A 220,182-nucleotide genomic window follows, 5' to 3' on the forward strand; every position below is an offset into this window, starting at 1 on the left:
AAAGCACCTCCATTGTTGCGTGTCTGAAAGGAGTAGGAAAAAAAAGTAATTAGTAGGAGTAAGACTACCACCATATTAGATGCGATGGTAGCTCAGTGGTAGAGTGAGTTGTCATTCAACTTTAAGGTTGGGAGTTTGATTCTCGGCTCCACTAGTCTGCATGCCCATGTGCCCCTGGGCAAGACATGTAACCTGCTCTTGACGGCTGTGCCAGCAGCATGTGAATGGGTATGAAAGATGTGTGATAGAGGGTGTGTGAATGACGACATTGTAGTGTGACCATGTACTATATATCCATTCTGTATATTGAATGGATTGTTGAAAATTGTCCACAGTTGGACTGTAACACAATGATGTGTTGATTCATGGGAGGCTGCTCACCCTGGAGGAGAGCTGAAGTAAACACTGAATGCATCACCATGGAGACAACACAAGAGTTTTCATTTAAAATGTGCTGTGGCCCTAAGCTGGTCAACTATTTACTGCCCTCTATGCAATGTCTGTCTCTCCTATCATTTATATGAAGTCAGATACAAGCAATCAACATTTAAATGTGTAATAAACTAGTTACATTACTTTGCACAATGAAGAAAAAGATATGGTAACAAAGGTAGATAAGATATTAAATCCAGATTTTACTGCACTTCAGTTGTTATGGCTAGTTCAATCACAACTTTTTCAGTTAATTAAATTACAAAATCCATCGGACTTGCAATAAACATGGAAGTCAGGTCTGAGGGCCCATGGGTAATTTCTTTGTTTGTAAAAGATACAAAAGGAGGTTTTTATTTTTTTGTCTGTCTGTTTGTGAGCAGCATAACTCAACAAGTAAAAGACTGGTGTGAGTGACATTTTCCACGGATGGCGATAATGTTCCTGAGAAAGATAAGATAAGATTATTCCAGTGGTTATACAGAAGAGTATCCCAATTCAGGTTTTTTACGAGTCAGTCATCAGTCATCATCTAACCGCTTTATCCTCCACCAGAGGGTCGCGGGGGGTGCTGTGCCAATCTCAGCTACATCGGGCGTGTTTTAAAATTAATAAACAATTGTTAATCTTGTGAAACAAGGGAGTATAATGACTCTGTGGGAAACTGACTTGGCAGAGGTTTGTGCTCTCTGGGTGCTTTTCCTAGTTTTGAATATGTAAGTGTGGTAAGCAAACGGCCCCATGTAAACATACAGATAAAAACTAAACTACACTTGATATTTTTACTTTTAGTTACATTAAAGCTCATGTACTAAGTAATTTTCGTCCCCTACACTACAGTATACCGTGAGCTTGAGAACAATGAGAACACAGCTACTGGATAACGTCACCTTGAAACTAAACCGGCGCAGTTGCCTCCTGTGGCCATTAGATGGCAGTAGGTGACCAGGGTTTGGACACAGAGGAGTCGGAGCTGGAAGAAGCAGAGTCCAAAGAAGAAGGAGGAGGACTGCTGTCATGGCGGCCAAGGTGAATGCTTGACATTTCCTTTTCGGCCGTTCTTTTTTTTTACTTTTGCTGCGGTTTGAATGTTTGTTTTCAATGAATGAACACGCGTAACTGACCCGGGGTCTTTAATATAAAGCTGAACGGACTGTCACTTTCTTGTCATAGAAGCTGCTTCAATACAGCCTTGCTAACTGTGTGTCCACTGTGTTAGCCTCGCTGTTTAAAGCTAACGGCACTGCAGCGCGCTCTCGCTCTCCCTCTCTCTCCAACTAGGTTTATAGATTCCTTTGCTTGTGTAACAGCAGGTATATGTTTTAGATGTTTCAGCTCTGGTCGTGTTAGTTATAACTGTTGAGTTTGAACACCTTGTAACAGTTGAGGTTAGCCAAGTTTAACTAGTTACCCACAGCATCCTTGAGTTGTACTACAATGCACATTGTCTGGACTGTCGGTGACTGACCACGTCTGCTGTATGTGTGCATGTCAGTGGTGAAAAGTTACTCAAGCGCTGTTGTATGTACAATTCTGAAGTACATTTAACTCGCGTAACGTTATTACAGTCATTCTAAATAATGATATACAACACATTTATAATATTAGTCCCACAATGGTGAAATTTACAGTCACAGCAGCAAAAACAGTTAGTATTAAGGTAATATATAATAAACATGCATTTTCACATCTGTGAGTGTTCAATATTGACAATAAGACTATAAAAGATAAAACATACAGTAGAATGTACACTAAAGACATTAAGTTGCCAGAATATGGGCAGTATGGGCTTGATATTTACTGTATAAACAGGATTGAAAATGAGATGTTGTAAATACGATGCAGTTTGCACATTAACTACATCTTACAAATCCTGCAAGGGAACCTGCTGCTACATTATACTACAGCACATATGTTAACACCTGAAAAATTATTATTGTGCATCACTGATCCTCAACAACAAATCAGGTAACCAGTTTTAATTGTGTGGCTCTGCCCTGTTTTATTCCTAACTTTATGTGATATCACTAATGTTTGATTATAGTGGATTCATGACTTAACTAAGTTAATAATGCACTTATCAGCCAAATACCAGTCTGTTATACACATGCGGCTGACAGGCATATAAATGTTAGAGTACAATTGGAAAGCAGCAACTCACAGTTTAATCTAACCTCACTGCAACCCTCACATTGTGTTTTTTGCTACCTCGAGTACAGTTGCTCTACATCCTTAAACACTGACACTGACTTAAGATACTTTTATGCCTGAGGTGAATGGACTTTTATTGTGCTCTAGGTGGTGATGGTGGCTGTCCCAACGGTGCTGGGAATAGCCTCCATCCGTGTGTACACGGTGAGCGAAACCCCCACGGATGATCTGCTCAAGAGAGAAAAGGTATGACTGTCCCACAGCATCTGCAGATCTGTTCTGATTAAACTCACTGTCATTCACTTAACTGTTGCCTCTGCCTGTGTCCTCAGCTAAACATCTACACCCCACAGTCAGCTCAGACTCTGTTTGTTCCTGAGAAGCCAGGTGTTATTGAGAGTGGGGTCACTACAGTGAGAGAGCGCATACTGCCGATTGCGGAGGCTGTAAAGGTATTTATGTATTTTATTCCTTGTACGTCTGCTGTTTTAAATCTAAAGGAATTGAAGTACACATCACTTGGTTCAGCATTAACGCCCACTACGTTCACATCCTGTCTACCATATTTCACAATCAGATCAACAGTTTTACGTATGTTAATTAGTGTTATTGGAACAAAAGCTAACATGTGTCAAAAGACCTGTCATGCACCTGATTTCGTTCCTCTTTTTTGTGGTTAGAGAGCACAATCCCACATGCTGCAAAAGCTCTCTGTAAATTTGCAAACAGCAAACTTGAGGAGTGAGACAGGAAGTATCAGCTATACATTTTACTGAGAGGAGTTTTTGGCAGTTTGATAATGTGAGAGTTGTGGAGGGGGCATTTCATGCTGACTCAGATATACAGTATCTTTGTCAGTATTCTCTGGTGTATACATAGTATTTGGTAATGATTATAGGTCTGTTCTCTATTTCCTGCAGGGTGCCTGTGTCTCTGTGAAAAAAGGAAGTGTAAATCTATACTACACAGGACAGGGTGAGTCGACAGTAGGTACCCTAATGTTTTATTTCCATTTTAAAGGCCCGATTTTTCCTCCATGAAACTCAACAACCAAAACTCCTTGTCTTCCTTTCAAAGTGTTGGGTAAAATGACAAAGTGGTGGCACTGCAGTAACATGTTCACATACTATATGTAAGTCCTGTCCCTGTGTTACTTGTTTCCTAGATGTATATTACTACCTGAAAGATCCTCCTCCGGGATTTGTTCCCAGATTTGGTACCATCACCATGGCTGGCCTGCTTGGCATGTTCCTGGCTCGGAAAGGTAATTTGACAAACTGTCACGTCATCACAAACTTCAAGACACTATCAAGACAGTTATTATGACCCCCCCAAAATGTTAAATTTAGCATTGTTTGTGGTATAACAATCTGTGTATTGCCCACATTTTCAGTTTTAATGACTACATTCTGACAATACTTACTTTTTATTTGTGGTATCTGAAGAGTGTTTTTTTTTACTGTGCAGTTATGCTCTTCAGGAGTTAGCTGTAGGCAACTGGACTTAGTTGAGTTAAGTTGAAAGACATTTGACCTCTCATCCAAGAGGCTTCTTCAGTTTTGACTTAACTGGTGGAAAAATCCAGGTATCAGGTGAAACAGTGCAGGTCATTCACCCCCTGACCCAGTTTCATGTTGATTCACCTTGAGGCGTGAACGAGGGAAGTTAGGGTCACCGGGAGACACAGTCGGCTGCTGTGAGTGTTGGAGTGCACCTTTGTTTTTCTCTGTGTGAATGTTGATTCTTACTGGAAGAGAGCTCAGGACAGCATTTTAGGTGGTTGATAGTTTGTCTCTGTTGAATTATATTTTTTCCTCTTCTTTCAAACCATCTGTTCATTCTCATCATCAGTACAAAATAGTGCCTTACATGTTGCACACACAATTTGGCCAATGCCCACTGAGTATTGAGGCTCTGATGCCCACTCCTATGTAAAACAACAATCATGTTGACCTTTGTTTCTTTCCCATGACAACCGTCAAAAGTTTTCCTTTGTTTTATTGCAGGCAGAGAAATAATGGATAGTTTTTCGGGACTTTGCACCACCAGAAATCTAAATTGTAAATATGTAGTACTTGTTTTAAATATGTAGTAGTTACATTTTCCGAGCAACACCGTTGTAGAATTGAAGGCAACTCGTTGTTGCTATACAGTTGATTTACATTGTCACTGCTGTGTGGAAATGTAGCAGCTGTGCATAACAAATGAAGTATAACATTGTTGTCATGTTTTAGAGGTCTGGAAACAAAAATTATGTAAATCTCCTCCATAACCCATTTTGTAACCCAATCACTGTAAATTTAACTAATTCTTATTAAAGAGCCCAAAACTGGTTAAAACTGGTAATCAGCATTATCATTAGAGCTGAAACGATTAATCCATTACTAAATTAATTGACAACTATTTTGATAATCGATTAATTATTTGCTCTGAATAACAAAGAAATCATTAAAAGTTAATCATTTTGGTTTGTGGACAAAACAAGACGTTTGAGAACATCATCATTTCCAGGTTTGACGAACACTGCTCAACATTTTTTAAGGTTTTCTGATATGTTATGGACCAAACAATTAATCGAGAAAATAATTGACGGATTAACCGATTATGAAAATAATCGTTAGTTGCAGCTCAAATTATCATACCCACACAGAGAAAAACAAGATGCCAGTTTTCAGTTTCACGATTTACACTTTTTGTCTCCTCTTTGCGAAACCTAATTTTAGGTTCTCGCTTCAAGAGGTTTGCCATTCCACTGGGCCTAATGAGTGCCGGAGCTTCAGTATGTTACCCGGCTCAAGCAGTGGCTGTGATTAAGGTGACCGCTTTTTCACTACCAGATACAAACCTCATTATTTTCTGATCTTAACGCTGTAATTGTATTTTGTTCTCTTAAGGTGACAGGTAGAAAGGTGTATGCCACAGGGCAGTGGTGCAGCGTTGTAGTGTCCTCACTTTTCACCCCCAAACCCCAGGAGCCGGATGCCAAAGAGATGACTGCCTCACAACCACAGGTTAACAGTTTTTTTTAATGATCACCTTGTACTGATTCAACCAACTAGCTAATATAAGATGTTGTGTAAAGCTCTTCCATCATCTAGGACTAAAGGCCCTTGAGCATCATCAGTAACGCCAACAAATGGTGCAAAATTGTGAATAATTCTGAGTCGTAATTTTAATGCATCCCCACTTTTCACATTGAGAACAATGCAATCAAATCAGCGAAGGACCAAAAAATAGAACAGCATCATGGGAAAATAACAGATAGTCAACATCTATTGATTATGAGCTGGTGCTCATTTTACTGTAATAAAAACAAGGACAGAAATAACCCGGTACAACCTCTACTGAAGAAGAGAGGAGAGTAAACTTTACTTGTACAATTACAAGAAAATATAGCACTGTGGGATGTTTTTAGGACATCATTTGTCCCAGCTGTGAACATGTTGCTTCATTTATTTGAATGTACATGTACAACATGCGTTTTGATTGGTTTACTGTGATGTCTGAAGGGAATCGACCTTAGTTTAAAGAAATGAGCCACATTATCGCTCTGTGAAATCATCAGTTATGTGAAACCTACATTTGCTGGGGTGCAGATGCGTTAAGAGAAAAACAGCAGCTTACCCCATGTACCGGTAACTCTACCCACTGACTTATTTTCCATTTCATAAATGACTTAGTTGAAAATTCCCTTCTATCTCTCAGACGTTCATATTTCCTTCCCAGCACTTTGCTTTTGATCCGTTTGTTGTTACTGGCATTTGCTCTCTGTGCCTTGTCATGAAATCAAAACTTATGCTGTGTTATGCATGTTGTCAGTCGGCTGCTGGGTCCAGTCTAGAGTGTGCAGTGATTGAGGCCCCTGAGGTCAGCTCACTCCAAAGTGGTACAATCCCAGAAAGGGAGGGGGAAGCAGCCATGTCTGTTCCTGTGTCTGATGAGCCCACTGCTGCTGTCATAACAAAAGAGGCATCATCTGTAACTCTGACTGAGAGCTCCCCTGACCAGACCCCCGCAGAGTCCAACACAGGTATTGATATTGATCTCTGTCAGCTCATTTCTCCATCTTCATCTCCATCTCTGTTTCACACATGGTCACTCAGAGGCTTCTGCTGATATTTCCTCTGTAGTACAGTCAGTGGCAGCAGGACCAGAAACTGCCCCTCCCCCGGAGGAACTGCCTGCCCCTGTTGAAAACAAGGAGCCCACTGACACAAAACAAGCCCCAGAGATAGTCTCAAATGAAGGAAGCCTGGTAGAATCCACATCAAGCCCAGAACCAGAGACGGTAGAGGCTGCTCCCGTCCAGTCCACTGAAGTTCAGTCTGATCTGTCCACCGAAGAACCGTCTGTCCCTGAGACATCACACGAGCCAGCAGGTACTAGAAATATTCGGCCACCCAGTGTCAGAGAGCAGAGAATGATCCCAGCTTCTTTGGAAAATCACTGTTGTTACTGAACTACTCACATACAGTTACACTGAATGTGGGCTATTTTGCACAGCAGCCGTTTTGTCATGTTATAGCACGAAAAGCACAGGTGTTTCTGATCACATTAACTCGGCCATTAGTGTGATCATTTCCATCTGTGACCTGTCAAAATGGTGGACATGTAAAGGGGCCCTTTATTCAAATACATTTTTATTAATTATTATCTTTCATGGTACTTTAGCAGAATTGATGAGTACAATAAATTAATTTGTTGTAACACACCAAATGTTAACAGCGTCACTCTTAATATAATTAGTCTGAAGTGACAATAGCTTTTATAAACACCACACATTCACATCCCTCCTACAGACCCTGTTTTGTATTTGAAATTCTCCTTAGTGCCAGCCGTTGAATCGGCCAAGCCTGAATCCACTTCTCTACCAGAGTTAGCTGACCAGCCTCCCATTGCTGCTGTGGACAAAACCCCTACTTCAACCTTAACAACACCACCTCCAGCACCAGCAGCAGCACCAGCAGCAGCACCAGCGGCAACAGCATCTGCTCCTGAACAGCCTGCAGCAAAAAACAGCAAAGGTATGATGAGAAACTGCTGCGCAGACACCACTGCTATAGTTTGATTTTTAGGCACACAAACTCACACGTGCACCACTATATTGTGGGCTTACCAGACTATTAATATATATATATATATGTACATACACTTGGAGTTCCGCCTTTTGCAACTATAGCAGCTTTCACACTTCTTGGAAGACTTTCCACAGTGTTTCTATGGGAATTTGTGCCAGTTATTGGAGTAAATCAGTGGTTCTCAAACTTTTCTGTTGGGCCTCCTCTCACAAAATTGTATCAATCAAGTATATCATTTATTGAAACATCAATATTGGAACAAACATTTCACTTTTCCTGCAATAATTGGCTTTGCAAATAACTTTTAAATGTTTGCTTTAGTAATACAAATAACCACAATATCACTTCCTGAGAAAGCAATCTAGTTGTGAGCTCCTTGTCACACTCTTATTTTTTATTTTATTTCATGTCATCATTAACAACAAGCTCTTTAGAGTAACAGTCTGCTAATACCAGCACCCTCCCAACACTTAATGAGTTTCAATTCACACCATCCGTGTGTGTGTGCGCTGAGCGCCCTAACATAGCTCCTTACCAAATCTTCTCCGATTACCATTTTTCTCCCTGTGCAAGCATGAAATTAAAGAGCAGTCTTTCTCCCTCACTGCAAACATGTCTTGATAGTCTTTATCATGACTGGATCCTGTCTGTCATGACTCATGTCTGTGGTTCTGTCTCTTCTTCACCAACAAACCGCAAAGTGTCTCGCACATTAGTGTCCACGCTACACACATATTTGTATGTGAAAGTGTGCACCCGTCTCATCACCATCATCCTCTGACCTGAGAACCTGTTTTGACACATTTCCTTCAGTTTTTCTTTCTCTGCCGCTTTCAGTTTCCCAGCTTTTCTGTTTCCCCAAACACATTTACAATTTGAAATATGTTGCAGCAATTAACACATTGATTTTGACAATTCTAAGTAATTAATACTTTCTGAAAATGTCCCAGAATTAGCCAGAAAGGTTAATTTTTATACAGTATGTAGTCCCTGGGAAGACGGTTATAAAAGTACAAAGAGTTGTGGTAAAAGAAGAGAAACACACAAACTAGTCAGTCTTTCTATTTTGTAACTGTATTACACTGAATGGATAAAATCACCATGATCGACTCTCAGCATTATAGCAGAATGGTGTCTGTACTGTACTGTGGAACAAATAGCATCCATATAAATTGCTATATATTTATAGATTGTAACTGGGGAATAATAACCCTGTACTGGAAAACCGGTGTGTGTGTATTTATTTACTGATGTTTCATATAAGTAGTTTATGAGTATTCAGGGAGAGAAGATTGTTTGGGAACAGAGACACCATAAAGAAACTGTTCATAGGGTTAAATATTTAATGATCTCAATGTTATCTCTGCATGTAAATTAGGTTTTAATAATCAATAAGGCTTTCACTTTATCTACTCTATTATGATGTATATGAAATTAAAGAAAATATACTGTCATTTTCATTTTTCGAGTGCGATTAATCAGTCCTTTGCATTTATTTATTTTATTAAGCTTCTCTAACCTGTGGTGCAAGACAAATTCCATGTGTCTTCAGTTAAGTTGAATCAAAGTATTTTAATCTAATATTTGTATTTGACAAGAACAGGATGTTGACAGGACTCTGTGGCTTTCCTTTTATTTTTAAAACCTTTTTGTAATCTAGTAACCGATGTTCATTCACTGATGCAATTATTGTCTGTCAAGGGAGAAGACATTTAAAGAAACATATTATAATTCTGTTTTGCGTTTCTCCTTTTTGCCCTCCAGGGGGCTCTGATTTTAAAACAGACCCGTCTCTGATGGACTTTGGCCAGTCCAGCCCTGAGGATGAAGACCTGTACAGCACACGCAGCTGAGACATCACAGTTGTCCTCGGGAAGACACATCATTCCCTCACTACTATCACATCCACACTGACAAACCCTCTCTGTCATCAGGCGGTGTAAATTGACATTTTGTAAGCATAGTTAGGAAATCTTTCATCAATATTTCCATTCTCAGTTTTTCTGCCTACATAATTTATATTTACACAGACAACAGCCAAGGCCATTTGCATTGCAAATCGCGACACTCGTTTTTTGTGGAAGGACCGAAATGTAGGGGGAAAAATATCCACCCACAACTGTTTGCCGGTGTTTTAGTTAACAGATGGCAGATTGTGAACAGTTTTCTCGTGATTTGAAAAAAATAAATAAATAAAAAATAGTGGTTGTTGTGCTACAGCCTTTTCAGTCATGAGCGCACGGTGCTGCTTTTATTTATTGTAATTTAGCCCGTTGCTTTGGTAAGCTGAATATCTGCACATGTGATGGGAATGACTACAAGATGTGTTACATTGTCTTCACTTGTAATTTTGGGGAGTCAAAAATAAATCTATATTTTTCTGGGAATTCATGTTATTGTGTCTAGTACAAGTCGTTTGTCCTGGAATGGTGTTTACCACATGTGATGAATAAAGTACAGAGGATTCACCTGATTACAATATAGACTCCCACAGCAAAGGTTGATATAAATAATGTAGAGATTTCTGGTCATTTATTAAGGAAATCTAACTTTACACATAATTATTGTACATCATTTTTCTTACTGTCAGCTGTTTATCCCTGTGTGACCACAATCACACTGAACTGATGAACATTGTTCTCACTACATCTGCTAAAAATGCAGCATCTTAAAACTGTGAAGATGTGTGTGCTGACATTAAAACGGACTGTGCCAACATATGGTTTCACTAGAGTCTTCAGCCTGGTTCTGGACTCGTGTTTGGCTTTTTACAAGTTAAACCGAGGCAGAAATTGACCGATATACATGAGAACTGCTTCCAACTGTCCAAATGCTTGTAAAATCCAATCCCTAGTGAGGCAGTCGTCCTTTTGTGAAACAAAAAGTTTTTGATACCACATGTTTTTTATTTCTGTGAGATACAGTTTGTGCCGGGGGACTGAACTATCTGTTAACATCTTTATAGATGCTTTACTGCTCCTCAGAGGAACCAGAGCTCCCTGGACCTCATAAACTCTCCATGAGGCTGACCAGAGTCATGACCCTGTGGACTGTGTGTGTGTGTGCCCACATGTGTGTAAGAGAAAAACAGAGAGGAATATGTCCCATCAATTTGGCCTCTTTTTCTTTTTTCATCGTCCTTCCTGTTGTTCACGGAGAACACACATATGGGAACCAGGCCCCCCGTGGCATCAGAGCCACTCTTTGCGCTGCTGCGTGTGAGTTTGGGTATTTGTGGGATTGTGCGACTGCTGTTCTGGAAGAAAAAAAAAAAAAAAAGGATAACTGTGCTTGAACCACATGAATCCAACAAAAATGTTGCTAAGAATGTGTGGAACATACTGTTTTGGTTCAAAATAGAACACCGAATAATGTTTGTTTTTAGCTGTATTTGCACACACACCAGTTAATGAAGTGCATTTATCGAATTCTTTTTACACACAGTAGTAAACACACACAGAAACCGGACACAGGAGCAGTGTGCAGTAATTATCTGGACCTCAGCCCTTGTGCTGGGATTTGACCTGGCAACCCTTTGGTTCCAAGCCCTATTCCCTTAACCTCCCATGTGCTGGGAGGACATCTTGTTGCTATAAGCTGGGGGATAGTGTTTGAGGGAAGCTGTAACACTAAGTATAGCCTCATCTCACCTCTCTCAGGGGTCCCCTCCACATATGGGGGCTTCTTCCCACACAAGCAGCAGCTATGGCAATGTCCTGAGAACTAATGGGGAACGTATGTAAGAGTGGACTCTGTCATGTAGTCCAGAAGTCTCTCAGATTCTTTTTTTTCTTGTCCAGCAGAGAGGAAGTGAGGCTCACAACCCTGACCTCCCACCTTTCACCTCCAAGAGCCAGATTTTCCACACTGGACCTTGTGAGGGATTAGGGTTTGCGGTACTTATCTTCCCAGGGTCCGCCTAGTGTACAAGACCCCTGCTGTCAAATAAACACATAGCACATTTATCAGCAAAAAAATTATAAACACAACTCTTATGTAAGCAATTTAAGGGTGTTTGTGAATATTGCATATGTTTCCTCAAACACAGCTTCCTCTGTATTTCTGTGGGGGCGTGTTCACAGTAAGAAAGCATGTTTTTGTTCGACTTCCTGTGTCTGTAGATAAAATCACATGCTGGCAGTTAAATAATGCACGCTTCCAATCAGTCGCTGTATGTGCTGTCCATGGAAAAAAATAATAATTAGTCAGTTTCGCATACTACTGGTATATAGGATGTTCACATTTGGAGTGCTTCAACAGCCACATTCATATAATTAGAATTTGCTAATGAATGCAGAGAAAAGTAAACATGCTTTCCGACAATCTGCTTTAGCAAAGACTTGAAATATTGTGCTTTTATTCCCGAAAAAGCTCTCTGTTGTGTTGCTCCCCTTATCTGCTGCCTCTATACAGACACACACTCCCACACATGCTCTAACTGTTAATCACTGAGCCGCTCAGTTTGTGCAACATGCACGCCTCGCTACACCCATGAGAGATTTTGAATTCGGCAGCAGAACAATGTGAAACAAATGACGTGCTCCACAAGCCAATTTGATTGATTGAGAGTGGGATAAAGTGAGATTCCAAATGTTGACAGAGGTCAAAGGAGGGCAAACAGAAGCAAACTCTGAGATAAAACAAGTGAAAGTGAGATAATGTCACTGTATGAGGAGAAAACACACAGATTAAAATCAATCCGCTGTATCACAGAGGATTAAAGAGGTGGTTGCAGATATAATTGGCTCCCTCAGGCCTACTTAGATAAAAGCACTGACTGCATATAATCACAACTAGGGTATATACATTTGTTGAGTAAAAGCAGTAACAAGACATTGCATCAAGTAAATGTCTTATATTAAAGATAAGGTCTGTATGTATGGAAAAGCTAGTGAGAGGCTACCGTACGTCCCGTCCAATCAGCTCACTCATCAAAGGTCCACCACCAAAACAAACACATTCTATTTCTCTGGGACTTGCATACTATAATATGTGTGGAGGTCACCTCGACTTCAGTGGTCAATGAATCTCCTGATTGTTGTGAAGACTACGAGATACAGGAATTTCTGTGGAGGATTTTTAGACATTTTTATTTTCTTGGCCCATATAATTTGACTTTTTTTCTTCCATTGGCTAAAATAAAACTGTTCAATGCCAAAAATACAAAACAAAAAAAAGAAAAGCTTGACTTCAGCAACCAGTTATTGAACACCAATGGTCTGTCTTTCCAATCTGGATTTAATATGTGCACTGTGGTGCAATTATAGTGCAGTATTTACAATAAAAACAATTATTACAACCACGCCTAAGGGAAAACCTGATTGTGAAGAGACTTCCAGTAAACCACCAGCAACACATAAAAAAAAAAAAAACATTTTAAAGTTTTATTTAAAACAAACAAAAAAAACAAGGACAACATTGTCTGCTGGTCGTCTGACTGTGAGTGGGTCAAAGGAAGTCGCCTGCAGCTGGATGGATCAGGTCGCTTATACTGGAACCTCCTGTGCAGGACCAATCAGCTCCCAGGACCCCCCACACACACACACACACGCGTGGTAAACAAGCATGCACACCTGCAACCCATCATACCCTCAACACAAAATAAAGAAAAATATAAATGTTTTACTGACATAGCAACATTTATTAAGTTTCTGAGCACAAATATGCACAATTTGCAATAGTTCAGGCCATGAAGTACATAATTAACATATGCCGATGATTAAAAAAATGGAAAATATTACTGATTACTTGGATTACCTCTACTTTGAGGGTCAGTTAGTGACAGAACAAGCACAGGCTTATTCAGAAGCAAATTACAGACCAAAGGCTCTGGAATTCTTTCACAAACCCTGTAAACCATCGACGATGTAAGGTCTGATTCGTGACACAGTAATAGTGAGACTGATGAGCCTGTATGTGTAATATATACTAGTATATTAGTGCTGTGCAGGACAGCAAGGCGAAAACAATGTTTTATTATTACACACACACACAATAAAAATAAAAGGGAAACACTCAACGCATGAAGGCAGAGACATGATCGTTTTTTACTGTCATCATCTATTTCTGTTTGACAGCAAGAATTTCTGGTTTTAGTTGGTTTTAGTTGGTGTCTGTGTGTGTGTGCGAGAACAACTGTGCATACCCAGCATACCATCGGAAGAACACAATATTAATGAAGTTTCCATTTTGGAAAGCACACATATCTCGCTTTATAACAGTTCTGAAACATACAGTACATCCCCTACTTCTCCTGTTTAAAAGAGGGGGGGGTGGTAATGGGTCTTCAATACCTCCCATTTTCTGTCTCGCCTTCATCTGTCATCCTCACTGTCAGTGTTCCCACGGCTATTAGAACATGTCACATCCTGATAGATACTCAATGGAGCAGACCGTGCTGCACACACACACACACACACACACACACACATGTGCAGACTCTCATGCCCAGTATACGCATGTCGGGCTGAGCTGTACTGAGACAGATGCACGTGTACACACGGGGAGCGATGCACGCTCACACAGTTGATCAAAGTAGCTGTGATGTAATCAGTCTCAGAGCTTTGCACACATCCCTCATTAACTTCCACCAGGGGCTTTAATGAAAAACCACTGGAGGGGATCTCCTCTTTTCTCTTCGTCTTTCCTTCTCATCTTCTCGTTCACTCCCTGCAGTATCTGCTTGTCCTCCTCCTCATTCATCTTCAAACCGACCCCCACTCCCCCCACTCCTCCCTCTGGCCCAGTGGCTGCCTTGACTTCCACTGAGACAAAGTAAATATTTCCCATGGCTTATCTGACCGCGGGTAGGACGAATAGGACACAAAGTGCAGGGCCTCAGCTAATTAACGCACAGCCACCATTCCTTGGGTCAGAGGCCCCAATGGAAACATGCAGGGCTTTAAGTTTGTCACCTCAAACAAACAGTGTCCTGTTCTTTTGTGAAAGTATGACATGTTCTTTTATATTTGCAGTCCCCTAACTGTAATACACATCTTGACTTGATTTTTGTAGGTTTGGTCTCTTGTGGAAAAGACACTTAGAGGGGGGGAGAAAAGAGGAATGAACAAGAACAACTTTCAGTCTCTCTCTGCAGGCTGGCTTCTTTCCAGGTAAGTCCAACCCCTTGGTCATGATGAAGGTGTGACGTGTTGCAGCTCCCTTCTTGTGCAATGAGGCTCATGAGGGCTATAAGACCCCCATTCTCATCTGGTTTCTCAGAGCCTCCACTCTGTTTTCTCTAAACACACACTCACTCCCTCACTCGCACAAAAACAAAGGGGTATGAAATGGTCCGGGATATTCAGCTGTGCAGATCTCATGTAGAGGGATCAAGGCGAAATTGTCAAGACATGGACTTTAGCCAAAAGAAGCACTAAAAAAAACGCTCAGACTGGACGTTCAATAACTCCAGGTAAGATTCATTCTTTAAATAAAAAGGATTTATTGGTTTAACCTTGATAGCAGTGTCATTACCAGTATTTTTTTCAATTCGAAAAAGTTATGTAAGGATGAGATTTTCTTTGTATTACTGATTGCCAGCTTCTAATTCTTTTAGTTCTTTGCTCCTTTTAATGATGTTTCACTCTGATGCCCCGGACTGTAATGGGATCATTTTTAATGACCTGTATATTGATTAAAATGAAACTTTTTTCATTTTCATTTTCATTTTCAACATTCATATCATGAATGTTCCAAAATGTATCTCAGTCATTAATAATCCAAAATGAGATATTTACTAAAAACCTATTCATGTGCATGTCATTACTTCAAGAATGGTGTAATGTGTTATTGCTGTGATTAGTTATCAAAGATGGCCGTTAATAAACACTTGCGCTAACAGATTGTGGTGTAGGAAAACGTTTTCTTTGCCCGTAAAAGGCTGATGAATTTTAAGTGCTCTCCTGTTTTGCTTTATTTCTAGCTGACCTTGGACAACTCAAAGGAGGGAAGTCAAATTGTGTGACGTAAGGATACACCCAGCACCATAATGGAAGTCCCAGATGACCTCTCTATTTTCAACTCCACCTCCTTCCCTTATTTTACGACAGAGACCCATCTGAACACCTCTCTGGCCTCCGCTGATCCCTGCAGGGACTGGACCCCCGTGCCCATGACCACAGTCATCCCCACCATATACAGCATCATCTGTGTGCTGGGAACTGTGGCCAACGCCCTGGCTGTATCCGTGCTGGCCCATGCCAGTGCCTCAAGGAGGACTGTAGCCAACACGTTCATGCTGAACCTGTGTGTGTCTGACCTGCTATTCCTGCTGTCTCTCCCACTTTGGGCCGTCTACTACTCCCGCGGTTACGACTGGCCCTTTGGCCAAGTGGCCTGCAAAATGTGTGGGCTGCTCCACAACCTCAACCTCTACGCGTCCATCTTCTTCATCACATCCATGAGCATAGACCGCTACCTGGCTATCGTGCACCCGTTCCGCTCCCAGAGTGCACGGGACCCTAAACGTGCCCGGCTCACGTGCATCCTGGTGTGGGTTCTGGCCTGTGCTTGCTCCGTCCCCACACTGGCTCTGAGGGACACGCACTACCTTGAAGCGTTCGCTGTGGAGGCCTGTGTGATTTTATATCCCACTCACAAGTGGTATCTCACCCTGGTCTGGATGAAGATCATTCTGGCCTTTCTCCTTCCACTGCTTGTCATCTCCTGTTGCTACTGTGCCATCGGTAGAAATTTGCTGGGCGATACGGTACTGATGAGAGTGCACAGTGTGTCACACCCTCCCAACATGTCGTCTTTCAAATCAACACTGCAGCCCCAGGAGAGCTGCAGTAAACCAGAGAGACCCCCGACCCCGCATGTTAGCCAAAGCTTCAGTGGAGGTAGACCTTTGGAGGGCAGGGGGTTGGAGCGTGTTTTAAGGACAGTAGCTGCTGTTGTCTTGGCCTTTTTCCTCTGCTGGTTCCCCTTTCACTGTGTGACCTTCATAGATTTGCTGAAAAGCAAGGGCTTGTTGGACAGCTGCTGGGTAAATTGGACCATCCACAACCTCACCCCTCTCACCCTCTGTCTGGGCTTCTCCAACTCTGCCATCAACCCTGTGGTCTATTGCTTTATTGGGAACCATTTCCGGGGCCGCCTTGGGGGCCTCTGCAAAGACCTGTGCGCTTGTTTGAAGGCCCGTGGGGAAGATCACAGCCAGAAGAGAGGCTCCTTTAGCACCAGACTGAGCTCCTTCTCTCGAAAACTCAGTGACCTGAAAGACCTGGCAATTGTGGAGCCCACCAGTCCTGCATAGTCAGACCCCCCAGGGGCAAGACTTACACTGGCTTCACACCCCGAAGAACGAATGTCAAATGACTGCTGAAGTCCAATAAGCATGGGTGTTTGAGACAGAGCGAGTGCTGTTACTGACTGAGTGGAATTCCAGCTGAGCTAAACTCTACCATACAAAACTAGAAAACATGTCAAGAACAAAGGTTCACCGTTTAAAGGCAGATTACTTCACCATGTTGGAGTTCTAAATATTGTGCCTTTTTGTCTACAAGGGAAGAGGTCACACGTGGTCGATGAAATGTACTGCACTCTTGAGTTTCAGCTCAGTGTTTAGCCGTCCAGCCATCAGCTTTACATTTCTGCAGCAGGCACACAATTCTACTAAAAAGCTATAGATCCACTCTATCAACACCAAACAGCAGTTAGTGATAATAGTGAGTGAACCTTGCAGCCAGATATAGTTCCCTCAGGAGTTGTTTGAGACCAAGGACATAAATAACTTAATACCGCTACTACTACTTATAGTTAATGTTGTGAAAAACATGCTTCAGAGGTGTTTCACCGTAACAACCTCTGTTCAGAGATGATGGTACGCACTAATGTTTTTTTAGTAATTGTTTCCACTGACCTCAACAGATAAAATATAAATGAAATCAAACAAAAACAAAAGAGTGATGTAGGTTTGAGGGTTACAAAAAAAGCACTCCATCCTTGATGGAAACTGACACCTAAGCTGATGGTGGACTGATTTAGCTGCTTTAATGTAAGTAAATGATCAAACTCTATTTCAAATATAGAAACAGTGTGGGAACGAGTGAGTAAAAGTTTGCAGTTCTATCTAGCTTTCATGCTTTTCATCGATTTGTAGAGTCTAGTCTTTGAAACCAAAGCTTATGCGACAAACAAATGTTAAACATTCAGATTCTGCTCTTACCTCAGTTTTGACTAAATGTGTATTTAGTGCTTTGCAGGATGTGGGACAGACGATGAATTAGATAAAGCTTTTCTCAGATGTTTATTAACCAATCTTTATGTCACTTATAGGACCAACATGTAATCATGTAACTTGTATAACTTTCTGTATTATCCTCTAAATAACGAAGAAGAAATAAAAATCATGGCATTCCTTTGACTCAATTAAGAAATAAAGCAAATAAATATTTATCTAAAAAAAAATGGAAGCAAATTCTTTGTTTGTTTTTCTCTTTTATTTTACTTTAATTGTTGAATCATTTTGTCCACACATGCACTGATTTTGTGAAACTCAGTTTCCTACAATTGTTGGTTCTTTCCCCCAATTTTATATCCTCCAACAGCTGGGACTGAGCTTCTCCCGCTTGGGAATGTAAGTGCTGGGATTAGTAACGGCCTGGCAGTTGGACATTCACCCCCCCTTTTTTCCTCCTGTCCCTGAATGCCTCACATGGATTCTGAACTTATCGAGGCCAGATATCATAATCTCATACTAATGTCCCTATGAAGCATTCCAGTCAGACCTCTCGTGTTGGTAGAAGGAGCCATGCAGCTAATCAATGATGTATCTCTGTCTGCTATTTGTGTCCAGTATGGATCCACAACATTCTGCATTGACCCTGGACTGGCTCTGCGAGCTGAGAGCCGATGGAGTGCAGTGTAATTCTGTTTTGCACTAAAGTGGTCCATGAAATGATCACACACACACACACACACACACAAGTGGCTAAAGTGGCCGAGGCTGTGCATGCTCTTCATTATTGTCAAAACTGTGAAGTGGTTTTGTTTTTGTTTGTTTTCCATTTCACACTTATGTCCAAGATAGGCAGGCATTTACTGAAGAGGATCGCACCGCTTCCTCCCATGTTTAATGTCTATATCAGTTGCCACTGGATGGCGCTACAGTGCCATCGAAGCAGTCAATAAGATGCTCCTGGCTGCTTAACCAGACAGATCCCCCAAGTCCCTCTGCTCATGATCCCTATGAGCCGAGGGAAAAATGGCTCTGACACAGACTGATGACTCATGCAGGCTGCAGTTCTGAATGTACAAGAGACATCCTCAACGAAAGCTTCATTAACAAGAGCCACGGTCTCACAGATAATACCGACACGGTGGAATGGTTGGTTTACCTTTCATAGCTGTCTTTTGTAGCACAAAGTGATGGCCAGTGGTCATGACCATGGGCTAAATAAAGAGCACTGAGAGCCAGAATAATAGCCTACACATCCCAACATGCCAGAGGAGCTTAAAATAACCGACCAGAGCTGTCACCTTGGTGAAACCTGCATAACATGGCGCTGCAGCAAATATTCCCTACTTTTAATCACCAGATCCTTAATGAGACACAACAGACGTGACAGGACAGATTGCAGGATGAGTTTGTTCCTGATCCACAGTATGTTCGTGCACACAGAACCCGTCAGCTGATGCCTCGCTGCTCCACTGAGCAGGTGTGAGTGTCCTTGACACACGTTTAATAAAAGACAGACCAGCGATGCGACCGAGAACATGTGTGAGCGTGTCATGAGAAAATAGAACCTGAGCGGAGAGAGGAGAAGCTTATTTTTGTCAAAATAGGTGAGAGGCAGTGTCTTCCTACATGGCATCCAGTCATTTCAAACCATCGTGTTAACACTTACATCAATAAATGACATATTATTAGATAAGGACACAATATTAGATACTCAGTTAAAAGTGTTTTGCGTGTCATCTCTTAGATGGCTTCATTTGAATAAATGTTCTTGGTAACAAACAAAAAGTTAGTTGACTTGACACCACACCACACACCACATCCTATTTGCATAAGAAAGTTTTGTTTTGCTGGTAAAAACTTATGCACTTTCATTGTGGAAGAATGTTAAATGTACAGTAGCATTTTGTACCAGCGAATCTCCAGTGAATTGCAGCATACACAGATTTATGCAAACAATTCTTAATAATACAAAACCCCCACATAAGCACACTATACATTTTTCTGTGTATAAAGGCGTGCACAACAATTTTTTTTTAAATCCCGCTCGTGTGCTTTCTATTGTTAGGGAAATGTTCCGTTAGGCTCTTTGATGTTATTTCCTGTTGAAAAAAATACAATCATTTCCTGAAAGATACACAAACCCACATGTTATGCGTGTGCACATGTGAACGTCTCACAGAGAAGGAGGAAGGCTTCAAGCACCAAGTCAGAAAGGTTAGAGGTTAGGCAGAGCTGCATCAGGTCTCAGCGAGACAGTAGAACAATCCGTGAACTCACCTGCCAAAGCCCAGGCTCCCACCGAGACATCTGGAACAGCGAGAAGCAAATACCCAATGAAAGGCTGGACAGCTGTCTTACCTGTGCTCCCACTATACACAGCGACAAGCGAAGGGCTCTGCCTGCTGTGAAAAGTTGAAAACGAGAGAGAGAGAGAGTGAGGGAAGAGTTAGGACTTGGGGGCAAAGGCGTAAAAAGAGAAGAATTGGAGTGGAGCTGTGATGGAGAACCTGCCTGTCTACCACGGACCCATCGGTAAAGAAGAAGGGGAGAGGCGTCTGGCCCAGGATGGACGGGACGGCTGCTACCTAGTGCGCAACAGTGACTCTGTGCCAGGTGTCTTCTGCCTGTGTGTGCTGTGAGTATAAACACAGACAGTGCAATAGGCTTCTCTAAACTCTAAAGCATCACTGAAACCCCAATAATTGCATCAACACATATTCTGCTGCTGCAGAGATTATTGATCTGCTCACACAGGGATAAACAAAGCACCTGATTATTAAGTTAAACAACAAAAGGAGTACGCTGGCCTTTTTGTAAGAATGAGTTGAATGAGTCCCCACAGGGGAGATAATGGTGACAGTAAGAACCAACGTATTTCATTATAACTCTAACTCTAAATTGTCCTCGTGTGTTTCTCTCCTTTTGTGTGTGTCTGTGCAGGTGCAAGGGCTATGCCTACACATACAGGCTCCACAAGGATGACGCAGGCTCATGGGCTGCAGAAGTAAGACCTCTCTTCCCCTGTCTGTCTTAAGTTCCTTGTTTTTGCTGTTTTTATTAGCTCCAGAAGTTGTTCTAGTGCCCGCTTAATGAGGCAAACTGAGAAATTTCCTTTTCTTCCAATGAGTGACAGCACTGAGAAAGTGACTGCGCCGCTTTTCCTTTAGCGAAACCCCAGCACGCCCCAACTCAAATTTAAAACACCGCGGTATCAGCATATACTCCCAGAGATGGGAAACACAGAAGAGCATTTGACAGCATTTCTGATGGGATATGTAATTGAGCACTGAGGGCTGGCAAACACCCAGAGATGTGGATGTATAGAGACATCTGAAGGCTACGTCTCTCTCTGACAACTGAGATACATGCTGTTGTAACTACATTTTACCCCCACTCATTTTTACTGACAACATCAAGCGAACAGACAGGGCGAGAAGACTTGAATTACATGAATTCCACTACAAGCTCAATAACAGTTTTACATTATTCATGCGCAATATCAGTCACTTTAATGAAAATATTGTTCGGAACAGAGGTAACACTTGTGGCCGGAGACGGAAACATCCAAAGTGCTTTGCTGTGGGAAGTGCTCTCCACTGATTAAATGATTTGAAAATGCATTCAAACAAGATTTTCCACCAGTGATTGATGGAAGAGAATGAAAACACATGCTGCCCTTTTAAAAGTCCTTACTTGACAAAACGATAACACTTTGAAAGTTTTCTACTTTACCGAGAGATATTGAATATTAAAGTGAGCCTTGAGCAAAGTGGAGCGACGGTAGTGTACGTGTCATCAGTTAGAAACAACGCAAATAAAAACACCTGATTGAATCTAATTTCACTTAAAGATGAAAAATACTGACTTTGCTACAAAATGAGATTTGTGTTGTTGCTGAAACCACACATGATTTCTATAAATAAATAATGTTTCTATTTCAATCCATCACATATGGAGATGAGTGTTTATATCAAATGTATATTTACATTTAATACAAATTTATAAATAAGTACATTTATTTAATATTTTGTAACAAAAGCCCAGGGGAATTAATGTTTTCAGGGGCAACTGCACCCTGGGTTTTCCAAATTTAGCGTTTGCTGTTAAAGCCCTCGGGTATATTTTCCATCCGGGTCTACAGCAGATTTTTTTTAACTTTCTTTTGCGTCATATGATTCGTTGATATGTGCCCTGTTATACTCTTAAATACCAGCTCAGGGTGGATCAGCTATAAAGAGGAAAATAATAAGTGTGATTCATGCAGTGTCTGGCTCTACTTTTAGTGCATGTCATTTCTTCTATAAGTTGAGCTCATTTCAAGCGTGGCTCTGTCCTGTCCACTTCATTCCCCGTGTAGGATTTGATGTTGAGATGGAGACAGCGATGCCGAATTGTCCTCTACCTTTTTTTTTTCCTTTCGTTTCTCCCAAAAAAAATCCCCCTCTTCTTCCTCTCATGTTTCAGACCACTCCTGGTGTGCAGAAACGATATTTCCGGCAAATCAGGAACTTGATAGCAGCTTTCCATGAGCCCGCACAAGGAATTGTCATGCCCCTGCTCTACCCTGTCACTGCTCAGAGACGGGCACAGGCGCCCAGTAATAGCCTGTCTCCAACACACAGCAGCCCAAACGCTTGGCTCCAGCAGCAGCAGCAGCAGCAGCAGCAGCAGCAGCAGCAGCAGCAGCATCAGCAGCAGCCTCATCATGTGCAGCAGGCACATGCTTCTCGGGGACACAGAAACAAGAACAAGGAGATGCGGAAAGTTGTTGGTTAGGGGTAAACCCTTGTCTCACCACTGACTAAAAACAAAGATCCTATATGAGCTCTTTACGTGATATATCTCACTGTCTTTGAAGAAATTGTCTTTTTTCCCCCCTAATTAAGTCATTAAGTCATTTAGACTCCAGCACTGACTCTGATCTGAAGATCTCGGGCTCCTTCTCTTTTCTGCATATGCAGCACAGAAAAGTACCTCATAACTTTGTGAGATGTGAAATATTCAGCTGCTCCAACATTAATATCCATTACTGCATACGCAAGCTGACAACAAATATTGTGCTCTGTTTTCTTAATGCAATTCAGTTGTGCAAAGGCAAAGAAAATAAATGATATTGGTTGAAATAAACTCCTTTAAATGAGGTCATGCATACGCAGCCATACACACTGAGCCACCGTGTGACATATAATGTGGAACAAAAATTCAATTTGACATATTGAAGTACTGATTTCCATGAAGAGAGTGCTGACTCCTTGAGAGGGGAGGGGGTGTCTGTCATTCATCTGATCGACATTACGGGCTCATGAAAAAAAAAAAGAAAAAGAGGCAGAGAGATGGTAATAGAAGGAGAAAGATACAGAGAGAGGAAGAGAGTGAAGAGCATCCATTCAGCCCAGACCATTCTTCAGTGCGGCGGTCTCTTAGCAACCGGACCCTCCATCTTTTCACTACCCAAGATGAGGTTGGACAGTATCTAGTGGAGCATATGGTTTAGAAGAGAAGTCACGTCGCAGGCTGATCGGGAAAGTGTGAGCAAGGAACGTATATATATCACCTGCTCACAGTCACAACATATGCATTGTGCGTCTCTGTCATCCTCAGCCCAGAAGAGAAACACAAACAATTAGTGGTGGGCAGATGGTGGAGTGACGGTGGAAGGGGGGCGAGTGGAGGGGGGATTGTGGGGGTAGGCAGACGGACGGGGAGGCGGATTAGTGGTAGCGAGATTAAGAATAAATAAATAAATAAAAACTTCTTTACTTTCTTTCAAAAACTTTTTTTGGTGGGGAAAGCTTGGAAGAGGTTCACATGTAGTCTGATTGGCATTTCCTAATGAGAGGAGACAAGCTGTAGAGAACAGCAAAGCCAACTCCAGGTCCTGCCCCTTCTGCACTCACCACCCACTCGCTGAGCCTCAGCTGTCACATTTCTCTTTCCCTTCCACTGTGCTTCCCCCCGCTCCTCTCCTCCTTTCGCTCTCCTCCCTCTTTTTCTTCCTCTTCTTCTCCGACAGACGCAGATTTCTCATGCATATCTCAGTTTGAGCCATAATGATGGGTGATAATGACGGCACAGATTTGAAAGTTACAAAGTCCCAGAAACAAGAACAAAGAGTGCACAACAAATGTGTGGAGAGAAGGCGCAGAGACAGATGAGACACACAGAGAGAGAGCAAGAGAGAGAGACAGTGAGGAGGCAGAGAGAGAAATAATAAGCGACAGTGGCTATGAAATCCCAGGGAACAATCTGGTAATTCACACATAATAACTTTAATCAGCATTGTAACCCAATAAAGTCAGATTTTTCAGCGAGAATATTTACTATAGCCATGTATAATTCTTTGCAAAAATGTAACTGTTTTTCTATTGATTAACAATACTGACACTTACTTATGAACAACAGAATTTCCAGTTGAGCACTTTTTTCAGTGTGAAAGCACTGGCTATGTACATTCTTGATTTTAGTATACACACTCATACAAACTACTGTTGGAGCACACCAGAGGTGGAAAACCACACAAGGTTTCCTTCTCTAAAGGGGAGTGTCAGAGTCGACAAGGCCTCTCTTACACAATATGTAAACGACAGTATTTCCGAGGTAAACCATGTAGGAACTCAAATGGCAACCGGAGAGCTCTTGGTTTGAGTCATGAGGAGGATTTTTCACTAGCAATCCTAAAAGTCTTTACCTCTACAGTTCAGTGAGCTTGAACAGTTCCAAAATGATGAACAGTGTTGAGACAGCAAATGACAGACACAGTCAGTCAGTAAGTCAGTCAGTGAGTCCTAGGCCAGTTGGGATACAAAAAAAGCAAAGCCACAGTCAAACCACACTGCTTGTGCCACTGTTAGAAATTGGAGAAACTGGACAGTAATAATAAAATACCATCATTTTGTCACAATTAAAGGCATTTGGAATCATTTTTTTTCCCCCCAATCTCTCTTCTTGTTCTTCTTTGTCGTCGTCTTCTTTTCATACAGTATAGAAACAGTAGAACAAATCAGAGTAGAGTAGAAACGGGCAGTCTTTGGTGGGGTGAGGGGCTGCTCATGTGTCTCTGTTACCTGCCCCCCACCTCGCTTAGTGTCATGAAGTGGATGTTGGAGGGGCAGTCGGACAGCTCCGGCTGCTGCTCTATAGGCAGCGAGTAGTAGCCGTCGTAACCCTGAACACGTCCCGCTGAAAGCAGCTGCTGCTTCTCCGCGTCGCTCCACACCCTGCTCCCTGCATCTCCCAAATCCACCCTCTTCTTCTCCTTCTCCCATGCCCCCTCCACTGCTCTCTTCCTCGCCTCCTCCTTCACCCGTGCCCGCTCCTCCTCCTCGTTTCCGCCGTAGCGCACGCACAGACACAGTGCCCCCTGCTGGAGAGTGATATCAGCGAATCGCCGAGTCCTGCCGCTCACCGTGGCACTCATCTGCGACACGCTCACGTTGACGCCGTTCTCGAGGACGCGGCCGCCGACTCCCAACCCCAGGGCGAGGTCATCTTCGATAGGCCGGGACTGGAGGAAGTGGTGGGTGTCGCAGCCTTGCACAGTGAAGCTCAGCCCGCTCAGGTGGACAGCACCGTTTAAAATGGCTGCCACGCGGCGGCTGTCCTCGCTGGCGACACCGATGACTTCCGCACTGACTCGGCTGTGGGAGACGGCAAAACGGATACTGGGGCCCAGCAGAGAAGGTCTGGAACCGAAGGGGGGAGGACGCGTCGGTCTGTGGCACGTGGAGCCGACGGGCTCGGACACCAGAGGTAACCTGTCCAGAGAGATGAAGCTCCTCAGCTGCCGCCGCAGCTCGCACTGGATCCCCAGAGTCACCTGAGACAAACACGTGACATGCGTACATTCAAGTGATTGACAAAACATGTTTGAGGTAATGGTCTGATCGAGGACACGTAGAGCAGCGGAGGCGGGAATCAAACCTACGACCTTCAAGTGGAAAGACGACTCACTCTACCACTGAGCACTGTTGGCCCAGTAAAGCAAGAGCCTCATCTAAGATAGATAAGAGCAGGCACGGTATGATATGACCGGCGAGTCTCTCGAAATAAATCTAACTTTCTCTGAATAATATTTTTATTTATTGTATGTGTACACTCCTGAATTATTAATGAGTAAATATAAAACTCAAATGTATTAAAACGTCGAGGATAATAGGATAAAAATACTGAAGATTTATTCTACTGAAAGATATACTACATTATTTAGTGAAGAACAGAAATAACTAAGAGCTTGCTAGTATTTTGTAACTGCAGTTGTTTGAGGTTTTTAATGTTATAAAGTTGCACCTTGCTGGAGTCCCAGTCCTGGGTCCTGGTCTGTGTCTTCATGAGTTCATATGTTTGTTCCATTCGGCCCACCTCAGGCTTTGGGAAGCCTGGAACCACATTATGGAGCTGGAAACCAAATAGCTGCAGCCAGCTACCAATATCTGTACACACAAACACAGAACATTGCATAGAGGGAGAATGTTACAATCTAATGTTTATACCTGGAAGCAAAGAAAAAGTCACAAGGCCACAGAAACAACACCTTGTACAGGAAATCAAACAATATTTGAGCATAATACACAGCAGAGGCGGTGCGGACGGTGTTTCCTGCACAAATAGATTCTGTCTGTAACAAACAACATTGGTGGAGGGAAACGTGACAGGTCAAATGAATGTTCCATTAACCAGAAGGACCGACACCTCCGCCCACATTCTACATTCATCCTCTGACTCTGTGATTCCATCTCTGTCTCTTGCTTTGCCTGAGTTTCTTTTTGTCTCTGGGGGAAACAATATGTTCTTGACAGACAGAGGGAACAAAACATAACAAGCCCGCGTTAAAAAAAACAAGATGATCACAGACATAGCTGTCCTTTGTGGTGCCAGTACATTCTGTCTGTCACATCTCTTTCTCTTTGCTACACAACTTACCTGTGGTTAGCTATGGGGCCCGTTCACTCACTCTTTGTGGCAGATGTTTGGTGTGCATGTGTGCTTGTGTGGGAGTAGATGAGAGAAACATCAGCCTGAATCTGAGAGAAAGCTGCCGCGTTTATGTCATGCTGTGCCGGCGTGTGTGAACACGTGTGACGCTCACCCGTGGTAAAGTGTGTCACCTCCTCCACCCTCCCGACTGGACAGTTATTTTTGAAGGCGTACAAGTTGAACGGCTTCGGCTCCTTGCTCAGCTCGCCCCACAGCTCGTGATTTGGCGAAGTCCATCGGCCAGCCAACGTGTCGTAATCCCGCCTGCCCAAATGAACCAGTCGCGTGAGAGGATCATACAAGCCTCCGTGGAAGCCGATAACAAGCTGGAAGTCAGGGTTGGTGTCCTGATAAACCTCTCCGTAGGGGGTGTAGAAAATCTCTTTGACCAATCGGCCCTTGCTGGAGAAAACTGCTCTTGGACTCCCCACGCTGTCGCAGGCGACGTAGTACTCCTCTCCGCTGCTCAGCTCCATAGCGATGAGATGGCCCTGGAGGTCGTAGTACAGTGATGTGATCAGATTGCTGCTGTGGTTGTACAAGTGGCTGACCCTGGTGGGGTTTGACAGGTCGGCATAAAAGAACTGCAGCTGCTCGCCCTGGCTGCTCTTGGCGGCCACACGCCGACCCAGGCCGTCGTAGCGGTACAACACGGTGCGCTCCGTCACTCGGTTAAAGACGCGGGTCAGCAAGCCGTTTGAGTTGTAGCCGAAGAGGTCATTGGCTCGCTGGCGGAGGAAGCCGTCGTCATCCACGCTGTACTGTAACTCGCCGAGGTGTGTGATGCGGTCTCTCTGGTCGTAGCGCAGTGGGGTCAGCCTGGAATTAAGGACGGATACAAATGTATGCCACACTTTATTATGTTGACATGACAATGATCAGCGCGCTTATAACATGTTTACTAATTCTGTAAAATACGGATTTGTTCCGTGTTTGAAAGATAAAATTGTATGTCTATTTGAATTGAATTGAATTGAATGACTTTATTCCTCCCCCAGGGGGGAAACACACATTCACAACAGCTCAGTTAAGACAAATGAGAATAGAATAAAAAAAATAATAATAAAAATAAAATAAAAATAAAATACAATACAATACAATAGTGAGAAAAATTACCAAAAAATAAAAAGTAAAAAAGATAAAAATATAGTATTTGTTCCTTTGTTATCAAATTTGTACAACCCTCCTCCTCTTGATCTGTCTGTCATTATACATTATCCAATTCACTGTGAATCCTGTGTATCGTAGCAACTGAGACGCGGTGACATGTAGAGGTAAAATGTCTTTTGAAGATTTAATAAAACGATTGATTGTATCGATTTTTAAACTATTTGGTTGATAGAAATTTACAGACATAGAAATACTATTGGAAAGCAGTGAAACTGCATATTTGAATGTAAAGTGCAATACGTATACAGTATAACTGAGCATTTGTGTGTATGCAGCAGCAGTGCAGGGGCAGGAGGAGGTGGAGGCAGCAAGAAGCACAAGTTATTCAGAGCAACTGCTTAAATTCTGACAATTCTGAGCAGCAGGGTTTTCAGTCACACTCCAACCTTGGGCAGCCCGTGGCCAAGTGGAAAGGGAACTTGACTTGTAACCAGAGGGTCGCCAGTTCAAATCCCCACCCGGCCCGGGGAGCAAGGTACCCAACCCCCAATGCTCCCCGGGCGCCACTCAGTGTGGCAGCCCACTGCTCCTAATTCTAGGATGGGTCAAAATGCAGAGGAATACTTTCCCTAAGGGGATTAATAAAAAAACTAACTAACTTTAACCTGTAAGCAGCCGTCTCGCTTTACTGGCACAATATTGTTCTTCTGAGCTAAAACGTATCACTTCCTGTGTGCAGTGGGAATGTTACATGAGACCTAAACACTGCCGTACTGGAGAATACAGAATCCTGTGGAGCTAATGGGCTTAATCGGCGTCGTGTGAACTGCTTTGACAAAGGCTTGAATGTTACACACAACAGTGTTTGAATTTCATTGACATCATTAGTCGTCTGTTCTGATCGTTTACCTCGCACTGGTGCCGTGGCTGAGCAGGTTGATGTTCCCATTCAGGTCGTAGCTGTAGCGCCACTGAGGCCGCTCATTGACAGAGGCGCTCTGCAGCTGGCTGTCTGCGTCATACTCGTAAGTGTAGCGCGTCACGTTGCTGTCCACGCCCACCCTGATGTCACAGGTGGTGGTGCGCCCTGCTGAGTCATACTGGATGGTCATCCAGTACGCGATAGACTTGAGGATCTCATACTGGACCTCGACCACCTGACCATAGGAGTTAAATACCTTGGTGTGCTTCATCAGATGGGTGGTGATCACCTAGAAGACGGCAGGCAACATAGGTAAACTGAACAAACTGAAGCGCTGCGTGAAGCGTTATATCTGGATTTTTTTTTTATCACATGGCAGAAGCAAAAATACCTCATGAGTCGCTGTGTCTGCTGACATTTACCTATTTATTCAGCAGACATTAAGCGATATTGGAGTCAAATTCAAATTCAATATTAATCATTTTTATAGCTCCATTGCAATCTCTTTAATGTCAGGCAAAAATATGAGACTGTTGTTGAGTCTCATATTTTTAGACCCACCGTGCAAGTGTTTGTGAAGGACGACTGATTGTCGCGGTGACATCACTAACAACAGCATCAAAGTCTCACGCATGAAAAGCCCGACTGTGAGAAACATTGACCCACCTGGTTGAGATCATAGAAAATGACGCTAAACTTCCCAAACTGCTCAACTCTTCCCGACACATCCACGTAACGGTACAGATCAATAGGCAGAGGGGTCTCATTGATGACCGCCTGCATGCTTGTCACTCTGAAGTTGTTGTAGCTGTAGTCGAACCTGGCGTTGACCAAACCTTCCTCACTGAAGCGGAAGATCTGGCGGCTTGTCAGAGGACCTATCCAGAGGAAAAAAAACAAGGGTATTTAAGTTTGGATTACACACATTAGCCTGTGTGCACTGTTTACATAATGCTCACGCACAGAGCACTTACAGTTGGCCATTGGGCTACCCCGACCAGCCTGCCTAATTAATTCAAATCAAGGACTAATTCAACATCATTAACACAGACACATGCAGCGCAGTCTGTTCAATCTTAACTATTCCCACACCTCTGTGGCCTTTCCAATGGTGACCTTTATTATGGAGACATAATGAAATCTAAAAACAATAGCAATGATAGGCCAAACTGCTCCTTAATGTCAGAACATCAACATTAACAACACCATTCATCACCTCTGCTGCTAGCTGCTGCAGCTCGCCCCCCATTTGGAAAGAGGCCTGCTAATGAAACACCATTACGGTGCTATTTGAGATGACTCTGATTGCAGTTAAAATGACTGAGTGTCTGGCTTTGGAGACTGTAGAGAGCTGGATCAGCGTTACATCTTCTATTTTTATTTCCTGTGGAATGTTGATTCTAGACCTGGCCTAATGGGAAAATAGCAAAAGTAGCGACAGTGCAGAGATTTTCTACAGCCCTAGGGAACTTGCAGTGTGTCCGTCTCGCTTCTCTAGCTGTCAATTCCCCAAGCTGTCATCTTTTCCCCCTTCGTCTCTGTTCCTTTTTTCCGTTGTTTATGTTTCTGTATCCCTGTCTCTCCGTTTCTGGGACCCTTACTTTTCCTTGTCTCATCTCAAGGCACAATTACCACTATCTCTCCTCTCTCCATGGCTCATTTTGTTCTGCTGAAATAAGATCAGTTAAAGGACGGTGAGAGTCTCTTCATTGTGAGGGCAAAGCGATAAACACACGCATGCGCACACACACACACACACACACAGCCGTGACATCTGATCACGGTGAGCCAATCATAAAGTTATGTGAAGTACATGAGCAGCAGAGATGAAAGTGCTCGCAACCACCATGGAAAGACTGTAACTCGAAGGAATTGGTTATATGTACTTAACAGTGAGTCCCAGAGATCATAAAACTTTAATCATTTCTGAATCAAAAGTGTCTGATGAACCCTGAAGAAAACCTGAATGTGCTGCAATGGGTTAAACTGCCATACAAATAAAGCCTTGATTTTCAACTCTTTGTTTTGTGTGTGTGTGTATCTTTTTTTTTTTTCTCTTAACATTCAATAACTAAATAATACCTTTCTCTTTTCTTTCTTACCACACTTTATTAGAGATCATGTTTGGTGAATAAAACTCTTCCTATTTGCATTCAAACATACTTTAAATTAAGAGAAGGGAAATATAATTCACGAGGATTATTTATGTTTGAAACTATCAAAGTGAGAACAAATATTAAATACAGATGTGTGGGGGTAAAGTTACAGAACAAACTCAGTGATGAAATTAAATTGTGTAAAACACTTTTGGGCTTCAAAAAATGTTTGAAATGTAAAATAATTCCATCTTACAATGCAAAGGGAAGTTTAGTACTATAATTCTATATGATTATAAGTGCATTGTTTTATGTATTTTCTCTATATTTCTGATTTTCTCGTTTTTTTGGATTGTTGTACAGGATAAGCCATGTGCTTCAGCCTATTCCTTTTTCAGTTATTGTCATAATTGTGTTAAATGATTTCACTTTATGTTTACTTTGTGTACGAATGTAACCGAAATAAAAACAAAAATAAAATCATTAATTCAGTACTTCATGACTCACCGACTAATATTCGGAATCACAAGTAAAACAACTGTGAGTTATAATCATTTCTAGTCTCACAAAGACATGTACATGGAAACAACAGTTAGACCAGCAAAATGTGACCAGCAAACAAAAACCACGTAGGCTGCTAATACTTCTCCAACCAGACAGACGCTGAACTGTCCATGTCTCTACTTGTTTACTTTTATCAGGCAGTATGGTTGCAGATATGAGGACGATATGATGCAGCTCAGAAGCCTGTGGGGTGGTCTTGTACTTGGCTGTGGTAAACCACAATCTCTTTCAGTTGAACACGCTCGGCCTAATGTCACACAGTGTCTCTGCGTCGCATGAAATAGCACCAAGGCTGACTCAAAGCCTGACTAGAGTTTGACAGCACTCAACAAATCTGGCTTAAGATGTATGATGGCTCAGACTCGACACAGTCCAAACGCTTTGAGTCATGCCCGTAAAACGATCTCGCGCTCAGATAGATCCTTTTAAATCATCCGTTCAAAGATGACTCATTGCACATTGTAAATATTTTAAACGTGGGGCTGTTTGTCCCTTAACTGCCTGTGGCATGAGTGAACGCGTGCACGTACCCGTCTGTCTGTAGCGTATGGAACTTATGAAGCCGTTATGGGTGAGATGAATGGTCTTGACGGTGCCAGAGGCCTCGTCATAAGTGAAGGTCACCAGGGTGGAGTCATAAACCACCTCAGAGAGCCGCGCTGCTGGTGTATACCTGGAAGAGAAACAAAAAAACAAAAAAAACAGCGTGGAATGAACAATTTATTGCACAAGTGATAAATGAGTTAAAGTGGTAACATGCCCAGTTCCAGACACATTACATCTGCGGTGTGCGTACACATGTTATACCTCATGAATAACACAAGAACACCTTGGGCTGTTGCATCATCTTTAAACATTTCATCAAAAAGAGAGCAGCTGCTGTGGCCGTTTATTATTGCAGTGTTCCTCTGGAGCCAGCGAGTGTTAAAACATGTTAAATGCCAGAACACTGCTCACATCAGTCGGCCCGCTTTCATCCAAACCGGATCAGCGCTGTCTGACATAGCGTGATGATAAAAAATGTTGACCTTTAATCTGTGTCCCCCATTAGTCCAATCAGGACAATTTGTAAAGGACAGCTGGGCGTGTCTGGCACACTTTGGTGTCAGCTAGATTTGGTCTAAGGGGGCTGTTACACTTCTGAGATTAGCCGCTAATTAGTGCACCTTCATTAAACACAACTGTGTTATGTTTTCGCGTGTGAGACTTTGGTGCCAAGAAGCGCCATTGCCTCCGAGCTTCACCGGAGTCAGAGCAGCGGTGTTAGCAATGTCACCTCTGCCACACTGCATTGCCTCGCTGAATGAAGTGTTGTGTCATACCTGTAGATGACACTGCGTCCTGTTCCCAAGTACTGAACTCTCATCAGCCGCCCATCCAGGGTGTAGTCCTGCACGAAGGAGGCCTGGCTGTCGGGAGGCATGTAAATATTCCTGTAGTAACCAATGGACAGGAGAGACTGCAGGGTGTGTTTCACCATGCTGGGCATCGTCACGGCAACCAGGCGGTCTGTTTGGTCGTATTCAAAGACGTAGCGGCGCTGGCTATGCAGTAGCAGCATGATGGACTGAAAGAACACAGACAGACACACACGGCGGAGTTAAAAGACTGCAGCTATGCGGGTTGATAAGCTTCTCTTTCCTCTGTTGTATTCTTGTGTTCCAATGTCATTTCATGAAAAAAAAAAAAAAAGACAGAAAAGAAGAGGCAGCCTTGGTGTTAGCGTGAGCTTTTATTAGCTTCTTTTATTCAAACAAACTTTAAAAATGTGTCTGTGCAGCTGTAGCTATTGGACCAGTCAGAACTAAAGTTAAGTAAAGTCAAAAACAAAATGCCTTCATATTTAACTGTACAGTAGATGATTAAATTTTGAATACCGCACGCGGGTATCATTCAGTTCTGGATGCTTCTCTAATATAAGCTCATTTTATTCTCCTGTTACTAAATATATCCCAGGCTGAAGAGCATTTCATTACATTTTTTTAATGAATTCAAGTACAGAAATTATGACTTCTAGTAGCTTTCGGCTTTGTCGCACACTTAAATGAACATTATCTTTTGTTCTTTGGCCCATTACCAAAAAAAACACTTGTAGGTGAGAATTTACTGTTAAACACCCATTTTTAAATCAGTTTGTTGAACTTGTTATACAATACGTTGTGTTTTGTGATCCATCAGAACAAACATCTCCATTTTTAAAGTCTGTACAATTAGAAAACCCAGAACTTCAAAAAGAAACCAAATATGGATGTCTCAAAAGAGGAAGATGTTGGACCTGTGGTTGATAGTGTGATAGTGTGTGAATAATTGTAATGTACTTTCAACTGTTCAAACGTTCTGTGTTACTTTTGGTTTCATATTCTGCAATAACCTGTGAAGTGGCAAACAAAAGAAGAGCTTTTCCTCCATCAGCAAAGACAAAAACAAACTAAAAGTGTTAAACAATGTCAGTATTATAGCGTAAGAACCTGTCAATCACGTCATCATGAACATGTTGTACTGCTCTTACTCGGTCTGCGTATGTGTAGCTCCAGATCTTTCCATTGACCCAGGCTCTGGACACCACCCGGTCATTCTCATACTCCAGCCGTTCAGACCACTCTCCTCTGTGAATGGATGACAACAGTCCTCCACCAGAGTAGCTGATATTGACTTCAGTGTATTTGCTGCTGGGAGACCACACCACAGGCCGCCCAAGTTGGTCATACTGGATATGGAGGGTGAACTTCCTGTGGTCATCGTAGATCTTTCCTACTCTAGTGCTCTGATCAAAGTCAATAGACAGCAGGTTCCTGTTGTGTGCCTGGAAGGGAAAAACAGTCAAATGTCAGCTTGTGCTTGTGCTGTTTTGTAATCACCATAAATTCTAAATAAGGCCACAGACATGCAAATATAAATGGAGTGGCATGAAGAGACAGGCAGAGATTTCATTAGTTTAGATAAATTAATTGTGACATTTAGAGCAAGCCAGGTCTGCATAATAACAAGAAATTTTGGCATGGCCTAATTAATTAGTCCACACCAGATAAAACATCTTATTCTTCTGAAATATTCTGTTTGTGTGCTGTGAGTGAGAAAAGAAAGAAGTGTTGCAGTCAGTGTGTGATTTGAGGAAACAGCAACATCATTAATCATCATTAAAACATCTAACATGTTGTGTAACTGCTGCACAATTTGACTCAAAGGATAGATGCAGGCACAATACACTTAAAAGTGACATTTCTCTGTCAGGTTTGTTTCTTAAAGATCGGTTTCCGCAAACGTGTTCTTAACCAATTTGACCTATTAAAGGTGGTTTCAGTGATTTCCACTTCACTTTGCACTTTTTTTGATTCTGTTGTGGATGCATGGTGCCTTTTGTTTACCACTCGATCCAGAGGTCTATTTTCTATATTATTATTATTATTATTATTATTATTATTATTATATATGTTGGAGTCAGATGATAGCATTTTTCAAACGTTTTACCCTGAGCCTGCGTTCATAAGTGCTGTAGTTAGTCTTGCTCTGCTCTTTCCTCTGCCGCCACTCTATCAGGCTGGGGGCGTGGTCTCCTGGCAGGCTGATGTTACAGCGGCTGGCTGTGGGACTGAGTCCTCCTCCGACGCCTCCGGGGAGGAGGGGCTCCGTGCTGAGTGACAGCTCCATCCCGTTTGCCAGCGACACAAGAAACGACCCATCAGCGCTGACTCTGTATGAGCTCTGGCGTGGTCTTGGGGGGGTGGAGGGGGGGTTGGGGGGTCGAGCACAATGACAGGGGTGGGTTAATGCACCTTCAGAGATGTACAAACACATACACGCCCACCAAGGTGCACGAAACCACACACTCACACAAGGACGCAAATATGCAACAGCCGATGAAAAAAGTGTGAAAGCAAACGTCAGCCTCTCAAAAACAGCCTTGAGAAACATCAGGTACAGACACGAAACGACACCAATGCAATGAATACATGTCTGGCTTTTTCTACAGTATGTTTTGCTTGGATTAATTGCATAAATCTCTGTGCTGAGTGATGACCCCCAACAACCACCAACATTACTTCCTGCGACACCTATTGTACCTTCAGGAAATGTAATCTGTTCAAAAATGCAGAGAAGGACACAGAAAGTGAGAGAGACAGCTAGACAGACAGAAACGAGAAGGCAAGAAAGAGAAAGAGAGAGAAACAGACAGGCAGACAGACTGATAGAGAAAAGCACGGCTACAGAGGGGCGGTTGTTACCAACAGTTTTTCACACATTGCAAGATTGCAAAGGTTTCTCTGTTCTTCTTTCATTTCAGTCACTTTGAGTCAACATTTTACACAAAACGTCAAAGTGAAATCTTTTTTTTTCATTTATGCCTTTTTCATTTGTGAACTGTAATTATTAATAAAAAAGGAAATGGCACAAAATAACTATACAATTATAGTTTAATCATAAAATTTAACACAGCTAATAAACTGGATATTAACTTATATTACCTTCACCACTGTAAAACCTCTTCCTATACTCGTGGTTATTGTTGCCTCTGAGGCAAGAAAAGACCATATAGAGGGTCATTTCTACTGTTCCCTGGCAGCACTGTCATACTGTGGCACTGTGTACATGCGTGCAAGGGTATTTATGTGTGTTGAAGCAGCTTTTCTCGCCCTGCAGTCCTGTCATTGTGACAACTGCTAGAAAGCAATTAAAGGGATGACATGAGAAGAAACTGCTCCCACGAGCGGCTTCTCCACTCCACTCTCATTTTCTCCTCCTCTCATCTCTGCCCTCTTTTCCATTTCTTCATGTGGTCATTTAAAATTTTCCACGAGGCCGTCTGATCCGTCTCCCCCCTTTGTGAATAAATAAGAAATAAACAAGTAAAACGGCACTTTTGATTTGCTGCCAATTATCCTGCTTATGTATAAGAGGGCACATCAGGCGTATATATGTGAATTATTTATGGAGTTCAATGAAAATCTCCTGCATGTACATCCAGTACAGCCGGGAAAAGTAAAATACAGGCCGGAGCGTCTGACCTGACCAGAATAACAGTCCCGTTATTGCAGTTTGTCAGTCATAAATGTTTAAATATCACTATAACCTTACAATCTGCCCTTCTTTATACATCTGTGTGTTGCCTCCAGTTTAGCCCCCCCAGATGAGTCATAAACTGCTATGCTGCATGTTTGCGGTAAGGTAGGGGGGCAGAAGCACTGTGGTAAGGCTGTAATCTGTCATCAGTAGTGTCATTGTTCCTAATGACTTTAGTGGCAGAGGAAAAATGCCCCATGATGCTCTACCTTGTCTGAAGGTGTAGATGGTGTCACTGGCAGAAAGGTTGGTGCTGGTGATGAAGTTCTCACGGTTAGATGCCTCAACCTCCACCCGAGACCAGCGCTCCAGGTTGCCGTGGAAACCACTCACGTCACCCGTGGGGAGGGTGATGTTGGTCACACGGCCCTCGCTGTTGTACCTTGCACACAAACACACAGTTAACTGTCACTCCCGGACAAATAAATTCAGCACGCACGCACACACACACGCACGCACACACGCACACACTTATTATCACTTTGTTTTCCCCTCTTACACAAACATCAACACAACTGTCAACTGTGATTTATAAGTGTAATTATCCAGCTGTGGAATTTGACTCAGAGACTAGGTAGTGGTGAATAATTCAGACAGATGTGTGCTTGTGTGTGTACTATGTGTGCAACACTAAATGTCTGTGATCAAAGTGTTGCAGAAGCCTCTTTTAGCATATCAGTCAGCAAAAACCTAAAAAAGTATGTAACTGTTGTTACCACCAGATGGCACTGACATGTCATACCCCATTCACGTCCATACACATGCACATACAGTACATGTAATCCCATATCCACACAGACACTCAGAGGCAATTAACAGCGCTCAGATCAAAGCTAGAGAAGAACAGAAAGGTAGAAAATACAAATAAACAGAAGCACAATAAGGAGAGACGAAAAAACCACAACAATCAACTCACTCATAAACAGTGGTCCAACTGTTCTCATCACTCTTGGTTGCTAGGAGACCTGTGTTGCCATGGTAAGTGATGTGGGCGATGTCATGGCCTTGGGCTGACACCTTCCTCAGTGTTCCACTGTTGCTAAGAGACAGCCAGTACACCTGTCCGCCAGGTAGCGCCAGCCAGAGAGGCACTCCATGGGCGTCTCTCCTCACCTGGAGCCCATGGCCGTTGCGGCACGTCAGCCCAGACAGCTGACCGTCTGTGCCATAAGTGAAGTTGTACAGGTGGTGGCCAGTGATCAGGTGTTTGGTGAACATGTGCGAGCCGTTCTGTCATAGGAAGAAAGAGAAAGTGATCAGAATTGAGTCGGAACTACTATCAATAAACCTGTAACTAAGTCGCTCCTAGTTCTTCGTCATTACATCATCACGTCTTACTCTGAATGCAACCTTCACAAATGACTTGATAGCACTGAGTCTCCTGATTCAGAAGACTCAGGGTTGGGTTTGGATTTATGGCTCTGCATGTCTACATGCGGGGGAACACATGCCGATGTGTCCCTGGGCAAGACACTTAACCCCACATAGCTCGTGGCGGCTGTGCGTGCAGCGTGAGACTAGGAACGATAGACATGTCAAAGGAAAAGTGCTGCATATAGGAGCGTGTGATGACACTGTGTGAATGACAAAACTGTCGAATAAATGACTTTGTTGTAGTCATCAAAAACCAGAAAAGCACTATAAAGCCATATATAATATACCATTTTCCAAAAGCATTTTAGGATCTCGTGTCACTTTAACTGCTATTGATTTAAAGAAATGGCTCGGGCTCGTGACACCAGCTCAAAGAGTTTTCAACATATAAGGCACTTATACTTCCTTTATTATATAACCAATGTCACGACTGTCATATTAATACAGTAACTTTTTTTTTATTTGACGCACATTCCAAGTTACCCTATTTATTCTTTACACTAAATGACTCTCTAATATTATCAGTAAGTCGATATAAGTGTGTTTGTCAGTTTGTTAATTCAGTGCTCAGTATCACACCAGGCACTAACTAGTCATAAATATTTATTAACCACTAATCTATAAACAGGCGGTCCAGCTCAACTTGCTTTAACTTGCTAAATCTTTAGAAAACACCGTGAAAAGCTGATCTTATGAACTGCACTATATCTCAAGTATATCGTGTCACTAATGTTCAGCATTACTTTGACCTAAAGTGAGATAGTAGCTCACTGGCTGATATTCAACATGCAAATACAGACTTTGTAGACAAAGCTTAGGCACCGTGTACCTGGCTGAAGAGATAGAGCTTCTGGTCCAGTGGGGAGCTGATCTCCACCAGTCCAGTTGGGTTGGGCTGAGGCTGGTTGAGGCTGACAGCTCTGATCCGGATGTTTCCCAGATCAGCAATATACAACGTTCCGTTGGGGGCGACGGCCAGAGAGGAGGGGGCCTTGAGTCGAGCATCGCGGGCGTAGCCTCCATCTCCTGATAACACAGAAGCAGACATTATTTCAGTGATGGCAGACACTTCATCAACAGAACAGCACGAGTGAAGACACCCTGACACGTCATTCTTTAGAATAAAAGAGAGAGGTCACGGCAAGAACACACAGGCTTTGCAGAGTGTGATGATCCCATGGTGCTGCAGTGTTTATCAGTTTAGTCCAGGACTTGGACTTGTTGGGATACTGTAGCTTTCTGATGGAGTAGATATAACCACCTTGATAGTGACCTCAGCCTTATCAGACAGTGGTAGTGGGTGATTGAATGCATTCAGATGTCTTTGGTAGCGCAGCAGGATAACAGGCGAGTGAAGCCCTTTAGATGCTGTCAGCAGTAGGCCCCGGGCCTCTGATGGGTCTGTGCAGACAGCAGGATGGCAGTTTATTTCCTGACAGCATGCACTTTCTGTGCGCGCGTGTTGTTTTCTTTTTAGTACGGGTGTGTTCACGCGATCGTGTCTGTTTGTGTTTGCGGGAGTGAGCTCGCACATGCACGTATGTATGCATGTTCAAAGCTGCTGTGTGAGTGTTTATGGCGAAGGGATGGAAACGGAAAGCCTCTGAAGAGAGTAATCATCTGTTAACAGCAAGACATGATTGAAAATATGCAAAGTACAACACAAGAAAAAGGAATGGTGGTTACAGCCCATTGGCGTGTGGCTGGCAAGAGACACTTTGCTCCATTTTCAACCGGGAAAAGGATTTTTTGAGCAGAATTAAATGATAGAATCACTCCCTCTGACACTTACAATGAAAGCACGGGCTAACTGTCAAAAGAACATCTGCTTATTTGTTTGGTTCTTTCCTTCTTCCCTTTATAACTCTTCAGGTGCCCCTGCCATGATACACCAGCCAGTTAAAACATTCGGTGGCCAGATGAGAGCTCTTCTTTCGCCAGCTGTTAAATGAATGGACTTGAAAGATATTCTCTCCATGCTGTTCCCACTTAGACATTTAGCTGGAAGTTTTTTTTTTTTTTGCCAAGAAAGAAAATCGGTATGAAGAAAAATACACCTGCTACTACAAACGCATGTTACACTTTCACAATGTGAAATTCCAATCATCAGCTTAACAATTGTGATTATTGTCTGCATGCCCAGCCACCATTTACACAAATGTCATTATTATTCTTTTTCAAGGAGAGTCAAAATAGCCCTGCTTGGAGATTAAACCTCATCGTATGTAAATAATTCAGACAGAATGAAAGGAGAAGGAAACTGAGCAGGAAAAAGAGAGACACTTTTCCTCAAGCACTGCTAATAAAATCATTGGCCAGCAGGGACTCACAGGCAGGAAGCTTTTATCACTTAATATACAACACACTGACTATTTCAATTCATGTAAAGCTTTTAAAACGTTTCTATTTTGCTGCCTTCAAATATACATCCGAGCCAGGCCAAGTGCAATTTCATCTAAAATAATGATCACAGAATTGCATTAAATGTTATTTCAGGACTGTAATCCTAACACACCCAATCTCATAACATACACATTACATAATCCTGCTCTCACATAACGAGTGGTGAGATATGTGTGTGTGTGTGTTTGGCCTGCATGACCCACCAGAGAAGCAGTCACAGTTGGGGTCTATCTTACAGTCACAGTCCGTGGGGGCGCCAGAAATAACAGAGATCTCCCCATTGGTCGACACCTGTGGAGCGTGGAAACACACACACACACACACACACACACACACACACACACACAATGCTGGAGGAGATCATTGCTGGAGAGAGAAGATAACGTTCAACAGCATCCTTTGTTACCTCTAATATCTTCAACAACAAAAAAGAGAAGACTCTAAACCTGCACTTTAAACAGAATTATTTGGCAACATTGTATATTTTAATATATAAACAAAGTAAAACAACAACAATGTGCTCTGCTGTTAATCAACCAAAAAACAATACATAAATAAATAAGAAGACATCTTTCATGGCATTTTTTTTAAAGCAACAACAAAGGAGCCGTTATCATCAGTGTGATCGAGCTTTTGTCTTAAAAGACTCATCTCTGCAACATTAAGTCCAGCTTTCTAAGCAAATTACACTGAATGTCCTGAATTTATTATGAACAATAGATTTTCATTCATTTTCAAATAATTAGATGTTTTTTTTATATAAGCTTTTATATATATATATATAGTATATATATGTATATTTTGCTGAGGGTTTGCTGAAGTTAAATTATAATAGTTATTAGTTATAATAGTAATTTGAATATGCTGATAATTAATGTCTTCGGTTAGATGAGGTGATTGAGACCACGCTGATGTATGAGAGACAGATTCATAACCCTTGGTTAGTCTTTAGTGTTTTTCAAATAACAATGAATGGAAACATAGAGCCATTGGTAGGTGAAAACACAGCTGCTAGGAGAACACGTTATTCTACAGACTGAGCCAAATTCAAGGTTGGCTCCAACAGAAAGCTATTGTGTTCATTCCTTGCCAGTAAGAAGCCAATCAGAGCCTGGTGTAATTCATAACATAGATAAGGATGGAGCTGAGAGCAGATTATTCCACAGAGAGTTTGTAGTATTTATGAATTCATCAATAATTAAATTATTATATTATTTGATTAAATAAAAAAAAACTATATATGGAGATTTTGAAGTTTACTGACATTGTTACGTGGTTTCACACAGTCTTTGTGGCAACGGCATGAAATAAAATGACACATACAGATAACAATTGTCCACTTCCCTGACTAAAGAATGTATTTATGTGAACATCCTCCAACATTTGAAAGAGCTGCAGAGGAGTTTTGACCCTGAAGTTCACAATGAGGCCAGTGATAAGCAGAACATGTCCACACACTCAAGGATGGAAAGGAACACAGAATACAGAATCAAATTTAAAATAATATCCGGCTTTTTTTTTTTTGATGATATCAACCAGATTCAAGTCTTGTGATTCGTTTTAATAAATGCAGCACCGAAAGCAACTCTTCGCAGTTTGCCCTTAACTCGGAATAGTCACGACTAATATGAAATTTAATGTCTGTGATTTTAATGCACCTCAGAGCTCCAGTACCATGCATATTCAACAGCCACCCCTGCCTCTGCAAGAATAAAACTCAAATTCAACACATATTGGTTATGCAAGTGTGATGTTTGATGTTATGGCCAAATGTTCTGGGTTTGTGTGGCAGACGGGCGTGCCTGGACCACGACAACAGACCGGCAGCAGCGATGCCAAAGCGTCGCCTGTATACTTATTGCAGCCAAGGCACGTTCACATTTAATAGGGCTTATAATGCTGAACAAATAGACATGCTGGCTGAACAGTACAAAGTGCAGCTGATGTCAGTCATTTACGATGAAATGTTGTGGTTAATTTGTGTCATTCTTTATCGTTTTCAAAATAAACTGTCAGTCACTACCTGTGCGTGGCTTGTTTGTCTTACAAGTGACACAATGTTCTGCATTTCATTTAGTTTTGTTTATATGTATACATATATATATTTATATTTATATACATACACATATATGTATAGAGATATATTTATATATATATATATATATATATATACATACTGTATGTGTCAAATTGTATCAACCAATCCGGTTATTGTACGTGTTGACTGCACATCAGATACCACTGAAGAAAATCTGCAACACATCATTAATTTCATTTTACGGCCCAGAGTTACAAAATGGTTCCACTGACTCTCAAAGGAGAACTTCCACTTGCTGCATAAATTGGAACTTTCATAAATAACTTAAGTGCTACTCTGCAGCGGGAGATTTCGCTCCTAGTTTGACTTACTGTGTGAGTGATTCTGAGTTACTTGCCAAATATAGGCCCAGGAATATCAAACATAATATAGGTGTGACAAATACACTCAAACTAAAGAGTATTTTCATATCCTTATCCAACATGGCTTCCCAGTCACCTCGTGAAAAAAAGCATTGAAGACATTTTCTTGTTATTTTATGTCTCTGTCTGCCTCCACATGGGCTCAGCGTGGGTTTCCTCACCACAAAGGGGCTATTGATTGAAAGCAGCAGGCAGTGTTTTTGTGTTGCAGGTGCCCAAAATGCCGCCAGCCTGTGGTAGCATGCTGTTAGCTAATGGAGCTAATGGGCAAAACAATGCAAAAAGAATTTTTGAATTCATTATCTGAATGCATTGGACATTTGTACAGTGACTTGAGAAAGACCCCACTATATATACAAACATACATACTACTGCTAAGTCTAGCATTCTTCTGTAAAAAAAGGTGACATCACTGGTTCTCAGATGAAGTAAAAACACAATTTCTAAGACTTTTCTAAACTAACTAGGTTTTAATAACATATTTTAAAATGAGAGCAGAGGATGTTGGGCAGAGATAACTTTACAGCGTATAGGTTGATAGTTTGCCAGGGTATTTATCTGAGAATACAGCTGAAGAAATGAAATGAAGCAAAAATGGAAACCGGCAGAAAGAGGTCAAGGCTGCAGCTGCATTAGCCTTGCAAAAGTATACGGCCGGAGGGAAGCGTCCAGCGACCGCGCTGCTCAGAGCAAACAGTGACTGGTGGTGCCTTTGATCAAATTGCTCTCCAATGCCAAAAGCTACTGAATCATTCTGCAGCCATGAATTTCAGCGTGGACCGTTTTTGCTGAACGCCGTTGCTGATGCCAACCCGGAGGGAGCCAGTGTGTGCCTTCTTCAAGAGCTCGGAGAGAGATTGGTAAAGACAGCGAAGTACAGCGAGGCCAAGAGGGCAGATGACCAGCGAGTGATTTTTCATGTAATGATGCTTTTGGTAGACAGAGTAATAGCTTAAGGAGAGGGCGGTGATACACGGTAACAAGCAGATAATTAACTTCTTTCTTATTGGTCGAAAAGTTATCCAGTCCACTGTCATCCTCATAGTATTTATTGTCTTGGCGGAGCTAACTTGCTAATTCAGTGATCACAGAGTTTGCCATGGCTGCAATCATTTCAGAATCAGTACTAGGAGCCTCCTAATGAATAACCACTTTCTTTCATGTCTTTTGCTCTCTGCAGACAATACCATCTGGCTGCTTATCATTTTTTTATAGAGTGGGTGCTACAAGGACAGAAACTTGGCAAAGGAAACTTCATCATCTTGCCTGCTTGTATTATACACTGTGTCAGAGCCAAATATCATCCCCCAGTGGTCAGTACAGAGGGCATGATAAAGAGTATGAAGCTTGTGATACTGTCAGAGTTTTGTGTGGAAAATGACTGCAAAACTTTTCTGGTTTTGCTAGTCGCGACAAACACATTTAAATTTAAGCTTGTTGCACTGACATTTCTAATGTACGATAAGCAATATGCTTAACATTCATTTGGAGACCAAAAAATAAAAAGTTTGTTTGAACAAAGTTGTTTATTGGGATTGCTTATTTTCGGAGTCTTCCTGGCAGCATGAACATAGAGGCTGGAGAGAACTGAGAGAAGGATGAATGCAGCCGGAGGCAGAGTGGTCCTGGAAGAAAATCTGCTCCAGAGTACACATGACCTGAGGCTGGGGCGATGGCTCACCTTTCAGCATGACAGTGACTTGAAGCATACAGCCAAGACAATTCTGTAATGGCTTTGGGACAAGTCTCTGGCTGTCCTTGAGAGGTCCAGCCAAAGCCCAGACTTAAACCCCAGAGAGACCTGGAGACATGGCAGTTAAGACACTTTCCAACCAACATGACAGAGTTTGAGAGGATCTGCCAAAAGGAACGGACTACACTGCCCAAATCCTGGTGTTCGAAGTAAACACTTTCCCAAGGAGGCTCAACGGTTTAATTGTTGCCAGAGGAGCTTCTACAAAGTATTGATCTAAATAAGTTTTCACTTTAAAAACAAGAGGCAAAAGCAATTGTATTCATTTTCATTTTAACATACAGAACAAACAAGTGTGCAATAAGCGAAGGAGTCACTGAAAGACAGTTGTGCTTCACAGCGCTCCTGAGCACAGCTTACAACCGAACGATCGTGGGAACATTTGTGTCATTAGACCAGAAGGACTATCGGTGTCATTTAGACCAATCAGCGAGCTTGTGTAGACCCCTTCTGTTCGAACAGATTTACATCTAACAGGTTGGGCCATTTGCAATCATTCCTCTAAATTGAGCCAGGTTTGACATGAAACCTGGCAAGAGTTTTCATGAACACGCTGGATGTGCGACACTGATGTGCAGAGGTCTGTTAATGTCAGGACAGGTTTCAGAGCCTCACAAGCCCATAAATTCTGTTTATGTTTCAGTGTTTTGGTCTGTTGTTCCATCCACAACCAACTACCCAGTGATGCAGCTTGTAGTGTAGACACACGGGTTTCCAGAAGAGTTAAAACAAAAATACACACACCAACCTGCAGCTGTAAGGTCGGAAATGCCTAAGGTTACAGAAGGCCCTCAAAAAAAAAACACTTCTCAACCAGAGGAGAAGCAACACAAGGGTCTGCAGTGGAAATGTGTTTTAAAAATTTAGATGGCTGAAAGACAAATACCGGTGTGGATAATATTCTTCGGAACAAGCATCGAACTCCAACCCCTTCGCTCACATAGTTGTTGCCTCATCATGTGATCTGCTGCTCTGCCTATTTAACCACATTAACATTTCATTTTGACGTTCTTTAAATATATGTGTGTATGGGTTGGTGCATTAACACAGTGATACACAAGATAAGAGGACGGACAACACTGTCCAATATTTTGAATTTGGGTAAAGCGGTACCTGTTTTGAACACTAATGGCCCCAGTTTTATGTATATTACATATTACTCCGTTAACTTAATCTTCTTTATCAGAAAAACATGGGTTCCATTTTTGGTTGTACGCATTAAATCCACTATTGTCAGCATCACAAGCTAATAGTAACTGCAATGTGTGTGTGTGTGTGTGTGTGGTGTTAGTGAGAGTGACCTGCTGGATGCGGTTGATGCGTCGCTCGTCAGTCTCTGCAATGAACAGTGTGCCCTGGTGGGACAGGGCGATGGCTTTGGCAGCCTCCAGGGTGGCGCGTACTGCCGCCCGGCTCACCAGGTGGTGGTCGATACCTGGAACCTGGCAGTGGATGGGACGTCCTGCCACAATGCGCACTTGAAGACTTTCTGACACCTAAGGTAAAACACAGTCCTGCATTAGCTTTGCAATATAGAAGGAGAATGTCGGCGGTTAAAAGAGTTCCGGCTCTAGTGATTATTTCTGACAGTTTGAAGGTTTGTTGATGCCATGCATCAAACTGTAGGAGCCCCGATCCTGTCTCAGCAAATTCATTTTCTCAACATACGCACTAAAAAAAGGTAATTCATTAATTCTGGAGAAAACATTTGTGTCATGAGCAAATCCTGAGTAACAAAGCATGCTATTCTCTAACATAAGCTACTCTTTTACGCTTTTTAATGCAGCCTGACTGCAACTACGGCCTTATCCACACAGAAACAGAACTTTTTCTTTGTCGTATTTAATAAGGTTTTCCGTTCACGAAATGTCGCCATTTACCCGAAACAAGTCTAAACAACACAAAAAAATGATGGCAACGATCGCAAATGCAACTGCAAGAGAGGTAAGGCTATGATATCATCGTTTTCCCAAAGTAATATATTGGTTGTATTCCCAAAAACGCAAGGGTGGTGTTTTGAGATTTTCCCACTCTGGGACCAAAAAGTAGCATTTAAGGGCTCCCAAAGCGCCGGTTCCATGTGGATAAAAAGCCGATGCGATAAAAAAGAGATTCTCCTGAACTCTTTTCATATGTACAGCCCCTAAAGTGACAGAATGACGTCATTGCTTTTTCTTCCTCTGCTGCATATTGTGCCAGTGTCTCTTAAAATCAGCATAACCTTGAATAGAAAACAGGCCGAGAGTTCATTTGCATGCATGTGTGACTATACGTTACCTGCAAAACGATGTTGTTGTCCAGGATATAAAGAGAATTGTCCAGTGGGTTAATGGCCAGGTCTGTCGGCCACTCTAGACGTACCTGTGGAATGACATGTACATGCACCACACACGAAACACAGTAACTTTAATGAGGAAATAGCATTGGCCACAACAGTCAGTTACGACTGATACAAATAATATCTCCTTAATAACATAGCATTAGGCCTCCTGACCCTCACTGCTCATGCAAAGGTCAGCAGTGGGCAGGGAGCCTTCCCTGTGTTTATTCAAGACTCACACCGTCTCTCCTCGGCAATGGTCCAAATGTCAGCCAATAACCATGATCACCGCTGGCTCAAATAACACATGCTGCCCGCTGACACTGTGGGGGTCAAAGACAGACAGCACTACACCGCTGCACAGCTACACCACCACATCAATGTCTGCCTCACACATAAACACTCACACCGGGATCTGCGTCCACTTTAGAGACGAAGCGCTGCGTCTGTGGGATCAGTGAGGTGATTGATGACTCTGAGAATGGATTGGTAAATAAATGGATCATGTTAAATTGCCACTGACATGTCCAATTATAGGCTCTGTCAAATGAGAGCGTGGAGGGTTCACTCAGAGATCCTATTTTAAGAGGTGGAGAGATTCATCAAAGCAGGACTCACCCTGTCCTTAGCTGAAGAGGACACACATCAAATCTGTCCAACTTTGCAGTGATGTCTGTTAAAAAAAAAAACTTTTACAAGTTCACCTGTGCTGCACACACTGTGCTGGTCCTGCTCGACATTAAGTGCAGCAAACTAAACTATTTTATTGCTAAAAACATCTAAACATCTCTCAGGTGGTTGTTGGATTTCATACTTGGCCAAACTTATGAAAAATATAATATCCTTATCCTCTGTGTTTGTGTGGTCGGTGTGTGTGTGGCAGAAAGAGAGAGAAAGAGAACAAGAGTGAGTGAATGAATGAATGAATGAATGAATGGATGAATATACATCTCTCTCTCTCTGTATATGTATATATATATATATATATATATATATATATATATATACTGTATGTATATATACATCAATAATGAAAGAGCTTATTTGTGCACCCTTTGAATTGTGCTTGACAGGTTAATTATTCATAGGGTTGAATTCCTGAGCAGTCAGACCATTATATTTGCAAAATGAAATGACAAAAACCCCAAACAACCAACCAGGCAAACAACCAGCTCAACCACTTATTAATAACCAGTGTGTTTGGCTAACCCACTGTGGATTCCTTTCCTGTTTTGCGCTTACCTGTCACTACTTTCAGAAGTTTGCCCACACCTTTCCAGAAGTGCAGCATATATCATTTGATCGCATTTAGCCTGATTTAAGAATAAAATAAAATAAACAATACTTGATGCGACTGTGTCTGTGGACACCAGCGGTGAAATAATTGATTATACTGAGATCCTTCGCTAAAGCTGCAATGTCACAATGGAGAAATGTGCCGTTTTTGCGTCCAGTACCTTTTTTTGCTTCTGTTCAGATTATATTATTAAAACTACAAAGTAGGACACATGATTGCTGTAGGAATAAAATACCTTAAAAATCTCACTACGGTACATCAGGACGATGTTTTTGGCCGACGACGAGCACCATCTGTGATTTAAGCGCGGTGTGTGTCACTTCACGACTCCATATGTCAGTTACTCTGTGTCATAATTAGAGTCATGGGGTGATAAGCGGAGGTCTGTGGTTACAGTGTGGTCATCTGCCATCTGCACATTTGCTTCCATGAAAGAAGGACAGCTAATACTAGGTAGCTGCTCTGTATACAGGCGAGTGCCAGAGCTGCAGATGATCCAGAGGGTGTTAAAATAAAAGCCGGCGCACTGATCCAGAACTGATATTTGATCTTGTTGGGAAACTGGATTGCGTATTGGTGACAATAAGGCTAAGACATGGGGCCAATTCACTTCTATGCTATTCTAAGGATGAGAGAGAACAACAAAAACCAAAAGGGTCAATACTTTTTTAGTGGAATTTATCCCAGATTGTAAAATTCCACTTTTCTCTAAATGGATACGAAACTTATGACACATCTGGTCCTCCCAAATGTTTATTGTAGCGATGGGATAGATGCCTAGAATTGTTGACAGGCAACACTAGTGTACAGTATGTGGCCAAGAAACCAAACAAAACAGACATTGTCTTGTATTATCATGAGTAAATGATGTATTTTAGCAGTGTGTCCCAGATGCTTGTACTATTTTCACAAATATGTTCAGAAGTGGTTTTATCCCTAAATGTAAGTTTACGTTTATCACAATCAGAAGAATTGAGAAGAATTGAATTTAATATCAACTCAACGGACACAGCGGTTCATGCCTAGCCCTAGTTACCAAAGTTTCCCTCCAAAGCAGTTTACAGGAACAAACAGATGGAAGATGAATGGGACTGGACGTGGCCAGACATGCTGCAGTGGCCTATAACTAACAAAGAGGTGGACTGTGCAGTGACATGGGTCCCTTTAAAGAAAAATAAGACCAGTACTGGTAATTCACCTGGGCAGAACACACACACACACACACACACACACACACACACTATTCACATACACAGGCAATTGCATCCCAATGTGTGGGCAGAGAAACCTCTATAGAGCCAGCACTTCATCTATAATTCATTCTCTGCTCTAATAGGGCTGATATAAGTCAGCAGCGTGATCTGAAGGCTGCCTGATCAAATCTGTGCAGTGGCTGTCTTTGTGTCTTATCACACAGACACACACACACACACACACACATACCTTTACAAAGTCACAAGTTTCTATAAAAGAGAGCAGGGAATTTAGATTTACACAACGATCAGAGGGAAAGAGAGCAAGAAATAAATAATCATCTATGCGACCTTTCTTGATTTAAATAGCTGCAGACTTGTTTTTCCTCAGAACGAGGTAAGAGCAACTTCAACGCCGGGGATGAAACCTGTTTCAGAGGGAAAAGCAGTGGCTCCTGCTTTGCAGCATCCACTTAAATTGCACTGCATTATTAGCTTACCTGGCTGATGTCCATGCGTGAATCACAGCTGAGCGGCTGCGTCGACATCAGTCCGTTTGAGCCAATCACAGTGGAGAGCAAACCCCTCTCATTAATCTTCTGGATGGTGGTGCCATCCACAAAGTAGACGACGCCTCTCTTATCCACCGCGATACCTGGGTGGGAGGGAGAGAGAGAGAGAGAGGGAGAGTGAGGGAGGGAGAGTGAGGTTTTGGAGAAGTCAGTGAGAGCGTGAGAGCGTGGATGCGAGAACAAAAAGGGAAAAGTTAAAAAAGAAAAGGGGGGTAACGACAGTTTGAGAGCGAGAAGAGACAAGACAAAAAGAAGTGGGAAGGAGTGAGTTAAGAGACGGTAGAAAAGTACAGTGGAGAGAGGAGAGGGCTTTGGAGAGGCATCCAACTCAGTTAGACATTCAGCTCAGCAAGCGTCTGTCTTATCAAAGGCGCTGCACCACAGAAATGTAATTATATTTCCATTCCAGAGCCCACTAAAGGGATTAGAACAATGCAACTGGAGGAAGAAGCTATTTGTCACATTAGATGTGAGCGGGGGGCTGCAGTGAACTTTTGACATTTGACGCTTGTGTAAATGTACATTGTAAGTGTGCCTCCATGAGTGTGCATAGCGTCTGTATGTGTGCATGCTCTTTCCCTCTCACCAACACATGCTTCGTGAGAGGCTTTGGCTAACATACACTTGAACTGTCCTTGCTGTGAAGGCCCTGTAGTAGACAGTGAGCAGAGAGAGACAGAGAGTAAGTATTAAAGGTCAGGGCAGACAATGAATCATCTGTTATGTATGAGGAGCGACCTTCGTCTTCATCTAATCTCCATACAGAGAAAAGCCCTTTGACTCCACTCCTCAGCAATATAATTCCAAGACCAGACAACCCTCACCTCTCATACGATACGCTGCCAATCCTCCTTGATTGTTCCTTCTTAGCGTCAGTCGCAATACGCCATATTTCACCATCGCTATCTGTCATCAGTGCATGTGGCTCACGACTCTGCCATTTAAAAGACATTTTGTTTATGGTTTATCATTAAATTGCCGTGGCTTAATGATAAAACCATAAACAAAATCACACACTCCGATCAGCCACAACATTAAACGAGGTAACTGGTTTTGTTTATCTCAAACACGCCTTGGGGGACTTGATGGAGACAAGCATCAATCAATCAAAGAACTACAAGCTGCAAAGAAATACTGTCTGCAACAAAATATACCATAAATATAACATGACAAACAATAGCATGGAGGAAAGCAAACCCCAATATTCACTTTCCTTTTACCTCTGTTTTGCTCTCCACTTACTCCTGAGGGAAATATCTGGGTTTGTAACTGTTCAGTGCTCCACTATGTTCAATTCATTTGGCTCTTGGAAAGTAGTTTGCAGTTGGTGTATTGTAGCTTTTGTTTTGGGGGGAAAAAAAACAACCTGCTGCAGCTGGAAAACAGCTCATTTAAGTGAGAGACAACCAGCACGTTGACAGCTGCATGTGGGTAATTAAAGCTCAGCAAGGGAACATGTTTTTTGCCATTTTTGATCAATAATTTCCAGCATAATGTAAATCAAGTGATCTGAGAGGGACCTAGACTTCGGCATCTCATTCATGCTCATGTGACAACAGACTATGACCAATCAATGGGCAGTTCAGAGAGAGAGAGGCTGCTTTTAAGTGACTGCTCTACTGTCCTGCCAGTGGAAAGTTATTCCACATTAAAGCCAATAAAAGTGGAATGTTTCGAACATGTTGGGATTGCCTCAGGTCATATGACGCTTGTGCATCTGTTTGCGTTGCTCTAGTGGGAGGAGGAGGAGCTAAACAATCAAGAGTCAATAATTCGAGTGGCGATCCTGCCTCCTACAAATTGAATTCAAAATAATAAGATGAATGAAACAGAAAAGACGTTTTCAAAATGACAGAAAATGATTATTTTTTCAGCCACCACCTCATAATCAAAATATATGCAACTCATAAAATGAAACGGAGGAAACCGAGAGGGGCTGGGACCAGTGATATTTGATTATGTTCCATAAAATTAATTACAGTGACTATCAGTATTGTTGTTCATTAAAGTTCTGTCGGTTGACTGAACTTTAATTCTAGATATAGCAAATCTGGCTGCTTTCCCAACACTACTCACAATAGATAGAGTTTAGAAAAAGATTCAGAGCGGCCTGACCACGGTGAAGAGCCAGCGCATCATAATAAAAACGGACACGATGCAGCACCAACTACTCCTCCCTCATTCAGTCATCTTGTCTCATTCCCTTTGATTTTCTTTCCCATTCTGTCAGTCTTTCACTTTTCAAGCCCTGTCATCATAGATTACGTGGGGATGAGTCTGCGCTCCCTCGCTAAGCCACATGGATAGAAATCTTCGCCGCTCTTTTCCCCAGGCAGCACTAAGGTCTCATCCTCCTTGACACACAATAGCTTTATTTACAGGTGGCTTCATTCAACATGTGCACACCATGCACAAACACGTGCAGACAAACATGCAAACATGGCACGCCGCCAAACACTACAAAAAATGTCCTCAAAGTGAGCAACCCTGGAGCGACCCTGAAAGCCATAAATCTTGCAGGTGGAGAGGAGAGGTGGGCAGGAGGGGAGGGCCAGGGTCAGTGTGTTTCCTCCAGAGGCCAGAAGGTGAACTGCAGAGCACTCCCTCCTGGCCCCTTCATCATCCCTCTGACACAGACAGATTACAGCACCCATCCCTGCCCCCCGCAACCAAGCAACACCCGTTCTCTCCTCCTCTAGCATCCCCTCGCTCTCCAACCTCACTAACTTGATCTTCCACTGCTCTTACTTCCCTCTCCTTGTTTTTTTCTTGTTGTCCTTCGCTTTCTTTTTGCTGCTGCTCTCCTTCTGTCCTGCAAGTGCTAATCAAATCTGTGGCCTTTGACCCTTCAGTATTGTCTGGGCTCCGTCTCCCTCTGTTGGGCCAATTCTTTATTCTGTCTCTTGTTCGTGTCGGCTTTGCCATTTCTCCTCCTGTCACCTGGCATTATGCAGGAAGGACGTCTGAACCCACTTAGGTCTAAAATTCAGCACAGTCTCCCAGCTTTAACACCATCCGCTGATTCTTCCTACTTTCCTTTCACTTTCCCATCCGTTCCTCTTCCTAGCATCCTAAAACTGTCCCTGATCTTAGAGCTCATAAATCCTGCACAAGGACACAATGAGGCAGCCAGGACTCTCTCTCAATACTGATTTCTGTTCTCTCCCTCTCTGTCCCTGGATATTTGTCTTTCTTCTCCCCTGCTTCGTTCCACTGACATCCATCCTAATTTCCCTCTGTTCTTTCTTGCCTTTATTTGTGAATTCTGACACACTCACAGACACAACAATGAAGAACGGCCGCTATTATTGCTATTATCGCGCTTGTAGCTTCTTCAAGAGTATTTTGCCATGTTTATCAAAAATATGGCAGATTAGTCCACATTCTCCTTGTTATGGGATGGATTCCCTGCTGTTGTTGTGAGTAAAGCTGTGTGCTGGTTAAATAGTTGCAAATGCTGTAGGACCTCCATACACTCCACAATAGACACTCACAAGACATGAAAAGATTTACTGTTTCACCCTGGATGGACCTGGCACTCTGATACTCATATTTAGAAGCTGGCAGACACACCACTGGAGAAGTAATTGAGATAAATCACAACTCCAGAGGGGGGACGGACATTTGGCTAAAAGCGGGCACGGATTTCATCATAAAAGAAAAGCGAATTAGACTGAGTTGCATTGACCTTGGAAAAGAGAAAAGAGGGGAGAGGAGACAAGGGTAGGGTGGCACAGCGATGCAATTCACATTCAGCTCAGATTTTAGGAGGAGAGGGGAAAAAAACAGCAGAAAAGAAAAAGACAGAAAGCACAAAAAGAGGTTGGAAAGAGGAGGTGATAAGACAAAGAGACATGATGAAGAATTGCTTCAATTAACTACAACAGGCCTATCACTCTCAATCAAAGAATCTCTTTGTTCTCTGTCCTTGTCAAAAGAATATCTGTTATAACGGCCCCCAGTGGCACTGCAACACAATCCAATCTGATTAATGCCTCGGAGAGAGGGGTCTTAGAGAGCATCAGTGTTGATTACAGCTATTTGAAGAGAAGAGGCCACCAGGGATTTTCCAAGCAGAAAGCAAAGGAGAGGTGAGGAAAGGTGCAAGGTGAAATATAAGATGAGAGGGATTAATTATAAGATAAGTTGTGGAATGTGTATCTTATTTAGCAGTAGCAGCAGACAGCTCTATTGGCATACAGCAGCAACGGGATGAGGTGCCCTTCGTCACCCTTCGGCAGTAATTTCACCCTTCAAATGTTGACAGCAAAGCTGCTGAAACAGCTGCCTCTATGAATAAAAGCGAGGCGAGTTGTAAAATTTAAGAGAAAACAAACATATCATTGCCTGTCAGCTGGTGGAGCAACCACCTGAGTGCAAAATAAGCATGTAAGCATATGCTCTGCAAAGGAAAGCTATTTAAAGAATCTGTGAATGGAGGAGAGAGCATATATGTGTATGTATGGAAGTTCCATTTACACCTGAAACCATACCCACACAACCACAGCACATGTGCACCCAGAGTTGATGCATGCACACACACACACACCCACACGCGCACACACGCACGCACACACACACACACTATGCAGCCAGCAGCCTAAGAAACAAGTCATTCAATCTGCCCCAACATAACCCCAGGCTACGTGTTTGTTAGTGCTATGGAGTGACATATTATTACAGCATCTAAATGATGCTGTCTATAGCTGATTATGGCCTATGGCCTTTCTGTACAAAGTCACTCGACACGACGGACAAGTGAATGAGTGTATGTGGACAAATGGACAGTTTCACCTGCACAACTGGCTCCTGTGAGAGATTCTGGCTATAAATAAACTCAACCACATTGGCTGGTTAAAGCCAGGAGGCTTCACTAACAGCAACAGTCCAACAGTGAGTGAAACTGAACAACATCTGTTTCAAAGTCTTCAGCTGGCTTTTTATCATGTCTCCGTGAGGACACGCAACGCTGTTTGTATGCGGAAAAAAAATAGGAATACTTTGTGAAGTCGCAACGTGTGTGCAAACCTGCGTCGCACCGTGCATGCCTGCGTGTGGGTAAAGTACGGTGAACAGACAGGGCATGCCAGATCGCCGCGTTGTGTGCGCGTATGACTCCCACACACCCATGCACGCACCCACGCAGGCTTTTCAGATGACACCGAGGGAAGGAAATAAACCCGCTCACTCAATCTCAGCACTGTGAAATGACACTTTGCACCACACTGCTTTTGTGTGCGCACAGTTTGGGTGCGAACACGACTGTGCTCCGATTAGTGTGTGCATTTGAAGGTGTGATGTAATCCACCCTTATACGCTTTCATGCTCTGCCATCATTCACATTAAATACTGCACTGTGATCTATAACACGTAATACATAATGTACATGAACTGTAGTACTCTTAATTTACTTCAAGTGCTGGTTTTAATTGATCTTATTTTCCCCTAACAAATGCTTATCAATCAATACAAGATGGCACCACAAACAGGGACGGGCGTGTATTTCTAGTAGATCTGCAGAAATAATTCATGCATCTTCTTAATTATTCATTAAAGCCCCATAGAACAGACAGTGCCTTGGTAATTAAGTCTGAATCAGCGACTGTGGCTCATCTAATTATGAAGCACTATAAGTTTGTTAACATATTAACCCGCATTAATTAATTATTGATAGCCGCCTTTATTTTGTGCTGGTAGTTCCCGTCTACACATGTAACTATGAGGCGAGACTCTGAGCATGCAGAGAACAGGGGATTTTTGCAATAGTTGGATGCTAATTTTTGTGCAGATAAACATTCTTTTTTTTGTGGAAACATGTGATGTGGCAGTAATTGCCTTGTTTGATAGCAAAGGAGAGATCCAAAGCAATCACAGAGGCAGCAGACAAACTCAATTATAAAAGCAATTGAAATGCTTTAAACTAGAAAACTCCATGAAAGGCTGAGGGCTTTGGATCTGCGCGAAGCGTCTGAAGATTATGTCGCACTGTTTAGAACATCAAACAAACACAAGGAGGTCTATCAATAGAGGTTCCTTTTCCAAACACGCCATCACAACAACAAGCCATGGAGGCTGTGAAATTGAAGAAAGAAGAAATGGGATCAGATGGGAGGGAAAGAAATGCTCTAACGACTGAAAAAGTGGGAAAGAGGCACTAAACTACTATGGATTGCAAATCTGTGTACGCAGCAAAACAACGTTTCCCACATACAGTACAAAGACATCACAGAAAGTGAGCCTAGGGCATTTCCAGTACAGTGTTTATCACAAATAGCTGCCTCTGCAGCCATTTTGCATCCACATTCTCCAAAAGAATTGTGAGATTGCTTCTTTGTTCCTTCTTTGGTCTGGCCATTGGCGTAGTAGAACGCTGCAGGTGATAATGGTACCCAGGTGCAAACATTTACTGGCACTGCTTTTATTCCTATCCTCCTGCTCTCCTGTCCTCCCTTTCACACAGGCAGGTTCAAATGGACTGCCAAGCCAAACTGTGCCCGCCACCATCACTCTTTTTATTCATCTTTCTGTCAGTGTCTTTAAAGAATCAAGATAGAAACGACCTGCATGGACACAAGTTCACTATCTTCACCCTCATCACAATCCTCTCCACTGCTCCTGACTGAGACAAATGCTTCCATCTGTATTTGTGTGTGTGTGTGTGTGTGTTGGCCATTCACCTCAAGTAAATGCAATTTATTCCTCCACAGTGGTAAAGAGCCACTCCTCCTGTCACCTTGCCAGGCTCCCAGTGGAGGTTGACAGGCTGGCTGCCAGCAGCGACGACCATCTCGACCAGTTAAAGGGACACGCGCGCGTCACATTTCCCATGATCACGCTGACATTGTCAACCTGACATTCTTTTAACAAGGCACCCATAACTAACTCTGCATCAAATCAGTGGGAAAAGCAGAGAAGGGCAAGGGACCCAGAGGCTGTCAATCAAAGACAAGCCTGCACGGGCACACGGACGCGCACAAACGTAGCACCTTTGATGCACGGGCTCAGCCTTTGGCCTTGAGCCTGCATCTCTTATTGACTCAGGGCTTCATTACACACACAGTGAGCTTCAGTAATCTCTCTGAAGCTTCCTTACACACTCAGACTACAAACAAGGTAGCTGTCAGTCCGCAGTGTTCTGCCTGATACATTACTTGAATGGCAGCCATTTTACAGGTAAATTCTTGTTTTACGTCTGCATAAATCTACCTCTACTAAGCCTTTTGACTCTATTTACTTAAGTCCTCAGTAAATCTTGGCAGTTTGTTGACTCTGTCCTCCCATGCGTCCTATCCAAGTCCTCTTTTGACCCATGTCCATTAGCACAGACAAACCACTTGCTGAGATGGATCCTGTTTTACTCCAAGACACATCCATTTATCTGGTACAAAACAAAGCCACGGCAACATGACATGGAATGAAAATGAGGGTTCACTAAAATGAGCCATCGAGCACTGACATCACGCTTGGATTGAACTATTTGTTTGATTGTGTGCTTCTCATTATCATAACTAATGCAGCTGGTTCAAATAATCAAGTTTTATTATATTAGCAGCATTTCATACCTGTTTATGTTCTTGCTGGCAAATTAACCCTTTAACGCTGAGAACAATTCCAACAGTTTCTGTTGCACGTCAAAGCCAACATGTGGTTATTGCGGTAATTTCACTCGCGCTGTTGCAGGAAGCTGGTGAATCAGTGTCTTTGTCACCAGAGAGGAGAGAGTTGTACATATTACACCTGTACAGATTTTCCATTTTTTGGCCTGATTTTGGACATAGAGACAATTTTATTCACAATACAATCTTATTTTAAATGTGTTATATACTGTTTAACTTTCACATTTAACACACAAAATCTGGTGTTCATGTACAACTTAAGTGTTTTTTAAAATGTTTTGTATTATTTATTTTAATTTAACATACCAGTACATTGTAAATAACTGGCAGATATTGAAAGTCATTCTGGAAAAATGGGCAAAAACACTTACTCACAGGATCATTTTCTGGTTAAAATCAAAGCAAAACAAAACATGTTCAGACTGACATTTTGAGACTAAGGGTTAAATCAATCAAATTTAGATCACATATAACTTGTAGATTAACTTGGCTTGGCAGTGAACGTATTTTCAGATTTGTTTTTAAGATCTAGGTACTTCACACTCTGAAAATATAAAACTCTTCAATCCACAGAGAAATCCTCCCAGTCCGTATCCAAAAACGGTGCCTAAATAGAAGTCATAAAGACTTTGTGATATCACATTGCAACAGCTACTGCTCTAAGCTATGCCCCCAGCATGTCCCACCTGGTCCCACGTCCGAATGCTAACCTGTGATCTGCTTCATTTTAGTCTGTCTCTTTGTGCTTTGTTTGGTCTCTTTGATAAACCTCTCAGCTTTTTTCGTACTTTTCTTTGTGCTATTCATTTGTAATTCTTGGATCACCTCTGCTGTTTCAGTTTCCTGTTTCATCAAACACGTCTTTTATGAGACACTGGGACTTAAAACCAGTTATCATTATGGCTATGTGTGTGTGTGGACTGCAAACTTAATCACAAATAGGGAATAAAACTGTCTACTGTCTGAAGATGGCACTTTGGCTTTGTTTCCATAATTGCTGCCCATACATACAAAGCATATTTCTTCCATACCTTCCCCATGTATGCTTTCATCCACTATACCTAATGTTACCGCTGGTCTCTCATGTGTAGTGCCAATGAAACCTCCACCTGGTCCAGTGGTCATATGTTTTCCCAGCTGCCAAATAAACCATTTCACTGCAGAAGTAAAGTGAGCTGGAGGCAGGAGCCTTGGACTCCATCAGTAGTGATGGTCACTGCAACCCTGTCAGATGATTCAAGGGCCTTCACGGCCTTCACAGTCCAAGTCATCTGTCCTGGTCCATCAGAGTGGGTCATTTCAATCATGACTGATCCCCTTTTTGCATTTGCCAGTGAGTTTTGCCAAACTACTACTGTTGTAGGCCACAGTCAGCTGTGTGTGGTTGGTCTGACAGTGCATCGTTCAGAGAAGTCTGTTACTAAAGTGTAAAATGTTAAATCAAGATGCACAAGTGATGATGACAGTAGTTACTATAGCAATGACTGGAGTCAAACTTTAGACTGCAGTTCTCCTGACACTGGAATAAAACAATCTCAGGTTATACCTGCTCTGTCTTCTGGCGATGTGGACTTGTTGCTTCATTCCCCAGTTCAGTTCAGTTTTTGAAAGTGACTTCAAATTGACGTAACAGGGAACTTTCGGCATGAATATGCAAAAAATGAGTTTCCTTAAATTTGTCTTCAAGAAGAAACAGAATTAAGAGTTGGACCATTTGAATATTTCCAATTTCCTTTTTTTTTAATCAAAGAGAATGAAATCATGAATCATCAGAATTCTTACTGAAGATTAACACATCCTGGAAAACGGACTCTCTCATGTGTCACAATGTAATATAGCGGAACAGGCTTAACAAACTTTTGTAGAGGTGATTGAATAGTTTTGGGAGTCCTGCTGCTGTCAGGCAGAGTGTTTGGCTGTCACAAAGTCAGCAATAAATGTACAAACACGACGTGGGCTGTATCTCTGCAATTCTTTCTCCAATCATGTAAAAAGTGCTCACTGGCTGGACAAGTCCCTGAATTACCTGTGCTTTACTTGATGTTTTTCCTCAGCCCTCCAGATTTGCCCCTGGCAGCTTTATTATTAGCATTAGTTTTGGGAGAAACGAGTCTCTGGCAGATTCTCATATTGTGGCTGCTCAGTGACGCACACAAACTATTGCCAATCTTCTAATTATCGTGGACGCTGCAGTGACAGAACAAGATGTGGTGGAACGACTTTTCTCTGTTTTGCATTATCACGGAGTATGCTGCTGTTTGCCTTGCTGTGTGATTAATTCATGTGTGTATCATTAATGCAGGAATGTCCAGGGGCAAAGACAAAGGCCCGGTCAATGTGAAATGAGACACGGGGGCAGGCTGGTGAAAACCGCGTACACATACAGCATGCACACGCTCACACATAAACTAAATCTTGGAGACAAAAACACAGTGTGACTTATCTGATGCCCTTGTTTTGCGAAGTAGTGCTCTGTTTAAACCAAGAGAAACAATGATCGTTGACCCTCAGAGAGGGAATGCAGCCACAGGGCCAGTTTAATATGCAGATGAGGTGTGGGACTGGCACACACTGCAGGATTTAGCTCTCTCTCTCTCTTTATCCATTTCATTCACTCCCCTGCTCTCACTTTCCTCCCATTCCTCATTTTTCTCTATTAATTTCATTTTTTTTTCTGTTGCACTCTCTTTCTCTCTCTCTCTCTCTCTCTCACACACACTCTATTTCAGTTGTGAGCTCCTTCTTTGTCTCTATCAATTTAATCCTCTCCTCCTCTCTCGCTCTCTTTCTCTATTTTGTTAGACACAACAATCACTCTGCCCTAAACGCTATGGGAGCCAGAGGTAGAATAACAATGGCATATTCTTTCCAAAGTTAAAACACAAAGCAGCTGGCACAGAAGGCTGCACAGCCTTAAGAGATCTTATAACTTCACTGCTGCAGCCAGCAAACACAGCTTGGTAAGTGGCAGGATTGGGGAAAGTGAAATGCAGGCTGCAGTGATAAGAGCTGTGCATTTACAGCACACAACCTCTCATATATGAATCCTCTCCTGGAGGAGAAGTGAGGAGGGGGATTGCTGACAAAATCATATGCTTCAATACTGATGGAACAAACTGGGGAATGCTCCTAATCACACTCACACCCTAAATAACACTGGCAGGTGACCGGTGTGCGAGGATATCCCCGAAAATTCGGGTATCTCTAACTTCAGATAACAAGTTAAAAATGTAACCTTAAAATCCTGTTTGAGTTCAATATATACAGCCTAGAGGCACTTTAGATCATTTGATGTAATTACTGCATTGTCCAGCAGAGGGCGCTGTGATCATGACTTGGCCTTATCCACTGTGACCGCACTCTTAGCCCAAAAAGAAGACAGTGAGGTTTTTATTTCTGTGAAAATGGAGGACAAGCCGTGGAGGCTTTTTCTTCATAAATAACAAAATATCTGAAAACATTTGATGGTATAGCACGTCACATAATATCCAGACCATGGCTTTTGGAAAAAGCGACACCCCTAATTCCTAATTTGCTTGCATATATATTTTTAAATAAACCAAAAACACAACATGCCTCTACCAAGCAAAACAAAAACAAAAGATACAAACAAGCCCTGTAAAATTAATTGCCCACAACTTCATCTCCAGTAACTTCACAGTCAACCACATGCAGACAAACAAATAAACACATCAGATAACATAAAAATCTCATAAGTAATCTGCTTATGAGGGCTTGAAGAACATTTGAAATGCTTGATTCATACTGATGAAACAAACTGGGGAACGTCACGCCATGTTTTATTTATCTCCCTAAATGAGACCTTGCCCAGTGTGAGATGATATTAAATATGTATATGTCATACATTCTGCTTATACGTTAACCATCAGCCAAGATGGATACTGTTTTAAAATGACGCCTGGCTATGAGCAGTGATGTGCCATGTGAGGCAAATTTACCCCTGGCTGTGTCTCTCCTTTTTAAACTCCCTGACTGTTCAACATGCTAATGTCCGCGACCAGCTTTAAACACCATACTGCTTCATTTGTCACCCCGGCCCTGCTCATGGCATGTAGTAGCTGTGAGGCTGAGTGAGACGGGGACAAATGTGTTGTGGCGCTCGGTGTTGGGGAAGATAGAGATGGAAAAAGAGACAAAAAAAAAAGCACAGGAGAAGAGAAAAGAAATGGAGTGAGGGAGAGGCTATTGGGGCAGGAGGGAGAAATGTGGTAGCAGCGTGTCAGCTTCTGATAAGGGCATTAGTCTGCCCCCTGTGGGTCAGAGTGAGAGACCAACACTGCAAGCACTAACACACTCACACACACACACACACACACACACCTCTCTCTGTGGATGTCAGCTTTGCTGTTTGGGACTAGTCAACAAAAAATAGATAAGACCTGCACATTGCAAACAAACAACTAAACTCTCCTTCACTGGAGTCACTCTAACGTCCTCTGTCCAAACCGACACATGAAACAGAGAGATGTTTTTACATTCATGCAACCATCTTTACATATTAACACACCCAAGTACAGGGATTCAAGCTAAAGCTTTCGGGTCCCGTGGGACTGGAGACTCTTTCATGTCAGACATGAAATCCTTTCTAAATGGAGCAAGGCCGTTTATTTACCGTGCTAATTGACTGCAGAGCTGCATGTGGAGCCAACTCTAAACAATGCCCCAGATCTTGTATTCATAAGTGAGCGTTGAAGGACACAAGATAATCCCTGCATCTTAAGCTTTGGAGAGACTGTAAAATTGGGCAACAACAGTGTGCTGAATAGTGCTGTAACACTGTTGGCTAAATGAAAATTATGGATTACTGTGTAACAACCGTTTGCTGTGTTGTACAATATTGTGTGTCACAGCAGGCCAAATGCAGCTATGTCAACAGTAGGACACATGGATGAATCATCAGAGCGCGAGAAGGAAAAACGAAGGAAGCCTCTAATTTTGAAGAGGACACAAGACAAAGATCAATGCTGCAGAATCACAGCTTCAAAAACGAGGAAAAAAGAGAAATAGAAGGACAGATATTTCTCTGTGAAGTCTACCACTCATTACCATTGGTAAGAGGCTGCGAGAAGGAGGAGGAGGAGGAGGAAGAGTGCAGGTTGTGGCAGATGGATGACAGGGAACCAGGGACTCCAGGCAGAAATCTCCAGAGGCTTTATGAGACACCGGTCACAGAGGAGAGTCTGAAGTGCAGTAAGTCAAAGAGTATAAAATACTTGACTGTGAGAAAAGGAGTCATGGGACAGAACAATCTATTACAGAGATGCTGCCCTGCTCTAAAGTACAAGTGGCGCATGTGCTGGGAAAATAGTCTTAGAATTGTCCGTCAAATTCTAACAGGAATCCATTTTCATCTTCTTTTCTCTTTGCAACTAAAAAGTTAAGGGAGAAATAAGAGATCTGCTGTCCCATTCAAAGCTACTTTATATGTCGAGCCAGTGACATGTGAAGAGTGGAGTCACTTCTGCACTACATTTGTTTATTGTGCTCTATATTGACTGGCTGTCTGCCGCCAACATCAGACTGCACATGCACGAGCAAGCGTGTGTGAGTGACAGGACAGGCCATCGAGGACTGTGGGTAGAGCTTGAGTGACAGCCCTGTGGCTAAATCTCCTGTGCGACCTGGGGACCAAGAGTTGGCCCCGTGTGTGGGGGTGTGATTGGTGAGGGCAGTAAAGTGATTATTTCCTCTTCCTTGCAGCACATGTTTTTGGTACAATGCAACCCCCGGATGTCCTATTTTCCAGGCTTTTCCAGACTACAGTATATGATGTCAGCCATACAGTGACCTGATTCCACACAAGCTGGCTGGTGGAAACATAAAAACGTAATAATAATAATAATAATGATGTATCCTGTACAGTAACAGCATGTTAACAGTGTGGCAATAATTCTTTAAGAGGAAGGTAATATTATGATAAAGTCAAAATCATCCTCCTTATGTCCGACATGCATTTTCAAATGTTATTACCAAGCTATTACTGTAAAAATTGCAATATTACTTACCACACTGTTATCATATTACCACTATAATGTAAAGTGTTACCCAGAATTAAAGTCATGTTCTGCAGAAACTACAACAGATCTCATTAGCTAATCTACAGACACCATGACGACATTGATGAATGAGAGGCAATGATGTTCCTTCCTCCCTGACATCGCGCCAACTCTAATCCTGTCTCTCATATTCATGTTCATCACTGTTCCTCACTATATACGACACAGTATATACTGCATATCACTCACCCACCGCTTCTGTAGGTATGTGGACCTAACAAACTGTCCGCTGTGGTTTTCTGCTGTGTGCTCAGAGATGGTCTTCACACCTCGCTTGTAATGAGTGACTATTTGAGTTATTTTCTATCATTTCAAATCAAAAGGCATTTTCACCCAGGGAACTGCAACTTGCTATTATATTTTCTCTATAATCCCTAGAGATTCTTGTGTGTGTGTGTGTGTGTGTGTGCATGTCGTTGTTATTTTTTTTACTTCATTTCTTAGTTTTTTTATTGTGCTTCTGTATTGCACTGACTGCATGTGTCATCTGTTAATTAGTCCTTGTGTGTATATATATATATATCTGTAGTCTCCTCTCCCCATCTGAGCTGCCAGTGTGTTATACACATTCATGCTTCTCACAGATTTCTTTTTACATGTATATGTTTATTTAATATGTTTAAATTGTAGATATCTCACCACTGTGAGGAAGTGGTGAGATATCTACACTGTCACAAACGCTGCCGCTGTATTTCAGTTCAGTGACTGTCCGACGGAGTCTGTGCTGAACAAATCTTTTTTAATTAACTGATTCTAATGATTCAGTACATTAAAAATAACTGCTTTACAAGTCACTCGTCACTAGTTTGAAAAATACAAAACAAAGTCACAACTGTTTCATGCAGCCGTGCAGTGATGACTCCGCCCACGTTAAGTAGGTATTGTAATGGAAAACCAACCATACTGTGTAGAGTTGAGCCGTGATGAGGCGAGGTGAGCTGGCACCATGTAGTGGAAAAATTATAAGTGTGCGCCGCAGACCCCTGGTGGAGTGTGAAGGCACTGCAGGTGGGTTTTAATTTTCAGTTCTGTAATTAAGCTTCCAATAACCATAACACGTTTAGGATTAGTTAAAGTAAATTGAACTTGCTAAGTTCACCAAATTAAATGAATCTTACTAAATAATTTGTTGAGTAGAGATATCATGAACAATACTGACTCATATGAAGTGTGAATAAATATTGAATATTGAAAATCCAGTTAGCTAGATTTTGTTTTAAAGAATATCAAACTCACATTTTTTCAGATACAGATATGAAGAGGCTATAATTTAAAATACTAATGTTATTTCCTGTTTCAAGTTTACAGTGGTTAATCAAACCTCTGCATTTTTATGACTTGCCAAATTAGCTTTGACTCTGCAGTTCATATAGAAGAATTTAGATTTATCCTTAATATAGACCCTAGTGTAATTCCCATTCAGTGGGTGCCTGCTTTTTTACTGATATCTCTTGCATATCTATTCCACACTCACCACTGCACACACTGGTTCCCTTAGTAACCTACCAAGGTTACCAGACAGAGAGACATTCCTGGCATTTATAGATATGTGATTAGTGATAAGATATGCCTCTTTGACATGAACCATTATTCTAAAAATGCTTTCTAAAAATATACTTTTTATTCCTTAAACGTGTCCATTCATTTGATATTTGAAAGCTTTGGGTCTGGCACATTAATAACTCAGTCTAATTATCACAACAGTGTTAGACAGCACTCTGCACAGTAATACATCAGGAAAGATGGGACAACAGGACAAGAGATAATTTCTATTTGTGGCCTACCTGAACATCACCACGTCTGAATTAAGGCTTGCTATTCATGTAGACCTATCTCGTAATAAATAGTGTGAGACAGAACAGGAGGCCAAAGAGGCAAAAATAGAAAACTAGTTCTCTGCAGTTAGTTCAGCTGCTGCAAGAACCTTACGTCTTGTAACATTAGAACTGTATTTTTACTCTGTAAGGAGCAAATAACATACTGTACATCTAAGTTCAGGTGGATGGATTATTAGGGTTTGTTTCTCGATTGATAATATTGACCCTTACTTGAAGAATTTGTTTGAGGCGTAAGCTACTTTTACTTTTCAAAGCTTTCAATCCCAGGGCATAAGGGCAAAAAGGAGAATAAGGAAAATGTGAAAGGGGGTAATTAATGAATGAATAAATATGTGGTGCAGTAAATATACTTCCAACATCTATAGTTGAGCTAACAGACAGGCCAGAAGAAAGGAAATACAACAGCAAAGAAAACGCATTGCTAAAATCCACTCCTGTCAGCAATGAAAAAGGTCAGAGTGATTAACCAATTTAAATCGACACTCCGGGCTTATTTAAATGCATGCACATTTATTCAAATAGCATAAACTGGGCTACAACTAGCAGGGAAGCAGAACTGAACTTGTAGACTTCAGAGTGTAAGAAAAGCTGAACATGACGGACCTATTTTGGTTGAGTTTAGTCCTTACATGTGCCATTTTCTCCTGAAACCCAGGGGAAGCCATGCTCACCTTGTTAGTCAAGTCTTTTCTTTACGTTTCCTGTCATGACTATTCTCATTTTCTCATGTCCAGCTTCTCCCTATTCACGATAGATTCCACTGAGTAACTCTAAAATTACTGAACGAGAATCCCACTGGATGGCAAAGTGTGCAGCGCATGCACATTATGTAATTGTATTTCTGACAATCACGGTGACATGAATGCAGAGCTCAGGGTTTAATTACCTGAGTCTGCATGGTGTTTAAGTACAATGTTGTGGGACAGTGTCACCGTAAATGATAATGAGAGGAAGACAAATCCGACTTTTGACGCATTTTTCTAAGGATTTTTGTAAATCAGGCTTCATGGATGGATGAGTCAGTCCAACCGAGAATGGACTGTTCCATTTCCTGGGCTCTACGTGCAGTCAGCAGTCAGTGGACTACAAAGCAAACACAACAGACCCCCCCCCTCCCCCTTTAATTCATCAAAGCAAGATAAGCACAGATCCAACTAACAACATTTTAATGGCCTTTTCTATTGATGTGACATGACAGTAAGGCAGCATGCATAACTGGAACTGAAAATGGAACACCTGAATAGACTGAAGCCATAATTACTGGTTTTATGGGCCATACTTTTTGCTTTTCCTGCTGTGAAATTGCGAAATATCTCCTGCATGAAAGGTCTAGTCTCTGAGAGGTACTTTTCTTGTTGTAAAGTCAACATTTTGTAAACGACTTATTTTCAAAGCTGAAACAGACAGCGCTTTGTCATAAACCTGTCACCTTGTTCAAAATGACTGCACTGTGTAATGGTGATAGGAAAATGACACAATCCACACGTATACAAGTCTTGCTTGTAATTAGTCAGTGGGATACGGTTCCAAGATCCTAAGAGAATAGCGTCCACTTAACCTGGCTATGTATCATGGTTTGTTTTTTTTCCACATGTATGCTTATTATAACACAACACCAGTGTCCTTACCAGCTGCTGCTGCTACTGCTGTGTCTTTCCATCATAACAGGAAACATTATTAACACAAATGTTGTCTGTTGCCTCTTAAAGGCAAATCACTGGAAATGGAACAAATGATGCTGGTTTGTTATAAAACGTTCGTGGAAGGTCATGAAGTAGAAAAAGGCTCGTATCAACAACACTGCTGGTGCCAATGTAATGTGGAGTTTTGAACCAAATGTTTTTAATGCTGCAGCATTGGCTTACAGTGGACGTGTAATTGTATGAATTATGGGGGGAAAAAAAGCTTTTAATTACTGTATTTAATGCAGCCATAACATTAACGTGTCTGAGGGACTTGAATAGGCATTTGAATAATAAAGACGTTCAGGAATATAAACAAGAGAGCAAATTGAATCACCATAGGTTTGTGCTGTAATTGTCTCTAACTGACAATGTTGTATGTTTTTTATCCAATCATTAGTAAATTACATATTATTCATGACAGGCAGTCAGCCTGGAGTGAATTAATATTTACGAATATGAATAATTACTTACCAACTTCTCACAGAAAGGACATTTTGCTGGAGGATTCTGAAGATAGTGATATAGTCTACACTATCTTGATTACACATATTAGAGCACACAACATTTTGTCCAACTTTGGAGTACATTTTAGAGTAAAATGTGAGCACAGTGCTGCTGTGAAAACAAATGACACACTCTCCTACAAAGTTAGTTATTATAATATTGCACTTAAAGTTGTTTCAGAGTTGTTTCCTAAGTGATCAGCATGTAGTTTGTGCCCTGTGACGAAATGTGAAATACCAGCATTTTTGAAAAATATAAAACCAAAATTACATCTGTCATAACATAAATAAGATTTTTAACTTGTGTATTATGTTTTATCTAATTTTGGCTAAAGGATTACACTTGAAGTATCAGCTTTTGAAGATGGGAGACAGTGCCTCAATGATGTGCCTCCCTCACCTGAAGAGAGATGGATTTTTCCCAACACTTAGAATATCCCAATGAATTAATAAAATCACAGATATCTATGTGAACCACGGTTACCATATCACAACAGACAGAAATGGAAAGGAGAGGCACTGGATTATTTACATGATTTAAGCCATATATGCATTATTGACATGATATCACTCTTCCAGCTGAGCTTTCCTGACTCCAGCTGCAGGTGCATCACACTCACAGACATCCGGTCCTACAGGAGGCAGCAGGTGAAACTGGTAAAACATGTCTCTGACCCTCAGCACCAGTTCCACCCAAGGCTGTGTTCTTTCTCCCCCTGTTTTCTCCCTGTGCACCATCAGCTGCACCTCCAGGTCCCAGTCTGGGAAGTTCCTGAAGTTCACAGATGACACCACCTTCATTTAACTCATCTGTAGTGGGGATGGGTTAGCTAACTGGAGATTGACCATCTGGTGAACTGAAGCAGGTCGAATAACTTGCCCAAGACACTGGAGATAGTTGTGGACAGAAAAATCCCAGCCTCCTCCATCACCCTGCAGGGCTTTCCCTTCTTGGGCACCATCATCACTCACGACCTCAAGTGGGAGCTAAAAAAAAAATCACCTCTCTAACAAAGGAAGTACAACAGAGCATGTGCTTCCTGCGGCAGTCCAAAAAAAGTTAACCTGCCAACGACATTGACGGTGCAATTCTGTCATCATTGGGTCCATCCTCACCACCGCTTCCAAAGATGAGGGCAGACTGCAGCCTATCCAGGACCCTGAGGCATGCAGGCAAGATTGCAGCCGACTCCCATCCGTGCTATAAACTGTTTGAGTCACTCCCCTGTCGCAGTAGGCTGCGGTCCATCTAGACCAAAACCTCTCACTATAAAATTGTTTCTTCCCCTCTGCTCGGAGCCTCATCAGTAAAGTTAGAGACCAACACTGACTTGAATTCCTTCATGCATTCCATTACTGCACACGCCGTGTGTGCACCATCTCTCCTCAAAGACACAATGTGTTACAATAGTAGTAAAATCCCTCGCACATCTGTTCTGTTCTGAAACTCCCGTACGGCATCGTCAGCCGTTTTATTTTTCTTCATTCATATTTTCTTGTTACGTTGTTTGTTATTGCACCAAAACACCCCAGCCAACTCCTTTAATGTTCATTTTTAATTGGCAATCCAACAAATACTAATTCAGATTGATTAAGTTCACGTTGAGTTCAACAGTGTGCAAGAACTGGGAACCATCCATCCATCCATCTTCTACCGTTTAATCCTCCACATGAGGGTCGTGAGAGGCCCTGTGCCAACACCCATTCACTCTCACGCCTACAATCAATTTAGAGTGTCCAGTTTGCCCTATTCAGAACTGTGAACTGAAATTTTAAAAACTCAGATCTAATATTTAATAGTTTCCTACCTCGAGGATTATTGAGTGCAGCTTCCGCAGCCTTCCTGCCTTCTCCACAGTGGCTCTGGTCAAAGGGTAGACACTGCTCTCCTGTCCCAGCCACTACCTCCAGGTTACGTGAAGGGTCTTTTGGCTGCCCAAGGTTTCTCACTCGGTACACTCTGCGACTGCTGGTGTCCGACACGTACAGGACCTCCCCCCTCGGGTCCATGGCCAGGTAGTACTTGTGTGCAGGGCTGGTGCTGGTAGGGGGAGGTGAGTCAAGTTAGTGAGGACAATATCTTCATGTCAATTCTGCAATAACACACACAGTTTCAATTTTCTTTCCTGTTTTCCTGTTTACCAGACTGCACGTCGGAGCATCCATCTGTTTGAACATATATTGACAGTAAGGTATTTTGGACTGTTTTGGGAAATTCAAATTGTACTCAGTATTCATGACTTGACAACACCATTACTTGAAGTCAAGGTATTTAGTAGCAATCAGGTCATTCCAGTGAATAGCATTAGTGCGAGAAACTCCAGGAGTACACTTGTGCCTGAGCTGGAACAACGTGATTAATGTCTTCTAATTTAAATAGTACAGATGGCTGCAGCCACAGCAGCTGAATTATAGTTGTAGGTGATAATTGCATTCTGTGCATTCTTCACTAACTTTGTTGGGGAGGAAAAAAAAATTAATAAGCTCATATATTCTAAGCATTAAACCAAAGAGTGATATGTTCCTTGCATGTGCCAACACAATTATATGTGTGTGTTGATCTTTACATCCTTTCCCCTCTACTCTTACATGAATAGAACAGCCTGTATGTTACATAAACCTGACATGTAGTCGATGTCAAGGTGAAAACAAGTTGACAGAAACTGTGTTCAGCTGCACGGAGCCCATCAGGATTGACAGGACCTCACAGAGCAATGTCAGAAAGACATCAGTCCAGTTTTAAAATAAAACACCAACCCGCTGACTCTCAATCATAGAGTGTATACCACCACTGAATCACCATCTGTGGCACCAGGCCAGAAGTCACACACACTAAGGTAAAGGAAGAAAATGACCCAATGAGCAAGTCAACACATCTGAAGATCTCTGGGCCCCTGAAATGCTTCCAGTGAGGCGGGGAGTTGTTGAAAGAAACAACCCCACGTTTCAGAAGCGACACCATAGATCGGCGACCACGTGAATCCAGGGATAAGCCTGAGGCTTTAGCTGGCACACCATGAACACTGACTTCATTTAGCCTCATATTGACTGTGAGCTATATGTGCTGTTCTTTGCGTAGGAAGAGTGCCAACACTGTGCACATGGAGATGATGCGGAGAAGACTCGCCTCGCTTCTGTACATAACAGTCGGCAGCTCATTAATTACAGAACATCTTCTTTGGCAGGTTAGTTTGTTGAATTATTGGGACTGTGATTGAAAAAGAAAAAAAACAACCAATGTGAGAATGTGTAGAGATGACAGCAATCTGTCTATGGTGTGAAATCCAGTGTCATCTTGGTGTGGTCAAAAGTCTCCTGCCATTGAACACAAAAAACACCTTGTAAACATTTTTCTTTTTCTTTTTTCAGCTGATATTCACTGGGGAAAAAAAAGTCTTACAGGTAAATCATAATGTCAATAAAACTATTTATACTTTCTTTGTTTCTTTAACATTTTCTTAGCAGAGTCTTTAATTATGTTTTTGCATCGGAGAGCAATTGTACACTGTGAGACTCTCCTGCCGCCAATGAACCTTCAGACTCCTTTTCGTGTGAGACTAAACCTTCTCACAGCCCAGAAGAAGAAAAAAAAACACACCGTGGAACAGGGGTGCTGTCAGTCATCTAGTCCATTAAGTGCATAACTGTTTACAGACCCCTGCACTGAACTGCACATACATAATTTAAGCTTGATCCTAAGAGAGTTATTCACCGTGTTCTACAGTGTGCCGCTGCTCTGTGCAGTATTTCATATTTGTTAAGCCTCCAGGAGTAACCATAGGCATTGCATGGTGGATATAAGTGATTACAAATCACTTTACCTGTCTGTTTTTTTTTTTTTCAATTAGACAATCATAGCCCCGAATACATGAATGAAATGAACAACAATAACAACCACAACACAAACAATGCCTCACAAAGCCCCCCCCTCCCCTCCATGCCTCCACTGTTCCCTCCACACAAAATAACAAAACAGTGCACATAGATATGTTCTGGCTGATCCTAACTGTCTATGAATTGATCGTCTGGGCACTCAGACAATATTGTGGAGGACTTCCTTCTCTATTTGAAGATGATCTTCGCTCAAACTACTGAAGGGAAAGAACAGACAATGATTTTACTGTTAGTACATCCCATATTGTCTCCCCTCGGAGAGCACCTTGTTTTGAAGCCGTGTTGGACTGATAGGCACTTTGATGGGAAGAATGTGGAGTGAAAAGCCTTGAAAGCCGAATGTGGATGAATAATTAATGTATTTGACTTGGGAGAACAATAGTATGGAATAAAAGAGAAACACTAATGTGCTGCTAACAGTAAAAAGCTGCGGGAGAGAAAAAAATGAAGAAGCAGGAAGCAAAACTCTCCAGGGTGACGTGAGGGTATCTAAAGTGCCTTGTGAAGAATACAGTTGCTATATATGCTAACATCAGCGGAGGTTTTTTATGTACAGTATTAACTACAGTGCATGCGTTTGGAGCAGCAGACGTTGGACGTTTCAACCTTTTCTCTCGTAGGTTTGATTTGATTTATTTTACCAATATTTGCAGGCTACATCTACACTAAAACATATTTGCTTTAAAATATAGTTTTAAGAGATTTTGATCTGCGGGTTTTAGCTCTGGTGGAGGTGGAGGTGGAACTGTTCCTGGTATGTGTTTGTAAATCACTACACTCACTGCTGGTTGTCAAGACTGATGCACTTTGTTTTCTTCAGACAGATGGTTGGGGTTTAATGGGAGTTTGCATCTGAAATGCTGCATTACTGTCTTCTGAATTCTTCTTCCATCTGGAATAATCCAACTAAAACTAAGAGTAGTGCAGATGAAGATTCACCTGTTTCCCACTGACAGGCAGGGTACACCCTGGACAGGTCGCTTGTCCATCGCAGGGCAAACATATAGAGACAAACAACCATTCACTCACACGCTCACACCTATGGTCAATTTAGAGTGTCCAATTAACCTCTGCATGTTTTTGGACAATCGGAGAATCCTGAGAAAAACCATCCACCCACCCCACACACACACACACACACACACACACAGGGAAAACATGCACACTCCACACAGAAAGGCCCAGACTGGGATGCAAACAGATTCAGATTAACTCTCTCTCTTTCTCATAATCCCCCATAAGCACACACACAAAAACACATCATGTCTGCTCAGTATGACCTTTGACAGGGAAACACGCAGACGGGAGCACTCACATATACAAACACACTAGAACATCGGCCTCATCTTCTTTCTAACATGATATCACATCAACAGCAAGTGCTGGGGACAATGTCGAGGCCAAACATGCCTCAGGCACTTAGTCTGAATCAGGAAGTCAATGAACCGCTGCATCCTCCGTACAGAGTTCTGCAAAAGCTCGGAAACAAGAAATCCTTGACATTTTTGCGCCGTTTCCAATTTGCAAATTTAATATCACCCAGTGAAATTTAAATGAGGATTTGATTTGAGGATCTTTGCGAAGGTCTTTGGGTGTATGAGGAGTTCAGGTTGTGTCTGTGTGTGTGTTGTAGAAAACAAATCAAAATAAATTGCACAATAAATGTGTCGATCACCAATTCTCACCTGTGTCTGGTGTCCCGGTTCCTTCGTAATCAGCCACAGACGAGAAAAGAGAAGGTAAAGCAATTACTCAAGAGTCACTTCCCCCTTAGAAAGTGATAATAGAGACAATTTAGACAACTGGACATTAAATATCAAACCTAGGACACAGGACACTTTTTAGCATTTGCTGCCAAAGGATTGGGGAAGTATCAAATACAGACACTATGAAACCTCTGTCTGAACCAAGAATAAAATCAGAGATCAGATAATAATACAGAATGAGAGAGTAAAGTTACATAAGAACATATTGCAGGACAAATGACTGCAATTCCGTTGAGATTCCACACTTGAGAAAATACAGAAATAGAGAAGTCAGTGCCCGCAGCGCAGTAGAAGATATCATCATCTTAATCCACAGAAAGAAAAAAAAAGTCTATGTCTCACAGCAGACTTTCAGCTTCTCTTTCATCCTAAAGAGGTAGATTAGAAGTGATGTTTGAACCTCACACTCAAAAAGACAAACATCAGAGTGTGTTGAGATCCAAAAGATCACGACCACTGACGCTGACCGGCACTAATGCCATACGAACTCACGTGATTTAGTTCTAATGGAGCACGAGACCTCACACTAGCCTCATCACATGCACATATGCAAGAAGATCGGGATTCTCACTTGAGTTCAAGTATGGTTCTGGTGTATCCATCTGGATGGACCCTGCGGATAAAGTTGAAGTCCCCCACATAGAGAGAGCCATCGGGGCCACAGGCCAGAGCCACGGGGGCAAACAGCATCATGTCCCGGGCTGCACCATTGCAGCTTGCACCACAGGGGACGCTGCGGTAGAAACCGTTCCCCATTACTGAGCTGATGACAGGAGGCTGCTGGGAGAGGAAGACGTTTTCTCCATTTCCCTTGTGAAGGATTCCTTGGGAGAGAGGAATGCAATAAATACATTGAAGCCTGTTATTACGATGACTGATGGGCTCCTACATGAACACACAATTTTCTGCTGAAGAACAGTTCTGATTATTTCACATGACAGATTTTCAAGGTTTTATGGTTTGTCTTTGAGCTCCTCTCACTGCTCTCTAAGTGGGTGGTTGGGAGTCACCCACGTTTACTGCATCATGCAATGACAGCTGTGTGACTGCTTGGGACATTGTCAAACACTGAGTGTTGTGTCTCAGCAAAGAACAAATTAAAAAAATGTCATTTCTATCCAAACCTAGTTTTAGCGTTGTATATTTAGGATAATAAGCTATTTAAAGGCATACCATGCAGGATTTGCCAGGTGCTGATGTAAGACCGTCTCTGACTCACCGAGTGGGTAGCAGTGACTGAGCATTTGAGAGTGAATGGTGAAACTAAACATCATTCTCTGAGTGTTTGACAGCAGTGTGAAAACAAGCATTCCCATACCTCCACACAACCAAGAGGAAGAGCGCTGCTGTTCCAGACGTGTGTGTGATTGTAACTAAAGCGCACGCTTCGTCATGTCCACTGGAGCGTCTCTGCTCTGGGTGTGCATGTGTGTTTGTGCGCTTCTATTTGCAGCTTAGCCCTGCCTTCAGTCAAATAGACACAGATGGCTCTTCATACATCTCTGACAGAGACAGAAGGCAGAGGAAAGGGACACACAGCACAGTGTCCACGTCACTATGTTTTAGTCCCGCCCTCACGCCGCTCTCACTGTCAGGGGCGCAGCGCTTACGCTTGGCCTGCCCGAAGGTGGCAGCCCAGAAATATTCCTAAACACAGCAAAATATGGAAGGAAAATGCAGACAGAAGGTGTTGTGTCTGCGAAATAAATACACTGCCACACACATGAAGTGGGTCATAAGAGATGTTTGTGAGGGATTACTGTTGTTCTGGCACAATAAAGCTCTGATGGGTTTTGAAGTATTGTAGTTTTCATCACTTTTGTGTGAAATTTGCAGTTGAGTTTGTTAAACAGCATCATGTTGCCTCAGAAGCATCAATATATAAAATGGATGTAGTTATCTGAGCTGAAAAGTGAAGTAGGGACAGAAGTAGAAAGAAAGTCTGTGGTAAAATGAACCTACTTCTCCCTTGATTTATAACGTCAGTTAACATTTTCCTGAAAAGTCAATCGTCTCAATCGCCAGTTTCAGGTCTTAAGGTGTTGTTTGATGTCAGGTTTGTTAAAAATGATGTCACCATTTAAAGGAAAATTGAGTGGATGAATGATAGTGTAAATAACAGCTACTATTATGCAATCGGTGCCTGCTTGCGGGTGAAGTCTGCGAATTTCCTGATGTGAAAACTAACACAGAGCCGCTCAGAGTTTCAAAACGGGAGTTTGTTTCGTAGTCGGAAAAATTGTGTTTATTTTATATGGTTCTAACCTGGACTCTTTGGTCTCTGGTCTCTTTACATCAAGGTCAACAATTAGAATTATTTTATTTGTGGTATTATGTCGTGTAAAGCATGTGTTTCTCAAGAAACCCTGTTGTACAGTAAACTAATCATTTATCATTCCCCCAATTTGAGCTACACTGTGTGCTACAGACTCACACTCAAATATCCACTTAAATTGGCCTGATTTTGATGTACGTGTACTCACCACTGTGTATGTTGAGGGTGTGGTGTTTGTCCAGTGACCAGCCTCCCAGGTTTGAAGGGACCAGTTCAAATCCTTGCATCAGAGCTGTCCTCCTCTCCCAGTGGATGACACCCGGACACGACTCGTATTCATAGCCAACGGATACTGAAACACAACCAAACAGACGCCGTTATGCACAGTAAAAGCTGTGTGCTGTACAACACCATATGCACAGAATAATAACGATGTGTTGGTATTTGTACAGAACTTGACAGGAGAACACAAACATACTCCCCATTGCTTTCAGACTATATTGTATTGAGTGGTGAAAGAGATGAAAGGCCGAGAGTCTCTGTGAGTGTGTGTGTGTGTGTGTGTTTGAGAGAGATCAGTGAAAAGTGGAGGATTAAGCAGGAGGAGCCCAGCTTCATGAAGGAGCCCTAGAATTAGCTGTGTGGCCTCTTAGTTGTAATGATACACTATGCAGCATCTAACTGCAGCTCCCAACCATCAGGACTTTTTTTCAGCTTGGCAGGATAAAATATGTTTCGACTTTCCGCGGTAATTTACCACTTCTTGGAAATTGTTTAAAAGCAGCAGGTGACAAAGTCATCGGGGCTCTGAAAAAGCTGCAGCCACACACAAATGCTGTACTTCTTGTGCGTCGTTCTAGACACGGACACAGCTGCGCACGCATGCAGAAATACATTTTACTCAAGTCTTCTTGTGCTCAAGAAGGCTGTCAAGACACACTTCATCTTGATAATAACAGATAATGTCCGTGCACTTTGCTGTTAATACTTTTGTTCATTTCAAAAGCAGAACTGTAATGTAGTACTTTTACAACGTGGTAATGCTACGCTTGTTTAAAGCTACAATTAGTGCTGTTCCTATAGATCATTATTGACTTTTCCTGATTAACCCTAAGAACACAGAGCATTTAAGCTGCTTTTTTCCATTACTATGTTAAATTCCACAGTATAGTAGATAGAGGCAATATAATCTCTTATTGTTTATATAATACTTTTCTAGTCATAATGGCCACTCAAAGCTGCTTCACACTACAGTTCTGCCATTCACTCACACTTTAATACAGCACAGCGGATGTGGGAATTGACCCCACAACCTTCGAGTTGAAAGACGACGCTCTACCATCGAGCTACCGTCTCCCCTCGTTTCTTTTCAGCACAACTTAGACTTAAAAAAAATATTTCTCCAACTATATAAACACACCTGAGCAACCTTTTTAAAATCGGATTGAATTTGTGAAATTTGTAAATAATATGTCACGGTTCTCATGTTTTCATGAACACAAACATGGTGTGACTTCTGCACAATTATTGCTAATTTATATCGCTACCAAAAAATGTGATTATGAAAATGAATCATAACTTTGACTCAACAACACATAAGAAGATGAAAAAACACATTTTGGAAAGACTGAATATAAACACACACCCCCAGCCTGTCATATAAAGTGTTGTGTATTGTTCCCACGGCAATTTACCAAGGGTGCGCCTGCAGCACAGAGGAGTTCATTGATTGGTTGTTTAGTCCATAAAATGTAAATGTAAAAAAAGTACAAGGAAATCAGAATGTATGTATATTTAAGGAGCTGAAATCATCTTAATACATGATATATGTATTATCAAAAGTAATAGAGTTTACTTTTAGTTGATGAATAACATTAATGGTTGCAGACCTTTGTCAAACGGAGTAGCAGTCAGACCTCAAACACTACACTACACATTATCACCAAAACATCCTTCTGTTTGCTTGTACTTGAGCAGTCTCAAACTACATGGAGACTGACTGTCTTTCTGCCATCTGATGCTGTTAGGTAATGTGTGGTGGGCGTATCAGTGCTTTTTTACATGATGACAACTGCCTGCTAAGTTTGTAAATAACTTTGATAAGAGTCTGTTGGCTGAAAGTAACCAAAGAAAATAAAAATCAAGCTGTAAGAAATGTAATGCTCAGAAGAAAGGCAGAATTCTCTGTCAGCTCATTCCTATGCTTGACCCCTTTTAAATTACACTCAGTGGTTGGATCATTTATTTGCATATATATAACATTTGATAAAGCAACAAAGAGGTGTTTTGAATAACACTTTAATGTTTTCAACTTAAATGCGAGAAATACTCTTAAGCATGCATTCCACATTAAAACATTAAAACAGGCTGTGCAATCGGAGCAGCGGGACACAGTTAACTGCATTTTAAACCTATGTGACATTGCTAATGTGAAGACACTGTACAAGGAGACGAGCTCGACACATGTGACCAGAAAAAGCCGTAGGAGGAATGCTGCAGCTGTCAGTCACTGTTGACACTGAGCTCTCTAACTCGCTTGGTTGTAAAGCAACGACATGTGCTCTGAATTGATAGGCACTGAAGGGGAACTGGGGAGCACAGTCAGCATAAAGAACAGCGGTGATAGTGGAATACATAAGAAGTTTGTGCACAAACACGGGAGATCCCCCTTTAACGCAGAGAGAAAATCTCAGAAGGCACACCGGGCCGACTGTTCCCCAACTCAATGGATGCAATCAATGAAGTGATTGGGGAGAGAAAATAATGGGTAATTTGGGACCCTGGGGATTCTGAGAGAGAAAATAAAGCTTATAGTGCTGGACAAAAGATCTTAGTACAGGAATTATCTCTTAGATTCATTGAAAAGGCCCATTTGTTTCCATTATATGTGCCTTAAGCTCTCGTGATCCTGTGTTTTTAAAGGGCAAAAAAAAGGGTATACAGTGTAAATGCACACCAAAGCATTGCTTGAATAGACAGGCTTTACAAATACACTTTCCTAAAATAAAAGCATAGGTCTTAAAATATAACGCATTAGTACTGTGTGATTTGTGACCCTTAAATTCACATTGCAACCCCCTGAGAAATCTGTTTCATGACCTGGAAACCAACCCAACCTTATGAAAATGCATCAAAAGTTGCCATAAATAAACTCCCATCAATAGGGACATTGTCCTGTTTGTTCTCTTTTTTTTCTTTTCCACTCCACAATACAACTGACTTCATTTGAGGAACAAAGCTTTTCCAGGGCAAAACGGGCAAAGCAATCTCAAAGGGAAAGTGTCAGTGTTTGGAGAACCGCGTCACAACTGAATATTACTGTAGCTATATCAGAAAAAAAGGAAACACACCAGCAACGCACATACACACTCCCTCACAAACAATGGTATATAAATGCACACTCAATATCTCACAGGTGAAAGCTTTCATTCCCCTCTGCTGAAGCCTCAGGCAATGTGTTCACCCCAGCAAACAGAGCATGATCTCCTTTTCACTCACTACGTACATGCACATGGAATAATGTGTACACACACATACACAGATGTTTGCGTGTGTGTCTGTGTGTCTGCGTGTGGCTGCACACCTGTGTCATTGTGCCCACAAAGCAATGGGAACCATAAAGGGGAAGGGTCGAGGGAAAAGAATGGGTAGAAAAGGAAAGAAAAAGGAAGGGCAAGAGCAAGACCGGGGAGAGGTAACAGCAGAAGATCAGAGAGAATGGAGGGATAAACGAGCAGAGAGGAGACGTAAAGAGAATTTAGGAGCGAGTAGAAAGACTGAAAACCCATATGGGGGTAAAGGAAGACGGCAGAATGCACAGAGGGCGTGGTGGTTGAGAAAAGCAGGGTAAATAAGAAAACAGGGGCTTTTGAGTTGAGAAAATTTGAGAGAACCGGAGCAGATGAAAAGCAGCTCTAGCAGATAAAGAGAAGAGGATGGCGATGGATCAGGAGGAGGCCGAACAGAAGGAGAGATGCAATCTGAGTATGAGACCGTCCGCTCGAGTGGACAAAGCTCCTGGTAGGCCCACTATATCCCAGTGCTTATTAGAAAGCTCTCTGCCTCAGCACCAGTCTTTGTCTACAACCTTCCACAAAGAAAAGCGCTGAACACAGAAAGTGGAGACATTATCTCTCATACAACCAAGAGAAGGTTCAGAGGTCGAGTCCCTTATGACTTTTGTTCAAATGACTGAAACAAAAGTGCAACAACAGAAACACTTATATATACAGTATAGTATATCTTTTTCCAGCGATGGGAGAAGGCACATATGTGAAATACATATATTTGTCTTTAGCATATGCACAGACTAGTATTTACAGTCCCAGAGTCTGTCAAAACTGTCGAGACATTTCTCCCCGCCACTGCAGATGGTATCCTCTCCTCGAGTTCCTCTACAGCATATTTTCTAAAGCCACACATCCTGCCATTCCTCCTTTTCAAAACAACTCCTTCAGTTCTTTAGTCTTCTCTTCTGTCAGTCCCGAAGGTCTTGTAAAGGTGGTACAACATCTTAAAGACATCTTTGTTGCATTCTGGGAAATCTGCTGTTGTGAAACCAATATTTAAAAAGGCAACAGACAACTTTCCTGTCCCCAGCAGTTCCTGTTTAGTCACTGTCGAGGAAGATACGGCAGCAGCAAAACGCCGGTAAAGACACAGGTGTCTTTCCTGAGAGCTGGTGAAAAACACGACTGTGTGCAGGTATAGTGAGTGTTTTACATACGGAAGAAATGCAGTTCTCTTGTATCGTAAGTCCATTCTCAGTTATCCTCATGAAAACCTTGTCCCAGGGCTTATAGGGATCACCATGAACATGGATGGTGTCATTTTTTTCTATCCCAACTACACTGCACAATCAGTTTTAACATCACAATGAAAGGTTTGAGATATAAACGTGTCCAGTCCCGAGATAAGAAACTAAACTCCGATACTGCAAGTGATATTTTTTAATGAGGAGATCAAAATCTTCAATTTCTGAATAGGAAATTGTCCAGTAACAGTTTATTGATTACCAAATGAATTGTTAATTACTCACAGCGTCCAGCCTTCAGACTTCCAATCATGTGTGAAGCAGTTTAAATAATGTGAGAATTATGGTATGGATTGCAGTATAGGGAGTTTGACTCACCCGATCTAAACATCTTATTTATGCTGTGTATTTTTTTCCCTGCATTCATCAGGAGTTTCACATATGAATATAATACAGCAATAATATGGCAACCTGTTTTAAGGTTTACTAAAATGTTTTTAAAAGTAACCCCATTTGGCACAAAGCCTGGAAGTAAGGAGACTACAAAAACATAATGATTCATTAATTAATGGATGTATATGGAAGATTAGGGCACAATGTAACCAAAAAAAAAGAGAAATAAAATAAAACAGCATGAATTCTGAGATTAAAGTCAGAATTCTGACATAATTCATGCTGTTTTATTTATTTATTTTTTTTACACGTGGCCCCTAATACTAAATTTAAGATTAAGAGAAAGAAACCATGTATTTTAAATCCCACCTACCAGTTGCATGAGTGAGGCCCCAGACCTCCTGGCCATAAACATCAGTTTTGTTCCACACCAGCCTGTGCACCAGGCCAGGCCCTGCAGGATACCAGCGCTGGTACAATCTCCCCTGGACCGATGCTCGGACATGCACCTTGGATAGACCTCCCAATGGGGAGACCGGGGATGAAGGGGAGGGAGGTGTGAGGAGGATACGCAGCACAGAGAGATAGCCTGCAGCACGGGTACTCAAATAGTTTAGCTTCACAAAGCCTCCTGGAATTGAAACTTCTTCCTGTACTGCCTGGGGAGGAGAACAAGAAGGAGAAGAGAGTGAGACACACAGTAGACAGTAATTTAAGAAAAAAGGTGTTTTATTATTGCTTAGCATTTGTTAACACATTAAGGCTTACATAATAGGTGCTATTGACGGGTGTGGGGGAAAAAAATAGCTCACACAGTAAGGTGCAGGAGGCACACCAAGCAGGTGGTACAGTAATGATGATGTACATAATGAACATTTACTTTTTTGTTGTGAAGAATCATTTCAAGCAATAACTAGTCTCATTAGTCAAAGAGAGTGCAGAGAAATCGGAAATAATTTTGAAACCTGATTGCTTTATTCATTTCTAACAAGAAATGATCAACCTTTGCTTTTAAATGTTTAAGGAATGTGGTGATTAGTAGCTCTCTCTCTACATTTATTCAGACTATTTTGTGTTTTGGAATTGATTTCACCTTTTGCCAAATGCAAATAAAAAACAAAAAAACAGATTTCAAATGAACAAAAAAAACAACCATTAGCTGATGGTGATGGAAATGAAGTCATAGTGACATTATCTGTCAGAACAAGGTTTTTTCTCACACCGAAGTTAGGTAAAGAAATGTTGATAATATTTCATACCAGACAGCCCAGCAAATAAAACACCATACCCTTTTTTAATGAACAATAATACACAGCCGGAGGAAACGTTCGTTCACCCACTGTAATATTGCTGTTTGATTGTATCATTTTATTCAGACACACTGTGCAAAAGTTGAAGGCAGGTGTGGGAAAGCGCTGTCAAATAAAAAATGCTTTCACAAATATAAATTCTCCAGCATCAATTCTTCTAGGTTCTTGCACACAGTGTTTGAAGAACTCGGCAGGTATTGACTTTCTAAACATCTTGGAGAACTAACCACAGATCATCTGTGGATGTAGTCTGCCCTGAATCCTTCTGCAATCCCAGACACGCTCAGTGATGCTGGGGCTGTGCGAGGGCCACACCATCACTCCCACGACTCCTGAAGATAGTTCTTAATGACATTGGGTATATGTTTGAGCATGAAGCATTAAGGACACCATTAAAACTGGCCAAATCTCCAACTCAGTCTGCAATTTGCTTCACTGTCGCCTGCAGACAGTCATTATTGTAGCGCTCTCCAGCCGTTCGCCTTCTTCTACAGCCAAATATTTCCAATTTTGACTGATCAGTCCAGAGCAGCAGCTGCCATTTTGCTGCACTTCTTATGTTTCCGTGCATAGTTGAGTCACTTGGCCTTGTTTTCAAGACTGAGGTATGATTTTTTTTTTGGACATGATTCTTCCATGGAGACTGCTGGAGCAGTTTTGAAGGGAAGTGAGCGTGATGTGTCTTTCATCTGCCACTCTAAGTTTCCCTGGCTGAACGTTGAGTCTACGGACTTCAGCGTTGTCTGTTTCGCTGTGCCTCTTCAAAAGAGCTTGAACAGCACATCTTAAAACCTCAGTCTGCTTTGGAATCTTTGCCTGGAAAAGAAGACCTTATTGATGTAGTAATGTGATGTAGTGATGTAGTGTTGTACTCAGTCATGCCATGGTGTGACATGGACCTGTGACATGAAACTGTCTTGCACAACCTCGCCTGGGTCTGGCTGCACCTCACCTAGTTTCAAACCTCCTCCACAGCTGCATCTGTTTCAGTTAATGATCGTTTCAGTTAATGACTTCACTATAATCCTACGAATTCCCTGACTTGTGCAAGTGCACCAAGAAGAAATGATGCTGGTTGGAAGGCAAAGGATTGTCACACTGAATATTCATTTGATTTCGATTTTTCTTTTGTTAGCTCCCTTTTAAATGAATAAAAAATACAGAAAACTTTTGCACAGTACTGTACTGTATAAGCCTTTCAGCCAAGTTTTAAAATCATTGATTATATTTATTAACACAGGTGAACACTGAGGTTGTTGCTAAGCTCAGTGTGAACACTGAGTTCTGTTCTTTTCCATGCTCAATGACACTATATTGAGCACTGCTGTACAACTAATGGAATTAATAGGGTAAAATACAGAAAGCTAACTAACGTTATATGCTCAGCACTCATTCCAAAGCAAAGATGATAGTACCTGTAGCTCAGGTACAGCTGGTCCCTTTTCAGCACATGCACCCATGTATCTGGGAAGAGGGTAGGGCAGGACGAGTGGGTAGGGACTCAAAACACTCCTGACGTCACACTTAGGAGCTTGAGCTTCCTCCCTGGACAGGGTCACCTGATCCAGAACGAGGAAGTTGTTGTACGGTGTCCAGATGGTGCGTGTTTGTGGCAGGAAGGGCGGGCGCTGGAACATCAATGTCAAAGACATTGCACCCAAGGTCACCAAGTCGAAGCTAGGGTAAAAGAAGAGTTAATAAGACTGGAAAAACACAAGAAGGACGGACAGACAGACAGAATGTGTATTTTGTGTTGGTGTCGGTACCTTCCATCCTGCCTACTAATAGTGTATCCATACTCCGGATGCTGTGGGAAGGTGATGTTGACTCCAACCAGAGGAGAGCCGTCTTGCAAAGCGATGCTACCTCTGATTACTGATACTCGGCTGGCAAAACACAAGAGCATGAGAAAAAGAGATGGACAAAGACAGGGAGAAATGACAAGTTAACAGTGATGGAGAACATAATCATAGTTTGAAGACAAAATGCATATTGCAACGCAGGAGCCAAACAACCTTGTACACGCTGTAAAAAAAAAACAACTGCATTTATTCTGCTCAGAACAATTCCTCCTCCTTTAGCACAGAGAATTCTGCCACAGATTGCCAGGATACAAGGGCCATAAATATAGCTTTACCCACAGTAAACCCTTTCAACAGCCTGTCATATTAGAAACAAAACTTCACCATCATGTTTATATTACAGTGACAGTAGCACCTGCAGCAACAGGGCTGTGCTGTTTTCTACATAGCCCTTAAACTATCAGTCACAACTCTGCTATTTTGAAATGTATATCTCACTTTTGCTGGTGTAGTGTCAAATACACTGCTAAGCCCCGTTATAATGGCTGAGCTGGGCAAATAAAGGCAGACTTTGACAGACACCTGTGTTGCACACACATTAGTACAAAGATTCATTGATGGAGCCGATCTGTTATAACAGAGGAGGAATAAAGGACACTGAAATCACTTTAGGAGGCTACATTCACCCTGTTAGTTACTCCCACTCTGAAAGCTGCCATTGATTTCTCCTCTAAAGTGTCCAGATAATTAATGTATTTGTTTATTCCACAAATGAACCTGTGGGCTAAAAATGCACTTTGTCATATTCTCACAGAGAGGCCTCAGTTCTTGTTTTTTCTAATGGAGCTTTCTAGGTCATCATCCTGCCGGCAAGATGCATTTTTGCTGTGCGATGGCAGCGAGAGGGCACTGAAAAATTTATGGCGACACCTTTACGGCTGGTATAACTCAATGACACATTAAGCATTAATATCCAGCAAACAAATACTCTACATTTGTGACACTGATAGTGGATGACAATGCAATGCTCCGCGACTGCTTATCTCCAGGGAAACGGATCGCGGAAATGTGTGCAAAGGCATGTGAACACCAGACGCCCCATTCACACGATGTCTTTGAGCAAAAGAAATGTGCAACAAATGGTGCATGTATAAATGCAGATGCATTTACTTCATTATTGACATCATCATATGTTTGAACATACAGTGCAGCAGGATATGTCAAGGGCACAGACACACAAAGCATTCAGACTGAGACACACACACACACACACACACAGTAAATAAGCACATACCTGGTATCAAAGGGCACATCTCCAGGGAGTGTGTGTGTAGCTGCCTTGCCAAGAAGGAAGTGTATGCGCCGGTAAAAGCTGTGTGTGTGTGTGCTGGTGGGCAAGGGGGGTGTGGTGGGGGTCAGAGGGCTCTGCTGCAACAGTGCCAATGGGTCGGCAGAGCCGTGACACAGGGGGTCAGAGCCACAGCTCAGCTGCTCGCAGCAGTCGGGGTCAACACAGTCCATCAGGCCGTCTGAAATGGAGAGGAAGTTACAAATAAGTTCAAATAAAATATACAGTACTGTGCAAACACCATCAGATGTGTTGTTTCACCGGCTTGGAACGCATTCCAGAAAATATGCCCGACCCTTCCTCTGGAACAATAGCGTGACCTTGGCTCTCTTGAACCCTAATTAATGCTACTTAGGTTGTCCTACTTTTTCATGTCTACTACACTATTAAGACTTATTCAAGACATGCCTGAGCACTAACATAAACATGTTGTATGAGTTAACTCTCCAACTCTCAGTCATATCGTTTAACAGAATTCTGAATGTGGTGCTCTACGACTCCTGGACAGCACTGTAAATTTAGACATAATGATTTATTATTCGGGAAGTTGAATTTACATACTTAATAATGTAAATATATTAACATCAACCGCACTACTGGCAGGTGAGAAACTGATCTAATCTACAACAATAAACCGCGTATGTATCATCATTACCACGAGTATCAATCAAATGCGATTCATTAGGAGCCATCAGTGTACAATTATAGCATCTATTGCTATAAATCAGAGCAGAATCACCGGCGTTATTTGAATGTGATCCATAAAAGTCCAGTGCAAACAGTGAGTTGTGGATGCGAGCCAAGGCGGCAGGTAATAGAAGCCAGACTGGCATTTGTGTTTCCCATTTCAAGCCTGTTTCTGAAAAGGCAGGAAACACTGCTGACATTTAAATTCATCTGACCACAGAGGGGAGAATGAAAGGCCAACAGAATTCTATTGTAACCTCCACCTACAAGGGCAGAGCAGTACAATGGTTGATTTCCATAAGATTGCCGACTTCACCTTGAAAGCACTTGAAATTCTAATATTGTTATTAAAAACAACACGTTTGTAGCTTATTAGGCAGCCATTGCTGTTAAAGAGCACACAGCAAGAAACATAGCAGAAATGTAGATTTGGACCATGTCATGAATAGTAATACGCGTGTGCCACGGCTTTCGCTGCCTAGTCAGTGGAATGAATGTTGTTTTGTCCAAGGGGAAGAACAATACATGCAATACTCTCTCCTATTCAGGCAGAATAATTGAAACTATCTTCAAAGTTCCTCTTCATTCTCTGATTATTTGTGATAGCATTTTTCCATCTCCGTGTATCTTCAGAGAGAGACAGATTGCTCTGAGAGAGGACTATGAGAGCTTACAACATATATATCTGCAAATTAAGGAGGACGGCTGAATTACGAGGTAGAAAATGATGGTATTTGAAAATCTGCACACAGAGGTGGAAGAAAAGAAAGATAAGAGAAGTCTAAACATCTCTGTGGGCCTTTGTTGGTGAGGTGTTCCAAAACATAATCACACTTAGACTAAACCATTATAAACACTTGAGGAAGTTCATCAATATTCATTCTCATTTACCTCATATTTATTTTTCCATATGTAATGTATGTATGTGTCTAAATATATATATATATATATATGTATATATGTATATATATATATATATATATATATATATGTATATATATATATATGTATATATATATATATATATATACATATATACATATATATATACATATACATATATATTGCTTCATACACCCACTCACCACTTCAACTGTGTTCAACTACCTCAGCCTATTAATACATAGCGCTAGAGAGAAACACCAGAGGTGCTCGTGTATCATGCTAATATTATCTGTCTGTTAAATGTACAGTAAGTCCATTCAATGCAGGACTGGAGCCAGTAGCCACTTAGCTTAGCAAAGAGACACAGCCCAGCGTGGTTCAGTCCAAATGTGAAAAACTGGTGCAGTGATGTCGATGTAACAATGATAACAAGAGTCCGGAGTGTTATTGTTCCTATAACAGAATGGAGTAGTATTGATATTGTTATCCCTTAATCTGTGACGGATTGCTTTCATTAAAAAAATAAATAAATAAATAAACATTGTTGTTGACATTCATTTCATGTATTTACAAACTGTTTCATGTAATAGTAAAATAGACTACATTCCTCATCAAAGGTAAACAACAATGGTTCTTTGATAGCCGTTATGATCCATAATATTTATAAAACAAAGGAAACGCAACACACACTTAAAGGTCCAGTGTGTAAAATTGAAGCTTCATTAGGCAAATTTTGACGATAAGAACAATTATACTTCCTTTTTTATCCATTTTAGATCATCGTGTTTTTACAAAACCCCTCAATGAACATATCTTTTGAGCTTTAATGCTAAGTGAAGGCTACACAGATTCTCCAACACACTTGGACGGGAAATACGAGACGAATGATATTCAGCTGCAACCGGCAACTTCACCAAATTAGACTACTGCACTTATATAGCTTTATTTACAAATCCTTTCTTGGTTTGCTGCCAAACTATTTCACCTCCTACATGTCACACAAACAGTTAAGTCAGAGCCTGCGCCTCCCAGGCCTTCAGTTCATTTAGTGTTTCCTCAGAACATACTGAGTTGTGCAAAAAAAAAAAACCTTTTCGTAGTCTGCTCCTTCAACCTGGAGTACGTTACAGCAGCATCAAAGCTATCCAGCTTGATCCCACTAGGGGATTTATAACTTATTTTTAAGGCCATTAGAGGAAGAGTATTTGGAAACCTGTTCCTGTTTTAAGTATGTTTATCAGCTTTTACTTGACACTTTAACTTGAATGAATTGTATTTTATTGTTGCATTTAAATGTGCCATATTTTCTGTCTATCAATACATATGAAAACAAACAGCTTTGTGTGTATTTGTTTATGTATGTTATTATATATTATATATATATTGTCATCACAATGTGCACAACTTCATTCATTTCTGTTATTGTGAAGCGCTAATGTGTACATGTATTTGTTCAGGTGTGGGAGGTTCATTTCATACTAAGCCCAGTCAATTGTGCGCAGTGTAGAAAGTGCAAATTGAAGTGGATATGTTTCGTTTGTGAATATTAATGCACGATGCAAAATTTGAGCATTGGCCCCTTCACATTCATGCAGGAGCATCCAAGCGCAACACTGCACAGACAAAATATACAAAAGAGGCTTTTCCTCCAAACAAATATGATACTACCTTGCTTCCAGTGAATGATGAATTACTGCACTAGTTTAACAGACATGCCCATAATGGGTATTTGATGGCGTTTCAGTGCAAATGGGGACAGTTGAAAGCACTGCAATATTGCACAATATTTTAAAACCTGTTATGCGCTGCAGATAGCTGTAGATGAAACTGAAAGTGAGAGGAAATGGTTGTAATGAGCTGTGCCCCTGCTACTGCAAAGATGTTCCTTTCTACACCTGAGGAGAGAAAACAGCTCTGAGGCAGAGTGACACGTACTGTAGCTCTCATCTGTCATCGCACACCTCAGACCTAATAAAGCAGAAATCTGTTCAGTAGGGTTTGCTGTGTTTAAACTTTTGAACATTTTCTCTGGGAGCCTTTTATCCCAGCAGGTGATATGCATATGAGACATTTGACTGTGACAAGAGGAACACCCGACAAAAACACTTGCACATACAATATGCATGTGCTCACACTAACACAATCTAATACATATTCCATAAAATAATGTCCACCAGGAGACTCAGCAGGACTGGGACAACAGAGGGGACAGAAGGGGGAAGAACAGCAAGGCAGATGTTTTTGGCAGGACAAACAGGGGAAGTAATAGAATGGAATGGACAATCTGCCAGAAAGACATAAGTGACAGAGGTAAGAAAGAGAAAAAGAGACAGAAAATGATAGATGATGTTGGAGTGTCACCTCCGTCATTGTCTGTTCCATCACTGCAGTCAGTTTCCATGACAACGCTGCATCCAGGCCCACTCCATCCGGCCTGGCAGACGCAACGCCAACCGCTCTGCTCCAGGGTACAGCGTCCATGCCCACTGCACAACCCTGGACAGCCATCTGAGGAGGTGTGTCGCACACACACACACGTGCAGAGAGAGAGAGAGACATTTTTGGTATTTGTACGCATATTAGAGAAGCAAAAGTTGAAATTTATATCCTGAATTAAGATAAATTACCTTTCACTACTACGTCCAAGTCATGAGTAACTGTGGAGGAATATGTGAGAGTTGGGTGTAAATGGAAATTATTCCAACAAGAGAAAAAGCTTTAATTACCCATGTAATCATATATCAAAATATCACAAGGACAAATTAAACACTCATACACACACACACACACACACACACACACACACAGCCCACCAATGTTACAGTGCTCTCCCTCCCAACCGGGCTGGCAGATGCAGGTCCCGTCATGGCATTGGCCGTGTTCTTCGCAGCGAGGATGGCATGCTCGCTGGTCACACGCAGCGCCAATCCAGCCCTCCTCACACTGGCACTGGCCCTCTGAGCAAACACCGTGGCTGCCACATGGCACTGGGCACAATTCTGCCAAACAAGTGGGCGGGGACATACGTGAGAAGAAAAGCGAGGATGTGTGAGAGGAAGAGAGAACGAGAGGGAGGGGAACAGATGGAGGCATTGAGCTTTGAAAGAAAAGAAAAGGTAAAAAGGAGCCACAGGGGAGACTGAGAGAAGGAAAAAAAAAGTTTTTAAATTCTGAATTGGGGGTGAGCCATTGGATTTGTGTGAGAAAAAGCGAAGCAATAGAAGAGGATGATAACCTCAAAAACTAATACTGTGTATTTTCTCACAATACACAATTTTCCCACCTCTAATAGCTGAGCTCCCTGTAGGAAAAGTAGAGTGAATAGACTCATAATAACAGACACATGATTAGTATTTGCACTGCATATTCAAACTACAGGGACTCTATTAGGCCAATGATATTTTGATCAGATTTGGTGAGCGTGTTAATACCCTTTCTTTTTCCTTCATCTCTCCATCTCTGTCAGGTTTCTCTTTTCCCTCCCTCTCTCTTGCAACATCCCTTTAAAAGTCTTTGCTCCTTTTTATCCCTGTCCATTCCCTTTTCTGTGCCCCGCTCACCATCTAATGCACAGAGGCAAAGCCTCATCCATCAGTAAAGAGAGCAAAGTGCTTGAGGCACACAAAGACTACTTATCCAGCTGCTGTAAAAAAGTTATTTCAATTTAAATATACATAGCATGGAGAGGGAGGAAAAAGTGGATTAAAGTTCGGGTTTTCAGCTCTCTATTAGAATTACATTAGCTTAGCTATGCTTCAACAAGACCAGGATGTAGAATGCCTTAGTCCTTTTGAGTGAAAGCCCAGCAGGTAGAGAGAGACCAACACATCTCAGATATTCAGCCACGGTCTATCATTATCATGGGATATATCACTGTAATATGGCATGCACGCACCTGAGAGTGGGAGCTCATGCCAAATGCCTTTAAATCATTGGGGTGCATGGTAAAGCATACTTCCACAAACCAGCACTGAGTAAGAGTGGAGGGGACAGAGGAAAGTCAGTCTTGCGGTAGCTATTTTCTTCTCTGACAGCTTACGCTGCAAGGACAAGGACACTTTTCTTACTGTGCACCACAGAATTCTGCACTTTATAATTTAGGACTTTTCTTTTAAATCTTTTAAGTCTTTTAAACAAGACTCGGGTCAAACTAATTTGTTGTTGGCTATAATTACGATTTTAGAATGACCATACAGGTAAATAGATATGAAACAAGCATGAGAAAGCTGGAAAACTAAAGTTGCATCACAGTAAAATGAATTTTTACTTAGTGTGCCATAGAATAGATGCTCAGTCAACTGAGTGGTTGTGTTGGGGTGGGGTTTGGGTGTGTGTCATGAGGGGAAATCTCATTTACGGCGTGAAGACAATGCAAGATTTCAGCCTCATGCCAATCAAATCCCCAGGAACTAGTATCTGGCAAGACCATGCGAGCTACGAGTAATGTGCAGTTGTAATTCTCTTTTTTCCTGTGAGCATGAATAGTAATCCTCAGGTCGTACCAGTGTAGCAGTCTGGTCCCGTCCAGTTGGGCTGGCAGGCGCAGGTGTCTGACTCGGGGAGATAGGTGCCATGTCCCGAACACTGTTCTTGACAGGCTGGCAGCTGTTCGTCACAGCTCACTCCTGCCCAGCCTGCTGAGCACACACACTCGCCGCGGACACACACGCCGTGTCCGCCACACTGAGGGTCTATGCAGTCCACTGCAGAGAGGATTACAAACGGAGAAGCAATAATGAGTCAGAGGTGAGGGGAGGGAGTGAAAGGGTGGCATGGGAGGAAGTGAAAGTGTGTGTGTGTGTGGGGAGCAGGGGAGTTGTGGGGGAGGAGGAGGGGCTGTCTCATTATAATCATCAGTTCACCGAGTATGAAAGCAGTGTTCTTTGCATCCCATCCAGGAGTTAACCACCCTAGCTACAATCCCTGTTTCTGTTCCACAACATTACACTTCATAGGACACTTAGAACTGAGGCTTTGATAAGGGGTGAAATGGCTTGATTGTGTGTGTGTGTGTGTGTGTGTGTGTGGTCAGCACTACACCACGTTAGTGAGTGTAATTACAGCTCTGAGCACTGAGCCAAAGCTCAGCATAGCTCGGCTCAGCTCAGCTCAGTTTAGCTCTGCTCCACCCTGCTGCTCAAGGTCAAACACCTGACTCAGTCTCTATAGGCCCAGATAGTGGGGACAACAGCAGGGCGGTCTATAGGACAGCTGTGTCATCAACTTATGTTCAAGTGTAACATCATGAGAGTTCTAAGTGTGTTTGTTTTTGATCATTTGTTACGTGGCTTTACAAGCAGATGATTTGACAAATAGAAACAGTACATTTAAAATGTTGTCACGACACTGGCACATAAACAAAGATAAAAAGATAAATACAAATCACCCGAAAATGACCACTAGTCAGACAGTGGTTGGTCCATCCAAAACGATTAAAACCATCACCAACACCATTTTGCTCTCTTATATTTCTGATAGGGTTTAATTAACAACCTTTTACAACCAAGGGTGATATTAACAGAACAGATAATGTGGCCTTGGAGGTACCAAATTAGCTGTACGCGACAGGAGCTCTGATATTTTTGTTGTTTTGGTAAATTTGTGCCATGAAAAGACATGCTGTATTGGCTGTGAGCAGTGCCCGTCTGTAACAGTAGGTAAGTGTCTCGCTTTTGCTTTTGTGTCGTTCACATGGACAAAGGGAGCGTCTGCTGTGGAAATACTGCAGTGTTTCACAGAGTTGTGTTTGCTTTTGGTGAAAGATCATTTTCACTGACTGACTGACTGACTAACAGCCTTGTCCATCAAAGACATCGTGGCTAAGAAGAAAAACACTTTTGGTCTCTGCAAAGAGCCGCGATGTATCTGTTTATTTACATAGAGAGCGAAGTAAATGAGATCTGATCACAAGTAGTCACTGGAGACAAGGCGTGGGGATGCATTCTAATGCCAGGTGTGAACCTAAGCACTTAAACCTCTCCATTTATGATCAGATTAGCTGAGATGCGAGTCAGTACCAGCAGTGAGCAGGGTTTATACACGATGCAATTATTTGAAAACATTTGATGCAAATGCTGCATTTATTGTTTACTGACTGACAAACTTGACTGCTTTTTGATTTTGTTTCAAGTGTTTTGTGAAACTGAACTGACACTGGTGTACGCAGAATGGATTGAAGATGAGTCTCTCTGTTATCGCTCATACACGAGCACGAAAAATGTTAGTGGTGATTAGGGGGTTTCATTTTCTGAATTAACCAAAGGAAAACTTGATCTGCCATGTTTCACCCGCCACTGATGATGACGGGCTGTGGAACTTTTGTTCTGCTTAACTGGTGTTAATTCAGGAACTACAGTCTGAACTGGAACGTGCTGGTGTGAAATGTTACATTTTATTTAATAACTATGTGGGATCTTCTTCAATTTTGTCATGTGGTCTCATCTCAGGGTCAAGAAGACCCGGGTTTGCGACCTGGTTGGAACAAAGGCCCTTTCTGTTTGGAGTTTGCATGTTCTCGCCGTGTGTGCGTGGGTTTTCTCTGGGTTCTGGTTTTCCTCCCACAGTCCAAAAACATGCAATATGGGGATCAATTATTAATGGATGAATGGACACCATTACTATAATAAAAAGTGGAGCATTTATACTGGTGTGACTCTCAGAGGTGTGTGTCTCTGCTGTATAACATCTTACCTTGTTCACAGTTCACCCCTTTGTAGGCAGGACTGCATATGCATATTCCCTGGATGCAGGAGCCGTGGTTGGAGCAGGTGGGGTCGATACACTGACCTTCCTCCACATTACACTCTGCCCCCTTCCACCCCGTCAGGCACACACACCTCCCTTTTTCATAAACGCCGTTGCCGCTGCACAGCACGGGGCACGAGTCTGCAACGGGACAAACAAAGATTACACCCACACACTCAGAAGTACACACATGCAAACACACACACACACACACACTGTTCTGCAGTATATTAGCTGGTAGACCGCAGTAACCTACCGTGAGTGGGGCTACGCTCTCTTATCTCAGCTGCAGCGCGGATTCAGCAAATCCTCAAGCAGCCTTTGTCTCCCTCTTTTCCTCTCGCTTCTCCCTCTCTCACGCACACACACACACACGTATAAAATCTCCAGCATATCCCTCATGCTGTTTCAATTTACTCAAGCACCACCTGAGCCTGGCTACCACGGCAACCCAGAAATGGTAGAAAATCCCCCCCAATGTCACCTCATTCGCTTTGAACAGGCCGTGAAAACAATCGTGAAAACTGAAGATTAGGAAAGAGAGCATTAGGGGTTTATAGCACGAGTGTGGAAAGCAGAGCGATCTCCACGCATAGATGGAGAGCTGTGGTTAACGTAATGACAGCAAGGTACAATAAAGTCTCTGAGTGTCTGATGATGCCCTGAGAGTTACACCCCTCCTCCTCATTACAGCGGGGGAAGCGATGGCAGCATGAGACTTCAAATGCAGTCGAAAGATGATCCAGAACCAATGTCTTTTTTTTTTTACAGGGCTAATTCAAAAGACTCGGTGCATTCATGCATGTGGGCATGTGCGTGTTTGATCCTTTGTTAATTCTAACACTCTGCACTGCGAAAATGGGAAAAGGAAAATTAGAAAAAATGAGAAGCAAGTATGAATAAATAATGAGCGTAAATAAATCACCGGGTGTGATATCACATCACCTGTTTTTACACAATGAGACAGATGCAACCACGGTTGTATTACAAAGTAGAGAGGGACAGAGGAGAGAGAACAGAGTGCACATGATGAAGTGGCGGAGAGAAACCACTAGGGAAGAGCGATGGAAATGAAGCTCATTAATTTTGGTTTCTTCAACTCTGCTAATTCTCAAGCTTTGCTAAATGTGTTGTCGTTGAAACTCAAAACCTCCTGCAGAGGTTTCACATTTAAAAAGTAGAGGAAATAATGGGGGGAGTCCAGTGAGCCACTGAAAGGTTTTTCATGTGAAACCTTTGTGCAGGAAATGGTGGGTTTTAGGCACTGTACTTAGATTGGGGCCACATGTTTTAATTGTACAAAAAACAAAAATTTAATTAAAACAATTGACCTGAAAGTTCAAGTTCTGATGTTGAAAAATACAATATAGCTTTAATTAAATGATGGAATTATCTTCAATCAGCTATTAATTAATAACACATTGTAGAGGGTGAAGAGTATTCCATTATGACAAAGTGAAACATGTTTTAAAAATCCAAAATCTCTAATTGACAAAACATTTAGACCCTGAACTCAGGACTTTGGAAGTAACTAAACAAAAAAATGGATCTTCTTGGGTGATTGTGTAGAACATCTGTGAACATCTGTGTTTGGGCATATAGCCTGTTCTTTTTAACAGATCGTCTAAACTCATTTTCAGTTCTCTCCACAGATGTGCTTTGGGGTCATTGTCTGTGAAAGTATGTCTATGATTTGGATGAATGACTCAAGGACAAGGACAGTATCTTGGACCGAAGACATTTCAGCATTGTCTTGCTGAGGGTTTTTCTTCTCTCTTCGCTGAGCTTCATTGAACCTAAACCACGCACACAAACATCCGAGGCACAAAGCTGTGATTCCTCAATATGTTCTTACCTAAGATCTGAGTCATTTTTACGTATGTTCACAGTTATGTAAAATTCTTCATCCCCCTGTTTCCATGTTGGCTGGTCCATTCACAGTCTCATATGGACAAGACCAAGTTCTACCATCTCACCAGAGGGATCCTGAAGCTCTATTAGTGACCACTGGGTTTTTGTTGACCTGGCCAAGGATTGTTTCTCGCCTATTTACTTTGGCTGGACTCCCAACTGTAGGACGAAGAGCGGTGGTTTCAAACGCCCTCCATTTCACAATGATTGAGGCCACCATGCTCCAGGGAACACTCAGAGCTTTAGAAATGGTTTCATACCTTGGATTTAATGGGTTGATTTTCATCCTGATATGCTGTGTGAATTGTGTATAACCTTTGGAAACTTTGTCCAATCAGTTCAGTTAGCCACAGGTGGACTCCATTTCTAGACACGTCTCAAGGACAATTAAAGCAAAGCTATAAATATCTGCACTAGATGCTTAATAATCCATAAAGCTAGCGAATACTCGCCTGCACATGCACCAATACCCAAACTTCAGGTTGAGTATTACTTGTAGCCCCCACAGAAAGTTAATAAGTAAATAAATAAGTTGTATTAAGTGATCTATATTACAAATAAAGGAAAACAAAAACACTGTGTATATTTCTTGATTTATTACCTTTGGCACAGTCAGGACCCAAGAATCCAGCAAAACAGTGGCAGTGTCCGGCCACACACTCTCCATTTCCATTACAGTCTGTGGCGCAACCGTCCATTGAGTCTGCAGAACCACAGACATTCACGAATCAGAAACAAACGGACAGAGAGAGAGACAGAAAAAAAACAACTTGAAAATATTCCACATGTAACTCCATAAACTGGCATGGCCCTCTGTTATTGAATGAGAGATCTGATAAGCAATGGATGGCTCCCCAGACACTGGGGCTATATTAGATTAGTCTGATCCAGCTGCTATCACTCTCTGGGGAATGGCCAAGCACTCACTTACACTCAGTAGCACTAAGCACATTATACTGCATTACAGGTTGGAAACACACTGTGTGCAAATTTACAAACATCAAGGCTTAATAAACAAACTGTTTACAAGGGCGCACTTCGGAACACAATTGAACAACATAAAATCTGACATTGTGAGTGCACAAGTTAGTGGAGAATGGTTGATACTGTGTCATTACAGTAGCTGCACTGTCTCAGGATCAATGCGATGCTTGTTCTACTCGCACTTTGTCTCATCTAGATATGACTGTTTTATCATATCCTTCTGTAGACTTTCAGCGTTTCATCCTTTTTTTTGCCATCAAACTGCAATTAGCCGCGTTGCCGTCTCCTTCTCTGCCAGTGATATGTCCATCATGTCCGATCTCATTCTCTGACTACAGACAGTGTGGAGAAAGACAGATTTAGAGGAGGGCGCACATTTATGCTTTTAGAGCATTATATAAACCTGCTGAGCTCTGTCGGCTCTGCTGGAAATGCAAGATTCCTGAGTCGTGAGCACACAAGAATCTTGGCTGGCAGAGTTAGGGATCTGAGCCGTGCTACTGGCTGTCTTGCGCCCGGCGGAGCTTTATCTGAGCTAGATAGAGTAATTAAAATGGATGTCAGGAATGTCATCCTTTATTTGACCCTGTGCTGTCCTGCTCGGCTCCTCCGTACAGACATCAGCTGCAGAGTCAAACCACTGCAGTCCCCTGGCACGCTCTGTTCGGGGAGCATGGATGACAAATCTGTCAGTCTCATGGCTTGGGTGAACACACACGTACACACACATTTACAAACATGCACACAAAGTTATTATGTGATACGCGCCTTGAGGCACGTGTGACAAATGCTAATGAGAGAGGCCCTGCCAGTAGCCGGCAGCACAGCGTTATCCTCCATAGCGGCGCATCACTACAGAAACCAAAGTAATTTTCACCTCCATCACCTGTCATCGTCACACTGATGGAGTGAAGGAGTGGCAATCATCTTCTCTCCTACACAGTAAGGTGAACTCACAAACCTTTTCCCATGAGTGTCTCGTTCCCGTCCGTGGAAAAAAAACAACAACAACAAAACAACAACGACTAACAAATGCAAGCGTGGTATCTGGCAGCTACAATGAACAAAACATTACACTCACATCGGGGATGTGAGGAATCCATCAGAACGCTCATTGAGCTGTCACGGTGATATAAGCTCTGCATTTTTCAGGTCGATGTCTTAACTATAAAAATCTGCAGGCAATTAACAGGTAATATATGAAGAGCAATAGAGCCATGCCTTTATTTGTTACACTATATAGTGTGTGTGTGTGTGTGTGTGTGTGTGTCACCCACTCAGCTCTTTCCACCGACTAAAGCCTTTCCAGTTAGAAATCACTCATGCCATAAGTTATTGCAGTTAAATGCTATTATAAAAATGAGTGCTTCCAGCCAAGTGATCTGATTGGTCAAATAAGCATTCCAATTGTACTTTATGAGGCTGTAAACTTTGAGCCATGCTTTATGACCCTTGGCCTTTATGAACTGAAAAGAAATGGCTGCTCAGCGAACTGGAAATATGTACATGTAGTAGCCACTCAAACAGCATTTCTGTTTATTCTACATGTGTAAAACAAAAGAAACCTTCCTGATATATCCATGAAACCTCTTCATAGTTTGTTGGCCATTGAGTAAGAAATATACCGTTCAAGATGGCATGAAATGACAGCTGAATTATAGAAATATGCATAATTAATAGTGCTATAGAGGAAGCACAGCTCTGCCTGGGTACAGGAACAGAATCAAAGGAGATGAGGCTGCAGTGGAGGTGGCAAAATGGCAGAAATCATTAAGCTGGTGCTTTTGAAGATCACAGGTAAAACCTGGCAACAGTGGCGGAGGTGAATAAAAAAAGGTTTTTACCAACATCTGCTGTGACAAAATGAAAAAAAAAAAAAGATTAAAAATTGAATCGGCATACATATAATGATGATATTCTTTCCTTTCACCCAGCTCTTGTATGTGACCTATTTATGCCCGACAGTGACAATCACTGAGAAATGACTGTACGCACATAACCATATATTACAGTGTGTATTGTATATCAGCAATGTGCCGCCAATTTTCTGTCTTACTCAGCAGCATCATAAAGATGTAACTGAGATCTGTGTGTGCGCGAGAGAGTGTTACCTCTTCAGGACCTCCTCTGGTTTAAACACTGACTTTGTCAGGACCAGTATAGTCGTCATAGAGACCAAAACCTCTGGTTTCTGAGGAACTGGTTAAGGTAAGGGTTAGGAATTATGTATTTGTGGTTAAGATTAGGCCTAACACTTTGTTTTAGGCTGTCCAAATGAATGGAAGTCAATGCAGTGGTCTAAGAATATCTGTGCAAAGCAAACCTGTGTGTGTCCGTGTCCGTATGTGTGTGCATTTGAACAGATGACAGCTCTTCTGACGATACGTGAGAGAGATAGCAGCTGACCAAACATACAAGCTTTGAACGCTCTTTTTACTTTAATCAAGCTGATCATTACTGCAATTGTCAGTGACAGTGTTTTTCTGCCTCATACAATCACAAACACGACAACCTGGTTTACATACAGGATGCTCCCCCGGTTGTGAAACAGGCCCAGTTTTGTGCACTTGTTCATGTATTGTTTTCATTGCGCTGTCATATTTTCTTCCTTTTTATACTCTATACGATATTGATTTTACTTTATTTGATGCATTTATTTTATTTATTTATTTTATGATGGTCCTCTGCTATTCTCTTATTTATACTTTCTTTGTTGTATCTAGTTACTATTCGCTGCGGAACAGCTCAATTTCCCGACAGAGATCATCTCATTTCCCCCTCATCTCCCCACAAAGCGCCACTGTGAGTCTCCAGCACTGTCTCTTATTAGAATTTATTGTACTGTAGCTCGACGGCTTGGATTTTCTGCCTCCGAAACAAAGCAGTGTCTGTCCGTAACCCTCGTTAGGGGTGTAAATGGGCAGTGAAACGAACTTTGACACGGACCCATTAATAACATTTTCCTCTTTCAAGCTGCATCACTTCATTAAAAACTTCCGATGGCCTTCAGAAAAACCTTAGCAGACTAAAAGCTGCTATTCTGAGGCCATCTGTTGTGATTACATTTGTTTTTGATTATTCATGACACTGAGAAAAATGAGAAAATGGGAAAGTTAACTTTTCGCACAGGCTGCTGTTTCACGTTTGGCTCCAAAATGTTTGACTCAAAATAGGTGTGGTGTTTCCCAGACTTTTAAGACAGCACATGTGTCAACACGTGTTTGACAGCTCTGTAATAAAGTCTGTTTTGTGGTTACGTGCTGCCAGTTGTTAAATAAAAGATGCTGTCAATACAATAACAAAAGATGTCTCCTGTACAATGATTAATAACTACAAAGCTCTGTATGGACACACGTTTTCTTATACACACATGATTTAAATTAAGGAGAGTGAGAATCCTGGTTATTTACTGAATACAAAACAAGAAAGGAAAAAAAAAAAAAACATAATGCAGGAACCATTTAAGATCAATAGGAACAAAAAACAAATAATTCCCTGGAGTACTTAGTACTTCTACAAATATATGTGATTATAACATACTGTATGCTTTGTAATTGCACCCCAGCCCTCGCCCTAATGTGATTGCGCTACTAGAATTCCAAATACTTTTTTTCCCCCTATTTGAACACTGTATTTTCTTAAGGACCATTGGACAAAGTGGGAGTGAGGAAACTGCCCTGGTAATTACCCACTTGTCTATATTCAGCCACATACTCTTGCATTATTCACATCCTTCAATTTACACTGGCATCCATGTGTGTCATAGCAATGAGCTACAGTTAGCAAACCCTGTCATTACTACAGGAGCTGTCCTCCCCTTTCCAGCAGCTGTCTCTTGCCAAGCTAAGCTCACTCTCATTGGAGGAAAAGTTTCACTCAAATGTCAGTGAGTCTCATATAAACACTTTTCACAGTTATGTTTTCTGCACGTCAACAGATGGAAGGGGAAAAGGGACAAGAGGGTGAAGAGACCCTGAGGCGCGAGCACTGATATCTACTCAATCTTCAGTGGAGCACTTTGAATTTGCACTCATTTGTACAAAAGCTGCTACACAAATACATTTTATATGACTGATTGTTTTCGCTGAACACCGTCGAGCGGCGTTCACTTATGCTGCTCCCTGGTCATGGAATAACCTTCAGAACACATTAAAACTTAATGACTTTGTCTCCCTGAGTGAGTTCAAAACACTGACGAAAAACTGTGTAACTGCAAAGTGTAATTGCTATTCCTACGCTGGACTTAGTGTTGGGTATTTGTGGTCAATTTTAAATGTGTTCTTTTGATTTGTTCTGTTTTGGTGAGCGATCTTGGCCAGATATTCTTAACTAAATGAAATAAATACAAAAGGAAGACAGGTGTTACCTCTAAAGGCTTCAGGAGAACTACATTCATTGAACTGGACTCATTTCCCTCACCTATAGGACTGCTGTGGAGCAACACTTGCTCCAGGTTGCGTCCATCATTGTACAAAGCGAGGTGCCAGGTGCCGGGGTCCATGTACTCGATGAAGCCTGTTTCTTGGAGGCCACTCAGCAGCAGGCCTTTGGGAGCTTTGGCAGTTGAGACGGGATCAGTCAAGGATCTAGGCAGCGCCTTTCCATCCAGCAGTTTCACAAAGTCGAACTGAAAACAATCACAAAACAACAATTACATTCAGGTGGAAGGAGCGGGACGGAACTCACAAATCCTGCATAAATGCGATGGAAATTTGAAAGCCAAACATTGTGCAGTGGAGTGTGGCTGCTGCTGCTGCTGCTGCTGCTGCTGCGTGAACATTGTGAAACTGGCAATTGGATGTGATTGGAACACTGCCTACATACAAATAGTTGGGGAATAGCATTGTAAAGTATGCGGGTATCTGCACAACATTAACGCAAAGAATGGAAGGGAAATCGTTATCCATGACAGCTCAGTCCACCAGCAGACAAGCTCCGCAGCAGTCGGTTAGATAACTCCATGTGCTGCTAATAGTATGGGCAGACTTTACCACCCAGGTTTTCAAATGCACCAGACTGTTATTTGATCTCTCTCAACCTTTCTGCGCTTTTTTTTCCTTCACCCTCCTTAACTTCCCTCGACACTCTTGCCTCTCTCTCCTTTCCTCCTCATCCTCAGACCTCCTTGAACTAGCAAGCACTCGCTGAGGTTTATTCCCCCTGAGGGCTGTGTGTCACACTAGTGTCAAAAACAGCTAATTAGTCCTCTTCATGCAGGCGAGTGCAGGGGTGCACTGATGTTAAAAAGGAGACAACTATGTGTGCTTCACACTGCTCTGCAGATTGCATGTGTGTGTGTGTGTATTGTTTGTGGGAGTGGTTCAGTGGAGTAAAACAGAGATGGCCTTTCCCTTGTAAAAAAAACAAAAGACTTTTGCATCCACGCTTTGTGGCTTCTCTGTCCAATTGGAAAAAAAAAATGGTTTTTAGGTGGCAAGTACATTTTGTACCTCAGTGAACACCTGGTAAAATCAGTCTTGTTTATCTGTCAAGTCTCAGCAAGTAAAACCTCTGTTGCCATCATCATTTACCCTGCATTTTAACACCACTGAACTCAAAATTTAATTGTTCTTATTTGCATATTTGCTGCTACTGTTGTCAGAACAAGTATAAAACAGTGATTTGTTCATGGCTCATAAATGCTATCTGTTAAACAAGCAGACTGCTGGGATGTCGATCAAGCATAAATACACTTTACTGACACCTGTATTGTGTCCGGCTTCACTCATATTTAACAATGAGTCATAAGGTTTACAAGCAGTTGTTTTTTTTCCTGCTTAACTGAAGCCCTGACTTGTGAGTGGAGAAAGTGAGATTTGTCAACAATTAGATAAGTTGTTACTTTACTCGACAAATCGTTATCGTCACTGACCAAAAGTGAATCTGCAATAAACCAGTTCTAATTTTCAGATTTGGTGAAAGTGAGCATGCTGGGAAAACTGCACACTTCAGAGTTAGTGAAAGAGCACAAGATGGATTTGTACACGTTTTTAAAAATATCATACATTCAAATACAGACAAATGTCTGTTACATTAATACCATTGTGAAATAAGTACATACGATGCTGATTAAACCCAACAGCTCAACACACAATTCTCTCCGTTTCTCAGTGTAGATGTGCTTAGATCCTGTGTTGCATGGCAACATTCCTGCACTGCACACAGGTAGCGACTCCTTTTATGTCAAAGCAGACCAAGGGCAACATAAACATAGTGCTATGACAGATTAACAAATAATGCGACATAAATAACATACTTTTATGTTACATTTGCATTGTTTCTGCTCACAAAAATCAAATAGAGTCAGAATAACAACATTTGCAGCAACAAAAGTTATGCACTGCAGCTTTGAATTAATAATTTTTCTACCTAATAAAATTTAAAAAATTTAAATAACCCTTGGCAAAATGGAGAATATGCATGAGGATATTCATCCTCTGGGGTGTATAATGCAAGGCCACAGTTGAAAAACACTGCATTAGCGTAGATGAAAGGCCACAGCAAGCAGCAAAAGCGGTGCATTAGTGTGGATGTGACCTGGAGTAGCTGAAGCAAATAAGCCCATCTGGATAAACAGCATGCTACAACAGGAGCCTCCTTTACCTGAGTGTGTGTAGGTGGTATGTTCCTGCGTCCGTAGATCCCCAGAAGAGCATTGTGTGAGAGCGAGAGGTTGAACTTGATGTAGGTTGGATGGTGCACGGTCATATGAAACCTCCAGAAAAGTCCTGGTGGGATTGCCTGGCTCTGCTGGGTACCGACGTCGACCTCGCCGCGGTCGATGGCTCGGCCTCGCACCCACTTCTCTGCGGGCAGAAAGCACGGACAGGTGATATCGCTAAGTCACTGACTTATCAAGGTCGACAGGGAGTTCTATTCAGTGTCAGAGGGAGCAATTAATAACCAAGTTGATGTCGTCAAACATTAGTGTGATCAGCAGCCGCGCTAATGAAGGGAGACTGAATAGACATCAGGAATGACTGAGTGCTGGGGAAAAATCTCGCTTTTCAAGAGACCCTGCTTTGGCAATCCTCTGGATAGACTCGGCATGAAAATGAACTGCTTTAGAAAGGAAGTGTTTTGTCTGGGAGCCGTCTACAGGGGCTTTGTCGTGAGCTATATTAGCATCTCCTAACAAGACAGAAAGAGTGTGTACGTGTTAGTGTGAGTTTGAAAGGAAACACAGAGAGGTTGATGACAAAAAGTGTAGAGGGCACACGCACACACACACAGATAGTGTCCTGAGTGAGAGCTGGTCTTTGTGTGTGAAGAGAATGGGTCTTTCCAGCAGTCCCTGGCCATCAGCTCCTCTCCTCTCCATAAGCCTTTATCAACGAGCAGGCCGAGGTCTTTTGTGAAGCGGAGCAGGAATGGCTTTCGTGCTCTCTTTGTGTCTGCCTTTATGGAGAAATATATCTCTGCTTCTAAACTAAGATGGAGGAAATATGGTGACAGAGGGGAGCCAGCCGATCGTTATGGCCACAAAGGCAGAAGAACAGTTAGGGGCAGATTCATGGACGAGGCTGCTCGCTCTCAATCTATAATGCCAACAGCTTTACCACTCCATTATGGCGACGGCACGCACACCTACAGGCTAGCGGCCGTATATCACATGTTCTGTCACAGAGGTACGGAGGCAGAGAGTGCCGGCCCGTGGAGCTCCTATTTTCTTTGTCACGGTGGTTGGTCTGTTGTAGCACTGGTCGCTCTACCCCTTGACTTTGAAAAAAAAAAATTGCTCATCAACTACTTGATGGTTAATGGGTTTTTTCCTGTTTTTTTGTAATGTTTCAGAAAACATCCTGTTGGACTCCATCAGCTTAGAGCAATTTAGAAAAACAGCCACATTTTAAAGAGCTGGTCTCCCAGTTTTCAAAATGAACTTGGATTCACGTGAATCTGGCTGTAGATGTTTTATTGGTGGATATCGTATGGTGTATATTTAGACAACACATCATTTTTTATTTGTATTTATGTTTTATGAACATAACGATATATTATGCCTATATAAATGTTACTGTGATTTTGTTATCGTCCTTTTGTCTGCCTGTAACCATAACGAACGTGCTGCTGCCTGTCTTGGCCAGGATCCTCTTGTAAAAGAGATTTTTAATCTCAATGGGGCTTTTCTGATTAAATAAAGGTTATTATAATAATAATAAAAATGTTACCACACTGCTATTAGCATTTGGCTCAAAGCACCAATGAGCCCAATTACATTTTCATAGAGTTGGTAGCATGGCTGTGGACCCTTAGTCTTTTTAGATATTGACTAGAAAGCAGAGACACATTTAAAGGGAGATGTGGGATTCATTAATGATAAGTGTGAATGGATACAGTCATCAAACCTTTTACCTAAATCACTGTGGTTTGCTTGCACCTACTGCTTTTTCTAATCTCCTCATCTTCAATTACACAGTTTTATGTTAAAAAGCAAAGGTCATGAACTTATACCAACTCATCCAGCAAATACAGCTCAACAGTCATTAGCGCTCTTTTAAATAGTTCTTCAATTAACATCTACCCTCAAAAAATGTCAAACATCATCCTAACAAAGCCATTTTATCTACGATCTCCTTAATATTTTGCGTCTGTCGACGATGGGATTGAAAAAGATGTTTGATAAATAAATGAAGTGAATGAACTAGACTGAGATGTGAGAAGAGAGAGAAAAACAAAACCAAAAAAAGAGAGTTTAAAAATAGTTTGTAGTGAAAAAGAAAATAGAGAAACATAAATTATTCCTGCACCTTCCTATGAAAGCACTACCAATCAGAATAAAGGCAGAACGCGTGGCAGAACTAAGGTAGACATTCAAGCAATCCTGCCTGAATGTGCCTCAGCCGTATTTTCCTTTAAATGCTAATGCCACGCCACAAAATATAAAGGCCAGTGGAGGGATGGATGTCCCAAGGAAAGCTGCCTTTTATTCAACACTAGATGAATTGGACATGAATAGGGCATGGCAGTTGGCAGCACACTGGCGGGCAGACAGGCGTGCAGGCGGGCCGGTGAGCGGCTGACTGGCAGACTGGCTGGTATATGAGCATAGACGTCTTTTTGATGCTAATTACTGAATGGCGCCTTTTGCAGTCTGATGCAACACGGGGACAGAAAGCAGCGCTTAGGCCATGTGTGAGGATGGGCAGTGGGTTGAGAGACATGGGGGCGGTGGGGGTCTTGAAGAAAAGAGGATGGAAAAAGGAGAAGGAAGAGGAAAGATGAGAGGACCGTGACCAAAGAGGGGTTGGTTGCATCAAGTTACAGCTTCTAATGCAAGAAAGTAAAAAAAAAAAACTCTCTCTCTCTCTCTCTCTCTCTTCTTCAGTCTAGAGAGTAGAATACCAGAGTGGAATAATATTGCCACTGTGGTAGAAAGAGGGATTACTGTGTTTTGGGAGACCTGCAGAAACACATGGATCACATGGCTGCTCCAGGCCTCCCAAGCTGCTCAGATTACTGCTGTCAATCATTGTGTTCCACTAACACTGTGGCCCAATGTACTGTATCTCAGCACAAAACCTGAAACCACTTTTTGGAAATATCCTTCACATCTCTGTTTCTTCCTATTAGGCAGGCAGAAGGAAAATGCACTTTAAAAAAGCCACTGTGGAGAAAGAGGTAAGATTCCTTCACACCTTGTTATCTGGGGGCATTAATAAGGGAAAAGCAGCTTGAAATTCACACTTGCTATCAGTTACTTAATGAAAATAAAAATAAATGGCTTGAATCTCCTCTTGTGCTTTCCATCATTAGTTGGCAGGGGAAGCAAGCTGTAAGCAGAAAATGTGTTAAGGTTTCTTTCAAATGTTTAGCTCGTTTTAAAGAGAGCGATCAAAGTGTTGCATGGCTCGTTCATGTCTGCCATTAAGCACAACTTGCCTAGTGGGCAGCTGTGCTCATAACCAACACACTGTACGGTATAATAATCATGCCGCCTCACCCAATTACAGCAGTGCGGCAACATGGTCTACACGTAACTCTGCTAATGCCCTCACTGACCATATTCACCCACAGTCCAGACGACAATGTTCCGTGTTTTAAATTAGTCCTTGAAAGGTTTCTTTGCTCCAGGACATCTGGACTTTAGATTGGCTTACATTTGCAATCTTGACTTGTCCCGTTTTTTCAATGACTAGCACAAACCTCCATCCTGCTTAGAACCTGTGTGTTCACGTAGTTTGAGTGAGTTTGGCTGACCATCTGTTTTTATGTCTATGGTGTGTCTAGTATGTGAGTGCACCGGGCCAAAGAAGGAGATGAGCTACATTAGGACTTGGAATACAAGGTCTAATTAATTTTCCTTGCCTACGGGTTATTCAGGTAAAACAATTACACCTGTAATCTATTTTCAACAGAACGAAACTGTCTTTGCAATTAATGTTATTATCCTTTAGCTTGTAATAAAGCAGAGAACACACTGAAAGTGCAGCCCGGGCCTTGGTGATGGGACATGTCTGGGGGGACTGTGTGTGTGTGTGTGTGTGTGTCGATACTGAAACACAGGCCTGTGCGTGAACCGCACATTGGTTCAGACAACATTAATAGTGTTCCAAATGCAAAAGAGATTGAGTTTGCCGCAGGATGAATAAAAATATCACAATGGGCAAGGTCCCTATAATTACTTGGATTCAATTAAGGGCCTTTTGAGCAGGTGGCTTAATAAGCTTTCAGCCTCTTCTCTCCACTGTGCAGCCTAATGAGTGTCAGTCAGAGTCAGGAGAAGATAATGCTCTTGGCCTCAGGGCCTTCCATTACTCTCTCGCCGTCACCTTCTACCATCGGGCCCCCGGCTACGTCCGTGACAGACATGTCTGACTGTTCACAAACTCATTCAGTCCATGTCACTTCGAGCGCACTTACATTGTTACAGGTGTAATATGTATTATATAAATTGACACATGGAGAAAGCACTTGTGAGGCTTTTTATTGCTCTCTTCTCAGCATGTGCTAATTTAGATTGGGTAGAGGACTGGAAGGAGGGAAAAGGGACTTGGTCGATATTCATGCTGCTTATTTTAATCTAGACATGAATCCATACTTCTTTTTTTTTTAACTCCCTTAACAGTTTATATTTATGTAACCCAAGGCAGTGAAGGAAGCACTGTAATAAAGCAAATATCTGCTTTATTTAACTCACATAACTAATCAGGTGTTTCTGCTGTCAGACAGCTTTTTGTTTTGTCCTTCACATGTTTCGTCTGTGAGCCTGATCCTTATCTTTCCTTTTGCTTCTGTGGATGCTGAGTGTTTGAAACGAAGGCTTTAAAAAAAAAACATTAAATGTTCCCTGCTGACGAGGGACAAAAACACACAGAACAACGCGAGCTGAAACAGTCAATCTGTGTGGAGGGATGAGGAGACAACACAATTCTACATGAGGACATTTAAAGTTCACATTCCCATCATGTTTTTAACATTATTATTGTACAGTGGCTGTCACCTTTTAATTTCCTGTATTTCAGCTTTGTAAATGAAAACCTTTAGAGCATAGACGATCAATAGTCACGATGATAACAGTGTACTCGTGTGTGAGGGATTTACGAAGAAGAAACTCAAATCTAAACGTTTGATTTGCTGACTCCCATATCATGACCGCGGTGTGTGTGGACTGCACCGTCATAATGGACGTTGTTTTACTGCAAGTTTTAATTGCTGCTTGCTTGGCTGTTGGTGGATGATCTGGTATTATTGGTATAACAGAGGATTAACAGAATTTATTTATTTTTTTTAAAAAGCAACCTTGTGTAACATTGCTGCTTGTTCCTTTTTAATTATTTCTTTCATTTTTGTTTTATTTTGTGTGTGATTTAAAATAGAGGAACATATCACACGCAAGTAAGACGACCAATAAAACAAAGTTTACATGTGTATTATTTGCAACCTAATTTTCCTGACTTGAGCGTTTGAGGGAAATGTTACTTGTAATTTGCATTTATGAATTAGAGTCGTCTGATATTGAAAATACACAACATTAATTGGATACACACAGCATAACCTTTGATGAACGGTGTCGTCAGTTCCTCGAAGGTTGCGGCTTGAAAAATCACATTTAATCTCCTCGGCAACATTTGAACGAGACGTTTTGGATGCCAGCAGAATAACACACGGCCGTGATGCTGCTGCTGATGCTGCTGCTGCTGCTGCTGCTGCTGCTGCTGCTGAGCTTTCTGGACTTGAGGCGCTCAAGCAGAGGGGTTCACTAAATGATCTATATGCTCTGTATGTGTGTCAGTGCATGTGTGTGAGATTGTATCCCAGCGTGAGAAAATCAATGAGACCAGTGTAATAGGAACCCGTTCATCAGCATTTGCACACATGCACAAGCACTAACGCATATGAACACTCTTCTCTGCCACACACAGTCACACACACACACTGCTCCCACATACTGTAGGTACATACAATATACACACTTTCTTACACTTCTGCACAAACGCACACTGCCTCCCTCTGTTCCACTCGCTCTGCACGCAGTCTAGAATATTGATGTGCTCTTTAAGAGCCCTTCTCTCTGTCTGTGTCACATTCCATCCATCTACATACCATTTTCCAACCATACTATCAGACTGAGTGAAAACAATCCAGCACTAACTCTTCTTTTATACAGTGGTTTATACTAATAATCACACGGGCTCAGATGGCATTGCACAACCCCCACATTTCATCATCTTCACATTATAATGAGGCAATATGGCCCTCTACTCTGTCAGTTTCTATGATTACACATCATTAATATATTCCTTGTTCCATGTTGAGTGAAATATTATTCCCAAACTCTGCTGTACTTCATCAAGGAAGGATTCCAATGACAGAAATGTTCATCTCTTGGCATTTCTACTTTCATCTACACCAAAGGAATATCTCTCTCTCTCTCTCTCTCTCTCGCTGTGTGTGTGTGTGTGTATACTTGTATTTGTAACCTCTTTATCTTTTCTGGCATAAAAAAACTGACCGTGTAATAGGTTTAAGAGACTAATATTTGAATTGTGGTTAGTTTAAGGTTTTGGTTAAGGTTAGGGAGTGAAAGGTCGTCAATGCAGTGTCCTTAAAAGGAGAGCTGCCTGAACCTGTGTGTATGTGTGTGTGTTCTTGTATTAGTGGCTTTGTGAGGACCGATACATTGCGTAAACCTTACAGGACACTTTGGCTGGTCCTCGCTCCTTTTAAGGGCTTGCGTGTGTGTGTGCATGTTTATATGCATGCATGTCCACTTGTAAAAACAGAGAAAAGAGAGAGGTGCTAGTGTGTGCACATCACTCCGAGGTTGATAATCACGGGAAGAATGTAGAACTAATGAGAGTCTTTTATGTGTGGAGAACTAAGCAGTGCTCCTGGTGATCTCTCAAACCTGCAGGAGAGTTTGCACAAAGAACATAAAACACAGGGTGCACAGTTTAATAAGACTAGCCTTACACAGATGACAACGTGTCAATTAGTATCTAGTGTCTGGCTGAAAGATCCTTAAGGAGGTAGATTTGAAAATCCTGCTGCTTCTGCGCCTGATTCCAGCACAGAGCCAGCAAATCAAACGGAGAGTCTATCTTTATGGCACTGAAGTTGACATAAAAACAACAACACTAAAAATACATGAACAAGAATACGCGAGGATTACTACCTTCCAATCATTCCAGCAAGTGTGTTTCATCTCTCCCTACTGTGTCATCAGTTTATTTCAAAGCAAGCAGAAACTGATAACTATCCTCCAATCATTCTCCTCAGCTATCTTTATGCGCCCGCTTTTATGATGTTACTTGTCTTTACAGCTGTGCCATAAAAAAATAAAAATAATTCATTCGAAGAGAAAAAGCTCATCTTCATCTCGTTTAGTTTTTCATTTTGTGGACAAACGTAGTGAAATTAGCTCCGGAAATGTCGGTGTCAACAGTTGATGCCGGAGGTGCTTATCATTATGATCAACATCTGAAACGTCCCTCAAGGAGAGTGGTATCCATCAGTCATTCTTCCCTCCTTCCATCACTCACCCTTCTCCCCCCCACGTGTCATGTTTTTATCCTTCCTGTTACCTGCAGCCTCCTCTCACCAGCCTTTGCCGTGTAATCTAGGGGATTGTTTGGTCTCTTGGTGTGAGAGGTGATGGCTACAGCAGGATGAGCGTGATAATCTGCCACACTGGATTACCGCCTAATCTCTAATCTCTCTGGCCCTCCTTTGCCTGGGGACCACCTCCACCGTGCCAATTTTATTAATCTGAGTCCCCGCGGCAATGGCTTAGCTTTGCCCATTTTGATTTCCCAGCTTTCATCAAGGATATAAAGCAAAAAGCAGTATGAAACAATAGATTGTTGTGATGCAACACATGAAACTTGAATTCTGCGACCCCTTCGTGCACTAGTGAAGGATTTAGCTACTGATGTCTGTTAATCCGCAGAATGTGAGGATTCATCAAGAACAGTTGCTTTAGGGATGTCCCACATTAACAAAATTGCAGTGGGTTGCAGTTTGGTTTGCATTCTCTGGGTAAATGCTGAACATGGGCTTCAACAGCATTCCGTGTAATATCCATCAGAGTCAGAGTAAGCATGAAGGTTGCTGTGTCCTGCTGACTCCCTGACCTGGAACACTCACAATTAATGTCCCGTATCATGAGGTTAAATTGGTGTTAGTAATTCCACTGGCTAGTTGAGAGACAGCTGAGTAGAGGAAGGCTATTCTAGTCACGTACTTGCTAAGAGCGAACATGATTAACCAATTACCTTGCCTTTCTGATAAATGAGTAACCAGTTCAGGGCTGATCCCTGCACTGACGTCTGTCACTGTGTTGAAACATTGTGACAGGTGTGGTATGCATGCGAGGCAGGATGCTAATGCTATGGAAATTGATTGGAACTCATGCCCATGGATACACAGTCGATCTCAACATGTTCCATTCATATTGTTGAAATCCTAGTTTTCTCATCTTGCTGCTTTTTAGTCAATAAGTCGATAGTTGTGCCTCCATTAAATCCAGAAGCAAACGAGTCAACGAGAGTCCGATTGTTGACGTTTTTTAATTTCATTAAATGAACAAAAATAGGAAGACTGTAATGTAATGTTCACGTACAGTGGGGTCATGTCCAGTGCGTTCATGATTTGTCACAAAGTGCACTATACAATCTCAAAGTCTGAATCGCGGTGAATGCGAGCAGATTATTATTAGAAGCATTATCTGGTTTATTCCGGTTTATAATCTGGAAATGCTTTGAAATCAAGCACTGACTGCATCAATTCACAGTAAAGCTTATGAACCCTCTTATGACCATCATGATAATCAGGCCGCCTGGATTTACTTTGATTTTAGAATTATCAAAAAATGTTCAATGAGTGAGTGCTTCTGCCCCTTATTCCAAAATAAATTTGACTTCATTCTGAGGGCTACCGTAATGATAATATGGGCGCAAAGCTCTATTTCTCTATTTTTCTGGTATCCATCCATCCATCCTTTTTGAATTTCCTCAGAAACAGTCTAGGAGTTAGGGTAATTACAAGTAACAGGAGGGTTAATGCATAAAATGGGAAAGATGTAGTGTTCACAGTCTGAGAGCTATATGTTTGGGTGGAGTGGCTCAGTGGTTAAGACCGGTACCCTAAGTGTAAAAAACATCATGGTCGCAATGGTCGCAAGTTCAATTCCACCCCTCGCTGACTGTACTCTATTCCATTGTAAGTCGCTTTGGATAAAAGCGTCTGCTAAATGACATGTAATGTAATGTTTTAATTATTCTATGGAGAGTAAAATATTACAATATTAAGATACAAAATCATTCATCATCATTGTGAGCTCAAAATCAATCAGATGAATTCAGTGCAGCTAAAAGCAATTGCTCATGGAAGCTGCAGTGCTTTGTTTGCCTACATCACATCGTGGACTCAAATGTCAGTTACAGGTCTCAGGTATTTGGATCCCATTTTTTTGTGGACGTTTTCTGCAAATGCAGCAGACCTGGAACATTTCATCCCACACAGTTCCTTGTCAAATCATGGCACCTATATTATCCAGCAACTGTTTTGGCCAGCTTGGCTTCATGTGAGTTTTGCTCCTACAGTTAATGTAGCCTGGAGCTGCGAGCCTCGAGCACAGAAGACGAGCGGGATACAGAGGACTGGCAATCACATGTATTTCTAACTCCACATCCCCAGATCTATTCCATTTTCAAAATTTTAGACCTCGGCCTCAACCAACACTGCCTCAAGACATCATTTGCTGCAACTTATCAGATTTTGCGAAGCTCTTCTTATTTGGCTCCAAGGCCTTTCTGTGGCTGCAGAGGACTTTTATCACATGTTCAGTAGTACTCCCTAAAATGTGTAAACACACTTTGATGTGTAAAATGACTGGATTCAAGATTTTAATGAAGAAGAAAGTACAACCATGTCAAAATGTTGTACAAATGTACTCATGTTTAAGATGGATTAAAGGATAATCTTTTTAATCTAAGACTTATTTACACCTAATTTATATCAATAATATAATAATAATCGCTAATAATTGCTTCAATAATGCAAAGATACATAATAAAAGCAGTTAAAATGAAGTGAATGAACGCTCACTGATATTTACTAAATCACAAACCACTGTTTACTGATGAGCACATCTGGTCGGTGCTTTACTGTGTGTCTGTGTCTTTGACCAACGCACCTTTGTCACCAACGTGTGTGTTTTCAGGGTTGAGTGTGTCCAGCAGCTGGATTGAGGTGGTCGGTCGGGTTTTGCCGTGGTCCTCCAGCTGATGGTCCGCCGAGCTCAGGCCGTTCTCGTACAGCTGGCTCTCACCGTGCCGCAGATGCCAGGTCAGACCCAACAGGTGGACCGCTGCACACACACACAGACACACAACACACAGCAGCAGCCGAGGGGGAAAAGGAAAAGCAGATAGAGGAAAAAAAATCAATATTCAAAGCATGCATATGGGTGTGTCTGAATCTTCTTTAATGCCTATATCTTAAAGCCCTGGCTCGGTTTATGTGGCTATTAGTGCCAGGGCAAGACAATGCACAATTACACTAAGAACACGTGTACACACACACACACACGCTCTCGTCCACTATGTGCATGTACACACACACACACACACACACATAAACAGTGAATGTGACAGAGGTGGGCAATTATGGCAGATCTTCAGAGCCTGAGCCCAGGGCTGATATTAAAGCACTAACACAGTCTTTTATGCATGACTAATGATGCTTTGAAAGCTGCTGCCGATTCACAATCCATATGGGCCTTTTAAATAACAAAGGGTTTGGGAGGATACCGGATTCCCCTCCCACTCATAAAACTGTTTACTAGGACAACAATTCCAACATGCTGTTAAATAAAAGCAACAAACACCTGCCCATTAAGGAAATTAATTAGCAGCTTGCAAGGTCTTTCAATAAAATGTTCATTAAAACATTCACCTTGCTCTGACCAGTCACAGGGCTCCATTCATGTGGGAAAGTTCTCCAACGCCGCTTTAGATTTGACTAATCTATGAACGTAATGTCTCTGCTGATCGGAGGAACAAAGCAATTGGAGTAAATCGTTGCAGGTTTTTTTTTTTTTTTCTCATTTGACACATTCAGAACATCAAACAAAAGCAAAGACTCACATCACAAAGTTACTGTGCGCTGGTGGCAGTCAGAGGATGGCTGCTGCATTAAGATCAAGGTAAGGAACTTCTAACGACTTCAAACATTTTCACTGTCTGTCTTCTGTCTGGCGACTGATTGCCATCAGCCGCAAAAAGCACTTGACACGCTCTTGCACAAAATGGCTGCTTCGAAAAACAAATTCACAGTTACGCGCGCGCACACACACACACACATCTGTGTATTATTGCGCCAGCTGCTGTCCTGCATGCATGCATGTTCACACACCAGCACACCTACATGCTGATGAAGGGATACCTGATTAAAACTGTCACTTTGCAGGAGCAGCAGAACAGCAAAGGAAGGACCAATTTCTCTGAAAAATATAGCACGTCTGTGATCGGCTCTGAGCGCTGAAGCCAATTTGCTCCCCTCTCGCATCTATGGGGATCAGAAAATCATACATTTCAACTCCTGACTTAGCCCTAGCCTCTGTTGGATTAGCTATCTAGTCATGCACACTATGAGCTCTTCAAAGCAGAACAGTGACGATTACCGGGGCCAAGAGGGAGACGTCACGCATCATTTAATTCATACTAATTGAACTGTCAGTCTGTGATGAGACCAGACAGGGACACGTCCAGATTCTTTACATCAGTAAGGGAACAAGTCACTCTTTCTTTCAGGTTGTTTACTTTCACTGTGGTTTATTTTTTTTTTCCATTTAAATGACGCAGGGTGGGGGGTTTTTATTATTAGCATATCCTTGTGTAATTAGTTTGGAAGATTGATTCTGGGGGTTGTACTGACAAGCAGTACCCGAAATGATCTGCCTTGTACACTCAATTTCATGGGTTTAGTTACAGACCAAATCCCTTCTGGTTGTCTTTATGAATGTACTGCATCTTTGGCAGACAGGTGGGAGGAAGTACAAAAACAGAAAAACAACAGCCAGGTAGAGCGGAATCTGCAGCGGAAAAAGCTGATGACGGAGAGAATCTTGTTATATTTAACAAAGACAAACTGAGAATCAATGCAGCAGAGACTTACTTTTAAAACTCTGAGCCATGATCAACTCTCTTCTATTAGACTTTGCCAGGAAATATAGCGTGGCGCCTACAAATGTAGGTTCGTATGCATCATCGCTGTTTGCGCTGCATTATATTACGCAGTAGAGTGGAACATTTCATAGTTTCATAAATGAGTCTGTAAGAATGCTCAGTGAAGGATAACAAGTTATTCCCAAACTGATACATTTCGATTTAGATGCTCCATTTTTCCTCTTTTCCTCTCATCTGAATTGCTTTTCCTTTTCTTCTTGTAATCCACCAAACACACACACACACACACACACACACACACCTCCATTAGCCAAGTGTCACCCACTCCAGTAATGACTCTGCAGCGACAGTCCTCACAGGCTCTCCTATCTTCTCCTCTTTACCATTTCCATCCATCCTCAACAGCTCCTCAGTCCACACTCCTCCTGCTCATCAGCCTGTGTCTCCTGCCCTCTCTAGTTTTAATGCTGTTGACCTTTTGCTTGAACACTCAGCATCTCGAGTCATACAGCAAACACACACGCACACACACTAAAGTGATGACAGATAAGGACCTTGATAAGGAGAGGATGGTGGTGAAGAGCGCGAGTTCGTGCATTTGCTCTCGTACTTTTGAGGACCTGCTCGGAGCAATCTCAAGCCTTGTGAGGACAAATTTGTTGTGATTCACTTGACCGTATTAATTGTGGGCATTTAAAACTACTTTTGGAGCTATGGGCAAGGACAAGATTATAGGGTTTTAATAGAGGTTTACATTTGGAGACAGAGGAAAAGTGGTTCTTGTTTGGGACATACAGGATTATGTGCGGTCCCTTGAAAGAGACTGTTGAAGGTTCATTTGTGGCCTTAGAAACATAGACAAAAAAAGAAAATAAACTAGGTCAGCTAAAATGGACCATGCGGCTGGTGTAGTGGTTAGCACTCTTGCCTTTGCAGCAAGAAGACCCGGGTTAGAGACCCAGTCAGAAAAAGGGCCTTTCTGCATGGAGTTTGCATGTTCTCCTGATGTGTGCGTGGGTTTTCTCCGGGTTCTCTGGCTTCCTCCCACAGTCCAAAAACATGCAATATGGGGATTGGGTAAATAAGACACTCTAAATTGACCGTAGGTGAGAGAGTGGATGGTTGTTTGTCTCTGTGTGGCCCCGCGATGGACTGGCCAACTGTCCTAGATATACACTGCCTATGTCAGCTGAGATTGGCACAGCACCACCACGACCCTCATGTGGAGGATAAAGTGGTAGAAAATGGATGGATGGATGGATGGATGGATGGATGGATGGATGAAGGTTAGCTATAGTTTATTTCCTGAGAAGCCAGGTTGTGGTAATTGAAATTGAATTTGTTGGTCTAAATGAAGCTAATTGTGTCACAAGCTCCCTCTAAAAGGCAGACAATAACATGGACTCACAGTCATAAGTTTAGGATACTGCTGTGGTACTGCTGAGCAGGATGAACTTTATGCGTACAGTGTTACAATAACTAGAATTGTCCCTCTGCTGACCAATGCAGTTTAAGTCTACACAACTTTATGCTTCTTGACTTTGGAATTGTTGTAGGACAAAGAAATGAGGCCACCATGACCAGTCATCATCCAAACAGATAATCCAGAGAAAAAACTGTGCCACGTTTGTAAAGATTCTTGAGGCATTCTTCACATAATACTTCAATAATAATAGTAATATAGCACGTTCATGAAATATGAGGTCACTCGACAAACTAATTCTATTCAAGTGGATTCAAGGGGCATTCTTGAGATGTCATCTGGCCATTACCTGTTTCCACACACAGAGGAATAAAAGTAGTTAGGAGTAGTATGTGCTTAATTCAGTGGTTAAAAAAAGGATAGTTTGACATTTTGTCAAGTGAGCTTACTCTCTCTTACTCTTGGTCGGAGTTAAATGAGATTGATACGACGCTGATATTAGCATAGTAAACATGTGCTACCTCCTATAACAGGCCAGCTTAACTCAGCACAAAGGTAACCAAATGTGACAATCGGTGTCAATCACCTCCTCTACCACCTGAGAAACTACGTATTTCTTACAATGTAAAACTATTTAACTAAAATTATACCACATACTAGGTTAGAATGGAGTGCGTTCAAATTTGGCAAAGGATTTTATTTCTTACTGTAATTAAAAATAAGTGTTCTGATTAAGCTGCAACTATTGAGTCTGGATACTAACAGGCTTCTTTTCCCCAAAGCAATGGCAGTAGAGGCTCATGGGTGGTTCTTGCACTAAGAGCCATCTGCTCCACCAAAATGATGGAAATATATAGTCTAATTTTCAGAATCAAAATTGGAAAAATTAAACGTGATGGTGGCAAGATAAATGTAATTGGATATGATTTAATTATCCAGTAAACTGCAAAATGTTCTGTGCTTATGTTTATGAATTGAAATCATTCTTGGTCAGTTAACTAAGTGAAAGCAAACTCGAGACGATACATTTATACAGTCAACGGAATATGATGTGCCTTTTATTTATGTATTTATTTATAATTTTTTGACAGGGACCATTAAGGTCATCATAACAGGGGAAAAATAAATAAATCCGATTTTATAATAGGAAAAAAATACATTCAGAGTCACTGCTTTTCCCCACATCCAAATTCAACTGCTTACAGGATTCAATGCATTTTTTATCGTATGTGTGGACACACAGCACACACTACACACTCGCACAGACACACACTTAGACACAGCATGCAGTCACTTATGCGAGCAGCATGTGCTCAGCGTGAACCTTCACTCTCACTCTCCTCTACCTCAGACTGTCAATCCATCTCTCTCCCAGTGTCCATCTTTCGCTGCACGAAAACGAACATAACGTGTACATGTCACATGTCAGAGACAGAGTCGGAGCGAGTCCAGTCATTAAAAGCTGAGAGGCAGCAGCAGCAGCAGCACAGCAATGACAGCGAGCTGCCGTGCACAAGGTAAAAAAGCCGCGGCCCTTGCACACATGAGCCATTGATCAGTGTTGCAGTGAGATGAGTGCCAGAGGTAATAGGACAGCACTGCTGTGAGGGGTTTCTGTACTGTACCCTCGCTGTCAGACACCCCACAGAGTCATATGTGGAGGATGTGACAGGCTCAAGGGAGCAGCACCGGGTGAAGGGTGTGATTTAGACAGTTAAGAAGTAAGAGAAAGAGTTTCTTGATGTGGCTTCTTCAGGTTTACTTAAACTACCGCGGAGGAAATTAAGAGGACAGAAGAATTCAAGCTGGTGGACATTTGTGCATAAGGCTGCTCGGATAACTGCTCCCCTACAGCTGCTGGACATTAAGAGCTGGAATGTAAAGCTGTATTGATGGCATATCTTTATTGTGATAGTAAAATGGAAAACCCCTGAACCACTAAATTCTCTCCAGCAGACTTTTACGGACAGCCAGATTTTAAAAGCAGGCAATTCGAGCTGGTGGGCGAAGAGATAACGCTTCGACTTGCAGTTGGTGCTGCAGTTGTTACTATTGTTGTTGTCAGGCATGTGTGTGTCTCCAGATTAGATAGAAATGATTGTGGGCTCCGGTGATGATTAGATTTCACACTTGTGGTGTGAGAAAGAGTAGGAGATGAGTGAAAGAATATATTTTTCTGTATGCGTGTGTGTTCCTGTTGAATGCTTCTGTTACACTACATGCAGTTATCTGGTGTTTGTAACGGTCCTGAGATGGACGGCTGGACACAATGGGTGAGAATGACTGTGAATATACTGTCTTATCGATAACCATTACAGCCAAGGTAGCACCGCAGTCAGTTAAAAATGATTTATCAATACTCTCGCACCAGCAGAAACACACCCAAGCCTGATTGCCTTTTTTTCCCCGGCTCATACACATAGCTAAGTGCCAACCACATTCCATCTGACAACCACAGTCCACAGCTGGCTTTGCCCAGCAGCAAACACTTTCAAGAGCATCCGTCATTTGGTTTAGTGTGTAGTTTAGCATGTACAGTAAAAGCATTTGCTCAGCCCAGCTCTGCATGGCTGTGTCAGCCTCTAGCGAAGCCACAACTTCTGAGGGATGGCAGAAAGAAAAGGCAGCGAGAGAAAGAAGGGCAGAGCAAGATGAAAGACTCCGAGGGAGAGAGGGGCGTAAGAGAGAAGGGGGAGACAAATGGGGACAAAGTGTGAAGGAGAGTGAAGGAGAGCGACTTCAGAGCCAATAAAACAAATCGGTGTCTAAGTCAACATTTGAGCAGAGACAGAGAGCCTGAGGGTCTCCCTGCCCTGCCGCCTTCTCGCCCATCGGCCCTTGCTCCATTCTGACAGACAAAAGGCACTACAGTGTTTTTCTTACTCCCATTCATCAAACCCTTGAAAACTACTAACCCCCACTGTCATACCTGTTTAAGTGTGTTCAATGACATGCACGAGTGTGTGTGTGTGTGTGAGCAGCAGCGGAATCACCTGAGGAAATGTCTCTAAACCTCAGGATTCATCATCCGTGTGACCTTGCTCTTGTCATATGCATGTAAAGTCCTGTTTGGATAAAAGGGATGAAATGACGGGAAGGAGAGATAAAGGAAGAGCAGAGGTGGTGATACTACTCGTGTAGTGAATGATGAGGTTTCCTGTGTACCCTGGTGTTTATTTACCAGTAAATCTCGCCATCAGTGTCATATTTAATCACAGTATAGCGACAGTACACCAAGTCTAACAGATCACAGTTTTTAGCTTCACACATTCGACTGTCGTTTCATTTCTAAACACGGCCCCCTCTCTCTCTCTCTCTCTTTCTGTCACAAGCCCTCTCTTCCACTCTCTCTGTGTCTCCCACTCACTGTCTTACTGATATGGCCCCTTTCTGAACGCTGAGTCATGTTACAACAGACAGAATAGTGTTCAATGAGCAGGGGATCGGCGCCATGTTAGATTCCCCTCCGGCTGCCACCATCTAACACCACATGAGAGCTGAAACGCGGCGACTCTCGGCTGACGCTCACAGTCAGTTGTCGCTCAATCCCTGCGAGATTGTTGTGTGTGTGTGTGTGTGTTGGTGCGCGAGTGCCACAGAGGGTGAGAGAGAACAGTGTGTGTGTGTGTGTGTGTGAGCATGTAGCAGTAAATTATTAGGACTTTTGAGGCTGTTTCACTGCACCCTCTGTGACCTTCTGAAGACATTTGAGCAAAGGGCTCTCTCACCATTCAGAGCTATCTGACCACAGTCTTTCCAGCCATTTAAAGCAATTTTACCAAAGGCTTTTTGGAGCTGTTGGGGCATTTTTAACAAAGGCCAGCGGGTTTCTTAGAGCTGCATCAGTCGACCCAAACAGAAGAATGAAAACAAAGAGAAACTGAACCAATCAATACAGACCCCAATGAGGCATGAAGCAGCTTGCTGAAAGAAGCTCGGGTGAGCACACACACACACACACACACACACACACTTTCATGTACAGTACATACACACCAGTGAACTCAAATACAAAGGTATGGAAAGCATTTATTTATTTTTTTTATCAATTTGCAGAAGGAGAAAAGCAGGAGTTTCACATTACATGTATATGTCCATGCAGCAGGAAAACTTATCACAGGTGCGAGCGTTTGGAAAAAGAAGCTGAAACAAATGAGCCCTCATTGCAGACACATGTACAAACGCAAGCACATGCACAGTGACACAAACCATAAGGACAAACATATGTCTGTGTGTGTGTGTAGTTTGAGTAGTTGAGTTGTTATGTGCGTGTGACAGTGATTTTATGTCTAACTGAACTGCACTGAGCAGGAACATTCCTAATAGAGACAGTTCTTGTTCCCAGGCCCTACTGGAAAAAAGGTTGTAGCAGCCATCGAACCCACTCAGCATTGCTGAGTAGATAATTGGTTGCCAGGCGCTCCTCCGCAACAGAGCTGCACAATGAAAAGGATCGCGGCTGATCCCAGACAAACAGGTGACCACCTGTTCAAAAACTCCCCTTTGGGAGAAAGTTAACGTTTCATTACGAGTAGACCGATTCAGCATCTGCCAGGAAAAATGTCACAAGACTCAGCTGATCCTCTGACTTCAACCCTTTACACAATTTCTGGTTCCCGGCCCACCACCTGCTATCAGAACAGACTGCAATCTCCAGTCCTCTGACGTCAGACTCATCACGCAACTGAGGTCATCACTATACCGCGCTGCAATCCGCTAATGAATGCACTGCAGTCCACACGGCATCATAGTTACCCTGCTAATTCATTTGCAGTATAATAATGTGGCAGTCAGATCAGCTGTGAAGTAGCGATGTTGGACTGTAGTCTCCATGATTCTTCACTTTATATTTTAATTGTGCTCAACTGTGACTGTTTGATGGTGTTTTCTAACTTCATGACGGCACACATGCTTTCAATTACTTTTTTTTTCTTTCTCCCCGCACTATTGGAATATATCCTCTTTTAAAATGAGCATCAGTGTGGTATTTTTCTATTTTAAATTGGTGTTTATTAACGCCATTTACACTTCACATGCCTGCAATAAGTGAAGACGAGCAGTCGACATACAACAGCACGTCAGGGAAACAACCCACTGTCATGTAAATATAGTATTGCAGAAACATGGGCAAATATTTCTGCTTTATGTTGTTGTGAGCCCCACACATGTTGTTTTCTGTTACACTGACAAACACAGATCCGCTTTGAAAGACCGGTTCTGGTTCTTGTTGGCCTTGAGCTAGAATACTTCTCTTGAGAAACCATCTCTCCATCTTACTGTAGAAAACTCTCTGCCTGCTCCCGCATCAGAGGAGGGGCTGAAGTTCTGAAATGATGCCAATTTCACAAAACCAAAGTAATTCATTGTTTTGTTTTGTCCAAACACCATGAGACTCACGAGAACACGAGATTTTGACTCGCTCACAAACTCGCTCAGTAACTGGTTCAGACAGTTCTGAATGTTTTTTTTTCTCCACAAATATCTGCCAATATCCAGAAATGATCCCAGAGGTTGAGAATCACTGCTCTAAACCACCCACCTATAGCTTCAGGAGCTGATGTGACTCAATGTTTTTAAAACTTCCTTAAGCGTCTTTTCTCACTCTGTACAACTATCTTGAAGGACAGTATAGCGGAACAATATGCTGCGCGATGGCCTGCGGATTGTGTGTGTGTCTGATTGCATATGGGGTGCAGTTCAGGGTGAATGGAAGTAGAAGAGCTTCTGCAGAGTGAATCAGCACATTTGAGCTTTTCTTTTTTTTTCCAATGTGGTCAAACTATCTTTTTTACTTTTAGGCATGTCTTTGGCTCCACATGGATTTGTTTCAAATCTTTGCGCCTTTGCCCTTTACACTGCTACACTGAAAAATGAGTCCAAGGAGTCTTTCCACTGCTTTTGTAGAGATATTTCCATAGGTGCTTTGTAGATATGGAAACTCTAAACTCTCTAGAAGACATTTTCATTACATGTTCAGGAATATTGTCAATTTGGGCAACCTAAATTCTTTTTAATTGGATTTTGGTCATACAATGACATAACATTGCATTTATCAAGTCAAGTAACAATGCTCACAATAGTAAAAGTCCTGTCTAGTTCTTAATGACGGCTGTTAAAAGGGACTGGCCTTGGCTTTGCTCAGAGTCAAGACGGCTTTTTCTCTGGCAACACAATTACCTCCACACTGAGGAAAGTTTCTTTGTTCAAGTTCCTGTGTTTGTTGTGTTTGCTTTTAAACAGTGATGAGTGAGCCTGGAGCACTGATACTGAAAAAGGAGGCATTATTACCAGCCTTAGACCGATTTGATTTATAGAGACAATAAATTGACAAAAGTTCCATCATGTGCCTCAGTTGTCCACCAGAGTTTGTGCCGGCGAGAAATATTATTTTCTGAAAATAAGACCATGAGTCAGAAAGCTGCTTTCTGAACCACCTATCGCAAATCTGTGTTTTTCCTTTTACTTTTTAATGACTAATGAAAAACAGCTTCTCCCCCCCAGTACATGTACAGACTATTGAAACCCTCAATATAATGACAATGAAGAGAGTTTTTTAGAGGACAAAAACCATTAAAACTGATATATGATACACAGTCTGTTTTTATGAGCTGTTATATTTTTCTTTTTCAGATGGTAATGTGTCAAAAGACATTGTCAACTTGTCTTAAAGTTTTATGCTGGCAACTATCCCGAACACCTATTTATTCATATATTTATTTACTGTGCAGGCATCAGCTAATTTTGTCAGGTGCTTTCATTAACTACAGCTTTCCAGTTGACATAACAGATGCTGGTTATGCAAGATGAGAGCCAGGTTTAATCAATCGACCGGTATTAGTCCATTAAGCCCGAAACATAAATGAGCATGCATCTGTGCGAGCAAGTGTGATGGACCACAAAGATGCTGGGACACTGGTCGCAATGCTTCACCCTCTGAAGTGCTTCCTCTGCTGTGTTCACAAGTAAACTAAAAGCTACACGTTGTGTTTTTTGTTGCCACACATTTAAAATGTCAAAATATATATTTTATCTCCTATGGTTCTTCGCAAACACGATACACTTAAGTTTAATGTAACTGAAATGCGACATCACATAGTTAGCACATTTAGATTAGGCAAGCCAAACATCCTTGTAGGTGTGAGCTGAACCATTTGTGTCATATTAGGAGGGTTCATTGGTTTTTACACCTCCTATTTCTGCATTTTGCAAATTTATATCTGTGACTGTAAGTGTAAACAAAAAAGAAACGCATGGAATTTTGGATGCAATAATATAATAAGGTAGAAAAAAGCCTCCGCTGAGTTGAAAGAAAAACATTCCCCTTTGTGGTCTTTAAATGGCATTTTCACATCAAATACAGCCTGATATAATTAGGAGCACTCTGATTGGCTCACGTGACTCCGCTGATAGTCGGAGCAGCTTGTTAACACCCTAACCTCTTGTGTCAGCAGCTGAAGGAGGGAGGGAGGGAAAATGTTACACTTCTGCCATCTGTGGTCACACAGAAACGACGCCGCACCACTCCTTTTTTTTTTCAATGTGTCTCACAGAAAATGGAGGGCTAAAATGAAAAACAAACAAACCAAAAGCACCCTGGGTAATATCAATGTGCCATGGTCACCACATATCCTCAGTTTTGGACTGAACAATCAATTGAAGAAGAATTGTGGCATGCTGTCATTAAACGTGTAAGTGTGTCAGGGTAAATGTCCTCTTGGCGTGATATATAATATAATACAGTATGCGTAATGTGCTCCTCAGCCCCCAGTTGCAATTTTTCAAATTGTTAGCCAGGGTGGTCAACAACAGCGTAGTGTAGAACAACCCTTAATTCTTGATAAGCTATAATCAGCAAACATTACCTTAGGGCCTGGATAACCAAGAAAATGTTCTGCTCATTTGTTGATAATTGAAGTAATAATTTGTTGTGGCTCCCCTAAAACCACAAACAACCTTTTCTTTTTTCTTTTTTCTTTTCTTAGTTCAGTTCCATAAATGACTGTACAGAGTTTGACCCCTGTGATTAATGGTAGATTCTTTGAATTACCATCTCACTGTGAAAGTGGATTTACTGGAGGAAAAAGCATGAAAGAAATGAATTTAACACCACTAACGAGTCATTTGGCTCTTTATGGAAGCACCGGGTCCCCTGGAGCATCGTGTGCTGCACATCAGCACGATAAAGAAAATCTTGGCTTAAAGTGTGCACAGTCCCTGTGTGTGTGTGTGTGTGTGTGTAACCTGAATGAAATGTGATTTGGAGGTGATTATTTGATTGCAGGGTGCTGCTGACTTGCTCATTTCACTTGCGTCAGAAGCTTCACCCTGTTGCCATAGAGATGATTATCTTTCCTAACTGTCACATCCCACTTTCCCTCATATTGGATTCAGCAACCATGGATTGTAACAGCTAAAAACAGCGTGACATTCATTAACGCGGAGAATACTCGCATTAGCTTTTTTGACAGCCTGAACTTAAATGAGGTTTAAAAGGGAAAATGAGTAACTGGTAGTGTTGTCTGCAGCAATATTATTTAAGATTACAGATGCAATCTTAATCTGTCCTCTATCTCTCCTTAAATGCCCTGTTTGCTATCATAATGCCCGCTCCTCATATCTGATGGCCGTGTTGTGCTTAATAACAAGCCACAACTGCAGGAGGGAGGGGTACATTGGGAGATAAACAAATTAACAAAGCTATTCACAGCCCCTGCAACACCAGGGGGTATTGGGAGGAGGGGAAAGAGGGCAGTAAAACAGAGAGGAGACCTGCCTTAGCTAATCACAGCAGAGGGTATACACTGCAATCATCGGAGAAAGCATTATCTCTGCAATCATGCATCGTGCCATTGTTGTGTTAATTGGAAACCTTAATTTCAGACATAATATTATTGCCTCATTATTAGCTGTGGTAATTTTTTTTACCCCCAAAATTAATAAACAGGCACCATAACATGAAAAGAAGCAGCATTGACGACTGGCAATAAAGTGAGGTGGGCATTAAGAACTGTTGCCAAGCTGTCTAAAACTGAGAATTTGCTACAAATCACCGCTGTCAAAGCTGTTCGGTAAATTATGGAGAGCGAGATCAAGTGTTCAAGGCCTCAGTGTTACAACAACGATCAGTCTGTGCCCCTCCACTTTGCATGTCAGATCAGTTACGAGCTCTTCGACACAGTGAACCGTGGATCGCCGCTGCAAGCTTTGCAAAGTTTGGCTGAGCGTCACGTGAAAAGCATCATATGAAAAGATGAAGACTCAGCCAAATGTACCAGCTGCATTTGCATGATTTTTACCAGCGGGGTTTGGGCCGTCTCCAAAAAAAATTCTGAAATGTTTGACTTCTGTTTGGCATGACTGGTCGGGAGTTTGTCCTTTTTTAAAAAAAGAAAAAAGAAAAAAAAAAAAGGAAAAAGGAGTTGTTAATAACTTGATTGAGTCAGCAGTATCTCCATGATAAAACTGACAATACAAACTATATTTACATGACAACATTGATGAATACGACAACTTCAAGAGAGGACTGCAACTGATGAATATTTTTAATCTAACTTTATCTACATTATTTTCCATTTCATGATTAGGTTTATGGCAGGAAATTGTAAAAGGTTAAGTTAGTTATAAGAGTTTTTGGTCTGACCAATAACCTAGCAAAATATATAGCAATAATGAAAAAAATAGCAAAAAATGTAATATGAGATGCTTGAATACATTTTTTTTCCCCGATATTTCCCATGTACATTGAGTTGTTTGTGTCAGTCTTGCAGTTGTCCACTCAGCATGTGAAAAATGAAAATGAAAATGAAAAATCTGTTGTTCCTTCTTTCAGTTTAAGAGAAAAATAAATATATGTATACAGCAACGGCCTGAACAGTAAAACAATCAAGCTGAGCTGATTATATGTTCCAATAAAGTCAAATTCATTACCATATTTAAAACAATAAATAAATTGCATTACTTATCATAATAATGTGTCTTCATTAAGAGCATGATTTAATGAGAGACAGACTCAAAATCAATATAAGAGCAAAAGCCAGTGTTGTTATTGTTTGAGGAAGATGAGACTATATGTGATACTACAGAGGGAGACTGTTTTTTTTTTTTTTCCTGGTCTGACAGAGGCTCTTAATTAATTCATTAAAATTACTGAATCATTATGTAATGTGAGAACCTAATCATCTGGCGGCCCGTGTCTCAACCTCTCCCCCCCAGACAAAGACATTAAGTCCACGACCACTTTGATCTCGCTATTTGAATATCTTTGATTTACAGGCTATAACACATCATCTCGTCTTACATCCCATACATCTTGGTTCAGTTGCCATGGTGATGTCAACATGAAGATCAATCATTGCCAAGCAGGAGTGGAGCATGACACCAATTAAAAGGTGATGTCGTCTCCAAGTCATCACTCACACTCCTCACTAATGCACTAATTACCGGGGCCGGGACATTAATGGAAAAGCATGGTTCAGCCTGGGGATTAATCTGCATGGATTCACCAGTGTGTGTGTATGTGAATGTGTATGTGTGTGTGTGTGTGATTAATGCGGACCCCCGCCTGCTCCGTCATGACCTTGAGCACCACCACAGGAGGCAAATGAACTGGCTGGGTGCAGGGCGGGGTTATCTGTTGACGCTGTGCCGTGGTGGCGGGTTGAGCCAAGGTTGAGGATTCACAGGGAATTGGTGCAATCAGAGACGATCAATGAATACATTTTGGCTTTGACTTTGACAAACTGCTGATGATCTTCCAGACTGCAGAACCACTCCCAAAACTTTCTTGATTTTAAAGAATCATATGATAAATGTTCTATTAGCTTTTTTGGCCCCTAATCCAAGTTTGACGATCTGCTCAACTCAATACAGAGTTACGATCCAATACTCCAATACTATTTGCCTAAACAAGAGAGATGTGCAGCGCAGAAAAAGTCAAGAAAAAGACAATATTGCTGTTAAAATAATGAATATTTGCATGTTCTCCCTGTGTGTGCATGGGTTTTCTCCTGGTCCTCCTGAATGGTTGATGTTCCTCTATTGGTGCTTTTCCACTGTATACTTCCAGCATGGCTAGACTCGGTTTGGTATCGTTTTCCATAGTACAGAGAGTCGAGTCGAGCCGAGTCGTGCAGGAAATGTGTAGTGAAAAAGCGCCATATGTGGCTCTGTGATGGACTGGTGATCTGTCCGGGGTGTGCCCTGCCTTTCGCCCTTTGTCAGATGGAATTGGCACCAGCGCCCCCCCGCAGAGGGAGCATAAAGCGGCAGAAGATGAATGAATGAATGAATGAATATTCCTGGCTGAAGTTTAGAGAGAGAGAAGAGCAGACTCCTGCTGTGAGGCTGCAGGTGCTGCTGGTAGAGAAAATGAGTGTGTGTGTGTGTGTGTGTGTGTGGGGGGGGGAGTGGAGAGGGGACAGGAAACTAATGCTGTGTTTGTGTACAGTGTGTCATTTGTGACTGAAATGGTGACAACGTTGCTTCTCAAAGTTTGTTGAACAGGTGTTTGATAGTGGAGCGTTGACGTTAATATTCTGTACAAACGCTGGTAAAGAACACTGGTCCCTAATAGAGCGAACACATCTGTGTGTGTTCTGGCATAAACGCTGAGCTTGACCTGTTTGTAACGAAGCTGGCACTCGTCCGAGGAAATGGTTAATTTTAGGGTTAAGAGTTGAATTGGGGTGAGGTAAAGATTAGGGTTAGCCGACAGCCAGAGGCCAATCAGTTAAAAAAAATAAAAAAGTCATTATTTATCCAAGTTAGTATCAGTCATAAAAGCTGACATGCAAAATGCAGTACATCTGCATTCATGTGTGGTTCATATACATATATATACAGTATATATATATACTTATATAGAGAGATATGTGTATCAAATATATATATATGTATATATATATATATAATATACATATCTATCTATATATGTATATATATAGATAGATATGTATACAGTAAATATATATACTCTATATACACAATAAACAAAACTGCAAATAAACTGAAAAAGAAGCCATGAACCAAAGGTAAGTCTGTGAATGTCTAATAGCTTAAGAGCTTCACAATGGATAAAGCCATCCTATGTTCTTGGATTTGTTGGATTTAAGATTATTTTATAGCATTTTTCAGCATTAGTTCAGTTTAGTTTATTAAAAAAGGCACGGATAAATTATTATTGTAATGAATTTTGCAGAGGTGTGATAAAACTAAAATGAAAACTGAGGCAATTATATTTTCTCATAATTATTATGATTAATTATATATTATATTTATGATAATTGTTATTATTAATAAGATGTCACTTTTAAACAAATGAAACAAAGAAACTGAATTGAATCAGAGCGTGAAGCTTGCTATAAAATTAAACAGGAAATGTGTACATCTTTGTGTGTGTGTGTGTGTGTGTGTTTGGGAGAGAGAGAGAGAGACGTATTGCATTTGTCCATCACATAATAATTACCAGTTTGGTGCACTTCAGTCTAGTACAGCTAATTCTCGTCTCCAAGATAATTTTCATGGTACATGGTTTTGGGTCCATGCCACAAAAACTACAATAACTACAAAAATTCTACTTTAGGACATGTTGTCAAATTTAAACAATTGATTACCAATGAATGTAACAATAACCAGTCATTGGAAACTTACTTACTTACAGTTAGTTAAAACTAGTATGCATCGAGAGTCATGTAGCTCTGTGTTGCTCTGAAGGTCCAGCAGTCTGTTGTTAAGGTCACTAAATCTGCACAGACCTCCAATAACATTATCACACATGGAAGGAAACACCTTTGCAGTAAGATGTGAACTGCTTGGCATTTAGTAGCGATGTTCAAGAACGTGGTTTTCTTGTCGACAATGCAAACTCACGGGGAACGCAAAATATTTCCATACCGGTGATTTCAGAAAAGCAGAATGGGGTTTGAGTTCAGTCCATGTGTCGTCTAAATCAGTAGTTGCCATGGTTACTATTAGTTCAGTTCAGGTCAGGGGGAAGGAGGTAACGCATGCAGGACGTCACAGGGGGCGTGGTTAAATCCTCGACTCGATCGATCGTGACGTCGTTTCAATCAATATTGGATTTACAATCGAGATCGTGACACCGGCACTTCACACACACGTGATGCTGTAAAGTAATCTAATATTCTTTATGAGTTCCACAGTGCCAATGCAGGAGATGCGAACCAGCTCAGACTTCAACAGGGGCGGCGTTCACCCTGTTGTATGTTGATATAGCATCAAAATGATCGGAGACATTTTTAGACAAGGTTGAAATCCTACAAAAGAAAGTAAGGGTTTAAAATTTTCAGCAGTCCTTTTTTCCTCTATTGATTTCTTGTTCTTTGGTTTTTTATTCAGCACATGTACTTTTTTACCCTCTGATGCTTGTAACATGCTCTGTGTGTTGAAGTTGCGATTGTGTTTCGGTGTTTTTCTTTTTATTGATTCACTTTTGAATTTATTAGACAAACCTCCCAATTTGCCTGGTTCTCTAAAAATCGGAATGAGTTGGGGGAGGGCTTTGCTTTATACAAAAACTAAACAATAACTTTTTGGCTGTAGCCTGTATCTGCATGCCAGGTGTGCACTGCAACTCACCAATGACGTATGTGAGCAGCAGGGCCAAGGTGAGGGTGAGGAGCGACGCCGACAGAGCTGTACACTTCCAGTTGCAGCAGCGGTGAGGCTTGTTGAAAGTAAACAGTGGCCTGGTCACGCTGCTGCGAGGGAGGGGCCGTGGCGGAGGAGAGTACACCGTCCCAGAGGTCAGAGGGTAACCCTGCCCCGCCCCTGACAGTAGAGCCGATGAACCAGAGCCTTGCTTGAACAGGAAGTGCCTGTGGGACGGAAACAAACAAAGACACACAAAATCACTGATCTGTAATCTCACACATTAATCTGAATGTTGCATTTAAAGGCCCTGGAATATCGCGGACCGTGGTTTGTATTATATTTGTTTATATTTACATCTTATGCACAGATACAATTTGATTATGATCATAGCAACTGTTTTTTTTTCCAGATTACATAACACACTGCAGCTCTAAAATATAGTGAAATTAATAATTACAACTTTGTTAAATTACATCGCTGGTTAATGGTGTAGTCTACTCGGCCCGGGAGATTAATGCTTGCTGTAAATAGTATGGCAACTATTGCATCTCTTATTAAAATGGTACAGTAAACAGTTTCATCCATTTTGCACGCGCCCTGTCTTTTGTTTTTGATTTTGTTTCATTTAAAACGCTTTAAAAACCAGATGTTGGTCTAATACATCAGCTGTATAAAGTCAGCTGGTGCTGCTTGGCATGTGAGAAAAGAAGTTGACAGCGCTGCCATGTCTGTTTACGGCTGTTAAGCAGCGACTGAATGATTGCTGTTCTGGGAACTTGTTTAGGGAACAGTCAATTAATCGCTGTCTTTATCTTATGAGCAGGAACGCATTGTGCCCCACAAACTACTCGCCACCTCGGGGACCACTTCTTCTAAACTAGATTATGGCATGAAGTTGGAAACAACCACAGATGCTGAGCAGGCCTATATCTAGGACAGTAGTTCAATGCTTTGCCAATTACCTAAAAACAGTACAGACATGTATTCTACTTTTCTCAGGTAGTCTATCTAGTCTCTTATTCTGATTCTATTTATGCAAATCTACACTCAGTGGAATTCATTCTCATGCTGAAGCACGCCTGAATGAAACTCATTTAAAGGGCCCCCAAGGTGGGAGATTTTAGAAGAGACCCCTCTCCTGCTATTTTTTTTAAAAGATGCACACTGACTGGCTCAGATTCAAAAATCACTAAGGACAAACTGTTCCACTTCGCCACTGCATGAAGTCCTGCTAAACCCAACCTGTCGAAAAGCTCTTAGTACTGTCTAGGACTATGTAATTCAGTTAAACCCACAATATCCCACATGTTTGGCTTCATTTGCATGCTTTCCTTTAAAGTGGTCTCCTTCACGTGCAAGTAATGCATCATCAAAGATTAATCCAAAAAGCTGAAATCAAGGATGAAAAGTAGCCCTGGACTGTCCCTAAGCACCACAATTCCACTTGCAATTTATATTATCTTCCCCCATAAATTCTGGTCGGTGAGCTACGTACAGCATGTGACAAATGTAAAACACAGACATTAGTCACTATAACCAGTTAAAACAATAGAAAACAGCCACTAAATGCCTCACCACAAACTGCTACGTGCGTGCAATACACCCAGCACGCACGCAGAATATTAAACCGTGATCACATATCCAGCCGAGGTTCTTCATCAGAGGAGAAACTTAAAAAGAAAGTGCCACGCTGGTGCTAATACAGAGCAGTACTCATGAAGGAGAATAAAAAAGCCATGGCTGCCAACGATCAATGACTTACCTGTTCCCTTTCTTTTAACTCATCAAAGTGACTACTTAAGTTACACAGCTGTATCAGTTATGAAGATGAGGTTCATTTTTAGATGGCTGATGATGATAGGAAACTAAACTGAAGTGCAATTAATTGCACGAGCGTTGTGTTTGGATAATGGAGGCCGAGTGGTGCAGGGTGTCAGTAGAGGAAGCAGAAATATGGGAGAAAGGAAAATGTGCAATCTGGAAAAGTGGAACAGAGCTGGCAGTTCTAAGCAGTTCCAACTCATCCTGGACACAATGTCTCCATCAACAATGCTGGTGTGGAGAAACAAAAGCACGGGTGGAGAGAAAACCAGAGGCAAAAAAAAAGAAAGGTGTGACTCATTGTTTTGTTTTTCTCTGCTCGATGTGTGTCTGTGTATTTTCCATAACAAAAGGAAATCTTGAAGCTCCTGGAATTCACTGACAGCGATGTTTGCCCGAGGTTACAATGTGCTCTCCGGGGATTAATACAGCTCTGTGAGTGTGGTGCGTTGGGGCAGATGTGCAGCTTGCCCGAGTGTTATTCTGCCTGTGCAGTGGCAGGTGTGAGGTCAGAGGCTGTTGCTAGGGCCGCGGGCTCTGAAGGGCCCACAGAGGACAGGCCATTAAAGCTGGGCCAGACAGCAGACTGACAGTGACGCTGGACGCGCTACGCCTCGTCCATTTGTCCTCGACAGAAACACATCCATCTTCTCAAGTCATTTAGTCTCATATTCAGCCTTGAAGACAATTTGTGCTTAAAAAACGAGAGCAAGCGTCAGCGTCAGCGGGCTGACAGTTTCAAGACTGTTGTGGAAATTACTTTGGGCATTTGATGCATGATGGAATAAAACATATCACTGAATTTGTTTCTTGCAAATTAAAAGAGAACGTGTGAGAGAATATGATTTGCATTAGAAATGTGACAATATTTTATTTTTATGAGACTTTTCAAAACACAGAGGAAATTAAAATGAGGCGAAACCGCAACATGTCTTGGAGCAATATAACGGAGGCATAAGAAAAGACGAAAAAGAAAAAAACTGATTTACTGCGGAATCAAATTACAAGAACAGAAGAGGGGGAATGCCCCTGATGTATTAAATGCCATTTTGTGGCATTTAATGCAACTGATCACAGCGACACTGACATCTTGTTTTAGACTCCTTAATTGACTTAATTTGGAGAACGATCAATACGGTTTGCACAACTCACTCTGTTACCGCCACGCGTGTCAACAACATCGCTCTGTGGCTGAAACGGATGACATCCATCCTTCACTGTCTGTTTCTCCCCCTATCTCCACTCACACATCAAGCGTCTGCCATAGGCTGTGAGTCAGACGAAGGACACAGGGGGCTGCACGGAGCGGCCACACACCTAAGGGTCAATGGCAGTTCAACTCTGAAAGGCCAAAGATAAACTGAGGACAAACGCATCCACACACACACACACATCAAGAAACATAGCAGAGTCGGTGATGTCCACACGAGACAAATGTTCACAGGACAATATTAAATACGCATTTTCACATTTTTGCGGCCAGCACACAGGTCAAATCTAACGTGGTGCTTTTTATTGCTCTACTGCAGTCCAAGGGCTCACAAAAACGCATTTGTCAAATATGTTTGCAACTCTATTCTTCTAGTGCGGAGCGTTTAAAAATTCCTCACTATTCTTCCTGGCTCCCTGCCTTTGATCTTCTCAGACAATATCCAGGGGCGACGCCAAGCTCTGAATTCATATCGGAGGGGCAGATTTCCCCCGAGACAGGAAGAAAATGAGAGTTCCCACTCTCCAGGAGGTCGGAGTGTACGGCCCGAGGGCTGTCTCTACCTGTATGTGTGCGAATGTAGACGAGCGAGTGCGTACGCGCGCGCGTGTGTGTGTGTGTGTGTGGGTGGGTGGAGGCCTTTGTGCACAGGTACACGCAGGACCGCGACGCGTGTGTATCGGAGTTGATTCCAGGGTGCAGCCGCGGATGAACGATTCACGCAGTCTCATTTCGTACTCATAAGAGCAAGTGGCGGAGACAGGGCACTGCTCAAAGGATTACAGTCCCAACATTCGTTACGCCTCTTATCGCACACAGTGTGAGATCCAGTCAGATATATTGAACATCCATATTTGCATCCTTCCACTTACACGAGCTGCCTTCTCCAGAAACATAACAGATATGCAGCTGAATAGCAAATCCATGCACACTTCAAACAATCTTAATCTCATCTGACGCAACGTCAATACATTTCAATACAGATTCATCAAATACGCATCAAGGAAAATGGAAGCGTTCTCGACACCATGAGATATTTCTTTTTTTTGCCCTGTTTATTGAGGTCATAGCATCAATTATAATTCCGCTGGCATGCTCGCGCACGTTAAGTTTGTTAATACTTGATACATTTTTAATCTCATGCCTGAGATTGAGCCGATAGCAGCATCGGGGTAAAAAGAAATTATAAAATCATTACGTTATCAGTAAATCTGAGAATGTGACAGACACATGGATAGAGCTTCGATATTAGATTGAACCCAAACAGTGGAAGAGTGGAGTCTTTTCTTGTCTCTGCCAACAAGCCAGATCAAAAAGAGCCAATAACATCTGAGTTATGCCATGCAGAGACACTGTTCTGTTGACTATGGAAATGATTACATTTTATTGTTCAGTACTAATAGTGCACTATCAAATCAAACTTGAATATAAAGTTACAAATGTAGAATCGTATTGCGACAAAAAGGCACCAACTAATCTATTGATCCCCCCATGGAAATTGTTTTTATAATCACATAATCTCTTGTTGTTTCATCTTGTTCAGGAAATAGCATTTGAGCAATTCCGAAAAAGGCCATGCATTTTGTGTATGGGTGGGATTTATTTTAAAACACACACACACACACACACACAACATAAAAGTAATATAATTACAACGCACTTTTGACAAGTCTTTAATGTTGATACCAATGTCTGGCCAGTGATTAATTTAAATTGTCACTGAATCTAATTTTATTCTTCCTTCCCTTTAAATGAGGTAAGATCTAATTATGTCCTAATGCATGACTTATTAAAAACCCTTCTTCTTCCGTGGCAGCCTGCCAATCTCATCCTCACTCATAACACCAGAATTCAGCTGCTGCACTGAGATTTCATTAGACATGCAAACATATTCTTATGCACCTTGCTGCTTCTTCTTGGAAGCAGCTCCTCACAAATGAGGATCTCCTAAATTATTCTCTGATCAATTATTACTTATACAGCAACCATATGTTAATTCGGCCGGATGAGATGGAATTCCTGCGAGTTGTCTTCCGGGCTTTTGGAAACTTTTGATTGGGTGCAACAAATGGGAATGGAATCACAATGAGTTCCTCAAAGGAGAATCTTGTCTGGATGCTGAGTTTCACTCGTATTTTAGGGAGTATTAACTAAGTTACAGGTCCCATGGTAAATCTGTCTGCACTGGGGGGGTTTGAAAAAAAATGAAACCTCCAGAGATTGGTCATAACTTTGATGGTGTGCAAAGTCCTGTAATACTCTTGTACTACAGAATCCGGGAGGTGTTCTACTTAATGTTCATTGCACGTGCAAAATGAATTTGGGTCCAACATTCATTCTAAATAATTCCACTCTGATGTTCCTAATAAATTGCAAAAGTCTGCCAACTCTGGAGTCACGGAGAAGGAAAAATCATCCTTTCCTTGCTCATTTGTGAGATTAAAGAAGTGTCTTTAATCAAGTAACATTATGTTAAAGTAGGGTGGGTGGCCTGGAAGAAATCTTTATTTCAGGGGTTTCATTACAAAATGATATATCGGCTGCTGTGAGCTAAAAGCATTGGATTGAAGCCGTGTATTTGTTCCAAATTATCGGAATCCTTTTACCTCTTTTCGTTCAAGTAAGGGCTTTTGGTGCATGAAAAGGGCATTTTCTCACCTGGTCTCCAGGGGAATGTTGCTGTTGAGCACCCAGCTGTTGTGAAGCTGTGCTTGGTCTGCGCTCGAGCTGCTGTCTGCCCCTTGGCCGCCCTGACTGCCCTGGCACCGTGTTGGCATGGTCTTCCTCTGCAGGCTGACTTGAGTGTAGGGCGCCGGGCGGGCACAAGTGCAGGCGTGGGGCGGCGGTGGCGGCGGGGGCAGTGGACGAAAAGTGAACTGTCCACCTGGACTGCTGGGCAGCTCTGCACAGAGAGACAGAGAGAGAGAGAGAGAGAGAGAAGCAGTGGTAGGAGGAGGGATGAGGGAGGAGGGGGGAGAGGGAGGGACAGGGGAGAAATAAACATAGGTTTATTAGCAGAGCACAACCATAAATTACAAATAAAAGTGGCGTGTTAGTTGACAGTTTATTGTTATTACACTGATTGAGGGGCGTAAATCACTTTAAAAACTGTCCCTGTCCAGAGCCTTCCCTTCCTACCTGCTTTGATACACTTCCAGCTGCCCCATAAACAGTTTCTTGGCTGGCAGCAACCACGAGGAGTCTTTTAAGAGCCAACATCTCGGGCTTAATCTGCACCCTGCAGCCCAAACTATCCATGTGATGTTTATTATGAGATCTGTAGCTTGTAGCGGAGTGAACTCGCCAGCTGTAACTTCCTCACACTGGTAACCTTGGGGTCTAGTTGGGTGTCTCTTAATCCATCATGTAGCATCCTCTTTTGCTCTCCTTCCTTTCATCCTGCCACTTCCTCTCACTTTCCCCTAAAAACTGAGCATAAACTAATAACAATTTTGTATGCTTGTATGCAAGAAATATATTGTATAAGGTCATAAAATGACCATATGTCACCAGAGGAAATATGTTGAATTGAAATACTGGCTTTACTGTTAACAATAGTGCAGCCAGTATATCCAACATTTTCATTTCACAAACTCTATGTATTGCTTTGGTGTTTTTGTCTGTTGCAAACACCCAATAACGCACTTCATACCACTTCAACACACGGGCTTGTCAGTGGAGCAACTCAAGCAGAGCAAGCCGTTTCTATGGCTCGGAAATGACAGACGTTACAACCTAAAAAAGCCTCATTACCCCTATAAAAAATGTCTCAACCAGAGGAGAAGAAAAAATGTGGGTCTGCTGTATAAAGAGGAAACATTTCTCCTGGAGCAAAACATCCGAGGAACACTATCTCTCTCTCTCTTCTCTATCATACATGTTGTCAGGAGATATTTAATGCACAGTATATAAGGTTTTTATGGTGTGTTTTTGTTGCCTTGTCATCTCCCAGTTTCAGAGGTAACCTCCCAGTCTCCACCTGTTGCTGACAAGCAAAAATGACCCAAACAGATTCAACATTTATAAAAATGATGGAGGGAGAGTGATGTATGTGCACGAACACAGTCCAACGACTGGTTGCTGTTGTACATATACTGCACCCACATTAATATGTGTGCATGCATCTGTGTGTACGTGTGTGCATGCACCCAAGTGTATATCAAGCATCTTGGGACATCAGTTATCCATGTTTAGGAGGATAGATCATGCCATATGGCTGCAGCATGGTTCTCTGAGCACAGCAAATGCAAAAATCCCAGAGGAGCAACTCTGTCCAGCTGTATTGACAATCAATGTAACATTAGCCATGTAAGAGAGAAAGGACTACAAAATCTGGTAGATCGTCCTCAACTCTATTTGCTGCCAAATTGTCAGCAATAATTTAGTATCTGTAACTGTAGCCCACCCGGGAGATAACCACAATCTCTCCTATTCAAAGTGTGAAGTATTACACAGGCAACACCAGAGAGCAAATCCCATGAAGAATGGGGTGAAAATTGAGAAAAGTAAAGTATTAAATAATCTTGTTTCAGTTTCTAGTTTCTATTGCCAGCATAAAGAACTGCATGTTACTGGAATATGCACTTCAGCAACCATTATGCTGCAAATCGAGGCAACATCTTTTTCAAATACTGCCAAGAAACAGTTAGAGAACATTTTACCATCAACATTCCCGCCACACTAAATCTCTGCACACGCGCTGCCGTTATGTTGCTACTCCAAACCAAATCATTGCTGCCTTTTTGCACAAACATGTAAGCCAATATGTTCCATCATATCCACCAATAAGCTCAATGTCCACTGACAGACCACGCAGCACATCAGGTTTTATAACTCAGAGTTGTTGGGATTTCACATTTACAAGATATATACTGTATATTGTAGTGGTGTTGTGGGAATGCTCTGGCAGAGTAGCACTGTAATGGTCTATAAACGTTTCCTCAGTAATATTTCCATGACACCATCTGTCCAGTGTGAATAACATTTTGAGCATGGTCACAGACGCAGTCATATCAATGTTTCCTCTGCTTCTGTGTGTGTGTGTATTATAATGTATAAATATATCAAATAGAACTTCCAAAACTATTGTGCTGTCAAAATGTCCCCTGAATGAACTAATGACTACGTTTATGGTGCGACTAAAATGGATGCATTGTTTTTTCTGTCACATTTCCAAAGCACGTGACACAATATTTGTCTTCATTCTCTGCAAAGTGACACGGTAAAATGGTCTCTTCATCACTCATGATGTGCCACATCCTCGCATCACATTTGGATTTCATGGTTGCACTGAAACATGCAGGGGGCTCTAACTAAACACAGACTTCCCTCCTCATTGTTGTTTATTGCTCTGGACCATCTGCGACGACGCACGTTTCCCACTCGCACATTAAAACGGGATATTTTTAGCACGCTTCTTTTGAACAACAACAACAACAACAACAGCTGAACGAGTGTGTCAACTTGACGTTTTCGAACGTACTCAGCTCAGTGGATGTGTCTTATATTATACACTCATGTCTACAACCGACCCAGGATCAAATGTTGTTGCAAACCACAGATGCATCTGAAACACTTACTCACTCATCTTCTACCGTTTTATCCTCCACATGAGGGTCGTGGGGGAGGCGGGGTACAGCCTGGAGTTTGCCAGTTCATCACGGGGCCACATAGAGACAAACAACCATCCAGTCTCACACTCACACCTACAGTCAATTTAGAGTATCCAATTTGCCTAATCTCCAAATCTGCATGTTTTTGGACTGTGGGAGGAAACCTGAGAACGCGGAGGCAAGGTCTCTGAAACAAAATTGCTGTATTTGTTATTATAGACCACATATTTTGGAACATGATATGGTGAATACTTAAGTTTTGTTTTTTTACATGAAAACTTTTGTTGTGAGAAGCCTGTGGTTAGGGTTATGGCTAATGCAGGGGTGTCAAAACATACTGCCCGTGGGCCAGAATTGGCCCACCCAATGGTCCGCTCTGGCCCCCATAATGAATTTGTGAATCTTATCATAATGTGGTACAATATAATACAGTACATTACATTATGATTATTATTTTCCATTTCCAGATACCTACTGGCTAAATGGTTTGTGCCTTTGTAGATCCACTGTGTTCTGTAAGTTGTCATGCACATGTGTAAATGGTAAACTTAGGCATATTTTTGATATTGCACTTGTTTTTCATCATATATTTTGTAAAAACATGCTTCATTACATGTAAAACAAAGGTAAACATTTGGAGATCTTGTTGTTTAAAAGTTATTATGCTATTATTTTACTGGCCTACATCCCGGTCTACTGCTTCACAAAATCCTCTCTCTAGGTCCTCAAATCTTCTAATGTTGGGTCTCAAACTGAGATCATGGCACAAATGTAATTTCTAACACTTCCTCCTGCAGCTTAGAATCAAACAAGTGAACTATATTATCTGAAAAATGCTATGCAGTTAAAATAATTTCCCAAAAAATCACATTTCAATCAAAAATATAATGGAAGTATTGTTTCAGGGGATCAGGCTTCTACAATAGCCACTGTTAAAACCTGACACATTTTAATATTGCACTGGTCCACTATATATGCTTCTTTTACTTTGCTTTAAGGCTTTATTAAGGGCACAAGGGAAGGTATATAGCACCATATAAACAAAACAGTTTAAATACACTAAATATATACCATATATAAGACTAAACATATTGTATGTTTTGTAAGTACTTAACACAAGAATATTACAAATGGCTGATCAGAGTGAAACTGTGAAACCTGATAAAATGACAAAAAAATGTGTCATTGGCTAGAGGTGCTGTTTAGTCTAAACTAATGGATGTGGAAAATGGAGGTTATTTTTGTCGGAACCACCTCAGAGTATTAAAATTACACGCTTAGGGAAAACTGCTGGAACATTTTTAGAGCACTACTGCGCTGTGAGTCATTGTAATGCACAAGGAGCTTTAAAGTAGTGCTTCAGTTTTTTAGCAGCATATCTGATTCATCAGTAACTAGGGGTCCTCTGAGTCCAGGCAGAAATCCCCTGCTTTCACAGGTTTCTCTGCTCATACCAGAGGAAAAACATCTTCAGCATTTGTTATATTTATATCAAAAAAGATGCTTTTATAAAAATGTTTCTCTTAAAAGGAGCAGGGCATGTGAAGAGGGAATGTGCACAAATCCTGCACTTCACGCACCAAGTCAACTTCAGTTCAGATTTGATTCAGATTATGTTAATGATAATGACTTGAGAGCCATTCAGAAGCTGTAAAGCAACTGTGGCTTCACAGGATAAAAAACATAGTCAATTACATGTGTCAGTCCTGTTAATGTAATGCAAGTTTAAAGCATCAGTTCAATACTTCTAAAAGTTGGAGCTATCTATGTTTACATCAATGAATGTTTCAATCTATGAACATGTAAAAAAGATTTTCTTCTGAAATGTAAAAGCCTTAAAAAAGCAGCAAAAAACAAATCAATGCAGATGCTCAGTGAAGATAAATTACTGTCCACTACACTGAAAAATACTAATTGCTGCATAATTGCATACATTATTTTTTTTTTTTACTTATATGATGGGAGAGTGTAAAACATTGCCAAATCTACACCTGACCATAGTTTGTTCAAAACATTAGATAATAAGTGTATGAGGGACATCATTTGGGACAGTTTGAATATGAATCATTCATATTGAAGAGAACATTTTGACAGATGCTAACTGTAAACTGTTAATTGACTGTTTCACAGTTTACTGTAAGATACTCAAGTGAACAAAAACAAATGATCCGCTGACCTAACAATGACTACTCTAAAGTTTTACTATTCCCATTTGAAAATGAAAAGGGCACCACATCGATTTAGTATTGTACTCCCCTAACGTCAGCATTTAACCTCTGAAACTTCTCTTTTCCGCTTCTTTGTGTTTTCTTAGTCACAATCCAAACTGTTTGCAAACATCTTCTTTTACTAATGCGACGTTGCTGTTGCCTCCGCCTGTCTTGACATAAAATGAATCAATGTCACGGGCCAACGTGAGATCTAAGCACGGCTATAATTAGAAATACAATACTCAACAAATACTATGTACTTTGAATCATTAACACTTGAATCAGACTTACAAACATCACTTAAAATAAGACATTGAGTGAGTACAGGCTCAATACTGCATTGAAACCAAGACAATACTTATACATTATGGGCTGCCTCTAAAATTACAACACTAAATGTAATGTTTACTTGGGACTTTTTATAAAACATGAGCAAGCTGTGGTTATTTACAGCCACACTTTCACCTTCTATGCGTACAGTTTTCTTAGTGAGCTGGGAAAAGGGGAACGAGAGTCGACAGGAAGGCAGGAGAAAGGACGGGGCTCGACGGCCAGGGGAGAATGTAATCTTGGTGAGTAGGGTGACACAGGCAGCTTGGCTGCCAGATGGTGCTTTAGCAGACTTAGCTAAGGCAGCTTTGGGTCTTCACCACTGAAACTCCACACACTCAGTTCTGCTCTTTTCACACAATAGTGGCACGGAAACACTTAAGTTACCCCCGGCCCTCCCTCCCTCTTTAACACAAAGTCATATCAAACATGCAATAATCTGTGAAGCTGTGGTGAATAGTAGATGTGACGTAAATGGCTGTGGGAATGTCAAGGCAGAGGCCGTGCAATATTTGTGTTTAAGAACATCAAACAAACTCTGTTGGGAGTAGATAGAGGCCGGTGGAGGGGCCATCAAAGCTCTAGATGACAGTCATGACAGTGAAGACCATCTTCTGCCCTCGGGTTTCTTTGGGACTTAACCCTCCAGAAAAAGTCAATTTTGGAAAGTCGCTTATAAGATACTTTCCCTGGAATCATCAGCTTTTGGTTACATAAGCAAGATTTTACAGCCAGTGGAAGGAAGATTTGGGGGGGATTTAGTGGATATGAAACAGGTAACAGGTATTCAGGCCAGGTATTAAAAATGCCTTACTGTCAGTGAGATGAACCTAAAATAGCACAGACATTAATTATTTATGAGTATGTAAGAATTTAAAACCAAGTCATACTTGGCATTCAATTTACTTAAGCCTGTACACATACATTATACACGACGGTGTGTGTGTGTGTGTGTGTGTAACGTGTTTGCTGTCATGATCGTCCAATTTTCTCCAGAGAGGATATTAGCGAGCAGATGTAAATGCGTTTGAATGAGAAATGATTCACATGTGCAAAATAATCTCATTCATGGGCGCATGCCATGCTCATTAAAAATGTTTTCCTCTCATCGCGGATGTACCTGACAGATGCTCGTCAGCACCCGTACGTGGTATTTTTGTAATTGGGCAGAGCATGTTTTAGACAATGTAGCAAGAGACGCTCGGCAAAGAAACCTGCAGGACAGGACGCCATTTAGGGAAGAGGAGAGTGATGCACCTTTTTCTTTTTGGTAAAGATGTTTTTGTGGTAAGAAACAATATAATGTTATTTATGCTTTTCTCATTCCATAGATTATTTAAATAATAGTATTTTTTTTCAGTGCTTTAATTTGAAAGTTTAGTTCTTAAAAAGAATGACATAAAAGAAGAGCATTTCTAGTGTGTATGACTGGTGACAGTCCAGTTTCTGTCTTGGACCTTTTCCTTCCAATCTCATTAAAATCAGCAGGTAACATTTTTGCAGCTATTTTAAGATAGTTTCTTTATTTTTACTAGGCCTGGAAGATTAAAACTTTTCGCAAGCGACTACCACATGGCAAAGCGAAGAATTAAATGTATACATTTTATTCAAAATCAATTATTATATACTTTAAATGTGTAATACATACTGTGCATACATTGGAAACAGAAAAATATTAAAATAATATTTTCATTGCACCTCACGGTGGTAAAGTTCCAAATCTACACAGTAAATTTGAAGTGACAATTTGCTTTAAAAAACAATATCACAACAAATTATTGTCCACACAAAAAACAATGCAATTATTTTCCAAAATCATCCAACCATACAATTCTGCAATATTTATACTAAAGCATAAATATATTGTTTAGGGATATTTATAAGCTACTTCTTACTATTCTTATTAACAATGCCGTGGAGGGCTTTTATACCTCATCTTTTGTTTTCTATTAAATATTACAGCCCCTTACCCACACCCAAATCTTTCTGTCCAGTATGGAAATAATCAGAACGTATTGTTTCTTTAATAAGTAGGGACCACTACTTTTTCGTGTGTAGCAGACCATAAAAATATGAGCTACAAAAATATTAAAACCTAATATTTAACCAGGTTTCTTTCTCCTCTTCGCGCTCTTGTGTTTGCTCACACCCCCCTTTCTCATTCTTTCCTCTTCCTCTTCATTATTGTGCCCAGTGCCCCAGTGCAGAGTTAATACCACTTATTACAGGGAAGTCATATGAAATCCATACAGAGCCTGACCTCAACAATAATAAACCTGCCTGTCTGACAGAGGAATGTGATTGTTTGAGACAACATTTAACACTATTGTTGGACCGAGCCCAGCAAAACCCACATTATCTATCCCGCTCTAAAAATAAAAGCGTGATAATTTCCCACAGGATAGCCTTTCATCCATCTTGCCTCTTAATTGACTTGCATCAAATTGCCACAAAGTTTATTCCATTGCTCTGCAGTGATGCAATAAATAATTAACCCCATAGAAAGGTCAGTCAAGTGAAATTAGAACTCGCTGGTTTTGTTCCTCCTTCTTGTAATAATGAGATGAGATTCTGACCAGTTGACTCTTTGTTATAATCTGTCATTGTCTTAGCCTGACCAGAGATAACACATGATACCATCAAATATGATGAGCTCCAATAGGACTCCTTTCGCTGGTTGGTTGCTGATGAAGGCCACGGTGACAGATAGTAATATCGATAACAACAAAAGGGAATGCATAATAACGGGGACTAATATTGCAGACGACCCTGAAGACGATGACAAAGTTGATGAAGACGGTGTTGCCGTTAATGGCGACGATGAAAATAACAAAGAGAAAAATGATTACGATAAAAACAGCAGTAATGGCAGCAGAAACGCTGATAATTACGGTGATGACAGTGGGTTCTGAGGCGGCAATTAGAAAAAAAACAGCCATTGATTAATCTGTGCCGAGTGAGGGATAAACGGTGGGAAGTCCATTAAACAAAAAGACACAATCATGTTGTCCGACTGATGCAAGAAAATACAAATGAAGCAAGAGAGCGACTCGCTCTCATATGGAACCCAGTCGATTTTCATACAGGCCCTGATAATTAGCTGCAATACATCATCTGGCTTTTTCATACCGCAGGACTAACCGCGTGTTCGCGGGGATGCGCGAGCATGCGTCTGCGTGTAATGTGTAAAATTATGTGCATATTTGTGTAATTGCTTGTTTGTATCACCATCTTCAAAAACAACTTCTGAGCAACTCGACAATCATGTTTAGGCTGCAGGTGATTCTGAAAGTAGCATTTCCCTGGAGAGGGGGAAAAACCTCCCGAGTCTCGCTCTTCAGCTCTACAGCAAGAGGCTTACACCATCGTTCAGACACTTCACTGCAGGGGCCCATGCTTGAATTACATTTTCAGAGGAGCACACGCCTTCTTTCCTGCACCATTTAAATTGTCTTTTTAAAACGTCTGATTAACCCGGAGATGTTCGACTGACTTTAGCTATACCTGTCTGAACTTGTATTGATCTTCACAAATGTTGTCTGCTTTGGTGCCTTTGGTGGTTTGTCTGGATGCAGAGTCCTGATCCTTCCTGACCTTGCAGCCACCGAAGGTCACCTATAGTCATAGCCACCTGCCACGGAGCTGTGCAGGCGTTTGCATGTGTGCTGTGGTGTGTATCATACTTCCTTCACTGTCTGACTGAGCTTCATAGCATGTTTAGTATAATGGCGCCGTGTCATGTGAGTTACTAGTAGAAATTTGCATCACCAGGAGGAGGGTGTGGCAAGGTTTTTGAGACACAGGAGGTGAAACGCCACAATGGCCATTAAAATGATTAAAGCGCACATTCATCCTTTACAAGCCTCATGATTCTCTCCCTCCTTCCCGCCTTGCTCTCCCACCCATACATGAACACATGCTGCATGTCCCACAATCCCAAAACAATCACAACAAGCACACACAGAGTATGGCAAAGTTTCTCTTGCGCACACTAAGGAAATACGCAATATTTCCTTAGACTCCAACACTAAAACAGGAGGCTGTGCCTTGGCTTGACAGCAAACAAACCAACATGAAGAGATTCCTGGCTCTGGCTAAAGAGAGAATGGTATCAAAGCTACAGGAATGCACCACCAACAGCATTTCTTCACTGAGAGACAGCAAGAGTATGCGCAGTGTTGTAGCAGACCTGAGCTGCTGGTAATTAGAATAGGCTCTGAGGAGAGACAGGCAGTGGAATGAATGCAAATGAATTCACTGGCTCCAGCACTGGGCTCCACAGCCTCACTTCTCACATAGCATGCCTTACAGACATGAAACTAGTGGCACAAACAGACACGAAAAACATGGCTGAGAACACGCATGTGCCAAGGTGTCCTCACACGCAAGCACACAGCATGCACAAATAATTGTGACTCTGCAGCCTGGAAAAAAAGAAAAAAGAAAACAACATTGCAAAGACAAGCATGGGAAAAATACACAAACACACACACACACACACACACACATACAAACACATTATACTAATCCCTGCAAATGCCACAGTGTTGCATATGAAGAGAACGGGGGTAAAAGTGCTTGTTCTAAGCAAACATGCACTGCCTGCCCCACAGCAGAATAAACAAACCCTTCTTAATTGGTGTCAATTTGGTATGGGGTGATGATTCATCATGCAGAACTCCCCAGTAGAATATTGGAAACCCAATCATTTCTAATCCATATGACCTTGACAAAGGGCCAGAGTGAGTCTCTCTCCTTTTACACGCATTGTCCGACGGACAAAGTCAAGGCATTGTAACTGACTTTACAACTCATTGGAATTGTAATCCACCAAAGTCAGATCACTTCACTGATTACTCCGTGTCAGCCAGCAGAAAATCTTTATGAAGCACTCAGTTTTCAACAGCAGTCATAAATCAGGCCACTATAAGCTTTCCGTCTTGGTGATGGCACGCCAGAGACACCATTTCCATACAACGCCACTGCACTCCGTAATTCCTATTCCCATTACGACCACTAGCGCTGCCTTTGACGTAAAGGAAGTCCAGCGGTCGTACCTCAGCTCACCTCCAGATCCCCGGTGAGGTACCATGTGAAACTCCGATCAGTAACTCCGTGGCTCTTCTCAAGGAGAACCAGGTCATCTGTGAAGGGGTCCTGCTCTTTACTAGCTAGTGCTGCAAATGAGTCTAATTAACACATCTCCTTTCCTGTCTTAACCAGGCAGTCTGTGCCAAGTACAGTCTTATTATAGGGTAGATTATGCATGTAATGTCCCCGCTGGGATTAGAGTATAGAAAGTAAAGCGTTCAGCATTCATATATACATGCACTGTGCACCAGAGGACATGACTGTGTGAATACGAGCAGACGGGGGGGGAAAGCATAAAGAAGAATGAGGGGCTGCTTGGTATTCTGACTAGAAGTTACAATAGATGATAGGTGCGATAGAGATACAAAGACGAGAGAGTGCGTGAATAAGAGGCAAGTCATGTGACTTCAGCACCACCTGCAAATTCGACTGGCAGCCATCTTGCGGTCAATGAGGTGAGTTCAGCCACCGCTCCGGGTCAGCATTAACACAGACCAATGACAAGTCGGCACTTGCCCTCTATTGCAACAACACCTTGTCGTTCCACTCCACCGAGTGCACCTATCACACTAATCACAGCATGCACACACACACACACACACACATATACACTTTTGCTCTCTTCTAGCTTCCTCCGTCTGTCTCCCTCTTTCTTAAAACCACACACACCCACAAGCACACACCAGGCGAAGCTTAACAAATGTGGGAACAGATGCCCCACATCAGACTGCAGTTGCCCTCTGCTCCCTGTGTGCCTCCAGAGAGGCAGGGGAATAGAGTTAACGAAGACGCTGCAGTCCTCTGCTGGTTTAAAAGCTACAGTAAACACACAGTCCCATTTTTGGAGTCATTTGTAAATGTCTGTGTCAGTATAAGACTTTTATGAGAGCCTCTGCATGTGCCTGCCCTGCCACGGGATATTTAAAACGTGATGGTGACATACGCAGTACACATACAGTATGACCAAAAATATACACTTTGCAAAGACAGATTGAACTGCAATACATGTAGAATGTTCCTCATGCTACTTTTGTTTGGCCAAGAAGAACTTATAAAACTAGAAAACGGCTTTTGTTTTTTATTTCCTACGATATGGTAAACTGGCACATTTCACTTAGATGCTCCCTCATACTGAACCACCCTCATATCCCTGCTACTTGGGCAGAGAAATGAGCAGAGAATTAGTTAGACAAGTTAATATTTTTTTTTAATTAAACATTGCTACAACCCACATTTTAAAGGATGTTTTTAGAAGGGCTGTAGGACTATTTTTAATAATACCATGGTAACTAGAAAACATGAACACTAATGTATACACTTAAGTATTTGCTTATTCATGGGAAGTCACCCCATATTCAAATTCAACAATGATATAACATACTGCATATTTTACTAATGCCATGCAGCCAACCCGTGATTCCTTATCTTTTCTTTTAAGAACTGCGTTTCTCTCCATCCAAGGTGCCATTGCTCTACATTCAGTTATTGATCTGAAGGAGCATCTTTGACAGGTGAAGAGGAAACACGATATTTAGTGACTCTTTGGTGCTGAGGCCTCAATATTATCTTCATCATGAGGCTCCTCTCTCCCTCCAGACCAGTTCTTAGCATATTCCATGCAAAAAAAAATGATACAGAGAAGTTAATGAAGTGATTCACAGTTCAATTTGATTTGATTCAGCTGTGATTTATTACAGCTGGATCAGATTCAATGGGATTTAATATTGTTACTTTTTTTTTATTATGAAATGGAATGTATTAATTTTGAGACACTAAATAAGAAAAAGGATCATTATCTCATCATTCTAATTTTGGGCTCTGAACTAAAAATTAAGTCTGGAGCCACAGTTTAACGGCACTGTAGAGGAACAGATGTTTCACTAAAACACTGTCCATTTGATGTTGCTCACCACAGTTTCCAGATCTCTTGGTTAAGCTCATCTTATATTTATTCTGTACAGTATATGTTTACACACAAATGATATAGTCATCAGTTGACTTTCCATCACTTTATTGTCAGCCCACAAAGCCTTCCTAACTTTGGGCAGATCCATGATTTATGATTTTATGCAATGGAAACATTTCTAGCAGCCTTGGACAGAGGAGAATCTGACATTTCTTTCATTATTTAAGTGGAGGACGGCTTGAAGTAGATATATGGTTGTAGAATAAAGGCAGGCAGCAGTAGAAGGGTGGGTCACACAGCACAAGAGAGACACAGCAGGAAATGTGTTTGAATTAATACAAAGATCCATCTAGTTTTGATTAATTTTACTTAGAATTGTGTGGCTGTGACAGCTTTTTCAGTATGAATGGTTTTGTTGTTATTGTGAATATCGACACACAATTGTCTGGACCAGAATTTAAATGAGGCTTCATGAGTACGTGCTTCGATTTGACAAAGAGGTGCATGTGGTTTAAATGCATGTGACATTTAGGACTACTATATATAGAGTGCAGTCAACAGAGGAACACTGGCTGACATATACACACAACAGAACACTGGAGCTCAGCTCAAGAGGTTAGTGTTTTCGGTCACAAATTAAGTTGTAGTTCTTCATCTGATCATTGGTGGATCAGATATGTAATTGCTGAGAAACGGAGGCTGAGCATATGCAAAAGGATGAATGAATTAGACTTAACATTTCCTTTTCTGTACTGTATCATCCTTTTTGGTGTCTGCTATCGCTTGGACATCCTCAGGCCCAGAACCATCGAAGAACAGTCAGCATAACAGGGACCGAATTGAACCCTCGAGCTGGCAAGATGGCAGTAGCCGACAAACTACTGATCCCATGACTAGAATCTCATTCTGAAAATACCTCAGACTACATAGCTCTGCAAACATGTCAGGAATATGCAGACGTGTCACACAGCAGTATGCAAATGCTGGATTAGGCCTTACAGAGCAATCTCAAAATCACAAGTTCAGTGCACCATAACTGCAGGACAGTGAGGTACGAACATGAATATGGCCTGCTCCGAGGATGTTTGGATAGCCATTAGCTACACGTTATGCCTTTTTAGAAGCCACTTACAGGACACATACAGTACATCCATACATTTACAACTATTAACAGCCATTGACATTCTATATAATCATGTGGAATAATGTGCAACGAAGCCTCATTAGTGGCAGCAACAGTGGTTCAAATCATACAGGTGTGCACAACACACACACACACACACATCCAAGTGCCTATATTTATATATATATATATATATATTGCAGCCTTCAAAATACACAAAGTTACTAATGTTTGGACACACGACAGTTGAAAAAAAAACAACATTCCACAGTGGGGTGAGACATAAAAAGCCAAGATAAATGTATGACCCCTTCATTTTCATACGGTGGAAATGTGACACCACTGACCTCCATCTCCTTTCCAATCTACCACTGTGACTAAAAGGGCCACCAACCTCTGACACAGTGACGTTTAGCAAAGGCACAACTAGAAAAGACTGTCAGTGACCCCCTTTAAAAGGGTCATTTGCTCCAAGGCTATAAAATCTTAAAAAGCAAAAGATAATATTCCATACGACTGTGGAGACAGCGACGAATGGCAAGAGAGGGGGAGCAGAGACAAGACCCCAGCCTTAATGTAGTTTGTAATTGTAAGTGTTGGTCTTTAATAAAAGCCCAGAGTATTTGGTCAGGCTAATAGACTGGGCTCTCTAAATCCTGCCTGTCATGCATTATTCAACAGCCATTAGCTATCGCCTCATCTGGGAGGCTTTATGAGTCCTATCATCGGCTGGGCCTGCGCAAGGAACGCCAGGAGTGTGTGGGGAAGAGGTGAGGCGGGGATTAGCTGGGGACGGAAAGGGACGAAGGAGATGCTAATGCAGGTATAGGACAGGGGAGAGGAGACGGTAGGTTAAAGAGGATTCAGAGGCAAAGAATCAAAGAGGAAAGCTGACAAAGGATAGGCGTGATATGGCATAGGTGAGGGCTTGTGATATGGAAATGACCACAGGGAGATGAAGAAATGTCTGGATAAAAGCCAGAGGTCATAAGATGGAAATATGAAAACAGGAGGAGGTTGATGCAGGGAAATGAGAGGGTTACTGACCGATGGATGGTGGCGGGAAAGAAAAGGAAGTAGATGTGGAAGGTGAGCCTCAGTTCAGAGGGAGGCTGCAGAGAGTGACAGAGAATGAAAGAGAGATGCCAGTCTGAAGTGGCATTTTCTGTTAGCCAGGAATATAAATGTCAGATGCTTCCTCCCTTTCCCCTCTCAACCTTTTCTTCTTTCAGTTCCCCCTCACCTTCCTCTCAACCTCCTCCTGCTCCTTCCAGTCCACCTACCGCTGCCCTTCTAAATCTGCCCACCTCCCCAAATCCCCAGAGTAGTGCCAGTGGTAATTTTACTTTAAGAGATGAGAGAAGGCCATGGAACACATGGAGATGCTGGCTGCTCAGTAACCACAGAATAACTGGCCAGCAGGAATTGCGCCAAGACCAGGACACACGCGTACGTGCATGCATCGGTGTGTGTGTGTGTGTGTGTGTGTATGAGCATGCACTCTTGAGTGCATCTACACGTCTGGGTAATGGGTGTTTAGCAGCCCTGCCAGACTTGTCCCAGCCACTGCTCTCCCACACTACCAGGTTCTCCTGACCCTCTGCGGCAGCCCAAGGACACACTCCAGTCTCTAATTAAAACACAAAACACACACACATATATATATACACACACACACACACACATACATACCCTGCAGGTCTGCAGCTTAAAATAACCTTAAAAGGAACAAACAGAACCATCATCCCCCAGCACTCAACACCTCCTCAAAATCCACACACTTTTCTCACCAAGCAGACTCCATCTCAAGCTGCAGGAGGAATTGAAAGCAACAAAACAGCCTCAAATGCAGCACTCCTTTTCTGAAGGACACATCACAGGGGATGCATGTGTTATTGCATGTCCTCGTGTGCAACAATAGCACTGCTTCACTGTCACTCTGAACTTGAAAGAAATTGGAACCATCAGAGAACCACAAAAATGTCCGTGAAACAGACAGAAGCTCAATATTACAGTAGGTGTCCAATGTATGAAATATTACTGCACATTTAGGAGTCCTGTTCATTTCAGACTCAGATGGTTAGAATTTTTGCATCGGAGCCTTCCATATGTACTTGCAATTCGCTCATGACGCATAACCCACACGTCTGAGTCTAAATGGAAGACATTAAATATTAACGTTGTGTATCTTCATAAACCAATGCCAACGCACGTTATGTTTACTATAGGAACCGAGACGGCTCTTGGCTCATCATGCTATGTATGTTGCATCAAGTATGAGGAGTAACTTGCGTGGACACCACACGTGACAGCCGTTTCACTTCATCTCCATCAAACAATTTAGCATGTTTACTTCCTTGTTAAGCGCATGAGAGACCCTGATGGAGGAATTCCAGGGAGGCAATGGCGTCCTGTCACAGCAGGTTACCACTGCAGCATGATTTAATGGAACTGTCTGTCAAGAGGCCGAACAACAGCCTGCCACCCAACAAGCACAGGAAATCTACACACAAAACACACAAGTGCACACAGTCAAAAAACACAATGGAGACAGAGTGTCAGAAACTCTTCCCTCTCTATCTATCTCCATCTCCATCGCTCCCTCTATCACACACACACGCAAAACCACTCAAAAAGCAAAAGTCCATATGTCCAAAAAAGGTTCTGGCGAGATTTAAGATGGGTGTAGATGAACACAGAAGCACTCCGAGCACATTCTGAAAAATCAGTGGTGAGAAAAACACACATCAAATCTGCAGCCCTCCAACTGAGAGAGAAGATGACTGCCCAGAATATACCCGCTTCATCAAGCAGCGCAGGTGTTATCAAAATGGCTCGCAGCAACAGCTCTGGCCAAAACAAAGTACCACTGTCATCTCTATCAAAGTAGCGGTGTGGCAATCAACCCAAACAAATGCAATGACGGGTTCACCATGTATTTAGCAGATTAGGCGGAAAGTTCTATGCATGATGGGGGCCCCAGATGCAAAGCTCATTACACGTGGTACTGCATTAGGAGCTCACACGCACCAGGATACCGGCCTATCCCCTGGCTCAAGGCTGATTTCTATCCCCCGAATGTGGATGAGGTAGTGAGCAATCACATCAGCCAGGCATTGAGTATCTGCAATAAAAACCTATTCTTTATTGTATACTTCCACCACGGTCCCAAACTGGCAGGACATAAAGCTCAGATTAGCATCAAAGCCTTTGATTGCTCCACTTGACAATCAGGGCTGCTCTCCTGTACAATACCTGCTGTGATATATAACTGTGTGTGCTTGTGCATACGTGTGTGTGTGGGAATCAAAATGATTACTATACACACTACATGCGAGCGACATATAGTGAATCATCCACCTGTCCCACACGAAGAATCAAAAAGACTTGAATTGACTGTTGTTAACTGTTAGTGTTGACTGTACATGTGCAGTTGTCTTCTCTTCAGTAACAGAGAAAGGGGCTCGTGTTGGCTCAACATTTTATATTTCAACTTGCGTGAGACACCAAAGCACACAAGAGAGTTGGAGGAGCCTTGTTGAGAAAAGGGAGCGTTAAAGACTTGTGGAGAACAGATGGATCACGAGAAAAGAAAATTCAGTGAAACCTCTAAAAACAACACCACACACATTGTTTTCCGGTTTTTAAATGTTCTTGCTGTTTTTATAGACATTAATGATAGTAAATAAAGAGAGTAAGTTTTGGACTGATGGTTTGACAGCTTTGTGAGTTTATATAAATGGTCATTTTAATGTGGAAGTTACATTTTTTTTTTTTTTGCAGAAAAGCAATATCAGGCAAACACTGCTCCAAGCACAGTATTCTAATTTAAACAAATACACTGGTGTGATGCACCAGTAGATTGCTTTGGCACATCCTATTAGTGATACATGGTTGACGCACATTTGAAAACAGAATTTTACATACTGCGCACCACCCTCTCCCACACTCACCCCCAAAAAAAATCTCCCCAGCCATCACTGGTCTAAATCATTCTTAATAATCTTGAATGTTCCTCTCATATGTCAGCATGTGAAGCCCCGCTAATGATGCTGCACACTGCGGCAGCATCCTCTGGTCGGGCAAATATACTGAAACCAGGGCTGTTTCTTTAAAGATACCTGTCTCTGAGGCTAAATATGATTAGCTGCAGAGGACATTGTAGCTCTCTCTACACAGCTAATACATTTAGTATGGATCGTCTGGGGGGTAAGGATACAGCCAACAAAAGGGATCAATATTCTAACTCAGAGTGTGTCTGGAGAGGAGGAACCATGCTGAGAGATGGTCAACTATTCTAAAGCAGCAAATGCTGTCTGGAAGCATATGCCAGGAATTGCACGATATTGAACACTTCTTCAAAATGTAATGCTTAATGCTCACACTGGGCAACGGGTGATGTTGAGTGTCTGTATCAGGCAAGGAGCTTGTTGAAGATTTGTTGTAGATATCTCTAAGGAGAACAGATTATATAAGGCAAATCAGGATGATTCCTTATAGTCTATAGTGCACCACTTATGACCAAAGCCCCATAGAGTCTTGCCTCAATAGGGCTGATGTCAAAGTGGTGCTCTAAATAGAGAATAGGGTTTCCTTTGAGATAGAGGGGGTAAAAAGACCCAGATTAAAGTGGCTTCATTTGCATGCGTGAATCCCTCACTTAAGCTCATTTGAATCATACACACAAGCAGAAGCAGCAGCAGCAGCAGACACAAGTGGACATACGCACACACACACACACACACACACACATACACACACACACTTAGCACAGACACATTCTTTCCCTTTTTCCGAGAGTCAGAGGACATTAGCACTGCATCTATTTCTGGAGGCCCATTAAGGCAATAAAACATTTAGGATCTACACAGAGTGATTCCCACTGTCAGAATGACCTGTTCTTTCCCCATTTCTCCGGCTCATGTAAAAAAAAGCTGACACGATGCTTGTGACAGAAACATGTATTTGGTGGCATTCTGGATTTGGCTGAGTGGGCTGGCACGTCGCTTGGATGGGTTGGGATAGAAGGAAGTGGGGTTGGGAATGGGGGCAGTTTTCACATGCCAAATGGGTCCATTTTGCTGAAATGTGACGCCTGCACTTTCCTGACACGCTATAATAAATCTATCAATTGTATGTGGGTGTGTGTGTGAGTGAGTGTGCATTACGTCGGCGTGACACCATGCATGCAGAGGAAATTGGTGGCATCTAAACAGGAAATATCCCCTTCCTTTCTCCTCTATAGATGTGACAGTCACAGAAACAGCCACCAGCTCAGCTCACCATAACACAGGCTGGCATATGCCTTATAATGGAAATGCATTGTACCAGTGAGGGACTAGCATACACTCACAAGGGCACATCAAAGGGAATGTGGTGTGAGTAAAAAGCCTTGTCTACCTCCCAACTCAAATCTATACATAAATATATCATCTGCTGTCCGCTGAGAACTAAATCCATGAAAGCAGCAATGTTAGGCTACTTTAATGTGAAATGACAGGCTTCTAGGCAACTCTTAGAAGCCTAACAAGCCAGAATAGTCTCTTTTTCCAGACGGTGAATGTAATAGCAGCAGAGTGGTAGCTTTATTACATATATAGCATACAGGTCATTATGGCACACAACCCTAAACGGCCTCTCAGCTTGTGTTAAACCCGCCTCTTATCTGGTTGTACATGTAACACCTGAGGAAACGCTCTTTCACACTGAAATGACCGCGTTTAAGCAAGATTTTTAACCCGAGTGCAGCTGCTAGAAAAAGGCAATTAACACAATTCCCAATGTTCTGCCCTGTGGTGTTTTGTTTTCTTTGTTTTATCCCTGCCCACAGTATGCATTTACTGTGAGGTCACGGACGCAACAAAAACAAAAGGGGAAACATCAACTACTATACAGTGGCAATGTTTTATTGGTTGCAATTCTGCATCTTTTACTTATATCTCACTTTAAATTGATTGTTTAGGTGGTCCAATAACTGATATTAAGTGCTGTCCAACAAAAATGAATGTCCAGTCAATATTCCATCACTATAACACATTAACAATAGTCATTATCTTTTTTCACATAATTTCAAAGTAAAGGTATTTGTTATGATATGGAACAATACACAAAATGTATGATGCTAATAGAAATCATAAGTTAAATAACATATGGGCAACTGTAATATGAATGTTTAAGTACATATATACATATATATGTTAAATATATTTAAAAGTGTTCATATACAACCTTAGGTGTTATTATTATTGTAAAACATTGCTTATTGTTGATGACAATAGCTAACAATCATATATAGTATTATATTATGTCTATAATCTAGCTACAGGTGGAGAAGGTCATGAGCCAGTTCTCAGTATAACTTGATATTATTTTATCCAAGCTTTAAAACAAATGTATTATACTGGAATAGTGGGGAAAAGTATTATATCCAAAATAGTAATAATATTGACACATAACCTTAAAGTAAATGTTTGACCAGTGACATCAAAGAACAAAAGAAAAACATGTGCAAATGATATTCTGCTTCCTTATTACAGAGGACAAATTTCATTTTCCTCGATGTATTGCTCTTGTCATCAATTAGTCTGGAAATCTTTGAACAATTTGTAAAAGCTAAATCTAATTCATAGGAATCCAATAACTGCATTAAAGGCATGCACTGTCGCATACATATCATATACCATGTCTGGTTTAAGCCTGAAGAGCAGCAGCATCAGCTCGCTCATGTCCCTGACATGCTTTATTATCGTCATCGTCTAACATCGCCTGAAAAGCTCACATTTATTTTTAGGATCTACAGCAGCATTAAGAGTTCATAATTGAGAAAATTACAGTTTTTTTGTGAATGCTTGATTTGGCTGAACTTCAGGTGGCCTTTGTGTCAAGTTCCTCAATCTGCCCGGCACTTTTATTCACACTGTAATTAATTAACAAGACAGAAAATGCGGGATAAAATATTCTTTACCAAGTGGGAGGAAGAAGTATACCTATTTATTCTACGTAAGCTTTTCATGGAAAAGGTTTCCTCCACCAGGATTTAAGCCACTATCTTCACCATCGCTGATCTACACGATGGTTGTTCCTCATATCTTCCAATGGCTGCTCTCCTCTCTTAAACGGAAGACTCACACTACTAAAGCCTTTCCCTGGGCAATAGCTTGCCCTATTCAGTTACACTGTAATACCTTGTAAGTCAATTTTGGTGCAGTGTGATACTCCTTTTTCAATTTACAATGAGCATATCTCTATATTCTAGTATTCGGTATACTGTTAGCTCTCACTACCGACGTGGAGAACGAGTTGGCAAAGCCACGTGCCTTTGCCGGATAAAACCTCACCGTACAGAGGATCCCATTGGCCAATAGTTTTTTTTGCAGATAAGTGCAGGAACATGATCCCACACTGGCTTCCCACACATGAACACTGCCAATTATGTTTGATGGTGTGGTCACCCAAGCCAGAATCACTGCAGCTGGGACTACACGGGCAAGTGCTTTATCCCCTCTGTGCCACAACAGTCCATGTCGGGGAACACCTTTAAAAATCCGATTTTACTTTACAGCTTCACGGTTGACTGGTCAGCAATAGTATATTGTCATGAGGAAATATGAGCTCACTTAATGTTTACAGACAACAAACGCCAGGAATATTAATAGCAGGCTTTTGAGAATTACTGAAACCATTTTGCATCAGATTACTATGCTGCCATATGTACTGTTTAACATGGTAATGGAGAATAATGATGCTACCATAGGGCTGCAGAATACTTTATATCGTGGAGACGCACGCATGTTAAGTAAGGTCAATTAGATCAAACGTGTCACACTACCACTGTTTCTTTCAAGCACAATTGTCACTTCAAAGAATAATCTACAAAATAAGTCTGTCTGATGTGACGTTTGTTGGTTTGTTGCTATGAGAGAGAGGGAATCTGCCTTTACAACCACCAATCACATTCAGTTTTACATTCACAGAGAGCACTACTAGCAGTTGACCACAGCTTGAAAATGTGAAATAATATTATATCCCTCAGTCTCCCCTTAACATTATAATGAAGCTTATTGTGTTTAATGAACTTGTGTCCCCTTTTAATTCAAGAAAACAATTATTTATCATCATTCATTTTCATTTAAATGAAGATTCCCTTCCCATCGCAGTCACCCCGGATCATTCCAGAATGATTATGTCTTTCAGAATAGAACAAAGTCAATAAAACATGATGCATGCTGGGATATTGCTGCATCACCTTTAATTCAGGCTGAACTGGCACTGTATCTCAATTTTTAACTTTCAGAACATTCTTTGTGATGGATCAAACGGTCTGTGTAGAGTCTCATGAGGCCCCATTATCATACACCTGTGAAAACAAGGATTTTTAGCACAACCATGAACTCCTCCTGTTTACCTCCATCCGAGTGTGTTCGATGTTTTTCATGAAAACAAATTTCCTCTCAAAAGGATAATAAGGTGTCTGTCCACTTTACCCAAGTGCAGTGCTGTCAATAATATCCCTGTAGATGTGTTTTCTCAGTGCACCTATCGCAACATCGGGGACAAGTCAATATCCCACAATGCACCTCTGACCTGTGGGCAAACGCCGCTACACTCTTTCTTTCAACTTCCAATGGACATTGATTTTCCAACAGCTCTCACTTAAAAATAAATGAGGCAATTGAGGAAACGTGAACAGGGAGGCACCTTCGAAATCAGGGCCTTTGTGTAAGATGTGATATTATGTCAGATAAAAGCAAACTGAAATAAAAAAAAAGAAAAAACATTGCAAAAGAAGATGAATAGTTGTAGGTATTATTGTTCCCCATGATCAAAAAAGTACAGTTTGTAAGTGAGAAGAGTGTTCCACTATAGATACACTATAATTTGCAACGTGCTATTCTAGGGTTTGGATGTGTGTGGTGAGAGAAGGCAGTATCTAGGTCTGTGTGATGAATCTGTTTCAGTGGCGAGCAAGGTGCTGCAAGCAGCATGCCGTCTGTTAATTCACATTCGCTGCGGGTGGTTAGAGTCCATCGCTGATAATACTGGGAGGTGTTGAAGGAGTGGAGGGAAAAGAAGAGAGAAAGCCTTGACAAATGAACAAAAGCTCTGTGTAGGGATGATCCTTCATGTCAGCCTTTGTCAAAACAAAATTTCAAGTTCAACTGTGACTCCAGGGCATTCACTTAACAAGCTCACAACTGCACCCCAGTAAACAATTGCACATAAAGAAAAACCTGCTTACAAAAACACTTCAGATTGCTAAAGCTGCAGCACAAAAGACTCATCTTGACAAGCTAAATTTTTTAATTTGACGTGCGCTCCACTTTTATAAGTTAAACTCGCTGGAGCAGCAATCTCAGCTGTAGAAGTTTTGATCTCTGAGCCATTGTCAAGTATTAACCGATGATTGCAGCACCGTCAAGCAGCCGTGTTTAATTCAGCAGTGATTATACCCTGTATTACATCTATGCAATCGTAACCTTAGCCTGTGATAAACTTTTCCTGCACAAAGTTGGTTCTCTCGGCCGCGCAACAGTCAGTACATTAATTATGCACAGTCGATTTCTCTGCACTTGTTTTCCCTCTTTGGCTCGGGACAAATTTACCAATGAATGTGCATCACCCTACGTTCATTTCACTAATGTAGCTTATGGAGTTCTACATTTGATACATGGCTTGTCTCACCCGCTGGCTCCCATCGCCTTTACTTTACCTCCCCCCTGCTGGAGATATCAGGGGAAATTCATTCAGCTAAGACAGTCCAGATGTAAATAGCTCTTGCGTGAGCAGTGCCCACTGTCAGATCACACCACAAGAAGTAGCATTATCTTGGGAGGACAAGAGGATGTAGTTGGAAACCAGGAACATTTATATTTAGTTTCTATTTAGATCACTTTGTGGTGTACAGGTAAAAAATACAACTACAAACTGGTTTATAGTTGTTGCTGCCCCACACTTTCTTGTCTTGTATAGTAGAAAGAAAAGATAATGCTGCAACACTTACATCACATAAATCAGGCATGAAAACATAATGGTGAGGACTTGACTGAGGGCAACTGGGGGCAAGGACAGACATATGAGATATTACTCTTGTTCATTCTTCCTCTCTCTGTTTCCTTCACTCTGCCTGTGTGCTGACCCATCTCCGGTGCTGACCCAAAAAATCTTGAAAAAGCAACCGCATCCACCTATTGTCAACTGCACACGCCCCACCCCCCATTCTCTGTCTCTCTCTCTCTCTCTCATGCTCAGCAGCTATGAGGGGACGCGCCTCATGTATCCCTGCAGTGATCGTCTCACAACAGACTTATTGCTGTTTGTTTCCAAATCAGGGCTGCACTCGTTAGGAAAAAAACAAAAACACATGAATGCACCTTATAGAGATAGGTACACATTAACAATATAAAGATGAACCATTATATAAAATGAAGTATTTACACTGTTACCAATCAATGTTATCAATGGTAACAATCTTGCATATTTATATGTGAATGTTCAAAACAGAGGAAACACTAGAGTACAGTAACGTTATGGTAATAGTAATTGTTTTGAAGTAATATCATAATAATGCAATCTTATTTCTTATTTGCAGGTATTGCTTGGTAAATAACAATGGAAAACATGTACGAGATACACATTTTATTATATGGTTATTATCAATTTTGACTCACAAACATTTCCATGTGAAGGTGTAACAGGTAGTAAAGTAATCCTCATTAACAAGCTCATACCTGGATATCGCCATGAAAATAAATTTCTCATTTGTGTTACTATTGTGTTTTTTATCAGTATTTTAAAAAATGCATGTATTGATTTTTTTTTTTCCTACCACACAAAAACAGGCACATCAAAAAAATAAAATAAAAGGGCAAGGTCAAAAACAATGCATACGCTGAGAAAATAAAGTATTGCTGCTGCACCAAAAGCACATCTCATTGAAATACAAACTCTTTGAGAAAAAAAGGTGAACAGCACACTGAGTTCTGCTTTTAGTCCAAGGCTGTATTGTATAGTGCAAGGTAATCGAGGGATGGCTTTACCAGTGCTATTACCAATATGGCAAATGCATTAGACATTAGATGGTATTGCCATGATATCACTTCCTTGTTACAAAATTATAACATAACAATTGTGATATTGATATTAAAGGATAAAAATATACATATATATATATATATATACATATCATCTTACTTTAATGTAATATAATTTCCTCCACAGGGTAAAGAGACTTTCAGAACTGATGGAGCATATCCTCCAGTATAAAAATACCGGAATCCTTTGAACAGATGACTGTACACCCTGGGGTTACAGATGGGCAAAAGGTGAATCAGCTTACAGCGTCACTCACTGAGGATTAGCTTCATCAAGTATGTCGCTCATTATCTTTTTGTTCTCCAAATTAACAAATTAAATCAACCCCTGCAAAGGCAACTGTCAAATCACAGTTTAATGGCTGTAACTAGGCTCGGCAGTTCTGTCAAGCTTTAGATCTCTCCTCACGCTGAAGTGGAACACAGGGGAAAGATTGTAAAGTGACTGGATTAAACAAGTTTGTTTAGCCAAACGGAAGAAGAACTGTATGTCCGGCTGGCCGACTGCCTAAAAAGACAACACAGCAGTACTTTGGAGGCCAAGTGGCACTTCATTAGCAAATATGGCTTTGTGATATGATCAAAATGTCAAGTCCTGATAGAGGTCACCTCATTCCCAGATAATGACATGTCATTACTTGTTACTCGTACCTTTTACTCGACCTTGTGATTTGGAGCCGTGCATTTGCAGGTCCAAGTCGTGACAGCGGCATGTGTTTAGTCCAAATCACACAATATTTAGCTACAGTGTGTTTTTGTTTTGTCCAAGATAGACGGACCAGGACGCCTGATTGCAGTAAGCAACTAAACCATCATTAATTTAAGCACTAACACATGAATATCCTGATATTTAGTGACCTTGCTTTTAAACAACAGTTCAACAAGTGTTATTTATTACCACAGATCAATCAATTATATGACAAATGGAGCAACTTAACTGTTGCCTAGCAACACAAACAATGGGCATATTCCTGCAGACTAATTCACTTTACTTTGATTACAATAATTTTGTCTGTTCATAGTCGTTTGGTGTGCATCTGATGAACTACCATCATCTCATTTATAAAGTATAAATTATCGACCATTTATGATGTCAGGAAATATTATTTCCAGGAATAATTGTCAATTCTTCAGGCCAGTGACCAACAGTTACTGTAATTAACAATTATTATGACCACCTGTGAAGCAGAGTGATACTGAAATGTCAAATGTCCCAGTGCTGTTGCTCTCTATCTCATGGAATGCCTCTCATCCAATCAAATCACCAGCAGCGGCAGGAAAGTTTAGAAGGGCATCAGAGATATTATCTGGGTTGTTTATTATCTTGATGTGGATGATCCGCACATTGGATTTTTATTTGATGCCCTTCTTGACACAACTTGGGACTGACACAATAAGTACACACTAGATGGGACCCTCTTGTGGCTGGGGTCAATTTAGCGTGTCCAATTAACAATGGGGATTGGGTTACGCTGCTCAGGGGTTCCCGAGCCCTTGACCTGGCGGGGACTCGAAACGGCAACCCTTCGGTTACAAGCCGCGTTCTCTTTCCGCTTGGCTATGGGCTGCCCATAACATTTACAATACATTATGTTTTATTAATATTATGTATTATCATAAATCCTGTTATGATTATGATAATAAAAAACAATGAACTTTCAAGCTATGAAGGAAACGGTAAAACAGTGTAGCAACAGTAACTAAAGGGTAATGTTTCTTGTCTTTGGGTTGGAGCAGCATTTTTACTTCAACAAGCACACTTTACCAGAGGGGCTATTATAAGGGCTACAGTACATAAACACAGGCCCCACTGAGTAAAATTAAGTCCACTCATTCATGATATACCTTACAACCACCTTCACCAGATTTATGTGAATAGGCTCTTTTTTCCTGCCTAGTTTTGTTTTTTTTAATGATGATAATGTGTGTATGTCTTTCTCACTGTGCTTACAATTATGATTAGATGTTCAGTTAAGCTGCTGTTTGTTTTAAATGGAGCCAATAAAGCCTAAAATGCTACAGAAAGTTAATAGGAAAGGTTTCTGTTCATGTATGTGTGTGTATTCCTTATGTTGTGGGGACCTAAATCTGTTCACACAGCCACATTATGGGGACTTGTCTTCCTTATGGGGACACAAATTAAATGCCCATAACATAAATGACTACATTTCAAGGTAAAAGTAGGGTTAGTTGGGTTTGGGTTAGGTTAAGGGTGTGTGCCTGTGTGTGCAGCATACAGTGACTGTTATCCGCCATGACCAGCCTCGCTGTTGATCTAATTCAGCTTGTACACAGACATTGGGAAAAAAAAAACATCTGTTTGGAGCAAAATACAATCACACAAAGACATAAATACAAAGTGCACAATCATTGGAAATCACATGAAAACACAATTCTGGCACACACAATTCTGGCACACACACACACACACACACACATTTTGAGCATCTGTTTGGAAAGCACTAGCGCACTGGGTTTCTGTGAAACACTGGCAAAAGCCCTGCACTGGTCATGAGAAGCTTCTCTTCTGCAGAAAGATGACCGGGTGATCGAGTACGACTGAGCAACTGTCTGCTCGCCTCACACACACACACACACACACACACACGCACACACACACACTTCCATGCAGATGCTACCATGTAAATGCAGTTCCGCTGCCTCCCCCTAACACCACCAGTCTCTTTTCCCATGCCTCCCATAAAATGCCCATGCTTTTAGCATCACTCTGAAGCATTTTAAGATGCTATTTATTTAACGGCATGATTATCTATCTGGTGCCACGATGATTTATCTCGCAAAGCGACTGGGCGCACTATTAACGACCTCTCCTCTGCAGGTGGCAGCTGTTCCGATGAACTTCAAAAAACAAAAAAAAACAAAAAAAGACTTGAATGTTTGTATATACAGTACATTTACTAAATCTAAAGCACAAGAAGAGATTGGTCAATCAAGATGATGAGCGCCAGTGGGTACATGAGTATCAAGAAAACATCCTCTTTGAACAAATAATGTGCTAAAAATAAATGCAGCCTGCTTGGATGCTGGGGGCCTTGGGGTGATTGCATATATTCTAAATACAAAGGCTTATGCCAATCTTGTCATGTCTCATCTTAACTAATGTATCTCTTCAGGGAGCGCCAGTTTAGCATTTAGCATCTACAAACATCCCACCAATGTCACTTGACAAAAACACTATGTTTGTAGTGCTGATGCTATGGTTGAGGCATATGTGTGTGTGTGTGTGTGTGTTTCTACATTCATGGCATGTGCAGAAAAAGAGAGTGAGAGAAAAGGGAAACAGTAAGAGAACAAGAGAAAAATAAACAAACAGGAAGGAGCGCTGGGAAGGAGGGGGCTGTAAGGCAGAGAGAGTTAAGCCAAGGCCTGGAGGAGATTTCAGTTATTTACATATGCAGATTCTGGTCACCCCAGATCCCTACCCTCATCAAGAGAAACCAATTAAAACTCTCTTCATTTAATGTTTACCTTAATTAACCATAACAATTAATGGCTTTCCAACGTCCTGTTGTGGCTTTTTCAATTAAAAGCTGCCTGTGACAAAGGTTGCAATCCACTCCACTAAATCATGCAAGCAATTCTCCAGTGAGTATAGAACAAGTCCAGCTCTGAACAAAGTAATGACTGAAATGCATCTGTACTTGTATATTTCGGGTTTATGCTTCAACTTTTACCTCAAATAAAAATGTAGTCAAGGGAGATTTTTATACCGTGCTGAGGTCTGAACATGCCTGAGCACTTACATGCCTGTGTGTTCATGCAAATGGCCATGTGTGTGTGTGTGTGTGTGTGTGTAGGTGTCCAGCAGCCGCGCTCATATAGTGGTCAGCAGATTGTTGGGTGAGACCCAGTGGACCATTAGCTGTCGGTAGCTGCCAGAGCTGAGAGCTGATGATGACAGGTGGTGTACGCACCCTGGAGGTCTGACAGGCTCAGGGCACTGCGCCATGTAACAGCAGCCTTTACTACTGGCACCATGGTTGTGATGGCAGCCTTTAACACTGGCACTAACACAAGTATGGCAGAGGAGTCACTGGCAGTACCATGACGGCTGCAGCAATGGAGCAGCCATTACTACAAGCAGTTAAACTAAAATGGCAGTGACTGTTAATTGCAGGGAATCCAATACACTGTCATCACTATTTCTGAAATCCTCTTGGCAATTGCGTTCAAATCCCTTCCCAGACTCAGATGACAATTGTGATTGCAGGAATAATAATGAACCTGTAGATTTGTAAGTCAAATTATTATAATTGTTTTTTTTACAGCAGAATTCGGCTCGGTAACAGGAGGTTATTGTGCAGGGTATATAGACGTCTTCATTTTATTTTCTCACTGTCTCCATCGTTGTTTAATTAGCTTAACTTTGTAGTTGCCGATTGACAGGAACCAGCACCTCTGCCTATGTTTGCGTATAGAGACATTATTGTTTATTGAAGCTTTCTCTTAAATTCTCAATTAATCATCTTTGTGCATTTGAAAGACAAGAATTAACTTTTATTGGCAAATCACACTTTTATCTCTTGTAATTATAATGACTTTTTTCATTTTAATGTTGATTTCAATGTAATTTTCTCTACCTTTGTAGAGCACTGAGTTTCCCTGTGTATGAATAGTGCTATACAAATAAACTTGCCTTGCTTTGAGTAAAAGTAGAAAGAGAATGCCTCCATGGCAACCATATCCTTGTCAATTCAGCTATATTGTCACTGCAGTTGCTGCCACCTGTCAAAAATACACACTTCTCTGACACCCACCCCAACACACACCACCAGAAGCATGTGTGTGTGTCCCCACAGAGACACCTCTGTGTCCTCCGCCCCCTTGCAGCCTCTCTACCAGAGTGCAGAACACTCTGATTTTCACTAATCTCTCAGTACACTCTCATTGTTCCTTTCTGCTTTGAGCTTATTCATGTGCCACTCATCGTGTTCTGCTCTCATTTTAATATGCCAGCAGCACAGGGAGCTAAAACAGTTTGGAGCTCACTTATTTGACTGTTCATTAAAAACAAACAAAACAAAAAATCCGCTCACCTCTCACCTCCACGAGCGGATCACGCATTTGTGCAGAATGTGGCCGCTTATTAAAACGGCTGGACTCTGTGATGTATCCAGCACAGAGTTTATGTAAACAGATAGCCCGTGTGGCACCAGTGCACATAAAGAGATAAAAGCTAGGGCTGACGTTGTGATTTGATGACTGTTGCCATGGCAGCAAGATGATAAGGAGGAGGGGTGTAAGCATTTACAAAGAGATGGACAGACAGGGAGAAAATTATCCCACTGTCTCTCTCTCGTTTTCTGCTTTAAGCACACACACGACATACACACACACACACACACACATCCCTGAACCCCCATCATCCAGCAGCACAGACCAGTAGGTCTTCTCTCGGATCAGTGAGCTGTAAAGGTCCATCATTAGGACAACAGGGCGGGGTCCAACATTCTGACAGCCTGTCAGCAACAGAAGCCTGCATGGCTAACTATGTGATGAGACTGCTATTAAGGAAGAGAAAAACCACACAACTGCAACAATAAAGCACCTGGTGGATTCACAGCAACTCCTCAGCCTCTCCTGGACGGCTGAATGGGTATTTCAATAAAAACCGTTTCTGGCTTCAGCGGATGTGTTTATAGCATTTCCTCTGGCCAAGCGCAGCACCAGGGTTAAGTTGATCATCTCTCACTCTGGTAAAATAGCCAGGGGAGTCCGTGTACCACTAGATCAACTCTACAACTTAAAGACCCTAAACGTTACAGCTCAGATGATCGATATGGCACTGAACAATGTTCTTTACGAGCTAATAGACAAATCCATTCCTGCAAAACCCCCTGGGCCTTGGGAAGGCAAGATGGGAGTTAGAGTACATGGCTGTTTGCCTGATGTTGCCACTTAGACCACAAGTTACACACACATACAAATACCCCATGGTCAGAGGAGACACACGCATGCAGCTTGTGTGTCCTGTGCCGCAACACTGGCACAATCTGCAGATGTTTCTGTCTCTCAGGGTTTTGTAGTTTCTTGAACGCACTGGAGTGCCTGAGCTGCCAAACGAGGATTTGTGTCAGAGGTTCAAAGACATAAAACCAATTTCATTCACATTGTTTAAATGTTTTTATCTGACACTTGTGGATAAGAGAGCTTGCATGAAACATTTGTAATTCCCTCACAATCTAATTAAAAGTCCAGATTGCCTAATAAATGTCAGAGTTGCATCATAAAGTAGAGGAATCCTAAAACTCTAATGCCCAACGGAAAGAAAAAAAAAACGAGCTCTGTGTTAACACCTGTTGTTATTTCACCAGGTTCCATCAGTGGGTCTAAATGGTATTTCAAATGTAGATAAAACAAGTGCCACTGCTGGCTGAAAACAAAACTTATCAAACATCTAAACCTCACCAGAATGTTCTGATGATGGCTCTTCAATATCCTGTGTATGTCTTCTCCTGCAAAGCGAGCATCTCTGTCTTCCCATTTCCTCTGTGCCCTCTCTTTGTCTTTCTCTGTGCTGCGTGCTTGCTCATTAAACCATAAGGTCAGTTTTTCACTCCACTCTCGCACCCTTTGTCTCCATGCCCTTGCTAACCTTCTGCAACACTTACTTGAACACAGCTTGGCCAAACTTGACTGCAAAACTTTGCCACATCATTATAAAAATAATGGCCCGTGTTTATAAAGAATACGAGGGCCCTCTTTGACATTGTGCAGTCCCCCAGGCCCTTGAACAACCTAGTTTATAGCCGGCATGTAACATTTATGTTTAAGGTAACATTCATGCTTGTCTTATTCAGAGGCAAGGACAACATCTACACTGTGAAAAAAATATTTTAAATGACTTTATTTGAAGGTCTAATGGCAGCAATCTATTTTGGGGTAATGTGGCTCATTTAGTGTTAATAAGTATAAACCTGGCAGGCATCTACTCTGTTATAAAATAACTTTCACACTCAAGGTGGAGAACATTCATTTTGATTATCCTTCATTTAACAGACACCAGTTTAATAGAAATGGAAATTACTGTGAATAAAAAAAATAAAAATGTTGGCATATTTCCCTATATTGTTGATTAGCGGCAGGTGTTGAATACAGTTAGGAAACATTGCACTGAAAATAATTTCAAATACTAACAAATAAGCATACATGAATAGTGATCAGTGTAACTTTTGTTAACTGCAAGCCACACTACTGTTCAATAGAGGATTATCAGGCTATTCATTCAGTCTTTTTTTTTTACTCTTATCACATTGAGACTCCAACAACTCCAACATTGCAAAGAAGTTTACAAATATATATCTGTTAGGGTGAAAGTCAGTGCTATTTCATCTCACTCTGTAATGTTGTGTTTGTGGTATTAACACAGCAAGTAGCTAATAACATGTCCTGATGTAGGGGTGTTGTGTTCATACTGAAGCACGTTTATTTTCAGGACTCCTGCTTTCATAAGGCTTGATTGTTAACTTGGGGACTGTAAATGTTGGAGGCAATTTGAAAAGCCATTTTCTCAAAACCATTACCACCAGCGAATGGCAGAATCGGAACACAAACCTTTCTAGTGTATTCATTTAGCACTGCGATCGGACATTTAAAAATAAAGAAATAATGCACTTCCTGTGGCCAATCGGAACCCAGTGCTAACTCCGGCCGAGGTCTACACACACATTTGCATTTTAGCACTAGATGGTATCTGCTATAATGAGAGTAAGAGCCTTTGGTTAGACTGCAATTTGTAGTTGCCTTAGAACCGTTTATACGAGGAGGATCTACACAAAGTGTAGCAATGTAAAAGCAAGAGGCTGTCGGCTCCATGCCAATGTGTCAATCCCCAAAGTACAGGGGGGAAAAGATAAGCTGAAAAGACAGACAATTGGATAGAGTAAATCTGCAGCTGATTAAACTAATGAAAAAGTGGTCAATTAATTAGCATCTCATTAAAGGACAGCATCGTAACCCAGATAATGCAGCTTTTTTTTATAAGTATTGCACGCTGCAGTAATTCAAGAGGCTGACACAGATTCTATCAACGCTGTCTCTTCAGTCGTCCTCTCCCAGCTTTGTCTTCAATGCCAAAGATTTTAATATATATATATATATATATATATATATATATATATCGTTTTTTAGTCGTGATATAAAGTAACAATGATTGTGCAGAAGTCACAAAATGTTTTTCTTTTATTTTGTGTTGAACCTTGAACTGTGATGTATTTCCAAATTTCACAAATTCAAATCCGATTTTAAACATTTTGAGGACTTTTTGCACAGGTGTGTTTATATAGTTGGTGAAAATGAAAGACATTTCAGATTGCCTAGGTTGTGCTGAATAAGTGATAAGACCCTCTATATTGCACATTATTTTACCCTCTGTACATATTTGTTTAAATAGTAAAGCAGCCATAATGCTGTGTGTTGTAAGGGTTAATGGTTTAGGATAGACAAGACAATAACACAATTTCAATTTTGTGGCAGCAGTAAAGCTAAAGTCCTTCGTGGTTTTAGCACTAGAAATTTCTCATCCAAAAAAAAAAGAGCCAAGTCTTAATTTATAGTCATGAGCACAACCCTGACCTCTTCCAAATCTAATTCTTTTGAGATAAAAAAAATAAAACTACAAGGCAGGCCTTGGGCTGGGTGATATGCAGGCAAAAAAAACATTATCACAATAAATAAAGTTTGGCTCACACTTGTCAAACACAAAACATCTTGTAAATCTGAGGTACAACATTCAACGCAATTATTTGTTGCCCCTCAAAGTAGTTGCACGGTGCATAAACACGAAATCAATATGTTACATTGATATTGAAGAAAAAGATATTGCAATATACAGTATATTGTTATTGAATGATTTCCCAGCCCTAGTCAAACCTTATCACCCAACTTTACTACACTGCATTTTATACCTTTAGTTTGGGAACAAATCAAACCTAAAGCCAAGTGTAACCCACCTCAGCTATAACTGTTTATGATAAAGACTGGGAGATACAGATATATTTATTCTATCAGTGCACTAATTACCTCATGGACTAGGAAACCAGAAGTCTAGATCGCTATAGGAGAAAGGGGTATTAGCAACATGCATTGAGTGACAGAATAAAGAATTCACACGACCAACGGATACGTTTTAAAGGTATTATATTGTGTTGATTTAAAGATCAAAACAAAAAAATTAAAATAGAACAAAAGTAATTTAAATTGTCAGCGACACATGAGATGTCAACAACACTTCGCAATAAATCCAGCCACAGAACAATCACAGTCTCTGTTTTGGGGAGCTCGCCACGACTACTGAGGTTCCCTTCTACCTTTACAAAATGGGAGGAATCCCAGCAGAAGAAGAACTAGTTTTCATGCAGATCTCAACCCAGGAATCCATACAAAGGAAAAAAAAGGCCAAAAGAGGGTTACTGTAATATTCATATAAATAAAACATACTTTTAAATGTAAATAAATAAAATAAATGCATATAACATTATTGATATATGTACATTGTAACATTGTTTACTAATAATTATTTTCAACTTCTCTAAATGAACTGAACACATTTCATTATATTAACATGAACATTTTCTTTTATCGCCACTCACTGTCAGAGAAAACAACAGAGTGGGGGTAATGTAAGTAAAACAATGCAATATAAAACATTTTTATATCTTTTTAAACACAACATACAGGAAATGAATGCCTCATTAATCCATATTAATATTAGCAGACTAACATTCGAATAAGTTGACTCACCAGAGGCTCAAGCATCACATCACACACACACACACACACACACACACTCCGGAGACAAGGCAGAATACACGGCTCTCATCTGTCCAAGTTTTGCTTTTGAAGAGACAGGGACACGGGAGTTCAGTAATGTGTAAGCTCACAATAAAATTTAGCGAAATCTACCTGGCTAATGGCATGAGCTAGCGCCACGGATGCTAATAACACAACTTACGTTTCTCTTCCGTTTTCGTCACAAAACACACAGTCCGCTAATCAACCCACGGCAAAAAGTTTCGCTCTCTGCGCTGATGATGAAACTCAGACGCTTGATTATCTGACTCTCTCACATAAAACAATAACATCTTCAGCAAAAGACTAGCATGTAGCCACCCTGACGACAGTCCGGCAGAGAGAGCGCGAGAGAATCAAAACACAAGTGCACGTACACTCAGACAGCGTCTGATTGGCTGCGCCGCGTCACGTGACGTGAACTCCACATGTCACCCGTATCTTGTACACTTCGACACACTTGAAATGAACAAATATTCCTTTTAGCAGATATAAACAAACATTATGTATATAAATCTTTCCTTTTTAATCTATTTATTGACATATTTTAGATTTAAATCATAAATCCTATTTATTCATTTGATTATTTTAAATGAAACTATTTATCTGTCAAATAAAATAATATGAATTTATTAATTTATAACTGGACTTCTAATAAGGGCCTAGTAACCTGGGTTACACAAGTTCTAAAATCGACAGAAACAAATGATTTTGATAGTTAGTTGCTACTGGAATGTAATGTTATTTAAAAAAAAAAAAATTGGTTGCCCACATATTTATGACTATAATAACTGCATTTGTGTTACTTCATTATTTATTTTTATTGAACTTTTTTAAAATTTTAACAGAAAGTTTAAAGAATTAAAACGTCTCTACAAATGGAGAGCTGCATCATGCATGCACCTGGACAACCAAACAAACATCCGAAAATGATAGATATAAATAACACAAGGCAGCAATGATTTGGCATTATTTATCTAATAATTAAAGCAGCCGTCCTATATTTTATGTTTAAAAAAATGATATAGCATGAGAATTTTCTAATTTAAAGAATCATTCCATAACCGTCATAGTAGGAAAGGCTTGACGAGTGTAATGCGTGGCTCTTTTAGTCCTGGCATTTAGTAAAGAGTAAAGAGGAGTATTTACATAATTTAAAGGTATGTTTGATGATTTCAAAGGCAAACTCTACGTAAAAGATCGCTGAAGATGCCCTGAGGCGCTGCGGCAGGTGAGCAGGAGGAATCACACCCAGTGTGAATTTAATGTTTGTAAGAATAACTTATGACTCAGGTCAGTAAGAAACTTGCCTGAGACAACTTTGTAAATTAAAATGTAACCGTGTTGTAACGTTTGCAAAGTGAGGGATGGCAAGCTCACCAAAAAGTGATGGGTGCTGAGAGCAGGGTTGATGATGTACAGTACCTCAGGGCGACATGATATAGGAGGTCGAGTTTGGACAAGGCAAACCTGTAGATATATCACCAAAATTAACCTGTTATTCAGACTGTATTTGTGGGTGAGCAGAAAACTCCAGCTGAACTACACTTTCTCTTTCTTCTTTTTGTCAATCTCCTCTGCACGGTCATTTCAGGGTGTTGATGATTTCCTGGCTTTGTCAGCAGGTGTGACTGTGCCCACCGCCTTCCTCAAAGGAAGGGTCACAGTTGGATACGTCATCATTTCAGGCAGGGGCGTAACGTTGCCCTCCACAGTTCAAAGACAGTGCGCGTCAGTGTGGACACCCAGAGACAATTAATTATGCCCTAATCCCATGTGGTCAATTCAAAAGAGAACGGCAACAGCCGCTCACCGAGATGGTTCAATCGACTATCGACATTGAGAAGAATCATCACCTTGTTGTCAAGGGAGTTCTGGCATTTTCCCATGCAACTGGTCCACCCCCCCACCATCACCATCTTATTGCACACACACACTCATGCACACATGAAAGAGAATAAAGACAGCGGCACAAATATGACTTCACATACAAGCTGAATCTCCTTTACTCTTTCTTAATCTGCCAATCACACGAACACACACACACACACACACACACAGGTTTGTGCAGGTATTCTTCTTAGAACAATGAATTGACTTCCATTCATTTGGACAGCCTAAACCAGGGGTCGGGAACCTTTTTGACTCAGAGAGCCATGAAAGCAAAATATTTGCAAATTTATTTCAGTGAGAGCCATATAATATATTTTAAGACTGAATTTAACTAAATGTGAGTATAATAAGCCTCTGAATTTATTCTTTTAAATAATGTTGTTATAATATTCACCATTAATGCGACTTCTGGTTCTTGTGGACCCTTTTATTGGCAGAACAGCAAGACTTTCTTCGCGCAGTGTGTCACCAGCAGCATATCTTGCAATCACACTGAACTGCGACAAATGACTTACGTCTGTTGACTCATCCAAAGCCAGGGAATAGAACGGTGCTGCATTTATGTCATTCACTTGCGTTTCCTCCACTTCCAAAATCGATGGATGGATTAAAACAAGTGATAATATTTTATGTTTTATCTGAAAAGCCGAAATCTGCGAGCCAGATGCAATCATCAAAAGAGCCACACCTGGCTCGCGAGCCATAGGTTCCCTACCCCTGGCCTAAACAAAGAGTTAATGCCTGACCATAACCTTAGCCTAACCACAATTCAAATCTTTGAATTCAAATTGAATCCTCAGAAATCAGGTTCTGCCGTCTCCATAGAGACTGCTGGTCCTGACAAGGTCAGTCTTTATGCCAGAAATGGTCCTAAAGAGGTAAGTACAAGTACACTCACACACCCACACACAGTGACTAAATTGACTTGTCAACTTCAATCAGAACAGGAACAAAAGGATTCCTGCCAGTTTCAAGCTCACATCATTAATGGGTTTGGGAGGGTGCAAGCTCAGAAGACAAAGGGAGTGCAAGGTCGGGCTGACTTAAAATGCACTTTCATTTTGGCAGGGACACCAGCTTTTTGATTTCAGGCCCTTTACGCCAACATCTTGTTGCGAGTGGTTCTAAGTTTCATTATCGCTGGGAACAGAGGGGCATGTGAGACTTTGTTGTGGTGATGGAGAGATATGTGACATCCATTATGTATTTCCTATTAGGGGATGGCACGCATGGCCACACCTGGCCACGTGTTGAAGCGAGATGGACAGGAAGAGGATGAGAACAAATGGGGCGTTGGTGAAATAAGAGGAACAGAGCTTGCCAAGTACAGGATACAAGAAGACAAACAGGCAGCAAGTGTGAGCTAAAGTAGGCGTATGTTTCTTACAGGAGTCAGGGCCGGGAGAGCCAGAAGATACGCTGTACTGCTCCTCATGTGACATATAGAATCCACACATAAAGCAGCTTTTCGACTGCATTATGCCAGTGAAGTGCTTTGAAGACTTAAATCCTTTCCTCTAACTCCTGTGGCTTCATCCATCCTCATTTGCCTCTGTTTCCTCTGCCGCATTCCCATCTGCCTCCCCTATTTTTGCTGCTTTAATTTCCGAGCCTGGATAAAGATGGGACCCCTCATCTCAAATGGTAATAACTTCAGTCCATATGCACACAGCCATCACAAATTGATTACTGTGTAATGCTGCAAGCACTCACACTCCCGCTCCCTGACACCCTCTCCTCTGCATGAGGCTGACTCCATGTCCAATCTGGCTGTCATTGAGCGGCACCTCTGGGTGCATCCCAATAACAGGACACTTTCTAAACCATTTTTCCTCATGATCTCCATCTTTCTCTCTCTAAGACTCCCTCTTTTCTAACATTTTTAATGGAACTCTCCAAATTGGCTTCTCTTTCACCTGTTTTACCCTGAACCACTCATTCCTTTTTATCCCCATTCTAATTATACCATTACATTACCATTTCTATTCTCTCATTAGCATTTTTGCTCTTCCTGTCACTTATTATTCTCCTTTGTAATTCTCTTTCCCCCCCTGTCTCTACCACCCTTCCTTTTCTCAGCCGTGGTGAATACGTTCCACCTTTTTTTGTGGCACATAAACAGACAGTGCCCTTGGGGATGGGTTGGAGAGCTCTATCTTTGTTTCTGTGCACTTCTAACTAACTCTCCATCTGCAGGGAGCCCAGCCAAGCCCAGCAGTGCAAGACAGATAGCTGGCACCATCCCAGACTCTTCTCTAGTTGGCCCCATATCTTCACCTCCGCCTCTCAACTTCTCCCTCCTTCCAGGCTATAGTTTTCCCACAGAGCCAGTTGTCAGCTGCCCTCAGGCAGCCAGTCAAGTACTGTAGATATCCAACACTGACAATTCCTTTTCCTTAAGGCCTTGAACCAAAATCTTTCCCTGCTTTCGATGGCTATTCAATCCTTTTCCAATGCATGTGCTGAAGATGTACATCACTTGACTTTCCTTCATCCTCCATCCCCAGTCAACCCCAGTTTCACCCCCAATATGAGAGACTAAACAAGAGCACATTTTCTGCACTTAGCCACAACAAAGTGCCTTCAAAGACCTTAAGCATTAGCTTTGGTTCAAGAAATGGGAGTTTCAGTCATGTACCGAAAGCCTCAGAACGAGTTATAATGTTGTTTTTTTGTTTTTAAGATGTTTTAGGGGCATTTTTTTTCCTTTTATTGGACAGGATAGTGCTGCATAGGGTGGTGACCCAAAACATTTTCCCTCGCATTCAATAGTGAGACATTTCTCCGCTCTGTAATATGGTGTGTAATGTGAAGTGTGGTCAAGGACAAAATAGTGCATGCAATAAAAAACATTAATCAAAAAGGTGCACTACATTGTGCTGAACTAAAGTTTTATATCCCTCGGGCCTTTAACATACGATGAAGAATCAAATTACTGAGAAAGAAGAATCATATTTGTACTCACCATTGTCAGGCTCAGACTTCCTGTCGTGCTCGGTGTCAGTGAGCGATAGGGCAGAGTTGGCGCGGCTTGTGAGGCAGGAACTCTGCTCAGACTTGATGCCACGCATCCACATGTGCTGCAGGCCGTGAGCGGGAGAGGGGTCCACCTCAGGCTCAGTGTCCACGTCCGAGCCCATGCCCAGGGAGTAAGGGCGGCTGTGGACGTGAGCGACCGGTCCAGAGCACAGCGCTTCCTCCTCCTCCTCCTGTCGCTGCTGCTGCTGGTGGATGTGGTAGTCTGGGCTCCTCATTTGACCAGATTTGCAGAAGTCTAAATCTAGAGAAACCCGGAAGAGAGAGAAGACATGCAGATTGAGGCTTAGAGCCATAAAGCCTCTAATACCAGCATGTGTTTTTATTTACTTTAGCAGCTAAGCTCGCCAGGTATTTGTTTGAGACAGGCACTAAGAAGCCAAACACAGAACAGCTCGCAAATTATGTCAGAAGACAGTCTGTTATTTGAGCAAGCATTTATTAAAAGTTTTGCAGGTTCAAATCAAAATGTCACCGTTGATATTTTTAACCATTTGCAGTGAAGCTATATCCTGCTCTGGCTTTCTGGTGTGTGTTATTGCGCTCAAGATGTATTGAACCGCTGCTCAAACAGAGCACTGATCTCATCTATATTCTCCTTGGTGGGGTGAAGAGATCAGTTAAAGATCAAACCTTATTAATATTGACTCAGACTGAGAGAAAATTTGAGCCTCATATGCTTTCAGGTATTAGAACACCCGCCAATCCCAAGCATCAGCCTGCTATCTGAGAACATCAGATATACTGTCTTAGTCCTCTGGTTACACTTCAATTCAATTCAATTCAATTGAGTTCTTGTTTTTTTTTCCTGCTGAGAGAGTAAAGTAAATTTTCTTCCTCGCCACACAAGTTTTCTGTTTTAGACTGTGTAAGTGGAAGTGATGGAACTGATGTAATTTTGCAAAGATCAAGGCATAAATCCAAATCTATACAGATACCACTGTAGCTAGCAACCACAAGGACTCCACTGAAGGCAGAGGTAAAGAAAAAAAAAGACTTCCTCTCCTTGTCACTTAGTGCAGTTAATATTTGTTTTAGGTCAGGTCCTCTGAACACGAACCACAGTGTTTCAATAAGAGCCACAGTCCTGTTGACCACTCCACTGACCGGCGCTGTGTCCTGCTGTGCCTTTTTGATGAGGTCGAGACCAACTGTGGCTCACACTGTTCTGCTGGAATTAAACCGGCACAAGATTGGTCACCGCTACGCACTTGTGTTTAGCTCAAATTGGCGGCAAGAGGCCACTTCAACAGCAGACTGGCTATTTTTCTCGGTGACGAACGCTGATTGACTTTATGCTGATAATAAATCTGCCCATTATGTTTTGAAGCAAATGCATAACATAATACATAATTTTAGCAGATGATTAAAGCAAAACTAGGCAGGATTTTTACTCTGGTGGTTCAACGGCTTGTTGTGGGGCTGTCTCCGCTCCCCCTACCATCTTTTAGTGGAAAACCAGCCTTGCAAGACCAAATCAGGAGGTTTCGCAAAGTCTTGGGTCTCGCAAGAAACAAAAATTGTTTTTACGGCACTACACACACACCCTAGTGGCTATAAGGCCAAGGCGGCGAAAAAAAAGCAGAAAAAAAAACGTCAAGGAAGTGAGGAAACGAGTGTGTGACCGAGCGAGGGGCCACAGAAAAGAAAACATCGGACTAGCTTTTTCCAACCTCACCATTCAAACGATTCCTACAATGCCCCCTAGTGTAGACCACCACCACTACACAACAAAACATCAAATCACTGCTGGCTCCCACAGTTGTAAAGGCGTTTGTTCGACCACTTTTATGAACGATGTCTGTTGCTTCTTTGTTTTCAGTGTGTGTTTGGCTGTTCTTCCATAAGCATGGACATGGCTCCATGGGCTTGTGTCCGCTGGCTCCATTGAAAACAAGTGCACATGGCCAGGAAAGGGGAAGGGAGCGGGGAGCATCAGCTGTGAGTTTTTATGATCCTTTATGAGGATAAAGTGGTAGACACAAGGGGGCGCTCCGTAGAGAAAAAGGCGAAAAACCGACCAGACTTGCAAAGTTCCACTATTTTCAGCTGCTCATTTTATATATTTGTCTACTTCAACCAGAAGAACTTGTCACGTGCAAAAGAATGAATATCAGACAAAACTATATGAGCTGGATGTAATGGAAGATAAACACATTCACATTATGTTTACCCAAGGGTGTAATTACCACTGGTGAACAGGGACATGGCTCCCTCATAACAAAGTTCCCAGACTTTCCCAGGCTCTGAAATTCAAATACTGTTTGAAAACATTTTAATCAGAAGCCTTAGATTGGCATAGATGTATAAAAGAAGTCTCTAATACGGAGGAGGCGTCTTCTGTCAAAGGCTTTCATTATTTCAATTTTTAATTCATAAATTAAATATATCTTAATTAATTTATAGAAATTAACTGACACAATGTTTACTGTGAGTTATTATTTTCATTCTATCTTTTTTCCTGTGAAGTAGCCTGAGGGGAAGAGGTCTAGGCACTAATGTGGAGTGAAAAAAATATGCATATTTATTCATTCAGAAATTAAAATGCACTTGTTATTTACCTTATTAATGTCTTAAAATCATTGTTAAGTCGGTAGGAGACAGCACACTTTTAGCACACAATTAATTGAGATTACTGTTACGTTGTGGTACTTTGTTGCTCCCAAACAGCACAAAGATCATACTTGTGTTCCTTTTGTTAAACTAGATGTAATTTATTTACTATACAGCATTTTACTTCATACATAACGTGGTAAAATATCTGTGTAAACCCAAACAATTAGACTTTAGCCTGAAATAATTAGAACCTGTAACTGATTTGTAAACAAAATGTTCAAAATTAAAATAACTCAAATTAATGAATTTTAGCTAATTAGCAGGTAAACAAACTAATTAGCTGTGGATCTAGCTGACTAACTATCCATTTATCAATAGTCTTTTTTTTTTAATACAAGAAGACTTTTGGCATAATGACAGGGCAAAGAAAGGGATAATGCAGGATTAAATGGACAGAGAGGAATTTGTAATATGAGGGAAAATAAACAAGTGGGAGAAGAGAAGCGACGGAAGGAAGGGAGGATGAGGCCAAACACAGTGGTTTAAAAGATGAAGGAAAATAATAGAAACGGGTGGGGAATTAGAAGAAAAATGAATTGGCTGATCTTTGTCAGGAACACTGTAATCCATTAAAAATGTCACTGGAGGCAATGTTCCCCCTTAACAGTTGGTTACTTAGGTAGGGTAAACTATATATAGCTCAGCTGCCCAAAGATGAACAGATGTGCCTCGCAGAAGCGACTGCCATTGACATTTCAAAGGCTGCTTTGGGGGGTCGTCTGCACCTTACCATATGACACTGATGGCGGGGGATGTTGTTTGTTATGGAAAGAGAGGGACTGAGTAACAGTTGAAAAAGTTCCCCCTGACGCCACGATGCTGTCCATCCAACATGATGATGACTAATGACCGTCTACAGGTTGTCGCATGGCAAACAATACAACACAATCCATAGCAGGTGGCATTCAAACCAGGGACTCCCTTGAGCGGCGCGCTTGTCAGGAGTTGTAACTGTTATGAATGGCTAATATTGCTTGTTAGCATGGTGGGTAGGTCTTGCACACTCGCAGGAGGCAATGGCAGTGGGGAGAGTACCTATTGATCAGGATGAACCCTCCACTGTGGTGAGCTCCAGAAGAGATGCAGCTTCTTTCTTAACACCACACGTGACCTGCATAAAGGCCATCCATCACAGCACACACTGGCCCATTTCTCCACCTGTCACCAGCAGGGAAGAAGTATTTGGCGTGCGTGTCAACGCGCATGCCAACATGTGCCTATGTCCACCAGTGTTTGTGTCCGTGAGTGTGTGTGTGTGTGTGTGCGATGGAGGGTGGTGTTCCACCCCAGGTGAGGTTTGGGGTTGACCTACTTAAGCTGTGGGAGAGAAATATCACCTCCGTGGAGAGGAGGTAATTGGCTGCCTCCGACTGTCCTTCTGGCTCATTGTGGCCTGTAATAGGTAATTCACATAGGCCCTTTTAAAGACCTGTCTGTGTGTGTGTGTGTGTGTGTACGTGTGTTACTCTGTGTTCACGTGCCATTTTGTGCCACGTACAGTGACTGTGCAGACATTGACAAACTGTATATATAAAGTTAAATAAATCCAGCCGAATGGTACCTGGCTGGGGTTGGCTGTAGTTGCTCTGTCTCTCCCGGTGTGAGCCGAGGGTGAGGCGCAGCTCATGCGTGTAGTCCGGCAGGGTTTCACGTGAAGTGTAGGAGCGGTGGTGGGCGCGGCCATCCTCACTCTCGTCAGATGAGCTAGTGTAGGACATCTCCATTTCATGACGCCCCTTAGGCAATGGCTGGTAGGGTTTACTGTCCATATCCTCCATGGCTCGAACTGCTCAACTTAGTCACTCAGCTCAGCTACGGCACAGAGCGCAGAGTCTGGAAGCAGTGAGAGAGAATGAAGGGAAGAGGGCACAGGTGGGGGGGTGGGGTGCAAAGAGAGGATTGGAGGAGAGGAGAAAAAATAGTCATTGAACATGGAGCAACATTGCAACATCTGTTCATTCTAGATATAGCAAGCATTCATTAACAATGTTTGGAGCTGTATCTCTCTTAGACGACCACTGACAATCTGTGGATGGATTGACAAATTTGAAGCCTGTCAGTCTCATTAAACACTGTCCCTCTGAAGTCCTAATGAAACACCATTAGACAGATGTTACTCCAAACAGCCAAACACATCCGTTCTGTCCAGCTCACATTCCCTTGTTCTCCCCTCATCCATATCAAACCCTATTTCAATGCACCTATACTACCATAAGGGATGATTGATAGGCACTGTGAATGGAGCACAGAAAAAGTGATTAGAAAATGCTTCATTCATATTAGTTCTCTTTCAACATGGTCTGCTTGAGGCACTTTCAGCCTATTTCCTGCAGATATAATGTTTCTAAATTGAGCTTGAGAGGGTCATTGCTCAAAGAGACAAAGTGCTACAGTATTGACCTCTTCAGGGAGTCCTGTAGTCCATATATCAAATCCATTAAAGCATGCCTGCTCAATACCTCAGAGATCTGCAGCACAGGGTGATCACCACCAGCCTGATACAAGTTTACAGCTGACCTTTCTACCACTGCAGTAGAGCTTTTATTCCACCTGAAAGACTCCTTCTCCGTGGCCTCGCACTCACCCTCCTCATCTCCAGTGTGCATGCACCAGTTTGTATGGGCACACGCACGCACATGCACACACGCACACAGACACACACATTTACCCCTGACAGAATACTGTCAAAAACTGGGCCAAGTCTCTCCCACATTCATCCCACACACACACACACACACTCACCCCCCACAGACATTATCATAAGACAGATGATCTGGAAAAACGCTGGACTTGATTCTCTTTAAAATACGTAAGCACATCTGGCATCAAATTATCAATACCGGGGCACATTCTGTAAGCTCATACCACACATTGAGACACGCGCACACACATACACACGCACATGGTTCCCTGCAACCATGATGCCTTTCATTTTGATTGGCAGGAGTTATTGCAAGGAATCAAAGCACGCTATTATCTCAGGTGCCCTGTCAGAATGGGATTGACTGGTGTCACCTTCTCTCTCTGGTGCGGCAAGGAGCGAGTGTACATTACCCTGCGAGCTCTGAGCTCGCTGCAGGCACTGACTGCTGTCTGTCTCTCTACTGAGGCTCTCTGTCCCGTTTCATGTCTGTCACATGTCCACACGCAAGAATGAAAGCATGCAATCCGGCACAAACGAGCACCATCTTGTACTCTTGTGAGGTTCACATTCTTAAATCGTCTAGTGAACATTTTGCTCAATCATGCATGTACACTGATGCGTAGGGACACCCGGTCCCGGACTTTTTGCTGATATCCGATATGCCGATATATGCTTGGCACTGGGTCCAACTGCAGAGGTCATTTAGTCTCATCTATAGTGAAATTAACATCACATTTTGCATACTCATGTCGCAGCAGGTGTAGATATAAATATCTTCATTGTGTAAAATAAAAAAAGGTGAAAAAATACCATAGAATACAATGAGGTAACAGCTTATTCAAAGGGATGAATGATATTGAATAAATATGTAATTACGATTATTTTGACTGGAATCCCAATATTATTTGTGATATAAGAGGGAATGGACATTTTTACATCATTTTTCTTATTTTCATTTGAATAAACTGTGTGTTATTTGTGCAGATCTGTGCAAAACAAATATGTGTCCTCAGTTGGTAGTATATGATTCATATTTAATCTAAAATAGTATTTCGACACACATTTTGGTTTTAACAAATATTGCAGTCAGCCATATCGCTATTTCAATTTTTAAAAGCCAATATCGACCAATATTGATACAGCGCAAGTGATGCATGATATTGCATGATATTGATATCGGCCAATATTGTGTGCTGTGCAAAACATAGCTCTCTTTCACCATTCTTCTCTTTAGTACCAGTACACCTCTGCTGTCCCTCCTCCTTATACTTCTCCCCTACCTCGCATGCTTTCCACCCTCCATCTTATCCTCTGCAGTGCCTGCATTTAGAGAAGTAAGCCTGCTAATTCTACTCCACAGTGGGGTGCCCATTATGGGTTTGATTCCTGGTTTTGATGTCAAAACCTGGACTTTGTTTCCTAAAGCCAAGCTCACGTCAAACAAGACACATTGGCGTTCTACAGGACAAGTGAGCATGTGCCACCGAAGCGCAATACTAGCCTACATTTGCAGAGCAGGAACGATAAGAGGCGTATAGAGGTCACCATACCTTCATTGTGGATTATCATTAATGGAAAACACATGAAGAAGTGTCATAATTAACATCATGCAAAAAAAAAAACAAAAAAAACCTTCCCGACAGATTCCTCTCATCATTTTTTCATGCATGTGTCAGGAATACATGGTGCATGGAGGGATCTCTCAGTGAGGGTAAATAAGTGCTTTGCTGATTTCATCACTGCACTGCCACGGACAAACATCCGATCTTAATCATGCTCATGCAAGAGGAAAGGATGTAAAATTCATAAACCTCAATGATTAATGCAGTCCAAAAAACCCTATTCCATGCTGCCGTATTAACATCAAGACTGTACTGTATGTGTACAGCAAAATGGACAAAAAGGATTAAAAAAAAGAAAGACCGCTTTTACATGCTGTGTGTTTGTTTGCACTTCAGTGTCTGTGCGCAGTGATGATTTCATGTCAAATGTAAGCGTAAGCTATAATTCTATAAATGTGTAATGAACTCGTCACCACTTGGTCTAAAATAATATAAAGTGACAACACTGAGTGAAACACACGCATCTTATTACACTGCAACCTCATCCACTAACCCACCCTCTTTTCTCTCTGTCCCTTATCAATCCCTTTTATTCACACATGCACGAACACCTTTCTTTCTGAGAACACTTATCGGCCCTAACTGCTTTGCTATTCTTGTACCTTCATCTCAATTACCACAACTAAATATCTAGCCAGCGTCATGGTTATGTAACCATAAAGGCTAAACTACACGTGACAGTTTCTGCTGAGGCTCTAAAACAGAGATTTTGTAACAGTCTTTTTCTAAAGGACTGTAGCACAGGGGAGAAAAAATGAAAAATGTAGCAACGAAAGACACAATCCAACAATTAATAGTATGGGGACAATTAAAAACAAATATAAATATATATATATATATAGAAAATATGCGTCTCACGTTTGCAGTCATATATATATAAAAATATAAAAGTGTTGTATTGTCCATATGGATGTAAATAAAAATAATAATTACAGTAATAACTGTACATTTTAAAAAAAATATTAATCATGATAACTATTGAAATTCTGCAATTAATCATGTTTAAGGAAATAATTAATCATTTGAAAGCCCTTGTTTAAAAATGACGTCCAAGTTGAGGTTGGGTTTGGTAACATGGATCAAAAAAAAAAAATCATGTCCTTTTATTTGTAAATAGCAAGTGCCCAAATGTGTGAAAAGGGCGAGCTGTGACCATGGTAACAACGACTACATCACAGGGTAACACAAACTCTGTGTTGGCTACAACGTCCTCACTCCAACTTGAACTGTCATGAGAGACAAACACAGGAGTAATAATCCATGGCAGCATCGTGGCAATAATATCTAATAGGACCTTTCACCCACTTGATCCCCTGCTTTCTGTCCCTTTACTCAAACAGTTTTCTGTTTTGCAAATCTGCTTAGAGTAGAGAGAGCAACACAGTTGGATTTATTTTCCAAGTCATCTCCAGAGGGGCGGGGTTCCCTAAAATGTCCGACATCAACAACAATAACACAAGCAGCTCGGCAGAGATTGCCTGGTGTAATGTCAGTGGCCATGAGGACAAGTCAAAACTGATTTAGACTTTCCAATCTCAAACGAATGTGCTGAAATCACGCCGAACAGGAAGAGAGGGCATGCAAAATGGATAAAGGAGAGGCAGGGAGAAGATTGGGGCCAGACAGAGGCACAGAAATTGAGTTTCACATCGGTAAATAAACAACGAGGATGGGGAGAGCAGAGTGCCATCCAACAATATAAGCCCCTCAGGTTATTGATACAATATAGTTCCAGGATTACAAATACATTTTTATCATGCAGAGAAGGTCTGATTTTCATAACAGCCTGGAGACCCCCAGTGAGTGAGGAGCTACTTTCTTTTGTTAACTCAGGCCTTTACACGTCTCCAAGAAGCTTGTTTGCAAAGAGACAAGCTAATCCCGCTCACTAAACAGGCCTTGCAAGCCACAGGAATGATGATGAGAAACCTTGACAAATATATTCGTGCTTGGCCATAAAAGTGATGCTCTAAAGTAAAGTCACAGCAATCCTTTTATTGTCTGCTTCTCCTTTTTTTTCATTTTTTCATTTTGTCTAACATAACGATGGCTTAATCAACACAAGGTATGGAGGCAAAGCCTGTAACTGCAAATGCAGATTCGGGCTACAGGTCCTACGGGAGTAAACAGGGAGCTGTCAGAGAGGGCGTGTGTGTGTGTGTGTGTGTGTGTGTGTGTGTGTGTGTGTGTGAAACAACATAAAAGGGGGTAAAGGAGACGGAGGGAGTGGGGCTTAAAAATCCCTTCCATTCGTTAGCACCATCATGGCTCCTCAGGCATATGACAGGAAAACCTCACATGAGAGGCCGTGAAGGGCCCACAGGACCCTGTTCTACCTAAAACCATCCAAAACACAACAAAGGAGTACACCACCCATTGTGAGCCCTCTACGGTGGGGTGGGTGGGTGGGGGGGGATAGATAATGAGAGAAGCAGAGTGTTCACGGCAAAAATGGGAGGAATTGAAGGATAGAGAGATTGCCAAGTGAGACATGGAGTGATAGAGGGATTTAATTAGTGGATAAGGGCGAGCTATCTGTGGGCGGCAGCAGCACTCTCGTCACGTAGTTGCGCTTTCATAGCTGACCAAGCCTGAAATCCATGGCTGCTAATCCCAAGTTTACCAGCAGAACATATACAGTGCATAGCACAAACGCACGAATACTGTACACACGCACGCACACAGCAGCCTGGACTTCACCGCGATGAGCGATGAAACGCGGACACACTCAATGCCCTTGCGCCTACACACACTTACAGCATTTACACTAACCGACAAACAACACACTTGAACACCCACACAGCCCAGAGAACCAACACAGCCTTTACAGTCCTTTTCAGCGAGGGCTGCACGGGTTGTGTTAAAAAAAACATTGCTCAAGTTTTCTCTTGCAGTGTTTCGTACCATTTAGCTTTCATCAGACGATAACACCCAAGGTTACTGCACGTATGGACAAAGCAAGTCATATAGGTGGCCCGATAGGCCAGCGCCCACTCGTGTTAGAAAGACAGCCACACAAAGGAGCAGAGAACGCAGCGGTTCTTCTCAGAAGCTGGGAATCCAGGATGGACCATTTGCCTACTTACAGTGGACAAGGTTCAAATCCCACATCATCACAGCATGGCTGTACAGAAATCAATAAGGTCCTGAGCAATTCATGCCTTCTGAATGTGGCCTTGAGCAAAGGGAGCAGCTCAGCGCTAACTTTTCAAAGGCCGTTTTTACACCTTGACCACAGCTAAAACTTCTCTACTTTGGTTTACATCTTCACTGTAGAACAATATAAGCCCATACACACACACACACACACACACAGAGTCCAGACCACTAGCTTCTTTGATAATATCCACTCCTTTGCTGTGATCTAACACCCACTGCTGATTTCCCAGAAGGCCAAGGAGCAAACAAAAAGAGGACAACAATATGTAACAACACCATAGACTGTAATAACTGAAGTAGTCTTCCGGTGTGAAAAGTGAAGCCTCAGAGGAATGATGGATTTGGCACTCTGCTGGTTATACAATTTGAGTTTAAATGGAATTCAATGGGAAAATAAACTTCTACTTCTCACTTGATTTATCACATCAGTAAAAACATTTCCTGAGAGATCAATGGTCTCAATTGCTAGTTCCAAAAGTCAATGATGTCAGTTTTGTAAAATATGTTCTTATTTAGAGGAAAAATAGATGATAAAGCATGGCATGTAGGAGTGGACACCAGTATGATTGACAGCTGGGATCATCTCATGGGTGCCTGGTTGCTCACGACTCTGTGAATCTTCGGTTCCAAAACCGACTTGGCGGAGCTCAAGACACATATCTTGATGCTTCGCGATGGCAGTACGTTTTGCAACCAAGCCAAGACTATGTTCACTTTATGTACAGTCTATGGGTGAAACAAGCCCTTTATATGTATTTGTATGCACAGCTGCACATTCACACGCAGCTGCATACACACTCTGGACCCACAAACATGCAGAGACACCACCCAAAATCACATAATCAATATGCCTGACAAGTCAAAGCCTTATTCAAGACATTTGACATTTCTCCCCTCTCACAAAACACATGTCACTGTCCTCCCAGCAAGACTAAAAGGCAGTGCCCACAAACTCGCTTTGCAAATAAAGCTTTAAATCAAGAGTGACAACCTCCTAACCTCTCAGCATCAGCTGCTGCTTGGTAAAAAGCCTCTTTCGATAATGCATTTGACCGCTAAAACCTACAACACCCAAAGGAAAGTGGCAGCATTACACATGCAGAATTAATTGATAAATCAATGCCATTGATTTGAGAAATTGGGTTTGGTGATTTAGAAGGTATTTCCTGCGCATCTCCTTCATGAAGTCGTTGATTACAGTGAAATGAGGGAGTAAAGAGAATTAGTTCTGCAGATGAGCAGCTGAGAAGGTTTTCTAGTAGCTGTTAAGCAGCATTGCAGATTGATTTCAAGATGCTTACTGGACTAATTTCCCATTTTCACCAATACGGTGTGTCTCATTTTTTTAAATCCAGGAGTGACTGAGAGTAGGGAGGATTTGTGTGAGGTTCCCACACCAAAAGGGCCCGGGTGCTCCCTGTGGCTCCGCCTGCTCCTCAGATCTGTTCCCTCACCTCCACTCTGATTCTCCTGCCCTCTTTCAGGCTGTGAAAACACAGATGGCATTCAGCCTCCCCACACAGAGAAATGTTCCTCAGCAAAGACCGGCACCAGTCAGTCAGGGAACAAACCTGGTGGTGGTGTTTAGTGAGCCGATGAGAAAGGGATGTGCGGTATGTGGGGGGCTGAAAATGTCCCCATTCATATGCCTGCTCATTGTATAGAAAAACATAAATGCACCTCAAGGTTATGGCATATACTGATTGGTTAACTATGCTCTAAGAGAAACAGAGAGAATACAAACATTCACCGGTGAATGTGCGGTTATTAGAAATGTGATGTTTTCAGGCCCGAAGCGTCTGTTACGAGTGCAGCCCGACTGCAAACGTGAGACGCATATATGGAGAAGACTTTCAGTCTGCCAGATAAACAAATCATTTATACTTGAAATCAGTCGCACATACTGAAATTGTAAGAACGTATTTGCAGTAAGGGGAAAGGCAAGGCGTTGTTTTAGGCACTTGGCAATATCATACACTCCACTGTCCCTTGTTTTTCATTTATCCTGCATCTTATTTTCCATTTGCACCCTTTTCTCTGTGTGAATTTGCAAGGCTAAACTGCACCGGGCATGTCCCTTAACAATTTGCATTTCTCATTTCACTGCTTGTCAGATGAATCATTGTGTTTTTTTGAGCATATTAAAGAGAACAAAACGAGAATTTTTCCAAACAACTCCTTTTATAGGCACATCGGGCTGGGACGGCACGCATTTCACACTGTAAAATCTGGGATTTCAGGAGTGTTACATCTGGAGACGTGCATTAGGTGTGCTTTATTTGGGAGGAGGGGCGGGGGGTTTAGCTGCTGTGATTTTCTTACAGGTTATATTTTTTTTCATTTTTCTTCGTGCTGTTTGGTTTGGCATTTTGGCTGGCAATCAGCAGACAATGTGTCTCTACAGCTAGGAGTCAATTTGGGCGATGATACGCGCGCTTGAAATACATCCCAGAGTTCACGGTGGATCAACAGTGATTCTGAAATGAAACCTCGACTACAAAACAACTCCCCTGCAACACGCTGGAAAACATATTGAACCTTGACTGTACTTTACTGTACTGTGCTGTATTGTATAAAACACGGCTTCAAGCAGGGATGCATCAAGTACCATTTTGGAACTATTCATCTTTTCTATGAGTTAATAATTCATGATCAGCTAGAAAGTAGAGCTATGAATATTACTGATGATACACATGAGGCTATTTACCAGTCAACAGGAAATAGATGAACTTGTTTAGAGGAGAGATGTACAGTACAACATCAATGTGTTTTATGTCGCCAAATAAATCACTTTATAGGTGTGTACCAAATCTGCAGATGCAACTTATTTATATTGAGATATTAATCATGGTGTTGAGGTGTAAAAGTACCTGTGTACTGTGCTCTTAATGTCCCATTGTGGACTAATATGCGGCATGTACGTGGTCAACTCAAATCACAAGGTTACAGTGGCTGCTGTGAGAGCGACTGTGGGTAGTTAGATGATCCGACGTGCTCAGGGTGATGGCGTTTCCCTGAGTACCTGATAGAGGAGATTTTATTTGAAGCCTTCCCAGATAATTTCCCTTTATTGATTGAACTGAAGGTGATATGCTGCCAGATATCTTGTCAGTAAAAGCAGGCCGGAGCCGTCTCACTTTGTGTCCTTTGAGTCAACAAAAGCGGGCTGAAATCAAGACAAATATAATGGATTTTAACGTAATTATTTTGACACCGACGCCAAGGCCAGCGCTTTGAAGCTTTGAGGAGGACAATTTATGTTGTAATAAATTGGGGAAGAAACAAAAATTGATTTTTCTTCTTCTAAAGTTGTCCACTGACTTGATTAATAAAAATTTCACGGTGAGAAATGTGTCCCTGCAGATGTGTATTGGCTTGCTCGGTGTGTGTGTGTGTGTAAAATTAACACCCGCGTAATAAAAAGAACCGCGTTGTTTGTTGTTGTTTACATCGAAGTTGTAAATAAAAGAAACACCTTGCAACAAACTGAATCACATTAATTTAATAAACAATTAAATAGATTCTTCAAGAACATATGCATGCTGTTTTTGGTCACGTGATATTATTTTTTTTTTTAATCTTTTGATTTTGGACTCCGGTAGGACAGCTTATAATTTTTTTTTAAATGCTTCTTTTTTATTATTTTTTATTTTTTAACATTTAAAGCTAAAAAAAATAACTGGTGCAATAAGTGCTACAAAAAAACAATTGTCGGTTGCATCCCCATACATTATACTACAGGCCAATACAACATGACAAATGAATGACTCACAATTACCATACACTTAAATCAACATCACTCTGTCTCAGCCTTCTAGCTCGGTAAGGTTCCATTATCACTCCTCTCTTCAGACACACACACACACACACATGCTCCTCTTGACAAATTAATCTCATATTTTAAAGAGAAGTGGAGTGGGCTTGACCAGAAAGCCTCTCATGGCCATGATCCTTCTGTCTTCTGACTACAATTTGAACAATTTGAAAGGAGTGAGGGAAGGAGAGAGCTCCGAGGTGTGGGAGTGTGATTGCATTTTCACAATACGAATCTCACATAACACCTCGGTACTTATTCCGCTGAATATGGTTCCTGACTCTTGCTCATAGCCCAATGGAAGAATACAAGAAAGAATAGAGAGCTGAAGAAGCCTGTGAAGACATGGACATATACTTGAAAGAAGAAGGCCACGGGCATATACTGTGTATACCAGTGTTTGTGTGTGTGTACCATCTCTGTCCCTCTCGCTCTCTGGTGCAGTCGCTTTGGTTTCCACTAAACTAAACAGTGCAGTATTTGTAATTTATCACAGAGAGGAAAAGTACATGGACTAAATTCATCACTAAATTCATGCAGATGGAAACAGATTTGTATTAAATGAGTGCTGGAAAAGCTTATTTCAGCATAACTTGTTAATAATATTGAACAATTCATTACTAAAAAAATCAATTAATAAAATAAAACATATACAGTAATTAAAGATGGTGTAGAATATTCTGGCCTACACTGATGATCAATATGTCAAACTGCCAGAACTTCATTGCTACCATGTTAGATTTTTAGGGTAATACATCTATTGTATAGGTTTTTTTATTTAACACCTCTTTAATCTAAGTGCCAGCAATTTCCTTACTGCAGAACACGACTAGGGCCATATCAGTAGCAGAAATTCTAATTAGCTCTGCAGGATTTGTTTAACAATTCCTCTGGAGGATTGAGCAGCATTGCAGTAAGAAAAGTAAATATTTGACATAGTACAATGGTTACATATGTGCGTGTGTGCCCAAGTCTAATGGTCCAACAGTGTGATAACCCGACTGGCACGGGTTCTTTTACTTTGAAATTATCAGCAGGGAGGCTGACACGTTTTCTGCTTTTCCAGCAATTACATTCTTACAGTATGACGGACATGCAGAGGGAGAGAGAGGGAGATAAGAACTCCCACTGGGCATCATATCGCCTGTGAGCTTAAACTCTTGACTGCAGCACTAAGTGTTGTACTCAGTATTATAAACAACCCTCTCGTGCATTTCCACATTGTCCTCTCACTAATTCCTGAATCCACTTTCATTAAGGGAGTTTAGTTTTATGGAGAACTTGTGTGGCAGAAGGAAAAGTGTGCGAGCGTTTCCATGGGAGAAAGTAGCATTACAGTGCCAGGGGCTACTGCATTCCTGGAATGAAAATTCATAAATAATGCAAGGCTGGATAACAAAAAGAACTCCCCCGCTGTCTCACACAGCACTGCGCTATCCAAAGGCCATGCAATATCACTCAAATCTCAGAAAAACACAAATTATTAGACCCAACCAAGGATTCTTTTTGTTAGTGTTTCCTTGACTCAATACAATGGGATATGCTGACAGCCAGGGCACAATGCCAGTATTCAAACAATTCACAATCAAGCGCCTAAACTGTCTGGAAGTCGCACTTAAATAATGATGGCACTCCAAGCCAAGGAGCAGAGCAGCTTCTTTGGATTTCCAAAATGCCAAATGCAGAGCAGCACTTAACAAGAACAAGTCTGAAATTTAAAAGGTGAGTGTGGCTACTGCGGACCACTGAGCGCTGGGGCGCACACGGTGAAACATCTGACTGATTGATACGTCACGTGGTTAGTTGCTCGAATGGCAGAAATGCCAATGCCTTATCAGTGGTGTGCGCACAGCATGTAATCGGTGAAATGACATTTCAATTCAGAGATCTGTCCTCTAATTGTGAGGGTGTGCCATTTTCAATATGCACTTAATGGGCATTCATCGCCACCTTTAGAAGTCGCCCACTGTGATGTATATATAATGCACTGTGCAAACGCATTTTGAATCAGATTTCTCAATGATGTCGTTTATTCTGTGTTTAACACGTGTTTGTTGTCGTTTTTCTGTCCATAGCAAATTTTAAAACCACGATTAACGGCTTTCTTCAACTTTAACTCAACTATTGTGTAAAATATTCAACTACAGTTTAAAATGGGTACTGCAGGGTGCTGGATAGCTTAGTTGGTAGAGAGGTCATGATTCTACCTCTGGTCTTTTACTGCGTGCCCCCCCCTCCATACCCCCCTTCACACTTCACTGTCCTAACTTATAAAGAAGAAATACATATATTTACAAAAATTCGTAATGCAATCCAAATAAAAGATTTTGGAAAGCGTTGTCCCCCCTTCTCTCCTTCCCAGAGACTCAGTGTTGCCAAGTAGAATCCTTACATTTTTGAATTAACTGCCGATACATTTCCTTAATTCCTTAAGATTTCCTTAATCTCTGATGACATATCAAGGTCACGTTATGACTTAATTACACCTCTTACATACAGTCTCATTAATGTTAAATTATCTGACGTATTATTGCGATAATTGTTGATTCCGACTGATTGGAAACTTTTGTGTTTTTGGCCGTAGCACCCACACCCAACTGCCACTGTTGCCCTATGTGTGTTTCTAAACTGAAGTGACTTGACTTACACAACAAGTGTACAAACACAACACACACACACACACACTCCAACACGATATAGTATGAGCAGCCCACAGCTATGACACACCACTGTACAGTAGAATGGGATTGTGTGTGTGTGTGTGTGTGTGTGTAGATGAGATGCAAAGGGAGAGAGTGTGTGTATTATCTAACCTCCACAGACAGATGCTCTCTATTAATCACAAAAAGCAACGACAGACTGCCTCATTTTTATCATCTCTATCAAAAGGCGAGTGTTCGGCGAGCAGAGGATGAATTCAGCTTAGCGGTCAGTGTCAGGTACAGGGCAGCGACACACAATGTTACACTGACAGAACATACAGCAGTCATGTCTGTGTAGTGTGTAATTAAACCTTAAAACTGTCCTCCCCCCTTTTTTTTGGACCTTCAATTACTATAGTAGAATAGAGGAGGTGAAATTAGACATTAATATTCCTCTGTGGCTGGAGGAGGAGGAGTAGTGCATTATAGATGCACATATTAGACATACTGACAGACTGCAGTTTCTGATTACACTGTATTTGCATTTTCAAATGAAAGGTATAAAGCTCCTTTACAATTACCAATAAAGTGTAGCGAGATTAACAAACATTTGCTTGTAATGGGGGGATCATATATTTTAGACGGTTAGAGAAATATCTATTTTTAATCTGCAATTGTTGTATCGCATTTATTTATTTCAGTATACACTTTGGTCCACTCCAAACTATTTGTGTACAGCGAAGGAGAGAAGTGAGGAGGTCTAATTCAAACCTATCCGAGCATATCCATCTTGCTGCAATTTTGCCCTGCCTTCAGCGTAATGATGATTTATCAACATGAATTTGCTGCTGTTAATTGGGCCACTTACCCTCACCCATTTTACACAACGTGATGTGACCAAAAAAAAAAAAAAATACACAAAAAATATCTAGCAGTTCAATAATTAAGCTTAGGAAATATATGGCTGCAGCTTGACAATGATGATGCCTCACATGCAGAGGGCCAGAAGTTGAGGTGTGGGTCAGAAATGAAGCAGTGGGTCAGTGGGAACAGAGTTGTCCTGACGTGCCTGTTGGACCTGCTGGGTTATAGTACAGTACAGTCCGAGTGCGCGCGCGCGTGTGTGTGTGTGTGTGTGTGTGTGGAGGACAGAAGGCTCGTGTCAGAGAGATGTATACCCCCTGATCCCCGGTGGCCCTGGTGGCATCATTAGGCGACCATAGTGCTGATGGAGATGGAGTGGACGAGCCACAACTGGAGCAAAACAAGTCAAGGCTGCAGAAACCAAAGCAACCCCGTGCACGGCACTTGCACACGCATGAAGCAGGTAGAGAGTGCTGCTCTGCTGTGCCCTGCTGTGCCCTGTACACCTGGATCATCATTATTTGGAGCAGGCTGTCACGGGGGCGCAATCGCATGCACAAAGTCTGCATCCTTCAAAGAGGAGGCGCACTGATTTTCGTAAAAACCGCACCACACACGCACACATGCACAAACGCACGCACGCACAAAGTCTCCATCTAAAGCTACCGCTGTCTCTCTTCCTCCCACTCTCTCTCTCTCTCCCCCTCACACACACACGTTGGCCACCGTAACGCTGCACAGCACATGTGAACAGCTGATAATCACCATTTCCTGTGAAGTCAACATTGTCTTCGGCAGCATCTGAGAGCCTCGCACAGCCCACGAGCATCACTGCAGCCCTCGGTGGAAAAGCCACTATAAAGGCCAGAACCGAGCGCATGTCGCTTACCTTTCCGACGTAGAGCCATTCCTTTAGTCCGACTCCATGCTATAGGAAGCCCGCAAATGCAGCAGACAGCGCAATCCCCGCAGCTATAACAACCGGGACCTGAGACGCGGTTCCACTGCTAAATAAATATGTGGACGAGACACTTCTGTCTCTGACTGCAGGTCTGGTTTCGAGGCGGCTGTGCTGCTGCTGATGCTGCTGATGCTGCCGATGCTGCTGCTGTTGATGATGATGATGCTGCTGATGCTCGTCTCTCAAATGCCGATGGAGGACGACGAGACGGTCAGTGCGGGGAGGAGGGGGGGTCTTCACGCGAGCCACCTCCGCTGCTGCGCGGTGTGACAGGGAGCCCGGCGCGCTGCGTTTAGCCGCAGTTGAACCCAAGGTGGCTGAACGGGTGATGCTGATGCTGCTGCTGCTGGTGAGGCTCGGTGCCGCTATAACAGCATCCCTGGATCATACCACCGCGCGGCAGGAGAAGGGGGTGTGGCACAGACCGGCCACAGGACTGTCTCTCTCTCTCTCTCCCTCTCTCTCTCTCTCTCTCTCTCTCTCTCTCTCTCTCCCTCCCCAGGAGGTCGTCTGGATCACTCGTTAGACTCATTCAGGTGATAGTGTATGGCTGCTCTGTGCTGTGTGCTGGAATGCTGACTCACTGAAACTGACCTAACAAAAAAAAGTCAAAGACAGGTATTTCTTATTGTGCCGCTGCTTTGAGCATTATTATATTCAAACTAGGGCTGCGATTCTTTTCATCATCGAATCATCTAATACTTGTTCAATATCAGAAAATATTGAAAAATGCACATCAGTGTTTACCAAACCAGGAAATGATGATGTTCTCGAATGACACCAGAAAATATTCACATTAAAGGTAGGGTGGGAGATGATTTTCTGGAACATGTGTTACCTTATTGCTTAAAAGTTTCTTCACAACCTGATTGTAACCAATAAATTAATGCATTTTCATAAAAATGAAAAATGTCAGTCACCTGTGGAGCGGACAGGCCTGTAAAAACGCCATCCAATCATATTGAATGGCCTGAACAATTTAATTGGATCGTGATGCATCAATCAAAATGCCCTCCTCCCCCCTATGGGTGTATCCCTTTTTTCGCGCACTAATTGCGCATGCGCTCTTCTGTTTTCTACTGCCAAGAAAAAGGCTGAACGATCCAAGACCAGAGTGAACATCGCTGTTGCGTTAGAACTGTGGCGACAAATGAAAGCCCAGAGAGGGCTGCAAAGTGATGGTGGCGCTGTTTCTACATGACAGGTATGTTAACTTTATGTCTTTGTGAAGCATTTGTCGTTTTTCATCATCATGTCGTCATTCCTGTGTTCCTGTGCTCTGGAGGTGTGGCTTCAGAGGGAAGTCTGAAGAAAGGGGCTTGGCCTTTTGAATTAAAAATGTACCCTGCTCGAACCGTTCAGGATCTCCAACACTAACATTAAAGAAGCTAAAGTTTGTTTTGATTATAAAAGAAAACACTCAAACTGATTATAAAAATAGCTGAAGATCGATTAAGTAATATATTATGATTATATGGACTGGCGAACTGTCCAGAGTGTCTAACCCCGCCTATCGCCCGATGTAGCTGAGATTGGCACAGCACCCCCCGCGACCCTCTGGTGGAGGATAAAGCGGTAGATGATGACTGATGACTGATTATATTAATTGATTAATCATTGCAGCCCTAAATTAAACAGCATATTTAAACGCAAAGCATACATATTATATTATATTTTGTCATTCATTATAAAAACACGATATATTTCCATTATTTCCACAACAACAAGAAAAAATAATTGAATGTAATCCCCAGTATAAACAGGGTTTTTGACCAGCAGGAATGCACTGAGTCAGCAACAGATTGTCACCCATAGCAATCGCAACTCAGCTGTTTAGAGGCAAGTACAGAGAGCTGGACGTCACGTGACTCGGTGACATCTTAGGCTTCCGCCAAGTTGGAAGCCAAAGATGCAGCACAAATGAACAGAAGCGGTGCTGGATCCAAACTGTGAAGAGTTCACTGTGCACTTTAAATCCACGCAGATCTACCGATACATCGCAAAGCTTGACAGAGAGAATATATCTGATCCTTATAATGCCCTCGCCGTGCTTTTTTGCAAGTTTTGAAATAGCCAGAGAGGACATTGTTCCAGACCTGCAGTATCCTGACATCTTCAACTTCCTGATTAACTTCCCTTCATCTTACTCCAGAGAGTCACTGAATGTTTACAAGAGTCTGGGGGTGGAGGGGCAAATGGACGCAATCTGGCTGTGTGACAAACATTCAACTCTGGAGTCTACTGGCTAAAGCTAGCGTTGATGTCAATGGAAGGGTAAGTGTCATGCTAGCATTACCAACGGGCAGTGCAATGTAAATAGTTGCTGCTACTTGCACTTGTGTCTTTATTTGTTTCTCAGTCATACACGTAATAGCTACTGTCATTTCTATACATGGGTCATGTTGCTGTTTGTGTGCATGGGTTGGCACCAACTGGTTTAATGGCTAGTTTCTTTTGCGTGCATGGTTTTTCTTTTACTTCTCTCTGGAGCGCAGTCAACCCATACGTGAAGTCACCAGTTCAGAACTCCGAGGTCTGATTTTAATGGATCAGAGGAGAAGCAAGCAGAAGACTTTGATTATCATAAGACAAATGTGGGGTTTTATTGTCCTCGGGTTTGATCGACATTAGATTGACATTTAGGCAGTGATGCAAAGTTCAGCATCACTGATGCATATTCGTCTTCCAGCCATTAGCACCGTCATTGTTATTTATGTTTTAGCAAGCCTCACCTTTATACACCTTTGACGTCACTTTTCTCACACAGGTGAGGGAGGGGTAAAACAAAAACACTGCAGGTCAGACCTTGCAATGGGAATGGTGTTTTTTTTTTAGCAGATTCACAGATTTAGGTTCAGAATTACCTGGTAATTAGAATGTGAAACATGCTTTAGCGAGGATAAGGATTTTGACCTGAATGTATTAGTTTATGACAACACTTAACCACCTAATGATTCTGACCTGTGCTCTGATGTAATGCTGTGAGTATTTACAGCCAGTCAGTGGCTGGTACAAACAACTTGTGAATGACAGGGGTTCTAATGATGCAGTTTATTATTTCCCCAAAGCATGGTACGCGTGGGGCTACAAACAACCATTTTGACAGCTGCCTCAGTCTATCTGCCTTTCAGCCTGTCTTGCCATATCCCCAACACAACACAGCAGTGTGCAGCTTTTTATCAACAATAGGTTTCCATCAGTTTCATCACGGGTTCTCTCTAAATGGAGGTCGAACTCCCAGCAGTTCCTGAAGGAAAGAATTAACGGATCCAAGGGAGGCGAATGGGAAAAGGTCTTAAGACTTACGTTTGTTTCTTTCTGACAAGGAGATTACCACCATGTTTGTCATGCAGTTGTGGGTTGTCAATATGTGACTGTCAAGGTCCTGTGAGTGACTGCTGCTTGGAACAATGAGTGCAGAGGAGCAGAATGGATTTTGAGCAGGGGTCCGAAACCCTTCTGGAGTGTGCGAGCTGGCAGCCCTGTGCTGCAGAACTGTTTCTGAGGTTCAATGTTTGCCTGCAGAGTCCTAATAGCAGTCACATTACACCTCCAGCAGCTGGGAAAAAGCTGTTTTAAAAGAGCGCTTCTCCTTCTGTTCAACACATCTCACCAAGATATCTCCTTGACAACCGGCTCAATGCAGAGATTTGAAATGTCATAGTGTTTTACTGTGATTCTTTTTTATCATTATGGTTTACAGAGAGGAGATAACAGATGTGGAGAGGGAAGAGCATGCTCTAAGAAAGACACAGCTCTCACTTATTATCCCAGAAAACATTTACAGACAGAAATTGAAAGTAACAATGCTTATCTTGCAAGGTAATCCAGGTCATTGTATCCTCAGACGTGTAGATATAAGCAACTCAAGCAAGACTGACAGGCTTCACTGGCATTATCCAGCAAGAGAGCGTGTGTTTGGAGCGCATTGTGTGTATCTGTGATATTTTGTGGTTACACATGTAACATGGAAATGTGGTAGACATTTAACAGCCAGCGATGCTCTGCGGTCAGTGCATTTGAAACATAACGCATGGTTGCGTAATGTCTGATATCATCAGATCATGATGTAAATTTCATAAAATGATACAATTTAATTAAGCAGCCGCTCACCTGACAAACACAAAGGAAGAAAAAGAAAATGTCAGTGGAAACAAAAGGGAAGAGCGCCATCTCCATAAGACCATGTTTGCTGATCCAATTATTCCATCTCTATTTGAATGGAATGCAAGCATGGCTGAGCGTACAGGAAAGAAAGCGGTCCTCAGAGGTGGATTTAGAGTTCCTTAGTCCATGAGAGCAACTCATGAGTGAAAGCTACTGCTGCTGTTGTGAATGCTAAAATTGAGCCCAGGGAGAATCGCGGTAGCTCTATTATCTCCTCTCCTTTCTTGATTATAATCATCTGACACTTGTTCTGTGCGACGCGTCTGTTAAAACCCAAAGAGTCGGGATATATGTACGCTTTACATATAGTGTCATGAGGCAGGAGATGGATCCATAACGCCTCACGCACCCTAAAGCGTCTTCATGCCTCATTGGTTCTATTGGATTTTAGGCATCCCAACTACTTAACCTCACAACTGGAGGCAGTTTGTGTGAGCATTATTTAGTCTTGTACATGCAAACTGCAAAGCCAACTCAGTTTTTCTTCTTGGAACTCGGCGTTCCTCGTAGGCTGTGATCGATCGGTCAGTGATCAATCCTTCTACGGAACACAACGGGGTTATAGCATGCTGTAACTAGAGACGAGTAATTATGCTCTCAGTACGTTTGCTGCGCTTCTCTTTGCAAAAATTCCATTCCTTCCTGTAAAAGCTTCCTTCATGCACTTTTCCACCCTTTACCTTATTTATTCTTTTTTTTTTTTCTTTTTTTACTTTGCTGTCCATTCCTCTTCCCTCCCCTCTCCCCTTAAATCCCCTTACCTAGCTCCATCGCTCTCCAGGGTGACGTTGCTGAAGGGGTTTCTCTCATTCGGTAATGAGGGATCTTGGATCAGTGCTATCAACAATGCTTAGCAGCTGCACCAGCAATACAGTATTATTCTGCCCTTGCGGCAGATGCCTGATCTCCAGGGGTGTTAAGAGTTAACTGGGGTATTCTTTTACCGGGAGGGTGTTAGGGATATGCTCCATCACTCTTTTCTCTCTGTTCTCCACCAGTGCTCCAGCTCCACCCAGTCAGCCATAAAGCTTGAGTGTCTCACAGGAGACAGAGCCAACCATTTATTGAAATCTTTTTTAAATGACAGAGCAATGACCTTTCCAATGCAAGAGCCCCACTACCATAAATTCTCACTGATTTCATTTTACATTTCCTCCAAGCATTCACAACCAAATTACACATCCAGCCGTCAACCTATGGGCAAGGATCCAGTATTTTCATCTTCAATTATTACCCTTTTTTTTTTTTTTAACTTTCAGATGGTACTTTAGCACTTTCAGAGGCAGATAAGTGTTTCTGGAAGTGCTAAAAGGGTTGGTACAATCTCTCTTCAAAAGCACATACATTTTGACAGAAGTTTCAAAGGCTGTCCTCGTCGAAGCATGTCATCAATTTCCCATCTGAAAAAAAGTATAGGAAAAAAGAGGCATATATTGATTAATCACCAACACAAGACCTGATGTACGAGCGATGTGAACCAGTTTCAAAGTGTTGACAGTTGGAACAGCTACAGTATATAACCTCACCTCAGTGACATATTCTCCTTCAAGCCTTTCTCTCGTAATTAGTCACATCCCTGAAAGGGCATGACATTAATAAATTCCACATTAAATCCACATGTATAAACTGAGCAGGATTTGAAAGAAAGCAATATTTTTAACCAGCAGTGATTTGACATTCAGTGTAGCTGGAGAGGAGCTGGAGGAGATTTTCCTGGCAGAGGACACAGAATGATGCAGGCGAGGACAATACTGCACCAAATTCAAGTAGCAGGGACATGATACAGGACTTATTGATTTATAAGGCATATCTTTATCCTTAATGTATGCACGAGAGGGGAGACAACATCAAGAACACCTCTCAATCACTTTGAGTATTGGAATCATGTCTTTGTTCTGAGCTTAAACAAATGGACAACACACACTCAAACACACACTCTTTGCTCCTCAAACCAGTGCTAAAAATGCTTTTTACTTTGGACCCCTAAAATCTAAGGACTGTTCCCAAAAGGATCAAAGTCTACGTGTGTATTTCAGGGGCTTTTGTATTTAAGTGTGTGTAGTGTTGAGAGCTTCCCTCAGTCTGTGCAAAAAGCCCTCAGATACTCAATGCCACCTTAAAGCATGGGCGCCTCTCCTCTTCTCCTTTTATCACCGTACACTTCTTGCTCTCCCTACCCAGCTTACCTGTGATAGGAGCACCTTTCAAACACACCTCATTGCATTTCAAACGCCAGCGACTCCCACTCCCATTTCCAAGACTCCCCCACAGACATACGTGCACGCAGCTGTCAGCTGCCCAAACGCTGTATATCCCCTGGCCTTCTCTCCCAGCCCTTCCTGAACTGACTCCTCCACAACATTGAGTTGTTCAGAAAATGATATTTTATGCATGCCACAGCAGCCCACACACAGACACAGCTTATGAAAAACATATCGGACAATTTCTTCCCTGCCTTTTCTGCGTATCTCTGTCGCTGTTAATGCATATTTGTGCACAGCATGTATTTATACGCCAAATTAAGATAAACCTAAATGAAGATTCTTGCAAAAGCACCCGTTTTTTGCAGCGTCTCAGGGATCATCATACACGATGTAAATGCTCTCTCTATAATACGCAGGGCAAAAGGCCATAAAAGTCAGGTTTTGGCAAGGGCTTCCTGCTCTCAAGAGAATTAATCATAGCAACAGAATCAGATGGAGTCTGCCTACACACCTAAGCATTTGTCAGAGCTGGAGAGGACACAGTACAATGAATTTGCATTTGTTTGAAGTGGTATTATTAATTCATGACAGTGAGACTTTGCAAAGGGGAGACTGGGTGAAGTTTGGGGAGGGGTTGGTCCCCACTAAGCACAGGCACTGTTTGATCTTGTTATGGCTTCCTGCTTCTTTTGTGGGGGTGAAGAAATATTGTTGTCCAGGCATCTTTATGTTTAGGTGCCCCATATTGATTGAGGCCTTTGGGAAGAACAGGCTGACATAAGTGTGGGCCCTATCTTATTTAATCAGCATGTGCTGAGCTAAATGACAAGCTATTATCACCCGTGACCATCGACTGCTGTTCAGTTTCTCAAACAGCCGAAGCAAAAGGTCAAACACTGATAATGGGTAGACAGAGAGAGCTATTCCTAATTAGACATATACAGTATGTAAAAATATAAAAAGAAATGATAGGCTATATGCAGGCAAGAGATACAGCACGCGCATCTGATAATGAATGTATTCAGTGGCTGTGCAACATTCTGTCTGGTTGTTGTTGTTTTCTACACATGCACATCGGTGTGTATGTGTTTCTAGAAGCTTCCACAGGGTGAACTTGTTGCTGTACAGTGTTGTGTAAGTGTTACATTACTTGTTTTAGCAATGGTATAATGATTATTTATAATTATTTCTGAAGCTCCTCATTTGAAAAAAAAAAAAAATAGAGTTAATGCGAATGTGGTATTAAAAAGAGAAAATTAGCTGGAAAAATAACAGGCTAAAGGTGTCAAGTATTTGTTTGGACCTCGTCTTACACTCGAACAACAACTAGCCCCTGGCTTTTTTATATACCTAAATGGAGTGGCACTCTAATTAATATCGGGTACACCAGCATGCCTGTTGACAAAGGGCTGCTCAAAAGGTATATTACACCATTTATTCAAGACATGCTTGAGCACTGCATTCACATGTTGTACTTATGTAACTGAGCTTGCTCATAAATAAGACCAAAATTCAATATGCCAAAGAATTTGACAGACATACAATTATAAAAAAGCATGAGCGAGGCCACTCTCAGAGGGAAATCATCAAACAAACAAACTAAACTGGATACACACGATTCTGCTTGATTGGGAATGGATTTATACTTCAGCGTTACGGTGACCTCGGGCAGTTTGCTGAAGAAAAACAGCTGAAAAAAATCACTGTCGATCATGACGTGACCTCCACATTGTCCATACCTGAATATTATAAAGGCGGTGTGGATCGCCGGGGCAGAAAAAGAAATAAAGGACAGCTTAAGGAACTTTAGGAAGTGCTGAAAGAAGCCTGGTAAAATACCTCCCCAAAGACTCCCCAAAAGAGTTCAAGATGTGGTAAGTTCCAAAGGTCACACTAAATAATGAGTTTTGTAAGTAGAGGCCATTTTGTCCAGAAAACCGGTATTATTATTATTTTATTTCCTGTATGTTCTGGTTATATTACAAATGATAGGCTGAAACATGTATTCCCCCTCAGAGTGGGGACATGGGCAATGTTGGGGGAGGTGGGTGCAAATACACTGGTGACACATTATCAGCAGCAACACAAACACAGGCTGGCAGTATTCCAGCTGTTACTGGGGGTCTTTGTTTGTGTGTGTGTGTGTGTGTGTGTGTGTGTGTGTGTGTAAATGTGTGTGTGTGTCTCTATGTGTTTAAAAGGAGGGCAGAGAAACACAGGTTAGTGCTAAAGAGGGAGGGTATTTCTTTAGGGAGACGGGTAATTACATGAGAGCATGCTGATGATAAACATTATTAATGGTATTACTGGTCACTGGGGTCCTGTCCTTGGGATGTCTTGGGAACACACATCAAGCATATTCTGTTAAAGCTGATTTACATCTACTGTACACGATGGATCAACATTGCTTTTTCTGTCATGTTGTGACATGATCTATCGCTGCGTACTGAGACATCTTTTAATCAGAGGACCTGAGCTGAACCTGCAGTGACACCAACCATTTACCTTGCATGTGCATCCTTGAGCATTGAACTTTGTACTCACATCTGCTCCAGAGAAGCTGTTGTGGTTCTAACCTGTGCTCTCAGGCTCTCTGTGGATGCGAGCGGATCATGAATCCACTCTTCAGGACCCTGAGCTTCAACAAGGGCAGCAGTAGCCTAATGGTGCTGTCCATGGTGCTGAAATCTTACACTTAAAGAACAAGCCAGTCCTTAGCACAGTAGCAGTCGTGAGCTGCATGATTTCATATCAGAAACTAATGGTTGCAGGTTGTCAGTATGCTGTATTCACACTAGGAAGAAATGATGAAATCAGTGATAACGTTAAACTCGCTCAAAATTCGAGGAAAAAAAATGCTTTTCTATAAGTGCAGCTGACTCATGGAATAATGTACAGCACACGTCTAAATTCATCCAATTCAATCCAACATTATTCATGAAGCCCTTTAAAAACAACAGCTGAAACAACGTGTTGTACATCAGAGATAAATAAAACAAATAAAGTATAAAAACATAAGACCTAATAGACCTAAGAACAAACAATAAACTACCGTAGAAAGTATAAAAACAACACAAATAAACAAGTCATACAATAAAACTATAGAAAAGATAAAGGCAATGTCTCATACTGGGTCGAAGCCAAAGAGTAAGAATGGGTTTTAAGATGCGTTTTAAAAGCATCTTAAAATGCAGTACACTTCCTCAAACCCTTCAACTTTGATTTGCAAATGTTTTATTCTTGCTTTACAATAAGTGCTATCTATTTTCCTTTTCTTTTCACATTTTTAGGCTCTAATGTCATATATACTGTACATTCTGGGGAAACTGCTGTGATCCAGTGTTTGTTTTATTTTATTTTATTTCCTGCATCATTATTTTTATACTAATTTATTTTAATGCCTTTGTTTGTCATTATTGCTTTTTCACCCCTTAATGAATTCTCAAGTGTAAATAAAGACATGACTGCATGCATGTTTGTTCTACAATCATTTCCATTAGCCTGTTTTAATGCACATTTTCAATTCTCACATTTAAAAAAGTAGCGTGCAAACAGAAAATGTTAACAAATCTTGCATATATCTTGCATATCCCATAAAAGTAGTATGCTTAAGGGATATGGAGATATGGCATTGATAAAAAAGTAAATGCAAATAGGTGCAAATAAAATCTGGAACACATTTTTATGAAAGTCATGTAAATGCAATGCAAATATCACAGGACCTCCTTGGAGCTGGGTAGAAACCAAACTGAGGATGGCGCTGAGGCAAACAATCACTGTAAGTCCCATCTTTCAGTTTCCATTGTGAGCACACAAGCTTCTGACAATAGAAGTGGTAAAGAATCTTATCAGGATGGAATGAAGTGAATCTTATTTTCTTATTATCTTATTGTCCAAAGCCACACTGATTAAATAAATCCCACATTTGCCAGTCAAGTCTTCAATTCTTATGGGAGTAAATGCACGAACCTCTGAATGTTAAGCAATCACAACACATTATTAAAACACATTTGGATTATTTGCAATGAACAGACAACATACCTTGTGCAAAGAAACATGGACCCTGTTTTTCAAATGATAAAAAAAATCATTTAGATGAATTATGTTCTGACTTGCTGTTATCTAATGCAGGGGGAGAATTCAGATAATAAACGTCAAGCATGGAACGAGATATATATAATGTCAGAGGACTGACAATCGATATGTATCCAGGCTCACACTCAATCAATTACCAATTTAGATTATTACAATATAAGTGGCTGATGAGAACTGTATTACATCAATTATGCTAAATAAGTACAATAAAGGATTATACAAAATGTACCGCAGAAAATGGGACACTATTATATTGTATGTGACAAAGCCGTGAGATAAAACACTTCTGGGAAGAGGTTACAATAGTATTAGTACTATTGTACTATTTACTGACTAACAGACCATGTGTTGCATATTAAACCAGGCACATTTTGATAACCTTTCCTTTTGAGAGAGTGATGTTTATATGAAGGAAAAGCAGGATACGGGTGAAAACACATTTAGGCTGCTTTTTCCCATTAAAATGTACACTATACAGAGGCTCTACGACATACAGTACAATATTTTTTTTTCAGCACAGTAATCTGATGAAAAAAAAAAAATCACTAACTACATAAGCAAAGATTCAAAGTACAAAATACTCAAAATGTTTAACATCTGATTGAATTTGGGAAATTTGGAAATACGTCACAGTTCAAAGTTCATATGGCTCGTTTTTATGAACAAAAAGAAAAGAAAATCGTCAACGACACGTGAGAAGATGGAAAAAAAAACTTTATTTTTTTAAAGCCTCAACATGTGACCTATAAACACGCACCCCAGGATGTCCATATAAGGAGTTGTGTATTATTTCTGCGTTAAATTACCATGGGTGCACCTGCGGCACGTGAGCACTAAGGGTTGTGAGTACAACGTGTATAAATGTGTGACTAAGAAAACTGTAAAACAAAAAAACAAAAAAACAGATTGATGGAAAGAAAAAAACAGGTTTTGTAATTGAAGAAATTCTATGGTTTGGACTGAATCCCACAAATATCATCAGGCTCTTAATGAGTTCTTTTTGCACATAGTTTGTATTTCAATATATCACAATGACAATTCAGCAGAGACTGGCACCAAATTACTGGGAGGCAGCCTGCAGTATACGCGGATGGGTTTGAGAAAATGAATAGTGTGACTAACCAATCCAGCTCTGAATGACCACGTCTTTGCTCCTTACAAAGCCTCCAGACTGAGGATGTGGGTTATTTTTTTTCTGACTCTTCAAATTGCCCTGTACTGTTACATTAAAGATAAACTGCTAGAATGTGTCTGTCCAAACGTCTCCACCCCTCAGGCATTTCCTTCCACCACTGAGAAAGACGCAATGTTGCTGATGTCAATCAAAACTGTTTAAAGCTCACAGATGTATAAGTATAATGTCAATTGAAGAATTTAGCTTTCAAAATGTTTTATTTATTTTTCTGAAAATTATTCCTTTTCTTATTTAATCATGAATATATACAGTATATATATATACATATATATATATATATATGTATATATATATATATATATATATACATATATATATATATATACATACATATGTATATAAAAGAAGAAAAAAACAACCAGTCTTGATTTTTTTTCAACATTACATCTGGAGCTAATGTAAGATTTAGTAATCTGGGTTAAAGGAAAAGAGCACTAATGCTTCACACTTTGCTAAGCCATTCCCATGTATAAGCCATTCCAATTAAACATTATTATATATAAAGAGATTACGTTTTTCCAGGAAATACAGGGCATTATCTAAACTGATGACGCTCTAACTTCTATTTCATTGTGACTTTGAAAAGTGTGCACAAGTTTTTATGCTTGAAAATGAAACTCAATAATAATTATTATTATAATAAAACAGAAACTTTATAAAGCTAAATCGAAATGTATTGGAATTAAATGTAATGCATTAGTTAAGTGCATATTGATAAACCTTCGTGTAAATGTGATCAAATTAGCCCAGATGTTATACTTCATCAGTAGCTCCAGGACTGATGTAACAGTGTTTTATAAAAACTGAATGTAAAATTGAAATTGCAAAGCTAAATGAACATGTAAAACATGCAACATGAAAAGCAAAGGCAAAGTACACCGTGGACAGGTGGTCTGTCCATCACAGGGCAAACACACTGACACAAACAACCATTCACTCTCAGACTCACATCTATGGTGTCCAATTAACCTAATCCCCCGAATATGCATGTTTTTGGACTGTAGGAAGTCAGATTACCCAGAGAGAAACCACACACACACATGGGGAGAACATGCAAACTACGCACAGTAAGGCCCTCAGTCAAAATGAGATCCAAACCTGTGACCCTCTTGCTGTGAGGCTACAATGCTAGTCACTGCACCATCGTGTCAACATGTAACACTTAACGTGTAGAATACAAAACAACAAACTGCCATATATGAAATGCAAATTACAAGAAAGCGCATGCACAGAAAGTTAAAGTAGATTTGTTTATTCATTCATTTATTTTGTTCTTTTTTATTTGTTCATTTGTGTGGGATGATGTGTAGGCTCTCAACCAGAACAGAAACACAATCCCAAATGTGATGGAGACGAAAACAAAATGGGCCAGTGTCACTCGTGACCGTACGAGACAGCGTATAAGTGTGTGAAGAGCAACTTGAAAACACATCAGAGGATTTGAACGCTGTGCACCGACTGTACAGTGGGTTGATCTGGATTCCGGAAGGTATTGTCAGTCTCTCACACAGAGAAGACAGAATACAGTGCAGTGGATCTGCTGTGACGAAGCTTCAACTCTCAAAGTGTCAAACACTTTAGCATTAACACTTTCACACACAGCCTGTCAGTGTAATGAAAGCCAAAGGCAGTGACACACACACGCACGCGCACACGCGCATAACTGTTATAAACTCCACTGTCAAATTGATTTATCCTTTTTAAATTGTTTCACTGAGTTGAGGCTGATTTTCTGGCTGACATGTGATAAGTGAGTTAATTAAGGCAATGACATTTTATGCATGACTGTGACATGTTTTTAATTCATTCACCCCTTGACCTTTCCTCTGGACTCAGCCGATACTTTAACAAGCACCGTGTCCACAGCCTGGAAACATTCACAGCGGAGGAAGAGCACAGTAAATTTAGCTGGTAAAGACAAAAGCTGCAATCCTCACCTTTGTGTCCTTTTCTTACTGCAAGCGGAACACTCTACACGTTTTTTTTAAAAGAAGGGAATACTAATTTAAATTCTACACACACACACAAACACAAAGGCACACACGCATATGGATTTGTAATTTTTTTTTGTCATCACGTGTGAGAGGTCTGTGATAAAGCAATTGCATGACATATAAAAAAAAAGTCATTTTGTTTGAATATTACTTCTCAGAAAAGGTTGGAACTTTAAATAGGAGAGATGTGACATTTACATAAATCAAAGACAGAAAGAAAAAAAGCCATTTCCGAAACCAATTTCCCACGCGCTTAGTTCAGCTTAAAGAGCTCACAGCCTGTAATATTAGGCCAAAGAAGTTATTCATTGATTAAAAAAAAGAAAGAGCTAAACCATTACACAACACAAGGCCTCAAGCAGTAAACCTATGAACCAATGACACTCAAAGGGCAGCGATGAAAAACAATGCTGCCGGGATCCCACTCTCTAGTCAATCCCAATGACTTTGCCTTGAGCCAAAAGTCATGAAATTACAGTTTGTTATCAAGAACGGGTGGTGGTGGTGGTGGTGGCAACGTTTAGACAGCTTATCCCAGGAGTGGAAACATTCCTATTTTTATCTAACTCCATATATCAACAACTTCCCCAAAAATTACTTATATTTGACCTCAGGTGAAAACATAAACTGGGTCTTTTTTCTTTGAACACGATGTGAAGGTAACATATAAATGCCTCAGAGGTTTGTCCCTCTTAATAAAACTTGTATTTTATTTTGTAAACAACAATAACAACCGCCTGAACGTTATAGCCTGAAGAGGTCTGTTATAACGACACAACAATAAATCATAAATTCTAACTTTTGAGGGTCCTGGTATTGTTTGTGTGAGTGTGTCCCTGTTATTATTCATGCTAACTTGGATGTCTGGCTACCTATCAATCTATGCTGCGTATATTTACATACATAATAATAAAAAAAACAAGTAAAAAGAAGAATGTTTCCTTCAAATGACTTCACTCAATATTCAAACAGTAGCAATGTGTGAACGTAGATCTAAAACAAGTAGCTTGGAGCAAAAAGACACACAGTTAATTATCGCCCAGATTTCCTGTTCACTCAATGTTTTAGCATATTTTGTTTCGCTCTCACATGCTAGTTGTGATATTAGCATCAGCATACAGGAGGCATGCAGACAGATGATAATAATGAAGAAAAAAAATAAAGAAGACAAATCACTTGTGCTCTGCAGGCATAGACACTTAGCAACTAGCTTGTAATACAGGGGTAGAGAATTTAGCAGCCAAAGAGCCAAACAATTCTCTGTGGATTTGGTGTAAAACAGAGTATGAACAAAAATCCTGACTAATGCTAATGAATTTGCACAAGCATGTTCAAACACACCACAGTTTCCCATGTTCAAGATGTGTTCAAATCCTAAATGGCATTTAACGCTGCAGTAAGCTGAGGTGGAGCTTCTGCTGGTTTAATACATTCTGGTGGATTATTCCACATTCACATTTCTATGGCCAAATCCAAAATAATGTTTAATTCTTACTCTAAAAAGTAATAACTCTATGGCTGTCAGTGTAGTTAAGTAAAGTGAGTAAAACTAGTTCTGAGTGTGTGTGTGTGTGTGGGGGGGGGGTTTCTTTAATGTTGTGTGATAAACTAAATGGAAGTACAGTGAGGCATTTAAGTTGTTCATTACTGTGAATGCATTTACTTCAACTCCAACACTGGATCTCTGGGATAATTTGAAGTAATAATAATAATAATGATATTATTATTATTATTATTATTATAACATAACAATAATAATGATACCAATAATGATAATATTATAATAATAATAATAATAATAATAATAATAATAATAATAATAATAATGATAATAATAATAATAATAAACACCAGATGAGAAACAATGTTATAGAATGTTTCTATTCTGCATCTTTTACTTTGGTTTAAAACATTCATATGATTCAGTTGATGAAAAAAAATATATGAGTGTATCGCAAATGGGGCATCACTGCCAAAGTGAAAGACAAAGTTAACATGTTTAGAAATGTCTTACTTTCCCACAATGCTAAAGCCAAAAAAAACAAAAAAAAAAAAACACATACATTATTTCGCCTGTGGGTGAATTCCAATTAAACACATTCCCACAGGTGGAAAAACCTGGGTTTAAACCGGAGTGGTGAACTGCTTGTTTCACCACTGGGAATGGGGTATTGGAAAACTCAGGAGGCTCAACAACTGACTGTGACGCTTAATTTTTTCTTCCACCTGTCATATTGTCGTAGGCAACAGACAACTTTTGTGTTTCTCGCAGTTCCAGGTGTCTAATTGTTTTTGTCTGAGTCATAAAGACACAGTAGCAGAAGCAAGTTGCCAAGGACACGGGAACTTTTCCTCAAAGCCAGTGTTGTGTCAACATAAGCACCCCACACGAAGAACACAATAGATCGTGAACACTATTCTCGTGCAATGATCACTGTCAAAGTGGCAAAGACAAAAAGACAGCAAGGCTTAAGAGGGGGCAATCAGTCTGCACATCAAAAAGTTGTCTGTTTTGGCTTCATGCAAGAGCCCAGAACAGGTCACCAGAGACCAGTCTCCACGAGACCAATAGTGATGGCATTATGGATTTGAGGCCTTAACGACTGACAACACCAACGTTAGACTTGATCCGTGAAACTACATTTAAAATAGCAGGTTATGAATCACACTGAATCACCTGGCACACCACTAAAATAGCCCAGCATGACTGTTTGACGTGTCTATATTTTTCTCTGTTGTTCCTGTAGACATGCTGAAAGAGTACACGCGTGATTTTAACAAGTGGGGTTCTTTATTTTTGCTTGGTTTTCTTGATTTGTTGCATTTATGTAAAAACACCAAAATTGCTCAGTGTTTCTCTACATGTTTCCCCAAGAAAAAAACACGCACAATACCCGCTCAGATGTTTCCATCAATACTGAATCTGAGTTGCAGTAAAACAGTTGATTTTGTCTGAAAGGGCAACCCTGATGATATGAAGCAGAAAACTTGTGGAGCACAGAGCACCAGAGGTCCCTGAACCCCAGAGACTGCTTTGCTGGCAACCAAAGGCATATCTGCAGGCAGCTACATCACACACCACTATCTGTCTGGAGTTGGTGTGCATCATCATGAGCTCTGTAACAGTGGGTACTGAAACATCCAAATGCTGAGAATCCCTGCGGGAGCGCCGCTTTCTTTCATACAGAGTCTGAACATATTGCATTACCACAGTGGGAATATGAAACAGGATTGTATCTGTTGTGCCTCAAAGATAAGTTGAATAAGTTGAGCTCTTCCAAGTGGAGTTGAAGGTGGCCTTTGGTTGTTGTTTCTCTCCACCAGAGTGCATGCCCTGAGAGTAGGCTGACAGGGGTGTGTGTGTGTGGGAGTGAGGTCTGTAAACAGTGTTAATCACCAGAACAGAATAATGTGATTTGGCTCATAATGAGAAATAGTGCAGCACATCACACTTAGAGCTGTGATTCTTGACATTTCACTGAGTCTCGATGTAGCAGAACTAATTCACACGCACAAATGTATGTCTAAAAAAACTATGCACTCACTTCAGGCTAATTAATAATCAAACAAACCAATGAGCAGTGAAACGATGATGCGCTGCGTCCACTTTCGCGAGGCTTCTGACGGTCATAATGCATCAATGTATCCATACTCCTTTTTCATCTGCACTGACTTGTGTTCTATTTCTTCTACTGAATTCACGCCAGTCTGATAACCTAGAGGGATTTAAACATTAAAGTACTGCAAGAACAAAAGGTGAGCGAAAAAGAATACGCCAGGGAGGAAGATCTTTATTTTTGTTCAAACAAGGCCATCAGAAACACTTCTCTCTTTTTTCTTTTGGTAATGACATTTGCAGACTGAACTGAAGTGAGGTCAAACTGTGAGATAAATTATATCCGCCTTGTGCAAAGTCCACGAATAAAATTGGAGCTGCAGACATGTTGACGTCGGTTAATGAACAATTTTCAACCAAAACTTCTTTTTTTCATTCAGGCAAGTTTTCATCCAGTAAATGACAGTTTGTGTGAGCTCCAATTCTGTGACTGTCAACAGTGCAGATAAGTGCGCATGTAAGGAGTCACAACTGCTGCATTCACAGCAATAAATGTTTCTCCTTCCCGGGAATATTTCTGTCTAATGGAGAGAGGCCTCTGTGGCACTCCTGCATTAGCACTGAAGTAACAATAAGGGGGAATTAGGGCATTGTTGTCACAGTTTACAACATAACCTGGCAATTAGCATTTCTACTCACTATCCCGAGTCTCCAGCGTTTTAATTGTCTTGGGCAGGTTCCAGTATTCCATTACAGAATAATTGGACAGCATAGTGGGCCATCACGGAGCCCCTTGCTCTTGCCAAGGGAGAGGTGAAAGCCTTATTGATCCTGTGTCTGAATCTCTGATCAATCACCCGAAATCAGCCCCCAGGGACGAGGCAGGGAAAACGCGTGATGAAGGATATCTCTATGACTATGTATATATTAATCACAACAGAAGGGAGGGGACATGTGCCGCATCGCAAGCAGCATCTCGCTCAAGTTCTCTCGCCGAAATCTCGAGTGAATGTGAGGGGTTACTTCCGACCATAAATGAAGTGTGTGTATGAGGACAGTTCGGTCAGCTGCCTGAGTAAAGCTTCCGCGAATCTCCCGGTGACATCGGTGGCCGAGGAGCCTGCTGTGGTTTCCTGTAATTGAGTTAAATAAATGATTGCGTTTCCAGTGGCGGTAGCTGTGGCCTTCAGCTTTATGCCTGGCTAGAGCCGCCGCCGATTTAATTAATTTTTAATTAGGAGGGAAAATTGCAGGCCCATTCCACCGGGACCTTTAAGACATCTGTGCATTGGAGATAACGTTCTTAAATACCCTGCGCCTACCAAGAGTGGGAGCTTTGAGAGCGGCGCGGCTTGCGTGGTCCAGGCCAGGAGACGTGGCACTCTTAAAGTTCTTAAAGTGCATGTTGGTTGCACTTGACGTGATCAGGGGCTGCTGATCGCTGGTGTGCCAGAGTGAGCTTAAAGCCACAGACTTGACAAGATTTAGTCCATCCATCAGTGGCACGGATTCATGTCAGTGTCACACACAGATTTAATTGAGTGATTGATTGAACTTTCCCTTGTCCTGTCACACACAGACGCTTATATATATATGTGCAGGCGGAACACCATTCATTTACACACACACACACTCCCGTTATGAATATGCAGTGTTGTCCTATTTTATCTCGTGTCATGTAATCCCTCACACACTTAGCCTTTGCATACTGTGGTCCAGGCTTGATGTATGGCGATCATGGTGTGTAAGAATGTAGAGGAAGGATGTTCAGCAGCCTGTTGGAAGATGTTTTACAGCCCCGGCAAGCAGTATGTTGTCACAATGTGTTCAATATCACAACGGATCAAAATTTACTGCAGGCTTCCAGCACTTTCCATTCATTGTACTTTATTGCCATGGCGACACACATTGATCTTGGCAAATAATACTTTTTTATTATTGAACATTACCCCACGCACTCCGTAATCAGATTTATTTCCCTGTCCAACATGTTTGCGGCGAGGAATATGAACAGACATCAGCGCTGATATGAAGGAGCAAATTGTGCGCGGCGCTTGATGTGGTAATATCCATGAAGAACATTTTATCGGAGACGTAGATGGTATCTGCGTTTGTTGTGCCTGAGAAAAACACCTGACCTTCTCTGGGTGATACAGACTGACAAGTTCTTACACAAATACGAAGGCTGATAGCTCGGGAGAAGAAAAAAAATAAAGTCTCACATTTGATCTCACGGGATGTCACAGACCAGCTGAATGTGAAGCAGCTTCACGGGCGGATGTGAGGAAAAGAAAAAAAAGAGATAATGTGACAACAGGGCCTTTTACCAAATGAAGGGTTTATAAAAACTGCAGAAATCAATGTGTGATTAATGAATTTCAAAGAACTAATTGGACTATTTTCTGAAGTCTCTCCTCTGCAGGGCATCACGTCTTTGCAGTGTTACATTTTCGAACATTAACAAATGTGTTTTTGGAGGGAACATTTTGTTGGAAGAGCTGATGGCAGAGCATGGAAGTGCCTAATTAGGCTGCTGTCCAGGAGGCTGCAGTGTGTGTGAGAAACGCCCCGTCTTTGGCATTTAATCTAAGCCTGTCACATCCACTTTGGCTCCCCCTCAGCCCCAGAAGCACTCTGAACGCTTGGCTGAGGGGACACCTGAATGCATGGTTGTAATTTTGTCTTGTCCATGTGCGCTAATATGCCTCTCGCATGATGCCAGACGGCGATCCTCCGGGCTGAACTCTGCTCTGCTCATGCAATAATGAATGAAATATGACGGTATGTTGTGACCACTGTGTTTGGTTGTGTGTGTGTGAAAGTGAAGACGTCATGACAAGTATAGAGAAGTTGTTATAATTGGACAAACTAAACAGTGACTGTGACCCATTAATTATTTTTCAGTCGTGTTTTGCCAAGTGACAGACTTGTGAATAGAATTGTCTCGTATTGATCGCAACACATCACTGAGACATGCATTGAGGAGAACACAAAACTGTAAAGACAAACAGTGTCACACAGGGTGTGTGGCTGACAGGCGGGGAAAAACAATGAGGCCTGTGATGAGACAAACAAGAGAGACTTGAAATCATCCACATGTAACTGTTTTTCTTTTTCGGCAGTCAGATGAAAACCAGAGGGAGAAACACGGCAGTTCTGCGAAGCCAATTCACTGCCCTTTTGAGCTATGCAAGTTTCTGAAAATATCATTTTGTAAAAATCACCAAAGTCAAAGTTTGGAAATGAAAACCCACCCGATAATCTGCTTTACCAGCACTGACATGGCATGTACTTTGTCACTCCAAACCTAACTGAAAAGCAGAAATACCAAAAAATACCAACTGCTATCTACGTGTCAATATCCATCCGTCCGTCTTCTACCGCTTTATCCTGCGCATGACGGTCACGGGGGATGCTGTGCCAATCTCAGCTGACGTAGGGCAAAAGTCGAGGTACACCCTGGGCAGATCGCCAGTCCATCACAGGGCCACACATAGACAATCAACCATCCACTCTCACATTCACACCTATGTTAATTTAGATCTACCTCATCCCCATATTGCAGGGGTGGCCAACCACTCAGAGACTAAGAGCCACATTTTTTACGGTTTTACTGCAAAGAACCACATCATGCACACGGGCACACGTGAACATCACCCCATCCATTCCTCTCTGTCTCTCTCTGTCTCTCTCTCTCCCTCACACACACAGACACAGACCTCTGCTCAGCCAGATTTACTGTAAATGTCACACAGCAACGACATGGCTTGCCATTTCGTTCAACAAAAAAATATAAACTCTCCCACTCTGTTCAAACGTCCTGTGTTCATCTTCGTTTTGCTGTGCACTTTCTTTCCCTCTGCCATTTTCGGAGCGAACTTGACACAAATTGTTTACTCAACAAAAAGGTTTTCCATCACAACATGTTTGATATTGAACTAAGGCAAACATGCGTACACATATACATTTGATATGAACGTAAGAGCCGCATGAAACCAGGCAAAGAGCCGCCTGCTATATTGCATGTTTCTGGACTGTGGGGAGAAGCCAGAGAACCCAGAGAAAACCCACACACACACACATACACACACAGGGAGAACATGCAAACTCAATGCAGAAAGGCTCTTGTTCCAACTTGGTCGCGAACCTGGGTCTTCCTGCTGCAGAGGCAAAAGTGCTAACAACTACATGTGTTAATATGTGTAATCTATTTGAACAATCTTTATGTATATCTCCACAAAAGTTTGTTTTGATGTCCATTGTTTTACCTTTACCATGTGGAACTTAAAGGGGACATATTATGCAAAATCAACTTTTTAACCATTTTAATACTGATATTTGGGACTCTGGGGGCCCTACCAGTCGCCAAAGTGTGGAAAAACAATACTCAGTCATGTTTTCGTGGTTCCGCTTAGTGTAAGTATAGGCGATAAAACGCTCGATGTTGAATTCCCTGCGCTTATGACGTCAGCATGCGCATTTCACCGCGAATGTTACCGCCCCACCAGTACGTTTACTTCGCAAGCTCCACCTTAGCTCCACCTTGTCCCTGCGAGAGTGCAGGCGAGGGAGGAAGAGCGGTATTATGTCAACGCGGAGGGACAAGTGTGCTGTTGGTGGCTGCACAGTGGAGCACAGTGCTTTACAGAGGATTTTATATATGAAGCTAATGTGCCGGATAAAGTCAGCAAACTTGTGTTTGTGTGTTCGCACCACTTCACATCAGACTGCGGCCAGTGGTTGCCGTATTTAGTCAGGGGACGTATTTCACCGACGTACAAACACACAAATATGGAAGCTACAGCACAAAACATAAGGTATGAAGAAAAAACAACAACTTCTCTAGTGAATCACACAAAGGGAAGAAGGGTAATGTGGGAGACACACACCCCTCAGTTGCATGTTTCCCCTTAGAGGGGTGTGTGTCTCCCACATTACCCTTCTTCCCTTTGTGTGATTCACCAGAGAAGTTGTTGTTTTTTCTTCATACCTTATGTTTTGTGCTGTAGCTTCCATATTTATCTATTTTTATTATGTTTTCTTGTCGTATATAACCTTATTATTACTGGCTCCAAAAGAATTTGTGGTCCGGTCATGGCTCCTTTTGTTACACAACACAATGTGTGTGACACCACCAATTACATCTGTCTTTTTTGTGGCTATAACCCGTTTTTTCCACAGACACGAGAGGCACAAAGAGAAATATTTCTTGTTTTACAAGAGAGTGCACTGAAGCTGCATCTTTGTGGCACCATGCTTGTTGTGAACAGATTTAAAACCTGCAAAATAAACATCAAAGTAAAATGAAAATGTTCTCTCCAGTGATCATACAGGTTTAATTGTTGCTGTTAACTTTGCTAAATGTCATTTCTGTTGCAGGTCGCTCCCCTATTTCTTACGCAGAAGCACTGGGAATTAAACTTTTCACAAACCTGCAAAAAAGTGCTTGTGTTATTTATTCGCAACTGGTGTTGCGTCTTTCCCTGACAGGAGTAGTTAAAATGTGTATTTACCAATTACAGCCACATCAGCTGTGCTCCTGCTGCTCAAGTCCTGCGAGATTGCCACAAACATAAAGCAAAACACTTTGCAGTGTCAGTGCAGGTCTCCATGTGTTTCCTCCAGGGATCGTACCACTGTTCTCTGTACTTACTCTGTGGTCACTGCCACATTAACACTAGCAGGTGTAACCTATAGAGAGCCTCATTGAGCTTTTCAGCCAGCTGTGAATGGTGTCTCAGCGGTGCTAGGCTTTAATAGATGATAATCACAGTAGGACATTGAAGGGCAGGTCAACACGATTTTAATAGCTTCATACGGATGTGTCCACCTTTACAGCAGAATACGCAGGAAAAAAATAATAAAAAAAGGGTCATCAGCACCTACTCTCGCTGACTTTGAGGTGATCCTCTCCATAGAAACGGCAAAATGTCATCTCCATTAGACCAATCACATACTCGGACAGACACACTGAGAAATGTTGACATCTGAATGCTAAAAGCTCAAATTGCCCCATTGGAAACCTTTTGGTTTGGAATCTGCATGATTCGAGGCTGATTTATACAGTCTGCAATTAAATGGTCTAGCAGAATAAGTGGCATGATGCAATTTTCTCCCATTTATCCCCATCATCCACAAAAGTCACATTTATTTTTGTTTGCAAGGGGATTTAAAACGTGAAAATTGCACATGCAGTGTATATACAGTATATATATATATATATACACTGAACATGCAATTATACTATATATGTATATATATGTATATATATATATATATATATATACATATGTATATATATATATTTATATTTGTATAGATATATATATATATATATACATATACGTACATGCCACTATGGTGTCTGCTATGATAACCTTAGAACTCACTTTCATCTGAATCATTCAGGTGTCATGTTATGACATTTTCTAATTTTAGCTTTAATCACTGAGCTGATATATCTGTATTGTTAAATCAGGGACTCATATACCTGTTAAACTGGATCGTTAATCAACGGCTAATCATTCCAATATTTTCCCCCTGAAAAGCCTCCCAGATACTTAGATATGCACACATGAGCACATACACGCACACACGAGCACACACACACACACACACACACACACATACACTGACACACACATATATATAATCTTAAGGGGACCTCTTGCAGTCTTTCTGTTCCAATAATGAAACCGTGAAAATAGATTTACGTGTAGCCGACAACACACACTCACATAAACATACAAAGACACAGTTCAAATCACAGCTTCGCAGCCTCACACACTTATTAAACAACAGGAAACCAGGTGACCTTGGTTTGGCACAGAATATGAAATAAGTTGGGCCATTATTTCGTTAATGCAGAGTACGTGTGGCCCTTCAAGCACTTTAGTTTCCGCCTTAACATTTAACTGTTCTTTATTGCTTGCTGACAAGGCTCAAGACAGCAAGGTCAATTACCAAGGGTTCCCCTCAGAAGGTACCTTACCTAGCTCATCATTTTACATAAAGCCTTCAAAAGTAAACATAATGACCCTTGTAAATGCCTGGTAGAGGGATTAAAGACAATTCCTTTTGTTTTGATACACTATTATGTGATTTTAGCTTGAGCCTGGGAGTACAATGAGAAGGGAGAGTACTGTAAAACTGTTTAAGATCTTACCATATTAAAATATTCAACATGCAGAATTGAACCGAGGGTCACTACATGAAAAATGTTATAGACCACATTATTTAAGGTGTCTGCGAAAGAATAGCAGCCTCCCTGGGGCTGCATTTGTAGGAGAATATGAGCTAAGTCGACGAATCTCGCTGCAGTTTAGCTCCAGCCAGAGCAGAGGATTGTAAACAGCAATGCCCATGAAATTTCTGTAGACCCCGTCTTAATGACACCAAGTAACATAACCCATTCACCCCTTACCTGTGTCCTATACAAAATCCATGATCTCATGAATGTATGCATGTGCACACACACACACACACACACACACGCACACACACATCCACAGACACGCACACTCGTCTAGAGAGTAATCACACCGGGCATGCATGAAGTGCTCTACCTCCAACTGACAGACCCTTAGTCAAAGGTCACACATGAGTGGAAAAGGAAATACACCTGTGTAATTGTTACATGGCTAATTTAGTAGAACATTACATAAGATTTGGTCTGTTGTCACACATAGATTTATATTATATTATTGTGGCCCTCTTGACTTTCACAACAGTGTTCCGCAGCAGGCTACTCTCCTCTAATATTTACTACAGTGGATATGCCTTTTACATCATCTACAATAAATGAAATGTACTGTAACTACATGATAGGAGCTCTTACTGCTTATTGCTCACGATAAAAATGTTTGTCTCACAGAAAGCAGAATTGCCTGAGACCCCCATGCCATGGCAGCCATAATGTAATGCTTTACAAGAGGAATGATATTAGAGGAATTTTTCATCTCTCGCCTCTGACAACTACATCTGGCTGCCCCCAAAGGCATTTGCTACATGAATTTAAAAAGCAGACTCGGCTGACGTTATTCCTCCTCCCCCTGCACGCTGGAAACTAATTAACTGGACATTTAGTTCTGTCAGAAGCCTGCAACTAAATGCCCAAAGTTCAGATTCTCACAATTCAAAAAGTCATAATTCTTAAGCTGCCGTTAACAAAAATGTCATTTATGAAAAAGGAAGGGTTTAATACGTAATTCTGCTCACATTTAAATTTGCTCCATTCACAGTTCACTGCAACTTAATGAACTTTTAAGTAAGGATAGCTTTGGAAAAAAAAGAACGTGTGCAATGTTTGAATTTTAATATTTCCTTTTCTTTTAGGCGTGAAACATTTTTAAAAAATGTCTCCTCTTTGTCATTTGTGTACACGTTTATCTGATGTTGACGACCTTAAACATGAAGGTAGGGCTAATGACAGAGCTGCAAGATTGAAATTGTGTTGTTTAATTGTAACTCACAAGTAAGAGTATTAATAAATCACCTGCAGTAATGAGACAAAGCTCACAATTCATGTGCTCATGACCAAGGGTTAGAAACTGGCCATCCAAAACAAAATACTTAACAACTAATAGATTGTTGTTAATGTGATAGTTAACGTTATCTACACTCTAATTACTTTACAACTTATTTATTGTTCTCCCTTGTGCAGTTGCTACTAGCCATACAATGTTATAACTACACAAGAATGTCCTATAAAGGCTCTGATGGATACTACGATCGACCATGTGACTGTCCAGCAGGTGCTCGGGTGCAGAGGATTGGTCTTCACACAACAAACAATGCCCAACGACGCTGAAATGCAGCCAGTTCTAAAAGGACTCAAAAACGTCGAACGTCAACAAAGCGTATGTTGTATGTCCAGCTTTTGTCAACACGCTGGGCGGGTAACAGTACAGAGGAGTGGCAGGAAGGATAATAGTCATGTGAAAGCAGTGAAAGTGAAGGCAAACCACCAGGCAAAGGGGAGGGCGATGAGTCCAGAACAACATTTCAATGAAACGATGGGACTGGCTGAAACACTAGATGGAATGTAAGAACCATGCCAGATGCAGCTGCGCTATCGATTTACTATTTAAGCTTCCCATCAAACCTAATGCTTCTTAGCTTGACGCTTAAAGGATGAAGACTTGGGGGGGGAAAAAAGAGGGAATCCACTCAGGTCTGCCGAGTGGAAACACTAGTGAATGAAATATCTCAATCACAAACGGTTGTTTTGACTCCGCTAAACTTAAGCCTCTCGTGTACAACACCGTATTGACAAACATCACCAAAGTCTGGCTCAGGGGCTGAGGTGAAACCTCACCCTCTCAGAGCTCAGTGGACACGACTGTACCTCACAGAATGACAAAGAACTTCTCCATCCAAGAACATCCTTTTCACAAACCTTCACACGGATTAAACAGCGACAGTGTATCTGCAGAAGTG

The 220,182-nt window shown here is 41.6% G+C and overlaps 4 protein-coding genes across 4 annotated transcripts; 3 read left to right on the top strand and 1 right to left on the bottom strand.

Annotated features, from left to right (window-relative positions):
- Window positions 1–1,383: 1,383 nt before the first annotated feature.
- Window positions 1,384–10,052, top strand: apool (apolipoprotein O-like). The gene is made up of 11 exons (XM_044040832.1): window positions 1,384–1,461; window positions 2,731–2,829; window positions 2,916–3,035; window positions 3,504–3,558; window positions 3,749–3,847; window positions 5,307–5,398; window positions 5,478–5,594; window positions 6,403–6,613; window positions 6,714–6,962; window positions 7,413–7,607; window positions 9,426–10,052. Exons 1-11 carry the CDS (start codon window positions 1,450–1,452, stop codon window positions 9,512–9,514), a joined length of 1,338 nt encoding a protein of 445 aa, XP_043896767.1. The 5' UTR covers window positions 1,384–1,449; the 3' UTR covers window positions 9,515–10,052.
- A 4,808-nt stretch (window positions 10,053–14,860) lies between these two features.
- On the top strand, window positions 14,861–18,068 carry agtr2 (angiotensin II receptor, type 2). Its single transcript, XM_044039704.1, has 2 exons — window positions 14,861–15,075; window positions 15,586–18,068. The coding sequence occupies exon 2, from the start codon at window positions 15,652–15,654 to the stop codon at window positions 16,918–16,920; it is 1,269 nt and encodes a 422-aa protein (XP_043895639.1). The 5' UTR covers window positions 14,861–15,075; window positions 15,586–15,651; the 3' UTR covers window positions 16,921–18,068.
- Window positions 18,069–19,900: 1,832 nt separating this feature from the next.
- LOC122778310 (SH2 domain-containing protein 1A-like) lies at window positions 19,901–23,159 on the top strand. The gene is made up of 3 exons (XM_044040049.1): window positions 19,901–20,482; window positions 20,788–20,851; window positions 22,312–23,159. The coding sequence occupies exons 1-3, from the start codon at window positions 20,346–20,348 to the stop codon at window positions 22,621–22,623; spliced, it is 513 nt and encodes a 170-aa protein (XP_043895984.1). The 5' UTR covers window positions 19,901–20,345; the 3' UTR covers window positions 22,624–23,159.
- A 938-nt stretch (window positions 23,160–24,097) lies between these two features.
- Window positions 24,098–193,747, bottom strand: tenm1 (teneurin transmembrane protein 1). Its single transcript, XM_044040050.1, has 38 exons — window positions 193,462–193,747; window positions 179,389–179,660; window positions 175,141–175,455; window positions 135,769–136,012; window positions 130,065–130,303; window positions 113,053–113,226; window positions 103,017–103,219; window positions 100,833–101,040; window positions 96,031–96,132; window positions 93,465–93,659; window positions 91,277–91,477; window positions 89,588–89,773; window positions 89,402–89,431; window positions 89,136–89,282; window positions 85,149–85,383; window positions 83,819–83,938; window positions 83,468–83,729; window positions 81,116–81,401; window positions 75,805–75,948; window positions 73,893–74,145; window positions 73,241–73,261; window positions 69,470–69,702; window positions 49,871–50,025; window positions 46,838–46,921; window positions 45,862–46,056; window positions 40,551–40,638; window positions 38,774–38,970; window positions 37,487–37,800; window positions 36,743–36,952; window positions 34,981–35,212; window positions 34,022–34,315; window positions 32,835–33,079; window positions 32,043–32,185; window positions 29,519–29,730; window positions 28,840–29,141; window positions 26,933–27,639; window positions 26,134–26,276; window positions 24,098–25,663 (listed from the first exon to the last, which is right to left on the bottom strand). The coding sequence occupies exons 2-38, from the start codon at window positions 179,603–179,605 to the stop codon at window positions 24,908–24,910; spliced, it is 8,292 nt and encodes a 2,763-aa protein (XP_043895985.1). The 5' UTR covers window positions 179,606–179,660; window positions 193,462–193,747; the 3' UTR covers window positions 24,098–24,907.
- Window positions 193,748–220,182: the final 26,435 nt, after the last annotated feature.

The sequence above is a fragment of the Solea senegalensis genome, linkage group LG12 (assembly GCF_019176455.1).
Source record: "Solea senegalensis isolate Sse05_10M linkage group LG12, IFAPA_SoseM_1, whole genome shotgun sequence".
Taxonomy (NCBI): domain Eukaryota; kingdom Metazoa; phylum Chordata; class Actinopteri; order Pleuronectiformes; family Soleidae; genus Solea; species Solea senegalensis.

Excerpts from the sequence above, each read along its gene's own strand:
- LOC122778310 (XM_044040049.1), top strand. The coding sequence starts at position 20,346 with ATGGAGAACCTGCCTGTCTACCACGGACCCATCGGTAAAGAAGAAGGG. Across the intron at positions 20,483-20,787 it reads GTCTTCTGCCTGTGTGTGCT|GTGCAAGGGCTATGCCTACA; the intron begins GTGAGTATAAAC and ends GTGTCTGTGCAG. Across the intron at positions 20,852-22,311 it reads CAGGCTCATGGGCTGCAGAA|ACCACTCCTGGTGTGCAGAA; the intron begins GTAAGACCTCTC and ends CTCATGTTTCAG.
- apool (XM_044040832.1), top strand. Across the intron at positions 5,399-5,477 it reads AAGCAGTGGCTGTGATTAAG|GTGACAGGTAGAAAGGTGTA; the intron begins GTGACCGCTTTT and ends TGTTCTCTTAAG. Across the intron at positions 6,963-7,412 it reads GACATCACACGAGCCAGCAG|TGCCAGCCGTTGAATCGGCC; the intron begins GTACTAGAAATA and ends AATTCTCCTTAG.
- agtr2 (XM_044039704.1), top strand. The coding sequence starts at position 15,652 with ATGGAAGTCCCAGATGACCTCTCTATTTTCAACTCCACCTCCTTCCCT.
- tenm1 (XM_044040050.1), bottom strand. The coding sequence starts at position 179,605 with ATGGAGGATATGGACAGTAAACCCTACCAGCCATTGCCTAAGGGGCGT. Across the intron at positions 113,227-130,064 it reads GCTGCTCACATACGTCATTG|CGGTCCACCTGTTGGGTCTG; the intron begins GTGAGTTGCAGT and ends GTGTGTGTGCAG. Across the intron at positions 40,639-45,861 it reads GCATCAACCGCATCCAGCAG|GTGTCGACCAATGGGGAGAT; the intron begins GTCACTCTCACT and ends CACGCTCCACAG.